At 45.8% G+C, this 256,413-nt stretch overlaps 2 protein-coding genes across 3 annotated transcripts; one reads left to right on the plus strand and one right to left on the minus strand.

Moving 5' to 3' along the window:
- Positions 1 to 22,308: 22,308 nt before the first annotated feature.
- On the minus strand, positions 22,309 to 44,280 carry RPLP2 (ribosomal protein lateral stalk subunit P2). Its single transcript, XM_078682803.1, has 5 exons — positions 44,142 to 44,280; positions 37,872 to 37,995; positions 37,673 to 37,721; positions 23,030 to 23,125; positions 22,309 to 22,435 (listed from the first exon to the last, which is right to left on the minus strand). The coding sequence occupies exons 2-5, from the start codon at positions 37,992 to 37,994 to the stop codon at positions 22,356 to 22,358; spliced, it is 348 nt and encodes a 115-aa protein (XP_078538929.1). The 5' UTR covers position 37,995; positions 44,142 to 44,280; the 3' UTR covers positions 22,309 to 22,355.
- A 596-nt stretch (positions 44,281 to 44,876) lies between these two features.
- On the plus strand, positions 44,877 to 242,584 carry PIDD1 (p53-induced death domain protein 1). Of its 2 annotated transcripts, XM_078682801.1 has the most exons (19): positions 44,877 to 44,993; positions 54,120 to 54,143; positions 59,392 to 59,486; positions 67,782 to 67,958; positions 95,113 to 95,465; positions 107,569 to 107,982; positions 110,002 to 110,211; positions 111,915 to 111,969; positions 131,457 to 131,658; positions 136,649 to 136,777; positions 145,467 to 145,643; positions 150,898 to 151,045; positions 158,552 to 158,687; positions 158,871 to 159,021; positions 160,519 to 160,642; positions 163,872 to 163,990; positions 174,973 to 175,080; positions 224,909 to 225,114; positions 238,779 to 242,584. In XM_078682801.1, exons 5-19 carry the CDS (start codon positions 95,213 to 95,215, stop codon positions 239,014 to 239,016), a joined length of 2,670 nt encoding a protein of 889 aa, XP_078538927.1. In that variant the 5' UTR covers positions 44,877 to 44,993; positions 54,120 to 54,143; positions 59,392 to 59,486; positions 67,782 to 67,958; positions 95,113 to 95,212; the 3' UTR covers positions 239,017 to 242,584. The 2 variants fall into 2 exon arrangements, with proteins under 2 accessions (XP_078538927.1, XP_078538928.1); XM_078682802.1 differs by lacking the exons at positions 44,877 to 44,993; positions 54,120 to 54,143; positions 59,392 to 59,486 and having other exon boundaries at positions 67,874 to 67,962.
- Positions 242,585 to 256,413: the final 13,829 nt, after the last annotated feature.

Consider the following 256,413-nt stretch of genomic DNA (forward strand, 5'->3'; position numbering starts at 1 on the left):
CTGCGAGATGCCCTTTGCTCAGCCCCTGTCCTGGGTACCCCTGATTACAGAAAGCCCTTCTCCCTTTACACTCACGAAAGGGAGGGGTGCGCTTTATCTGTCCTGACCCAGGCCATCGGCCCTAAGCAACGACCGTGCGCTTACTTCTCTGCCACTCTTGACCCTGTCGCCAGAGCCTTGCCTGCCTGCCTTCGAGCTGTAGCTGCTGCTGCAGTCTCTATCCGACAGAGTGAGGGGATTGTACTCTCGAATTCCCTCACGGTACTGGTACCCCATGCAGTCGACACCCTCCTGAACCAAACCAAGACACAACATCTGACGAGTGCACGACTGACTGGATACGAACTGACCTTGCTTGCCCCCCATATCACCCTGAAAAGATGCACCACACTGAACCCAGCAACTCTGTTACCCTTGCCAGAGAACGATCCCAATGTGCACCCCGTACATGACTGCGTGACTCTTACGGACGAACAGACCAGGAGTAGGGTCGATCTCAGAGACACAGCTTTCCCTGACCCCGACGGGGAGTTGTGGGTGGACGGTTCTTGCATCAAACTCTCCGATGGTACCACTTCCGCTGCCTATGCAGTCACCACGGCTCGAACTGTAGTAGAAACAGCCCGCATCACCCAGCGATCTGCCCAGGCAGCGGAACTGATTGCTTTGACGCGAGCCTGCATCCTGGCAACAGGAACCACAGCGAACATTTACACTGACAGCCAGTATGCCTTCGGGGTGGTTCACCATTTTGGGCTCCTCTGGAGGGAGAGAGGATACTTGACCTCACACGGCACACCCATTTTGCACGGGGATTTAGTCTCCGCCTTAATCGAAGCTGTCCTCCTCCCCAACAAACTTGCCGTTATCAAATGCCAGGCACACAAGAAAGTGACAGACATTATTGGACAGGGAAATGCACTAGCCGACATCACCGCCCGAACGACAGCTGAAAATAGAACGACAACACATATGTACGTGACCAGGTCACAAGCAGAAAACTGGACTGACACCAAGGACACAATTAGAGACATACAAACGGCTAGCACACAACACGAATTGACTGAATGGACACGGGTGGGATTGAAAGACGATGAAGGCTGCTGGCGGACAAAAGACACGAACAGATGGTTGCTACCTGATTCGTACTTGATTCCCATATTAACCATGGCACACTCCCCTGCCCACATAGGATCAGCCCCCATGATCGAACTTGTCTCCAGGGTTTGGCACAATGACAAGATCCCAGATTCCGCCAAACGCCTGGTCCAACAATGCTTAATATGCCTGCAACACAACCCCGGGAAAGGAACTGTAGTACCCCGGGGGGGATTTGGGGTCCCAAACCACCCATTTGAAGTCCTGCAGATGGACTACATCCAGCTAGACAGATGCCAAGGCCTGAAATATGTACTCGTCGTGGTGTGCGCATTTAGCAAGTGGGTGGAAGCATATCCAACCCGTGACAACACCGCTATGGCCACTGCAAAGGTTCTGTTAAAGGAGTTTTTCCCCCGTTATGGCCTCTGTCGTGTTTTATGGAGTGATAATGGCCCCCACTTTGTAGCCAAAGTTATCCAGCTCATCCTAAATGGGCTGGGTATTAAACAGAAATTCCACGCAGTCTTCCACCCTCAATCTGCTGGGCTTGTCGAACGGCACAATGCCACACTAAAGCTTAAACTGGCCAAAATAGTGGCTACGACGGGCCTGAAATGGCCAGACGCCCTCCCATTAGCATTGCTATCGATGCGCTCTACCCCCACCCGACATCACTTAACCCCTTATGAAGTTGTCTTCGGTCGACCCATGAGCGTCTGGTCTGCCCCGAAACCAACTTCCATTCATGACGTTCCGGATGTCCTAATGTCTGATTATCTGTACAAATTGACTGAAACTTTGTCTGTCCTTCATCAGCAGGTGCAGCAGGCCATCCCCGATGCTTCCAGGGGTCCGGGTCACGCCATCCAGCCGGGGGACTTCGTGCTGATCCGAAATTTTCAGCGATCAAAGAGTTTGGAACCCCGGTGGACGGGCCCCTGGCAAGTGCTGATCACCACTCGGACCGCACTTCGAGTGGAGGGGAAGAAACACTGGCTGCACGCTCATCACTGCAAAAAGGTCTCTCCAGCCCTGGCCACGACAGACACCGTCAACACCCAAGAAGAGCTCCTGAACCAGGACCGACCATCGTTGAACTGCTACCCTGATACTGAGACACTTGAACTTTCAAAACATCCTGACCCCACTGTGCCATCTCGAGAAGGGTATTTCCTGCGTCGAAAGGAGGGAGCTTCGGCTAAGTAGGCCACGGACTAGGTTAAAGGATCTCAGAACGGTGACCCAAACTACCAAGGGTTACCCGGAGAGAAGCTAAAACTAAGTCTGTGGTCCTGCCCACTACCGAGCACCTTGAAGACGAAGATGATGGAAGCGCCAGATAAGAAGATGATGGAAGCGCCAAATAAGAAGCCGACGGAGACAGCAGGAAATACCCACTACAGAAATCCGAGAATAGACAGACTCCATAGCTCAAAGACAATTGCACTCTTCATCGTAATCCTCCTCTGTTTTCTCCTCATGACTACGCTCTGGATTATGGAAGAACACGCACCTGCTCACGAAACATTCCTAACCACTGCTCAGCCTACCACCATGAAGGAACATTATCTAATTTCGCTCTCTCCTCAACTAAGAGAGAGGCGAAAGGAGTTTTGGAACAACTCTTTCGTGCAGCTACTTCACCAGCACAATCTTGCCACCAATACCACCAACTGCTGGATCTGTGGGTTGCTACCCCATGCCACTGGACATTCAATACCATTCATCCCTTCACCCTTCTCTGTCCACGGCTCCTGCCTTGCCTGGCTGATCCTCCTGCAAGAGAGCTATATGGGCAATGCCACCTCCAGCAGGACTGCAGCACATTCTTCTCATGGGGCCGGGCGAAACAAGACAAAGACACACTTCTGCCCGCTGACCCCCAGCGACTCGAACCAAATGGACATCCCGGCTAAAGAACGAATCGAAATGCAGGTGTTCAACAATCCAACCAGACCCACCTTCTCCTATCTGCGGAAACGAACGGCTGCCACTCTGACTGTGGCCCTGACGGTCATCAACGTCACAGGCCACATGTGTGTAGAAGGACTTGGGACACAGCTGGTGGGTCGCAGCGCTTGCCGCTTTACCAGAACTCTGGATTCCACGGATCCACCTTCCTTTGTGTCATCCCCAAACATGTATTTCATCTGCGGCACGAAGGCCTACACCTGGCTCCCCAAAGGCTGGGGGGGCACTTGCTACATCTCCTTCGTCCTTCCTCCAACTTATGTGGCCCCAGCGAATCACCACAGGCAAAAACGAGCCAAAGACGTTGAGCAAGCCGACTCAACCGGGGCGCAGTTCCTCGATGCTATGAAAGGACTCGTCCCCCTCTGGGGCCCGATGGCAAACAGCCGTGCCATCCGACATTTGACTCAGGCAGTCGAGACAACCATGAACATCACAGCGGGCATCTTTGCCAACAACACTGCCGAGCTCCAAGCGGTCCGTTTGGTGGCTCTTCAGAACCGCCTCGTTCTAGATGTGGTTCTGGCGGACCGTGGAGGAGCATGCCGCATTATTGGGTCCAGCTGTTGTACATACATACCGGACAACTCACCTTCAGTGTACAAAGCCATCGAACATCTTCACAGACTCTCTTCGGAAGTTCACCAAGAGCAAGAAGAATGGTCGCTTGGTGGTTGGTTCTGGGACACCGTCAAAAGCTGGGGCTGGAGACTGCTCACCATTATCCTGATTCCCGTAGTTATAATATGTGGCCTATGCTTAGGAATTCAATGTTTGCCACCTATGTGTTCTTTATGTGCGAGTTGTATTTTTCCCAAAACTGTGGACGTTGGAAGCGAACATATGAGAGCATTGTATGATACCGAAGTTAGGAATTTGATGAAAATTGACATTGAGTAAAGCAAGGTGGCTAGATATGTTGAAAAGGGGGGACTGTTGAAAGTTGGACTGAGACCGTCAACATTATCGGCGCCCTCTTGCTCTCCTTAACCTTTTTGTGCGCGTAAAACAGCCGCCATTTTGAACACCATGGCTTCCCTGCTCCCGCCGAGAGCCAGCGCGCCTCTCTCCCACTCCTAGCTTCGCCGGCATCCCCCCCGCATACTGACAACCCCCCTGCCTGCACCTGCCGCGAATCATAAAACCCCTCTTCAGCGCTGCTCTGCCCCAGGCCCTCGTCCTGTTCCCAGCGCGACACCTCCCTTCTTCCCATTTATGATTCCCGGCCCTTTGATGCAAACCCCTTTTCCCCGTGTGCCCGTTCGTCTTCCTCGTTCCCAGGCCGACACCCAGCTCTGCCGATACTGTTCCTTGCCCCTCCCCGTACAATAGAAAGTTCCCCCCCAGCAAGGGATCCCCGGGTTGATCAAAGCCCCCCGCCCTACGAGACCCGATCAAACCCCACACACTCCGTGAATCGGCGGAATATCCAGCTGCGCGATGATCATCACCTGTTGTGAACGGGGCGGGGACTTCCACTGTAACCTTGCGTGGGAACGGGCTGGGAAAGGGGGGGGGATTCTGAGGATGTCTTTCCGTACATCAAAGTATCGACGAGAATGTGTTACATGCAATAAACAGATAAACATGTGTATAAGAGGCCAGGCCTCAGGGATGCAGTTAGAGCACCTCAGAACGATACCTTCTGTCCGTTTCGTTGTGTTCTCCTCCGGAGAAAATAAAAACCTTGTTTCCTGCCTTCCAGTCTCCAGCGCCTGCCTCTTCAATAGTTTAACGTCTTTGTGGGTTCAAGAGGCGACACCGCCGGGCAATACTTAAGGATCTTATATTCTGGTTGGTAGTGCCCCCCAATTATTTTCACAATATCTTTTTCAATCATCATACTGTTAGGGCCCGCGTCACAGAACATGCTAACCACAATTCAGTGGTCATAACGTACAACATGAAAACACTTCCCACTGGCTCAAAACAAGACAACACCTTTCCAACCAAACACTATACTGGGTAGCATTCTACCCATGAAGGCAAGTGCTTCAGTGTCCCATGAAGTGGTAGCAAGCACTTTATTAATGTTACAATACGAAACATTTTACAAGGTGGATTTAAAAGTAAGCTGTGCACTCACAGCCCTTGAAGTGCCAAGAGTACAAATGGGATAACGTGGTTATTCAAGTGGAATGAAATGGTACCCTGGGACAAAAATGATAAATGACAAGACCAACTGTGTTGCTTTGTTCCCATGTCGCAAAGGAGACTTTTGGTGTTGCCTTGTAGTTCCAGTGTGTGACAGGCAAGCAGGCAGGTATTGTTCTTCAGTCTGTGAAATACAAATACAGGTTTCCTGTATGTTCTCAATCTATTTTCTTTGCTTTGCTTGGGCTCAGCCCTGGGCCATTGATAGCACGGCCTCTACACATCTCTAACCAGGCCTCCTTTGGCAACAGCATGTGGAGTTTCTCAAGTGCTCAGAGGCCGGGGAGTTTCTAATGCAATTGCTTAGTGCATTATGCTCTTGTGGGTAGATTCTTGTCAGCTAGTGCAGGTTTACACCATGGAGGCTTCTAGGGGTTGGGAGGAGATGGCGTTCACATTCCCCTGATCTCAGTAAGTGCAGTTTAAGATGATTCTTATAATCAATACAGATCTGTACCCTGGTAACTGATCCCGATTGAGTCAATACTTCCTGCGGATTGCTCAGATGTTGGGGTTCAGGTCTTACAGCTTTTCCATCTAACTAGTTTGAAATGTAAGGACTTAATTATGGGATATATGGATGTACCTTGACAGGTACACAGGCAGAGCAGACAGGTAAATCAACAGACAGAGAGGCATGCACATGACCAGAGACCGATCAGAGGAGCAAGGCTTTTTTTTACGTTGCATGTAACCAGTGGGTACTAGCTGCATTATTTCTGTGAACGAAGGGGTAGTTCTGCTGTGTGACAGGGATAACCTGCTGCCTGCATTGAGCAAGAGATCAGTCAGCTGAGGAAGGAATTGTTCTGCAAAAGGCGAGGTGCAGCTCTGCTGATTGTGGCAAGTGACCTGTAGTTCTGCTCTGTGACAGCCCAGACCTCTCTGTAGTCTACGAGGAGATGATAAAGGGGTGGATCTGGTGACAGTAGCAAGTGAGCATCTGGCCTGCTGCTCCGGACTCTGGAGTGGTGACAGCCTATTCCCTATTCTGGTGTGCCTTCATGCTCTATCTCAATACTCAATACATTTATCTATAGAGCTCAGAATTTCAGAAAGGGTTCACCGGGAGAACCAGTGGATCATTTGCATAAAACATGAAATGAAATTAAATGATTCGTACTTGTAAAGCGCACTTATACTCATGAGTGTCTTGGCGCTATACGCATACCACTGTGGAACCCTTCCTGGCTTTTCCCTTTGAAATGCCCACTCCTGGGCACCCCCAAGGTGAAGCCAGGCATCCCAGCGCTGTTGGGGCCGTTGTGGAGATTAAGCAAGCTATTGCCCAGAGTCGCAGCGTGGGACCCATGGTTTGAATAGGCACCGAGGCGAGAATTATCAGGTCCGAGGAAATTGAGCCCGAGACCCGCCGAGGCAGGAATTGAACCCTGGTCCTGGGCCAGACCTCTGCATCAGGGTCTGCCGCTCTAACCATTGAGCCACACTTCTCCACACATGTGGGTTTCTTAGAAGTTAACGGCACCAGGGTTCAAGACTCGGGTCAACGTCAGTTTAAGAGACCAGCCTTGGCATTCTCCAGCTGCAGAGCAGCAGGGCCTAAACTACCAATCGTTTCTCTGCGACCTTAGGCATTAAGTCAGTGTGGCTGCTCCACCGAGACAGTAGCTATTTAGACCTGACCAGTGTTTTACATTCACTGGGACGTGATAGAGACAACTGATGAAAGACAGATGCCAGCAGCAATAGGCTGCCATGCTCATGTGCCACATCACTCATACAGGCATACATGTACATGGCTTACCTTATGCCCAGCATTCTACCAGTGGCCAATATTCTCCAACACGTGCGTCGTGGCTTTTTAGGCACTTGTAACTAAACAGAGACATTGTGACCAGGAAGGGAAATTAATGTTTTTCAAAGCACAGAAAGCATGGGGCACTGTTCTGATCAGAGATCATTGTGGTTCAAAGAAGATATGTGATGGATCAATGTTTAGTCATTAGCACAATGTTATCCTAAGAAGATCCATGTTAAGTCACACTGTTCTGACAGGGTGTTTTAATTACCATACTTTCTGTTCTCTTTTAGACATCCCCCCTTTATGGCCACATGTTCATCCTTTAGATGTGAATGTGAGTGATTCAAATAAAATGCACGTCATTTCTTCTTTGCAAAGAGATAATCAAGTCTGCTCAAATATTATAGAGTGAACGGCAAATAAGCTGATAACTACGTTCCCCAGTTAATATCAAAAGGACAGTCTTATAGAATTAAAAATAGGTAAAAAGGCAACAAACCTGTTTTAGCAAATTGTTTATTTTGAAAGATTCACCAACAACTTCATAATGTGTAAGCTAAGTAGAGGGTGTGAAGGGTTGGAGAAGAGCTTCATGCTGGCGACACAAACTAAACAGGCCATGCAAAATCACATCACCCATTCTATTCATCACTCTTATGAGCCCCAGAGCAAAACATCTGGGAATTCAGTTCTCTGTGTGGGCTATATAAAATGTTTTGTGATTTTTGCTGTGTTTGTTTTTATTTTAACTTAGCGCCGGGACGCTCATTGGCTGGGGCAGCCATGCGCTCTATAAATTGTACTACATAACATTTTCAGCATTTATTGCATTTCTGTGACACGGAGCAAGCAATATTAGGAAATTGATCTTTTTGGTAAAAGGTTTATCGGGTAGGAAGTTAAAAAAAGTTTGCCATTTGGAAGCAAGTGTGCTTGTTTTATGATGTGTCACGATATTTGTGTACAATTCCATTTATTTTGGAAAACATTTTGCTACAATTACCTTATAACGGTACTGTTTTGCATGAAGAATATAAATGGACCACTCCTAAATAATTCTCAACCCTACAGCTGGCTTACCCAGAAGGAGTTCTGCAGGGAAAGTGTGCACATAGAGGGTTTCTTGCTGTACACAGAGAAATGTAATTAGAGGGAACATTGTCTGCAACCACTCATAAATAAGGGAACAACCTTGATGTGGTGCTGGTATCTGACATCTTGACCTATTTCCCATCTTCTATTTTCCTTCTGACCAGGTCATTATAGTAATCCAGGTCACTGTCCTGCCTGCTCCCTCGCCTACCTATTACTGTCCTGAGCTCATTTCCAAAATGAAACCTACTTTTGAATGCCTCTGGCTTTCCTCAATTATATTTGTAAAGACTTCACCAATGCAACATGTTTCTTTCTACCAATTTAGCATTAGCCTTCGACACAATCTATCATCTGTGTACAATCTCCCCTGCTACTTCTCACCCGCATCCCAGTTCACACCAAACATTTGAACCAGGAAGACCAAAATAAGAGCGCTACTATGCAAAAGGTGGAAAAAAATATGGCTATCACTTGCATTTCATCCAAAAACAATTGCACGTAATATCAATGGACTTCTTTGCACCAACACCAATCACACAACTATCATGCTCGGCTAAAATACCCATCTCCCAACATACCCATAGAAAACTACACTTCAAATCAAAACAAAGCTTTATTTCGATTGTGTTGTAACACTCATAAAAAGCACAGATAAAATACATGTTAGATACAAAATGCATTTCATGTATATTTAAGTCACTTAAAAACATAATCAGAAGTACAGTAAAAAGATTAAAAAAACAATACATCTAAAATAAGCCACCTACCTCCTCATTCATAGATGGCAATGCTCTTTCTTTGATGCAATATTTTTTTTTAAAACATAGACATCCTCCAAGCTACATTCGCATTTTCTCAAAGCTGGAGGTTAATGAAAGTAGGGCAGCATTGTCTCACACCACAGTTCCGTAAAACCGGGACTATCCAGATATTTCTTAGCTCCTTATAGAATTTACAGAATAAAACCAAATGTGGGGAGGATTGATTTGACAAGCAATCACATAGACATGGTTGTAACTCCCTAGCTCAATCATTCATGTTGGGGAAGGAAACTAGTCTTTAGTCTAAATCTTATTAATAAAAACCTATCAAAAACACCGGGGACGAATACTAAATATGGCTGCAGATTCAAAGTTGTAAGTACCATCTGATGCTGCAGGACACTGGGCTTAATGATTTCTCCCGACAGTCGTAGGGTGTCCAAAAAAGAAAGGATCTTTTTTCTAAGGTCTTTCGTGGATACCAGAGTGATGGTACTAGGGTTAGTAAAAAACTCAGATTGCCCATATCTTTAGTAAAATCTCGGATATACTTAACCCATGGTATTCTTTGGGCCCCCTCCAGCATAAGACTATCTTGTAGTAAGTCCCTGTTAAGTTTAGTCTCTTCCTTAGAGCAGATCCTATGCCAAAGAAGAATTGGCTCAAGTTTTATGAGGTCGGATATGTATGGAAGACCCAGCTACGTGTGACAGACATGAGTGGATGTACTAGTGGGGGCCGACAGGACATATCTAAAAAAAAGAGTTCTCAACTAATTGGATTAAATTAGTGTCAGCAAAACCCCAAATCCCAGCTCCGTGCATAACAGTTGAGACACATTTAGCTCTGTAGATCTTCAGAAGTTCCAGCGGTGGTTTGCGTCCCAATTTTCTTGCAAAGCTAACAAGAGCTGTTGTTCTGATAAATGCTAGCTTTTTGGTTGCAACTGCTTTTGTCCAGGTGTCATTATGGCTAAACAGAATGCCTAGATATGAAAAACTGTTGGTTGGGGCTATCGGAATTCCCTCTACAAATATGTCCTTACGTTTCTGGATCCCACAACCGCATCTCATTATAAAAGTTTTTGAGATGTTAATTCTAAGATCCAAATCCTTCATAAAGTTGAAGAAATTATTCAAGGTCTTTTGTAGGCCAGTCTGGGTGTGAGACATAATCACAGCATCGTCCACATATAGCAATGCTGGGATGGGACGATTACCTATTTACGTCTTTGAGTGCCTGCCCTAACCCATTAATATAAAGATTAAAAAGGAAGGGGGCTAGGACACAGCCCTGCCTAACCCCCCTTCTGATAGGGAAAGAGGCAGTACACTCACCTCCCAGGCCAAATCGTACACGTGCTTTAGCTCCATTATAGAGATGGCGGATAAAATAAATTATGTTTTTATCAACCTCCATTGCTTCTAAAATCTCCGAAAGTTTTTAGTGCCTTACACAATCGAAAGCGGCCATAAGGTCGATGAAAACTAGATACAGGTTTCCCTTTTTAGCCCTGATATAATTCCCCATGAAAATCGCCAGATTTAGACTCTGCTCCACAGTCCCCAGTCCTTCACGGAAACCATATTGGATGTCAGATAACATTTGGGTTTCTTCTGCCCAGAGCTATAGACATTCCTAAATGATGTGACCCACAACCTTGGCCATAGAATCTATTAAGGAGATGGGCCTATAACATGTGGGATCTTGACGGTCCCCCTTTTTAAAGATGGGCACTATAATAGACTACACCCAGGTTGATGGGAAAGCAACCTCACAGCTTGCATTAATTATTTGTGTCATTATGGGTGTCCACAGGGTAACATTGGACTTATAAAGATCCACTGGAATCCCGTCAGGGCCCGAGGCCTTCCCACCAGCACTTAGGGAGAGAGCCCTGCTTACTTCATCAACGTTGAAGTGTAAATCAGGTGGCTGCGTATTAACTCCAGGGTATTCACAATCATGGCCCTGAGTGTTGGGATAGCTATTCTATATCCTAGAAAAATGTTTAATCCATTGACCCTCTGTAATGGACACTTCGATTGTTGGGCCCCCAGCTGGAGACAAAAATTGAGTTCTGACCGCTTTCCAGAAAACGGCGCCATCTTTCATTTGCGAGGATGTGGTAAGCAGCTTCCAAGCTTCATTTCTGAGGCCATTCTTCCACTCTAGAAGGATCAGTTTATAACTTTTTCTGGCCTGTCTGATTTTAACAATATCCTTTGGGCTCTTATGCAACTCATGTTTCAGGATGGAATGTGCACGAGTGCAGTTGGACTCGAACCACCGCGGGGGGGTTACCCTTTTTCCACCTTGTTTAAACATTACTTCCCTAACTGCTGCCACTACCTCTTGAAATGAGGATAAGATGCTGTCAGGGGATGCTAATTCATTCAGGCATGTGTCAAAGGCTGATCTACACCTCGTAAATAATGGTTTAATTACTACGTCGGGATCCAGCATATTCCAACAAAGGGTATATTCATTTGCTTTAGCAAGTTTTAAATTAGCTAGGGCCTCATCTACATCCTGATCATCTCTTCCTTGTCTACTCATAGGAAAAGTAACAGTGATGCATAGAGGGAAATGATCGCTAACTGAATTCGTACCAACTGAGACGGTGAGAAGTCTGGAAGCAAACATATTTGAAAACAAAATATAATCTATAGTGGAGCCAAAGCCCCAGCCATTAAAAGTCTGTGGCATCACAGCAGGATTGGTACATAATTGATTTAAATTAAACGCAAGTTCGTTAAAAAATTCCCCTGTGCTTGAATGGCAGAAGTGGGTATTACTTGCACCTACTTCTACATTAAAACCACATAACCTGCCGTCCTCAGTGGGACAGAGCACAATTAAAATCCCCACACATGATAAGCATTTTCCCAGAACTGTTTACTTCATAGAGAGTTCTTAATTCATTATGCAATGTATTAACCACCTTAGAGATGCAGTCAGATGGAATGTTATTATAAAAGTTGACCAATATCGTGGAATAAGAAGCATTCCGTGCCAAAATTAGCAATTGATAATAAGGGGATTCAAGGTGAGACTCGATCTTAATGAGATTTAGCTTGTTCAATACATATGTACAAAGTCCACCTTTGGATCTGCCATGGGAAACTCCTATCGCTTGAGTGTTGAAAGTTCTGTATCCATTTATATGGATTACGTCCTTCAGCCATGTCTCCTGTAGACAAATGTTTGATATATATTCAGACCACTGGAGATTGCCAATCTTGGTTCGTAATCCTGATATGTTCCATGATATAAGACTACATCCAGTTTTCACATCAATAGAGGGGGACTATCTACCCCCATGTCAGGTCATAACTTCTCTGCTGCCGTGTTTCAGACTGCACATTAGGGGATGCTTCTGGTGATATCTGAACCCTAGGAGCTGAACCAGTAACATAAGTCATGTCCCCTGCACTATATACCGTTAACTGATCCAAAAATGGAATCAGAGGCCAGCAATAAGGCCGATGGACCTTGACTTCGGCAACTTTATGTTCCTTGGAGGGTATTGGATTTAAGTCCTCAGCTGGAGATTGTGGTATAATCGCTTGCATTAGCGCTCTATCTCTCTGCTAACCATCCTGCCGATCAACAAGTCTACAATGGTTTTCGTCGTGAGGTAGTTCGTCTATATCCTCCAGTGTTAAAAAGTTCAAAGTGGTTACTAGTAGGGATAGTGTATCTGGGCTAGGTGCCATGTGTAAACCCTCTCTCCCTAGGAGCTATTCATGAGAAGATAGGTGGCGGATAAAAATGCCCCTGGGGAAATATGGCCAGCTCATCTAATCAGACTGACCCATTGCCCTCCCTTGTCTAATATTAGGTGGACAAGATCCGGAGATTTAAATGATAAGACAATGCAATCTCCTTCAAGTGACCTCCTGGATTGACCCACCCAACCAATTCTACGCGCCATCTTGTATTCGGAGAACTATAGATTAATATTAATCCCAGCCCTAGCACTAAGGAAATGGAGTGATCTGTTACGCAGAGTTGACCAGCTCTCAAAGCTGCTAGCAGGCAGCATAGGAGCATTTGGCAGCACCACGGTATATGGGGTCACTTCTGGGGGTAAATGCAAGTTTGTATCTAGGTTCTGGGAGGCCATACGGACGGGAACCTGCTCCTCGTCGTGTTTGAAGACGGGCCACTCCTGTATCGTAAACAATCAGCCCTACTTACATTATCACTAGGTGGTTTATGTAGGGATATAGGGTGGCCCTTATGTGAAGCGAGCACTGCGTTTCCATGCTCTCCATTACCCGGTTTAGTAACAGAATTATTGGACCCAGAGGGCCATGGGGAAAGACCAGGATTAAGAATTTTCTGACCCTTATTAGGTCCACTATTCCCTAGTTGGTTACTGGGGAAAGTGTCCTCACTCCTCCTCCCAGTGTTCGCCATAGGAATTTGGAGGAGGCAATATAAACTTTTCTAAACTCGCCAACCTGGCTTCTGTACAGGAAAGTTTTCGTACTACAGGCTCTAAAAGGACAGATATCATTAATTCCAGCTTACTTAATAAGTCACCTTTAATTGTATTCTGTAGGGATTCCCCACTGCCCCCTTCAATCAGAGCCAGTGTATTACCCTGAGGCTGCTCATTGTTGGGTTGGCAGAGTTTCTGACCTGCATGTTTCAACGTGGGCTGGGCTGATTTATACCTGCCCTACCCTTTTCTTAGATGGCGGCACAAGGATATGACCCTGCGTGGTCTTGGACTTCTGGGCCCTAGTTGTAATAGGGAACCTCTGTATTATCTTGCTAGTTACCAGTAAGATTGTAACCACAGGGACCGGGTCCGTAGTTCCTGGGTCATTTGAGAGGAGTGGTGTCTCCTCAATCTCCTCCCCAGCAACTGACAGCGCAATGGTGGAAAGAGCATTACGCGCAATTGAGCACTGGGGGTCCAGAGATAATCTCCTTTCAATAAATTCAATCTCATGAATTAAATTGAACTCAGCACTTAATAGAAAAGCATCCAGGGTTCCAAGAACCCCCTGTCCTGTACTTCCCTTTTTACTCATAACAGGTCCACAATGCAGAGCTGAAAACCCCACAATAGGTCAGGAGAGCGTAATTTTCTACAGTAGGTCTCCAATGTCCCGGATCAATAGTATAGCCCAGCCCGGCCTACTTCGGGTGCAGACGGGCCCGCCCTTAGCCCAGGCTTCGCCTGTGCGGCGTCCCGTGCTGGGGTAGCCCCTGGAAGCCTTTAACAGCGCCTCCTGGTGCTCTGGTGACGCTGTTGAGTATGCGACGGTGCAGAGGACCCTTGGAGATGTGGTTCTAACTCCCGTGCCGCACCAGGTCCGGTCCTTCGTCCTGGTAATCCGCACTTAGAAACAGCAGGTAGTAGAAAAACAGTATCAGGGCATCAACCCCGCTCTCCCCCATCCAATCTACCACTCACTAGTCAGGCTCTGCTCCCAGACCTCTTGCTACGAGCTCATACCTTAAATCAATTCTGATAAACCTTCACACACTCCTGATCCCTTTAGTCCACACACTTACTGCTAAAGTTCTGCCCTACCTTACTATTGAATCATTTAATCAATTCTGGCACATGCCCACAACTTTTTGTACTAGCATTAGTTATACCACTTCATAACAAGCATTGGAAATGTCAATAGGTCAGGCTTCAAAGGATGTGTACAATAATGCAAAGCATTACAAGAAAATAGCATGGAAAGGGATATGTATTTGTGTGGAGGCAAAGAACTATAGAATAATATTGCTGTAGTTTAAAAGGTCAGGTGACAGTTGCATTTTCAAGTTAAGCCAGACCTAAACATCTATGTAGGTTAATGACTGCCCTCTTCCCCATCTATGCTGCTGCCAGAGAAAGATACCATAAATTATCTAGTTATCTAACACACTTTAATAGCATTAAAATGTTGTGTGTGCCCCCCTGAATGTTCAAGCACAGGCAGCTGGATAAATAAAATGATCACAGCTGTGTGGAGGGCAAGTACTTTTTGTGTGGAAGCACACAACCTCAGCCCAATCAACACATGTACCTTTTTCTCCCAACATGTGGGCATAGCCAAAGCTTCTCCTCTAGTGAAGCTCATATAATGTCTAATGACAGCTGTGCTGTCAAGCCAGACCAAAAATAGCTACGACCGACTCATCCGCTAACTACCATCAGTATCTTATTTCCCTTCATCCTGATAACCGGTTTAACCATGGACAATCAGCCATGGCAAAGCGAAAACGTTCATTTTTAATGTTTGTATTCACCCCCCCCCTAAAGCAGGCCTATTGCACCAGAAAGGCAGGGTGTTATATATTAAAAGGGTGAACCTGTGGGTTCATAGTTTTAAGGTCCTAAGAGTAAAAACAACCATTATCGTTTTTACTGTTGAAAGGCTAGTAGCCCCATTAGCAAGTGTAGAGTTACAGACATTACAGCTTTGCTTAACTCTGAATGGGACTACTATAGTTAGTACTTCAAGGTTTACAAGGAATCATTGCATTAAATCTGATTTAGTCGTTACATCAAATTTAATGTCACTGTTGGGCAAAGTACAACTTTAGTAAGTTTCCACTTTGTTGCCAAGGTTTCCAGTGTCCATTTACGGTTGCACAAAAAAGGTCTGTCCTCCAGACAACCTTTTGGCCTTCTGTGGAGAAGCGTAAATGTCTCCCAGGAAAGTCTACAAGGGATCTACCTGGGAGGAGATGTTATCTACTAGTAGCAGGAAAGCCACACAGGGTGGGATCCCAAAAGGCGAGTTCGAAAGGTCAAGCCACCTTTGATGGACAAATAGCAAACACTCCCATGAGAGAGGCTGCTCCTTTGTCTCTAGGTAGATAGAAGAGAGTGATGGGAAAACAGTTTTTTTCCGTGGGTGTTTAGCCTGCTGATAGCCATTCCTCTAGGATGGGCTACCAAGCTGCACACACCAAGAGAGTGGGGGTTCAGCCATCTTGGTAATGGGCAGAACAGAGCCCTCTAGGGTAGCTTGATCTCACACTTCACAAGAAGTTGTCATCAGGTGGGACGAATCCATGTAGCCCATTGACTTAAGACTTTGGGCACTCCTAAGGGCACTTTCTGGGAATAAGAAACACCCCTGGTCCATAGAATTCAGATCTCGGCTGGATTGGTGAAGAGGACAAAGGAAGGAATGCCCTGCTGACCGAGGACCTTGCAAAGAAAGACTCCACCATACTTGGACTGCACATGCTGCTCCTTGGGCTAGGAAAGAGTCCTGTATCTGAGGTGTCCTTCTCGCGGAGAAGTCATCCCCGAAGCTCAGTCAGAAGCAGAGACTTCGACTCAGTTGGCTGACTTCCTGTTCACAGCACAGGGCCACAAAAGCTGAGAAAGCCTGCTTGGGTGAGTTGGTAGACCAGATCATCAGATCACTGCAGCGCACCCTGGGAGACCGAGTCCCACCACTCAAAAGTTGAACCAGAGCCTGCTGAATCCAGGGGAGACATTTTGGTCACCCAGGAGGAAAGCTATCTCCAGAAGCAGGAAACAGCTGATTTGGTTGTGGCCGGAGACCAGTAGCCAAGTGGCAACTGGACTTTTGCTGGACCAAAGATTACTTTGAGGGCATCAATCCCTGTGGCCAAAATCACTCCACCAAGAGGACTGTGTCCTGAGGAGTAGCTCCAGGAAGTCCCCTATCATCTGCACAGCATCCTCAGCATTGCATATCATTTCATCAGGTCCACTCCATAGAAGTCAATTGCAAATTGCCATTAATGCTGGAACTGGAGACTGCTTTTCTTTGGATGTAACTGTTTCTTGGAACTGTGTTTGTATCCCTGACCTGCTCCCTGCTGGGCATGATCGCCCAAAGTGACTGAAAGTGACCACATTCAACTTTGACAAAGGTTTTCTTGAAAACGTGTGTGTCAATTTTGTTAAACTTGCCCAAGTTTGTTCACGGTTCCGGGAAAAGTTGTGATTTTTTGTTTCTTTATGTAATTGTATCTCTGGAACCCGTCAGTGGTTCTTTTTCTTTTTGAGGTCTGAAAGTTTATAAAAAATAAAGTCTAGTTTTAGAAATTGTGGGATTTCTTTAGAGTCTAAAGTGTTTCTTCCTTGTCTAATTGTTTTGGTGATGTTTAAATGCGTCCTTTGTTGAAACCTGACTGCTCCAGGCCACAGCTACCCAGGGTTGAGCAAAGATTTGACAAACAAGCCTGGTTGGACCCAAGACAGGCTTGTGAATTTAATACACGTTGATGTTTCACAACCACACCATACAATCAACAACATTTCTCACCACCGAAATATATCTCAAATGGTGCCAGATTCATCAGGTTGGTTCAGTATACTCACAAATCAACATCTCCGTATATCTTTAACAATCTGATGCGTTTGACATCGCTGACCAACACACTCTATCCTCCTACAACATTTGGTATCTCATTCACAGCCACCTTGGACTCTAGGCTATCCTCACCCAATGGTCTACCACTTGATGCCTTCTAAGGCACAGTAGTGAACCTACAGTTATTTTGTATGTATTCTACTTCCCTTGGTGATATTCCTTATTTCGATTCTTCTTCCATCTTTACAGAGATGACACGGATTGTTTTTTCTAATTTTGGACTTCTCCACAAGTCATGCAGCCATGTCTCACGGCTATTCATCTTTGGCTAACACTATGATCTATTGCTACACTTCGAAATTTTGGAGTCTTTAAACTTTTCTGCACCTCTTTCTCTAATCCAACATCTCAACCTCACCCCTGACACCTCAATCTGTTTTTTTTCTGCTTAAAAATCTACAGCTCTCTTTAGTCTCAACATGCAACATGATCTTTTCTAATTACAACTGCCACTGGTTATCTAGTATTATACATGTAAAATATTCCCTTTCACCACTTACCATCAGGGCCAGTTCCAGAATTTTGGATCTGGCTTGGCCATGAAGAAGCATGGGTGGGCCATAAAGATGAATGGGAGTGTCCATAGACACCCGGGTATCTGAGAGCTGGGTCCAGGCATGCTGCATGGTCTAGTACAAATGTGAGCTGCATACAGTTTCTACTGCTGGGTTATGTTTAGACTGCATATTTCTAAAAGTTAAACCTATGGGCTTGATATTTTCTGCTCGTCACCACACCCTCCTTTCTCGGTCTAACCTTTTTCTCTCCAGACTTCTCCCTCCATTCTCTCCACTTCACCTTACTGTCCCGCTCACCTCACCCTCTACTTCCTTCCTTCCACCTCCCTCTACTTCACTATTCAAATCATCCTACTCTTCCTCCACCATATTCACCTGTTTCTGTGCTGCGCCCTTCTCATTCTCTTCACCCTCATCTTTCTCTCACCTTCATCTTGTTCTGCCTTATCATTTTTGTCTCCTGACCTCACCATCATCTCACTGTCAACTTACTCGCTCAGATTCACTCTTCTATATCCAATGCATCGTTCTCTCATTCTCTCTTCATAGCTGTTCTCTCTTTTCGGTCCTTCCCCTCCTCGATCTGACTCGCCCTCCTTTTCTCCCTCTCACCATCCTCCCTTTTTCTCGCTACCCTTCCCCTGCCTCAGCCTTCTCCCAGTTACCCTTCCGACACACTGCTTTCACAGTGCAGCAACACATGGCCGGTTTTTCAGTCATTTGTGATCTGATTAAGACAGCTTTTTGTTCAAATCGACAAATTATTCACCAGATGATGGATTATGGGGCAAATGTGACAGCACAATGGTTGGTTTATTTTCTTAAACATCCTTTTGATGGATTACTTTACGTTTCCTTCTATTAAGAATTGCATCATGTATTTCTTGTGACCTCTTTGGGCATGCATGAGTAACCAAACGAAAGGGTTCTAGATCGGTTACTATCATTTCCTTGGTGAGTCAGGGTTGTCATGTTCTGAGGGTGCACATACCACTGGTTACTTGCAACCACTCCTGCCAGTAGAATTTTGTAGCAAAATAGGTATCATATGTCCTAGTACAAAATCAACTTGATATAGGTATTAGGCTAGGCAGAACTTTGAGGAGAGTTGCAAGGACCTTTGCAAGTATCTTCATGTCTGCATTAATGAGCGAAATGGGATGGTAACTGGCAAAATTAGTAGGAACCCCATTGGGCTTAAAGATTAAGTTGCTGATCGCTCAATTAAACTCTGGTCAAATTACAGCATAACCTGCTCTTTAAAAAGCCTATAAAGAAGCGAAACTAACTGCTTCTTATTTTTTAAATCAATCCAGTAACCACCATCTTCCGAAGCTTTATCATTGGGCATACTCCCAATAACGACGGAGGGCATATTCTGCTTGTGCAGTGAAATGGGAATTAAGATAATCTTTTGCTCGTTTTAACTGATGTTACTAAGCCAGTGTGGGATATTGAACATACATTTTGGTAAGATCATGTACCACCCTGTCAAGTTGAGTTTGTGTACCACTAATTTCCCACTTGCAGATCAATGAATCACGCATGATCATACCTCTCAAGGGGTACTTCAAGCAGCCCATAACATACAGGCTGAAATTGTAGAGGGCTCATTATCCCCAGGTACTTTGTATTTTTTTTTTTTTTTTAATATTTAGAAACATTTTTCCTGACCTTTTACCACTTTCCTAAATTGGTAAGAGGAAAAATATCAAACCTAACACCCAGATACAAAAGTGTAACGAAGAACATGGGCAAACTGTACCTAAAACATGGCTGCAACTTTTGTAAAGGCAGTCATTAGCCAATCACCTAATGACTGATCATCGCTATATAAAGCAGTACTGTTGCGAAATACCATAACAGACAACTTAAAATATCGTACAATGTATAAAATATTTACTCTATTTACCTGTACTACCCAAAAGGATCATCAGCACAACATGTGCAAGCCAATCCTACCAAATTTCACGAAAATCCGTTCAGCCACTTTCACACTACGTCCAATACAAAAAGTCTATATAAAATGCAGGTCTGTTTTCGGACCCCCTTGTCCAAACGCTGTAAAACGTTCAATCTTCCACCACTGCAACAGGTGCAATAAGGTCTGCTAAGTTTTGTGGAGATTCATCAAACGGGTGCAAAGTAATTACAGGACAAAACTGAGTAATTCCTATCTCTGGTAACCCTATTACTAGAGTGGCTACTGCCACTCCTATTTCAAAGTGAGAGTTTTGAGGCATGAACTCAAACATTCCTGCCCCTGATAAGCTATCAGTGACTGAGAGGCAAGTCAGTGTTAAGGTGTACCCTATATGTGGGCTAGATTCTTAAACATGGAGGAACCCTTTAGTCTATTAACACCTTCAATGCTAAGGCAATTCCCGCTGGGTGCTGAAATGCCTGGATTCCCATTGTTCATGACAAGGTCAGCTCGTCATAAGCACAGCAGTGTACTGCATGACGAGCTGGCCTTGTCATTAGCATGGAAGTGGTTAAATAAAATATTTTTTGTACAGCAGACATGCTGCACTAGTATATTCAAAGGGGCTCCCACGAGTGATAAAAAATGTTAACTATGGGAAATAAAATATTGGACTAGGATCACACAATGGAGATCAGTTTTCAGGCCAAGAGCATTAGTTAGGTCGGGAAGATTATTCAAGTCACTAGACCTGCCGGACTGGTAACATTGGTATGTTTTTTCAAGGCCTGCTTTCTTTAACTCCTTAAGTGCTGCCGTCGGCCAACGGTCGTCACGGGCACTACCTCCCCAGTGCTGCGTGCGACCGCTGGACGTCCAGTTCAGCACTGGATAATGGATAGCGCAGCACTGGGGAGGTCTATTTACGAAGCTCCCAAGGTGTTAAGCTGCAGGTGTAATTATTCTGTGACCAACTTTTCACCTTGGCTGCTGGCAGCAGACATAATGACATAAGTTACAGGTGAGTATATGTAACATTTCATTGTTACAGGTTACTAGAAACACCACCACTCTAATACAATAAAGAAATTATAGACCACCTTTTATATAGGAATTACAGGCCGCCCATCTATTACATAGGGGATAAAGTACCCACTGCCATACATCAGTACCATGACCATATAGAGGACCAAGGCTAAACGCCGGGTACCTTGATAGGTTATGGAACTCAGAGCTGAATTACACTATCCTTATGTACAACAGTACTTTATTCCTTATAATACATGGAAACACCATCACCTTTCCCACAAACCACTTAAATCCTTTGTGCGTAGCACTTTCATAAGAGCATGTCTGCAGACTAAAATACAATCTAGTACAAAAATAAGCACATTAAAAAAGCTGTTGGATATTGGTTGGAAAAGGATATTAGAATTGGTTTAATCAAAGTTTTTTTTTTTTTAAAGGCGCTTTGTCTCGAATTGTGTAGAAACATACAAAGATTTTAACTTTTCTAGAACTACCACATAAGTGCAAAAAAAATTCGGTGCTGTGTTTCCCCTTTCAGCTAGTTGGGATAGCTATAACAGCACTAGAAAGATAAGTCTTTGTTTTCATTCTTCAAACAGCTGCTTGAATTATGCTCTGTGACCAGACACTCACCATGGCTGCAGGCAACTAGACTAACTTATTAGTCTAGTTCTGCCGTACATTTCTTTATAAAATCGCCAACTAGGTGCATCACAAATAGCAGACTATATAGGAATTAGAGAGAGTCTTTAAATACAGTGATTTCAGAATCCCACGTAATACACTGGAATAACCATATTCAGTTCATGCTCGGACTCTCAAAGTCTACATTAGGAATGTATTTCATTCTTGTGAAAGGTGAATTTAGAGTGCTGCTGCCCAAAGCCCTTCGGACTACTCGTGCCAGTTACTCAGTTTCCATTGGTGCAAGGCAACTCACACTGCCAATTACCATCTTATCAAACTGTTAACTAGTGACCATCTCTTACTACTCATTAAAACACTCCCGAGCTCTTCCAATGTACATGAAACCAGATTTGGGGTCAGACTACCTAGTCCCAAGCCTGTGTGTGGAAGACAGTGTCCTGGTCTGGATTTATTTAAAACAAAAGCTTATTTTAGCTAATCAGTGATATCTAGAAATGGTACAAACTCTGCAATAAGCAAGAGTTTGGCTTTACAGAAGTAAATTTAATTTTTGTGTGAAATTAGGATGGGGAGAGGTTTGCATGCCTTTAACAATAACCTTTAAATGATGCTGTACTCAGGAGCCTGCTGTTTGTGTACAGGCTATGCTGGTTGCTGTAGTCAGGATTCAGTAGTATAGCAAATGTGTAGTAGTCCAATGTTCCCCACCCTCTCCGGGCTACAGCAGGCACTACAAAGAATAAATGCATACCACAGGGCTGCCATGAGAACACTAGTCTCCAAAAGGCAGGCTGCTTCTCTTGGTCCTCAGCTTTGGGTCAGCCACAGAGCTGCAAGCAGTGCCACCGCTAAGGTCTTTTTTTAATTGTGTGCCACTGAATTGGAGGACGCTCAGAAAATCGGCAGGTAAATTGTGTTTCTTAAACAGCACCAAGTAAAATCACCCTGCACCAAAACTGTCAAACAGCTGTTTTTTTTAAACAAAGTTTTTATTGTTTTTTTCTTATAGCCAATATTTTAGTCAAAAAGACCAAATCCCATGTCATCATCTGATCCTTCTTCGGATTCCTCCTTTTCTTCTTTCTTCTTCTCCTCCACTGTAAAATAAAAGGTTTGAAAAATAAAGTAAACAGAAGCAAAAGAAAATGTATACTAGATCTCCAAATTAAGTCCCTTCAAAGATATGAAATATAGATCAACAAATTTCTTGAAAAGAAATATGTCGGCTCCAGTCTTCTCAAAGAATCCAAGTGCTTTACTGCACCACAGAATATAAGGATTCAGTTGGTAGTAACTCAGTCCGCCAAAAATCCTAACCCGTTTCTGCAAGCCTTGATCACAGGTCAGCATCACAAAGTACAAGGATCACATGCTTTTGTAGCGAAAGGCTTGCCACCTCATTGGTCAGTCAATTAATGTGCCCATTTGAATGATGCACTTTCAAATAGTTAAAAAAAATTGACAAACGTTTCAAAATACGCATAGTAAAACATTAAAGCAAACCGCTTTGTGGATGTAATATAAAGGCGCTTGGCCCGCCTGCTTCCCTCTACAAATAGACGGTATTGTGCCTATGATAAAATACAAGAGTACGAAGTAGGCAAGGGATGCAGGCGAATGTATGATTAACACCCACGCATGCTTTCATTTACCCATGTAAAAGACACCATATTGCAATACTATCGACTTACCGGGAGCAGCAGCACCTCCAGCTGGGGCAGCAGAACCAGCACCTGCCGACGCCGCTACAGCTCCGCCAACGGGCATGCTTGCAAGTTTACCATAGCCTGGGCAAAAAAAAAAAAAAACACAAAAAAAACATGAACTCAAAATCTCCAGCACGAGGGTCTTATAAAATGTCTTGTACAGCCGAAATTCAGATTAGTCACCCTTCAGACAACACGAGCACTTTTAACTTTCAAAACCCTCGTGACAAAGCTGCCACAACAATTGTATCATTATTAGCCTGTCAAGTTTTGAGGTTAAAGCTAACCATCACTATAATGAACAGATACCATTTCTTGAAAAACGATACCCCTTTCATAACACTGCTCTGTGGCGAACCACCAATGGGAAGAGGGGAGGACTTCTAAGCTTTGATCTGGTAGCCATTATGGCAGAAAAGTAATTTTGCTCCAGATTAGGAAACGCAGAGGCTAAATTGAGAGCTGGGTAGTTTAGCGTGTGTTGGGATGAAGTCCTTCCCTTTGCTCTACTTCCAACATTAGTCCTGATCGCTTTGTGTATTTCACTTGTGCAGCAGTGCTACGCCTCGATTATACAGTTGAAACATTTTAGAAGTTTTGTATTTGAATCGGAGACGCTAAAGGGCAAGCCCCGAGCTTTAATATAATTAGTTCCACATCATTTAGTCTCTATCGTATGGCATGAACTGTTCCCGAAGAGAACATCTCGCCCACCACACTAGAATGAAAAATACCGGCATGCAACTAACAGTTAATTATTTTCCCGGAATATACGTTTTTGAACAGCAATTAACGTTGTTGGGGTGTAAAGAGGATCGCATAACGTACACTCTCAGTCTCACGGAAATGTAAACATGTTGTCAAAATAGCAATGTACCAATAATGCCACTTCAGCAGATAAGAAAACAACGCACAGACTATTCTGGGGAAAACGGTTCCCATGTGGATTCGTACTGCATAAATCTCCCCAAGCACTTCCTAGTAATTGTTGCATATATTTTACCATTAAACCCTTATCTTGAAGCAAAACCAACGAGTTCCAAGAATGGCCTTGCAATTCTAGGAAGGAGATTTACATAGAGAACATGGCACTCAGTCAACTGCCTCTGGAAAGAACCCATGCCGGTCTACAGGGGATATGCGTACTCCAACCTTTACTCCCTCAATGCAAAGACCACTGCAGTGCCAAAGGTTATTTGGGGTGACTGGAAGAACTGTATACATTTGTTCCGGATTCATCGTCGACAGGACTGGGTGCCATTACTTTTCAAAATGAACAGACTGAATCACTGTAAAACCAGTAACTATCAACTGTATATCGCCATGATAAAACGTTGTGCGACCATTCCATATTATAACAGTCAACCCTCACAGCAAGATTTCAATAAAACCGTAGAAGTAGACTAACCTTAAAGCAGACACCTCATCAAGAGCAAAACAATACTGTGAAGTTTATGTACAAGGCTGACAACCAAGCAGGGGCAGCTCCTCCATTAGGGCGGAGGAGCATCACCCCACTGCTTTCTTGCAATGTAAGCAGAAACATAAAATGGTAAAACTTTGTTTCTGCTTCTCGCACTGCGAGAGAGCAGAAGGGTATGCCTGGTTGAGGGCGGGGGGTTGGGGAGGAGTGGCTTGCCCAATGTTGCAGACCCTGACTGTTTGGTTGGCAGCGTCCCCACCAATCACAACGTTGCCACTGCAAGCATTACGATTGGCTAAGGGGAGGAAGGCTGCCTGCTTCCTGATCAAGCAGGAGAGCAGGAAAATGGGACCTGGTTAAGGATCCACGACATTGCGAAGTCACGTTTCTTTTTTTATTATTGTTTAACCACCTCTGTGCGAACCCTTCACCAGCGAATCATGCCAGCTGCGACTGCAGCCAAGTTAAAGCTTCTTGTGCAGCCCACACTACACACTAAAATCCCATCTAGAGTCGTATTTCTGATTGAAAAACAAGAAGGAGATTGGTTTGACAACGATCGCTCGATTTTGTCAAGGGGAATGCAGAATTTTCTGAAGTCAGATTTAGCCACTAGACGAAATGGGCAGTAGAAAGCAGTGCTTGTTAAAGGTGCCATATAAACTGCAGAAGGGTACAATACTTGCAGTTTGGTAAGACTACAACAGTCTAGTTCTGAACACCACTGATAAGGGGGCTAGCATTAAACAGGAGAGAGGAGACAGGGTGCACAAATGTAAAATCTTTAATTTCTTTGAAAATGTGGGGAAAATACTTAGTGGTGCTGAGGGAGGTTCGCTCGAGCCCCGACTCACTGAGTATAATCTCCTAAACAATCGGAAAATAAGCAAAAACCAAAATGAAATATCAATCATACCATCTTTTCCAACAAAACAATGTCTGGACAACCTTTGGAATGATAGACTGTTAATAAGCCAATTTTTCAAAGGCATTTCCAATTTAATCTCGTCCATAAGCGAAACCCAACAGGTACAGACACTAACCTGTGGATATTAGAATGGACACACAACACAAGAAATCCAAAAATATTAACAGGTAAGAATCCAGCAACAGTGAAACAGGGAAATTGTGAGCAGCAAGTTTGTGCAAATAGGTAACTACCTAGATCTTTGCAGAAAGGCAACAATGGAGAAGTATTGGAAAGCCTCAAGCATCGGCAAAAGCCAATATGCCTGGCCGTCACAAGCAGGTAATTTTTTTAAATGTTTTTTGTAAACATTCCTTAGGCATTAAAAACCTAAAATATGAAGTGAAAATTCTAGTCGGCATAAAGGTTGACAGCATGTTAACAAAACAAAAATTAAATGTGCTTAACCCAAATAACTTCTCACGATGAGAAAAGGCTAAAGTGGGATACAGCATGAATTAAATACTTGAACAGACAAAGGTAGACGAAAACATTACATACACATTAAATTTTTCTGTAAACCCCAGGCCTGGTGAGACCGCAAAGGGAGTCTTTAGAAGCAAACCTAAAAAGCGTTTCCTCAACCACCAACAGGGTGACTAGCAATAATGCTTTACTGGATCTCTAAAAGAGTGTTTAGCTCAAGATCTGCCCTACTCGTGTTGCTGACAAGGATGGTCCAGAAAACCTCAGTAGGCCATGTCAAACACGATCAAGAAGGTGTTAAAAATCTTGCAGCTCATCATTCCAGTGCAATACTGGACTTTCAGCTGCATGGCAAAGAACCCAGCTCACAGTAGACATTATTAGGACATGGGCCATTTTAATTATGCACTACTGTGGCACCTATGACAAATGCAGTGAATACATATTTGTATAATTCACCATTTTCTACAAAAAATTGATTTTTAATTTTAGAGGCACATGCTCGGGTAATGATGTCCCCACCTTCAGTAGCCAACACAAACCGTAAATACCTCGGACAGGGAGTAAAGAATAAATCCTTTCATTTCTGTTCACATGAAGTCGGTGATTGCTCTTAAACCATTAATAATTTGAATAAGACTTGCATAAGAATCTTAGAAATCTTGCATTTAGACATACATTTATAAAAATGAAACATAGATGGTTTATTCAAAGTCAAAAAACACTATTCAATTAATTAAAATCATAAAAGTTCACATAGAAAACAAATATCAAAATACAATAGAGTGACACAAGAATATTAGAAACAAGGAGCAATTAATCTCAGTTAAAACAATTTCATGATTTCTAAAAATCCTGTAAAATTCATGTTTCAATCATTGCTGGGCATCTTGTTTTTCTCATCTTAACAGAAGCTACAAAAAATTGCGATATTAAAAATATTCCAGGGGTAATCCAATAATTGCAGGTACAATAGAGCTGGTTTAACCTGTAGAAACCCCTTGCCTCTTAGAAGTGGAATAATAAACTTCTTTCGGATATCAGAATAAAAATCACAACATAATATAAAGTGCGCAGTATCCTGAATTGAGCTGACGTCACAATCACAGAGTGCTGCATCCCCAGGCTTGCTCCAGCCTTGGAAATTCCCCAATGAGAGGTGAATCAGATTAGAACGGAATCTTATCAGTAACCAGCGATGGAAGGGCTTTGTTACTAACCTTAGGTAGGGCTCAATAGATGGTGATGTAATTAGTAAGAAATGGGCCCTAACCAAAGGTTTTTTTAATTCCTCACTCTCCCGTTCCTGTACCCTGAAGCTCAGGAAATGTTCTTTAATCCAACTAATGTCACCTTTAACCACTTGGCTGCTAAGGGGTTTTCCCCTCCTGTGCTGCTTATTTATGAACCCCATTATACATGACGAGTTGACCTGGTCATGAGCACAGCTCCAGTGTGCCTCATGACGAGTTCACCTTGTCATTAGCATGCAAGTGGTTAACAATTCCTTCCGGTGTATCAAATTTCTGGGCGCCCAAGTTTTATAAACATTGCTTTAATATAAGAGAGCCACTGTATATCAGTAGCTCTATCTAATGCGACACAATCTTTTAAAATCTGGTGATTTAAAGTAAGTTCTGGGTTCAACCATGTTTTTATCCAGCAGGTTAGGGGAGCCATGCTCATCAAGTCGGAAACATATCCCATCCCTAGCTCCTGATGGATGGCAAAAGTTGGAGTCGATTGGGGGAATAGACAATGAATGAAGAAATTTATTTTCAACCTTCTGTACCCTCAGCTTGCTTGTACACCCCCATATTGCTGCACCATATGTCGCTATCGCCAAACATTTCGCCTTATAGATAGAGAATGGCCTCACAAGGCTTTCCTACTAATCGTCGGGCGAAACTTAATAGGGCTGATGATCTATTTACACTATTTTTTTTGCTAAAAACTGGGGGGCCCAAGAACAACCATCATCAAACAAGACCCCCAGATAAGTAAAAACATTCACCCTTGTAACCTCTGCCCCTTTACAATTTATTTATTTATTTATTCAAAGTTTTATATAGCGCGAACAAGATCCTTACAGATAGAGCGCTTCACAAAGACAGGGTAGGGGCAGTAGGAATGAACAGAGATAATGGAAGCAGTATAATAGTCACTGACGTGGTAGGATAATAATACCATACATAATACATATCAATATACAAACAGGTAAACAAGTAATATAAGACTGCACCAGTCATTGATCCCACTACAGGTGTTCAGGTACACCTTGGGTGTGTGGTTGGCTTATACCAGTGTCTTAGTTGTAGAGAGAACACTGAGTGGGGGCATCGGGAGAGTGAAACAGTAAACCAGAGTGTATCATATATTGGTCGGTATTAAGAGAGTAGCGTAATAGTGACCCCCATCAAGTAGAAGTATAGTGTATAGTGCCAAAGGACAAGGTGAACAGTGATACAGAGCAGTGCAGAGTCTCTGATCCAGAACCTATAAGGTTCAGGAGATCTTGGCCAGAAGGATGGTTTTCACCTCTTTCTTGAAGAGTGCAGTGGAGGAGATAAGCCTGGTTTCAGGAGGGAGCGCATTCCAGATCCTGGGTGCCATTCCTGAGAAGGAGCGCTTGTAGGTTCTCTTTCCGGAATCTGCGAGGTTTCAGGAGTAGATTTTTTGTACTTCTATTGGATCTCGAACCTCCTGATATAGACAACTTTTGAGCGAGGTAGTTGGGTGCATTGTGGTGCACGGCCGCGTGTGTCATAACTGCAATTTTTAGCTGTATTCTGGCTTCAAAAGGCAGCCATTTTAGAGATTTTAAGTCTGGGGATATATGCGAGTGTTTTCTTGAGCCAGTAATGAGTCTCGCGGCAGCGTTCAGGGAGGCTCTTAAGGGTGCTGTTGTGGATAGCGGGAGTCCGCTGAGGGCCACAATTCCGTAGTCTATTCGAGGGAAGACTAAAGCTTGTACAGCAGTTTGGAAGTCTTCGGCAGGGAGGAAAGGTTTAATTTTCCTCAGTGTGTTGATTTGGAAATTAGCTCCTTTTGTGGCTTTGCTAACGTGTTGCTGCATGTTGAGCTTGGCGTAGAGTGTGATGCCTAGGGATTTCGCCGAGTCCACGATGGTAGGTTGGACATTGAGTGCTGTTAGGTTATTGAGCCAGGTGTGGGTGGTGGAAATTTTTGCCGGGGGTGAGATGAGTAGGAACTCAGTTTTCAGAGCATTTAGTTTGAGGTGATTATCGGCCAGCCAAGATTGAGTGTTAATAAGTGTGGAATTCAGATGTTTGATATCTTCCGAGGATTGTAGCTTTAGGTAAAGTTGTGTGTCGTCGGCGTACATATGTAATTGGACATTGGAGGCTTGGAGCAAGGTGGCGAGCGGTTCCATGACGAGGTTGAACAGTGTGGGGGAGAGGGAGGATCCTTGTGGGACACCTAGACCTGCAGGCACAGGTGTAGATAGCACATTGTCGATCTTGAACTTCTGAGACCGGTTGTGAAGGAAGGACGAAAACCATTTGAGAACAGTTCCCGATAGACCCATTCTAGTGCTTAGAAGCTCCAGCAAGTTCTCATGTTTGACCGTGTCAAATGCTGAAGAGAGGTCAAGAAGGATGAGGAGGCAGGACTCATTGCGATCAAGAATTTGGAGGGCGTCATCAATTGTGTGTCATAACAGGGGAGAGGGGTTGGGCTAAGGCGCTCGACCTCGGAATCTTGGTTCGAGTCTCGGTAACGACGCCAAAAAACCCCCTGTGATTCTGGGCAAATCACTTAATCTCCCCGTGCCTAAAATGGAAGTGTGTCCTCATGTAACGTAACTGGTGCTATGTAAAGCGCTCTGATAACTGATTCGGTTCGGTTCTAGTTCGCGCTATATAAAACTGCAAAAAAAAAAAAAAAAAAAGCTGTGTCCGTTCGCTCGGAAGCCTGATTGATGAGGGTTGAGGAGGTCAAATTGATCAATGTGTTTTGTTAGTTGGAGTTGGACACATTTCTCCAGCAGTTTGGCCAGGGTGGGGATGTTGGTGATGGGTCGGTAATTGTTTAGGTCAGACGGATCAGCTGTAGGTTTCTTGAGTATGGGCGTGACTTGCCCCACCTTGAGGGAGTCTGGAATTAGGCCTGGTTGTAGGGAGCTGTTGATGATTTTGGTCCAGAGAGGGAGGAGCAAGGGGATGAAGTCTTTTACAGCATTAGCAGGTAGAGGGTCTGTAAGGTGATTAGAGGGCTTCAAGGTGCAGAGCAGTTTGTGTATTGCTTCTTCCGAGTAGGTGTCGAAGTACAGCCATGATGCCTTGTTTTTAGGTTGATTGTTAGACATTCTGGTGTGGTTGGGGAATCGGCTTACATCCATGATGAGGTCATTTCTTATGTTGTCAGACTTTAGCTTAAAGAAAGCAGAGAAGGCTTCACAGTGTGGGGTGTCGCTTGTTGTGCCGTTTGATTGTAAGGGTTGTGTCTTTGTTTGGGTCTTGATTAGTTCGAACAGCTTTCTTGGCCTGTTTTTTGCTTGGTCCAACTGGCGGCTAAAGAAGTTCGACTTTGTGCGCTTTATTTTCCTGAAGTAGGCATTTCTCTTGTTCTTAAGCCTTTTGAGGTGCAGTGCTGAAGGGTCCGATCTCCAGGTGCGCTCTGCCATTCGCATAGTACGCCTGTCGTCATTGAGTCTATCGTCATACCAGGGGTTAGAAATTTTGGTGGAGACTCTCTTCAGTTGCAGTGGGGCGACTTCATTGACTATTGTATTCATAGAGTCAAGGTAGTGGTCGGTCAGTGATTGAACATCCGAGGCACCTGAAGGGGGAAGGAGGAGATTGCCGATGTGGGGAGGCAGGGTAGAGGGGTTAAGATTCTTCATGTCCCTTTTCCATGTTTTGGATTTGATTGGTTGAACCGGGTTAGGTTTAACTTTTTCATCGATAAAGAAGGTGATAATGTGGTGATCTGACCAGTCGCAGGGTCGGATCGCCTCCAGTTGTGTAGAGTTCTCTTTGGCAATGATGAGATCGAGTATCGAGCCTTTGTCGTGTGTTGGTCTATCGCATATTTGGGTGAGGTCAAGCGCATTAAGGAAAGTTTTGAGACTATTCACCACTGTGTCTTTCTGATCGCTCCAGTGGAGATTGAAGTCACCCAGGTAGACTTGGGTGGTCTGCCGACCGGCATTGGAAGTGATCATGTCCATGAGTTGTTGGGTGAATATGAGATTGTCACCAGGCGGGTGATAGATGAGATGTAAAGCACAAACTTGTTTGCCCTCGCTGGTGATGTCGAGGCAGAGGAGTTCACAGGAGGAAAGGGAGGGGGAGTTGACTTTAGTAACGAAGAGGTTGCTCCTAAAAATGCATGCAATTCCCCCGCCCGTCTTGCCAGGGCACCTGTCCAGCCTAATGATGTGATAATTGGGGGGGACTAGTATGTCCAAAATCGGGGTAGAGGCTTCAGTAAGCCACGTTTCCGTTAGAATGGCTAGGTCCAGATCCATAGCTGAGACGAGATCAGCGATGTCGGAGGAGTGTCTCTGGGCCGATCTGCAATTGAGTAGGATGCATTTGAGTTTGGGAGAGAGAAGGGTGGTCGAGCTTTCTAGAGTGAGTGGAACTTTTCTGAGGTTGTTAGGGACGGAACCTCTGTTGAGTGTTGGGAGCCTCAGAGGGTTTGTAAGAATTGTGGGTATGGGGATGTGTATGTTGGATATGTGTTTTACCGGACCTGGGCCATAAGAGCGTAGGAGAGAGCATAGGTCGCGGTCCGACAGTGGGTTGAGGACACGACGGGGGCGGTGGGAGTTATTGCGAACGGGGATAGTCGGCCAGCGCGGGTGTCGTTGGAGGCGAGGGTATGTAGGGAGGGTGCGTTGTTTGTTGGGTAGAGGGATGGTGGGAGGTAGACTAGGCTGTGAGGAGAGAAGGTCTTTGATTGCGTGGACATCTTTTTTGATTTGTAGAATATCCTCTTTGACTTGGAGGGTGGATAAGGTCAGGGGGTGGATTGGGGATGGGGTTGGTGGTGAGAGCCATTGGTGACTGGTTGAGTAGTGAGCTGGAAAGCGGGCAGGGTATCGAGGGGGGGGATATACCAGCGTTGTTGGAAGGTTCTGCGGTGCTAATGAGTGGGATGGCATTCAAAGTGTGGGCGTGTTTGTGGGCGAGGGGTGTGTGTGTGAAGTAGGCGGTGAAGGCGGTGGGTGGGAGGCATAGGTAGTGCCGTCAGTGGGAGACGGTGCTGGTGAGTAGCAGAGTGAGTGAAGGCTGAAGACAGTGGGGGAGACAGGAGGGTAGTGAGGGCTGAGAATAGGAGGTGGGAGAGAGGGGGATGCTAAGGTAGGGGAGGCGGTATGTTCTGTATGTTTTGTTGGGAGGGTGAGAGCGTTGTGAGTGGGGAGGGAGAGGTGTCCGCCGTGGGGGGGATGGGAGTGGATAAACTCCGAATGGTGGTGTGATCAGGTGGTGGCGTGTTGTGGGTGGGGGTTGTTATGTCAGGGAGGAGAGGGATGGGGGTATGGGTGGGGGTAAAAGGGGTCATGTTCGAGGGGCGGCTAGTATAAGAGGTGGAGACATTTGTGACTGTCCTTGGGGAGTGTGGGGCGTTAACAACAGGTGGGCCATTTACTGGGGTGCTGGGGGTAGAGGTGTTGTAGGTGGGGGCTGCGACGTCAGGGGTGATCGTGCTGGTGGAGTTCTGGGTGGGGGTCCGCAGCTTGGAGAGGTGCTCTTTGAACTTGGGGAACAGGTTGTCTAGTAGTTCCAGGTTCTTGTCCGTGGATTGAATTAGGACAATCCCGTTATTGTAGATAGTAATGGTAGTCCTGCCAGGGAAGAGGTGGGAAGGTGTGATAGAGAGTTAGGCCATGAGTTGTTTTCCTGGTGGCGGAGACGGTGAGTAGGGTTAGGAACGCTTTTCTCCATTGGGCTCTGCGTGAGGTGTGGAAGATGATATCAGTATTCAGGGCTCCATTGCCCGGTGAGAAGTAGGTGTCGGCAAAGGGTGTTTCAGGGTGCGACCTCAAGAAGTTATGTTTAAAACGTTTAGTGGCTTTTTTGGTGAGGGTGGAAGGGTAGTTAATTCTAAAAGTGTGCTTGCCGTTGAGCTCCATTTTAGAAAGGTTGTGATGTTGGGTGTAGGAGATAGGACGACAATAAAAAACTGTCAGCCGTTGGTTACAGGGAAAAGGAGTGACACTAACGAGTGACCAAAAGTATAAGAGGTAGAAGTCAGTGCATCCCGGAACAAACAGTGCGAAGGTGCAGCTTACATAATGTATCCTATATGCGAGGTAGCAGTCAGCTTACACCATGTACAAAATGAGAGGTAGAACAGGTTAGGTGGAATCAAATTTACACATCAGAATGTAGGAGGTAGCAGCGGTGTAGTCTAGGTGTAGAAAGTGGCTGGGTGCAGCTTACATGAATAAACGAAGTGGATGAGGTAGAAATAGTCAGTGCAACATCGTGAAGTAGCTGACATCGAAGAACCAAATAAATGAGGTAGCGAACAGTGAATGATAGGGATAAAGGTGAGATAGGTGCAGGTGCAGCATGAGGTAGCGTTTGGTGCAGAACCGGTGAGGGAAAAGTGAAATGGGTGCAGTTTACGCAGAGTGTATAGAGTACTCATAGAGGTATAAAACTGTAATATAGGGCAGTCACTTAATCGCACGAAGATACATATACAATACAAATACTAGTATAATACTAACAGAGTATGGGTGCAGACAGAGGCTGCTTGAGTCATAAATGACACTAGCGAGCATCCAAAAGAAATATGAGGTAGCGATCGGTGCATTACCTGTGAGGAGAAAGTGACATAGGTGCAGGGTACAAAAATTCTACAAAGTACAGGTAGGAGTATAATACTGCGATAAGAGGCAGATACTTAATCACATATATGAGGTAGTAATCGGTGAATTACAAGTGAAGATAAAGTGACGTGGGTACAATAGAAGTATAATACTGCCGTAAAAGGCAGACATTCGCTAGTGAGAATTGGTTGGAAGGCCACTAGCCTAAGCGATGGCAGTCTTATAGGAGTGTACAGTATACACGTATAAATATAGTATTAATGAAATATCGAAACAAAATAGTAGAACAACAAAATAGACAGAGCCAAATGAGTCAAAAATTGCGACTAGAGAGCGGCCAAGAAAATAGGAGGTAACAATCGGTGCATTACCTACAAGTAGCTGTGTACTACTGCAATAAAAGGCAGACATTCGCTAATTGAGAATATACTAAAGAGGCCTTTAGACTAAGCAGGCCACCTCAATGGATGACTAGTCAAAGATGGCCGCCCGAGTATCCTATACAGACAAGCGTCCTTTGTAGTAGTCCTTTGTCTGTTGTGGATGTCTTTTAGAGAGTTTTGTTTCCCTTTCTTCTCTGGGGCCGATCGGGTTAGTCCCTCATCTATGTTCGTTGGTGGGGAGGAGAGAGAACATCTCCTGTGTTGCAGGGAGGAGAGGAGAGCGTCTTATCTCTTTTTTGGTAACCCTTGCCCCTTTGGTATGTAGCCTCATGGTCATCTGGTGGGGAGAGGAGGAGATTTATAGCTCTTCTTTATGGCCCCCGCCATTTTAGTTGGTGGAGAGAGCAGGACAGCTTCTGACTATTTTTGCTTAATCCCATAGTCAGAACATGTGATTTAGCGATATTAACTACCAGGTCCAGAGAACTCAAACTCCCCAAAGGAGTTCAGTAGACTCTGTAGACCTAGCGGGGTACGGGCTAGTAGGACGGCATCGTCCGCGTATAGGAGAACCGGGATGGTACTGTTTCCTACACGCGGAACGTCCAGACTAGCATTGCCATGGGTTTTATCTATAACATTAATATAAAGTGTAAAAAGTAGAGGGGCCAAGATACACCCTTGTCGAACCCCTCTGCCAGATTTAAAGTGTCTTGTGCAATTGCCCTCCTGGGTCACCCTTACAGACGCAAACAGATCCCGGTGAGAATCCGCTAAAAAGTATACCAGACAGGGGTCAATCCCCAAGTCAAGCAAAATGGTCCACAGCCGTGATTTGTTCACCAGATCAACGGCTGTGGATAAATCCATAAAGCCCAAATAAATAGATCCCTTGGAGGTTATGGTATACTTATTTATTAGTAGATACAGATTTAGGCACTGATCCAGTGAACTTCTGCCTGATCTGGATCCATACTGAAGATTGGACAGAATATATTTTTCTGTCACCCACTCTGAGACCTTAGTCAGGATCACTTTCCCTAAAATTTTAACAGAGGAATCTATTAAAGAAATAGGTCTATAGCACCTGGGATCCCCTATCTGCCCCTTTTTAAAGACAGGGATAATGATAGAGTGGGACCATGAAACAGGTAACCCCTGAACAACACTGGCATTAAAAACAGTTAAAATATTGGCCCAAAATGTAACATTACCCTTTAAGAGATCAGCAGGAACGCTGTGTGGGCCAGGAGCCTCATTACTTGCAGATTCTTTGATTGCCCTCTCAACATCCTTCTCGTTAAAGACTAGTAAGGGCAAAGGAAGACTACTGGCAGGGGCCAGAAAGGGTTCGAACAACTCATTACTCGCATAAATACCTTCGAAGTGAGTCAACCACTCTTCTTCTGGGATATTAATATCCAGCAAACCATTCTCCTCCCCGAGAGCAACATGCTATTAACAATAACCCAGAACTTTGAGCTATCCTTTAGGACTTCTTCAGACGTTAAGGCGTCCCATGCCTCCTTTTTAATTTCATTTTTTCGAGTCTGGATTGTTAATTTGTAATCTTTTCCAAGACTGGCTATAAGAGCCTTATCCCTAGGATTAGCTTTCAGAGATTTTAATAGGTTTTGATGGGCCCTAGAGCACTTAGAATCAAACCATCTTTTTTCTTGTTTTGGTTTAGGCCTCGAGGTAATGGTTAGGTCTGTAGCGACCTGTCTACATATAGCTTTGAAGGCTGAGATAATTGCCCCCTCCGGGGTAGAGCAATCTGCACATTTCCTGATATCATCTTTGACCCTAAACTATCAAGGAAATGATATGGGACTACTTTTGCCCATTTTAATCTCCTCCCTTGATCTTTAGTAGTCACAGCAATAGTAATAGGCCCCTTCATATTAGGTGTAACATCTATAAGGCAGAAGCCTTTATCCAGCTCTAGAATAACCGGATTGTGATCACTGAAAGGGGAGCATGTGGCATTATAAAACAGTACAGTACGTTCCCGAAGAGTGCAGGGGATATAAATATATAATCAATAATAGTCTCACTTTCCCTTGCTTTAAAAGTTACAACCCTCTCACGAATATAAAAAAACCTGGTTCATAAAGGCCAGCATATGAGAGAAGTTCTTCAAGGGCCTTCCCTTTAGGGGTATGTTCAAAGTGAGGTGGTGACGAGTAAGGGGGACCATAAGTTATCAATTCGACAGTTAAAATTACACAAATGAATATTAAAATCATCCATAAGGATAATATAAACATAAGTGGTTAGCTGTACTTTATGTTTCTAAAAACCGTGTCAGGTAACAAAGATGCTCATTAGGATACTCACTGTCCCCAGAATTATAAAAATTATCAATGTTTTGGGATAATTCTGGGTAGTGAGCTCAGCTATTAAGCAATTAGGAGAAGCTGAGTCTAGGATCATTACAGAGGCTTTTAATTTTACAAAGAAAAGAAGCATCAACCCTTCCTTAGCTCTACCCGCTGGTGTTGGGAAGGCGGGCTTAAAATAAGATTTAAAACCATCAACCCAAAAATTATCCTTGTCCCAGGTCTCTTGTAGGGCTATAATATCACAATCACTAATAAGCTTTAGCCAGTTCTGGTCATCCCTTTTAGACCGTAGCCCTGCTATGTTCCAACTCATTAGCCTAAATTTAACACCCACCTCTGTCGGGATGCCAAGCTCAGTGGTAGGGAGTCGAGGAACAGTAACTATGGGCTCTAGTCTGTCATTCTCATCTAGCCGAGATAAAGGCAAAAACCTATTAGAAAGAGCTAGTGTCTCCTTTTTCTTGGTTGCCTGACTACAATCTAATTTGAACAGAGAAGGGACTCTGGGAGTACTCCTGCCAGACTGCTCTTCCCTATAAGGGGTGGTTTATTCAAAGGACCCTATAGTGCGAACGCATGGTAATGCAGCTAGGAAATAACGCTTCAAAACAACTGGATGCACTGAGAAGAGGAACCATCTTCTAGTACTAGAATTGTGTACATGCAGGATTGCTTTCTATTGAGCATAAAGCTGGGGGAAAAACACTACTATCAAGGGCAAATGTTAATAGTTTTAGGGGAACTATGTAGTTACAATAGCCTCTTGATATTTTTTAAAGTGAGTTAAAACTCCAAGACGGCTACAAAAATTAATCTACAGACAGTGCTGCACAATTTGGCTTTCATTTGCTCCATTACTAAACCTGGACACAAAGTCTGTGCCACACTATTACAATAGTCAAGGTCAGGACCAGGAATCCGTAAATGCTACCTCTGTATGATAAGGGTAATGAATCCATCAGTCGGTAGCTACTGCTATAATCTACACCTCTCTGAAGGGACGAACTAAAGGCAGTTTACCCGCATTTGGATGGGAGGAAATTGATGGGGCATCTTCAGACAAGTAGAGAAACAAGCTTCGGCACTTAACCATGAAATGTAGGGTATTTTTTAGCAGATAGTGGAGACAATCACTTTGCGCCATACTATTTAAGCCAAAAAGAGTTAGTAATCAATAGTCAAACCATGGTAATCTTATTTTTTTCCAGTTTAGCGCACCGAGGAAAATGTGGAGATCTGATGTGCTCAGAAACCCACCCGAAAGATGTACTTACCCTGAGCAATGACTTCCTCAAGATTTTTGCCGTTCAGTTCTGTGATAACCTAGAATAAAAAACGTTATTTTATTAACAAAACAAAAAAAGCTATTTTTGTTGCATTTTGGGAACGTGAAAGACCGAACAGTACACAGAGCAAAAGCGAAGCGTGGCAGAACTGCACAATGTCAACTCATTAGGCTGTACTAAGACCTACCTTGTTGGCGCGTTCCTTGTCTACTTCGATTCCAACGCTTTCAAGGATTTTTGAGAGGTCTTTTGAGTTGGGATTTTCATTGCCTCCAAGGGCAGCCAAAAGGTAGGCAGCAACGTAACGCATTCTACGGAAAAGACAGCAATATGCATTACCTACAGGAATAAAACGCACCTAAAAAAGCAGACTGCAAAATATTCAAAAGGCTATTTTTCTGTAAGCAGTCCTTTATGTCTAAATAAATACTTTACTAAATTAAGAAGTTTTCCCCTATATTGTTCATCCCAGAGCAGTCATTCCTTGACTTCACAACAACTAAAACCCAAGAGGCAGTCAATTACCGAAAACCAAGCAAGTCAAGCTGATGTGTAGGAAGCAATGAATGAGGCTGACAGAGGAGAAGGGAGCAACACAGCTTGGAAGAATACTCACCAAGTTCTAAAGAAAAAAACTCCTGGCTAAGCCAATACATCTTGCGTTTAAAATGCCAATACAGAGCTGTTGACTTTTGTCAATTAATGTAAAGTATTGTTTAAATAACGTTTTTAAAAAATACTAGAGGGAAAGGAAATCTTAGGGCATCCCAAAACTGTACATTGTGTTCACTGTCTTCAATCTTTATAAATGGGTTGCTTTAAAAAAAGTGAAAACACTTAACAGAATTTAAAAAGGAATAAGTGTCCAAATCTGAAGAAAACTGCTCGACAAAATGCAATCTACTTTCCATAGTATTCAGTCATTTTGTCCTTTGCAGTAGGTAAGGGAGCAGCCATTTAGTTCTTTACAGTAGCCCAAGAGCAGATTTAAGGGCCTTGGTTTGGAAGCCAGCTGAATGAGCTCCCAGATGAGCAGAAGATACCCTCCTCCTAGGACCATAATAGCCAGGGCGTGTGCTTTTATGCAATAGGTGGAATGCGGGTGATGAAAAAAAAAAAACCCTCAAAGACTGGTCTTCAGCCATATCGCAGCAAAAAATATCAATTTTTCCAGTACGTTTACAGACAAGCTTGGAAAGGCAAAAAGATGGGGGAGGGGGTGAGAGGTTGCACTTGAGGGGGAAACGGCAAACAAGGGAGAGCTAGGAAACATTCACTGTCATGGAGTGCTGAATGAAAAAGAAAAGGTGGGTCCATAAACATTCACAGCAGAAGTATGCAAGTCAGCCAATCAAAAGAATCGTAAAGATGCTATGTACCAGGGGAAAGACAGAAGAGTAAGGCAAGCTACCAATAGGAAGCAAGCAAATGAGTGAGCGACAGTAAAGTGCTTGTTCTTGTTTAGTATTCCACCTCTAGCACAGCAATATTTTGAGGAAATTGTACATTACCCAAATATTTTTAGGAATAAAAAGTAATTTTGAATGGCAGAAAGTGCTGCCCGAGTGCAGTGTACGACAAACAAATATACAACAAAAAAACTATGGATAATATGAAAGCTATCCTATGATAAGCAATTGGCTGGCAATAAGTCCGCTATACGTTTTGGCAAGGTCCACAAGGCTTTCGCAAACAAATGGCTAAAAGATACCTGCATTCAAAACCTAAAAAAATAGACATTTCATGGGAGGAATTCCACTGTATAGTGAAGGCTTATGGAAACAGACAAAACTGGAAAGACTTCTTTGATTAGGACTACAGAGAAAGGTTATACCCAAGGTTTTGGAATACGTAAGGCAGCTCTACCACCAACAATGATCGGATACTTTACTTTGGAAGAGTACATAGGGACCTTCGATATGGGTTTCCAAACTCTAGATCTAAATTACTATTATGCTGCCAGTTACAGGCATCGTCAGAATGCAGAACAATGTCACGACACGCAAGTGAAATAAAACCAAGTAGCTCAACTCAAGAGGCTCACACATAGAAAGACCGCTTATATCAATCAGTGCAGGAAAAATGTACCAAGCCGCAGACTGACATTCTGAAAAGTAATGAAATACAAGTTGTGTCTGCGAAAGATTAGGTATTCATTAGAATACTAAAATCTTTAAGATTGACAGCAAACATACATGAAAGGTGTCCTTTTTATTAATACGTTTATATGTCAATCACGGTTTACGATTCAACAAATTCATTACTAATTTATGCCAAGTGAAGGGTTTTTGGGGAGTTATCTGCACAAAATTAGAAGGCCCCACTAGTGTGAAAGAAAGTATGCTGAAGTGAGAACGTAAACTGAGCACTTTCTTCAAAATCACAAAGTTCGCTGTACGGGATGCTCAATGACGTGGATCCGGTCTGGCACACCAACCACTTTTTAAACTGCTCAAAAGTTTTTTGTCTGCATTATTTGTCTAACATGAATCTGTTCAACTGTGAACAATGAATACCTAAGACATGTACCAAAAATGGCATACCGTGCATGCATGTTTTGTCCCAAACAGAAAGATTTTTGCAATAGGACTAACCATGTAAATGTTTTACCTGATCCAAATAGTTATCTTCATTTTGCATAATAAAATAATGTAAAAATGTTATAAGGGAAGCGGTTTCTATTGCACTGGTTAATTTGGGTCCAGCATCCCCTAACATCACAAGACTCATCCCCATCCAACTTGAACATTTTAGCAAAATGTAGCTACTAGGCAATAAAACTGAAAGCGTCCTAATTTCACTCAGGGGCAGATGTATCAAACAATTTTTTGTCTCAAACACTGCGATTCGGTTAAAAGCAGCATTTGCGACAAAAAAATAAAATCGGACAATGCTATGTATCATCTAAAACGCATCGCAATATTAAGGAATCGCAAATTTTGCGATTCCTTAATATTGCGTAAGCATTTAAGGAATCGCAAACTGCGATTCCTTAAATGCTATGTAAGAAGCAATCATGTTTTGTGAATTTACACTAAGAAATCGCAAAAGTTGGTGGTAATTTGCGCATTCTTTTATAAATGCACTTCTTTGGCATTTGTAAAGGTGCCATGTGTCGCTCGGGCATGTATGTGCGCCATATGCGCACACATGTAAATTTCAGGGGTGCAGCAGGGTGTCCTTAGAACACCCTTGAAATTATTCTCAATTTGCGATTCGCAAATTGCGAATCACTTCCCATTCCTTCCTATGGGCCTCCTGGGCCATAGAAATCAATGGGAAATTGTTCCTTAATTGCGATTAGCAATTTGCTAATCGCAATTAAGGAATTTTAAGAAATCGCTAAAAAATAGCGATTTTTTAGACATATACCATTTTGCAATTCTCAAATATCAATTCTCACAAAATCGCTATTTGAGAATCGCAAATGGGTATTTTGATACATCTGCCCCTCAAGTCACTTGGAACACTGCCTTGGTGATCCTGGAAAACAAATCTACATCCAGGACCGAATGGCTTACAGAGTGCAGATTTGTTGGATATTACAAACAGAATCAAAATTAACCCCAAAACTAAACTGTACACCCGAGTTTCTAAACAGAGCCAGGCAGATACAAGGAGCATGACAAGTTCATACATCAGGACAGTTTATGTGTCCTGTAGAGAATAATGTATTTAAGAATAGCCAGCAAATTAACGAACAAGCCTTTGCAATGCAACAGATCTCATATTAGTTGAATGTAGAGCTATTGGCTTTGCAAATGCGGCATACGCTTGCCTTTGTTTTTCGATTCATTGACTTAAAACAATAGCGGCACACTGCACTTTAGACTTTAAAGCTAAAGTGCAGCATGCGCCCATTGAAACAAAAGTCAATAAATAGAAAAAAAAATAAGCTGTGTGGTTGCCGTATTTTTTTCTAATCATTTATTTTTGTAGCAATGGCAGCATGTTGCGCTTTAGCTTGACCTTTTTGCCACGGCACAAATTTCGGCTGCGGCGAGGGTGGGGCTAGGCGTGGAGCTCCCTTTCGTATAACAGCTGCACGCCACCATGAGTCACGGGCGGCTTGTGCTGATGACATGAGCCGTCATGACCCCACCCACTCACTAATTCACCCGCACAGGTGGGGAATTAGTGCCCCTTCGGCGGAGCGGCAGTTGCCTGATAGCTCCATGCCGTCATGAGCACACGCCGCCCGTGGTGCATGACGGCGTGGAGCCGCCATGAGTATGGAAAGGGTTAATATGTTTTAACAAAGCATGCCGTACCGCGATCGCTACAATGGTAAACGAACACTGAAAAGAAAACCAGGAATGACAGCGGCAATAATGGGAGGGAGAGGGGTGCGTCTGCGAGTGAGGAGGCAATAGATGGGCAACCAAAAGAAACACTGATGCTCCATGAAAGGGAGCCAAGCACCCAAAAACAGGGCAGATGGACACTATTGATCAACCACAGTAAAGGAATTTCCAAAAGGCAGGCCAGCCAACCAAATCCGCTGGGCAGAGCTAAAGATATTCTGAACACGTCTCGAAGAGACAGCGCTAACCAGGCGAGCACTAAAAAGACGAAGCTGCAATCCACCTGACCACAGCGAACAGCAGCCCAAAGGAACACAACATGTGCCCATTACAATGGAGAGGTTGCCGACATCCAAACAATACACTCTACTAAAGTTGGCAAAAAAGCAGCCTGCATTCAACTACTGTGATAGGAATGATAAGCAGCAGGTCTTAAGAGGTGAATGAAGAACCGCTCAACACAGACCATTGCCTCCCGATTCAGACAATTCATCCAGAATTGTGATTTAATTACTGCATAGTGAAGGAGGACTGTTTCTACATGGAATGAAGAACATGGACTTTTGTGACCTTGTGTCTTACATTTTGTAATATTTGCTTACATTAACCCCTTGGGCGCGGCCGCGATTCTACGCCTGAGCGGCGTTTTTCGAAGTGGGCGGGTTTTTGACAGCCCCCAGCCGTCATCAGCACACGAGTCCCGTGATGCATGACGGCTGGGTGCCGTCATCAGCATCGACGGGGTTAAACATTTCACGAAAAGAGTGTTGAAAACAGTAAGTTAAAAGGAACATTGCTTTCAGGGTTTTTCCCCCACGGGCCCCACTTTCTTGTATTCTCACTAGGTATGCAAGCCTTGCTATCTAGCAATTTTTAGTGTGAGAATTAAAAGTAGTACCACAACTCAGTTTTGTTTATTTTCGCTAGAGCATGTGCTCAAAATTCTTCCAATAGTTGACATTTTCTACAATGTTAGAATATATTGGGGGTGTGGATTACCATTTTACACCGCTGGGTATTAAAATGTTAAGACCAGCCCCTGAGGATACACATTCTATCAGTGTAATATTGACCTATCATGCCATCCAGGGGCTCTGGTGGAATTAAAAGGCTAAGTGTTTCCAAAAAGTCCCCATAACAAATTTGCAAAACAGGAAGATTACCTACTGGCAGTCGTATTAGCAAGCTGAGGGGGAGTTCCAAAATATTACTTTTTTGTTTGAATTAACGTGCTACTGATCTGAAAAACGTAAGGTAACAGATTGTTTTGTTTTTAATCACGTGCCCTCTGTAAAGATCTCCAATTCTGCTACATTTCCCAACAGCTGGAAACTTGCTATTGAGTAAAGCGTTTACGACTTTTTCACAATGATACTGCTTTCAATTAAAACTCATGTTGTCTGTATACCTACTCAAGGGCAGGCACTGGAATGGGAACACTCAAATTTAGATCAATGATTTACAATGGAAACTGTGAAAAGGTGTTTGGGCTACTATGAGGAAACTTATGTCACGATGGACCACAAAGTAGTTTCCATAATTTAAAGGTTGCGGTGACACACTACGAACACAGACAAATACGTAAAATATAGACACATCACGACAGTTAAGATCTCTATACTTTAGTAAAAGCTCGAATGCAGCAACAATATTTTAAGCTACGTTGGCCACGTTTGATCAAACACGGTGGAAACACAATTAATTCAATACACTCGAAATCAGGCACTCTTGTTTGAGCCGTCGAAAGGATCTCGCTAATGAGTACCCTGAAGCAGGAACACCACGGTTTCGGATGTTTAAACAGCTCCTATGATGGGAAACTACAGCTGATTAATTGCAGACTCAAAGGTTGTAGAGACACCGGTCTTCAGACGCAGTCACTGATAAATAAAATATTAGATATCCATTATTTTGTATTTAAAGCAGAGAAACTGTGCAGATAATTGGGGGTGTAAATCTGCGGAACGTTTAGGGTAAGCACGTTACGCTCCCTTTTCTTGATGGCTCTGCACATGAGCCGAGCACACACTGCCTGTAGATACCTCACACGTCTCTTATTGACCCAAAATAGGCCCAGCAGAGGCTTGATTCGGGTAACGAGTAGAGCTTTTGCACGTGGCTGACAATTTCTCTAGCACCATGGACTAACTTACTTTAAGCGGTTCCTAAAGAGGAGCTAACGAACGGAGCGTGCGTCCACTACAGCGGCCTGCTGGGAAAGAGGAAGATGACGCGCTTAGCGGGACAGACAAGAAAGACGGAAGAGGCGGAGCGCGCCTGCGCCTGACGGTCTGAACGCAGCTTGTATTACCCACAAGGGCCTCCGAACTGTGGATAGCCACTCGAGAAATGTGTAACATGACCGCCAACTAACGTCTCTTCCTATTGGCGAAATGTACCACAGCTTTGACCACAGAAGATTATTTGTTTTTGTGCTCTGCTTGGCTGCCATCTTGGGTTGGAATTTTTTGTGTCGAATATAAGAGCTTTCGCTTGCAGCTGAAGGACTTGTACGAACTTACTGAGGTTTGGTGCAAGAGGCCCACAGTGCCGATAAAAGGAGTGTTGTGATGTGGACATCTAAGAATAGGATTTTCTGTAACAAGCAACATGTTGAAGGGCGCGCCATATGTGTTCACAGATCGTAAAGCATTAACACACTTGTAAGCCGACTTAAGGACGGTGTTCACAAAAGTAGTCTACCTGGGCGAGTTCAACAACCAAGCAAGTCTGCCTGGTTTAACTAGGTGATTGGCACTACAGGAAAAACTATTTAAACTACACGTACAAATACTAGCAAGAGAAGCCACTACAAAGTTTTGTGTCCGGAAGACCGGGTACGATAAACACTGAAGACAGACCTCAGCTTTCCCTAACGGCTAAACGAAATGTCCCCACAGTGAACCAATGGGACGGGGGTTGCTTGTGCAGAAGGCGTTGTTTAACCCTGACAGGTCCCAAAGCAGGAAGAATAGACGCTGTTTTAGGTACCTTTCTGGAGCCTGGTAAGAGTTCCCTTAGTTAAACGTAGATAGCCAGGATCTGCAGATTTTCCTCTATGTTGCATAACTTTTACTACTAAATGCAAACTTTTAGAATTAACAGAATGTTGGTTGCTAGCTTTGTTTTTTAGGAAACATTGTTGACAAATTGTTATGTTGCCCGTTTAAGTTTAAGACATCGTGAGTTACCAAAAGGCTCACATTTGAAATATAGGATATCATCATTAAACACCGCTCCTAATTTTCAAAATTAGTTATACACAGTCTGCCGTTGCAGTGGCATCCCTTTCTTGATGCACGTTGGTTAATGTAAACAAGCATTTGCAATGCAATTGGTCTCGACTTTGGAGCCCAATGTGCTAACTACCAGCACATTGTGATAAGCCCCTCCTAAAACAAGCATTGGCATAGCCAATAGGTCTCGCTTTTTGGACCTTATAAGTGTTTAGCCCAAACTATTGGCTTTGCCAATGTCTTTTAGCTATGTAGGTGGAACACTGTCACCCTGTGTGTGAGCCATTATGCTTAATAAATCCCGTAAACACCACTTACCTGACCAAGAGAGCGTGAAGAAATTGCTACACAATGAGACAATCTGGTATATGCCTCCCCAGGCTTACAGCCAGGCCTTAAATAAGCTGTGATTTCAGTTATTGTCATCAAGTATTCTTGAGCAGGCGGGCATTCGAGTAGCTACCAATGCTAACATACATACCGCATTCTAAACACCCCAGCTTTCAGTTTTTTTTATCCTTTGCTAGTATTATATGGACATTTATATTCTGTTCATGGCAAATGCTCTTGTGATTCCTAGCACATTGTTTTAATTATTGAAAACAAAATTCTGCGAAAAGGTGATGCTTGTTTATAGCAACTAGTTTGTTTATTATAAAAGATAATTGAAGCACAGAATGGTGGGGTTTTCCTGACTCCTGGAGAGTTGCTTGAGAAAGGTCTTATGCAGGCTGCATTTCTTCATACGAGTACCTGGCAGTACTCGCGTATAGCGCTGCACAGCTGGGGGACACTTAAGAGCAAGTTGTGAGCTGACTTGCTTCCATTGTTTAAGAGTACATCAATACATAAATGTTCGCACATTTTTTACCCAAGAGCCACAATTGAAAGTAAAAGAAACAAAAACAAATCTCTCCACCTCGGAACTTGTGAACAAAGAGCTGACTGGAAACATGCAGCTGGGGGTGCTTATCGGCTCTCCCAGGCTTGGCGTTTCGTTGGGTCCCACTCCTTTGCCCCCTTCGAGCTCTCTGAAATGTTTCTGCTCTGTCCTCAGATGTTTGCTGATGTGCCTTCCGGTGTGAGATTGGAAACAACGGGAGGGAGGGCAGAAGGCACGGACAACTGGACTGAGGGCGGGAGGCAGGTGAGGGAGAAGGCACCAAAGCATGTCGTGCCGGAGGAGCAGAACTTCCTTAAAGAAAATAGTGCTCACAGTGTAAAATATCTCGAACCCTGTAACAAAGGAAGTAAAGGGGTCAGTCGCCATGAGAGGTGACAAATGAAGAGGAGGCGGGACTAAGGAGGGACTAACAAGCGGATTGACGAATCAGAAGCTAGCATTTAAGACTGACAAGGACAGAAGCCAATGGCAAACATGGGCGGAGAGTGGTCTGGGCTTCTATTCCCTACTCGTTAGGTTGAGCGTATACAAGAAGTGTTGCAGAGCCACGCATGCGCGCTGGCTGACGCTCGACTTAAAAAACAAAACAAACAAAAACAATCTGGAGGTGTAGGATCCTCTTAGCAAACACAGTTACGAAACAAGCATTTGCAATGCAATAGGTCTCGCAATGAGATTATTTTTAAGCTGTTGACATTGTAAAGAGCAATGCCTTAAAAAAAAATGAAAAGGCAATGTTATTTACAATACCAAAAGCAACACCTCTTGCATTGCATAGCACGGTGTCCATAAAGACGACGTTGCACTGAAAAAAGGAGGAAAAAAAGTGTGTTGGGGGGCTGAGAGCATTGGCATAGCCAATAGGCCTCGCTTTTGGGACCTTATAAGTTTTTAGTTATGCAGCACAATATCCTTGGTGCAACACCATCAACTGTTGCATGGCTAAACACTTATGAGGTCCTAAAGGCGAGACCTATTGGCTATGCCAATGCTTGTTTTACTTTCTTTTCACGCCACCACAGGAGCTCTTCTGCGGTCCTCCCCACACATCCTTCTCTGCCCTCATCCTCAACATTTTCCCCTCTCCCAAAATGCGTTTAATTAACTCCCAGCTCTTATCCGCTCACTATCTAAGCTCGTAAAAACATTCTTTAAACACAAATGTTGTGGCTGACATCTGACAATTAATTAACCAACCCCCTCCTCCCCCCCGCCCGAAGACGAGAAACCCCCGATTTAGGAGCAGATAAAAAAGATGTTTAATATGACAGAGGCAACATAAATTCCTCCAAAGTGGCACAAAAAGCTGCCAGTCAGATGGCGAGTGCCCACATGTCAGGGCTGTACTGAGAGTGCCTGGGGGCAGGCGGGGGGGGGGAGGGATGGTGGCAGACACCCATCTGCGCCTCTCGGAGGACGTCTCAATGAGTTGCTAATTAATTCTCATTGAGGTGTCTGGGATCGGATGGTCACCATAAAACATTATAAACATTTCTGTTTTTCTGGATCTGAGAATTTTCTGGACAAAACCTGCAGGATTTATTTTCTGAGTGCTTCCTCACTCTCTCCTTCGCATTTCTCTTGGAGTCACGGTGCCCATACAACCTTACACCATTCACTTGTGTAAGGTCCCTTCGTAGCCACTCACGGTGCCTGTCCCCCTCACCCCCCACTTCTGTCCTGAGGAAGACCCCGCCAGCAAGGGTGCACGCATACAGGGGTCAAAACATTGACATGACACTTCAATAATGCCAATCTCTTCAACAGTACTTGCTTTACTGTGAACTTTTGTGTTACGTGGCAGAAAAATTGTGTACAGATGTTATGTACTGTGACAAAAAAAATATTTTGGGGTTTTTGGCATGTGAATAATATATGCCCGAATGTTTGATTGTGATATTTTGATCACTGCTTATACTTTATTAACCCCACTACCTCACTTGAATCACCATCCTTCCTCTTCCACTTTTCCCCCCTGGGCACTTCAATGATGAAGTTTTTATAAAGATGTCTGTCCTTCAATGTCTTTCTTACAAACTGTAAGCTACGTTCAGTGTGATTAAAACAACACTGTAGCATATATTCCTGTTTTGACTTCTTAATTTAAATATTATCGTATCTTTTCTATTTGACACTGTTTTTTGTTCTCATACTGGGACCACCTTAATATATACTGTCTTGTACCGAAGTCCCATGGATTTTGGGTTTACCCTTTCTTTGTAACCAGGATTTCAACACAGGCCACAATCTCTAGGAAGAGGCCAACTAAGCTCAGCGGTATAATGCACCTCCTGTAGTGATCTGTGTATGACGTGCAGGTCACAAGTCCCGCTCTCTCGGCATGGCTCGACCCTTAATCCTGGAGGTTTAAGGCAGAATGGTGACGGGAGACTCAGGATTCTTTGTTCTAACCCTGCCCTCGCACCACTTCACTATAAACGTGTGATCCTAAGCAAATCACTATTCCCCATTATCTTTGTTTTCTTGCTTGGTACAGTTTATAAAAGCTTGGAAACGCAAAGAGAGTTGATATAAAGGGCTTCAAATAAACCTCTACGTTTAGATAAAACAAGTACTGATGAGCTAATCAATAGTAATTCCTAAATGGGTAATTGTGTGCAGAGGGCCCATCAGACTCCAGGGAAAGGGGCCACTACCACCCTTGCTGCACTACAGACAGCTGAGGTCCTGTTCACCCTACACCCCCACCTCCATTCCTCCTGGCACACAAAAAAAACCTTAGGTAATGTTAAGTTGGTGAAGTCCAACTGGCGCTCCTCTGGCGCCTCCCCCTCCCGAATCAGATAAGCTGCTACTGTGTGTGTGTGTGGGGGGGGCATTAATACATGCTAATTGTCGTCTGTGTCTTTTGAAAGGTGAAATTGATTACTGGCACATGTAATATAACCTTTTAAAAGCTCTTCAGCTATGAATTACCGTTCATTGACTTGGCAAGCAGAAGCGCGCTGTGTGAGGACAGGTGCAAACTTCCACGTCTTCTGTGAATCGAAAGATCTTCTAGAGAAAGCAGTGAAACTGTTGATAATTCTTGCAACCAGTGTAGTTCTTGGCCCAAGAGCAGGTGCATTCACCCCTGTAAGCGGAAGGTGATTTATTAGTAAATTGCGCAACTGCTGCTGTGGGACCACAGGAAAGTGATAGTAAGAGTATGTCATTGCACATAAACTGATGAAGTGCTGACTACTGTGCCATCTTCGGCAAATCTTCACATAATAGCTGCACATGGAATGGTAAAAGAGTTCTACTGGTGTTATTTGTTTCTCTGCACCCTCCACTCTTCTAGGGCCAAGTGACTCTTTTAATGTGTGTGCTGCACTTAAAATGCACTTTAAAATACACTGCTTAATTAAAGACCTTTTAAATCTCTTGTCTTTATGGGGCCATGTGTTTGTAGTTAGAAACACATGGCCCCATAAAGATAAGAAAGTGCTTTGCGACAGCCGCAAAGCAGAAGACCCTGTCCGGATCGGCCGGATGAAAAGGAGAAATGGCAGAGGCAACAAAACCCCATTTCCAATGGCAGGCCACCGTTTATCATAAACGGTGACGCTAGTCAATGGAAATGAGGGGTGGGGCTTCGAGCCTCTTTCTCAAATCTGATCTTTTACAAAATCTCTCCTCCAGTGTGCAGCGCTTTGCAGTGCACCGCCAGGCGATACCTAAAAAGGAGTATTTTGGTGAGCAGCCAACAAAGACAAGACGATCTAGGCCAGGGGTACTCATAGTACGGCCCGCGGGCCGCCAACGGCCCGGCAAGCCTTCCTTGGCAGCCCGCGGACCTTGCAGACATGTACCATTACATATTTTTTTTTTATCAAGAGTGCCAGTAAACACCGCCGGTTGCAGCAGCCTGGACTCGGAGAGGCTCTGCTCTATGGGGGCCGGGAGATTCGAGCCATAGAGTGGAGCTGCAGGGGCCTCAGAAGAGGTGAAACAGAACAAAGCCTCATTAACACGTTAATGGTCTTTTAAAGACCTGTGAAGTGCTCCGGTGGTAAAATGATGCGAGCCCCTGCTGAATGAATCAGCCTGAATACAGAAACTGGAAGCAGCGGGTAAAATAAGGTTTATACACTGAAAGTGCCGCCCAATAATATTCTTAATTTGCAAACAGTAACCGTTTCCTGTATGAAATCAAATAGTCCACCTTCAAACGCGTCATCTTTCTGCCCTGCCGCCATAAATATTTCAATGCGCGTTTCGGGCTAGCGCGGCACAAAGGCAAATGTTGGCGCTTTTGTTCTGAAATGTTGAGCTGACTGTAGGGTTGGCTTTTTTAGACGGACTGTCAGAGTTGCGTATTCAACCATCCTACACATTCTTTTCTTTCATTGCTCACCTTTTAAATGTGATAATGAAATGTCTGCCTGTGGCAGGCCAAGTAATTGGATTGATTATGTCCCTGGTAGAACTCCAAAGACAGGCAAACTGAAGAATCGTCACCTTTCTCGGGAATAGGAAAGGGCTGAATAGCATTTGAAAGCTAAACAAACAGGGCGAAGAGATGAGAAAATGTCTCCACATAAGGTGCTACTAAGGATTCGCCCAAAATTGCATCAAGTGAGGTAGTCGGGGATTAGAAAGATATAGTAGAGAATCGAGTTATATAGTATGTTTAGATGTGTGATAATCACGGGGTGCTATATGAAGAATGCTATCTATGCACATGAATCTGCCTTAATAGACTTGTCTTCTATGCTCACTCACAAGACATTAATCACTGAAGATGATTTAATTGAACACCTTCAATTATCTTGCTTCAAGGTCAACCAAGATAGAAGCAAATTAGGAGATCGAATAGAACAAACAATTATACGATTGGGAAATGGACAGATGTAGGGAATTGGGTTGTTGGTTGAGGGGAGGGAAAGTCAGGGTAGGGTGAGGGGGGAGAAAGAGGGAGGGAGGGTCAGGGGAGGGTGAGGGAGGGAAAGCGTCAGGGGAGTGCGAGGGAGAGAGACAGGAGGAGAGACCGGGTAGGGCGAGGGAGGGAGAGTCAGGGAAGGGAGAGAGAGGGAGGGAGAGTCAGGGGAGGGAGGGAGGCAGAAGGAGGGAGGGAGACAGAGGGAGGTAGAGAGGGAGGGAGACAGAGACAGAGAGAGAGGGAGACAAAGAGAGAGTGAGGGAGACAGAGAGAATCAGTGGAGGGAGAGAGAGAGAGTCAGGGGAGGGAGAGAGAGGGAGAGTCAGGGGAGGGAGAGAGTCGGGGGAGGGAGAGTCAGGGGAGGGCCAGGGAGGGGGAGAGAGGGAGAGTCAGGGGAGGGAGAGAGAAGCAGAGTCAGGGAAGGGAGAGAGAGGGAGAATCAGGGGAGGGAGAGAGAGGGAGAGTCGGGGGAGGGAGTGAGGGAGACGGAGGGAGTGAGGGAGACGGAGGGAGTGAGGGAGACGGAGGGAGTGAGGGAGACGGAGGGAGTGAGGGAGACCGAGAGAGTGAGGGAGACAGAGAGCGGGAGGGAGGGAGAGGGAGGGAGGGAGACAGAGAGAGGGAGGGAGACAGGGAGAGAGAGGGGGAGGGAGGGAGACAGGGAGAGAGAGGGAGGGAGGTAGAGAAAGAGAGGGAGGGAGGTAGAGAAAGAGAGAGAGGGAGGGAGGTAGAGAAAGCGAGGGAGGGGGAGGGAGGTGGAGAGAGAGGGAGAAAGGGAGAGAGGGAGGGAGGGAGGTAGAGAAAGAGGGAGGAAGGGAGAGAAAGAGGGAGGAAGGGAGAGAGAGAGAGAGAGACAGATAGATAGATATGTGTGTATGCTGGGTCTGGTGGCTTAGTGGACGAAGACGTCCGCTGCAGGGGCCTGTGTTCAACCTCATGGTCACAGGTCTAGCCCCGCCCCCCTCTCTCACTGACCCCTCGGTGCGGCAGTCTCGGCCACAAACCACACTGTAAATTTGGCCCCTGAGAGAAAGTTTGTGAGTACCCATGATCTAGGCTGATGCTTTGTTAACTGCCGAAGAAAGAAGAGTGGACACATAGATTTTGGACTATTTTGGGACCTAGTTTTCACGAGAATCAAAATATAGAAGTCAGATGAAAGATGGTGCCAGCTTGCCTTTGTGACACAGACCTTTACAAAATAACACACAGTGAACACCGGGACTTCTTCACAGGCCAGTGAACTTAAACACCAATACAAGAACCAGCTTAATGCATTCATAAACTAGTACAGCTTTGGATAAAATGTCTGGTAATAAAACCCACCAACACGAAGACCATTACACAGTCCCACAGCACATTGCATCTAAATCAAAACACAACTCGCAATCCTAAATCAAATGCTTGGCTGCCTTATGTAAAGTGATTCTTCACACACACCACAGAGCAGCCCGAGCCGTGCAGAGTGCATTCTGATTCTACACTAGGCAGTTCGGGATGGACTGTTCCCATTGGGCGCAGGGTCAATACTGATTTGAATATGGCTGGGACCGAACTGGAATGGCATCGTGAGCAAAAAAACGATGGTTTTAGGCCCAGAGCTCTGTACTGGGGTGAATGTATGACATTGTTCTGCATTCTGTCCATCAATTGTTCTTTTTTCATATTCTGTCAGCAGCTTAAGATATGCAGTGTACTGTTTCTTGTGCAATCCGGGCTTAATACATATGCAATTTAACATGAAGAGCGGCAGACTCTGACCTCCTTATGCCTGCCAGTGCACTTTTCCAGAAGCAGCAGCTGAAGTTGCTTTTTGTTGCTGCATTAGGTATAGAAACACAAAAGGCAACGGAACAGAAGGCTGGGGAAAAACGAGCAGCATAATGGGCACGCCACCCTTTGAAAACACTGTCTGACAAGAACTATAGAGCACAGAAAAAGAGTACAAGGGCAACATTAAAAACGAGCCACAGCGGAGAGCTCGAGCACCCAGTAGACTAGCATGGCTAAACTCACCGTCTGTCTCCCTGGAGCCACCGCAGTCTTTCCAACAAATTAATTACAGTTGGGTGGCATGCATGGAGCATTCTCTGCCTCACCCTGGAAGTCTGAGTTCAGCAGGTGAACACGGTGACCCAGGAGCAACTTTTACTCAGCGCACAACGCTTTTTCAAATAAGAGGGACTTCTGAGTGACATGCTCAGCACATCTCCTATTGGGCATCATAAACTTCGGATGTTAGTCCGTTGGGTTATCCGCTCAACGTTCTCTCCGCATCTACAGCTCCTGGGCTCCCTGCCCGAGTTTATTCATTCGGCAGACTCAGAAATTATGATACATGCCACGGTCCTACCCTAACATATAGGTTTTATGATTCAACTCTTCGATACAGGAATTTGCACAATTAAGGGTGCCGTCTCTACTACCTTGCTTTCTGTGGAACTGGTTATGGGCCCTACCGGGTCGGAAGTATCACCGGCGGAGCGCCCTGAGGATTCGCAGAAGCGATGAAACACGTGTCGGCTGGCTGCTTTCTTGTGAATGGAAATTAAAGAACCCATATGAACTAATACTGTACAGGAGATCCCTGAATTTCTGCAGCCTTATTTGTTACTTTTTGTATATTTATCTGTATACTTTGTTTTTTATATAAGATGGGTGTGCATAGGGTAGTTTTTATTTGAGTTCAGCAGGGGCACCTTTCACCACTGCAGTCTTGCTAGCAGTGCATTGTATTGTAGTACGTGAATAAGGACAGAACTCAACATAGGAAGTAAGACGCGACTACAGTAAAATCTTCCTGGGAGAAGGGGTGTGGCAGTTCGTTTTTAGCACTGCAAGGCTTTAGCAAACGGTACTACATACTTGCCTTTTTGTAAAAAATATATTTTGGGTTGGAGACAGTGTAAATTGTAAGGCAGTGACAGTATTATGATCATTTCCATGGCTGTGGTGAATCATGAACAGTCAATCCCCCACATCCTCCATTCCAGCAACTTCCTAATTTTGATTCTTAAAAGCTCTGATCTCATTGCAGTTATGCATTTCGATGTTTTGTTGCAAATAGTGTTCCATGTCCTGAAACGTGTCTCCTTTTGTGTTGCAGTGCGACCTGTCTTCCCCGAGCAAGGTGAGAGTGTTCTATTCCTGGTCTTGTCTTTAGCATTCCTTCCTGCCTCCCTCCCTTCTTCACCCTTCACTTCCGGTCTACCTCGCCTTCATTTACTCCTGCTGTTCTCTTCTTTCTTCCTCCTCCAACGCGTAACTAAGGCTGCTTCATGGCATTCACTTGTTGTTTTCGCCTCTTTGCTTCACTTTCGTATCTTTAAACTCACACCTTCTGAAACTGTAGTGAATGGACTGTATGAGGAGGGCTGGCCTTAGAATGGTGTGACCGGTGCAGCCGCACCTGTCACTGATCTTGGGTGGTGCAGTGTTTAGAAATTAATTATGTGTTTAAAAGACCCTTCTGCAGACAGAGTTCATTGTTTTGACCAGCAGTTTTCAGGCAACAGTTCTCCCTGGAGACCAGAGCCAGCCAGGGAAGCTTCGGGGAGAAGGGCAGGCTCAAACAGCAGTGTCCCCTGCTCTGAGGCAGGCTGCCGCACAACCCTCCCTCTCCGTACGTCTGGCTCTGCTGTGAGGAACGGTACAAAAGGGGGTGGTGATGGCCGGAGCATCTGAATCAATCAAACACTCACACCCAGTCAAAAGATCTGGGTTTAATCCATCACCGTTCTTTAGCCCACTCTGCCACCCCAGTTCAGAAATGCCTATATGCAAATCAGTCTGACCCTGTGGCTCATGGGAACAGTCCAGCCCGAACTGCCAAGCCATGTCTTCCTTGGACCGGAAACAAGCTTCCTTGGACCGGTTTCTGGCATTCCAGCCGTCTTCAGCCCGGCTTGCTTGAATCCAGTGGCAAAGTGAGCAAGGGACTCACGTCTGAGCATACCCTGCCACACTTATGGCGGCCAAAAGTGGTACAAAAGGGGGTGGTGATGGACGGAGCATCTGAATCAATCAAACACTCACACCCAGTCAAAAGATCTTGGTTTAATCCATCACCGTTCTTTAGCCCACTCTGCCACCCCAGTTCAGACATGGCTATATGCAAATCAGTCTGACCCTGTGCCTCATGGGAACAGTCCAGCCCGAACTGCCAAGCCATGTCTTCCTTGGACCGGAAACAAGCTTCCGAGGACCGGTTTCTGGCATTCCAACCGTCGTCAGCCCGGCTTGCTTGAATCCAGTGGCAAAGTGAGCAAGGGACTCACGTCTGAGCATACCCTGCCACACTTATGGCGGCCAAAAGCGGTACAAAAGGGGGTGGTGATGGACGGAGCATCTGAATCAATCAAATCACTCACACCCAGTCAAAAGATCTGGGTTTAATCCATCACCGTTCTTTAGCCCACTCTGCCACCCCAGTTCAGACATGGCTATATGCAAATCAGTCTGACCCTGTGCCTCATGGGAACAGTCCAGTACGAACTGCCAAGCCATGTCTTCCTTGGACCAGAAACAAGCTTCCGAGGACCGGTTTCTGGCATTCCAGCCGTCTTCAGCCCAGCTTGCTTGAATCCAGTGGCAAAGTGAGCAAGGGACTCGCGTCTGAGCATACCCTGCCACACTTATGGCGGCCAAAAGCGGTACAAAAGGTGGTGGTGATGGACGGAGCATCTGAATCAATCCAACACTCACACCCAGTCAAAAGATCTGGGTTTAATCCATCACCGTTCTTTAGCCCACTCTGCCACCCCAGTTCAGACATGGCTATATGCAAATCAGTCTGACCCTGTGCCTCATGGGAACAGTACAGCCCGAACTGCCAAGCCATGTCTTCCTTGGACCGGAAACAAGCTTCCGAGGACCGGTTTCAGGCATTCCAGCCGTCTTCAGCCCGGCTTGCTTGAATCCAGTGGCAAAGTGAGCAAGGGACTCACGTCTGAGCATACCCTGCCACACTTATGGCGGCCAAAAGCGGTACAAAAGGGGGTGGTGATGGACGGAGCATCTGAATCAATCAAACACTCACACCCAGTCAAAAGATCTGGGTTTAATCCATCACCGTCCTTTAGCCCACTCTGCCACCCCAGTTCAGACATGGCTATATGCAAATCAGTCTGACTCTGTGCCTCATGGGAACAGTCCAGCCCGAACTGCCAAGCCATGTCTTCCTTGGACCGGAAACAGGCTTCTGAGGACCGGTTTCTGGCATTCCAGCCGTCTTCAGCCCGGCTTGCTTGAATCCAGTGGCAAAGTGAGCAAGGGACTCACGTCTGAGCATACCCTGCCACACTTATGGTGGCCAAAAGCGGTACAAAATGGGGTGGTGATGGACGGAGCATCTGAATCAATCAAACACTCACACCCAATCAAAAGATCTGGATTTAATCCATCACTGTTCATTAGCCCACTCTGCCACCCCAGTTCAGACATGGCTATATGCAAATCAGTCTGACCCTGTGCCTCATGGGAACAGTCCAGCCCGAACTGCCAAGCCATGTCTTCCTTGGACCGGAAACAGGCTTATTTGCATATAGCCATGTCTGAAATGGGGTGGCAGATTGGGCTAAAGAACGGTGATGGATTAAACCCAGATCTTTTGACTGGGTGTGAGTTTTTGATTGGTTCAGATCATCCGTCCATCACCACCCCCTTTTGTACCACTTTTGGCCACCATAAGTGTGGCAGGGTATGCTCAGACGTGAGTCCCTTGCTCACTTTGCCACTGGATTCAAGCAAGGCGGGCTGAAGACGGCTGGAATGCCAGAAACCGGTCCTCGGAAGCTTGTTTCCGGTCCAGGGAAGGCATGGCTTGGCAGTTCGGGCTGGACTGTTCCCACGAGGCACAGGGTCAGACTGATTTGCATATAGCCATGTCTGAACTGGGGTGGCAGAGTGGGCTAAAGAACGGTGATGGATTAAACCCAGATCTTTTGACTGGGTGTGAGTGTTTGATTGATTCAGATGCTCCGTCCATCACCACCCCCTTTTGTACCGCTTTTGGCCGCCATAAGTGTGGCAGGGTATGCTCAGACGTGAGTCCCTTGCTCACTTTGCCACTGGATTCAAGCAAGCCAGGCTGAAGACGGCTGAAATGCCAGGAACCGGTCCTCGGAAGCTTGTTTCCGGTCCGTGGAAGGCATGGCTTGGCTGTTCAGGCTGGACTGTTCCCATGATGCACAGGGTCAGACTGATTTGCATATAGCCATGTCTGAACTGGGGTGGCAGAGTGGGCTAAAGAACGTGATGGATTAAACCCAGATCTTTTGACTGGGTGTGAGTGTTTGATTGGTTCAGATGCTCCGTTCATCACCACCCCCTTTTGTATCTGCTGTGAGGAGGGCTGGAGCCTGCTAACTGGTTCGAAGGGGTTGGGAGATCAGAGAGTGGGGTGGAGGAGAGGTGAAAAGACACAACAATAAAAGCAAAACAAAACTAGTGTGGGCTCATGAAACGGGCGCTGCGCTAATAGAATATGCCCACAATGATTTAAAACAAGTGACGGGCTGCTTGGAAAGTGAAAGCGCGCATGGTGCTCTGAATGTTACAGGAAACCATGCCATGCCAGCATCAGGAAAAACTCATTAAAGAAAGTAGTGCTTACAGACTAAATAAGACATACCGTGTAACAACAGAAGTAAAAGGGCCAGTAGCCATAGGAGGTTACAAATGAAGACAAGGCGGTACTAAGGAGGGACTAACAAGCCAATTACTGAATCAGAAGCCTGCATTTACTTTGGAGAAAGACCCAAGCCAATGAAAAATATGGGCGGAGAGTGGGCAGATCTTCAGGTCCATACTCTAATACTGCGTGCCTCGCAGAGCAGGGCATGCACGCTGACTCTAGGCTCAACCTAAAAAAAGGCCAAGCGTACTTTATAAAATAAATAACTAGGATGAAAACTGAATACCCAGAAATCATGAGAGTGGACAGCAATGAATTGAATTTTTATTAGATAAATTTGCTCTATATACTGTATATATTAGCTTTGAGATTTGGTCAGAATATATGCGATCTGCTTCTAAAAGGTCTTCACAACACTAGCAATTTGCTATACACTGACAGAACATGTAGAGGTAAGATGCAGAGAATGATAAAGAGAGGATACGGTCAGAGTTTTGAATGTATTCTTATCAGAGTAGGACATAGGGCGCATTAGAATCAGTGTAGTGGGCCCAAGTTTCTCGGCCCTGGCTGCTTTTGTTTACTAGCTGTTAATAGTGCCTTTTGTACTCTGAAGAACGTCTGCCTTGCAGGCTAGAGAGTAGACATTCTGATAATCATCTGTTTAGCTCTCCCCTGGCCTTTGTTAGCTTCATCAATTGGTCTGTTAAATTTATGGTAACTTCTTTTCATAGTTGCCAACACTTGAAGAAAAATTCCTGGGACACTTTGCAGCACAAGGCTGCTGCAGATGGAGAGTTCTTGTTTGCGTACTGTTCCTGTGTGTAATAAAGAGGAACAGTTTCTGCAACAATATTACCGAGGACTGTCCCTGCAAAAATGGGACAGTTGGCAACTATATCTTTTGCGTGCTCTTGAGGTGCCCAGTTAGATAGTGATCTATCTCCTGTCTCCTTTTCAGAGTTGCTGTTATAGAGTGTTAAGCTGATATTGTAACATTGTAGCTGTCTATAATTTGAGTGCTTGGTTTGGTGGTGATTTCTTCTTGTCCCCTTCACAAGCAAAAATAGTAATAATATTAAACTGCATGGCACAACTGACAGGCTTGCTAATAAAATAATGCCTATTTGCTAAAACAGCACATGAGTGTTTTTTTAATTGAAACATTTTATTATAAGGTCATGGTGGCCATTTTTAGGTATTTTCTTTTTTTCATTTTGTGGTATATGTTTGCAATAGAAATGTAGCTATTGCACCAGCAAGCCAAGGGTCGCCCTGCAGGTTTTGCCAGTGCATGTTTTTCACTTTGAGGAACATTCTCTAATTAAAAAAAATACATTGCGAACTAAACTTTCTATTCTAAAGCCTGCTTGTTGAGCAGCTTTTTAGTGCCTGAAGGAGGTAAGGAGATATCTCAAAACACAGCTTAAAAGCGAGATCACATTGAAAGAAGATGTTTGATATCACCCTTCGGAGTTCTGGAGAGGCTCAGCAATTGATATGCCCAGCCGTTCTTCAAACATTACTTAAAATTGTGTTATTCGATACACTCATTTCTACAAGAGTCAGCACATAGTACAATAATGTAAACCTAGGAAATTGGACATATAAACCAGGTTTGCACATCAGATAAGGATGTAGTCCCTATTAGCATTTTTCATCTTTGAATCAGTACTTGCAGTGGGAGATTATCTTCCATGAGAGAGTACTTTATTGTTTTTTACTGTGTTTGTATTTGATGTAGGAAGCACGGGTGGTGAGAAGAAGAAGTTTACATGAGGAAATATACTGATGTCTGAAGATCCCCATTGGTGACCAGGTACTTATATGTTGCTGAAAGTGAGTAATTGCCATTGATCAGTCTCTTGTACTATTTAGCATATGTGACCCTGTAGTGAGAGTTTCTAATCCTGGACAAATCCCAGTGACTTAACATACAATTCAATCCAATAGAGTGTGAGCTAGTCAATAATCAGAATATGCATCAAGATGAGACCTCGCAAAATCATAAAAATATTACTAGTCCTGCTGGTCAAGTAACTCTAATAATCAACTCGACCTTACTTTAATGAACTTGACTCATAAGCTGGTCTCAAATAGTGTGATCCTAGGCAAATATTTTATTATCTGGAGCCGCCTTTTCTCTTTATTATCTGATATAAAAACACCTTCATATATGAGAGTTCAGAATTTCTGCTGTACAAAAATAACAATTTCTTTTGATTTAATAGACTAAACGTTTGCTTCATGTGTAATAAGAATCAAGTCCATGTATAAGGTACACATCACCCCTGACTTGCTTCTTAGTTTACTAATAGCATTGTCATCAGGGCGGGGCATAAATATTTCTCAGTTCAATGTTCAAAAACTCACTTTTATTAAATATATTACTAAAGCATTATGTGGTAGTGCACTGTCATTTACAGACAGCACATTGTCCATTGAAATGGCCACAGACATTCCCACTAACATGCAGTTTTACTGATAAAACTATATAATGTAGAAACGATGTTTGGAAATTGGATTTCAGCAAAACTATGTATAATTTGCAAACCGCCAAGTAAATTGTTCTGATTTGTTTTCATCCAATAAACATTTTTTTTCACCTTACAGAAATACAAAGATGTGTCTTCAAAACTACTGAAATATATTTTGAAATGTTTGTATTGTTCACTTATTAGCTATTTCAACGTTGTGTTACAAAAGACTGACATTTTACAGCCTTTCATTTCACACAGTTTGCACAGCCCACACAGTTCACTGAACAAAACCCTGTCAGGAAAAGAAAAGCAAATGTAGGAATACAAACTGTTTTTTGACTTCTGTCTTTGAATGCAGAGTAAATGTGACAAGATAAAAACACGATTTGAAGGCATCTTTATTGTTCATTCACTTTGTGAGTAAAAAAACAGCTGTTGTTTGTCAGCTCACCAGAACAGGCAAGTAGACCCTAAAAATAGCTTGCTCTGAGTAATCTGACTCACCATAGCGAGTGGGCGAGTAGAATTTTCGAGACCTGAAGCTGTTTATAAAAATTCTGTTTTGTCTGGGTTTGGATCGAAAAATCGTTTTGAGAGCCATGATTGTGTACTCCCGAGGTCACTTTTAGTTTTCATATCTGGTTCAGATCTTATTGTTAGAAAAAGCTGACCTTCATTAACGTATTGATGCACATTCACACTGAAATCACCTGATTACACCTGTCACTTAGGTAAAATCTAAGCCAATTTAAAGCATTGCCAAATGCCACTGTAAGGTCAAGAAGTACCACAACATAGTTCTCCCTTGTTGATAATGAGAATGCAGACAGTAAAACCTGATGAGTTTCTAGTCACACTTTGCTCTTTCTAAAAGAGAGAAGAAAATGTGTGGTGAAACCAGTCCGACTAGAGGATAACATGCAAAATTGAACCTGGTAAGTCTGTGTTGGCATGTTGTCCCTTGCATGATCCTGGAGCATAGCCTTTCACTGGGGTGGAAAGTGGTATGTTTGTCCCTGGTATTTCCATCTCCAAAAAATGTCCAACTTGTAATGAGTCTCCAGGTATATATAGCTTGGCTTTTACCTAAAAAAGAAAGCTCTGTTGAGTCGTTTTGAGATTGAGAATGCAAGATCACCGTATTGAGAGTTTTTCTAAGAAGTGTTTGGATGGTTTTGTTTTGTGTAGTTTTGTATGACATAGGTATGTGTGAATTAATGGCAGTATCAACGGAATAGGGGTGGTGTGTCTGATGAGAGCATATGGGAAGTTTTGATCACAGGAAAGTGGGACATAAAAGAACAGAGGTGTCAAGACGAATGAGAATTCTAATTAATCTAAATAGTATGATTGTAACGGATCTCAAACTGCCTACATTAAGAAACATAAGTTGCATTTATTTCCAGTTGCAATCTGTTGTTTTCCTAGGCATTGACTTCAAATTCAGAAATTAACTAATTGAAAAATACTAAAGGAGAGGTACTCAAGGGAACAGAAGACTGGGGTGATTAAAGTAACATTAATGGGGAAAGAGACAACAAAGCATATCTATTGCTGTTTGGTGATGTGCATGTATAGCATGCATAACCTTCTGTTGTTTATTTTACTGCAAGAGTTTTTGTAAACATTTGAGAAACAGTAGAGAGCAAGGACATATAATGAAGGTTAGGAACAAGGTATTTACAAAGAGTACTCAGAAAGGTTGGATCGGCATTTTCACCAAGATAAAATGTTACAACTGAGTTATTAATTTTATAAAAGGTATTAAGGACTCCTGTATATACAAATTTGACCTATTTGCGTACATTAGCGTCATCCAGGAATTATTTTAAGTAGTTGTTAGCAAGACTGAAAATTAAAGTTTATCTAAAGAGAATCATGCAGATGGATGGCAAAGTGAACTTTTATGTTTTTATGCACTGCTTTATTACGACATTTCTGTTTTTGTGCAAGCTTGATAATGTGTGCTCCTTTTTACTATCACCTTTGTACTCTGTTTATTGTTCATTTTCCTGCTCTTTTCTCTTATGTCCTGCGCAACTTACTTATATGTATTGTACTATCTTGATAAGTCATTGTAAAGTGATTTGGTCTAAGTCTCATAGAAAATTCATAAGATAAATAACTTACCACTTTGCAAAAATATGACACATATATATCAAACCTAGATTCTCTAAGCTATAGTCTGAACCAATATTACTTGACATAGTCAGTAAAATATGTGCAAACTTTGTTTATGTGAGCAAAGCAAGGACGATGAATGTGCCTTAGAAAAGAAAGGTGGCAAGAATACAGGAAATCAAAATAAAATGTGTTCCTTCGGTTTCATTTAAATACGATGATACTGTGGGAAGCCTCAGTAAATGCTAAGGATACCTTTAACCCGTTGACCGCGGCTGGAATTCCGCCGCAGTGCGGGTGATTTGACTGAGCATGGTCAGGACGGCCCTCGGCCGTCCTCCGCACACGCCCACCGTGACGTCGGACGGCCAGGGGGGCGTCCGACGCACGGAAAGGGATAAGGGGTATGTTTAGCACTTACAGAGGCTCCCCAACGAATTATTGTATCTAAATGAATCCCAGAGAACACATTTCATTTTGATATTCATATTTATCCTGGTTCTTATGACTATTGCGTCTGCCTCCTGGTCTGTTTCTTAACATTTTGTGAAAGGCAGGAAGAACGGAGTTATCCATAAAGAGACATCAAAGTAAGGACTGTTATAATTATTTTAACATTGGTTATTTAGCTAATATTATCGCCAAGACTGGTAAAAACAAATGTAGGTTTTATTGGATGAAGTATCATTCCAATAACGGAAAAATAACAATATGAATAAAGGAAAGGTACATTCTGATCGTCAAAAGAGAATGTGAATGATAGTGGATCAGAATGAGACTTTTTAAGAAAGGGAATCGACTGCAGTGTACATAAACAGTGCATACTGTTATGTGATATGGTGGCTGATACGGTTTAGGTTTTTGCCTATAGAGAAGCGTATACTTTCTAAATGTCTTAAGAAAAAATGTTGCATTTGTAAATAAACAAAACACACAAGATGATGGACGGAATGTTGCACAATGGCAAAACATTAACCCCCAGTCACATATTTGGGTTTAATCCATCGTTATTTTGCTCAGCAAGCCACCCCAGTTCAGACATGGCCATATGCAAATCAGTCTTGACCCTGTGCCTCATGGGAACAGTCCAGCCCGAACTCCCAGGCCATGTCTTCCCTGGACCGGAATCAAGCATCCTAGGACCAGTTTCTGGCTATCAGACGTCTTCAGCCAGGATAGCTTAACTCCAGTGGCGTAGTGAGCAGGGGACCCACGTCTGGGCATACCCTTCCCACATAGGGTGAACAGCAAAACACACAAGATGATGGACGTAATGTTGCACAATGGCAAAACATTCACCCCCAGTCACAGATCTGGGTTTAATCCATTGTTATATTCCTCACCAAGGCACCCCAGTTCAGACATGGCCATATGCAAATCATTCTTGACCCTGTGCCTCATGGGAACAGTCCAGCCCGAACTGCCAAGCCATGTCTTCCATGGACCGGAATCAAGCATCCTAGGACCGGTTTCTGGCTATCAGCCGTCTTCAGCCAGGATAGCTTTACTCCAGTGGCGTAGTGAGCACGGGTCCCACGTCTGGGCATACCCTTCCCACATAGGGTGAACAGCAAAACACACAAGATGATGGATGGAATGTTGCACAATGGAAAAACATTCACCCCCATCACAGATCTGGGTTTAATCCATGGTTATTTTGCTCACTAAGCCACCCCAGTTCAGACATGGCCATATGCAAATCAGTCTTGACCCTGTGCCTCATGGGAACAGTCCAGCCCGAACTGTGTTTTGCTGTTCACCCTATGTGGGAAGGGTATGCCCAGACGTGGGTCCCATGCTCACTACGCCACTGGAGTCAAGCTATCCTGGCTGAAGAAGGCTGATAGCCAGAAACCGGTCCTAGGATGCTTGATTCCGGTCCAGGGAAGACATGGCTTGGCAGTTCGGTCTGGACTGTTCCCATGAGGCACAGGGTTTAGACTGATTTGCATATGGCCATGTCTGAACTGGGGTGGCTTGGTGAGCAAAATATCGATGGATTAAACCCAGATTTGTGACTGGGGGTGAGTGTTTTGCCATTGTGAAACATTCTGTCCATCATCTTGTATGTTTTGCTGTTCACCCTATGTGGGAAGGGTATGCCCAGACGTGGATCCTGTGCTCACTACGCCACTGGAGTCAAGCTATCCTGGCTGAAGATGGCTGATAGCCAGAAACCGGTCCTAGGATGCTTGATTCCGGTCCAGGGAAGACGTGGCTTGGCAGTTCGGTCTGGACTGTTCCCATGAGGCACAGGGTCGAGACTGATTTGCATATGGCCATGTCTGAACTGGGGTGGCTTGGTGAGCAAAATAACGATGGATTAAACCCAGATCTGTGACTGGGGGTGAGTGTTTGCCATTGTGCAACATTCCGTCTATCATCTTGTGTGTTTTGCTGTACACCCTATGTGGGAAGGGTATGCCCAGACGTGGGTCCCGTGCTCACTACGCCACTGGAGTCAAGCTATCCTGGCGGAAGACGGCTGACAGCCAGAAACCGCTCCTAGGATGCTTGATTCCGGTCCAGGGAAGACATGGCTTGGCAGTTTGGTCTGGACTGTTCCCATGAGGCACAGGGTCAAGACTGATTTGCATATGGCCATGTCTGAACTGGGTGGCTTGGTAATCAAAATAACGATGGATTAAACTCAGATCTGTGACTGGGGGTGAGTGTTTTGCCATTGTGCAACATTCCGTCTATCATCTTGTGTTTTTTGCTGTTTGCCCTATGTGGGAAGGGTATGCCCAGACGTGGGTCCCGTGCTCACTACACCACTGGAGTCCAGCTATCCTGGCTGAAGACGGCTGATAGCCAGAACCCGGTACTAGGATGCTTGATTCCGGTCCAGGGAGGACATGGCTTGGCAGTTCGGTCTGGACTGTTCCCATGAGACACAGGGTTAAGACTGATTTGCATACGGCCATGTCTGAACTGGGGTGGCTTGATGAGCAAAATAACGATGGATTAAACCCAAATCTGTGACTGGGGGTGAGTGTTTTGCCATTGTGCAACATTCCGTCCATCATCAGGGGAGAGGTGTGGCGCCGTGGCCAGGGTGACTGACTCCGGAATCTGGGGATCATGGTTCGATCCCCGGGGCCGGTGGCAGATTAGCCCAGCACCATGTGACTCTGGGCAATAGCTTACTTAATCTTCCCGACGGCCCCCAGCGCCTAGAGACCCTAACGGGTGATGATTCGCGCTTTACAAATGTGGATTATTATTATTATTATTATTATTATTATCTTGTGTGTTTTGCATTTGTGAATAAGGCTCAATTCTGAACTATTCTATCTCAGAGAACACTGCTGGAGTATTTGTGGTAGCCTCCTGATCAGCAGGTGATGTGGTGAGATATTGCAGGTATTGTACAATAACGTTTGCAGCACCACTTAGAGTGTGAAATGCTCCAAAAAACCTTGGATTGATTTGGAAACCTATATCGTATGCCAGTCCTAATATTATTGGGGCGCATTCACTGCCTGTCTCAATTAGTGATTTATATTGCTGCTTGGTGATCTTGAAACTGAAAAATTTGTAGAAGAGAGAATTTCTAGAAATTTTAGCTAATGGTGTTAAAATTGTCCTTATTGATATTAAACATTATTGAGAAAGTTCAGAATTAATCAGAGAAAGCCTCTTAAAATTGTTTTAAAGTGAACTGCCTGGATGAAAGGTTACATTGGGTAATTACTGAGTTTACTGTTAACTCTTTATAATGTGCTCGGATTGAAGGGAGCCCTTGAAGAGATTTTATGGGAATCTATGACTCCATTTCAGTTTGTCATCTGTTGTCAACACTAAAATTGCTGCAGCATAAAAAGCAGTGACTAACCTATGCACAATATGGATATATAAATCAAATTATAACAGGAACAGGGAATAGGCATGGGCTCTGTGATGTCCCGTTAAGTCCATGCAATAAATATTAGGAGAGCAATGCATGTGATACAGTTTAAAATGAACTACAAGGTCAAATTTAAGAATGTGAAATTTAGCACTAATGTTTACCTGTTCCAGTGTGAGGTGTATTCCCACTGCAGTGCTGTAGTATTGGAGGAGGGATAATCAGGGACCTTAGAAAGATTGGCGAGGTGGGACGGTTGCAGGATGAAAAATAAGAGGGAGCGATTTCTGCTGGCAATATAGTACAGGCTTTATTATAAAAAGCAAGCGGGCCCAAGGAGGGTCAGTCAGCTTAGTGGAACTGGAAGCTGAACTTCTACTGCCAATGCAACTGACAGTTTCTTCTATAAATGTCTTATCGTAAATCTTTCATGCATTAGATTGGTAAATGAGTATCAGATAAAGCACAACATTATTATCAAAAGTTTATATTTTCATCAAAAATAGCTAGTTGCGTGTCCACGAAATAAGATGCTGTAAGAGAGTAATGTGCAAGGAAACCAGCAAAGATTAAAATGAAGTAAGAAAGTTGAGGAGTTGTATGAGCGTGTTGCATTTTTGAAGTATAATCTTATGGTGGATGAGCTGATGTAAGGTGGAACTAATGTGACAACCATTGTAAATGTTAAGGATCAGAAGCTTTTGTAGAAGGATTATGTCAACTGAAGTGAGAAGATGGGCCTTGCACTGTAGAGGTACCATTGGTGAAGAATTGACATGGTAGCAGAAGATGAGCATGCAATGTGTGCCTAATGGAGAGTGGGCCCACAGTATTTGTGCCAGGTTCCACTTGGTGTAAAATCACGCACACAAAGATCCATCCGTGTGGTGTTTAATTAGTGCTCTGGCTGCAAAGGGGAGATTGCACCTAAATCTGGATTTATGCTGGAGCCTGATTGAGTCCATACGTGGGGATACAGTTTATAGAGGTGAAAGCAACTGAATTATCACATACGTCCCGGTGGGTATAAACACATTATGATATGTTATTAATGTCTTTATCACACATTTGAACCATTTGTCTGGCTTCATAGTGCTCGTGTTAGGTCTGTAATTAATCCGGATACTCTAGTGACACTCTCTGTAATTAGAGTGAAAGAAGGTTTGGTCTAAAACTGTATCTTTTTAATATTTGAGGTTTCTGCCCACAAGAAACTCACTGGTACAGTGTAAATTACGAAGTAAAACAATGTCTAATATTATGATTTGTAGTTCTTTGAGTGAAACAGCGCTGTACACTATTGTTTGTGCATAGGCCGCCCTCGCTTCGATTTGTAAACTGTAGACCACACAAGGCATGAATCTTAATAACTGGGAGCCCAGAAATGTCAATGAACTACGATAACAATCCAGAGTTTTAGATAAAAGAAGGAGACATTTTATGAGAAGTAATGTTTAGGATATATAAGATTATGTAGTCATATTTATAATCAGATGTCAGACTTTTATCTATTCCAAAGTGAGAACCAGTGGGTGAGACACCTTAACTGCGAATTTCTAAATTTCGTGAAATGGCTCTGTTTTGCCTTCCTTAATTTGAACCTCGTTGGTTGTAAAGTTCCTGAGCTCTGCATTGAACACATTAGTGTTGTTTTTCTGTGATCTCTTCCTTTCTTATGTTTAGACTCGTGCCTCCGAAGTGGGATTTCCAAAGAGGATGAAAATAAGAACACATTGGTCCTTTGTGTTCCTGTTTGAACGCCGGTGCCTAGAACAGAAGTTCTTAACTCCAATATTATTTACACAGGGTGTCTAGCACTGGTGATTCCCACACCCATAAGTGAGGCAGCGGAAGAGTGAGGTGGGTGAGTCAGTTCATTGCGGATTTCATTTTATCACCCTGCTCTTAATGCAATCCAAAGTCTTTGTGGAAGTCTGTAATGGGGAGTGAGCCGCTAAAGAAAATATAAATAAGAAGAACAATGTTGTATGTTGTGACATGAGAATTGCAAAATATATAGCTATGTGTATTGCACTAACAGGCTTGGCATTGGCACCTTGGTTACCAGTGTGTTGTCGCATTGCATGGTTTTGCCTTTTTCATTCTTATTTATGCCCTGCGCCCCTTCTGTGGTGGAAGTGGTTTCACGGGGATTTGGTGGCCTCTGTCCGGCCGAGGTGAGTGGTGTCTCCAAGGGAATTTGGGGAAAGAGCATAACACTCTACTGTGTTAGTGAGTAGTAGAAAAGGTGATTGTACTTCACCTATGTGGAGAAGCGTGGCTATGTGGAGAAGCGTGGCTCAGTGGTTAGAGGCGGCAGACCCAGAAGCTGAGATCGGCCGTGGACCAGGGTTCGATTACCCGCCTCGGCGGGTCTCGGGCTCAAAAATTCCACAGACTCGACAATTCTCGCTCCGGTGCCTACTCGACTCACGGGGTCACACTCTGCGACTCTGGGCAATAGCTTGCTTAATCTCCACTACGGCCCCTCGCGGCGGGATGCCTGGCTTTCACCTTGTGGACACCCTGCCGGGGTGTCTCACAGGGGAATACCAGAACGGGTTCCCTAAGCAAGCGCTTAGATACCGTGTCGGTGATTTGCGCTATATAAATACATGTACATATATAAATACATGTACATGTACCTATTGGGTATGAGCTATGAGCCCTATTAAAGAAAGGCAGACACTGGCTCGCATAACAAAATAAACTCCAGAGTGTAATATATCCATGCTACAAAGTTAACCCAGAGGCATTTCAACACCATGGTTAAAAGTAAACAAGGATCTGTAGCAGCGCCTAAGCCGTCCGTAATACCGGCTTTGTGGCGCGCAAACAGGAAGCAGAAAGGCAGGTGGAAGAGTGGAGCCCAGCGTGAGATGAGCTGAATTCATTGGCTGGTGGTGCCTTGTATGATCTATAGCTCACCGTACCATTTAAATGTAGTTAGTATTTGCTGCTTTCTTGGTTTTGTCATACATACAGAGGTCGAAGTGTATTAAAAAAAAGTATGGAAACTGTGATGCTGCATGCAATAGGGCGAGATCAGTGAGAATGGGGGCGAGGTCAAAGGTGTGGATTAAAAAAGAAAATATTATGCACGTTTTTTTGTCTTTCACCGTCAGGTAGCTACATATAAAATAACATACAGCTTAACTGAAAAATAAATTGAAAGGCACTATAGTACGTTATGAAACCTCTAATAGTTAGTGCACTGCAGAGGTCTGTATGTAACCAGAGAGCCACAGAATTAAATCTTAGTTTAGTGCTATGAGGTCACAGCCTGTGACAGAAAGCACTGTGAATACGTAAGCCATTATTTTAAACTTGCATTTCATACAGTATAAGATAGACTTCTACAAAATGCCCAAAAAGGTTTACGATAAAATGGTGCTTCCAAAATATAGATTTTAGTAACTCCTAGACAGTAGGTAATGCAATTTCTTTTTACATAACTGTCCCTTTAACACCTCATCAGGGGTAGTAAACAATATATAAATACAAATACAGTTATAGCACGCACTTCACAGCACGGTTGCTAACTCTTTGCACTACCACTCAAAAAGAATAAATCTTTGTCATCACAAAGATTCCCGTGATTTGATCAATTAAAGTCAGTACTGGCTCCTTAGCATCCTTTACATGAGCAGATTACTCTTTACATTTCGAAAGGAACTCGTCGTGCACATTTGCATTCCTTTCAGGCAAGCAGACACCCTAGCAGAAAGGCCTGTTTAGCTGTCTTCCCGGCTTGGGTTTCACAGCACAGGAAACTCACTGAATGACACTTCAGCTGCAGCATTTAAACTATCGGAATTAACCGTCCCAGGACCGTTGTCTTTTTACAACAAGCATTTGCAATGCAATAGGTCTCGCATTTACGCGAGTTTGAGCTATTGACATTGCAAATAATGTCTTTTATTTTTGTTTTCGTTTTTAAAACATAAATAAAAGGCATTGTCATTTACAATGCCAATAGCTTAAACTCGTGTAAATGTGAGAACTATTGCATTGCAAATGCTTTTTTTAAGTGCGACGAAGGCTCTGCCTCCCAAGAGGCAATGGGTATCTGAGTCACTGGTCCCACAATAATGGCCATAAAAACACTTTACTCTGCTGGTCAGCCTCCAGGGTTTATGCCATGCTATTTCTTTCATGAGTTCCAGTTATAAGCAAATGTATTCAACCAGAATCAGTGCACAAATGGTTACATCTATCCACCGAAATGCAAATTTCTTAAATAGCCCCTGCAAGCAGTAATAGGGTTATGATTTGTAAGTTGCAGCTGCTGATCCAATAAGCAGTGCCTTATGGCAATAGTTAGGCTGTATTATGGTAATAGCTTAGAATTTGACTTTTACACTTCATAGGTATGTGGATGAGTGTAGGTTTTATAGTACGTGTTCAACAGCATGTTCGATGTAGAAAAAGACAGACAGAAATACAGATAAGGCGATAGATATACAGATAGAGAGAGCCCCCATATCGGTGAAATGTGGCCCAGTGACACAATTATGTAAAATAGGTTTAATAATATTCACACACTTATTCGTACAAGGCAAAGATCCTGTCCTACGATGTTATCAAAGTGCAGAGAATCTGACATGGGGAAAAAAAGTTTTCTTACGGCATAGAATGCATGTTACAATAACTTTCCCGCAAATAGTCGTGAAGTCTGTTTTCTATAATTCCATCACAGTGAAAAGATGTCAGCACTCGTGTTCTGCTGTTGTGCATGCATCTATTTAGAACGGACACACAGCGGCATGGCCATACATGCAGGGATAGCAGCCGATGGCAGTACGCGTGTTATTTTACAATTCTTAAGGTAGGAGAGAGAAATCATTAATCACTGGAGGCTTCAACTCTGTTGAGGAACGGTCCCTCTGCACTCAAAAATGGGAAAAAATAGCACTTTACACCTGGTACGACTGCAGATAAAGAATGGAAGAAGATGCATAAGATGTAAGCATGTAATATGGTCCTGTAGCGCCGCTGAGAGTTCTGGGCCATATCATAAACCCGCTTTTTTTGCGTTAGTGGCTTCAACATTCTTAATTTTTTCAAGCACTTTAACAAGTAATATGAAGAAAAAAACACACACATACCATTTATTGACTGTGTAGGTGGGCTATGACAAGTTATGAGGCACATTTTTTTTTTTTTTTTTTTTGAGTGTTCTATAGCGCAAACTTGACCGGAAGGTATCAGAGTGCCTTATGTAAGCCCCAGATGCGTTACACAAGGACACATTTATTTTTGTTAGGCACGGGGAGATTAAGTAATTTGCCCAGATTCAGAGGAGGTTCAGCGTCAGCGTTCAGCAGCATATGTTTCCAATGATTGCACCCGTGTCTTGGCACGATAATTGGAAACATATGCTGCTGCTACACGTAACAGACACCAATAGGCAATAGGCGGAGAAATGCGCCGCCTTTGTCCAATTGTGTGCTGTCTTTGTAAAAAAAGACACACGCAAAGGCCAATAGCGTTGCCCAAAATGGATTCCTAAACCCCCTACAAGAGGTCTCTCGCTGCACGAGACCTAAAACGTAGAGGACATTTTTTTCATGAATCAAAAAAGTATGGGCATGTCGAGCCGCCCGATCCCACCCACTTCAACATCTGTATACATAGCCTGTACATGAATGAACATCACCTTCAGGTTGTGGCTTAACCAGGAAACAACAGCAGTGAAAGTAGGCAGTATGTCCACAGTCACATTGTGATGATGTGGCTAGAGCACCTGAAGTTACAGTGGTCACTAACGTCCACCTTCCCAATAAAGGGCGACTTGTGGTGTAGAGATAGGTATATAAATAAATCAGAGGCTGCTAATTCAGAGCATCCGAGCTGCACAGAGCCGCTTTCTTATGTCATAAGGCGCTCTGGAGAGGTGCTTCAGTGGTCATTATTATGGGTGGGTGGAACTCGTGGATTTCCACTCTGGAATTTCGAAGAATTACATGAAAACTCTGTGCGAATTCCAAGGAGTACCACGAACAAGCGGAAATAGGTACGTTGAGCTGCTTTCGCTGTGATTTAGAGCCAGGAGCTTGTTCCGTAATGAAAAATCAGCGCCACTGGCACGCCAGAATACGCTGTTTCTTGAGTTGATTTCCCTGCTGCCCATGTAGATTTTCTACTCAAGCAGCAGCTTTCTGACCGTGGATGGTTGCAACCACCCTTGTTGGAGAAATCTCGCTGGGTGCCCTCCTTGCGACTGAAAATTGTGGTAAGGGACACCAAATCTCGCTCGCCAACTTACTGTTGGTGAACCGTGTGTGAGAAAAAACTCCATCACGCAGCGGTTGGTAGACTTTGGCTGGAACTCCACGTTAGAAGCGTAATGCGAAATGGCCAAAATTTCTCCAGCGTAGCGGAACTTATCACCCACCTCTAGTCATTACACAGCCACACATGCGCTCACATTTACGGAAGAACAGACCCTCACATAGAATATTAACCATTTCCCATAGTTGCTTAACATTCAATACTGGCAGCGATTCATGCGGCAAGTGGTTTCCCTGCCTCCCTGGGACACAGGCAATCAACGATGTGTGGTAGGGTTGTTTTATTGAACATGTTATCATATGAGAAGGAATAAGTATGGAACGTGGAAGGGGTAGTGGGAGGTCACACTTAGGAGCAAATGAGCGGTCAATGTCTGCATGAAGGGCATGCTCATTATGGTAAGATCTGTCACAAGGAGAAGGGAAACCATGGTGATGTTAGTAGAGTCTGACTGTAGTCTGATTGTGCGTTCACTCCCATGTGTCTCCTGACAAACAGATTATCTAGTGTCTAGCTCAGTGGTTCCCAAACCTTTGTGACCCGTGGCTCCCCTGACCCACTGGCCATAGGCTGTGGCTCCCCACTACGACACTTTTCCTTGACTGGTGGAGAGATGCAAACCTGGCCCCAGGATCACCTCCATCCCTCTCCCTGAAAACAGCTGGGATGAAGCTGATGAAGGTATCACAACCATGCGGCGTCCCTCCCGCTCACAGCCCCCACAGTGCCAGCAGTGTGCACATCCATGGATGCAGTCTTCAGGCCCTTCCCTCCAGTTCCCACTGGACACTGTGTGGTAGCAGCGCTCCCAGAGCATCTCGCAGATGAGGCATCCACCCTTGGCCTCACTGCAGAATGTCTGCCGGGCCCGTGGAGCAGCAGACACCCAGGGCCCACTCTTGCTTCTCCACCAAATCTCCTTCATCAAGCAGCAGCACCCACTCTTTATTCCATTGCAGAGGGACCCCACCCCTTGTCCAGCACTCTGTCTCCCCTCAAGGCCCATCAGTCCATCCAGGGAAGGAGGTGACCATGTTGGAACTGCAGCCCCATGCACACTCCATTCCTCACACAGTGCCGGCAGCACTCCCTCAATGCCGCAGCAGGAGGGGCCCACCCTGTGCCCACTGTCCCTCTCTTCCCCAACTCCTCGGCATTCCAGCTCCTCACTGGAGGTGAAGGTGCGCACCCTGGGCCTCCCATGTCTCTTCGCCAGCACCGCAACCCCGAGCAAAGGTGCACAACTCGGACACATTCAACCCCTTCCACCAGCCACCCCTTGTTAGAACCGGGAGTCTCTGGTTGGCAAAGGTAAGTACCTTGGCCCAAGTAGGGACCCCTAGTTCCGGTCAGGGCGACGGAATAACCCTCTGAGATAACCCCTGCTCACCCTCTAGGTAGCATGGCGCGAGCAGTCTAGGCTAAACTCGGAGGCAATGTGGATAACATTTGCACTTAACACAACAATAATTCCCAATCCACCACAAACTGAGACCACACAGGTAAGTATATATAAAATATAACTTTATCTAGTTTCAGCATGTAAATGAAGCAGTTGCATGATAATCACTTCTTTAAAACACATAGCATTTCTAACTTAAAGGTTGCACGTTAAACACTTCATTTAGAACAAGGTTGCACTTAATTCTTAGTAGGTCTTGTAAATAGGCAGTTCTTAGCATAAAAATAAGAATAGTCTCTAGTCTCTTAAATCAGCACTCAAAAATATGGCCACTGATTTATATGCAATTCGCTCTCAAAACGAGCCAAGGATCATGCCAAGGTTTTATAACATCAACAGGACTCGGCCCCTAGCGCCAGGGACCCTTCGCGCCTCTAGCGCGTCTCACCGCAATGCTGTTGGGAGGGGGGATTCCCCTCCAGGCGCACCTCGCAGCGAGCGCTCACTAGCGCTCCAGCCCGGCCGGTCTCAGGACGCTCCACCGCCCGCTCTCGGTTCTCCAGGGAGCAGCGGGGAGCAGAGACGGCAGGCCGGGGGCTGGAGCACTCTTTCAGGTCCCTCGGCGAGGTCGGGTCAGTCTTCCCCGGTCCCGGCGGTGATTACGCAGGCAGACGAGGTCCTTGACGACGGGAGCCAATCCTGTCGCGGCCCTTCAGCCGAGCCTCCCGTGACGACACCACCACGCAGGGGGAATCAGCCAATCCGGTCGCGGCGCTTCTGCCGAGCCTCCCGTGACGTCACCGCCTGCTCTGGGGAAATCGACCAATCCGGTCGCGGCGTTTCTCCCTCAGCCTACGGCGGCAGCCAACCACAGCGCGGCCCCTTCGTGGCTGCGAGCAGACCTTCGGGGGTGATTTCAGGGCCCGGGCCCGCGGCGATACTGAGGCGGGTCAAGCGTATTTAGCCCTCACCACGCTGGAGCGCTTCAGAACCCTCTGGGCCCCACCAGCACGTGTCGATGAACACGTCGATCTTGAGATGCAGCAGTTAGTAGACAGCGCGGCGCTCTCAAGCAGAACAGAGAGCAGCCAGCGCGCTACACGGGGCAATCAGCAGGGCTTAGTCCAGCAGTCCCCGAGTTTCCCTGCACACAGCAGCTTCACGATCTCCTTGCCACACAGCAGCTTCAGGGGGGCACCGCAGAGTCTTGTTTCCTTGGGCAACCTTTATGTTCCTGGGTTGCAGACAGGGGGCCAGCTCTTCTCAGGCCCTTGGAGATTCAAGATTGTAGACACAGCACACAGCAGAGTCTTGGCAGTTTCAAGTAGGCAGGGTCACAGCACACAGCAAAGTCCCTTTCTTCTCCTTAGCTTCCAGGTGGACAGCAGAACAAGTCAGCCCTTAGAGCACACAGCAAGGCAGTCTTTCTTCAGTTCTCTAGCTGTCCTCCTTCCAGCGAGGGTTCCTTCTTGCTTGCAGAATTTCAGAATCTAATTCTCTGCAGACAGGGGTCCTTTCCTTATACCCCCCAATGTCTTTGAAGTTCTTTGTGCATGGAGGCCCTGGGTCCAGTCTAAACCAGTTCTGGGGGTTGCGGAGCACTGAGGTGTCTCTGGCTTTCTTCTTCCTGTCAGCTTCAGGGCCAGTGGGGTCAGTTGACCACCAGGAGAGAGCTAATGTGGGGGAGGTAGGCAGGCACAGCCCAGCACTTATCTGGCATTCCTTCCTCCCTCCTCCCAGGCAGGCAGATGTGCCCTTTCATCCCCCGGGATGGCTCCGACCCTCTCCTCTGGGGCTCTGCAGCCCCTCCCTGTCACATCCAGACCAGGCAGACATTCCACAAACCCAGGCACACAGAAAGGTTTAGACAAGAGAACAGCCACTTTCTAAAAGTGCTATTCTCCAACACAGGATTTAAAAACACCCTTCACTAAAAGATGTGTCATTAAATTCTGAGTCCAGGGATATCTTTCACTTATGTCCCATCTTGTTCCTATGGGGAGATAGGCTGGTATCACATGGGCCCAGCCCCCCTCCATGTTACTCTATGGAGCAAGATAGCCTTACAGCAGTGAGCACACAAAATGGCTGCAGCCCACTACCAGAGCATAGTACCTGCACTAGCACATGCTCTACCTTATCCATACACTGCACCCTGCCCAGGGGGGGTACCTTGAGCCTTCCATAGGGGTGACTGATGTGCACAGACAGGGAAGGATTAGGCCTAGCCAGTGGGGACACTGGCCAGGCTGACATGGCAGTCACTGACTGCACACAGGCCCTGCGCTGGCAGGCCTGAGTCACCATTTTAAAAGCTACTCATGTGGGTGGCGCAATCTGCGCTGCAGGCCCACTAGTAGCATTTGTCATCACCGGCCCTGGCACACACAGTGCCCTCTACTAGGGACTTCGTGGTGATACAAATATGCCAATTAGGTATACTCAATCAATATCACAATTTACAGAAGGAGCACTTACACTCTGACACTGATCAGCAGTGGCAGAGTGTCCAAAACATTTAAATCAGCAAAAACGAAATCCAGCACAGCATCAAAACACATGAGTCAGAGGCAAAAAGATGGGGGAAGAACCACGCCAAAAGGTGTCAGGTCTAACACGTGTCCCCTCCAGCTGAAAGTGGGGAGAACTACCCAACCTCTTGGGAGTCCTCATCACTAAGGCGGAAGAATCTGGACAGACCGTCAGCGTTGGCGTGTTCTGTACCAGGGCGGTGCTCCACCGTAAAGTCCATCCCCTGTAGGGAAATGGACCACCTCAACAATTTTGGATTCTCACCCCTCATCTGCATTAACCATCTGAGGGGCCTGTGGTCGGTCTGAACACGGAAGTGAGTCCCAAACAGGTAGGGCCTCAGCTTCTTCAGAGCCCAGACCACAGCGAAAGCTTCTCTTTCAATGGCACTCCATTTTTGTTCCCTGGGGATCAGCCTCCGGCTAATGAAAGCCACAGGTTGGTCTCCTCCCTCGTCATTGATCTGTGAGAGCACTGCTCCCACGCCTTGCTCTGAAGCGTCAGTTTGCACAATGAACTCACTTGAAAAGTCAGGTGCCTTAAGCACCGGTGCTGTGCACATGGCAGTTTTGAGGGTGTCAAAAGCAGTTTGACAGGCCTCAGTCCAATTCACTTTCCTGGGCTGATTTCTAGATGTCAGCTCTGTCAAAGGGGCCACAATGGTGCCATAACCTTTGACAAACCGTCTGTAATACCCGGTGAGACCTAGAAAGGCTCTCACCTCAGTCTGGGTCTTGGGGGGTTCCCAAGCCAGAATGGTATCAATTTTTGCCTGTAGGGGCGCCACCTTGCCGCTCCCCACCTGGTGTCCCAAGTACACCACAGATCCCTGCCCTATCTGGCATTTACTGGCCTTTATAGTGAGGCCTGCCTTCTGCAGAGCCTTCAACACTTCAGTGAGGTGTTGCAGGTGTTCCTCCCAAGTGGAGCTGAACACCGCAATGTCATCCAGGTAGGCTGCGCTGAATTGCTCCAGCCCTGCCAGTACCTTGTTGACCAATCTCTGAAATGTGGCGGGGGCATTTTTCAACCCAAAGGGCATGACACGAAACTGGAAGTGTCCTTCTGGCGTTGAAAATGCTGACCTCTCCTTTGCCCCGTCAGTTAAGGCAATCTGCCAGTACCCTGAAGTCAAATCAAAAGTACTCAGGTACTGGGCAGCTCCCAACCGATCCACCAGCTCATCAGCTCTGGGGATGGGGTGTGCGTCAGTCTTCGTGACCGCATTGAGCCCACGGTAGTCCACGCAGAACCGAAGTTCTGGGGGGCCACCGGGGGTAGCAGCTTTCTTAGGCACTAAGACCACTGGGCTAGCCCAGGGGCTGCTGGAGGGCTCAATAACCCCAAGCGCCAACATCTTGGAAACTTCTTCCTTGATGCTAGCTCTGACCTTGTCAGCCACCCTGTAAAACTTCTGTTTCACAGGCATGCTGTCTCCAGTGTCCACGTCGTGGACGCACCATTTGGTGACACCTGGGGTCAGGGAGAACAGTGGGGCGAACTGACCCAACACTTGGCGACAGTCCTCCCGCTGTTTTGGGGTCAGGGTGGGGGAGAGGACCACACCATCCACTGACCCATCTTGCTCCTTGACTGCCAGGAGGTCAGGGAGAGGATCACTATCCTCCTCCCCTCCAACATCTGTAGCCATGAGCATAGTCACTTCAGTTCTTTCAAAGTGGGGTTTGAGGCGGTTCACATGTAGCACTCTCAGGGGCTGCCTGGGAGTCTTCAGGTTAACCAAATAGGTAACCTCGCTCTTGCGCTCCACCACCTCATATGGGCCAGACCACTTGTCACGGAGCGCACAAGGCTCCACTGGCGCCATCACCCACACCTTCTGACCAGGTTGGAACTCCACCAGAGAAGTGTTCTGGTCATACCACCTCTTCATTTCCTCCTGGCTAGCCTCCAGGTTCTCTTGAGCGAGCTTCCTGAAGCGCTTGGTCTGGTTGCGAATGGCCAGCACATAGCTGAACACATCCTGAGGGGTTTTCCCACGGGATTTCTCCCACCCCTCCTTCACCAGAGCCAGAGGCCCTCTGACAGGGTGGCCATACAGCAACTCAAAGGGACTGAACCCTAAGGATTTCTGAGGCACCTCCCTGTAGGCAAACAACAGGCATGGCAACAAGACATCCCATTTCCGCCTCATGGGCTCCTCCAGGCCCATGATCATGCCCTTCAATGTGCGGTTGAATCTCTCAACCAAACCATTTCCTTGAGGGTGGTAAGGAGTGGTGAATTTGTATGTCACCCCACACTCACTCCACAGGGACTTCATATATTTAGAAATGAAGTTTGTCCCACGGTCCGAAACGACCTCCTTCGGAAATCCCACCCGGGAAAAGATCCCCATCAGGGCACGGCCCACCCCTGGGGCGGTGACTGTCCTGAGCGGAAGGGCTTCCGGGTACCGAGTGGCATGGTCCACCAAGACCAGGATAAACCTGTTGCCTAGGGCTGTCTTGGGATCCAGGGGCCCCACGATGTCAATGCCCACCCGCTCAAAAGGGGTGCTCACCACGGGAAAGGGTTGGAGGGGTGCCACGCGCTTCCCTCCACTCTTGCCACTGGCCTGACAAGTCTGACAAGACTTACAAAAGGCAGAGACGTGCGTCTTCATCTGGGGCCAGTAGAAATGGGTGACAAGCCTGTGATAGGTCTTGTCTTGCCCCAGATGTCCTGCGAGAGGCACGTCATGAGCCAGACCCAGTAGGAAGTTCCTGAAGCGCTCCGGTACCACCAGCACACGGGCTGCGCCGGGCTCAGCGAACTTAGGCTCACTATAAAGTAAGTCATCCTCCCAATAGATCAAATGCTCCTTGGACCCCAGGCCGGCGGCCTGGTCTGCAGCCTGCTGCCGCACACCAATGAGAGAAGGGCACTCCTTCTGAGCCTGGCAGAATTCCTCCCTGGAGGGACCACCCTCTTGCTGCCACTGGGACAGCTCAGGCAATTCCCCTAGTTCGGCCACCTGCTCCCCTGTAGGTTCCAGGGCATCCCCCTCTGGGTCTGCCTCCTCCTGGACCGTGGGAACAGTGGGGGCCGGTTTCCCGCGCCCTCTACCCCTTCCTCTCTTGGCAGGTCCCTGGGCCACTGTTCCAGGCTCCAGTTTTGCTAGACCGCCCTCTCTGGCTGTCATTGCACGGGTGGACACACAGATCCACGCAGGCAAACCCAACATCTCCAAGTGAGTCCTGTGCTCCACCTCTTTCCATGGGGAGCTCTCCAGGTCATTACCTAATAGACAATCTACAGGCAAGGCATCACTTACAACAATCTCCAAAATACCGGAGACTCCTCCCCATTCAAATGGAACTTTCGCCAGCCTGCAGTAGCGCACTGAACTGTCAGCTGCCACCACAGGCCGGAGTACCTGGGGAACAATTTGCTCTTCAGACACCCACTGACACCTAACAGATGTCACGCTGGCCCCTGTGTCTCTCAGAGCCTCCACCACCTGTCCATTGATGGTTACCTTCTGCCCGTATTTCTTAGTGTTTTGGGGCAGCAAGGTTTCCTGGGCCATCTCTCGGTCTCCTAGAGAGACAAGGGTCATCAATGCTAACCCCTCCTCCCCACTAGAAATCAAATCCCCTCCCAAAGCTACACTGGCTATCGCCGGAGCTGGAGCTGGAGCTCCAGTGGGTGCAGATTTCTTCTTTGGACAGTTTGGAGCAATGTGCCCCACCTCCCTACATGCATAGCAAGCGAGGGTCTTCTTGTCCTGCGGGCCCTTATGGGGCCAGGACTTCTTAGACTTGGGGGGTTGAGACACCTTCTCTTGGGAACTACTTTGGGGCCCTTTAGAAGACTCCTTTTGATTACCCGTGTCCCCCCCACTCTTCTGCTGGGGACCCTGTCCACCTTTGGCGGGGGTACTTACCACCCCCTTGTGGACCCTGGTGCTAGTCCACCGGTCCGCCTCTTTAGCAAGCTCACTGGGATCAGTTAACTTACTATCCAAAAGATGCTGGCGCAGCTCTGGGACACACAAACTACTTAAGTGCTCCCTACTAATCAAGTGACACAACCCCACATAATCAGTAACTTTGCTGCCCTTCATCCAACCTTCCAGTGCACGCGTGTACATACTCACACACTCCACCCAAGTACTTGAATCAAGCTTCTTGAAGTTCCTAAACTTCTGGCGGTACTGTTCAGCAGTGAGCCCATACCTGAGGCACAAAGCCTCCTTCATGGCGGAGTAGGACAAAGCATCCTTTGCTTCTAAGGGTGCCAAAACATCCCTCCCAGAGGCCTCAAAATGCTTCCACAATCCTGCTCCCCAATTCTTCTCAGGCACCTCATTCATCTTTAAGGCAAGTTCATACGCTCTGAACCACGCATAAATATCCTCACCCCTCTGATAATTCTGTACCAGATCCTTTGGTATGTATACCTTACCCGCCTGTACTGGTTGTGCGCTGCCACCATTAGAACTGGACCCCCTCTCTTTATATTTGAAATCCAATTCCTTCATGCTCCTCTCATGAGCCAATTGGAGCTTCTTTTCCTCCAAAGCGAGAGCATGCCTTCTCTCCTGTGCCGCCCTCTCCTGCGCCTCTTTCTCAACTTCTAGGCGCAGTCTCTTCTCGTCGGCTTCCGCTTTGAGCTTCAAAAGCTCAATCTCATGGGCCCTAGCTCTCTGATTCTCCTCCACCTCCTCTGGAGAAATAATCCTACTGGAGTGGGTGCTGCCGGCCCTAGACGCTGGCTTCGCCACTGGCAATTCACTGGGCCAAAACCCATTCTCCTGTGTGTCTCCCTCTCCAGTAGCAGCTTCCGGGGCACCATGTTTGGCCTCCCACCAGGCCCTCAGAGCTGTCCGTAGCTCTTCCTTATTTGCGCCGCCCCTTACTGGGCATTCAAGCTGTCTGCAGAATTTTCTCAGTTGCTCCTTGTTATAGGTGAGCAACTCCTGGCTTTCAAATTCCACTTCCCCTTCTGCATTCATGCTTTGCGCGGTCTGAGACATGTTACCTCCTACCCCTTTTTCAACTAAAAAGGTTTCACCAAAAAGAAAAAATCCTGCGCAACCTGTTCCGCTAAACTAGACTAGTGATGTACAAGAAATCACTGCAGGTCAAGTGCAATCATTAGTTCAAAATCCGCACCGCGAGCCACCAATGTTAGAACCGGGAGTCTCTGGTTGGCAAAGGTAAGTACCTTGGCCCAAGTAGGGACCCCTAGTTCCGGTCAGGGCGACGGAATAACCCTCTGAGATAACCCCTGCTCACCCTCTAGGTAGCATGGCGCGAGCAGTCTAGGCTAAACTCGGAGGCAATGTGGATAACATTTGCACTTAACACAACAATAATTCCCAATCCACCACAAACTGAGACCACACAGGTAAGTATATATAAAATATAACTTTATCTAGTTTCAGCATGTAAATGAAGCAGTTGCATGATAATCACTTCTTTAAAACACATAGCATTTCTAACTTAAAGGTTGCACGTTAAACACTTCATTTAGAACAAGGTTGCACTTAATTCTTAGTAGGTCTTGTAAATAGGCAGTTCTTAGCATAAAAATAAGAATAGTCTCTAGTCTCTTAAATCAGCACTCAAAAATATGGCCACTGATTTATATGCAATTCGCTCTCAAAACGAGCCAAGGATCATGCCAAGGTTTTATAACATCAACAGGACTCGGCCCCTAGCGCCAGGGACCCTTCGCGCCTCTAGCGCGTCTCACCGCAATGCTGTTGGGAGGGGGGATTCCCCTCCAGGCGCACCTCGCAGCGAGCGCTCACTAGCGCTCCAGCCCGGCCGGTCTCAGGACGCTCCACCGCCCGCTCTCGGTTCTCCAGGGAGCAGCGGGGAGCAGAGACGGCAGGCCGGGGGCTGGAGCACTCTTTCAGGTCCCTCGGCGAGGTCGGGTCAGTCTTCCCCGGTCCCGGCGGTGATTACGCAGGCAGACGAGGTCCTTGACGACGGGAGCCAATCCTGTCGCGGCCCTTCAGCCGAGCCTCCCGTGACGACACCACCACGCAGGGGGAATCAGCCAATCCGGTCGCGGCGCTTCTGCCGAGCCTCCCGTGACGTCACCACCTGCTCTGGGGAAATCGACCAATCCGGTCGCGGCGTTTCTCCCTCAGCCTACGGCGGCAGCCAACCACAGCGCGGCCCCTTCGTGGCTGCGAGCAGACCTTCGGGGGTGATTTCAGGGCCCGGGCCCGCGGCGATACTGAGGCGGGTCAAGCGTATTTAGCCCTCACCACGCTGGAGCGCTTCAGAACCCTCTGGGCCCCACCAACACGTGTCGATGAACACGTCGATCTTGAGATGCAGCAGTTAGTAGACAGCGCGGCACTCTCAAGCAGAACAGAGAGCAGCCAGCGCGCTACACGGGGCAATCAGCAGGGCTTAGTCCAGCAGTCCCCGAGTTTCCCTGCACACAGCAGCTTCACGATCTCCTTGCCACACAGCAGCTTCAGGGGGGCACCGCAGAGTCTTGTTTCCTTGGGCAACCTTTATGTTCCTGGGTTGCAGACAGGGGGCCAGCTCTTCTCAGGCCCTTGGAGATTCAAGATTGTAGACACAGCACACAGCAGAGTCTTGGCAGTTTCAAGTAGGCAGGGTCACAGCACACAGCAAAGTCCCTTTCTTCTCCTTAGCTTCCAGGTGGACAGCAGAACAAGTCAGCCCTTAGAGCACACAGCAAGGCAGTCTTTCTTCAGTTCTCTAGCTGTCCTCCTTCCAGCGAGGGTTCCTTCTTGCTTGCAGAATTTCAGAATCTAATTCTCTGCAGACAGGGGTCCTTTCCTTATACCCCCCAATGTCTTTGAAGTTCTTTGTGCATGGAGGCCCTGGGTCCAGTCTAAACCAGTTCTGGGGGTTGCGGAGCACTGAGGTGTCTCTGGCTTTCTTCTTCCTGTCAGCTTCAGGGCCAGTGGGGTCAGTTGACCACCAGGAGAGAGCTAATGTGGGGGAGGTAGGCAGGCACAGCCCAGCACTTATCTGGCATTCCTTCCTCCTTCCTCCCAGGCAGGCAGATGTGCCCTTTCATCCCCCGGGATGGCTCCGACCCTCTCCTCTGGGGCTCTGCAGCCCCTCCCTGTCACATCCAGACCAGGCAGACATTCCACAAACCCAGGCACACAGAAAGGTTTAGACAAGAGAACAGCCACTTTCTAAAAGTGCTATTCTCCAACACAGGATTTAAAAACACCCTTCACTAAAAGATGTGTCATTAAATTCTGAGTCCAGGGATATCTTTCACTTATGTCCCATCTTGTTCCTATGGGGAGATAGGCTGGTATCACATGGGCCCAGCCCCCCTCCATGTTACTCTATGGAGCAAGATAGCCTTACAGCAGTGAGCACACAAAATGGCTGCAGCCCACTACCAGAGCATAGTACCTGCACTAGCACATGCTCTACCTTATCCATACACTGCACCCTGCCCAGGGGGGTACCTTGAGCCTTCCATAGGGGTGACTGATGTGCACAGACAGGGAAGGATTAGGCCTAGCCAGTGGGGACACTGGCCAGGCTGACATGGCAGCCACTGACTGCACACAGGCCCTGCGCTGGCAGGCCTGAGTCACCATTTTAAAAGCTACTCATGTGGGTGGCGCAATCTGCGCTGCAGGCCCACTAGTAGCATTTGTCATCACCGGCCCTGGCACACACAGTGCCCTCTACTAGGGACTTCGTGGTGATACAAATATGCCAATTAGGTATACTCAATCAATATCACAATTTACAGAAGGAGCACTTACACTCTGACACTGATCAGCAGTGGCAGAGTGTCCAAAACATTTAAATCAGCAAAAACGAAATCCAGCACAGCATCAAAACACATGAGTCAGAGGCAAAAAGATGGGGGAAGAACCACGCCAAAAGGTGTCAGGTCTAACACCCCTCCAGTGTGTCGGCATGCAGAATCTACTGCCCCCCCAGTGTGCAAGCTCCATGGCCCGGAGAGGAAGTCCATTCCCAGGATCTCTGCCCCCCCCACCCCTGGCCCTTCAGCTTGTCAGTTCCACGCCTCGAGGTGAAGGCACGCACCATTGCGCCTGCTGTCCCCCTCTCCAAACTCCCCCCCCCCCGTGCACCCGTCCCGGAGTGGAGGTGTCCACCCCCGGGTCGTCGCTGGCCCGAGGCCAGACGGAGCCAGTCTCTCTGCAGCAGCACTGGACCCCGGAGACACATCCGTGAGAGACCGGTAAAAGAGGTCCCACCAACCCGCTGCCGCCCTCTCCCTTGCAGGAGACTGCAAGAGCCCAAGGCGAACAATAGGAATCTGTGTCCAGCAGCCAAACCTGGAAAACAGAATCCAAGGGAGTCCAGTGGCACCAGAAACACACAATCACAAATGCCAATGTGCGAAACATTCATGAAGAAGGTGAGGCGAGCGTTGTCCATGCCCATTGTGAGACAGGTCTGGGCCTGCGATGTGGATGAACACCAGCACTTATCTGTCTTTGTTCTTGACACCTCCCTGCTGTCCCTTACTCTGAGTTGGTCTTATTCGAGGGGCAGTGATACTCAGAGTGATATGGACTGTGTGACAAGTTCACTATTGTATACTGTGGATGACGTTCTTTTTTTAGGTCGGGTTTGCTCTCAAACACACCTATTGCTACCAATATACATACAGTGGGCTTTGGGTCCACCATTTTCGACCTTTGCCTGTTCGACAACCAGCTTCCTTCAGCCATTGGCTACAAGACTTTGTCAATCAAGGCTTCGCTAAGCCGGTGGAGTATTCATCTTTCACCTAATGGTATTTGCTGTTTCGGTGTATCTTTCTGCTCAGTTTTTGCATTGCACAGCACAAGAGACCGTTGTGCAACTACAGACCTCTCTGTTGATTCCTGCTGGCTCCCACTCAAGTGCCTCGCTCTAATGTGCTGCATGTGTTCGCACATTAAACCCAAACCTGTTGGATTTGCCAGTGCTTGTTTACACTTCGTTTTACCTGCACGTTTTTAAGTTTGCTTGCGGCCAACAATATTAGTGTTTCTGTTGTGAATTAAATATATGTAATCCAGAGGCTTGACCTAAATCACCCGTTTCACTTCTGTTTTTCATGTCTGAGATCTGTTTAAACAGCTTAGTAAAATGCATCAGCTAAACTGGAGGGCTATGGAGTAGAATACAGGAAGTTATATTACAAAATGTAATCCACTCACGCTGACTAAATTCTTGTATATTAAGAGAAAACAAAAGGATTTCCGCACGGATCAAAGAAAAAGCACCTCAATTTCCAAAGTCCCATAAAGTGTTCTAGTTTTTTGTGCTGTCCAACCTCCAAGACCTGCTGCGGTTCGGTCCCACTGGAATCCCAGATAAGCAAATTGAAGAAAAGATGGAGGCAGCACCAGTCGCAAAGTAAATTGAAAGAGACCAAAAATTTGCAAAAATAGAATTTTCTTTTTATTTTCGTTTTTTCAAGTTGCACAAGACAGCCCACGCGTTTCGCTCCCCAACCATGGGAGCTTCGTCAGGGCAAATTTCAAAACGATATCTTTCCTCTATCTGTGCAGTATAGATGGAGGAAGCAGAATGCACCAATATAGTGGCACAAATACTAATTTGTAAGGTCCGTGATATAACTGTTTTTTCCAAGAAGTTTAAGGGTTGTGAAGCTTGTCGAGCCAGTCAGATGGCGTTACAGTATCCCCATTAAGTGGTCACCAAATATCGAAGAAGAACGGAAAAGACAGTCCCTGATAAGCTGCTATTCCCAGTAACTCGAACAAAGTAGTATACAAGTAACGACCCTCAGCGAACTTCAGCAAGCTAAACTGGAGGGCTATGGAGTAGAATACAGGAAGTTATATTACAAAATGTAATCCACTCGCGCTGACTACATTCTTGTATATTAATGCAAACTGGCCCAGAGGGTGGGGAATTACTACATTATGATGTCTGTTCATCAAAGTACTTACACATCTGCAGTAAAGTCCAGAAACCCAATTGCACGACAGATATTTCTTCATTACAACTAATAGGAGAAGCCTATATCCAGATAAGCAGTGAGTACAAAAAGATTGCTCATGCAAATATTTTTATGAAAAACATAACTTTTCAATTTCACTTGTTAAGAAAACAACTCGACGTGTGTTTTTGAGAGCTGGGAAATGACAGAATGGAAATCCCACCAAACCTCAGCAGAATGCTTAAAGATAAAGAAAACACTACTTATTATAATAAAGAATGACAGATACAAGATCTAAATTAAATGGAAACCCTTTTGGTGAGGCGAGCGCTGTCCACGCCTGCTGTGTGCCAGGTCTGGGCCTGTGACGTGGACGAACACCAGCACTTATCTGTCTTTGTTCTTGCCACCTCACAGACCTCCCCAAGTGTCGCAACGACCGCGTGAAAACAATGCCGTGTGTATTCCAAACAACGAACAGCAACCTAATCTAGTGCCGCAGGGGAAAGCCGCCTAGCAGCCCGTTAACATCAAAAACTGGTGCATGAGTACTGACCACAGAAAAACGGTCAGACGCAGCGGTTCCCAAACTGGTGCACTTCTATTCGCGGCACCCCAAACAAGTTTTGATGGCGCACCGGGATGCCACGGCGCACAGATTGGGAACCACTGGTCTAGCTGACTGTGAACTAAATACACTCCCTTCCAACCAACACTTGAACCTGAGCTTCTGATTTAAAGGTAGTTTCAAATTGCTCTTTTTCCTCTGACTCTGTGCTCTGCATCCCTGACTGAACTCTTTTCTCGGGGCTGTCACCAAATCTTACAAACCCTCTCACACCTGGAGCCACAGTAAATGTGCAAAAACTTCAAAACATGCACTTTTTATATATTCAGTGTGCCGAAGGTATGGGTTCGATGGCGGTTTTTCTTTCCCTGCTAGGCCCTAAATCTCTTCTGCTGACATATTCATATGGGGTGAGATAAGGTATGAGTGTACTGTGAGGGCAAATGTTCAGACCTGGAGTGAGTATGCCGAGTACACAAATATTGTAAGTAGATTTTATAGGGGAATGTGGCCAATTGTGAGGACTAGGCTTGTCTTAGGCCAGGGGTGGGCACCTCCACGTGCTGTGTACATAAGCAAATTATTTACCGCTTGCTTATGGTGCTTAAGTTGACAACTTCTGTTAAATGAGGGTCTCGACCCAACCTGTGTAGCACCTGATCTTATATTAATCTCGCACTAATTGTCTGCGAAGAACTGCGGTTGCTAGGGCTGCAGGATTTAGGCAAGACTAAGTGACTCTAAAGAAGCGAGTTCTATATATGGGGTATCACATTTTACCGAAAGCCAGAGGGAAAAGATGCCATGGCTTAGTTTTGAAGATCACTTTAAGGAGCTCAAAACATTAAAATGTCTACAGAAGCACTACATCCTCACTGTCACGCTCTTCCTTCACTCAATTTTGTAATTCTACGCCAAAGTTCCGTTTCTTGTTGGCTTGTATGAAGATTTAATGGAGCAGGAAACTAGTTCATATCTAAAGACCACTTCCAACTCCTTTAAACTTAAACTCCATATCATACTAACTGAGAGAAAAGAAGTTGTGGAATATCAACAGTTGGGGGTAAAAAAGAGCCTTTTTTAGCTCTCACCTACACAGCGTAAGCGCTGTGCTGCAATACCTATAATTTACAATTCAGTGGGCTTACAACCTGCCCACAGCATACCAATAGTTTTTTTCTTTGTCACTCTCCTTTGCAATCTTTTGCTTGGCTTCCTTAGACTTCCTTTCCTTCCTTGTGTTAACTACTCCCTGTTGCGTAGACCAGTACAAATGCTCTTTCTCCTCATTGTTCTTCCTCGTCTTTTTGCAACATACTATTTTTTTATTTTATAAGGGTTTCCGTATTATTCCCGGATGTACAATGTGCATTCCTACTTTTGACACCGGCATACAGCTTCTTATTTATTTTGTTTTCACTCTATCTGCTGTCTCTATTGTCATTTTAGTTACTTACACCCACAACTGTGCTAATCTGCTCTACTCCACACCACTCACTCTAAGCCTTTCCACTCCACTCCACTCCACACAATGCTACTCCACTCTATGCCGCTCCATTCTATGCCACTCCACTCAATGCCGCTCCACTGTATGCCACTCCACTCTATGCCACTCCACTCTATGCCACTCCACTCTGCGCTACTCCACTCTACGCCACCCCACACCACTACACTTCAGGCCAAACTACTTCACGCCACTACACCCTACTCTATGCCAATCTACTTTTCTCTATGTCACTCCATTCCACTCTATGCCACTCTACTCTGTGCCACTCCACAATACGTCTCTCATACGTCTCTCTACTGTATGCACTCTGCTTCACTCTACCCTACTCCACGCCAGTCTACTCCACATAACTCAACTCTACGTCCCTCGACTCTACCCCACTCTAAGCTACGCCTCTTTACTCCACGCCACTACTATGCCACTCCATTCTGCCAATCCACTCTATGCCACTCCATGGCACTCTCTGTCACTCCACTGTACTCCACTCCACTCCACACAACTCACTCTAAGCCAAGCCACTCCACTCTATGCCACTTCATTCCATCCTACGCCCATCTACTCCACCCCACTATATATGGCACTCTAAGCTGCTCCTCTTTACTGTACTCTATGCCACTCCTATGCCATGCCACTCTATGCCACTCCACACTATGCCACTCCACTCTATACTCTTTTCCACTCTGCTCCACTCTAAGCTACTCTACTCTATCTCGCTCTAATGTACTCCACTCCACATAATACCACTCTTCTCTACGCCACTCTTCTCCACGCCACTCTTCTCCACGCCACTCTTCTCTACACCACTTTTTTCTACGCCACTCTTTTCTGAGACACTCTACACCCCTCACTCTATGCCACTCCGATCCACTTTATGCCTCTGTATTCTACGCCACACCACTCTACATCACTGTACTCCATCCCACTCAGATGTCACTCCTCTCTACTCAGATGCCACTCCACTCCTCTCTACTCAGATGCCACTCCACTCCTCTCTACTCAACTCCTCTCCACTCCATCTACTCCATGACACTCTACTCAATGACACGCTGCTCCACAACACTCTACTCTGTCATTCCACTCTATGCCACTGTACGCCACATCATTCCACTGTCACTCTACTCCACCCCACCACACACCATACCACTCTACTCCATGCCACTCCACTCTATGCCACTTTCTTACTCTACATGCCAAACTCCTCCACGCCACTCTGTGCCACCCCACTCTATTGCTACTCTACCCCACTCCACACAATGGCATTCCACGCCTTTCTACTCTATACCACTCTACTCCACTCTGCACCAGCCTACGTCACTTCAGACAATGCTACTCTATGCCACTTTACTATATGCCACCCCACTCGACACAATGCCACTCTGTGGCACTCCACTTCCTCCATTCTTTGCCACTGCATTCCAGTCTATGCCACTCTACTATGTGCTACTTTACTACTCCATTTCACCCAATGCCACTCCGCTCAACATCACTCTACTCCACTCCTCACTACTCTGCCACTGTACTCTATGCCACACTACTCTGTTACTCTACTCGACAGCACTCCACTCAACACCACTCTACTCATGCCACTGTACTCCCCTCCATCCCACTCTGTGCCACTCTACGCCTCTGTACTCTACGCCACTCTATTCCATGCCGCTCTGTTCCATGCCGCTCTGTTCCATGCCGCTCTGTTCCATGCCGCTCTGTTCCATGCCGCTCTGTTCCATGCTGCTCTGTTCCATAGCGCTCTAGTATATGCCACTGTAGTCTATGCCCCTCTACTCTACTCCACACACTGGCACTGTACGTCACTTCACTCTTCCCTACGCCACTCTACTCCATGCCACTCCATTCTATGCCACTACTCTACTTCACTCCACTCTATGACAATCTAATCTACACCACTCTACTCTACACCACTCGATGCCTCTCCACCCCACTCAACACTACACTATGGTGCTCCACTTTATACCACTCCACGCCGCGCCACTCTACTCTATGCCACTCTACTCTAGGCCGCTCCAATCTATGCCACTCCATTCTATTTCGCGCCACTCTACTCTACGCCACTCTGCTCTACGCCGCTCCAATCTACGCCACTCCATACAATGGTACTCCATTCTATGCTGCTCTACTCTATTCCTCTACTCTCTGTCATTCTACTCTATGCCACTCTACCCTCCGCCCCTCTAATCTATTTCACTCTACTCCATGCTAATGTATACTACTGCATGCCACTCCACTATACACCACTCTCCTCTATGCCTCGCCACTACCTTTTAGCCATGCTGAACTGCAGCCACACTGCTGTCCACCATTGCTAAGACATTGGGAAAGCCAATATCTCTCACATACGTGAGTTATTGGCTTTGCCAATGCTTATTGTTAAGACAGTGGCCCATAGTGTTCAGAGTACGAGAATCCCCATATTTCACTGCTGCTTTTTTTTGCACCCTTCCTTTCTCATTCCCCAGTCTCTCCCCATGTCCTACAGAGAGATCGTCAGATTTCTCTATCCCTCTTTCTTCCTTCATGATCACCATTGTTAAATATATTCTCACTCCACTATTTCATGTTCTTGTTGTAGTTCCATACGGAGGATAACCACATATTGATTTTGATGCAAGTTTCAAATATGATTTTCACAGAATACCCCTGAAGAAGGGTTTATAAAGACCCGAAATGCATTGGGATTGAAGAAAAATTGGGTTCAAAGTAAAATGGTCATCTTTGAGTGTTTGGAACTCATTTATATTGTATTTAGTGGAATGACCGTTATAGAATAAAGCTGAAAAGCTAGCCAAAGGTGTAGCAATATTAAAGTTTTATGTTTATGTTAGTGAAAAAAGGCGAATACAAGGTTATTGAACAAATAAACAAATTTACATTGTGTTGGAATTTAAATGTATATTATGTAAAACTTTGTTTAGGAATGGTTAAATGTGTATGAGACCAGCAGGTGTGGGGGCATCCCCAAAACCTCCAGAGGGCTCTCATGTGTGTCATGGTCAAAGAGCCAGCATCAAGGCCCCTGGTGTGTTTACCCTAGATATGTGTACTGTGAGGCATCCACCCAGGCCGAGAGCAGGGAGCCGCAGAGCCCAGCGCTCTAGAGACAGGAAACTTCCCATGTAAGTGGAAAGATGAAGAGCAGCAAAAAGTTTGCTTGATTTTGTCTTTCCGACTACAGACAGGACTCGGGAAACTTGGCATTGACAGAAATAATTCACCCACGCAAAATACCCCTCCTGTGATCAGGCCCGGCTCCAGGAATTTTTATTTGGGTGGGCCAAGGGGGCATTTGGGTGGGCCACTGCGAGCTCAATTTGTCGCATATATGTCTGGGCAGGCCTGCTTCAGGGCCCCCCTTTATCTCTTCTTAGTCTTACAAGGCCCAGTAAAAAGCACTCTTTTCCAATTCTCTTTCTACATATTATCACTCTCAAAAAGTGTTTTTTCCATGTAAAGTTCCTTTGATGGGAAGAGGAGGTTTCTGAGGTGGGACTATCAGGCAAGTGACCCTTCTCGGGCTCCCTCTGTGCGAGCCTTCAGTGAGAATCCCTCTTCATTACTACCTCCACCTGACCCCAGACTCTGAAACGCACTCCCTTACAGACTTGATTATCCACTACTCCTCTTCAGTGCACCTTATCTCACAGTTAACCTTGGGCCCCAGCCCCATATCAGGCACCATTGGGCTCCACTTTCATTTTTCCTGGTAAAAACATTAGTAAAATCACCTTCAAACTTAAAACATTGAATATAGCAGTAAATATAATTAGCACACACTTTAAAGTATGTCCACAGTAGCCCTTATGACCCGACTGTTAATTAAATAAACAAAAACAGGAAGGGCATGACAGGGTCGGATTTAGCACTGATGCGAAAGTCTTTTTTGGCGCCACACCAATAACCTTTTTCTCCATAAATACCTTAACTACCACCTTCTAACAGTGCCCCTCATCCCTCCATGGCTCCCCCTATTGCCCTCCTCCTCAGATTCTCTCACTGCCATACAACACAAGTGCCCCTCATCTCCCCATAGCCCCTCCCCCTCATGACCTTCTCCTCAGATTCCCTCACTTCCACCCTCCACCAGTGCCTCTCATCTCTCTCAAGTCCCTCACCCAATGACCTCCTTCCCGGATTCCCTCACTGCTACCCTCCACCAGTGCCCCTCATCTCTCCATAGCACCCCCCCACCCTTTGACCTCCTCCTCGGAATCCCTCACTGCCACCCTCCACTAGTACCCCTCATCTCTCTGTAGTTTTTACATTTATTTATTTTTTCCCCTCCACCCCATGACCTCTTCCTCTGATTCCCTCGCCCAGCTCACCTCATCTCTCTGTAGTTCCCCCACCCCGTGACCTCCCCCTCACACTCCCTCACTGCCATCCTCCAGCAGTGCCCTTCATCTCCCTGTAGCCCCCCATTGACCTCCTCCTTGGATTCCCTCACTGCCACCCTCCACCAGTGCCCCTCATCTCTCCGGTGACCACCTCCTCGAATTCCCTCACTGCCACCCTCCACAGTGCCCCTCATCTCTCCGTAGCCCCCCCCACCCTTAGACCTCCTCCTCAGACTCCCTCACTACCACCCTCCACCAGTGCCCCTCATCTCTCCCTAGCTCCCCCTCCACCCCATGACCTCTTCCACCCCACCAGTGTTATCTGGGCATTCTGTAATGTCTTATTGTTCTCCTGCACCTGCCATGATAATGATAAAAACTGTTTAAATGAAACGCAAACGAAGTATGTGTCCTGCTGGGCCTGTGCTGATTAAAAAAAAATAATAGTAACACATTCTCTTACCTACTACTCCATTAGTCAAACTTTGTGTCAAAGCCTCATAGGATAAGCAGCTGCAGGGGTCAGCAAAGGTGACTAGGAATAAACAAACTTCTTTTCTCCTGCGCTGCATAGAAAAAGAAATATCCATGCAGCAGAACAGTAGGCAAAGATTATCTTTGTCAAAGAAAGGATTTGTTGCCTTTCGCCATGTGGAGATGAAGGGGTGAAAAAATAAACAAAGCCTTCTTAACATGTAAATAGTCTTTTAACCCCTTAGCTGCGGCGGCTATTCCGCCGCAGCGCTAAGGGGGAGGCGGGGCCGCGCGGCGCTCCCGTACTCATGACTGAACCGCTCCGTCACGGCCCTCGGGTGAGCTGTGCTTGTGACGGAACGGTTCCGTCACGGCCCCGCCCGCTCTTTAGAACGCTCAGCGCAGGCGCGGAATTCGCGCCGCACGGGCGCAGCGAGCGGGCCGTGACGGAACCGTTCCGTCACCAGCACAGCCCACCCGAGGCTCGTGACGGAACGGTTCCGTCACGAGCACGCAACGGGTTAAAGACCAGTGAAGTACTCAGGTGCGGCTGCGATAATCTCAAAAACTGTCTGTGTGTGTGCGCCCAATGAAGCTGTCTCAGCCCGGGCGCACACACACAAACAGCCCTTTGAGATGATCGCAGCCGCACCCGAGTACTTCACTGGTCTTTAAAAGACCATTTACATGTTAAGAAGGCTTTATTTATTTTTTCACCCCTTCATCTCCACATGGCGCCTGCCTTCAAGCCCTCACTGCGAGGGCCAAGGCATCTGTTTGGATGGGCCAGGCTCTTGTTTGGGTGGGCCTGGCCCACCCGGCCCACCCGCTAGAACCAGGCCTGCTTGTGATCATGAACTGCATCCACACCCACCCAAAGGGACGAAGATTTCTCAGCCTTTGCTAGTCCCCCACTCTTGTCTGTATCTTCTCAGTGGAGTTGCTAATACAATGCGTATGCCAACCTTAGACCTTTTATCTAACTAAGCAGGAGGTATTAGAAGGAAGAGGGGTCAGTAAACAGTGTGTTGATTTTGGTTCAAAGAAATGGATTTGTAGACCTTTTTACAGCGTCAAGCGTTTTCAGCATTCCGGGACAGTTCTATTGCAAGACTTTATATTTTGGCCACAATGGAAGAGCAATTTTGCTTATTTTAATCTGCAGCTGATAGTGGTTCCTATTAGCAGAATGGGTGTTCATGTTTGCAGCCACCAGATGAAAGGCAAAGTTCATGTTGGGAAATGCTGATTATGGATCCGATCCACTCAGAAAAGAAGTGTCAAACCGCAGTAATCGAATGCTTTTAATCACATGACATCAAAGGTCATACAAAAGACCTACACACCTCACAAGGTGACATGAACTGATAGCAAAGAAAGGAGATGGGGTGTGCCCATCACATTACACATTAGGGCAGGCTTATGTGGCATACACGTGTGTTGTGGCAGTCATTATCTGCATTGTGTTATAAAGACGCATGTGAGCAGCGACACGGTCAGTGATCTCCTGACACATGTGACACTGCTAACAGTTTTTTTTTTATATATGAGCATAACTTTGTTGGCTATAGGGCTGTAAGTGAAGACACATGTAAGCAGTGTGTTATTGGTTTTTTTGGGCACCTGGAGCATTTCGTGTTGAGTATACTAAGCTCTTTTCACACAGCTGTCTTTTAAACATTTTTATAGCCTCTATCAATATGCTTACCAAGATATTAGCGTTCTTGAAGTATTCATCCCTACTGGTACAATTCCTCCTGATGAGCAATAATTGGGAGACCACTAGAAGTCACACAGTCAGTCCAAGGTTCATGCTTTCAGGCAGGATAGCAAGCAGTGTGGCTCTAACACAGAACCTCTACAGTGCTGCTGAATGTCTGACTGAAGTAATGTCTTTCTCGTCATTGAAATCGGTCTGTGTGTTTCTTGACACCTTGCTGATCAAGCCCCATGTCCGTAGAGATGTCTGATTGCGTTTCTCTGCCTTTCAGCCTTGCCTCACCCTCCTCTTCACCACCTGATGCCTCATGGTGCCGGTCCTGCCTGCCTGGCAAGTTGAAACATGCCCTGGCTGCTGCCTAGAGACAGAAGATGGCAGAGCTCGAGGATGCTCAGGGGGCAGGCAGTTCGGTGGCAGCGCCTGCCAGCCCCCAGCTAGCAGGCAACAGACTCAACCTGGACGTCTATCCGGATGGGTGCCACCAGTTCCTGCAGCTCCTGCTGCGGTGTCCAGAGGAGATGCAACAGGTGGAATTTCTGAGGCTGAGCTGCAACGAAGAGCTGATCCATTCCGCAGTGGCATCCGCTGCTCACCTAACCGGGCTTACCTCCCTCGTTCTTAAAGGTAAGGTATCTGTATGTGGGTGCCAGAGCACTGCTTAAGTCTGGGGTACACGTGGGTAGATGGCGTCCACCCACTATTTTCACAGGGTGAACTTTGTTCAGTCTCTGTATATAAGTGCATGCACTGTAAGAATGTCAGATGTGTTTGTCTCAGTATTTTCACAAATAACTATTTAAATAGCACTTTTTTTTTACAGCGCTACTCATCCCAATGTGGGGTGTCAAATCACTTTGCGTAACATACACATTATACATTGACAATAAGTCATGTAAGTCTGTAAATCAATGTATACAGCTGGTTACATAAGATGGTGAGGGTTACAAGGCATAGGAGTCTCATGTCCTTCATAGCTCACTGGGCGATAGTAGAAGGATTACAATTTATTAACTGCAAGTAACAAAAGGATTGCTGTGTAGAAAGCAGTAACACACTTACCCATCTACATAAAATTAAAATTTGTCATCTGCATGTTACACAATGTGCTTTGCAGGAGACACTTACCTTCCGTACTACTTTGATTCAAATCTGGGGTTTCACGAAATACATATCCCTCCTGCAAAAGCTTTACCCTCCAGAGTTATTTTACCAGGATTAATATTTCCTGAGATTTACTGGGCACGCAAAGATCTCTGTAGCAAGTGTCTTAACCCCATAAAATATTTTAAAATGCAGTAGTGGCTACCAATTAAGCAGAACAGATCAGCTACCATGCTTCTCCTTGTTGCAAATTTCTTTGTGGCAAGGCTTTAAAAAAACAAAAATGTATTTGTTGTGGCCCAGATTGCGCGTTGGCATTGTGCCACTTTTTTGACACAACCTGACGCAAAATCTAATTTGTTAAATCTCATAATGCCCTTAAATGTACTTGTGATATACCTGATAAACGTGTGAGTTCTTAATATCTGATGTCACTTCTTGCCATGTGTGATGTTACACACCCTCACGTCATGCTTCTTGTTGGTACGCGCCATGATGTCACTTGCATACTGCCTAACTAAATTAGCCCCCCACTTTGTTTAGGACGCACTTGTGCCCTGTGCCAGAGGGTAGCGAGGAACACCAAGCTAGGAGTGTTTTGGGGGTTAATGCCTTGTGATATGCTGCCGAAGGACTTGGCCCATCATGTGACAGCATCATGTGTAAATTGCTCCCATCCCAACCAAGGGATGCGTCGGTCTCCTCTGTTGATGTAAGTGATTGTAAATTTCTCACCAACAATCAGAAGAGTGTGCGAGTCCAGGTCGTGCTGTGGGCGTTCCCTTTCCTGGGACAATGTGACCATATGAACAATCCCCAAATTAGGCCTGCTTTGAAGTTTTTGGGGAATTTGGGAAACCAAGACGGGTTCCAGGAAAGGGAATCTACCTTGTTTGTGGTGAGGATCAATGGCCCGATGCAGGTGCACCACCGTGAGGGCGGGCCTGTCCCCATGGTTCGTTACAGCGGTGCACAGGTCCGAGTGAATAGAACCGTCAGCCATCTCAGTGAAGCAATCTTCCAGCCTTGATGCGGCGCATAGCGCGCCTATGCCTGAGGGCAGACGTTCCCCTGAGGGAGCACGTGCGCCTGCTTCCCAGGCTGAGCGCTGCTCCTCGCCAGCTTTCGAAAGCGTGTTCTTGGCTGATGCCACCTGGAGCTTGTGGCTTCTTCTTCAGATCACGGCCCCTGCAGTGCCCGGACCCACGGCGAGCCTGCCAGGACTAGCGTCCCGCCATCTTTTGCTATATGTCGATTTTGCTTCATTGCATTTGACTTTATCCTATTTCGTTTTCCCTCAACACAACCTTCATTTTGCTGCAAAAGCCGCCGCCGCCTCATAATTCGTCTAACACCTGCTGAGGGTTCACGGGTGCCCTGATTCAATCACTCCCGTACCTTGTGGACATTAACCGTTAATCATAGTTATTATTATTCAACTCTATTCGGTATTAATTTAATGAACGTCAGATTTTATAATTGAGGGTGAAAATAAGAATCAATGAGTTAATCCAGCCAAAAGGTGTATATCTCGTTCAGAATGTAGTGCACAGCTTTAAGCCATAGGCGCTCAGCCCGCTGTGGTATCTAAGAAGCTGGGTGTAAAGCGAGCCTGCTAAGGAAAGGACGTGTCTAAAGCACAGAGATGGGTAGATGTTGCAGATTTCCTAGTCCCACTCACAATTGACGCCAAGCTTCAGATGCCCTCAGTCACTCTTGCTTTCCTTTGGCTTTCTTCTCCCAAAATGGAATGCAACTGCCGAGCTCAGTGTTTACAGTAGTACGTGGGTCTGTGTACCTGCTGCAAATACGTGTGCAACCTGCATGTCAAATGTTTGAATGCTTGGGCAAATGTATCCTTTTATTCCTATGAGCAGGTAAAACATGAGCAGCGACTTGGGTAATTATAGTAGTACATGCTGAAGCAGCACGATGAGGTAGACCATGCAACATAATCTGACAGATATTCAATTTATTTTCTGAATACTTCATTACATGTTGTATTTGGGGTGGTGTTTTTTATTAACTATCAAATGCAATGTAAATTGCATATATACAGTGTAATACTGGACCAAATTACAGTTCTCTCTCTCCATCTGTGTGTGTGTGTGTGCGTGTGTGTGTGTATGTATGTATATATGTGTATATATGTGTATATATATATATATATATATATATATATATATATATATATATATATATATATATTCACCGAAAAAAACAAAGGTTAAAGTAACGCTATAGTTAGGCAAAATGGTCAGTCACACCATAACATTTTAAACAAAAAAAAAAAAAATACACCAGTTATATTTAAAGTTTTCTCAAGTAACTATAACTCATGCCCTAAGGGAGCTATAACCCACGCCCGCCATGCACAGTTTTCTCATCAATAATTTAATTGCAACTATCGCAGTGACATTATCATTGATTTCATAGAAGATGTCATGAGTGATGTAATATATTTGGATTACCGTACAATGCATGCTGGGATGTTGAGTCCAGGCAACAAAGGACCGCAGCTGCAAGCAATAAAAGGCGGAGCTTGCTACACTCCAACTACTTCGAGCACCATGTGATTTCTTCAAAGAGGGACAGAGTGAATTCCGGTGCAGCAAAAGGCATCTGAGGAAGGCGGAAAATATGCCGAAATGCATCATGCCTGATCTGTGGTGAAATAAAATGATTACCTGGCATCCCCGCTGTGTCCTTTGGTCCTTTTGGTGAAGGGACTTTCTTTCGATATATTTCACGAGCCCAAGCCTTGGCGCGTGACAACAGGGGACCCGCCTCACAAGTGGCCCGCAACGAGTTAAGGCATCGTGGCAGCTGGCATCAAGGGATTGGTAGAATTGCTGGCCCACCATAGGAGTTTTATGGACAAGTAGGCTGCTGCCACATGCAGTCTGTCATTGACAGGGACGTTGGCTCACTGCAGCACACCGTCACAGCCCTGACTGCAATTGCACTTGTGGTTGAGGCGTTGGGGACCCGAGATGATCGTCGACACCTGGATGGCTGGGAATCTCTGGGCGCATACCTGCCCTACCCTCGGTGAATATGGTACAGCAGCGCGCATTGAAGCGCTACATTGCCTCGCTTTTTGGATTACCGTACAATGCATGCTGGGATGTTGAGTCCAGGCAACAAAGGACCACAGCTGCAAGCAATAAAAGGCGAAGCTTGCTACACTCCAACTACTTGGAGACCCACGTGATTTCTTCAAAGAGGGACAGAGTGAATTCCGGCGAAGCAAAAGACATCTGAGGAAGGCGGAAAATATGCCGAAATGCATCATGCCTGATCTGTGGTGAAATAAAATGATTACCTGGCATCCCCGCTGTGTCCTTTGGTCCTTTCGGTGAAGGGACTGTCTTTCGATATATATATATATATATATATATATATATATATATATATATATATATATATATATATATATATATATATATATATATATATATATATATAAAAACAAGCTGCACCACAATTGAGTCCCCACACACGTGCGTGTTGCACCTTTTTATTTGGCAAGTTGCAGGAGAAACAGGCTCACACCCACAGCGAGGTAAAAATCAAACATGTTTCGGGCTACATATATATATATATTATAGTCATCGAAAAAAACAAAGGTTAAATTAACGCTATAGTTAGGCAAAATTTTCAGTCACAACATAACATTTTAAACTAAAAGAAAAAAAAATCACCAATTATATTTTAAGTTTTCTCAAGTAACCTATAACTCATGCCCTAAGGGAGCTATAACTCACGCCCGCCATGCACAGTTTTCTCATCAATAATTTAATTGCAAATATCGCAGTGACATTATCATTGATTTCATAGAAGATGTCATGAGTGATGTAATATATGGGGAAATTGGCCAGGCCTGTGGTCAGTCCAACCAGAGGCAGCCAACCCCACGCTATGCACCACCGAAGGCAGTTGCCAGTGGTGTTTTGTTCAGGCTATATCCTGTGGGCAGCCCACCCGTAGGCTGCCAACCCTACGCTGCGCACCACCTTTGACGTGCGTGACAAATGGTTGGCCTTTTGGTCCTGGGGATCCCATACCCAGGGGATCCCATACCCCAGGGACAAAACATTTATATGGCCTGTGGCCAAGTCCCTCTTCCCCTCCCTCCCTCCCTCTGGCAACTAACCCCACGCTGCGCAGTGGCCAGCCCACTCGCAGGCTGCCAACCCCACCGTTGGACAGCCTTTGACGTGCGCTGCATAAGGTTTGCCTCTGAGCCCGAGGGTCCCCATACCCCGGGGACAAAACACATATTAATGGGGGGGACGTGCAGCCCCCCTCTCTGAGCCTTATTTGGCCCTGGCAACGCTGTCCACAGGGGCCAAATTCAATTAAGAAGGGGAGGGAGCCATAAGGTCCCCATCCCGGAGCCCTATTAGGCCTCGGAGCCCAATCCCCTGGGGTAGAATCAGTGCTTAATTTGAGCCAGTGGTTTCTGGTGCTCAGCACCGACGCTTAATAGTCAACAACAGCACTTGTGACAGTCTGCCACAAGGTCGTGCTGTCTGGCTTATTTAGAGATGACCACAACAACAGTTAATTATTAAATCAATATACATTAAAAATGACTATTACCTGCTGCCAAAGTCATTTTTAAAGCTTTGGGGGCCTGAAATAGTCAGTATTGTCGCACTTGCAGGAGTGTGATAGTAGGTGTGATTTTACTATCATTGGGAACATGGCAGGGGCAATGTGGGGTGCAAGCTACATTGGCCTCTTGACGAGAGCCCCGGCACTTATTATTATTATTATCCTTTTTTACAAATTAAGCATTTGGCCGAATTGAACAACAAAGGGGAAAGGGGCCACAGGTCTGCCTCTCTAAGTCTTTATAGGCCCTGGAGACTGCATCCCCTGGGGCTGGAATTCATTAAAAAGAGAAAGGGGCTGCAGGCCCACTCCCAAAGCCTTATTAGGCCCTGCAACCCCATCCGCCAGTGCCAAAACCAATTAAAAAGGTTGGGAGGCTGCGCATCCCTCTTCCCTGGTCCCTCTCAAGGCCCAAGGGTCCAATGACATTATAAAGGGGAAGGGGGTGCAGCACGGGGACACCATCTCCCTAGGGCCTGCCTTAAATACAGGTGGGTGCCCCAGTGCCAACCTGGGTCAACATACAGCAAGTTACTTGCAATGGACATCCCTCTGGTGTGTGCCACTGGCCCCAGGAACGATGTAATGAAAAACCGCCTCCATGTGGCTCGCTCAAAACTGAACAGGACTGTTATTCACTAGCTGCGAATGTATGTGTATATGTATGTGTATTTACATCGCGTCGCGTCGAGTTTGGTTGCCTTTGTAGAAAAATAAAGGCTGTTTTCCATCAAGAAGTGTCTGTGTGTTTTTGGCAGTGGAAAGCTGCAGAAATTGGAGTTTGATATATATATATATATATATATATATATATATGTAGTGTATGTGTATGTATGTGTATGTATATATATATATATATACACATATATACACGTTTCTTCACAGAAAACTGCCTACTTCCACCACTCGGGGAGAGTTCAGGTTAGCGGATGTGAATCCAGCTCACAAATCCAAGGAAGGCGAATCTCGTATGATATCAAGATAAGCAACCTGCACACAGCATGACTGTTTCAATACGTTTCTTTAATGGCAACACGTTCCACCCTACCGGGTCTTCGTCACGGCCTCATGGATATATATACCACATTGGGCAGCCTAAGGTATCTCTTTAAATCGCCTGTGTGACTATAATTACACATGCAGTAAAAAATGTTTATGGTCTGCAGTAGAATAAAAGGATACATTTTTACATTCTAAAATATAAAAAATACATAACGGACTACTGTGTAATATTGGCCAGCATTGCCTTCAAGGGGTTCTCATACATAAACCACGCATGAGGCTGAATGGTTTGTGAATGTCACCAAAACCCCAAGATGGTAATATTAGACCATAAAACATGTTCCTCATTATGTATTTTTTATATTGCACATTTGTTTTGGGGTTGTTGGCTTGAAAAAGTTGTTTTCTTCTAAGTGCGGCTAGTGAATGGCAGTAGCTGAAATCAGAATGCTGAGGTTTTTTTTATTCCTGTCATGAATAAATTGATAAAACAATGGTGAACTAATGACCCGATAATTTATGAAATTCTGTGATGGTAGAGTTAGCTGCATAATTATGGATTATCAGCATTTATCAAATAGTTTGAAGATTTCACAAAAAGTTGATGCTAGCTCAAATGGATGAAAATCACACTGCCGGAGAATATACCCTATAATTTTATTGTTTGTTGAATAATTCCATGCCGCTTGATCCTGATAGGCATGATAGTGTTACATCTCTGCAGACTGATTTGGCGGCTGTCATTTTGATGGTGAAATCCAAATTTCAGTTGGAAAAAAGGGAAAACAAGCTGTTATTTTGTGCTGCCTTTGTGTATTATATATGACGGGTTAGGAATCCCCTCTTACAGTGTAAGGGCGTTTAAAGCTGCCAATTAGCTTTTATGACCATTTTAAAAGATCAGTAACCGCGGAGATGTCTTGTAGTAATATTTTAAGTGTTTAGTTTGGGGATAGTTTATGCCTTGTAACTATAACAAGTGGGTTCCCCATGGTGCTTACCGAGTGGTGCGCACGCGATGTCAGCTGTGCGTTGGCCGGGGGTGCCCGGATTCGCCGAGTGATTTTACCAGCTCGGTGGGTCATTGATCACCATTCACACCTGCTCGAACCTATAGGTCACAGGTTCAATCCCTTGCAGCAACAACCCTGGCTTCCATCCTTCCAGGAAGCTACCGAGCAGCGCGGCCTCGACCCCTTCCTCCCGCGCGCAGGCTGTGAACGTCACTTGTTACCTGGAGTAGGTTCACATTACATGTGACGTTTAGCATTCTAGGAGACGCCGGTAACAAGCAAATAATAGATTTTTTTATGCGACATTACGCTCTCTCCCTTATTATATCGTAGACAAATCCTTGTCAAAAGCAATATTCCACGTGTTAATGTGGAATTAGCACACCCCACACCTTGAAATTAGGTACAATCTGAACCCAATCCCCTAATGCAATTAGTCAGACGACCAGCTGGCGCCACAACTCGTCTCCATGGTCCTAACTACATCATGACGACATTGTATGTTAGCGGGAGGATCAATCGAATTACATTCTCCATTGTGTGAAATGGAAATGATTGCTTCCCCGAACCGAAGAAATAACAATTTCTGTTTGATGTATTAATTTTCATTGTATGAGGAAAATGTAAGTTAGGTAAAAACAGTACTCAACCTTTTCTGCTTGTAACGTTTGTTCTTACTGCGTTTTAAAATATATGAAGCAGAAATGCACGTTTCATAAGGAGAAAAACTAGCAATTTAAGTTGATGCATATATACTGCACTCGGCTGACCTTTCATGTAGGTATCTGGAGAACAGGGATTCCTTTATTGCTCATTCTCCTTCTGGTTACTTTGGGGGTGCTGCAGCACGTGCCCCCACTTTCCCCCGCACCCCTTACTCCGGTGCCTATGCTTCAGGGATGGCGCGCTCATTTCTGTTCCTCCACGCCTTCCTTTGTTGTAGCCTGGAGGGTGTGAGGTGTAGGGTGCTGGCTTCGGGGTAGGAGAGCGTGAGGCTCATGGTGGAAAGTAGGACATAAGTCCGCAGTTTGCTGAACACTAATAGTTTGCATCATTGTGAATTCATATGTTCTCATGTCTGTCTGTGTAAAGTAAAGTAAAGTAAAGTCCACATTTGTAAAGCGCACAATCACCCGTAAGGGTCTCTAGGCGCTGGGGGCCGTCGATCAAGGGGCGTCACTCTTGTGTTGTTAATGTCCGGCCCACTGCTGGGAACAGTTCTCCTCAATGAGTGGTTCTTCCTTCCTGTGATCAGAAGTGTAGCAGTAGTGTGTGTTCATTTGTTGCATCGCATTGACCACAACAAATACTGTTCGGACCCTTTTGTGCCTGCAGCCATTTACACCTTATTTGTGAATGTGCAAGTGGAAGAACCCTGTACTGTGAAGTGTGTTGCAATAATGTGGTTACTGGGTGCTAATCTGTCTGAGTTTATTTCATTCCTCGTACCAGGCATTTCAAGTTGTCTACCCAGGGGTATTTGTCTTCGTGTATTGCCTGAAGGATATACAAGGTAGAGTGCCCCGAACTTCCTCTGAATCAGACCCTTGTGGTCCAAGGCTGTCATGTAAGGCTGCAAGGTGCCCAGCATGTACATATATCTGAGGAATTCTGGTACAGGCCACTCAGAGACCGGCAAATTAATGTCATCCTGTCCTTCCTGTATATTACTTGTAACTTCTTTTTCCACATTACTTCCTGAAATGAGGGCACAGCACGATGAATTATCGATTGAAGACGTACAGTTTCTTGGGGCAGAGAGCAGCGCTGAATCTGCCGAGTTAAATTGGCAAACCTTATAAAACCGTGAATTTCAGGAGTTGGACTGTTTAATGCTGATGACATCACAGGCGAGCCTGCAGCCACAACAAAAAGTGTGTTCATGCTTACAGTATTTGGATGTAAGAGTAACAGGAAGCAATCATTGAAGAACAGAGATCATCTACAGTGCCTGCAGGAGTGGGCTACCAAAATGAAGTTTGCTAAATAGGACACAGTCAATTCAACAAGAGCAACAGGTTTCGCTCAACAAGCAGATCAACCAAGTGGACAGCAAACATGGTCTCTCTGCTTTCTAGGTGTCTAGCGGTTCCCGTTGCCACGCTGATCCCTAGATGACTCTTCCCTTAGCAACCTCTGCTGCATGCATTGACCCTACGAAGCATACACAACATTCGCTATCCTACCCACATGCCTTGCTCTTGATCATCCACTCTCACAGGAGGTTAACACACACCTCTTGCACCCATACAGGTTCACAGAACCTTTACAACCCTTCTCCATCAACACAGCTCCTTGATTCTGACCCAGTACTCAACACTAAATGCCTTGCCCAGAACCCTGAAAGGTTTCTCCCTCCTGTCCACTTTGACATCCGCATCCACATTACCAAATTGCATTGCCGGCGCAGCATACTGAAGTATAGAACAAAGAGGTATGGTTTACTGGAGCTCAGAGCAGCGTCCAGTTGGTCAGTGGCCAACTGCTAAACATAGAACGCTGTGACGTTCAAGAGTTGGCCCATTGTATCATGTGTAGGACCATTGTATCGTGTGAAGGCATTTTTGCAGTCACAGCACGTCCTTTCCAAGGTGTATCAATACACCTCAGTATCCCTGATCTCTTAAACCTCTCTCCGATGTCCTGCTATGGAATCACACCTCTCACAATGACACTTGAGATTAAGACCAGCTAGTGGTGTTGAGAACAGGTAGACAAAAGTGTTTCTTGTTAAAGGTTTGTTGCCCACAAGTTGTGGGAAGTTAAAAAAAACAGAGCAGCAATAACCTGGAGATTGTAGGTATCCAATAGAGTGTCACTTTCACTCTTGAATTGTTAGCAGAGCAATATCACTTGCATGTGGTGACGTGAAGTCACGGATTCCACCCCTTGCACCCACTCTGAGCCCTACTTCCAAGTAAACTGGTAGCATTCTTGTAATTCTTGCCAGAATGTGCTCAGGTAGTTTGTGGCTCTGCTGTGCTTGGGTCATCATCATCCAAAGAAAGGGCTTACTGGATTCTGAAGCCAGAACTAGTGATGTGAATGCACAGACTTGCCTCTGCTGCATGAGATATATGGGCCTGTAGAGTGTGTGACACAGTGTTACATCTACTGCTTAAGAGAAGCGAGACACGCAGGCTGTCTAACCCGAGACTACTCTTTGCAGTCTAAGGATAGTGAGCATGTACAGTCTCTAACCTGAGGATTAGCTCCTATCTGAAAGTGAGCGTGCCTCTTCAGACACTAACCCAAGCATTAGTTCTGCTCGGAAAGGTTGGTGAGCATGCACGATCTCTGACTCGAGGGTTAGCTTTGCTCAGAGTTTTAAGGAGTCTGTGTAATTTCAAACCCAGGGATTAGTTCTGCTCTCAGAAGATTGTGAATCACACAAAAGGTGATAGGAGGATGCTTGTAAAAAGTCTAACCACTGGCAATCTCCTGACGTAGCATTTCAGCCCATCGTTTCTTGTCCACTGTGCCATTCTAGACAAGGACCACTTTATGCAAACTAGTACTGATCCTGCTCATCTTGAGAAAGTCCATCCGAACAGCCCGTTGAGACCCCTTCAGAAGGGAACACAAGCAATCCCAGACCGGTTTTAGCCTTTATAGGCTTGCTTCCTCAATGAGGAATAGCTTGGATCCTATGGCACCGTGAAGAAGAGATCCATGTCTGGGCACACCCTTGGACTCTTGGTGCATAACATCAGTCACACACAAAAAGGTGATGGGAGGAATGAATGTAAAACTCTTAACACGTGGCAGTCGCTTAGTATAGCATTTCAAACCATCTTTTTTTCTCTAAAGTTAGTGAGCCTATGTAATGTCCATCCCACTAATTAGATCTCCTATCAAGGTTAGTAAAAATGTAGTTTCTCACCCATGATAAGCTACACTCTCAAATGTTTGTAAGCTGAAGTAATTCTAGAGCAAGCTACCAAAGGTTAGCTAGCCTGTCCTGTGTCTATCCTGACGATTAGCTCTGTTTTCAGAAGCAAGAGAACTTGTGCAATCTCAAACCTGAGGATAGTTGTGCTATCCTAGGTTTGTTTGAAATCCATCAAATGCTAGGCTCAAATCTGCTCTCTGGTAATAGTGAAGGTACTCTTGCAGGTGGGTTTTTACAGTCATAGCTTTTCTCATGGTTAGTTGCACTGTTTAAAACCGAGTTGCTCCTGCAATTTCAGTAACCCCTGATTTATTTCTAATATGTAAGGTAAAGGAGTTTGACAGTTCCTTCAAACTTCTCTCTCCTACTTAAGGTTAGCAAGCCCTTTCCAAGTCTGCGTCCTTGGCGGCAGCTTTGCATTCTATGGTAAATCTGTGCCATTTTTTTTGTTAATCTCAGTTTTATCTCTGTTCTGAGCTTCAGGTGAGCATGTTCAGTATCTGTAGTCACTGGGTCAAATCCGATGTCTAAATTCTGCAGATGTTTTTATTATCTTTATCCTCAAGATTTGCTGGGCTGGTTAACATCTTCAGTCTGTGCCACGCCTCTAACCCCAGGATGAGTTCTGCAGTTTGTGGGGATTTAGTGTTTAGAGTCTGTGTAATCGTATGCCCATATTGGGTTTTCCATGTAAAATCTATAAAATGCCTATAATGCCAGGCCAGTATTTGCTGATTAAGTATACAAGAGTATAGAAGTATACTGTATGTTTTCCCTGTGCTGTTTAAAGTAATTGACTGCTATTTTTGTGTGGGATCCTAAATAACCGGTATAGGAGCAGTAGCTTTTCTGTCCAATGTGCATTTCATAGCCAGTCTGCAATTTAGGCATGTGCGGTTGCAGCAATGTCCATATCTGACTAACCATGAGAAGATCAGATTTGTATTCGAATCCCAATAACATTACCTGAAGAGTAAAGGGATATCTTGGGTTAGGCTCTGGAAATACCACTCCTGAACTTCGGTTTTGAAACTATTCTTCCTCTAAGCCTGGGTTACCCCTGTTTCTCAGTGCATGTCCCATATTCTCACACCTACAGGTGCACACGCCCGGGATGAGTCTGGCGCTTGCCTGCCTGGTTTGTTGATGGATCTTCCACAAGATTTTGGGAGCCTTGATCGTCTTGCCCACTTGGACCTGAGCTTCAACAGCTTTTCTTCCTTTCCTGAGTGCCTGACCGAACTCACCAACCTGACTGTGCTCTTGGTTTGCCACAACCGCCTGCAGGAACTGCCTGAGAGCCTGGGCAAGCTGAAGAAGCTGACAGTCCTGTCTGCCATGACCAACCAGATCAGGAACTTGCCAGGAAGCATTGGTGAGCTCCAGGCACTTCAGGTTCTCAACATCTCTGAGAACTTGCTTGAATCCATTCCAGGGGAGCTCGGAGACTTGAAAAGCTGCACTGAGATGGATTTGTCAGGAAACCGGCTGGAAACAATCCCAGTCTCCTTTGGTAAGTGGATGAGTATTAACTCGGTTGGTAAGTCTGGCGAGAGACGCTTTCACTATTGTGAGTTTAGACAAGGACCCTAGTCTTGCACCTGTGAGAGTTTAGCTTAGGTTCTCTATGCCTGCCCGCCACTGCACTCTCAGTATGAGGTTGGCGGGGGGAATTACTTCCGACGAATCTGGTGGGCAGGTTTGCCCATTTTCAGAGCAGGCTTGGTATTGGGGCGAGTGGGCGGTTTGTTTTCTCAGTAGGATTGATGGGGGGTTCTAATATTCCAGTTGTGGGCGAGGCTGCTCAATCCGCTGTGGTGAGCCTGTTGCCAAGAGCCTCCTGTGTGTACCTAGATAGTCGAGCAGAGGTTCAGACCCACAGGATGCTTGTCGTATTAAGTTATCACATCTTGTGATGTGCTTGTCACTTAAAGATCTTGAACTTTTATGACATTTCTTTCATTGTTTACAGTAATTTTAAGAAAATTATGACACCAGCCACCCATTGTGGCTACAGAACATCCCTGGTAGGATTCCCTTTCTATCTTTGTCTCTCACTGAGAGGAGATAACATAATTGTGCACATCACAAACAACAACTGGGTACGTGAAGCTACAAAAATCAATTTAAACTCCAGACTCCTACCTTAAGATGGTGCTTGACGGAGCAGATATTTTTCAATGTACTATATACGTTGGTTTATGTAAATATCACGGTGCCACACGGCCCCAACAGGTTGCTCGAGGGTGAAGAGGTGGCTGAGTTGGGAAGAAGTGCCTGAGTAGAGGAAATGCAGCGAGTGGCTGAGATTTGGTCTACAACAGTGGTGTCCATTGAAGGTCCAGAAGAGCTGGATCCATTCCAGATTTTCAGAATGACCGCTGATTGTGTATTGAGTTCTATTTAGATGTAGTCTTTGTAAATGTATCATATGTGGTTATTCTGACTGAAAATATGGCAAGGATGAAGCATTCCTGGATCAATATTGGAGAGTGTTGGTCTAGAAGCTCTAGTTCCAATGTGTCAAAGATCAGGTTCCGAGGCAGCCATACTGTTTGCACATGGCTGCATTGCCATCTCATCCTCTTTTCGGACTTTCCCAGATGTACTAATGTGTTACAAAGCAAAATGGCCATTCAGAAGGATTGACAGAAATTCTGCCTCGTGTAAAGTAATGATGTTGCATTCCCTCTGTAAATCCTTTGCAAGTGGCTGCAATAATAGGGACAGAGGGCTGCGAGGTGCTCGTCCATGCACTCATTCACGTTCATATATACGACTGCAGCCGCAGTCCCTTAATGGAAAAGTGGCAGCATTTGAAATAAAAATAAGTAACTGGCATGACACATAGGGACATGGGAGCATGTATAGGTGCTGGACTGCTGTGTGCTCCTCCAGTGCACTCACACGCATTCACACGGTGGAAGCTGTCCCTTATGGGCAGCTTCCATTTTGCCAATAGGTTCCACTCCTTTCCGAATGTCGGGGTCCCCGCTATAGTTTGCGACCGTAAAAGCAGTTACAAACTATTGGTACATATCCTTGTGAGTTGCAAGGCGCAAGTTGACTCCACTTTCACCCCTCCTTTTCCTTGGAGTCGTAACATTGACATAGTAAGCTGCAAATCCATTTGTGCCTTGTACATAGTGAATGTGGGTTTTACACTCGCAAACCCTGCCATTTTGTTCAGGCTCAACGTGTTCAATTGGAAATAGCAGGCCTCAATTGTAGTCCTGGTTTCCTCAGTTCACTAAATAATGAGGTCCTTAATGAATCACTACATCTCACTCGGCCTTATTTATATCTGGCAAAACTGGGATCACTTTTGAACAGAATAACCATAGAATATATCACTGTATTAAAGCGGGACGTTCATATTTATCCCAGCTGTCTGTGCACTTACGAGGATGTTTTGTCACAAAAACTATGGTATTTAATGGAAGAGAAATGCATTTGTTTGACTGTTCTATGTGCTCATGTTTTCCTTTTTGTGTCTCTCTGGGGTGACGCTCCGGCCTGTCTTGACGTGCAGCCAATTTGCAGTCGTTGCGGGAGCTGCATCTTCACAGCAACCAGCTGACGTCGGTGCCAGCGGCCCTCGCCAGCCTCCCCTGCCTGTCCAGGCTTGACCTGCAGAACAACCGCCTGCGCTCCGTTCCCGCGGAAATCCAGCGCTGCCGCTGCGTGCACCTGCGAGGCAACCCCCTGGGCCAGCGCGCGCCGGCGGAACCCGAGCAGCTGAGTACGTCCCTTTCCACGCGCCGCATTCTGCTTTACCCATAACACCCTGCTCTCCCTATTATTCATTCTATGTATGCACTGACCTGAAGGAAACCGAGAGCTTTCCACCCAGACCGTGGCTTCTGGCTGTGTACAGTTTACACCTCTGTGTATTGTATTGTTGGGACCAGCAGAGCCTTATGCAAAACCGAACCGACCCGTACAAGGCAGCCTACAGTAGTAATGTTCCCGCTGAGCTCACTACAGTATGCAAACCATTATACATGCACATAGTTAAAGTAAACAACTTGCGCTATAAGTGAAGAGTTGCAGTGCGCTTCAGTCACCTAGACACTTAGGATCTAGCACTTCACACACACATTTTCAATAGGTGTGGCCTTCATTTCTTAAAGAAAGAAAACAAGATGGGGCCAGGCAGAGGGAGGTGTTATGGTTATATGTTGTAATGCTCTGTCTGCATGACACTATTACCTGGGATGCAGTAAGTCGAAAGCTGCATATCATCTATGGATCTTTTTCATCGGATTCCTGATTTAATGCAGTCTTCGGGCAACCTACCTAGCCACGTAGAGTTTGTTGTCTTGGTGATACCGGAATAGGCTATCCTAAGGGTCTAGAACAGTGGCTCTGGAATTCCTTTTCATGGTCGGGTTTGGCAGCTCAGCTATCGCCAGACAATTATGTGACAATCACCAGGAAAGGGGCTTTGGTTCCTTTCACATGTTGGAAGCCCGGAGTGTATGTTTTAATTAGGCAGAAGTTGTGTGCTCCCACAAACAAGCATTGGCAAAGCCAATAGGTTTTGCCTATGTGATCTGGTGGCTTTGTCAATACGTTTTGTAGACATGTTGCACAACAACGTGGGCCTGGAGCAAGCAGGAGGCGCTGACCAATCAGAAGCAAGGAAATGAGTGATGTGGGAGCCAACCAATGGTAAGTAATAGGTGCTCTCTAAGCCCATTTTAAGCGTGTTTTTTGTTGTTGTTAACAATAGATTTAGCCGACAGCGCATGTGCTCTTTCTCAGGCAAAACCTGAAAACTGTTTGCCCTCCACACAGCTGTGATCATTTTGTTTGTTTATCCAGTTGCCTGAGCTTACATTTTCAGGGTCACACAGATAACCATTGCATTGCTATTAAAGTCCCTTCGATAGCTAGATGAAATATGTTATTCTTCTCTGGCAGCAGCACAGGTGGGGTGATGACAGTCATTATCCTACATGGATTTTTAAGTCTGGCTTGACAGAGCAGTTGTCACCTGACCTATCAACCTACACCAACATTATTTTACGGTTCTTTGCTTCCACATAAATACATATCAATTCCTGTGCTATTCGCAAGTAATGCCTCACATTACCATACAACACTCCTTTAAAGCCTAGACCTCTTGCCATGCCAGTGCTTGTTATCTCAACAACCAATATGATATATTTTGCTAATGGTGTGTCACCGACTTAGCAATTGCTAGCTTAGTTGAAAGGAACGCTGGCAAAGAACAAACAGTAGGACAGATCTTATTGTTCACATTGTGCTTCGACAATCAGACATGCATCAGCGTGGACTAAAGTACTTAGAGTACTGGTGTTTTCTCCACTGCCTGTTTTACTTCTGAGTGATCCTCTCCTTGCCTTCTGCTTTTTTCTCACTCACCTACAACTCTTCTGCACACCTCTGCCATCCTCACACACTCCTCCTCTATTGCAGGTGATTCCAGCAGCAGCGAGTTGCAGGTGTACTTCCTTTCTTCGGATGAAGGCAGGTAGGACTGACGGGAATTTGCAAAAACTGATAACTGAAATATTTGTTTTAGTGTTTTGCTGTTCAGGATGTAGTTTCTGTAGGGTGTCACCATGTTCTAGATAGCCTGGTGAGGGGGCACTCACTAACCACATGTCCATGGTACATGTGTGAAAATGTGAAATTCTTGATTGCAGCCCTTCTGCGTGGGGTGAGGAGAAGATGCCAGTCTTGGGGAAGTGCACCAGCACTCCTTCCAGGACACCAGGAACACCAATAGGTCATACAGTTGCCTTTGCAATGCCTCCTGCCGAATGTGTGCACTGATTTCAATGCTTGATAGGTCATTCTCCCCACATTCCGCACCAGAAACCTCTAGAACACGGCCATGCAGGGTAACTTTTCATGAAGTGAATTTTGATGTTATCTGTTGCATTATCCTCCTTCAATGCAGTGGGTAAGCACAGACGTGAGCCCTGGTCACAAGACTCAAGCTTTACCTCACTGACAACCAGGGGCGAACTAGACATGAGCTTTAGGGGTTGGAGGTACTAATACACCGAACAATCTGTCTGGGCTAACACGCCAAAAGATGAGGTGGAGCTAACATGGCAAACAGGGGCATGCAGAACTGTGCACATCACCAATCTGATAAAGAGCGAGACTGCATCCTTTTAACCACAATTGAGTCATTCTTGCATTCACCTACGTACCCCCATGCAGTAAAACGGACACAAACTCAGAAGGCAGAGACAGAATAAATGTAAAGAATGTAAGTAAGGTATGTGGCCCTGCAGGACTGCCTGGTGAGCTGACAAACACTAAGATTAATTGAAAAGGGTGTTATAAAAGGAAAACATGGAAAACTATATGATAGACTTGCAAATACAACACTTGAGCATGCTAGTTTTCAGGCGGATGTGCACATTTGATAAGGAAAAATGTAATCACTCAAATGGTAGTAAACCAATGGCAGAAATTGTCACCCATTGCCCCAAGCAGTATGTGGTCATGGGGAGAGTTAGAATGTGATTTGTACTTGAACAGACAGCTGAGGGCTTACTCAAAGGCTCTTAATTCATTTATGTATGTATGCATGTATGTATGTAGGTAGTAGAGTCTGTTGTTACAACTACTTGGCCCACAAGTACACAAACCATGATCCTCCTAAGGTCGAGCAGGGATTGTCATAGTGCAAATCTTAACCCCTCTCAGGCTTTGTTTAAGGAAGTAACCAACACCAAAATGCTTGGCTGTTAAGGTGATCTGGAGATTCCATATAACATAAAAACCTGGTGTTCATGCTTTAACACAGTGTAATAAGAATCCACCATGAAATGCCTAATTCCTTTAACATACAATTTTCACAATAAGTCAGGCCCACTGCTTCTGTTGTAATTTTTTATATTATAAACAGTTTGAACCTATGGCATCGGACATTAAGTTTTCTTAAAGAAACAATCAGGATTATAACCTTTATAATTGGCTCATCACCAAAAGCAACTTAGATCTGCCATACCAATCATACAGTTTCTCACAAGGCAGCAATCGGGCAGCGTCAGCAAAATTACAAATACCTATAAACTTGCTGTTGCCAAAACGCCTCTTAGGAATGTCTAACAAGGACCATCACAGTGCAGATAGTCTAACCCAGGGGAAACCAATACATAAACCCTCGCTTACCAAGGCAAGCCGAGATTCCATGTAACAAAATACCTACCTGCAGCCTTCAAGTCAATTAACAATGCACCCTTCAGGCCTATTTGCCTTTGATAATAGCATTTGACAAAAGGTAAGTATGGCCTACTTTTTTTGCAATAACTTTAACATATGCGGTTTTCAATAACTTAGTTAGACCTACTGTTTTTGTTGTACCGTAGGAATAAATAGATCACATCTATTGTATTTTCATAATATTTCTCAAAGAATCACTAATGCTCATAGCCTTTATCACAGGCTTCTCACCATACTCAACTCTGTGTGCCTGAGGATTGCTTTGTGGGAATGTTTATGCTTAATGCAATAGGCCAGTCATAAAAGAAACAATTTGCACACAATTAGAAAAGGTAAAACAATATTCAACCTATCCTAAAAGGGCTTTACATAGTACCAGTTGCATTACGACACATTCAGTTTTTTTAATTGTTTTGTTAGGCACGGGGAGATTAAGTGATTTGCCCAGAATCACAGGATGTTATGCGTCATTGCCGAGACTCGAACCCAGTTCTCCACATTCATGGTCGACCGCCGTAGCCGTTAGGCCAACTCCTCTCCCGTAACAGTACACATTTTGTACCACCCGGGTTTGTCAGAGAGGCTAACCAACACCAAAATACTTACCTACAACAGTAATCTGAGATTCCATGTAACAGTATAACTGAAATTCCGATCTACATCTTTAACACAATGTAAAACAAAACCACCCTTAAAGGCTTATTAGCTTTAAAATATAGTTTCACAATAAATAATGTAGGCCTACTGACCTTGTCTGACTTTTCATAATAAACAGATTAGACCTGTAGTCTTCAACATAGCTTTTCCGTTGACCCACCCAATCCATCTATATTTTAAAGTATTGGTAAGAATTTTCTACATCTGCTCTCTAAGGTACTGCTTCCCTCTTGCACTGGTGCTATTATGTGTCCAATGTATGCAGAACCTTCGCAGGCTGCTACTTTCTTAGTTTATATATTGTGCCGCTGTCTCTTGGAGAGGTGTTCCTCCATGTGAAACCCTTCTTGAAGTGCAGAATTTCTTTGTTATCTCTTCCGAGTGACACCTCTCTCGTGTATTGTTCTTACTTCTGGTACCGCTTTGTAATGGTGTTGCTGCCCTCTCACTCTGGTGTTATTTCTTAAACACTGCCCTTTTTATGTCCCTACCAGTGTAATGTTCACTCTACCTTCTCATATGCTGCAGTCTCTTTAGGATACTGACATCTTTAGAGGCCCACCATGTCCCTACAGCCTGTCAAGCTGCCCTCCCATCAATTACCACCCCCTCAAAATGCGATTGTCTTTCTTCTCAATTTACTTTTCTCTCTCAGGACGCAGTCATTCCTGAAATTGACCTCTCTTGGCGTAGCTTTCTCTAAGTGTGCAGCTCCATACCACTGAGAGTCCCCTCCATGCACTATTGTCCCTTTAAGATGCTGATGAAGACTTCATATGAAGTCCTTCTCAGGGCACTGCTTTGGGTTCCAGCCTAGAGCAACTCTCTCTGTGTGCCACCACCCTCCCCTATGCTATGTTTATAATTATCTCCCCTTTCTCTAAAAACTGTCAAGATACTGTTCTGCCTTCTCCTTCTGTGTGCTGTCTTCTCTTAGGGTACTGCCCCTGCCTTTGAAATGCCTCTCCGGGAGCAGCTCTCTATCAAGGACCGTCTTCGTCCTAGGAAGAGTGCTCGGTGCACTGTTGTTACTGGGAGTGTTTTTCTCTCGGGGTGCTGCTGACTTTCTCTGTTGTGCTGTTTGTCAGGGTGCATCGACCTCCCTCTGAAACACCTCGAAGATCTCTGTTTTTTCTTCCCATCAGGGTGCTGCACTTGCTCAGAGTCATATACCCTCTGCTACCCTGCAGAGTTCTGTCCTATATGTTTGTGCATCTTATGTTACTGTTCCTCTCATGATGCTGCTGGTCTCTCAAATTCACTCAGCTGGCTGTCTTTATATGTATTTGGCATGTTATCCACTTCGTGCTTGTTTGTCCTCCATTCACACCGTTTCACACAGTTTCACTTTCACGCGGTGAGCTTATATGTTATTAAAAAAAAAGAACTTATAAAGCGCACTATCGCTCTAAGGAGAATTTTGGTGCTATGCGAAAAGGAGAACAAAGGAGGTTCCAGCCTACTATGAGCTTATCCGGGGATCAGATTAGAGCTTAGCTTGGTGTAGCAAACGGCTCACTGTTCTGACCATGTGTCTAACAAGCAGGACCCATTTGTTGATTCTATGAGCTATTTCTACCCTCAATCCCCTTTTATTTATAGAAAACAGATATGTGATTTACAAAAATGCAACACGTCTGTTTCACACGATGTGATTCTGTTGATTTTATTGTTTTGTCTTGTAATTCTCTGCCCCATAACACGGTCTTCCTCTTTCCATGTGTTGGCTGTGTCTCTCAAGCCATCTCTAGACTGTTTATCTCGCCCTACCACAGGTCCACTCGCTATCCACCCTTGGCATTTTTTCTTGGTCTATCCTTTATCTCTCTTCACCCAATGCTCACCTCTCCACAATCCCTTGTTCTTGCATGCCCATTCATCCATTCGCTTTGCCAACCATTCATCCCTGTCTTTGCCTCTCCACCTCTTCCTTTGCCCTCACTTTCCATCTTTGGCTTATCTACCCACCAGTGGCGTAGCGATGATCCCTGCGTTTGCCACCTACGATGGCCGCAGATAAGAGCCGGGGTGTGCCGTACCCAAAACTCATGCTGCCTGGGGCGGACCGCACCCCCCCCCCCATACTATCTTGCTATGCCACTGCTATCCACTGATTCCTTGATCTTGTATCCGAAAGTATGCCTTTGTTTTGGCCCCAACACCAGTGTATCTCCTATCCCCGGTTTCTCCTCGAATCCCGGGTTCTTTACACAGCCCAGGCCATGACTCACACCCCTCCTGTCTTCCTTCTGCTCTTACTATGGCTTCTTTTTTAGTCCATATTTTTAACATGTCTGTTGGGAATGTATTCTTGTTGACTCGAGCTGTCACGAGCGTTCAGGCATGTCTGACTGCTCGTGACATGCTCGTGTTGTTGTACCAACTTGTTATCTTTTGAAACATCGAGAATGTTATCATTGTACCACATCTGTTGAACTGGCATTACTAGCCTGAACCTTAAGACGTGAGCACCTAATAAACTCCGTCTCTGATCTCAACTTACTTCGTGTCCTTCCTTGACTTTCCTACACTGGCGACGAGCGGGAATTTCTGAGAGGGCGGAAGCCCAGCACCAAGTTAGTCCCTTGGTGGCTAAAGAAAAATTTAGCTGGTTTTGAAAATTGTTATAAAGTTGATTTTGAAACTGTTCTACACAGGGTTCAGTCATATAAGGAAAGGATGAAACGCGATATGGTCAAAAGAATGGGTCCTACGTCTAGTCGTTCTATCAAAGTGGGCGATCTCGTTCGCATTAAAAAGAAAGAGGGTGTGAGTAAGGGTTTTCCTGTTTGGTCAAATCCCAAGAAGGTTGTTGAAGTTTTTAGAAATGCAGTCAGGCTTGATGGTGGTTCTGTTTGGAACTTGAACAGGGTTTCCATGTTTAATGGTCCTTTCCAATCGGTGGAAGATTCGGACAGCAATGTTTTCTATGATGTTGGAAGAATGAGTGATAATGGCGAATGTCCTCAAGCTGTGTGTGATTTTAACAACACCAGAGCTTTACGCTCACATCGCTTACCTGTTAGGTTTAATGATTTAGTGATGAATTGATCTTGTTTTTTTTTATGTGTTTTTTTTTTTTTTAAGGGGGGAAGGTGTGTTGGGAATGTATTCTTGTTGACTCGAGCTGTCACGAGCGTTCAGGCATGTCTGACTGCTCGTGACATGCTCGTGTTGTTGTACCAACTTGTTATCTTTTGAAACATCGAGAATGTTATCATTGTACCACATCTGTTGAACTGGCATTACTAGCCTGAACCTTAAGACGTGAGCACCTAATAAACTCCGTCTCTGATCTCAACTTACTTCGTGTCCTTCCTTGACTTTCCTACAATGTCTGTCCACCCTTTCCTTCACCCTAGCTTCTCCATTGGTTGCTAGTCCCTCCACACCAATCCTGTCCTCATGCCCATCCCTGGCTTCCTCACCTGTCCCTCCAATCTTCCCATACCTTCCTTGTCTCAACCCATCCCATGCCCCCCTTTCTCCCCATTCGATTTTTCACCCTGCCTTTGTCTCTAACCTTTCCATGCCTCCTGTGCCACAACGTTCCTCGGTCTTCAGCCTGTCCTTTTCCCTCCAACCATCGTTTGTCATGGGATCTTCTGACAATCCACATTTTAAATTATGGACAAATATTATGTTTTGTTGCCACGTTTAATAGATGTGCACAATAATTTCTGATATCCAAAAAAAAGGTGGCTCATGATATAAACCCCTGCAGAAAAGTGTGTTTAGCTCCTGATATAGCACAGCGGGTCAATGTGCTAGCTGCTCTTTGCGTATAGCCTGTGGGTTATATTTGCCTCCTGGCAAAGCGGTCTGTCTCGGTATTTGATCCTTTTGAGGGTGGTGAAGGGAGCATGAATTATGGAGTGTAACAAATCTATTTGCTAACATACAGAAATAGGGTGCCACACTTGCTTGGTGCCCCTCTCTGCCTCTCGCCGCACTGTCTTCTCTAGCTGACCCCCTGAGGGCCTAATGGTGCTTCTGGTCGTTTAAATGCACTCCTTCCCACTCGCCTCCCATTCCCACTCCTCACCTTATAGATTAGTTTTCAGCCCCAGTGGAGCAACTTTTGGGCTTGTGCTGCCCTTTCCATGATCTTGTTCTCTGGGGTGGGCTGAGCCGGTTTCCTCTTCTTAACAGAATTAGTACCCCAGGTCAGGCTTCCAGTCCCTCCCATCAGGTCACAACTTTGGTTGCTGGTCAGGCATCTCCTTGCTGGTAATCATAAAAAGGTATGCTTATTTTTCTTGGGAAAAAAATTCGTACTGGTACAACTCGCCGTTTAAATGGTGCCCAGCACTGTGGATGTGCATTGAAAGCCATGAATGATGGGCTACTGCGACAGCAGGAATTCTGGGAAAAGAAACTGATTCTCAGAATACTCCACTCTCATCATCCCTTGCTCCATTGTTTTTCCGCCAGGGTACACCATCTTCCCAGTCCTTGCTCTTGGCACACAGCAGCCAAATTGAGGTCAACTTTGTGCCCTAAAGTAAAAATTGCATCCAGGCATCTACAGCCAGGGCTGAGAAAGACGTGCCATCTGACAACACGTAAGTAGACCAAAACTAGTTTGGTTTTACTTGTATTCTCATTTAAAGGGGATGGGGTCTCGCAATTCCAGACTCAACTCTTCCTAAAGATTACTGTAGATTATGCTCTTGGAGACAAAGAATCCAACAGTCATATACAAAACAGAGATGCACAAACAAGAATCCCCCTACCAATACCTCTCTCCCCAGAAATAATTATTACAAGGAAGGGGTCATTAGCAGTAGTGATGGACCAAGGTACATCAGTAAGGAATATGGGAGAGAAAAGTCCAGAGGAATCCTCAAAGGGGACCCATCCAAGGACGGTCCTAGGGTCTCCAGTAATAAGGAAAATAAAGGGGACAGTCAACTGGATCAGATTCACTTAGAATCCCTAGAATCTTTAGGACCCTAGAATCTTTAGGAACCTAGGAAACCCATATAAGTCACCGATCACCAATATGGGTTTCTCCAATCAGCTCAAGGAGCAGGAAGAGCCGTTTAACAAGCCCGTCGAGTTGCACTAAGGAAATAGGACAAAAAAATGGCCAATCAGGAATGCTCAGCCAGGAACATTGGACTGGGAAGAGGCAACATTCAGCCATACTCTGCCAAGCAACTTCAAACCAACACCCTAAAAAACATAGAGAAGGCAATAAGCCAGACCCAAACAATGTCCAGCATAGTCAGTACCTCATTTGAGGATTCCTGCTGAGGACCACCAATACATTATATAGGAGATAAAAGCAAAATGACTAGGTGCCAACCAAAGGACCAAGATAAACAACAAGGAGAACAATGTTCACTAGCAAGCTGTTGCTCAACTCTTTCAAACTCATGTTTTCTCACCCAGGATAATGAGCCCCCCACAACAGAAACAACAACGGGGGAAAAGAACCTTGTCTTATCTGCTCATAAGATCAAGAATCTTCAAAAACCACTAACAAAGCTCTGAGCACTATGGCAAATGCGGCCTTGTATGACGACAAGCTGTATGTCCAAATAAATATACTCCAGATGGTGGTTAGTCTAATTTCTGGAGCAGGCAGTAAATTGGATCGACTGAACTCCTTGATGAACCCAGGCCATAGCACAGCAGACTCAAAAGCATGTGGTATGACACTGTAGCCCAATATTAAATAAGTTGGAAACACTTTTGCCATAATGAGCTCCTTAATTGAAGACCTGAAGAGGAAGGCAAATAGATGTCCATATAGAACCAATTCATCCTCTCAGCAACAACAAAACTCATACCAAAACATATCAAAGTTAAGAGATCTCAAACCTGAATCCAAGAGATGGTGGAGACAAGGTAGAAGGAATTGGGGTTAAAATCCAGACAATCGCCCAAGGCTTCAGAGCTACCGGAACAAAAGATGAGAGGCAAATAGGAGGAACCCGACTGGCCAATGCAGCATGGGTATGGGCAAGAAAGTGACACTATACGAAAGAAAATAAGCAATGAACAAGACTTAAACCCAAAACAAGAACAAACAGCCACTAACCAAATGTTGTGTACAGAAGTAATAACCTCAAAAGATCTCATACGAAAGGTCACCTCTATCCAGGAAGAACAAGAAAACATTTAAATCATTGAACAGGGGCAAGAAAGGGAAAGAAAAGGACCCTTACAACATTGGCTCTAAAATGAAAATAAGGAATGTAAAGAGCAAATGGAGCTTCCCACAAGCCCAAGTTGCAGAGGAATTGTGATAGAACAATCCAAAGGAAGTAATAAAGGATCAACAGGGGTCCAACAACAGCATAAATGCATAACAGGAGGTCACAAGGCAGAAAACAGAGTACAAACGAGCTAAGCCTGCGGCTAAATAATGTAGAAGAAGAACGAAGAAAAGTATCAAGTGAAGAAAAGGGGTGGGAAAAAGAAAATCCAAAATATATGCATCGTAATTGCTACCAGGATACTGAAGAAAATGTTGCTAAGTCACAAAATCCCTCAGAAAAATGGAAACGGTGGTCACAAGCCCCTCCTCACTCCGAATATGGGCAGAAGTGGCTAACCTAAAAGAAAGTAGCTCTCACCAAGATACATCACAGTTACTTGATGCAAAAGGGAAAGGTAATAAATCGAAAACAGTCCCTCAAGAGGTAGCAACCCAAGTAAAAAAAGGTGACCTGATCTGGATAAATCAAAATGATATGTTATTAAATGCCTCCTGGGTAAGTCGGTACAAAGTACAGCAACCCTAAAATAAAGCAGTGGGAGATGAATCATTGCCTTAAGTTCTGACAAACCAATTAGGAGAAGAACCGCTCATTCGGAGAAGTCTACCCCCAGGTCATAAGGATGATAAAAATGGCACCTTAGAAAGACAGCCAAGTCAACAAGCCAAAATGAGAAGACACAATCGAATCCTGAAGAGCTAAAGGTGATATTATATCCTGAGTATATTTCACAAATAAATATTTTAAAACCTTGCTCATATTTTCCAGGACTAGAGAAAATGAACACCACTGACATCGCTAGTGTAGCTTTCTATGCCCAAGAGGTCGGTGACAAAAACGAGGCAACAAAATAACTTTCTTTAGTCTGAAAATGGCAAGTGCCCTGAGGAGAAATAAAAACCATGTGGGAAGCTGGGGAATTCAAACGAGAGAAGCAGAATCAGCAAAATACCCAGCAATCCTAAAAGAAAGAACTGACAAAGAATACAAGGAAGAACACTAAGAGGAGAACTATAACAACACAACAAGCCCATAGCAAGTTCTGCCTTACATGGCTCCAGAGAAGGGCAGAGAATTACACCATTGAGAGAACGAATACTGCAAGTCACAATGAGCAAAGAAGGGGGCACGCGTCAATGCATCATCAAACGGAAGAACTCTCGAGATTGGACGTGGCTTGCATGGGTCCTCTGCCCATGTTCCTAGCAAGCCACTGTACAATATCATAGAAAAGAATTCCATTCCTAATTTAAAAATCTGCTCTTGGAAACTACAAGGGTTAAACAACAATGAATGCGAAAGGTCCTCAGTACTCCAAATGAGGAGCTTCGACTTTATTGCGCTACAAGAAACCTGGGCTTTGCAATCAATGCCATGGCTGGATTACACCACTTACGAATCAAATGCAATAGCCTCCCAAGTACAGGGACCAGAAAACTTGGCTGCACAAGTCTCACTTTTGTGCAAAGGTCATGGAGATTAGATACTTCTTAAAGCATTGATCCAAAAACCAGGCAAGAGCGGCCTGGAGTCACAAACAGTGATCTTAGGTTGCATTTATTTCATCTGGTCCGGTTAAAACGGGAAAAAATGCTAAGTAGTTTGCTACCAGCTATGAGGGATCTTTCATCTCCGTTCCCAGGGGACTTGTGGATAATAATGGGAGATTTCAACACAAACCTTATGGAGTTAGATTTAAACACCTCCTTCGTAACCCTGGGCAATCAGAATTGGGCCATCCCTAACATAAGAAGTCGGTATCAAAAGAAAGATAACCATGGAGTAAAGGTAACCGCTCATCTGAATCAATTGGGACTACATATTTTAAGTGGAAGATCACAAACTGATTAACCTGCAGCCTACACTCACACTTCATGCTTATAATGGCCACAGTGGATTACATCTAGGTGTCGATCACTCACTTCGACACTATCCAAAAATTTGAAGTAACATCATCCATGTTTAGAGATCACGTAATGCTCACTTGTGAAATTTCTGCCGTGCAGTGCCCTCGTCCAAAAATCAACCCAATTGGCAATGAAGACAAATTTGAGCCAGTAAAAAAGCAAGGTGGACTATGGAACACCAAGGGAATCTTGATGAAAAAGTGTAGTTGTTTCTAGATAAATTTAATCAAGAGCGAAGCTATCCAAAGACAATATACTCACGGGAACCGATACTTAAAGAACTAAGGAAAAATCTAATCATCGTGTTAAAACCAGGAATAAACAAACCATCAGCTAAATCCCAACTTCTTACTGAATATAAACAATTAATAGTGAACTTAAAACACAAATTAAATAGTAAAATGTGTAGGTTCACTAACGAAAAAAATTAAAACACAAAATTACATGTGAAGGTCACAGAAACCCGCCAGTAATACAGGAAAGCTAGACAATCCCATAAGAGAAAGATGGAAGATTAGCTCTGGGAAAATGCACATGAAATTTTAAAATCAAAGGATAAAAAAAAATTTGGCTCTGGATGCATAAATGCTTTGAGACAACTACTAATAGCAACAAACATTGCATCCGCAGTCTGGGAAACCTATCTTCAAACACTTTATGTGGAGCCCACCAATGATGAAGGTGAAAGATACAACACGAGGAAGAGAAACAACGAATCAAAGAGTATGAAGCATCATAAGGGAGACAGTGAAACCAGCAAAATAACATCAGCCCAAGTTGCATACATCATTAAAAATCATGCGAGCAGGTGCGGCACCTGGCCCAATGGCATCCAGGCTATGGTGTATAAAGGGGCGAGGCACACATTTTCCACAATCATGGCACCTTTGTGAGAGGCTCACTTTTAGTTCCTGCTGTAAAAAAGGCTCGAGGACAAGCCCTGAAAATTATCCGTTGATCGCTCTACTAGACGTAGAGGGGAAGTGCTATCTATGCCAGTGTCTTATACCAAGAACTGATTCTTTTAGTGGAAGAGAGAAAACTAATTCTGTACACAAAACTTCATGCCTCTCCAAATACTATTTTACAAATTAAGCACTGCAGGTGTTCTATTGCAGAACTTGTAAATGGCCTGTGCCACTGCACTTTCTTTAGAAACTGCCACGGACCTTACTATGCTTTGGTTCTAGCAGAACAGTTGCATAGAGCCTGCAGGCCAGTTTGCTTCAAAATCTGCTTGTATGGGCGTGGCCAAGATGGCGGTGTGAGCAGACGTGCTGCTCTGGAGCTCCCGACGATGGCCTAAACAAGCACCGGCCTACAGGCCGTTTTTGCACTGGTTGCCCCTTTCTTTGCCTGGTGGAACGTGCCCGGCAACACAGAGTGTCTCCCGGTGCCGGCGGCGGCCGTCAGGGAGGTGTTTTTCGCTGGATTAGAAGCAGTTGGAGATTCCGGGGCCTGGCGCGGAGGAGAGGCCGGAGTCTGCAACTGGGCTGCGAGAGGAAGCGGTCTGTGGCTCTGTGGTGTTGGCGAGCCAGACGGGCGGCGACGGAGCCAGATCTGACGCGACAGGTGTCCCAGCAGTGGCAAATTGGCGATCCCCCTTGGCGTTGTGGTGCGGAGCAGAGCGGAGGACCAGAGCCTAGAACGCCATGAGACCGGGGGCCCGGAGGTGAGAGAGCAGGGGCCTCCCACGTGGCGTGCGGAGGGTGCTACCCGGGGGCCACTGTTGGCGACAGCGGACTGGCCCTCCCCGCGAACGAGAGAGCTCTGGGCGCTGTGGCAGCGGGATCCACGAGAACGGGATCCCCTACATGGTCAGCGGGAACGCAGCCCGCCAACACAGCCGGAGAGGAAGGGTCTGGAGGCTTTGGGGACGTGGTCTGTGGCGTATAGAATCGGAGGGCGGTCGGGCTGCTGCTGGCTGCGCCGGGGGGAGATTGAGGACTGGGGTGTGCCCGGGACACGGTTCGCACGTCCCCGCCGGCCCACTCCGTCCTGGGAGCCTTTGATGGAGGTTGAGCGCTTGGCTGGGGTGGGGGGACGGCGGTAACATCTACAACACCCGCGGAGCACCGGAGGCGGGCGCCACAGGCGTTTGAGTCGGCAGGGAGCGACGGCTGCCATTGTGGGAAAGCACTGGGGCATAGCACTGGCCCACGGAGCGAGAAAGCCTGCGCCACATCTTCTGCCACTGCAGTGCGGGGTTTGGAGTTGGAGCCCGACCCTTCCACCTCGGCTTGGCGCCCTGCGTGTGGCGAGGTCCTACTGTAGCGTTGTGCAGGGAAAGGACACCGCCATCTTAAGAGAGATTTGCCGCCCTTGGGGTGCGGCGGGCTCCAGCGTGGATCCTGGAGACATTTTCAGTGAGTGGAGGGCCGGGACTGCAAAGCCTCTAGCGCACCTAAGTGGCCAGGGTGACATAGGCTGCCCAGTGGGGTAACGGGGAGAGTGGAAGACACGATACGTCTGGTTGTGGTGATCCCTCGTCTGAAACGGCTGCTTGCCTTGAGAGGGTGCAAGGAGAGACGGATAGCTGAGAGGCGTTGGGCGGTGGCGGGGCCGGGGGTGCCAGACCTGGAGGGGTTGCAGCACCTAGAGGCCTGAGCAGAAGCGGCGCCCTTCACGCATCTCCTAGAGCGGTCTTGGATTGCCCCCTTCCCTGTGGGCCTGGGGGTAGTTCTCGAGGTCATCTGCGGAAAGGGAGCCGATAGCTGAGACAGATGGGGACCCTCAGCGCATTGCTTGTGCGTCTCTGGGGAGGGCTATGTCCTCCTCCAGAAACAGGAAAGACAGGACTATCAAAGATTTGTTTGTCAAGGCGTAGGCGGATACAATGACCTCTACCACGGCAGCCGACTGCTCGGGGCCAAAGTCAAGCAAGGAAGATGGAGCTGAACCCATCACCAAAGCGTTCCTTGAGTCCATGTTCGCCGCTCTCCGGGAAGACAAACATACCCTTAAGAAAGAGTTCACTTCGGAGATCCGTGAGGTCCGCCGGAAAATGGATGGCATTGGTGAGAGGGTCGCTGACCTGTAGGGTAAGAGCGATGGAAGGGACACGGAACTAGCGGCCTTGCAGCAAGAGATACTCCGAATCCATGGTCAACAGGTGGATCTTCAAACCCATGTCGAGGACCTGGAAAACAGGTCCCGACGCCACAACATACGCATTAGAGGAGTCCGGATGGGCGAGGACTTGAAGGATCTGTTTTCCTACTCCAGGGAGCTTTTTAATCACATTCTAGGCCGGCTGTTGGAGACAGACCTGCAAATAGACCGAGCGCACAGAGTGGGTCCCCCGAGGGCCCAGACGGCCCCACCACCGGACATATTAGTCTGTGTCCAAGACTTTCGCACCAAGGAGGCTATCCTCCAAAAAGCGTGACAAATGCACCCTCTACAGTTTCGAGGACCGTCCCCAGTCCTCTATCAGGACCTCTCCGCCCTCACCTTACAGAAGGGGAGGTCCTTCAAGCCTATCACTGCACACCTGCAGCAGCACAATATCACCTATAGCTGGGGCCATCTGTTCAGACTGGTGTTTCGCATGGACAATAAGCTTTACCAACTACGTTAGTTGACGGAGGCCAGCAGACTGCTGGGCGTGAAGCTTCCGGTATCGGGGGGTGAAGAGGAAGATTCCAAAGAAGAGGTCAACGATTCCCGGCCCCGATGGCGTCTACAGGGCCGCAGACGGCGCCTCAGAAAACCCCGAGAGGCGGAAGTTATGGAGGGGAGAAGGTCGGCTCTGGAGGCGGTTACTGCGGATTCCCCCAACACCCCGCCTGGCTGACTTTTTACTCTGTAGCAGGCCGATTGTATGATTTCCTGAGGCCTAGGCCGTTGGCGGGAGAGAGGGAGCTCGCCTGTTGGTAACTTACCCAGATATCCTTTCTCTGATCAACCATGGTTGATGGACTGTATGTTTCTGTACTATGCTGTTTCCTCAATATGTTGGGTAGTTTGTGTTTTGTTGGGGGAGTAGAGGTGGGGGGTGTCCAGTGCTTCACGTCCGAACTTTTCCTAGCACTAGTGTAGTTCCGCATGCCCGAGGCGCCCTACTCTCCTTAGCGGCACACTGCGCTGGCGACGCCACACATGGTCCCTTGAGTGTAAGCTCTGCCCTGTTGGCTATTGGTCATGCCTGCTACTACCCTTAGGATCCTAACCCTCAATGTGAGGGGTCGTAATAATCCGGTGAAGCACAGGGACATATTGTCGTGCTTAGAGAACGCACAAGCAGACATATGCTTGCTCTAGGAGACTCATCTGCTGACGCGCGACTGTCACAGGCTCCGGTCCCGTAGATATCCCACTCAGTTCTTCTCCCCATGCTCCACTAAGACAGCCAGGGTGGCAATATTAGTGGCACAGCGATTCAAGGGGGAGGTACTACACAAGGGTGCTGAGCTTAGGGGGAGGCTGCTGACCTACCGCTTTGCCCTGGGCGGACTGACCTTCACTGTTGGCGCCATATATGCCCCGAATGAAGGCCAGGAGAAGTTCCTACATGCCGCACTTAGAGGCTACAGCCACGTTCGATCGTAACATCATCTTAGGGAGCAACCTAAACCTAGTGTTTGACAACCTTTTAGATAGATCTAGCCAGCTACACACATCAGGTAGTGGTGATCTCTGCGGAGGGACTTGGGAGACTGCACGACCTGGACCTACATGACCTTTGGCGTAGTTTTCACCCCTCAGACAGGGAGTACTCTTAGTACTCGAATCCACATAAGACTTACGCGAGGCTAGATCACTTGCTGGGTCCTGCTCCGAAGTGCGCGCTTGCGACCACTGTTGAGATAGGGGTGGCTTCCCTTTCTGATCACGCCACGGTTCTTGCCACTTTCACTCTTCCGCCAGCCTCGTACCCCTCTAGGGCTTGGCGCCTCTGGGACACTCTCTTGCATAGGGCCGATGTTGTTAAGCACATACAGGTCACCATCACTGACTACCTCTCCCATAATGCGAACTCTGATACCTCCCCAATGGGCGGCGCTGAAGGCCGTAGTTAGAGAGGAATTCATTGCGCTCTTGTCTGCTGAGAATAGGGAGCGCCAGCGTAAACACAATGAACTCACTCAACGCGTTTGTGAACTGGAGCAGATGCACCAGAGGACGGGAGCTCCGAGGGTGTGGAGACAGCTTAAGTCCATGCGCCACCAATTGATGGCACTTGGCCAGGATAGAGCACAATTTGCGGTTTTGAGACTGAGGCACGCATATTACACCTGGGGGGATAGGTGTGGGCAGCTATTGGCTACCAGGTTAAGAGAGGCTCGTCACCAACAAGGGGTCAGAGAGATCGTCAGGTCGGATGGGACCAGCACATCGGAAGACGCGGGCATAGCGGAAACGTTTCGCGACTTTTATGCCTCCCTCTACACGGATGACCTGTCAGATAGCGCAGAAGGGACTGCTTTTTTGGACTCGGTTTCCCTGTCCTCCCTGATGGCGACTCAGGCCGAGCACCTTGACAGGGATATTCACATGGAGGAGGTCATAGCCGCTATATCCCGCCTTAAGTTAGCAAAATCCCCGGGGCCGGACAGTTTTCCCACTATTTTTTATAAGAAGTTTTGCGCGGTGCTTGCCCCGCTTCTTACCAAGCTGTTTAATTCCTTTGCTGAATTGGGGGCGATACCACCTGACCTTTAAGGAGCCTCTATAGCAGTGATCCCTAAGCCTGGGAAGAATAAGACTAAATGTGGGGCATATCGCCCGATATCCCTCCTCAATGTCGACCGTAAGCTGTATACAGGGATTCTGGCCGCCGCCTATCCTCTCTTATGCCCGGTCTCATTGAACCGGACCAGGCGGGCTTTATACCTGAACGCCAGACGACCAATAACACCAAGCGGATTATTCATTTTATAGAGAAGGCGGCCCGGGTGCCCGGGGAATATATGATGTTGGCTATAGACGCCAAAGAGGCGTTTGATTGCATTCATTGGCCCTATTTAGAGCGAGTGCTGGAGAGGGTGGGGTTGGGGAGAAGTTCTGCACTTTTATTTTTAATTGCTACAGATTCCCGACAGCCACGGTCACGGTGAATGGGTACACCTCCTCTAGTTTCAGCATCGGAAGGGGCACGAGGCAGGGGTGCCCGCTGTCGCCCTTCCTCTTTGCCCTGTATATGGAGCCTTTGGCTCAGAAAATGCGACAGAACTCGGCTATTGAAGGGATCAAGTTTGGTGCCTATGTCCACAAAATTAGTCTATACGCAGACGACGTGCTGATCTCCCTTGCTTACCCAATATAGCACTGCCAGCCTGTTTGGCAGACCTAGACGCCTTTGCCAAGGTCGCCGGATTCAAAGTGAATGCGGACAAGTCAATGGCCTTGGACCTCTCGCTGTCCCCTTCCACCAGGGAACATCCACAGAGCTTGTTTCCCATGCAGTGGGCGGCGGATACTATTCCATACTTGGGGATACAGCTGGCTCCTTCCCTTTCTGCTATGGCTACTACCAACTATGCTCTCCTACGTGGGAAAATCCGACGCAAGTTAGAGCGGTGGAAGCACTACCCTCTTTCCTGGTTGGGGAGAATCGCGGCGGTTAGAATGACGATTTTGCCTCAGATCCTCTATCTCTTCCGTGCTCTCCCCCTCCGTCCACCTGGTGGATGGATCCGACAGACGCAATCCGACTAGGCCCAGGTTATCTGGAATAGTTGGAAGCCGCGCATGCGAGGTACGCTAGCGATGCTCTCTCCGGAGATGGGTGGACTGGGAGTTCCCGACCTTAAGTTGTACTGTCAGGCGGCACAATTGCGATACTTGGTCGAGTGGAGCAGATGGGAATCGGAGAAGCACTGGCTGTTCCAGGATCAGGAGGTGGCGGCAAGGACGCTACAGGAAATCCCCTTTCTGCACAAGCTCCATAGGCCCCCGAACGTGTATGCCTCTCACGTAACGACAGTTCTCCTTGAGGTGTGGGACGCCACTAATATCAAACACGAACTTACAACTTTCCTGTCTCCCCTCACTCCGCTGATTGACAATCCTGACTTCACCCCGGGAGTAGTAGATGCGGCCTTCACACACTGGAGGTCGGCTGGTTGCCGGTTCTTGTATCACATATATGGACCTGAAGGTGTTTTGCCCTTTCCCCAGTTTAGGCAGGAGTATGGGCTCCCGGAGACAGAGCGATTACGATTTCTGCAGGTGCGCATTGGGCACTGCAACCTTAAGTTCGCGAACGAGCAAACAGACACTTATCCGCTTATGAAAGATGGCTCATTACTCGCACGTCAGACTCCAAACTAATCTCCGATCTCTACAAGATAATACAGGTCACTCAGACATACACACACAACCCCGACAGGGAGCGTTGGGAGAGAGAGCTAGGTAGGACACTCACTCGAAAGGAATGGGAGGGGATATATTACAGGGCCCGATACTCTGCTTACCACCTGGGGCTGACGGAGACATTCACAAAGGTGGTGACGTATTGGTATTATACCCCGGAGAGGCTACACGAGATGGACCGTGATCGAGACGACACTTGCTGGCGAGGTTGTTGCCAAGTTGGCAACCTGCTGCATTTATTGTGGGAATGTGTGCATATACAATCTTACTGGACTCAGGTGCTAGATGAGGTAGATGAGCATTTCGAGACAGACATCCCGCGCATCCCGGCTTATGTACTACTGGGTCTCCCTAACCCCTTAACCTACCCATTGAAGTCCCGTAGGGGCAGGCAGATGGCCATTGCATTAGGTTCAGCAGTGCAGAACATACTTGTGCTTTGGCGCACTTCCACCGTACCCTCCTTTGTGGGTTGGCTTCACCGCTTGTGGCAGGTGCTAGGGATGGAGAAATTGTCACTTACTATGGCGGGAGAGGGATCTAAATATGATGATTTATGGCAACCATTTCTGTCTCTCTTGGTTTCTGAATTCCGAGAAATCACATGTCCCCGATATCTGAGATTGTTGCGCCTCACAGAACCACAGATGTCGGAGCGTAGGGTGGTCACTGGGGGCTTGGCGTGATTGGGGAGGAGAGACAGGGAGTAGGGGAGAGACACGGGGCACTGGACGTGGGGGGGGATGTTAGCTCGGGGGGGGGGTGACATTGTTTCTTTTGCTTGTTTCCTTTTTTCTTCCTCCTAGGTTGGTATTCCATGTACGTGTCTGAGAGGTTGGGCTCCTGCCCTTAGGGGCGCTGGCCAGTTGTACTGTCTAGATTTTGATCAATGATAACTGACTGTGTATGGAAGCCTTTATGTGTTTAAACTCAATAAAAGCACTTAAACCATAAAATCTGCTTGTAGCTTCAAGCATGAACGTCTTACACTTTTAGAGCTATGATTGAAACAAAGGTGGCCTCATGGCGTGCACCTCTCCCTCCTGTCCACACTGAAAGAAGTAAAGAAAAGTACACGTTTTAGAAAGTAGAGGTAAAGTTGTGTTACACAGCAGGCAGAACATCCCTGTTTGCTTGAAATTATGCCTTTGGCAGGGAACACAACTTAACTAGTAAGTCACATGGTGCTGGTCTGATGTTTGCAAAAGCATGTACTTAATTGTAGGAGGTGAGCCTCCTCCTTTTAGTTTCATCAACCTACTATGAGGTTAGAAATCCGTCTCTTACAGGTTGTTGAGAGTGCTGCATGTTAGGGGCAGTGACGGATGACGTCCCTCCTGGTGCCGGCACCCCAGCTCTGCTTCCGCCTTATGCAATGGATTGGTCAGCGCTTGTCTTGCCTTATTGAATTCTTATATTCCCTGCCTTCTCTTATGACTCTGTCTTCAGACTCAAGGTCATTTTACTATGTTGTGTTATTGACGTGACTTCAAGATTCAGAGGCAACTGAAGAAGCATATCCAGGCTTCTCGCCTTTTTATAACATCAATATAGGTTATGGAAAGGGGTTGAAAGAGATCTTTGCTTGAGAGGGGAGAGTTAGCAGAAGCCAGTGCCAGACCCAAAGTTTGACTGCATTGATCTGTTTGTTTCTCCTCCCACAGTTTCACTGTGACTTGCGAGGGTTGCCGTATCTGCCTGCCTTGCGGCATCCGCCTCTGCTTCCCCCTGGGTGCTGTCTCCTCCGATACCAGAGTGCACTACCGGAAGCTGCCTCCTGACCCGCAGTGGGTGATGCTGCAGCACCACGACATCCTCCTGAGTCAAGTCCTGGAGCTGCAGCCCCATGGCGTCCATTTCCTCCAGGTGAGTCCTGCAGGTCAAGGGGATGCTTTAAGACTGGGAAGCTGTGCACACGGTGTGCACTATACAGAAAGAAGAGCACGCTGAGCCTCGGGTAGTTCAAATGACTGTGTAGTGCAGGGTCCTAGAAGCGGAGTTCTTTCTGTGGGCAGTATTCCTATTTAGAATGAAAAAGGTTAAAATCTTTCACACAATAACTTTTTTCCCTGGCTTTGTTGTACCCTCACACTGGCCCATTGAGTAAATTGCTTTTAGCTGTAAATCTGAGTCTCCTTGTCGGAAGATCAAAATTTCAACTCCTTCTGTCTCTTTAATGAAGTAAACACCTTGATTTTATGGCACTGAGAGAGACATGTCTGGTGATAAAATCTAAGAACATAGTTCTGTAGATTGTGATTCAAGGTCCATTCTGCTCAATGTCTGTTGGCTCAGCTGACTGGTGGATCCGCTCAATACAATTGTGTTTGATTTAAAACATGGTCAAGTGGTTGAGTTTTTGCGGGTCTGCTTGGCCTTGCATCCTTCTGGGTCTGCTGGTCTACATACAAGACGAGGATGACTGGTATTGTTCATGCATTAGCTTGAGATTGTAGTCTTGTTCATGCATTAGCTTGAGATTGTAGTCCATCTCAGGATTGCAAAAATAAATATATCAGATATATAGCTAACAATATGCATGCTAAGGGAGCGTCTATGTGTTACTTCCGACTGAAGTGTTCAAACTATAGCAAGGCCAAACCAGTAATATGTAGTATGCAAATAACTCCATGTTGAATCACATTATTGCTTTACTCTATATTGTACATGCTCCCCATTTATTAAAGGTGTATTGGTGGTACTGACTTAGATAGGTAGTCTGTTGAGGAGGTTGTGGGTTGTCTTTTCCCCATTGGCCAACATTTTTATGCATACCAGGATTGGTGGGAGAAAGGTTTTTTTATCTATTCCTTAGGGGAACATTTGTTGATTACTTTCTCATGTCCATGATGGTTCACCAAGGACTATTGGCCGTTGGTTGTTGCTTTTCACCACTTCCTTTTACAGTGAATTGAGAGTGTGGATGCTCTGCCTGTGATGTATGGCTTCAACTTAATTGATGAGGCATTTAAGAAAGTATTTTACAAGCCTTCGACATAGAGAAGTTTGATTAGATGTTTATTTCTAGACTAAACCAACCCCTTTTACTGTGCCCACTTTTTAGAATGGTGTTCGATATTAGATAATTGTTTGGTTCATTGCTTATCGCTGGATCTTCAGATCTTTTGAAGAGGTCGTTTCTTCATGCATATCTTTAGTGTTATGCCAGATGCAGTGTTGTTGGTCATATCTGGTAAGGGTTGTGTCGCCCCTTTTTAGACCCCATGTTGTCTGGAACAAGGGAAATGGTTACCTTGTGGCGAGCTGCTTGGTTGGTCCGAATCTGAGAAGGTTAAACCGAAATTCCATGCAACAACCAATTTGCCAGCGTTTTTTCTGGGTTATGTGACGATAGAACCATTGCAGTTTGCGTTTTCTTATTTGGTCAGCAGCAAGTTCCTGCTTTACACAAATGACAAGCCATGTGGGGAGACGTGATAGAGTTTATGTCTACATAAGCAATCTCTCGATTCAGGAGTGTTTAGATTCAGGATCCTTGAGAGAAACTGCACTGACCATTTGTTATTCAGCTGCATTGTGTTCTCCATGATCTTAAAGCATTCCATTCCCACCCCTGCTAGAATCAGGTATGTTTAGGGGGTATATTTTTTGATAAACTTGAGATGTTTTCCTCTCTCACACAATTTTGCTTAATCTATTTTTGCTTACAAAAGGCAATTGCTTCAGGCAGCATTTCGCTGAAAATACAGGTTTTGGTGAATTTGTTTTATGATTCCTTAGGACTTCACCAGGTTTTCTTTTTCTGTGGGTTTAAGATGCTCTGAGCTCAGCCTGCATCTGGGTCCTCTGCCATTTCAAACTGTATTGATTTACTATATCCATTCCCATTGCAGGGTTGGTTTTTTTTCAGTGAGAGTCAACACCTATCAGAAGCTACGTAAAGTCAATTTTATTTCCTGCTCAACAAAGATGGCTTATGGAGGCTAGTGGTTTAAGCGATGGTTCAAATTTCGAGGATTTTCATATTTGGTTAGTCAGACAAGGATTAGACAAGTGCCTTATTTCTTCAGGAAGAAGTTTATATGTCTTCAAGGTCTTGGTTTTCTGCAATTGGTTCAGCATTTCAGGAATCAGTTTTGACAGCCACATCCACACTTTAGTCTTTTCCAGTTTTGTGTTTTTTGTGTTTCCTCTGCAGGGTGTCTTACAGTTGCACGCCATTCTACTTCGATCTGGTGCTTATTTTGGTCCCCTTTGAACCTCGGTTCATTTAGAGTGTTATTCAAGGTGAATACAATAAGAGGGGATTTCAACATTATGATCCTCGGGATGATCTTCTTTTACTTGGCAGTTGAAATACGTTTTGTTTCCTTGTGGTGTCTGGAGGATTCGGACTATTTCTACTTCTAGTGGGCTGTTTTTGTTTGTCTTCCTTGCGAATTTCTCTTCTGTGTTTTTCCTTCATTATCACCTTTCCATATTTTATTGGTGAAATAAACTTTTTGGGAGAACACAGTCTTATTCTGTCCTTATAAGAAAAGATGGACCCCAGAATTTGGTCTATTATTTAACTGTTCGATTATTGGAGTTAGAAGTTCTCCCCTTCTTTTCATTTCTAAACCTTCCACTGGGATGTATGACGATACAACGCGATCATTTAGAATGCGGTACATTACATTGCTGTTTTTACAACGACTTGCGCTGGAGGGCGCTGGACTTAGGAATAGTGTGATTTACTATTCCAACTCTAGTCTACGTACAGTAGGGAAGGTGTTGGAATAGTAAATCACACTATTCCTTAGTCTAGAGCGTTCTCCTGTGCAAGTCATTGTAACGACTTGCGTTGTAAAAACAGCAATGTAAATGTATTGCGGTGTTTTGACCGCGTTGTAAATGTCGTTTTCTCTCTGATCCACCACACTCGCACAATCAAGTACACACTTTTAATTAAACTTAGTTGAAAATTTCCTAAGACACTTTAATTCCCTTCCCTGTATTTGGTATCATAAGTCACCTTAACACTTGTACATTTGGAACTGGAATAAGACTTTATAAAGATACATGTATGTAGCCTTATGTCGCCTTTATTTTTTTTTTTTTACAGTCTTGACCCAAACAAAACACGTGTTGGCTGAAACTTTGCTTCTTAAATAATAAATTAAATAACCCTAATAGTGGACTAAATACAGTTCTTTGCTTACATTAGGACAACTTTGCTGGACAATAATTAGAGTGCCAGGATATATTTTTCTCTTCAATTGCCTCACATTCTGGGCAGCAGGGGCACACTTAGAAGAATCCACTCAACACAGGTACTAAAAGTATACACTCAAATTTCCAGTGCATTGCCTGCTACTAGGGCAGCCTAAATAACATTTCTTTCACCATACTACTTTTACTATGCACACAATAAACTGAATTGCTCTCATATATTTTTCTAAATTGACCTGTATTGGTTGGAAGCACACCTGTTTGTATTTTTTTTGTGTGCCCTTCTGCACCCTCCGCTCCCGGATTTCTAGAGACTCTCCTGCCTTGAGCATTTAGTGTGTGTGGATCCCTTAGGTAGCCTCCAAGCTACAAAGCCATTCCCAACTTTGGATGTTCCCGGGCAATGATGATTTACCCTCAAGGTGATCTGGGTAGTGCTGTTTCTTCCAGGGCATGTCCAGTGAAGTCAGAGGCCGCTTTGGCTTGGGCATGTTGAGTCCACAACATGGAGCAGTTGGGCGATATTTATTGGTTGAGATTCTTCTCATTGGCTCAAATGAGTAGTCATCATTGTTTTTCCAATGACAATAAACACACATTGTATGGAAATGTTTGAACCAGCACTTCTTAACCACTGACTTTCAATTCCATTGATTTTAGCTTTCCATTACTGAAGGGAACTATCCCCTTGCAAAGTTCTCTTGAGCCAGATGCAAAAGAGTAGTCCAGCCTAGCCTGCAAAACCAGATCCCTACTGCAAAGGGAACCCAGTGGTCAAGAAACATTGGGCCATGCTTGTCCGTCCATTGTCTCAGCTCTCAAGTGAGAGTGGGTGCAGTAAGACCTAGGCCCAGAGTTCGTTTTGTCCAATAACTCAAGCTTCCTCAGATAAGATGTGGCCTAGGAGGTTTTAAATCTCAGACCAAGACTGCTTGCATATGGTTAGTCCCTAACTGTGATGAGTCAGAGGAGCTACATATGGAATGGAAATCTACTCAGAGATGTCCCTGTGTCTAAAGTATATTGGCTCAAGCATTTGTATTCATCACGTTTTCCCTGTCACCCTACTTTGGGGGAGGGGAGGAAGAGTTCTACCTACCGAGAGGTCCTGAGCTCATTGTACTTAAATACTAAAGTTGCACCTCACTGATCCGTAAATGTAGATGCCTGTGCACTCATGCAGAATGGATGTAGCATAGGATTTCAACTAGACTTCACTTTGGCCTGGAGCTAATACTAATTTGCATATGTTGGGTTTCTGTCTGTAATGACATAAAATGCTAGATAGAGCAATTCCCGGTGTTTAAGGATCCTCATCTCATGAATGTCTAGTATATTGTTTATGTCATAATTTGTATACATACGGTTTGGACAGTCTCTTCTGTGATCCATTTAGTACCTCTGCAAGTCTTTTTTGACTCTCCTACACAAAATCAGTTTACTTTTTCTTTTCGATTTATGTTGATCTATTTAGCAATAATACTGCCTGTTGATAACTTCCTCAGTGTCTTCCACAGGTCCTGGATGGTTATGATGTTTGTCATTATTGTGAAGACCCTTTCAAGGTCTGGAAAGATGGTAGTGTGATTGTACTTGTTTACCATCAGATTGCTCTACTTTTTCTAATTGGATGGAAAGACGTACTTTAATTGACCTCACTTAGTAATTTCCTTCTTCTCACCAGGAGGTTCAGATCTGGATGCCTTATGTGCCTTCTCGTTCTCTTCGAAAGCGAGAGGTTGTGGTCCGGACCCAGAGTGGCAAGAACTGGAGCGAACTGGAGACCAAGCAAGAGCGGAAGGAAAAGCACAAGGTAGAAGTTTATGCCTTCATCTGTTTGCTAAGGAAAAGTGAAGCACAACCGTGCCTTAGCATAACCTTTTATAAGAGCAGTTTCTGAGAATCCAAAGTCATGGGCATAGTGGATATTCAGAAGTCTTTACTCTTCTTCCTTGATGTCCATCAGCTTCCCTCCTATGACTGTAATGTGGGATCAGAACAGGAACAGGTCTCAAAAAGGATTGATATTACACAGTGGGTTGGGCCAGACCGCTGAAACATTTTGAAAAAATGAGGCTTGGACTGTGGTCAAATTCTGATGTTTTCTTAATAGTCTTGAATCTCTAAAAGTGCTGTGAGTCTGGTCAGTATCTTTCACAATGCACAAGAAGTGTATGTTTCTGCAGCACCTTACTTCACTTTCAGAAGCGAACTTATGTTTTACTATTATAAATATTTTTCTGAAATCAATATTTTTCCAGTTGTAAAAATATTATATATATTTATAGAAATGTTTCTATGCACCATTAAAAATACATCTCTATACGTGTAATTTTTATACTGTGAAATGGGGTCCAGGACCCTGTCTGACTGCTATGAAAAATTCCCATTCCATACAATCCATCACAACTCTGCGCATCACCAGAAGAATACTTGTACTTACCTACTTACCCGTTATACTGGCTGGTATGTCAGGCAGCAACAAGGGATCTCAACTTCTGTCTGTCTTGGTCAAGTTTCTGCACTTCTGGGATTCAGTGGACAGCCGTGTTCTCTTCTGACGGAGTGTTCTATACATCTCCATCTCCTAGTGATGGTTTTCAGGATCTCTTGCTTGTATCTGGTGAGCACTTCCTGGCTGGAGATGGTTTGTGGCCAGAAAATGTTCAGGATTCTTCTCAGGTTTTTGGCGTGGAAGGCTGACAGTTTGTGATATCGCTTTTCGTCATTCGCCTGCACTCGGATCCATACAAGAGTGTGGACAGAATGCAGCTGTGGTATAACCACAACTTGGTGTTGGTGCTGTGCTGAGTTGACCTCCATACATTTTTCAGCATTGTGAAGGCATTCCTGGCCTTGTTTAGTCTACTGTTGATGTCACTGTTTGCCCCTCCATCATGTCTGATAGTGTTGCTTAGGTAGGTGAACTCTTCAGTCATCACTATGTTCTATCCGTTCCGTTCCAAAACTTTTTTTCGATGAAAAAATAATCATAAAAGCACATAAAAAAGATTTTTAACATTTACAATTCATAAAATTATGTTCTGGTACAGTTATCAAGGGGAAGGAAAGACAGGTTTAAAAACAGGCGTTGAAGGATATCAGTGCATACAACCAATGTATGTTAAAAAACCATGCTTTTCCTTGCGGCCATTGATTTCAGAATATAAGTGGCCGTAAAAAAACATATATCTGACTCTTCTAAAGAGAACAACAGACTCATAGCAGATTTTATAGTTGTTACTGCATTTTTTTTAAACAGTGGTTTAAGATAAATAATGCGGTAATGCAGGTATAAATCACAAATAAATAAAAAGTGCATAGTGCTCTGTTTCGTGACCCCATCACAGGGGCATGGGGCAGAAGGATATTTTGTTATAGAGGGGAACGCCACCAAATGGTGTACGATTCCTAGTCCTAACCTAGTGAGAACGAACCGATGGGATGGTCTAGTGACTACCGTTAGATATTTTTGATATCCAGTAGTGACCACATTAGAGTAATAATACTGGGGGATTGTTAACTGAATATTAGCATCTTTACGTGCTTGGGCTTTCCTCCCCAGATAAATATACTTGATCTCTTTCTTGGGAATATTGATTACACTTTCTGGGTTAGCCATAATATTCACGTTAAACATATCCCTAAAGGTTGTTACCACATAGTTATTCCATGGAATCAATGAGCTTTTATCCAGGCGAAGACAGTCACTGATGATACTTCTAGTAAAACCAGTTTCTTCCTTCAACCATATCGCTCTCCATACCATCAGGGGTCTTAGCCCGATTAAATCTGTCAGATGATTCAACCCAACTTCGTGGTGTACTATCTCAGAAGAGGCTGACATAGGTAAGCAAAGAAGTTTTTTTTTAAAACAGTTTTCTTCGACTTGCAAATCCCCATGGCCGCAATACCCCCAGACACCAGATCCATAAAGTGCGAGTGAGACACATCTTTGACGATATATAGACATCATGTCATGGATGCGGCGGTCCCCCAACTTGATAGCAAATTTCAAAACTCCAAAGGCACTTTTGGCCATCTTGGCTCTGACATTAGTTATCTCCTGCGACCACATACCATTACTGCTAAAAGTTATACCTAAATAGCAAAAATTTTCTACAACTTGTATTTTTTGGTCCTCAATATAGAAGGGTCTCAACTTCCTCATTTTTTGGCCACATGACATGATAAAAGTTTTAGTATTGTTAATCTTCAGATTCCTTCCCTTAATAAAACCTGAAAACCTATCCATTAATCTCTGCAAGCCAAGGGGAGTTCTTGATAAAAGCACCGCATCATCTGCGTAAAGCAGCACAGGGATAGCTTGACCCTCGGCTTGCGGGGCGTCGGAATTAACCAATTTGAGCTCTGCATCGATGGCATTAATAAAAAGGGAGAAAAGGAGGGGCGCAAGGACACAGCCTTGCCTTATGCCTAGGTTGACCTTGATTTTGTCAGTACATTCCCCTGCTTGACCATACCGTATACGGGCAGATAATTTAGTATAAAGTCTGGCCAAGAAATAAATAATCACCGCAGGGGCACCTAGTTCCAATAGCGTTGTCCATAATAGGGAATGATCGACTAAATCAAACGCGCTACTTAAATCTGCGAAGCAGAGGAAAAGCGAGCCCTGCTTAGCGCGCGTGTATTTCCCTATTATGAGGTCCAAGTTAATGCACTGTTCGATGGTCCCAAGTCCCTTCCGGAACTCAAATTGTGACTGCGCGAGGATTCCATTGTCCCCGGCCCACTCTCCTAGCCTAAGCAGCAGCACCCTACTCATGGTTTTCAGGGATGAGTGTAAAAGGGAAATAGGTCGATAGTTTTTTGCATCAGACCTATTTCCCTTTTTAAATATAGGGTTGATTACAGACTCCCCCCCAGGTATGTTCTATCCATCCACCGTATTTGGTGACAGCTTTGGCAAGTTGAGATGACTTCTGATTTTTTCATGTTAATCTTCATGCCCACTTGCTGTGCAGAAAAGTTGAGACGAAGCGTCTTTTACTGCATATGCTGGTGTGTGTGAGAGAAGAAGGTTGTCATTCACATAGTTGAGGTTCTTCATTTTAGAGAATAAGGTCCATCTGATGCCACCCGCTTGGCCTTCTCTTGTGTGTCGCATCACCTAGTTGAAGACTACGTTAAACAGGAACTCTGACACTCGTGCATCCCTGTCTCTGTTGATCTTAACTTAGAAGCTATTCTCACTATTTGCCACTTTGCAGGTAATATGATCACAGAAGCTCTTGTTGAGGAGAACTATCTGCTGCAATATGGCATAGGCCCTCATTATACGCCAGAAGCAGTCATAGTGGATACTTGTACACAGTGGTTTAAATGGAAATGTAGAAGTGCTGGTACTCACTAATCAGAGTACCTGTTTCCTCCTAAGGATGGCTGGTACTCTCCAATTACATTTATTATAGCAGTGCTGAGAAGTGCAGGTACTCTCCCTGTAAAATAAAAGAAGTGCAACCTGAGGCTTATTCCTGCATATTAGAAAATCAGGGAGGTGTGTTTCTTGGTGTGTAAGCACACTAACTGATGATATCTCTTAGACATGGTCAGGATTGCCTCTTCCTGAATGCTAGGGAGATTTTTGTGTTGACCTTTTTCTTTTAGGAGCCTCCACCTCTGCAAGAAGTCCAGCTGTACTGTCTTGCTGTATACAGGGTAGTAGTCATGAATTTGGAATGAGCAGCCAGTGTGTGTGCCTATGCAACATTTCCTTCCAGTAAGGCCACAGCAGGCTTGAGCTGCTGAGTTAGATCAAGGTTTTGCATGGCCAACAAGCTGTCAGATGGTGACCTGCCTGAAAAAGTACAAAGTATTTGTTTAGAAAGAGTATGGCTGCTTCTGGCGCGTCTCTTACATATTTGCTGTCTCTCACTGCACGGTGTAGGTGAGGTATCCAGCAGCATTAACTTTGGTACTCAGGATATATCTTCTGTTTTATCAGGTTGATTATAGGTGACTGTTGTAACAAATGACATGTTCTCACTGCATTATTCTCCTGTATGCTTTCTCCGTCCTCTTGGCTGGAGGAGTAAGATTGGTATTAATCCAGGACAGTATTTTTTTCGTCATGTGTCTGTTTAACTGCACATTTTAAACATCCAAATGCCTAGGAGTGTCAATGAGAGTGGTAAAAATTCCATAAGAGTTTCTGCCCATAAATTAATTTTTGATGAACAAAATATATTTTTGAGGTTTACTGTACACTCAAGTATTCTTCTGAGCTTGAAAAAACCTGTCCACACCCCCCATTCAATGCCAGGTTATCTTGGCTGTTGTAACATTTATGCTGTTGTTAAATGTTAGACATGGTAGAAAAAAATATACTACTACAAGATCAATGTGGTTTAAAGTGGAAAACTCCAAATAAAGCTATTAACGCCCAAAGCCAAACAATTATTATAAATAAAGTAGGAACTGTACTTCAAAGGTGGGCTTGGTATGTAGTACCCAATGAAAAAACAGGAATGGATATAGTGCTGGAGTGGCATTTAATGTTTTAGACTACTGAGTCCTCGGAACTGAAATCAAAGTTAATCCACGGACATTGTACTCCTACTGTGCAGGGTCCCAAGAACATTCTTCAATACGAGAGAACAGACACCGCTTTAAATAAAGTTTGCTTTGGAACCAGCCAACTATCTTACTTGGCGCACTGTGACGATAAACCATGCAGCATGACTTGCGTAACCTTGTAACCGAATCAAAGATGACTGCATCACTTAACATCTGTCACCGCAGTGCTAAGGGGTAACCTACATGGCTGGCACATGCAACAGACATCTATTGGCTTGTCATTGGCACCTATGCTCAATTGTCATACTAAGCATGTTGCATTATAGGACAATTGATAACATATCACAGACTGCAAATGCTCCTGCAAATGTCTGAGCTTCACCAAAAGAGTGATGTAGCAAAAATCATCCATCTGATGTTTACTACAACGGTAATGAGTCTCGATGTTCCTTCCGCACGTTGCTTCCCATCTCCTGCTTGCCACCAGAGTTAGAAAGTTCCAAAACAGATCATAAGTAGTGTGCAATCTAAAGCGGAAACAACTAGGTGCTGTTGCAACCTCAGAGCAAGTGTCTCGTCAAGCCCTTGCATACATTCCATATTACACACATGCAGACTGCTCCCCAGCACCTGCTCCCCAGCATTTACTCTGTGCAAAGCTATAACACAATCTTGCTGCAAACAATAGCTAGAATGTAAGTGGTTTTGCAGCTGGATGTCTGTTGCAGACTCTTCTGCGACCTACCCAACTTTGCCTTGAATTTATGGATGACCTGAACTTGCTCTGTAGCTTGTCAGGACCATTAGAATACATAGCTGACTTTTTACATTCCCTTCTTAAGAATCTTTACGCCAGGGTTCGGTTTGGCAAGGCTGGTGATTTGTTATATTCTTTTCCACTCGCACGGGGGGTGCGCCATGGTTGTATTTTGGCCTCAATGCTTTTTGTTGTTTATATGAAAACCTTGTGTTCCACCTTGGTCTCAGTTTTCAGGGACATCCGCAAAATTAAGCATGCCTTTTTTCCAGCACTGCTCTATGCAGATGACGCTGTACTTATGGCACAGACCCCAGGAACTTTGCGATTATTGGTAAATTCCTTTGTATCTTTAATGAGTGAATTGGATTTGGTCACTAATTACAGCAAATTGCACATAATGGCTTTTGGATCTGGCAAAAAATGAACTCCTGGTTTAGATAATGGTTAATGGGAACCCTTTATGTTGTGTAAATGACTTTAACAACTGTGGGGTTACTTTCAATATTGTAGAGACATAAATAAATAAATCTTTCTTTATTCGGTTTTTATCAGTGTAAAACCATAAAAGCAACAATAAGAACGTAACATAGTACATTAATAAAATTCACTCAGTATTTAAAGATTATTCCTATGCCTAATGATGCATTTAAAAAAATTTAGTACATGGTAACAAGAGCGCTCAGAGTCTAGCATCTGTAAGGATAACATGGCCGGGCGACATTGTCTGAAACCCCAAGGTTTTAGCACTGGAAATAACCAAGTTTTTCTATGGGGTTGAAAGTATTTACAGAACAGTATCGTGTGCATACACGTCTGTGGGGAGATATCGTCACACGGACAACAAGTCAGGTTTGGATCCCACGTATTCTTTTTTAGGAAGGCCACTAGTCTGTGGAAAAGGTTGAGTCTGAATCTGGTCAGAAGCATCTTATCATCTGTGCTGATTTCCAGTGTGAGATAGGGCTGAATTTGTAGAGTTAGCTGTACCATATTTGCATGTTGGACGGATTGTTTGGTTGAAAGCAGAGTTATTCTAAGTGTTTCTAGATGATTCATGGCTTTCAGCTTCAGCTCTTTCTTGGTTATCTCAATTAAAGATGCTGGAGTGAGATAATATCTTTCCAAGCCCATGTCTGTGAAGAAACGCCTGACGTAAGTGAGCCAGGCTATTTTGTGCGCACGGTCCAATGCCATTGAGTCCTCTAGGATGTTTTTAGTTAGCATGTTCTTCTCCGCTAGCCAACTGCGTCTCCAGAGTAACAATGGCTGAGTTTTTATCAAATCCTCTATGTAGGGGATTCCCAGTTCCGCGTGACATGCATAGATTGAAGAGCACTTTGGGGCAGATAGAAGAAATCTCATAAACGAGTTCTCAGCTATTTGAAGAGAGCTAACGTCAACATGTCCCCATACACCGGCCCCATATAGAGCGATGGCTTGACATTTAGCGATGTAGATTTTTAACAGCTCAACTGGTGGTCTCCTTCCAAGTCTTTGTGAGAAGTTCATCAGGGCAACGATAGCTCTCTTAAAAAGGTGTCTCCTGGACTCAATAGCTGCTTTTCAGTTTATTGTAGAGACATGGCACACACACACACATCAAAAATTCATGCTGTAAGCTTAGCAGAGCAGCCGGAGCAATACCTCAGGGGGATGGAAAGGGTACCATCTTCACAATCCTCATCATTTACCCTGCTCCGTGTGTCTCTGTGGCACTTTATGGGCCTGGGGTTTGGGGCTATGGCAACATTGATGCTCTACAGATTGAAGAAAACTGCATCTGTAGGCGGCTCATGCACTTACCCCCCACAAGCTCCCATTTTATCTTGCACGTGAAACTTAGGCTTATGTGCATTGGTGACCTGGCTAAGCTTTTAATATGGATTAGTAATTGGCTAACGATCAGGTAAATGTAAATAGGGAAATCATTATGGATTGTTTGCACTTGGATAATAGATGTTCCATACCCTGGTTAGCCTATGTACGCAAAATGTATGGCGCTCTGAATCTACCGACCTTGCCGCACACAATTAGGAGATCTGATAAGATGAATATTAAATCACGGTTTGTAGATCTTTGTCACTCCCAGAGCCTTGCAAGTGAGATATACAAGAAGGCTGTAAAATCGTATTGTGATATTCATGAATTTTCGACTGATCAATTGTGTGTCACTTTGCCTTTGTCAGGGTGAGAAAGATCTATCCTTTTTCAATTTAGGGTTGACTCAGTGGTGCGGCTCCTGAGTTTCATTGGGACAGACACCCAGGTGGTGTCATCAGGGATAGCGTGTACCTGTGATGTCACTCAGAACAATGCCTGGTGCATTTTTTGTTCTTTTGTACCTTTTTCAGATTATATTTGAAAGCATTTATAAAACAGATTTAAAAACTCTTTGGTTTTAGGAAGTGCAAAGATGCACTATTCTACCCTTTTCTTCTAAATACTCATGAAGTGTGTCAAAGGGGGTTGTGCCTTCTTAAAAGCTGCTGTGAGTTCAAGGAGAATGGTGGGGGGTTGAGGAGACATATTAGCCTTTTGCAAAGGAGGTATGGTCTTACCGTTTTTTTTGTTTTCTTGACCTGGGCGGCTTTTATTGTGGGGGTTGTTGCTATCTGATTAACTGAATTTTATGATATTTCATTTATTGGTATTCCTTTTTACTGCTGTTTGTCATTTTATTTAATCTTTTATGGCTAAACATATATCAAATAAAGTAATTTTGGCTTGACTATAGCTGAGCCACAGGTAGTTCTGGGGATCCTGTCCCCTTTTGAGGGGTGCAGACTCTTTCTTTGTTCAAAAGTTGTAAAACTATTTTGGATCCCTGTACTAACATTACAATTGTATGCAAAGGATTGGCATAGCAAGGGTGCCATGAGCCATAATGCAAGCAGTGAAAATGCACCGCCACCTGTCGGTTGGGTGGCAAAAGGCAGCATTTATTGTGTTGAAGAGGGCCCCAAAGAGAGAGCCAGGACCCTGTTGCCACTGCACCCTCTACAACATTTGCAGCCATGCCACTAATGCAATGTGTGCAAATCTATAACTGTCACGTACCACTCAGCAAACCCACTTTTAAAGAGAATTAGCTGTTTTAAGATGACCATAGGCTACGGATAGATCCTGATTCATGTTTGGTATCTAACTTTGGGAACTTTTTTCTCTTTTTTTTCCATTTCCCATGTGTACTGATTGAGCACAGCACCTGGCAAAATGTAGCGTGGTGCACTTCTCGTGGTTCCTGGTCATCTCTCGGCTTGTGGAGGACCAGTGCCCGGTCCCGCAGGATGGGACCCAGCTCTTCTCCACGGTGGACCCCAGCATCCGTGTCAAGTTTCCTGCTGGTGCCACAGAGGAGACACGAATAGTAAAGATGCAGGTAGGAATGGATCTTCCATATTAAAGCCCGCCATAGGCTCATTTGCATTGCAGTTGTAATGAACAAGGTCCCTACAGGGCTATACTTCAGCATTATTACTGTGTTGAATGACCACCAGGGCTTCATGCTTAGAAGCTGATTATGGCTTTTATCCATTTTAAAACCAGTTCAGAGCTGATGTTCTTTTAGGTGGCAAATTCCATCATTTTGGGCAGAATGTTGTTTTCTAATGGGAATTTATATGATGGATTGGAGTCAGTTTACCTCTTGGCGTTATTTACTTCTTCTGTAATGGTTGAAGTTTTAGTGAAAGTAATTGCTAATTACAGCTCCATTCCTACTACCCGTTGTCGGTTGACTTTCACTTGAAGTCTGAGTTTCCACGAAATATAATACTAATGTCAAAAGGACCGTAAAAATTCAAATGTTATTATGCACATACTAACTTTGTCAGATTTTCTTGACAGAAAAATTAACAACCCAGTGAGCTTTCCCAAAACTTTGTAATGGGTTGTTAACAAGGGTGGTACAGACAAATACAAGAAGGTATATCTAAATGCTGTAGGCAAATTCAGTGTAAGTGCGCCTAGAAGTCCATAGTGCGTAATATACAGCAGCAGTAAAGCTGATAGCAGTCTTGCCAAAATTCAATTCACCACACAGAAGGAAGTCCTCAAGACATACCAATATGTCCAAGCTTGACTGTATTCTTTTGGGTATACAGAGAATTGTATAGGAGAGCTAGGAAGCTCTCCTATACAAGCCTCTGTTTATTTCAGATTTAGTTTTAAAGATGACATTATGGATGAACAAAGTTTTGAACAAGATTTATTAATTAACTAAAATAAGTCTCTTATTTTGTTTTACGAAAAAGCATTTTTTAAAATAAAAAAGCATTTTATTACATTTTGTAAATCCCAGGTACAATGACATTGCGTTGAAGAAATCCATGCGTTGTAATTTTAGAAGGCCCCAGTTGGCTTCTACCTCTCTGTGAATAAATAAATTTAGCGTAAATAATACACATATAATTGACTGAAAACCTAATATGTTACCCCATCTCTCTCTGTGTGCTCACAAAGAGTTGGCCAGAGACAGATTACAAAACATTTCCCATCAAACAAACCGAAAAAAGTTATGTCCTAAAAAGACAACATCACAAACAGGAAAAAGAGAGAGAGAAAGAAAACTCCCCCTGTCTTCCCTTGACTATTTATACCAAACAACAAGAGCGGGTACCTTGTTTACCTAACAAAAGTTCCTATAGAGTCTCTAACTTACAACAATACAGGGGCGAACCTTCAGAGTTTTTTAAAGAACCACAATTCAAAACTGATGCACAAAGTTCCCCTAGGGGGTGGGTGGGTGTGTGTGGATGATCGATCCACCTCTCTCCAAAGGTGGTTGTATGCGAGAGACAGGGACAGTTGCCCCTTATCGGAATTAGGGAAACCTCACACAACAGGTCGGTTCTACGGCTACTGTCATATCACCAACCGATTGTTTCGTGTCATCATCGGCTCCCTGCTCCTGCGTCAGGCCGGCGCTGCAATGCCTGACGGGTAGCACAAAGTGCTACTCTTTTGCGGAGATCTTTTATTCCTGGCCGATGTGTGGGTGAGTGTGAGGGGCCCAAGTGTGTACGTAGTGAGCGTGGAGGTGTGGTTTAAAAAAAGTCAGTATAGTCTACTCTGGGCAATTTTATTCTGGTAGCTAACTGCTTTCATTAAAAATAAGAGGGGTATGGGAAATCCACCAAGCTATGTGTGGGACAACCCGTTCAACCCTCAGAAGTGGTCAGGTCGACATGTTTCATGCCATCACGGCAATTCATCAGGACCTAAAAAGTGCTCATATACTAGGACGGAGCCCAAGGTGGGCCGCACTATGTAGTGGATACAACCTGAGGGGTCACGAACTGGAACAGGAGGAGTTCCTGAATTGTAGTTCACCCCTCAATCGTTGTTGACGGTCCCCGCAGTCTGCTCAAGCGGGACCAGTGTACTCGACTGTGAGTCTTGGTTGCGTGAGGACGTTACCTCCAAACCTAGGTCCGCTCGACCGGTGTAGCTCGATCGTGGAGCAGCTCGTGGAGAACCCTCACTCACCAACCTAGTTGGTGACATGCTTCATCATTGGGTTTCCATCCTTTAAGCCGAGTGCCTCCTAGGTGTGCTCCAACGGCTGATTACAGCAGGGATGGTTGTTCTTGAGTGAAGTGAAATATGCAAAAGACTTTTGAAAACATAGCCAAATTAAATACTTTTGAAACTGTTTCTAGAAATAATTTTGAAACTGTTTCTAGAATGCTCAATCATAAACATGCAAATGAAACACATGTAGCAAAAACCCAGTCTCTGAATGTAAGGCAAACCTACATTTTGTTAGTATATCTCAAGATTCACAGGTTTAACCTGGAAAAACCTATGCACTTTTTGTCATGGGGTACTTTGGTTTAAAAGAAAACCTGTATCTTCACCAGTTGGATGAGTCACAAGAGCCTCACTTTATCCAATGAATCCAAGTGGATGAATACAGAGTGGTTGAAAAAACTCAGACAAAACTGAAGCCTTGTTGCTCAGTCACTTTCCTTCCATCTGATCTTCCGACAATCTTGGCCCTACCTCCTCTCCTCCATTTCGCAATTTGGATGTTCTATTTAATTCACCATTCTCCTTGCCAATCCACATCGCTCATGGCTCTGCGACGTGCTTCTGCTATGTTCACAGTCTGACAAAAATCTTCTCCCTTCTCCCCGTAGAGTAAAAGAAAACCAGAATCCAGGCAGTATTTCTCTCCCACCTTGACTATGGGAACTCTGTTTTCTTGGTCTTCTTTTCTGTCTGATTGGCGAACTTCAACTTTTGCAAAATGTAGCTGCTTATCTCCTTCTCAGTATCCCTCAGCATGCATCCATCTTGCTTTATTTAACAAATTTACACTGGCTTCCCATAACTACACCATCTCTGTTGAAAGCACTCTTTGTTATTGGGCCGTCCATGGTCTCAGCCCTCGCTATCTATAGGATAGAATTCAATGCTACAAGCCTATCCACTTACTGCGATGCACCTCTCTTCACCTTTTGGCTCTTCCTAAGATCCACTTGACCAGGTTTGGATGCCACTTTTTCTCCTACCTTGGACTCAATTCCATAAGAATGCTCTGTAATTTCCTGTTCTTGCGAAAATTACTTAAAATTAATCTATTCCTAATTTGACATTTGTTTAGTCTTTGCCTTGCTTTCTTTTCTTCCTGGCTTGGGTTAAGTACCAGAACATCCATAATTAGGTATTTGCGTGTTTTACAATATCTCATTCATTCCTTCATCATAAAGTGATGCACATGGAAGACTGATGAAAAAAAGTTTCCTTCCAAAGAAAAGTGGACAACGTAGTTTTGAAATTTGGTGAATCCTTATTTCTTAGGCTGGGTTATACTAAAGAGCTTGACCAATCAAGTGTGGAGGAGATATTGTACCCTTCGAATCAGGTACTACGTCTGTAGTAGCGTAGCTTCCTTTAAGGCCTATCGTGAATTGACAAAACTCGAGAATCAAGATGCTGATTGGCCAATTTTCCCCTGCACTGTAAATAAAGGTTCTCCTCAGCATGTTATTCATCCAAAGAAGCAAAAGATGTGCATGGATGTTTACCGTGCTGAAGACTTACTGTTGGAGATTCACTGCTTTTCTCGCAGATGCTGATGATATCCATTGGAAGTAGAGGCAGGATCTCTGCAGCCTCACTTCCGTCTCATTGTTACTACCGTACCATATCATTGAGGATGACCGAAGAGAGTTTCCAGTAGGTAGTGTGGCAGGTCTTTTAACCCATGACTTCCAGTTGTCCGTCCAGTCCCATGGCATCATTACAGAAAGGTAATAATCCTCATCTTCTTCCTTCCATCACCTCAGAAGTCCCGCCTCACTGCTTTTGCAACCCTACTAGGAGCAAGAGGTCACTGTTCTTTATTACAGTATCCACCTGGCGCAGCTTGTATCGCTGTGCCATCCTAGGTGTGACAAAGAGAGGTATCCTTGGATCGGATTCCCGAAAACAGCTTTCAGAAAGTTTCAGTTCCCAGCTCTACTGTAAGAGTACTATGGAAAAACAAATAGTTATGACAAATAGATGCTGCCAGCACTAAACGAACACAGATCACATGATTGGAATCTACTGTATTCAGATAAGGTCCAGGAAAGAAGGAATCTAATTTGGGGTGCCTGGGAGCATGAATCTATGTATGGTAGTAGGGTTGGTGAATTTCATGCAGTACCGCAGGCAGTGAAGTTTCTGATACTATCAGGGATGGCGTTTTGCTGGTGATTTGTTAATCGCTGGTGTCATTGAGCTATACTCCCAAGCTTGAAGCAGAGCAATTGGAAGAGATGCCTCATGTTGCACAACAGGCTTTACTGAAAGGGGTGAGATCTAAAGTGATATCTCTCCACTTACACAGGCCTGGGCCAAGACACTACGAAATACTCTGTCTCAGATTACTTGCCATGGATTTGTGGCACCCCCCATGTTTTCCTGGCCATGCATTTTCTTAGGCGCACCGTTTCTTTCTGTTGTTCCTCAATGAGACCTATTCCTGCACAGTGCCTTCTGGTTTGTCAGAGGACTTTCCTGCAGGAACTATGTCTGTGCTATTCTTGGACTTTACATCTGGGACCAATAGCTATTCTGCTCTCTTCCCCAATCAGGCAGAAGCAAGTACGGCCTCTTGCCCGTGTTGGTTCGCATTGTGGTGCCCCATCTGGTATTTTAACAGCTTTTCATAGGACCTACACATGCAACTAAATTCTCTCCTGGGTCACCAGCACTTGTTGCCAAACCATAGGCAGGACCCATTACTTAAGGTTTATTAATCCCTTTGAAAGTGGTAGTAATTGTTATTTTTTGGAGGGGCAGAGTTAGAAAATTCCATAGGTAGGATTTCAACAGAGAAGGCCTGTTTTGTTTGCCTTTGCTAGCTAGCTCGCAGAAGCGTGTAACCAACAGTAGGAGTAAATACCTGAGCTGCCATAATGTGAGAGTGTATTTCTTGTTGAATTTCTGAAATAAACAGTAGAAAGTGTGGTGAACATAGCAGAGAGCATGCATGTTATTCGCTAAGCTATGCTGCGGTATTAAAAGTAATAAAATAAATGTGTTTGTTATTCTTTGCTAGCTGGCTAGCTCCTCTCACAGTGCAGTTCCAGATCATTTGCATGTGTTTTTCTGTGCATCATTCGGCATATTGTGTCCTCCAGGTTTTGCCCATCACTGAAAAGGAGCTTCAGGAGATAACAAACGATCCGGAATCCACCGCCAGCCCCCTTCTCTGCCTCTCTCAGAGCTCTAGCATCAACTTCCTCAAACCCGTTCAAATCCAGCTCCCTCTGCCACCAGGGGTCACAGGTCAGTGCTGTCCATCTCCGGCCCAGGGATGGGGATGCGTTCTGAGTGTGCCGAGAGTAAAACGTATCAGCATGGCTTGATCTTTGAGACTGAAACGTGTGAAAGCAGGAAAAGCCGATAAGCCCGGATGACCGTCGACTCTGTGAGACCATAGTAATGGCAGACCAATGTGTTAACATGTCTCGGATAATATAGCATAACATTACATGGATGTATGACATTACCACGCATGCCTTTACAACGCTGTTTTTACAACCGCATGCCTTTACAACGCATAGTGCTTTGGGGCGCTGGCTAGTGAATAGTTTAATTTACTATTCCAACTCCAGTCCCCGTGGATAGTAGGGAAGGTGTTGGATAGTAAATTAAACCTATTCCCTATCCTAGAGCGCCCCCCAGCGCAATGCGTTGTAATGGTTTGCGTTGTAAAAGTTGTGTCGTAAAGGCTGGTAAAAATTGCATTGTAAAGGATGTTTCCCCATTACATGCATGTTTAGGAGCGCAGACATGTTTTTGAGCACCACGTTCTTCAGTACCTTTGAAGGTACATTGGATGACTTTTGGTCAGGAAACAGTATTGGCCCTCGGTTGCCAGTGATTTCACGTGCAGTGCTGTGAACTATTTATGAGCTATCTATGAGTTAGTGAGGGGCATACCACTAAAAAAGAGCAACATGTATCACAGAGAGACAACTACGTTGGCTTTCATTTCATAATTTATTCAGGGCTCTCCTGGGATGTTCAGCCAATATGGTGATGATTGATAAGAATATATAGCTATGTGCTGTAGCATATCTGAAAATCTAAAAAGATGTGTTCTCACTTGCACAGCCCCTGCAAAAAAGATACGTGACGTGAAGGCAGCCTGGAAGTCACCATAAGAAATCCCATACACTGGCCCTTCCTACCATCCTCACATATGCATCCTGTTAACCCACCTTATCGGGTGTGATTAAATGCTGGTGAAGCCTGGTTGGAAAGGAGGGCCGTGTACTCCAGCTGGTTTAAAAGCTCAATACGGTCTACAGTGTTGAGCTATCTCATTCTCCATTTGCCTCGGAGTTGGCCAGTTGCTACCCTCTGTATAACTATTGCAGGTGCACTGGGTGTAGGCTGTCACTGCAGGGCTCAGGTCACAAGTGGGAGATGGAATTTGTTCCTACTGTGTCTGCCAGTCTTTCCTCCGAGGATGTTCGTGTGATTCTGTTTCGGGTTTTTGTGAGGAGTAGGCACTATTGCTTGAAAAGAGGGCCTTGTCCATGCATTGTGCATATTTATTTTATTTACAGCTGGTGCCCGTCTAGGTCTTCACGAATGTGGGTCATGTGTTCTTTTCATTTAGTTCAGGCTGGTTCTTGCGCTGGCACATTTTGGAGGCATTTTTTATCTCCTGCTGGAGGAAACACTTGGCCCAGGGCATACATCAGGCTCTGATTTTCTGCCTTCAAATAGACTCGGTCATCTGGTTCCTTATATTTTTCATATTTTTATGCTTACTGCCACCACAGTTCTCTGCTCTTCCTTCCCTTACCTTTATACAGTTTTCCCTGTAAAACCTTTGCTGTGTCAAATGCTTGTAGAATTAAACACATTGTTTTCCTACTGCCTAATAAAACGTTTGCCTCGATAACTACCTTTTTCTCCCACCTACTTGTGACCTTCTCTCCTGGCAATTGCGATTATTTTCCCCCTGTTTTGTATGATTGCATCTTTTTCCTAATCATGTTTTCCGTTTCCCTCCTAAACTTAACCTCTTTCCCCCTCCCGCTTCTCACCATTGCTCACCCCGACCAGTGTCCACCCCTCCCAGGAACCTACTTAATGGAGGCCGCAATGCGGCCGCACCACCAGCGAGCCAAAGGCAAGCCCGTCTGACCCATCTGTGCCAGGATCGTGCCCAATGCCAGGACCCCTGGATCTCTAACCTCCCACAGCTACTCCAGAGCTGAATTAACTGCCTTGATACCAGGACCTTGCAGTGACGTCTGTGGCCACACTTCCCCCAATCAATGGCAGGACCCTTCTCCTATCAACATTGCCGATTCTCCTGCAACGTTGAACCCCCCCTCAGAACCCACCCCATACCCATTGACAAAAGAGGAATCCAATGTCTGCTCATCAACGCCTGATCACTCCCCAAATGCACCACAGAAATCTGGGACACCATCACCTCCCTCACCCTGACATCCTCTTCCTTACCGAAACATAGCTAAACCTGTCTTCTGCACCTGACATTGCCACTCCCAGTGGCTGCAAGATCATATATCGAGACCAATTCAACCAACACAGGAGTGGTTGCTCTGTGCACGAACAAGTTAAAATATATATATTTTTTTTAAACAACACAGGGGTGGTATGGCCATCATTCACAAAGAGTCCCTCCACTGCACAGCAGCCGCCGCCGCCGCCGACACCACCCCCATTATGGAACACCTCAATTTCAAACTCAACAAAGACAGCAAGTCCACGAACAGGGGCACCCTGGCATACGGACTGCCAGGACCACGCCCTGCCTTCCGCAAGGACATCTCCAACTTGCTAGCCCCCCTGGCCATCCGCTCCAAGAATTTCATCTTCCTCAGAGATTTAAATTTCCACATCGACGACCTAAGCAACGCCGACACAGCAAACCAAATAGGGAGCATGAACAACCCCAGCCTCACCGAAATCTCACCACCTCAACACACATAGCTGGACACACTCTGAACCCGATCTTCACAGCTAGCAACAGAATCAAATGCAGCCACACCTTGGAGATCACCTGGTCCAACCACTCAATCATCCACTTCTCCATCTTTACCACCCCCCAACACAGCCACGGACCAGACCAGCTTCGCCCATAGGAGAGGGAGCAAGAGAACAGAAAATGTATGGAGCAACACCCTCAACCCCTGTCGGACCCCCTCCCCCGACACCACCGCCGACCTCAAGGTGGGTGTCCAAACTTACCGAATGCGCCGACACAGTCGCACCCCTCAAACCCGCAAAACAAGGCAAACCCTCCAAACACACCAGTTGGTTCACTCCTAAGCTACCTCCAAATGCAATTGCAAACAACTAAAAAGAATCTGGCGCACCAACAAAACACCCAGCAACTGAGCCAACTTCAAAGTGGCTCTCAATAAATATCACATATGCCAGAAAAATGCCAAAAAGGAAGCCCTAGCTGCCTGCCTTGAAGCTAGCTCCAACCATAGCAAGGAACTCATCAGCATCATCAAACAGTTCACCAACCCCTCAGCAGCCGAGAACACTGTAACCCTCTTGCAGCAGCTCTGTGACACCCTCACAGACTTCTACAACAAAATTGCCACCATCTACGAACACTTCGACTCACAACCAACCGTTGACAACTCTGACGAACTCCTTAACAGCAGCGACTCCACCTCAAACACTATAATCACTACGTGGGATCAACTAACCACACAAACCACAACTACAGCCACTCAGAAGCACCCAGAGACCCCTGCTCCCACCACATGTTCAACGTGGGGAGCAACTCCATCAGTAAGGAACTCCCCACCATCCTCAAATCATCCATCATCTCTGCCTCCTTCTGAGAAGGGTGGAAACATGCAGACATAAAACCCCTTCTAAAAAAAACTACAGCTGACCCAGAAGAACTTAAGAAATACCTGTCCATCTCCCTGCTCTCATTCCCGGCTAAAGTCCCGGAGAAAGCAATAAACAGATAACTCTCTAAAGACCCAGAGATCAACTACCTTCTGTATCCATCCCAGTCGGGATTCCGTGCTAATCGCAGCACAAAATTCGCCCTAATTGCACCTACAGATGACATCCAATTCTCCTACACCAGGGAGAGACCGCAGCCCTGATACTCCTAGACTTCCCGCAGCCTTCGACACAGTGCCACACTAAACCGTCCTACACAGACTCCATCAGATGGGGATCCAAGGAAGTTTCTTAAATTGACAGCTTCATTCCTCACCAGAAGAGCACAGAGCATCCACCTCCCATCCAACACCTCAGGCCCAAAGAACGTTGGTCTGTGGCATTCCCTAAGGGTCTTCACTGAGTCCAACCCTGTTCAATACATACATGGCCTCACGGACTGCACTGGTCAAATTCTATGGTATGAAAATCATATCAGGCACTGACGGAACTAAGCTCATCCTCTTCCTAGCCTTAAACCCCATTAACACCAAATTCAGTTTCATAGGTGCATGACCAGCGTAGTCAGCTGAATGCAAAACAAATGTCTCAAACTCAACACCAACAAAACAGAGGTACTCTTCTTCAAAAGCAACACCTCCCCATGAGACGACTCACGGTGGCCATCAGAACTGGGCCCCTCTCCACAGACCACGCCAGAAGCCTCTGTATCATACTTGACAGCAAGCTCAACATGTAGAAGCAAAAAACACGGTCTCCTCAGCCTGCTTCCTCACCCTCCACATGCTCCAGAAAATATTCAAATGGCTCACCATCAACAGCAGACGCACCGCCAACCAAGCCCTCATCACCAGCTGCCTGGAATACAGAAACTCCCTTTACGTGGGCATCACCTCACAACTACTGATCAGACTACAAGCTATCCAAAATGCTGCAGCCAGGCTCATCCTCAACCTCCCGAGAAGAGCCCATATCACCCCCCACCTCAGAGCACTCCACTGGCTCCCCGTCCATTAAAGGTGCCAGTTCAAACTGCTGACCCACGCCTACTACGCCTTGCACAACAAAGGACGAGCCTACCTCAACCACAGACTGAACTTCCACCAACCCGGAACTACTACACTCTACCTCCCTCTCCCTCGCCCATACACCCCGCTGTGGGGGCCGCACATTCTCCTATCCGGCCGCTAAGACCTGGAATGCTCTCCCACCCCACCTCCGGACTGCATCCTCCCTACAGAAGTTCAGAGATAGCCTAAAAACCGGGATGTTCGACTGACATCTCCTAGCAGAGGCCCCCACCACTGTCTGGATACCCTCATGGGTGATAAGCAGCGCTCTACAAATCGTTGATTGATTGTTCCTCTTTGCAAGAGCTAATCAAAGCATAGTCAAGAGCAACAAAGTGTGTACTATTATTGAGGCTGACTATTTATTTTTTAGACATTCCATCGGTGTATATCCCTATCTATTTTTATATTTATCCATGTTTAGTCTGCGTTTTGTGAAAATCTGAAACTTCAACTAATTATTTCCACTTGTATTTAACTAATAAAAGTCCACTCACAAAAATACCTAAGCTTTGCATGATGCTTCCCACACATGTATTACACTTCTAAGAAAACGGTTGTATTGTGATATGCGCATGCACATCGGTAGCTGTTCAAAGCTTTATTAAGAAATCTCTTTCCTGTTTTTAACTTCCCTGCCCATCAGCCGGCACAGCTATTGGCATGACAGACAATCAATAGCACCGAGAATCACTCAAAAGACCCATTTCCCGTTTTTCCAAGTCTAAGAATAAATAAAGAGGAGTAGATTTTTTTTCCTGGATTTACCTGTAAAACCCGGTAAAAACGGAAATCGTAACTATGATCACAAAAGGACACTTTGGCCTAACTATAATTGTTTGGGTCCATATAGTATGTGCAGAGACCAATGATCAGCATTGGTCATGAAGGGCAGAGGAGGTCTGATTCAGAAGAGTTAGAGTAAGCATTTACAATTGGAAGCACATTACAAACAGGAAGTGGTGAAACGGTCTGGGTGCAGGATACAAGGGAAACATCCGGGAATATTTTCGAATGCTGCCAATGCTACCTTTAGCCCCACCACTGGCAATTACTATCTAATAAGCCGACCAGTGCTGTGCTCCCAGAAATACTAATTGTACTGTCATACATACTGCAACTACTACTCGTGCTATCTCTAGTACTTCTGAAATTAACACTGCTAGTACTAGTGTGCAACTACAATACCTATTAGGAACAATGCTAGTGTTACATGAACTCATGTGCCTACTATTAGCAGCACTGCACCAAATCCTACTGCTGTCACTAGAAATATTATAAACAATGTCAAAGTGACTACTTCTGTTATTTTTATCACTACTACTCTCTTACTGGTCACCCTACCACTGCCACATCTACAAGTGAGTCTACGGCTCAGGTTACATAGCCTGCACCATGATAGTGCTTTTTCTAGTGCTACAGCTACAACTGATTCTACAGGCATGCGCCACTGCCATTCAACACAGCAGTACTTTTAGAATTATTTGTGCTAATATTGGTAAATCCTCAGATACCGTCTGACCAGGCAGCACCCCCAGTTATATGTAATTTTGTTTCCTTTTATTCTCACAAACTCAATAAAGTGGTAAGTCCACGAGTAAGCAACTCGGTTTAAAAGTTGATATATAAAATTCACTAGATGTAAAGTATAGACAATGATTGTGGACCTTGTTTATTTAGCTGAATGGAAGTATACGACATCCTATCGAGAGTAGATGGTCAGGATGGTTATGCTATGCTGAGAAATCTGTGTGGCCAAATGTCTCCAGTAACCACTTTTAAGTGGACTGCTCCATATAGCTGAGGCATCTTCAACACAAGGGAGTGTTAGCTTCTCATGGCGCGGGCTCTCAGGACCCTTTAAAAAACATTTTCGACTGTGGGAAGAAGTGTGGCAGCAGTATAACCCTATATTTGTGCAGCAGTGAATGGTTGTTCCTTTATGTGCAAAGACACCTCCTGCTGTCAGAGAACCACCGTACAAGGGCTCCAGGAGTACTGATCTCCAACAGCTATGACCTCTAATTTTTTGGAAGTCCTCAAAAAATTGAGGTAAAGTTACTTTTGTAATTCTGGTTGTAGCTCACACATTTCATGGATAATCCATTTATGGAGTGCCCCTCTCTGGCCCACCTAAAACATTTTTATTGTAGAAAGCACAGGAACAGATGGAAATGAATTCAAAAGGGTATATCAAGTCTAGGAAAAGGCAGGGCCACAGCGGTGCTCGGACTTTCCAAGTCTCATTTGTCCCTGTTGCACTTTACTCTTCTCCTTCTAGGGTCATTATACCCCATGTGTCTGTCCATTGTACGGGGAATGATAATGTATTGGTTGCAGTATCGCAGTCGCTTTGGTTAAAATCTTGAGCTTCACGGAATAGTTGGAGGGGTCTTTAAACCTTTAGTCCATAAGGTCTCTTTTAGTCACACAAAACATATTTCATTTGTTTAGCAGACTATGGGGACCAAAAATTGCAGCAAGGCTTATGGTGTATTTAGGCAGAATCCACTTCAAAATTGTAAAAATGCCTCTCAATTTATAAGAAACCTCGGTGAACACTCAGTTAGGCATACTTGGTTTCAATTTTGATCTAATTGTCTAGGTACCGCCACTACTGTGTTTGCTCCATCACCTTACTTCTTTCCATTACCTTTTGTTCCAATTCATTAATCTAACCTTCTCCATCTTTTTTCTTTGTCTCTTCCTACTTTTTTCTTCTTCCTACTGTCCCCTCTCTGTCCTGATTTTTCCCACCGGTCTCTCTCCTTTTTCTTGCCATCTATAAACCTCTCTTCCTTAGGACAGAGTTTGGAGCGGTCCCGGCTGCACCTCCTGCATGGTGACCTACAGGCACAGACATGGAATGACATCACTAACCAAGTGATGCTGGAATTCACCCACATTTATGCCCTCTTTGAGGTCGACCACTTCTCTTGGTGAGTACTTACTAAATCTAGAGTCCTCTTCTAAGTGTTTGTTGTTTACATCTCCATAATTTGTTTCCACCAGTTGACGTGGCACTCCGCCCAGTTTAGCGACATCACTACTTCTGTGCCTCCTCTAATGCTCTGTTCCAGCAGAAGGTAGACTCACCTGTTCTTGCTTCTCTTCCCTCTCAGGTACTGGCTGTGGTACACTACCAAGACCTATGTGGGAGGTATTGCCAAGAAGGTTTATGAGCGCTTGCGCATGTACCAGGTGAATTTTGTTGCTCTGCAGAGGAAGAGGGACCCTGAACAAGTCCTGCTGCAGTGTGCCCCAAAACATAAGGTTTGTTTTGGGATGCTGTGGGTTTTGTCTTAGCATTAGAATTAGAATGGGCCTTGCCTAGGAAGTACCGACTGCTTACAAGGACATACATGTCTGTGGATGGGTATTTGCTTAAATAAAAATCTTTCCATCGAGAGGTTTTTTTTTAACTTCGGAGGCGTAAAGATGGCGTTTTCTAGACGCAGCATTGATCACCATTGGGTCGGATATTTTCCCTTTATATAGTGATTACCCACACCCACCAGTCATCCCATACCTAGTACTTTGTTTTTCCAGATTACAAATGTAAGAAAACCGCAGAGGGGACACTCCTCCATACTGTGTGGGCTGTCCTGTCTTAAAATCGTTTTGGCACGCAGTGACTACCTGACCTAGCAGGATCCTGGGTTGGAATGTCCCAATGGACCCCAAACTTACCCATCTACATATTAACTGTACACTGGGTGTTACATGTACAAACTAAGGCTGCTCTCTTTGGGGCTGACTCTTGCCAAAGGTACATGGTGAGGGAGTGGAAAGCAACAATCCCCCCTTCTTTCGCGGAGTGGAGGAGCGGAAGGGATCACTGAATGGGTTTAGAGATAGAGGTGTTTAAGCTTTATGAGATGTGGCAGGCGGGGGCGGAATACTGGCATATTGTGTTAGTCTACCCGCCCTATGCGACAAATGTTAGACAACGAAATTCCAACTTAATGGGTTCATGCGTATATGGGATGTAATAAGGCGATTGCTGCTAATTTCATTTGCACATACAGATCACTGGGGGGTGTAGCAGGGGGTTCTACAAGCATGGATTTGCATTTTATGTTTGCGTTTGTGTTTGAGTATTCACGTACAGGGGCAGTATTCCTGTATCAAAACCAATACAATCTGTTTTTAAAAAAAAACAAATGTAAGGAAACTGTTGTGGTTCTGGAAGTTCTGATGAATTCTAGGGAAGTGCAATCAATTGCAGATGCTGCAGATAGCAGAAGGTCCAAACATTTGAAACTCATGAACTACAGAACTTACAGAAGGCATGGCAAATTATTTCATTTTTAGCTCCACCTAGTTTCTAGTTAGTTGCAGTCTTGGAGCTTCTCAAGCAGGTGCTTTCTTGGCTACTAGAAAGCCAGGTCAGCACCGCGAATCTCCCTGCATTCATGATGCATGGTTTCTTCTTACACATGGTGATCCACTAAAGTTAAGTCCAAATAAGGCCCTCCTAGAAAAGAATGAGAAGCAAGCATCAACACGGTTAGAGATACCATTCCTAATAGTTGTATTGTTTCTGAAGGGTGGAACCACACATATCATCTACAGCGCTGAGTGTGCATTATTCCTTTAGGGAGAAAGTATGCTTGCAAACTATCTTAATCTAAATCCTGTCCCCTTAAAGCTAGGGAGAGGATGGTCGAAATTAGCAGCATTATAGTGCTTGCCAAGAGATCAGACAATTGCACATATTAGTCCCGAATATATGGCTATATCCTGATTTCTTTATTTGCTGCCCTACAGGTGGAGACGGTTTTGAAAAAGCTTAATGACCGGTACCAGGGCCCGGAGCCCTCTGACCTGGTGGATATGTTTGAAGGGGAGCAGTTCTTTGCCGCCTTTGAACGTGGCTTGGAAATAGATGCAGGTATTATGTTAGATAAATTATTCAAAGCTTCCACAATTGTTTGAAAAAGTCACCTAGTAAAACATGTGTGTTTCTGCTCCACCACAAACTGTTCGGATTGTGCCCTTCAGATTAATGTTTGATACGAAGAAAGATGAGAGACATTTGTCTGCTCTGTAGTTGCAGCCGGTCAATAAAATGGTGCCTTAAAAGACCATTAATGGTAGCATCCAAGCAGATGTAAGACATTTTCCCAAGGATACCACTTTGTTGCTTAGATGATTAGTGTTTTCTGTGGAAACCCACCTTCTGAATATCCTCTGTAATGAGTGCGCAGGAAATCTTCAGTAAAATAATTAATAATGATCCCCGCAGTTGTTTAAATACAATTGTTTGAATCCAAGGTCATATCTCGCCCACTGTGGCCTGATTAGTTGAGAATATACTCAACGTCAGTCAACCTCTCTGGGAGGGAGTTGAGATGGTGCTTTGGCTCCATATTGTATACCATATACCATGTCATAAGGCACACTTACTGGTTAAACATCTGTCTGGAAAGCTTTGATTATTTTGCACTCTTTGCCAATCTGCTTGAGCCAAACTCTGCAGACAAATTTGTTGAAGTAAAAAAATAAATATACTCAACAATTTACTTCTGCCAATTGCTGTTCCCCTGACTTTTCTCTTCTAGCTATAAGACCCAGCATTCATGCAACCCTCTGTCAAAAAGTACTCTTTGGGTGTTGGTGCACAGCACTTCTCCCCAGAGTGCTCCAACCACGGGGTAAATCCGCAATGACAAGTATTCCTCTGCCACGTTGATCGGCCACTTCCAAGAGTGAGGAGGTGGACGCCTTTTGCTTCCTGCAACCTACTTCTCGGTTCTGCCACATTAGGAAAGTATTTAAGACACTGCTTACTTCTCTGAGCTGCTTATGACAAAATATTGACGGGAAACAAATTGGGGATACCACTCAGCTGGTCCCAGGAAAAGAAGGCCCCCTGGCTTGTGTGTTGAATTGCCCTGTAAATCTTTAGGCCACAGGAGAAGTGTGGCTCAATGAGTAGAGCGGCAGACCCTGATGCAGAAGTCTAGCCAGGGACCAGGGTTCAATTCCCCGCCTTGGCGGGTCTTGGGCTCAAAATTCCACGGACCTGATAATTCTCGCCTCGGTGCCTATTCCAATCATGGAGTCCCACTCTGCAACTCTGGGCAATAGCTTGCTTAATCTCCACAACAGCCCTCACAACGCTAAGGATGCCTGGCCTCCACCTTGGGGGTGCCCAGGAGTGGACACCTCACAGGCAAAGCCAGGATGGGTTCCACAGCGGTATTCATACAAGCGCCTTGAGACCCTTGCGGGTGAGTAGTGCGCTATACAAGTATCAATTTACATTTACATTCTCCAGGCATACTAAGATTGATACTACAAAACAGTGTTCTGACCACCAGAAGTGAGTGGGGCGATATAAATAAGGGAAGGACACCCTGTTGGACAAATCGTCTTTTTAGGACATGCACTGCACACAGCTTGGCCCTATCGTGTTAAACAAAGGGTCCAAAGGCCCACACTCCTTTGTGAGTATGAGAACCAAAGCAGGAGGCAGCAGGGGTAGCCAGGAGTGTGTCTATTCTGTTACAGGCAGTCACTGTCGCTGCAGTCAGCCGCCTTCTATGCACAGTATGGACCAACCAACAATACAATAAGACGTGGCCATCTGTGCTAAACATGCCAAAGTAGAAATGATCCCATTAGAATGTGGGCTGAGGGGCAGCTACCACTCCACTAAAGGTTAGAGTAGGGCAGATGCTGGAAGGACTTTGGAAGTGTGCAGATCAGGAGGCAGGGAAAGACGTTTCTTTCCTATTGACAAAGAAAACGTGCTGTCATAAAAAGTGAAAATAAAAATAACCCTGCAGTCCAAGGGTTGTTCACTTGTGACCCAAATCGAGGTGTGACACAGCTGTGTGACTGTTTCACACTCAGTCGTGGTCACTGCCTCAGCATCCTTTTTTGCACAAGGAACCACTAGATACAAACGGACGCAGTCATCTGTGCTGACTGTGGGCTCAAGAGCAGCTGCTGTTAGCACCCTACAAGGGCTGCCCATGAGTTGAGGTTGCATTGCTGGTTTACGTATGTAAAACAGTTATAAATCTAGCCCAAGAGTACGCGGGTTTGTAAAGGGTGGACCACTCAAAGAGAACCACAAAAGAAGAAACACACATCTTAGAAAGCAACCCGCCACTAAAATATTTGAGCCCATCATTCTGACACCACCACTGCTGAATACCAAAAGTAGGCTCAATATAGAGCCATTGCAATAAATCCCTTGGGAGACTATAGGGAACAGCACGTAGATGGTATTGGTTTAGGTCATGGATGGGTACCCGCTTCCTCTTTGTGAGCCTTTCTGTTCCAGTGATTGATTGCTTTTCACTGGTTTTGTTGGGAAAAACATATTTTTATTATGGATTTTGGGTGTATAACAAAGCGACTTATACACACTGTATAAGGAAGTTTCTAGATTTCATGCCCATTCCCACACGCTTCTGCCCTTTCTAGAGGAAGACGGTAGTTGGGTCCAGTAACGCAAGTGCTCAAACCCTAACTTGCCATTCCCCCTTTTAACTTCAAGCAAAGTAGGGGCAGGAGAGGGCCTTTCAGGTAATGAACCAGAAAATGCATCTGGGTGATAGAGATGCTCATTACATTCCTGCATTGAAATATGTTCTAGTAATTCTGGGCTGCTTTGCTGTGTCAGAGGGTAGCTGCTTTCTGTGTTTAGGTCTTAAGTGCAGTGTCTCAATTTCTGCAGAGGTAGTAACTGGACAACATTTTGGATGAAATGGCTCATATCTGGCAGACCCCAATTCACTCCCAGAAGGAGAGGTGTGGCTCAGCGGCCAGAGCGGCTTACTCCGGAACGTTGCTAATGGTTTGATCCCCGGCAGCAGCTCAGCTCAGCATCATGTGACTCTGGGCAATAGCTCACCTAATCTCCCCAACTGCCCTCCGGTGCCTGGATATCCTTAGGGGTGATAGGTTTGCGCTTTACAAATGTGGAATCCTTTATGAATATTTATTTATAGACGCCCCAATGGAGAGTAGTTAGAACAGAACTTGAGTGGTAGAGGTAGTATGTCTCTGAAGGCATGAGTGGTAAATAACTGTTGATTCTGCGGATCCCGTTGGTATTCACTTACTGGATGCTTTTCTTCTCCACTCTTCCCATCACCCTTCCCAAGATCGGCCAGATTGTGTGGATGGCAGAATTTCGTTCATCTTCTACTCGCATATGAAGAACATGAAGGAGATCTATGTGAAGTCTGGCGTGAGCAGGAAGGAGCAGGCTGTGAAAGGGCAGGTAAGCTGGACGCAATTAATGCAAGAGCTGGTGATCTGTGATATGTGATCGGTGAACAGGTAACCAGGAACAAGAAGCGTTTACCCAGGGAGAATGTATCTGGTGTTTGAAGAAAGTAAACTGAGGAAAATCACCTAGGACAGTATGCTTCTATCTGAAAGAGACACGTTAGTGATAGATTCCTTACCTTAGAATATCCCCAGGCGTCAGACTGGATCCGGAAATTTTTGCGTAGCAATACCCCTGCGCGTCGGTAGGCGTCGTCTGCGACTCCGCGTGCGTCGTCGGCGTCGTTAGCGCCGGAATGACGTCGTCGGAGTACTTAGACGCCGCCCAATGCGCGCTGACGTCAGTTCTTCTTTTTTCCGCGCCAGCTTGCGCAGATCCGGAGAAGCTCTACCCCTAGTCATTTTTGACTAAACTTTTTGATCCTTTTGATCATTTCTTTCTTTGAGTCTTCGACTCTATCGGTGCCGGTAGGGATGCCCGGGTTCAAGCCCTGTTCGAAGTGCGACCGACTGATGTCGGTCACGGACCCCCATCGCCGGTGCCTGAAGTGCTTAGGCCTCGACCACGATTACCGCACCTGCTCCGACTGCCGGGCCCTGACGTCGAAGGCTAGGCGGGAGCGGTCCCGCAAGCGGCTCGAGCTCCAGCAGTCGGCCCCGCGCCATTCCAGGTCACGGTCCCACAGGAGGTCGAGGGACCGGTCGCGGGGTCGGAGTCCCCGCAGCTCCGGGAGTGGACATCGGTCGTCGGGATCCAAGTCCTCAGGTAAGAGGCATGAGAGGTCGGAGAGGCATCATCGCTCCTCCGACCCACCCCAATGCTCGCACGATGCGGCCAGGGGTTCGGGCGACACCGCCCACGCGGCTCCGAGAGAGTCGCAAGCGTCGCCGCCTGCCCCACACCTTCGGGTCCCTGGGCACGGCGCAACGCCGGAGGAGGTCGAGCGGTACCTCATATTCATGAGGTCCCTCCCTCCTCAGCCGGGTCCCGCGGCGCCTTCGGGCCCAGCGGTCCCGGCTGGAGGCCCTAGCGGGTCGGGCGCTTCGGCCCCGACGCCGCCGGGTGCTTCAGTCCCGGCGCCGCCGGGTGCTTCGGTCCCTGCGCCGCAGGACCTCAGCGGATCCGGGTCGTCGCCGGTCGACCTCACGACCTCACCGGCGCTGGCCCCGAGGGTGTCGCCCCCAGCCCCCATTGTGGACGCCATCCCCAATCTTCCCTTCGGTCCGACTCTGGCGCCGGAACGGCGCCGCTTCCGACGGCCTTTGGCGATTTTTATTTCCATGAGGAGGTCCAGTCTGTTGACCCTGGGTTACAGGAGACTGGTGACGGAGGTGATTGGGAGGGGTCTGAGGACCCTCTGGCACAGGAGTGCCAGTCTCAAGAGGACTGGACATATGAGCTTGGGGAGGCCAGTGGTATTGACACCTCGCCAGACACTGGATTTGTCTCCCCTCCCACCGTGGCTACGGAGGAGGGGGCTGCTTACAGCGTAGTGTTGACGAGGGCAGCCAAGGCCTTGGGCCTTGAGCTCCGCATCGCGGCCGTGAGGACTAACCTCCTCACTGAGGTTCTTAAACCGCAGGCAAGCTCCAGTGAGCCTCTGCTGCCGTTTAATGAAGCCTTATGTGACGTTCTTGTGGGCATTTGGTACAAGCCCGCCACAGGTCCGCCTGTGGATAGGAACGTGGCCAGACGCTACCGCCCGGCTCCGGGCGACCCTTGCTTTTTGTCCACCCACCCCAACCCCGAGACCCTGGTCATCCAGGCCTCCACTTCCCAGACCGCATTCCCGACGGCCCCGCCCGACCGGGAATCCAAGAGATATGAACAGTTCGGGAAGAAGGTGTTCTCGTCCCTGAGTTTGGGACTGCGGTCTGTCAATACCGCGTGTCTCTTGGGCCGCTACACCCACACCCTGTGGGACATGGTCGCGGACGTGCTGCCACAATGCCCGGAGGAGGTCTGGGCTAAACTCGCCCAAGCCCTTGTGGAAGGTCGAGATGCGGCGCGATACTCTATCCGGTGTAGGCTGGATACCACGGACTCACTGGGCAGGGTGATGGCAACGACGGTGGCGGTTATACGCCACGCCTGGTTGTCTAGGCATGTCCAGGCCACTCTTCTGGACATGCCGTTCGATGGCCGTCGCCTTTTTGGCGACAAGGCAGACCATGCGCTGGAGCGCTTTAAGGACTCCAGGGCTACGGCCAAGTCCTTAGGCCTTTCGGCCACGTACCAGCAATCGGGTGCCTTTCGCTCCTTTCGTGGCCACGGAAGGGGCGTCCCCACACGTGCTGCCAGCCACGCACCGCAAAATGTCCAGCAGTGCGGTGGCGGCCGTGGAAACCGCCGTGGCGGCGGTCGGGGTCAACGGCGATGCCAGTCCACACCTCCCTCCGCAGCACCTGCTTCGAAACCTTCCTAGTCCGAGTTTTCAGGCCCATGTGACGCCTGTGGGAGGCAAGGTTCGCCATCACCACTCCCACTGGCGCACTGTCACGTCGGACAGGTGGGTGCTGCAAATCGTCCGAAGGGGCTACTCCCTCCCCTTCGAGGCGACCCCTCCAGCCATGCCACCGCAATTCCACCGCGTGTCGGGGGATCACTTGCAACTTCTGCAAGAGGAAGTCACGGCCCTCTTGGCCAAGGGGGCCATCGAGCGCGTTCCTGGGCCAGAAGTAGGGTGTGGATGTTACTCCCACTACTTTCTGGTGCCCAAGAAGGGCAAGGGGGGCCAGCGCCCTATCTTGGACCTACGGAACGTCAGCGGCTTCCTCCGACAAGAGAAGTTCAAGATGCTGACTTTGGCTCAGGTCTTAGCTGCCCTGGACCCCGGAGACTGGATGGTAGCGTTGGACTTGCAGGACGCTTCTTTTCACATCCCGTCCTGCCGGCCCACCGGCGTTACCTGCGGTTCACGGTAGGCCACGAGCACTTTCAGTTTACCGTGCTCCCCTTCGGCCTTACCAGCGCCCCACGGGTGTTCACGAAGGTGATGGCGGTGGTCGCAGCTCATCTGTGCATGTTAGGGGTGTCAGTCTTCCCCTAACTCGACGACTGGTTGTTGAAGGCGGGCTCGCCCCAGACAGTCATCAGCCACCTCCAGACTACGGCCGACCTCCTGCACTTGCTGGGGTTCTCCATCAATGTGCCGAAGTCGCACCTGTGTCCCTCTCAGAAGCTCCTCTTCATCGGAGCGGTTCTGGACTCGGCGCAGTTTCGGGTTTACCCTCCCGAACAGCGGGTTCGGGATATTCAGGCTCTGATTCCAATCTTCCAGCCTTTATCCCGAGTCTCGGTCAGGTTGACGCTGCGGCTTCTGGGACTGATGGCCTCCTGCATCCTTCTGGTGCGTCACGCCCGGTGGCGGATGCGGGCTCTGCAGTGGGACCTGAAATTTCAGTGGGCCCAGCATCAGGGCAACTTGTCCGACCATGTCTTGATCTCAGAGGGCACTGCAAGACCGTTGCAGTGGTGGCTCATGGACCACGATTGGGTCAGTGGCAGATCCCTCTCCCTACCCCACCCGGAGCACGTAGTTGTGACGGACGCGTCCCTCCAGGGCTGGGGTGGCCACATGGGAGAGGCGGAGATCAGAGGACTCTGGTCTCCGGCGGAGGCCCGGCTCCACATCAACCTGTTGGAGTTACGGGCGATTCGTCTAGCACTGAAAGCATTCCTCCCCTCTGTCCGGGGGAGTGTAGTGCAGGTGTTCATGGACAACACCACCGCCGTGTGGTACTGCAACAAACAGGGCGGGGTGGGGTCGTGGACCCTATGGCAGGAGGCTCTGCGTCTCTGGCAGTGGCTGGAACGTCAGGGCGTGACCCTGGTGGTTCAACACCTGGCAGGTTCTCTGAATGCCAGGGCGGACGAACTCAGCCGTCGGTGCATGATGGATCACGAATGGCGTCTGAGCTCGGACATGGCGCAAGGCCTCTTTCAGCAGTGGGGAGAGCCTTGGTTAGATCTATTCGCCACCGAAGAGAACGCGCAATGTCATCAGTTCTGCGCGTTGGAATTTCCAAGGCGGCGCTCGCTCGGAGACGCTTTTCGTCGCGAGTGGAGTTGCGGTCTATTGTACGCCTTTCCGCCTATACCACTTCTGCCCAGAGTTCTGAAGAAGATCAGGCGCGACCGGGCCCAGGTTATCCTTGTGGCTCCGGACTGGGCACGAAGATACTGGTATCCCGAGCTACTCAGCATGTCAGTCGATCCCCCGATTCGTCTGCCTCTTCGGGAGGTCCTTCTGTCGCAGCAGCAGGGGACGGTCCTCCACCCAAACCTGTCCAGTCTCCACCTACTAGCTTGGAGATTGAGCGGCGACAGTTGAGGCCATTTGACTTGCCTCCCGAAGTCTGTAATGTCATTCTGGCAGCCAGGCGTCCCTCCACAAAGTCGGTATACGCCTGCAGGTGGAACAGATTTGTGGCATGGTGCACAGCAAAGGCGGTGGACCCACTCTCTGCCCCCCTTTCTGAGGTTCTCCTCTTTCTTCTTTCTCTTGCCCAGCAGGGCTCTGCTCTGGGCACTGTCAAGGGCTACCTTTCTGCCCTTTCTGCCTTCTTGAGGCTACCTGATCAGCCTTCTGTGTTCAAGTCCCCTATTGTAAATAGATTTCTTAAGGGCATCACACACATGTTCCCTACTGTTCCCTTCGTGATGCCCCAGTGGGACTTGAACCTTGTTCTTACTTTCCTGATGTGCGCTCCCTTTGAGCCACTTCACAACTGTCCTCTTCGCCTTCTAACTCTGAAGACTGCTTTCCTGGTTGCCATCAACTCTGCCAGGAGAGTGAGTGAGCTCCAGGCCCTTTCTTGTACTCCACCTTTCCTTTCTGTCCATCCGGACAAGGTTGTGTTGCGTACCAAGCCATCTTTCCTGCCCAAGGTTGTCTCAGCCTTCCACATCGGGCAGTCCATCACCTTGCCAACCTTCTTTCCGCCTCCGCATCCCTCTAAAGAGGAAGAGCGGCTCCACCGTCTGGACCCAAAACGTGCGCTCTCATTTTACTTGGATCGCACACGCCAGTTCCGGGTGGATGACCAACTCTTTGTTGGTTACGTGGGCGCTAAGAAGGGGAAGGCGGTACACAAGCGGACCATCTCCCGGTGGATCATCTTGTGTATCCAGGCATATTACTCCATGGCTAAGAAGGAGCCCCCTGTTGGATTGAGGGCTCATTCCACTAGGGCCACGGCGACTACTACTGCCCTAGGCCGGGGGGTGCCCTTGCAGGACATTTGCCAGGCAGCTACGTGGGCCTCGTTGCACACGTTCGCACGACATTACTGCCTGGACAGTCAAGTCCGGAGGGATGGCTTCTTTGGCCGTTCCGTCCTCCAGGACTTTCTGGTGTGATTATTGGTTTGCAGACCCACCACCGGGGTTGGTATTGCTGGGGTATCTATTCTAAGGTAAGGAATCTATCACTAACGTGTCTTTTTCAGATGCACAAGTTACTACTTGTGTAACGATATATCTGTAAGAGACATTAGTTAGTGATAGATTCCTTACCGACCCAACCATCCTCCCCGTTCTGCGAACCGATATCTAGGGTTAAGGTCATCCCTTTCAGGGCCCTAGTTTCATGGCACCAGTGTTGGTTCTATCATGGCTCTGCGTATCTGGCGCGAAAAAGCTGTGTATCAGAACTGACGTCAGCGCGCATGGGCGGCGTCTAAGTACTCCGACGACGTCATTCCGGCGCTAACGACGCCGACGACGGACGCGGAGCCGCAGACGACGCCTACCGACGCGCAGGGGTATTGCTACGCAAAAATTTCCGGATCCAGTCTGACGCCTGGGGATATTCTAAGGTAAGGAATCTATCACTAACTAATGTCTCTTACAGATATATCGTTACACAAGTAGTAACTTGTGCTTTGCTGATACTCAAAATAATGTAGTGATGCAGCCTTCTCCCACATCTGTTCCTCAGTGGGAGCAAGAGGGATGCTTACCATGGTTGAAGAAGGGTACAGTCGGTACTGTTGTCCATTAGTGATTTACGAGAGGATTCAATCTTCTGCAAATGTAACAAATTTGTAGAAGCACAGTTTTTTAACATTTCTTTTTATTGACTTTTCATCATAAAACAGTACATTTCCAACAATTGGTAGGTGTCCCCTTGTTACAATTATTCTGTACTACCACAACTAGGTGACATCATTTTTATAGCCATGCCCCAAATTCTTTACCAGGGTTTATCAAATTATCTTCCGAAACTGTCCATACCATAGTTACAGAAATGTAATGTAGTATTGAAACAAGTGAGAAAATCTCTTCTTCTTCAACCTTCAAAGGCCATGATATCCCTCTTTATTAAGAATTTTCTTATGAACTCTCTGATCCTGGGTCCAGTAAGAGTAAAACCTCTCCACTTAAAATTTAAAAGGTCCTCCAGCAGACGTAATGTGTCCTCTGGGTTTTTGTAAGGGGCTAGCGCCCCTTGGTTGCCATCTGCTGATCTGTAGTTTATCATTTCAGATAATTAAATATTCTCTGAGGATGATAGATAAATATTCTCTGAGGATGTGTCAACACGTTCATTAAATAATGAGTTTGGCTCCCCTCCTAGCTCGACTGCAGAAAGCTATTGCCATTGCTTATTACGAACTTCTCCTGCAGTTCAATTTCTGACCTCTTCCTCCTGAAAATGACATCATTAATATTATAATAAATTACTTGCAATACTATCATTTCTCTACATTCCAGAGTCATTTAGTTCTGGACATATTCTCACATGTAGAGAGTCCCTGTGACAATCTACCAGGTCATGCCAGCCCATAGAATTAATAGCACATTATTTGTGTGACAAACCGTGACATGGAATTCTCGTTTTAAGTCACATTTTCCTGTTCATCAGTGATGGACATTCCCTGGCCTCTTTTCCCCACAACCCATTATCTGCACCTAAATCTTCCCACATTCTATTTTGTACTTAATTGCTTTCGTTTCCTCTGCATGTTCTTAATTCCACCCCGTCATATTATGCCGAAGTTTTGCTCTCTCTGCACGCTTTTGGTAGTGGAAGAGTTGTTCAATATTTTTCAGGTCAAGAAGTGGCGATAAGGCTCCAGCTTGTTCTGAACGGTCTATGCCACCATGGCAGAGCTCTTATTGAAGGCACTACACAGTGTTGCAGACTCCTTTTGGTGGCCGCAGAGGAGATAGGGGCTCCTGGGCCTCACTTGTCATTTGCCACTGATGTCCTGGGATGTGTTATTTTATTGCTCCGTAATCTTGGCCCAGTACAGTCCTTTCCACACACTCATGGTACTGAGGACGAGCACTCACAGGCCTTTCAGGGAGGTTGTGTGATGGATGAGTTCAGCACTCAACATTCAGTTAATAGACAGAGTACCTTTTATATCCAGCCCATTGCTTGTGTTTTGTAAAAATAACTTTTTAATTATGCAGCAGTAATCAATACCACATAGTTTAGTCCAGCATACATGGTGATGCCTCTGATTGCGATTCTCTTGTGGGCGCTACATCCCCCACATACCCCCAGTGCTCTCTACTAACCTTGTTACCTTAGTTGGATAGGACTCCCAGCAAAACTAGTTTAGAAATTTGAATAAGGCTCTGGTGCAGATTAGTTTTCCCCACAAATGCAATGCTTAATCAGTCACTGTTTACTCTGGTTCTTACCCCCAGGGTCATATTGGGTAAGAAGATTTGAGTTCTTGAGCTTCCTTCAGGGCAAGCTTATCGGTTCAGTCCCACCATTGCCAGAGGCCTGCAGGGATCGCTTGCAGCTACACCGGTGCCTGCCAAGGATATCGGGTGCAGCTTGCGTCTTCTCCAAGCTGTGGATGGTCTAATTTGACCAAGCAGGCCCTGCCACCACCATATGGATGGTCGTGGTAATCGTAGTACACTTCTGGACTGACACAGACGCGTGTCATGGCAAACCGGACCAATGCACATTTTAAGGCCCTTGCATCCCACTGCAGGCTGGAATGCACACGGTTGCCAAGTTGCCGCCTGACCTGGGCCAGTACACATGACACAGGAGTTGCAGCCTCACCTTAGCTGATAAATGCAGAAAGGTAAATGCAGCCTGATGTGTGGATGTTTGTAGACCTTCACGGTTCACGACAGGAACTAGCGAGAGATTGGGAGTCTCTCCGAAGTACACAAAAAGTGTTGGATAGAATGCTTGTATTAATCTCAGCCACTGGTAATTACTAAGGCTGCATCCCAGTCCATGGTTATTTAACACACCATGCCACCTCAGTTTAAATAAATCTTTTTATCATAACTATTTATCTACAATTGCTTTACTATGTTATGTTATGTTATGTTATCCATTTTGTAAAGAGAGCAGCTGCCCCAGCAAAGGGGCGTCCCGGCGCTGAGCACGGGAGGACACAATAACTATGTAGACCGGCCTAACAAGAAAGACAGCAAGGAGAAACCTAAGGTAGTGGAAACAGGAAGGTTTTGATAGCTTTCCTGAAAGATGGCAGAGAGTCCATGGCGCGGATATGGACGGGAAGGGAATTCCATAGTTTGGGGGCAAGGCGCCGGAAAGCACGGCTGCCCGTCCTGGAGAGTCTAATTCTAGGCACCACCGCCAAATGAGACTCTGCCGAACGGAGAGGGCGGGAAGGAACATAGCGGGAGATCAGGTAGCCCAATAGGGCGGGACTCGTGCACTTCAGGATTTTAAAAGAAAGACAAAGTGTTTTAAAAAGGATACGTCTATCAATGGGAAGCCAGTGTAGCTTACGGATGGTACTAGAAACTGAGCAGAAACGTGGCAAGCCCACCAGTGCTCTGGCAGCAGCATTTTGAATGCGCTGCATTCTCAGTATTTCCGCCTTGTTCGCCCCTAGGAGAAGAGAGCTCGAGTAATCGAGGCGTGAGAGGATGGTAGCTTGTACACTAATGTATATATATTTACACACATAATATAATATATATATTAGTGTATTATGTATATATATATATATATATATATATATATATATATATATATATATATATATATATATATATATATATATATATATATACATAAATACACAACAATAAATACAACTAATATAAAGTCCAACACTTGAAAGCCAGAGTTTATTTAATGCATCGTTAATGTACATATACTACCTTCCTTTATGCATCTATATACCTATGGATCTATATCTTTATTACTTTTGGATCTATACATTTATTACTTGTACTTATTTATTACTTTTCTTCTAATTCAGCATATCCAATGCACTACCCTATTTTTCACCCTACACCGCTCTCAATATATCCTCTAGCTCAACTCTCTGACTCATCTCAAACCTCTTTCTACTACTCTTTCCAATGCACTAACCTAATTCTCACTGTATACCTCTATCAATATATCCGTTACCCCCACTCTTTCATTCATCCCAAACCCCATACCACTACTATGATCCCCAAATTAATCCTTTCGAGGCTCTTCCCTACTCTACCCCTCCTTGCATCATCTCATACCTCTTTTTACTATTCTGATCCCCCAAAACAAGCATTTCTGAACCCTCCCTCTGACTCTTCCCCTCCACCTCCCTATTACTCATCCCCCTCCACCTCCATTTTACTCATCCCAAGCCTCCTCGTACTACTATGAGCTCCAAAACAAACAAACAAAAAATCTAAATCCTTTCCTTCTATCCCTCCATTATCCTTTTCAATCCAGATAACAGACTAACATGTCCACCACTCAAATTAATTACATATTTCACTATACTAATTCATCACTAATCCTTTATGGGTTACAGAGTAGCATGCAACTCGTCGGATAAGCACTTCAACAGCTCATCATGGGTAGCAAGCGCTATACAAATGCACACCTTTTTACCTCTTCTACCCTTTCGCTATCCTTCTCAATCCAAATAACGGACTAAGATATCCACCACTCAAATTACTTTTATATTTCACTATACTAATTCACAACTAACACTGTATGGGTTCCAGAGTAGTGTGCAACTTGTCGAAAAAAGCACTTCAACCCACCATCAGGGGTAGCAAGCGCTGTATAAATGCAAACCTTTTTCCCTTCTCTATTCCTCCACTATCCTCTCCAATCCAAATAACTGACTAACATATCCACCACTCAGGTTACTTTCATAAATTTTACTATACTAATTCACCGCTAATCCTTTATGGGTTCCGAAGTATCGTGCTACTCACCTAAAAACCACTTCACCACCCCATCAAGGGTAGCAAGTGCTATATAAATGCAAACCTTTTCCCCTCTTCTATCCCTCCACTCTCCTTCTCGATCCAAATAACTGATTAATATCCACTTCTCAAATTACTTTCATATTTTCACTGTACTAATTCACCAAAAATCCTTTATGGGTTGCAGAGTAGCGCGCTACTCGCTGAAAAAGCGCTTTGACGCCTCATATGGGGTAGTAAGCGCTATATAAATGCAATTACAATACAATACAATATGAGATTTCAAAAGTTGTATACTGCCGCCACTTGCTTATGTGCTAAACGTAAACCAAGGCAGTAGATCTGTGTCCACTATGATGGCATGCTTGGCCCTTCTAGGTCACAGAACAGATCCTGGACCTTGCATTGCCAGAGACAGGCCAATGCTGTTGTGTACATGCTAGATTAGCATGACCGCAGGGTCACGAAAGTCAGGATTCCTCTTACACATGCAGTCAGTCACTCAGGGAAGGGATAGACTCCTGTATACCATCCAGGGGACATTCATATTCCAACACAGTTGGATGGTAATCTGGAAATCTATCCCCTATCCTTAGACGAGGCCCCTCTAATAGTATATTGGCAGTTAGCAGTGGCCCAAATACCCTCAAAGTATGGTAGTTGAATATAGAAGCACCTACACTGGGCACACCATGTAGACGTTATCCACCGTTTATCTTAGTGTGCCTAATTCTGAACATTTGCCATTAGTTTACAGCTGTGGTTTTGTAAATCCTTTTGATCTTTATGTATTTTTTCCTCCTCTCTGCAAGGTTTCCTTCTATCGGGGAGCCATTCCAGATACCGTCCCTGAAGATGCTACAAAGAAGAGGAAAGGCCCTGACTCCCAGTGGCTGGCCACGCTGCCTATTAAACTTCCGGTATGTCATTTACCTTATTCTAGAAGCACAGCTATCTTCCCTTACTTGACAGGTTTGCAGGCATTTATTATATCTTGTCAGCTTGGACTTCGCCCATTGGTTCCTTCTTAAAGACCTATCTACCAAGTTGCAGAACAGGTGACAGGTTATAGGGCTTGCTTAATCAAGAGACAAAAAATCCTGTAGGATCTGACTGTTCATCAAAGTCTCCTGCTTAGTCCAGGCTCTATACCACAGCAAAAGAGGTTCGAACTTAATGAGCTCTTCTATAAATGACACTCCTAGTTCACCATAACACACAATGGATGCACAGTTTGTTGGTACAAACATCAATCTCCCTAGGCAAGCATTTTGTGTGACTTGGAGCTTAGTACCTGGAGCATGACCCCCCCTCCCCATACACCATCTCCATAAGTGGCCACTGAAATGTGTTTCGCATGATAAATGGTATACATTTCCCTTCCAGGGTTGCAACCCCAACTTGTGGAAAAATGCAAAAAGTGCTTTAACTACCTTTGCCTGTTGGTCATTCCTAAGGTTAATCTGCTGTTTCCATGTGCCAGCTGCATCGATAAGTACCCCTAAATAATAGAAAGTACTTATCTGTTTTAGCATAACTTTCGCAATACAAAGTGACAACAATGTGAAAGCTTATTCCTTGCAATCATAATACTTGATGTTCGAGGCATATGGGCTGCAGATGGTACATTTATGAATAGATCGCCATCTGGTGTTGGGCTCGGATGATTGCACTTTGTTTTTCTTCTGGAGAAGTCTTTGTCGTCATAGGTGACTCCTCCTCTCGGTGTTAGTGCGCATGGGCATCGGCTCCATCCTTAGATTGTTTTTTTCCGCCATCGGGTTCGGATGAGGATCGAAGCGCTCCGGACCGACTTCAACAAAGAAGGTTATAACCGGCGCGTATTCCTTTCCAAATCGACGGTATCGTTATCGAACGCGACTTCACTCCATACCGACGCGGTTCGAAGGACGACGACTACGAGAAACTCGACGTAGTCCAGCCCGGGGTCCATGGAAAGGACTCCATTCAAAAAATGTCCAACGTGTGGTGCTAAGTTCCCACACAAGGACCTACACGAGGTGTGCAACCTCTGCTTGTCCCCTGAACACGAATCCAGGGACTGTGAGGCCTGTGCAGCGTTCTCGTCAAAATCGACGATTAGAAACCGTCGAGCCCGAAGACACGAGGTATCGAGAATGCAGTCACAAGCAATCCCGGAGCTGTTCGAGGACCAGCACCCAGAAGAGGAAGAAGAAGAGGCCGACGAGGCGGGGTCAGAAGCGGACGAGTCCGACGTCGAGGAAATCGACGTCCAACAAACCGTGAGTGACGACGTCCCTTTACCGAAAAACAGACCCCGCACGGTGTCGACCCCGCCCTCGAGCCCGGTCAGACAACCGAAAAAAGTTTCCAACGCCCCGCCTTCGAGCCCGGCAACGAAACAGAAACCGAAACACTCGGTCCCACATCATAGTGGTTCCGGTTCCGATAAACCGACCACATCGACACCGAAGCACCAGGTCAAGGAAAGCTCGAAGTCGAAGCAGTCCATGTCGACACCGAAGCACGCTTCGGCGCCGAAAACACCCCCGACACCGGGGACATCTTCGATACCGAAGAAGTCGGATCCGAACAAAACTTCGGCACCGAAAATACAAATGGACAGTTCAAAGAAAAAACACCTTTCGGAACCGAAAACTGCGGTACCGACACAGGAACACGGAACGGATCCTAAACAAAAGACTTTGTTTATTGACCCAAAGACTGGCAAGGTAGCCACAGAACTACCTAAAAAGAGGAAACATGAACATTTGGACGACAAGGCTCATCCAAAAAAGAGAACAATGGGGACGAATACAACGCCTCCCCCTTCTCCCAAACCTCACACACCATCTTCACCTCTTCCTCACAATAGGCCAGATATCCCTCCCACACGTCCATCTACACCTACAACAGATGGAGAGAGTGACACAGGGGAGGGGGGACACCCTGGGGATGATGAGGACACAATCCCAGAGGAGGCAGACCCATGGGAGGAGTATAATGTGGGATCAGGTAATGATACCGACCTTGAGTCATATCCCTCAAAACCTTCACCTCCTGATGACAATACTGGGTTTGCACAACTCATTACTAGAGCAGCAACATTTCATAAGGTAGACCTACATACAGAACCTCTAGTACAGGACTTCTTATTAGAAACACTACCTACTGCACAAAGAACATCAGGAACACTACCAATGCTAAAGGGCCTTCTCAGTCATACATCAGAGATATTCAAAGACCCAGTGAGGGCTAGGGTATTGAACCCAAGAATTGATAAAAAATATAGGGCAGCTCCAAAAGACCCAATATACATTAAGGGACAAATTCCTCTAGACTCACTAGTGGTCACAAACGCTCGCAAGAGAGCAAACTCTTTATCTACAGGAGAAGCTCCACCTCCTGACAAAGAGTCCAAACTAATAGATGCCTCTGGCAAGAGAGTAGCATCTCAAGCGGCAAACAGTTGGCGCATAGCTAATACGCAAGCACTACTTGCAAGATATGACAGAGCGCATTATGATGAGTTAGAAACACTCATCAAACATCTCCCTAAAGAACATCAAAAGAAAGCAGATCAACTTATACAAGAAGGGAAGTTAATTACTAACACTTCAATAAAGTGCGCCCTAGACGCGGCAGAAACTGCGGCAAGGTCGACAAACACAAGCATCATGTTAAGGAGACATGCATGGCTCAGAGTATCAGGGTTCAAACAAGAGGTACAAACATCGTTACTGAACCAACCTTTTGATGGGAAAACACTTTTCGGCACAGGGACAGATGAGGCCCTAGAAAAGATGAAAAAGGATACAGAAACGGCTAAATCAATGGGAGCATTGCAACAGCCGACACAAAGAGGTTCCTTTCGTAGATCCACCTATAGAGGAGGATCCAAAAGTACAGGCACAAACCAACAGCAAACCTCTTTTACACCTACATCACCCAGAGGTAATTCTAGAGGTGGATACAGGGGTAACAACAACAAGGGTAGAGGTCGCGGAAACAACAACAACCGCAACTCTCCAACCCCAAAACAGTGACTTCATAGAGCTTCCCCCAGACCATATAACACCGGTAGGGGGACGCCTATCACAGTTCCTACCTGTCTGGGAAAACATCACATCAGACAAGTGGGTAAGACAAATTATCCAACATGGTTATTGCCTAGAACTCACAGCTACCCCACCAAACATCCCCCCCAAACAGCGTCCAATGAAACAAGATCACCTGACACTATTAAAACAGGAAGTAATATCACTGCTAGAAAAGCATGCCATAGAGAAGGTTCCACAGCACCAACAGGGAACAGGAGTATACTCCCTATACTTCCTAATCCCCAAAAAGGACGGGTCTCTAAGGCCAATACTGGACCTAAGACCTCTCAACGCATACATAAATTCGGAACATTTCCACATGGTCACGCTCCAACAAGTACTTCCTTTACTGAAGAAAGGGGACTTTCTTTCTACACTGGATCTAAAAGACGCTTACTTTCATATCCCTATTCACAAAGCCCACAGGAAATACCTCAGGTTTGTGGTAGAAGGACAACATTATCAGTTCAAAGTCCTTCCATTTGGTGTCACGACAGCACCAAGGGTGTTCACAAAATGCCTGGCAGTGGTAGCAGCTCACCTAAGAAGACAACAAATTCATGTCTTCCCATACTTGGACGACTGGCTAATAAAAGCCAGGTCGCAAGAGGAGTGTCTGCAACACACACAAAAGACAATTCAGCTACTACACCAGCTAGGGTTCACGGTGAACTACACAAAGTCACACCTGCAACCAAGCAAGGTTCAACAATATCTGGGGGCTACTATAGACACAGAAAAAGCCAAAGTGTACCCCAACCCAGTCAGGGTCCAAGCAATGCTTACAATCATTCAGAGATTTCAGCCACAACACTCACTAACAGCAAGAGTGTTCATGCAGCTATTAGGCATGATGTCATCCTGCATACTGCTAATACCATATGCAAAACTACAAATGCGTCCGCTACAAGAATGCTTAGCGACACAGTGGAATCAGGCTCAAGGGCAGATTACGGATCTGGTGTTGGTAGACGACCGCACACACCGCTCTCTGAAGTGGTGGAACAGAACAAACATTACCAAGGGGCGGTCGTTCCTAGAGCCAATTCCACAGGTGACAATAACAGCAGACGCATCGCTCACCGGATGGGGAGCACATATGGACAAGTACACAGTACAAGGAAGGTGGAGTGTGCAGGAAAGAACACTACACATCAACTACCTAGAACTACTGGCAGTGTTTCTAGCATTGAAAGCCTTTCAAATACATGTTATCCACAAGGCAGTCCTGATCAGAACAGACAACATGACAGCAATGTATTATATTCAAAAACAGGGGGGGACGCACTCCCCCCAATTATCCAGACTAGCGCAGGAAATTTGGAGATGGGCCATTCCTCAAAACATCTATCTGTTAGCCGAACACCTACCAGGAGTTCAAAACCAGATAGCAGACATCTTAAGCAGACAGTCGGAACAAATACACGAATGGGAACTGCACCAACAAATACTGCAGCCATTCTTCCAAAGATGGGGACAACCAGAGATAGACCTATTTGCCACTCAGCAAAATGCCAAAGCTTCGCGTCCAGGTACCCACATCACCTGTCGCAGGGCAATGCGTTATGGATAAATTGGTCCAACAAATTTGCATACGCTTTTCCCCCTCTCCCACTAATCCCATTAGTGGTCAGGAAACTGCAACAACATTCAATGACCATGATACTAGTAGCACCCACGTGGGCAAGACAGCCGTGGTTCACCACGCTCTTGCAACTCTCACAAGTGCCACATCAAAAGCTACGAATTCTACCCATGCACCTTACACAGAACCATGGAGAAATAATGCACCCAGATCCAACTCAGTTGAACTTAGCGATCTGGCTCCTGAAATCCTAGAATTTGGGTACTTAGATCTCCCCCCAAATTGCATGGAAATAATTAAACAAGCGAGACGTCCAACCACCAGAGCATGCTATGCAGCTAAGTGGAAGAGGTTTGCTATACACTGTACTAATAACAATATCAACCCTCTAGACGTATCAACAAGGGAGATTATTTGCTACTTATTACACTTACAGCAATGTAATCTAGCGTACACATCTATCAGAGTACATCTAGCAGCTATAGCAGCATACCTGCAAAACAGGCAGCGCACATCACTGTTCAGAGTACCAGCGATAAAAGCATTCATGGAAGGTCTTAAAAGAGTCATTCCACCAAGATTACCACCTTCCCCAGTCTGGAACCTCAACGTAGTACTCACCAGACTAATGGGGCCATCCTTCGAACCTATGCATAGGTGCGAAATACAATTCCTTACATGGAAGGTGGCATTCCTTATAGCTATTACCTCACTCAGAAGAGTAAGCGAATTACAGGCATTAACAATACAAGAACCATTCCTACAGTTACACCAGAATAAAGTGGTTCTTAGAACAAACCCAAAGTTCTTGCCTAAGGTAATTTCAGCATTCCACATCAATCAGCCAGTGGAATTACCAGTCTTCTTTCCAAAGCCACAGACGGTGGCAGAAAGGGCTCTACATACACTAGATGTTAAAAGAGCCATTTTGTACTACATAGAAAGAACACAAGACTTCAGGAAAACTAAACAACTATTTGTAGCATTTTCCCCAACACATAAGGGCAATCCTATCTCTAAAGCAGGCATCGCAAGATGGATTGTAAGATGTATACAAATATGTTACATTAAAGCAAAGAGAACATTAACTGTTCCTCCTAGAGCTCATTCCACAAAAAAACTAGGAGCATCTATGGCATTCTTAGGGAACATTCCCCTAGATGACATATGTAGAGCAGCAACTTGGTCTACACCACATACATTCACAAAGCACTACTGTGTTGATGTACAGGCTGCACAACAAGCCAGAGTGGGCCAAGCTGTATTAAAAACTCTATTTCAGACAGTTGCGACAGACACTGGTGACCACCGCTAGGGAGGTAACTGCTGTACAATCTATTCATAAATGTACCATCTGCAGCCCATATGCCTCGAACGGAATATGCTACTTACCAGTATGCATCTGTTCTTGGCATAGAGGGCTGCAGAGTGGTACATGCCCTCCCTGCCTCCCCGGAAACCTGTGTCTGTCCCAACATTATCTTATTTAGATACATTTACATGGGCATATCTTTATGTACTATACTACACTACTCCATCTAACCCTACTATGGCAAAACAATCTAAGGATGGAGCCGATGCCCATGCGCACTAACACCGAGAGGAGGAGTCACCTATGACGATAAAGACTTCTCCAGAAGAAAAACAAAGTGCAATCATCCGAGCCCAACACCAGATGGCGATCTATTCATAAATGTACCACTCTGCAGCCCTCTATGCCAAGAACAGATGCATACTGGTAAGTAGCATATTCCTTACCTAGGTTAACCCTAACGTCAAGATCACCCATGTATCTAATGAAGCCTGTAGGGCCATTGGTGTGTGTATCATCAATCAATCAATCAATCAAAGCATTTTTAAAGCGCGCTACTCACCCGAAGGGTCTCAAGGCGCTAGGGGAGGGGAGGTCCGCTACTGCTCGAACAGCCAGGTCTTGAGCTGCTTCCTGAAGGCGAGGTGGTCTTGGGTCAGGCGGAGGTGGGTCGGGAGGGAGTTCCACGTCTTGGCGGCTAGGTAGGAGAAGGACCTTCCTCCTGTGGTGGCTCTTCGGATGTGGGGGACGGCGGCGAGGGCGTGGTTGGTTGATCGAAGCTGGCGGGTGGGAGTGTAGAAGTTGAGGCGGTTGTTGAGGTATCTTGGGCCTTGGTTGTGTAGGGCTTTGTGTGCGTGGGTGAGGAGTTGGAACGTGATTCTCTTGTTGACCGGGAGCCAGTGCAGGTCTCTCAGGTGTCCGGAGATGTGGCTGTGGCTGCGATGAGGGCGGTCTCGGTGCTGTGGTTGGCCCGGAAGCCAGACTGCGCGTGGTCGAGGGATCCATTCGTCTCGAGGAAGGCGGCCAGCTGCTTGTTGACGGTCTTCTCGATGACTTTGGCCGGGAACGGGAGGAGCGAGGTGGGGCGGTAGTTTTTGAGTTCGGTGGGGTCCGCTGATGGTTTCTTCAGTAGAGCGCTGAGTTTGGCATGCTTCCAGCTCTCCGAGAAGGTAGCGGTGTCGAAGGAGGTGTTGATGATATCCCGTAGGTGGGGCGCGATGACGGAGTCGGCCTTGTTGAAGACGTGGTGAGGGCAGGGGTCGGTTGGAGATCCGGAGTGGATGGAGTTCATCGTGCGAAGGGTTTCCTCGATGTTGATCGGGGTCCAGGCGCGGAGGGTGGTGGTGGGGGTGCCGGTGCTGTCGTGGGGTGCGTTGGCTGTGTGCTGAAGCTGTTGTGTATGTCGGCGATCTTGTTGTGGAAGTAGGCGGCGAGGGAGTTGCAGAGGTCTTGTGATGGGATGATGTCGTCGTTTCCGGCGCTGGGGTTGGAGAGCTCTTTGACGATGTTGAAGAGTTCCTTACTGTTGTGGGCGTTGTTGTCCAGTCGTTCCTTGAATGCGGTTTTCTTGGTGGTGTGGATCAGTTGGTGGTGTTTTCGAGTGGCGAGCTTGAGGGTGGTCATGTTGTCTGGTGTAGGGTCTCTGCGCCAGGCTCTCTCGAGGGCTCGGCAGTTTTTCTTGGAGCTCTTGAGTTCGTCGGTGAAACATGGTGCTTTCTTACTTCCCGGTCTGCTGGGCGGGGTCCTCAGTGGGGCGAGGTCGTCTGCGCAGTTGCTGATCCACTTCGTGAGGTTGTTGGCGGCCTGGCTGGGGTTAGCTGAGCTGGCGGGGGGGTCCTGGCTTAAGGATGCGGTGAGCTGGTCGGCTGCGGTCTTGTTCCAGCTTCTGCGTGCAACCTGTTGCTGGTGGTGGTGGATCGTGTTTTTTCTGTAGTTGAAGTGGACGCAACTGTGGTCCGTCCAGTGGAGTCCGGTGGCGTGGCTGAAGGTGATGTCCTTGCTGGAGGAGAAGACGGGGTCGAGTGTGTGTCCGGCGTAGTGGGTGGGGGTGGTCACCAGCTGCTTGAGGCCGAGGGTGGCGAGGTTGTCCAGCAGGGTGGCGGTGTTGCGGTCGTTGTTGTTCTCCAGACAGCATCATCCGCGTAAAAGGGAGCAGGAACAGGGCATGCCCAATCTGTGGCATATCTCAGCACTTCTTCACCAGCACCTTCTATGAGTTTTTAATATACAGAGTGAATAGTTAGGGAGCCAGGACACAGCCCTGCCTCACCCAGCGCCAATATGGAAGGCTTCAGAGCACTCCATTCACTCTATACCTCACCCTTGCTGTGGTCCCTGGATAAAGCAACCTCTGAAAGTTGAGGATGCCCCGTCCACCCCAATGTTTTCGATCATGCGCCACAATGTGCTGTTCGAGACACTGTCAAAAGCGAAGGCCAGATATTGGGCACCTCTTATTTGAAGTCTTATACTTGCTTATCAATAAGGAAAGATTTAGGCATTGTTCCACTGTGCCAATGCCCTTCTGAAATCCATATTTGATGTCTGCCAATATGTTTTGTTCTTCCTTTCATTCCTCCAGCCTTGCTAGTAGTATTCTCCCAAAGACCTTGACCAATGCAAATAGTAGGGAGATCGGGCAATAACAACTGGGATCACGACGATCACCTTTTTAAAAAATTTGAATAATCATGGATTACCTGATTTACATGCAGATCTCAGCACGTTTGTTAAAAGTGGACCCCTTTAAAACAAATCTGTGAAATGACTTTGGGCCCTGGGGCTTTGTCAGTGGGACAATTAATTATTTATTTGATCGCCTCTTGATGGGTCAACTCGAAATATTCCCCACTGTCAGAAATAACAAGGAAAATATTGGGGGTGCAACAGAGCAGCTTAGGCTGTATCCCCATCAGGCTGCTCGTATATTTGTCAAAATTAGGCAGCCCACTCACAGGCCAGAAGTACTGCCTCAAATGCAGGGGACCCTGATTCTCTAAAACATGGGCGAATGACCACCTGCCAAAATAGTACAGAGTCCTTGATATTGCTAGCCTTCACGTACGCATCCTAAGCCTCATCCTGAATGAGCTTCTGCCTCATGGAGAGCACAATTTTGTACCTCCTCATGCATTCTGTTATCTGGAACTAGGACCTAGGTTTTTTACTCAATGTCATCATTAGGGTCACCTGGGATTTAGAGCAGAAGCGATTAAACCATCCTTTCTACATTTCCCCCCTTCCCGCCTGTTAACCATTAAGGCCTCCTTTAAAAAAAATATATATATATATATTTTTTTTGTGATTCTACTCATAGCAAATGCCTTTGTACATGGAAATACAGCATTAAGAATTGGCTGGCAAAGTTAACCATTAAGGCCTCCTTTTAAAAAAAAAATATATATATTTTTTGTGATTCTACTCATAGCAAATGCCTTTGTACATGGAAATACAGCATTAAGAATTGGCTGGCAAAGTCAGTTCAAATATGCAACATATCAGTGCAGAGGGACACGGTCAAGAACCCAGGTACAAGAGAAAGATACAAGAACATACAATATCAAGTAAAAGTGACCCCTCATACACCTGGAGGAGCAAAATGGGCGGCAAGTGTAGCCAGGGAACTGTACCCGACATGGATATATAGCATAGCATTCATCAAGGGGTCACTTACCACCCAAGGCATCAATTCCAGTCATCTAGATGTCACTCAGCCTGAGTGGGCAGTTCCTTCAATCTAGACAGGTATTCATCCCATTGCTCCATGATGTTACACCTCCCATCCCTGGCTCATGTGTCAGCCCATGCTGAGAGCTCCGCCGAGGTCCACTGAACCACATCCATCTGCCATGCTGTAAGTGGGATAGCAGTCACTGCCTTCCAGGATATGGCAATAAGACATTTTGCAAGTACAAGTGCCAGACCCTGGTGGCTCATCAGTTTTTTTTTTTTTTTTTTTACCACTTCTGCATTGAGGATGCAATTAGCTGTGTCCCGGGGCAGGATAGATTTCGTGACAGCAGAGATACAAGAGGTCACCGATTGTCAATAATCTGAGATTACTGGGCATAACCACACCATATGATTAAGGTCAGCCTCAACCTGTTGCCTACCGTGTCTGGAGAAAGGTATGTGTGGTACAGGTTGTTGAATTGAGTAAAACGGATCCAGACGTTCTGTATAATCTACTTGATGGACCCCAGACATCTCTGCCAGGTAGCGTCTGGTAGCTCTATTGACAATTTTAAGTCAACTCCTTAAAGGTTGGGAAGCAGGGATCGGAAGAACAAGTTACTTTCCTTCGGTAACACTTTTTCTGGTGGATACAGTATCTGCCTGTGGATTCCTCACCTTTTGAATTACCCCTGCACCCCTTCACCAGCATTTCACAGAAACCTTTTTCAGCTCTCCCATGTTGATGAGGATGTCACAATGGCATGGCTCTACTTGCGACTCCGTATGATGTCATCTGAGCCATAAGAAGACCTTGTTGGCGTGCTGATGTCAATTCTACCCATTTTTTCCATGCCTTCGAGGCGAACGGGTGGACCAACTACATAACTGAGGTAAATACAGTATGCAATATATACACAAAAACACACAGTATATAGTAAAAGAGGAAAAGCTAAAGAAAAAAACATTTCCTAACAACCATCTGTATTTCAAGCAAAAGACATAGGAAAACAACCGTGTCAAATAACGAAAACCTTTGCAGTATACGAAGGTGGACAACGGGGAGGAGGGTGGGTCAAAGAGGAATCCACAGGCAAATACTGTATACACCAGAAAAAGCATTACCAAAGGTAAGTAACTTATTCTTCTGATGGATACATCTGCCTGTGGATTCCTCATCCTTGGAATTGAATCCCACAGCAGTCATACTCCCTGAGGAGGGTGTCCACCTACTCATACCAAAATGTTCTGCAGCACAGAACATGCAAAATGGCCATCCCTCCTCACCTCAGAATCCAAGCAATAATGCTTGGTGAAAGTGTGGAGGGAGGCCCACGTTGCAGCTTTACAAATGTCCACTGCAGGAACGCCTCTAGCCAAAGCAAATGTGTAAGACTTTGCTCTAGTAGAATGAGCTCTGATACCTTCAGGCGGCTCCTTCTTGGCAAAGGCATAGCAGATCTTGATGCACAAGATGATCCACCTGGAGACTATTTGTTTGTGGGCAGCTCTGCCTTTCATTCGTTCAATGTAGCCCACGAAAGGCTGATCATCCAGCCTTAGCTCCCTGGTTCTGTCCAGGTAGAAGCTGACAGCCGTCTTAGGGTCCAGGTGGTGAAGTCTCTACTCCTCCTTGGAAGGGTGAGGGAGCGCGATAGAAGGTAGGTAAATTAATAGACTGCCCTAGATGAAACGAAGTGACCACCTTAGGCAGGAAAGCAGCCCTGATCCTGAGAACCATCTTTTCCGCATGAATGGTTAAAAACGTAGGTTTAGAACTAAGAGCCTGCAGCTCACTTACCTTCCTGGTTGAGGTAATAGCGATCAGAAAAACCGCCATGAAAAAAAGAAGCCTCAAAACACAACTATGAAGAGGCTCAAAAGGAGAACCCATCAGGAAAGTAAGAACTAGATTCAAATCCCAATGAGGCAGAAGGAAGGGAGTGGGAGGAAACCTATTGGTGAGGCCCTTAACGAACCTCATAACAATGGGAGACTTAAATAAAGATGGCTGGTCCGGCGAACAGAGGACAGCAGACAAAGCCGACAAATAACCATTTACTGTAGCCACAGCACAACCCTGCTGAGCCAAGGAAAGTGAGAAGCCAAGTACATCAGATAAATGGACCTTAAAAGGATCAATGGACCTCTCTCCACACCATTTCACAAACTTGGACCACCTAGAGGAATAAATAGATTTGACGGAGTGTTTCCTGGAGTATAAAATAACATCCACCACATACGGTGGGAGAGAGAACTCCGATTGCTCTGTTTAATCTCCAGACATGAAGGTGCAGGCTCTGGAGGTGGGGGTGTAGAACCTGCCCCTGCGATTAAGAGAGGAGATCTGCCCTGAGAGGGAGACGGAGCGGAGGGTGCGACGAGAGGTAAAAAAGGTCTGTGTACCACATCCTTCTTGGCCAATCCGAGGCAATCAATATGACTTGGGCCCAGTCTTGGCGAATCTCCTTCAGAACCCAAGGAACCAATGGTATGGGAGGAAACGTGTAAAGGAGCTGCAAGCCCCATTCCACCTGAAACGCGTCCCCCCACTCTCCCTGCATCGGAAAGTGGAGACTGCAGAACGATGGGCTGTGCGCGTTCTCTTGTGTGGTGAAAAGGTCCGACAGAGGAAACCCCCACTTCTTGAAGATGTCATGGACCACCTCCAGATGAACCCTCCACTCGTGATCAGCCAAGAATTGCCGCCTGAGACTGTCTGCACGCACATTTAGCACTCCGGCCAAATGATTTGCAAACACACAAATCTGATTGCCCTGAGCCCAGGACCAGTGTCGCAGAGCTACTCTGCAGAGAAAATACAACCCTACACCTCCCTGTTTGGTTAAGTACCACATTGCGGTAGTGTTGTCCGTTATGACTGACCACACAGAGAGGTAAGAAAAGTCTTGAGAGCCAAACGTATCGCTCGCAATTCCAGAAAGGTTGATGTGAAGCAACCTTTCCTCTGGAGACCAAAGACCCTTGATCTCCAGATGAGCACCCCACCCTAGAGTTGAGGCATTCGTGAACACTGTGGCCACTGGGGGAGGAAGTTGAAAGGGCCTCCCTTGAGACAGGTTGCCTCCACACTCCACCAAGACAACTTCGCTGCAGTGTCTCTGGAGATCCTGAGATCTGCGTTGTGCTGAAACCACTGCCTGCGGAGGCACTACTGGAGCGCCCTCATGTGCCAGCATGCATGGTTGACCAACAGTATGCAGGAAGCAAACAGACCGAGCAGGCGCATCACCTTCAGGAATGGAACAACTGCTCCATCGTAAAACAAAGGAATCATCTCCTGAATGTCGAGTATTCTCTGCAGAGGCGGAAATGCACGAAACACAGTAGTGTCCAGTACTGCCCCTATTATCAGGTTGTGCTGAGAGGGCACAAGGTGAGATTTGGGCACATTTATCGAGAAGCCCAAGTCGAACAACAGCCATGCTGTTACCTGCAGATGATGCAGCACCATTTCTGGAGACTTTGCTTTGAGCAGCCAGTCGTCCAGATAGAGAAAACAAGAATCCCCAACCTTCTGAGATGAGCTGCCACTACTGCCATCACCTCTGTGAAGTCCCGGTAAGACCGAACGGGAGGGCCGCAAACTGGTAGTGCTGAGACCCTACCGTAAATCGGAGATACTTCGGATGCGACTTCAGGATGGGAATGTTAAAATATGTATCCTGCAAGTCGATCAACACCATCCAGTCTTCAAGACCGTGAGGTCTAGGATCGGTCTTAACCTGCGGTCCTTCTTGGGGATCAGGAAATACCGGGAGTAGCATCCCTGACCCCTTTCCTGCTCCGGAACCACCTCTATCACACCTTTCTGAAGTAGAGCAAGAACCTCCTGCTGCTGAGGTGAAGGGAGAAAGATGGTGGCCGGTCAGTGAGCCCGGTCGGGAGCTCTGTGCTGCTCTCACGCTGAAATGACGCAATCACTCGGCAGAATGCAAGGATCTTCATAGAAACTCATCCAAGAACCTTTCCGCTTCACTAGGGAATCTCATACTCTGCTAATGTTGCCTGTTTCCTCGCGCTATAGATTAACGCCCTGCTCAGCGTAGAATCTCTCCCGGACCTTCCTGCCCGCCAGCGGTATTCAGTGTCTCGGAGTCATAAGGTCTAACGAACTCACTATCTCCCATAACACCAACCCGGAATGAACGAGCACGGAGGAGATGCATAAAAAAACAACACGGGTCTCACCTGTCGTCCCTGCAATCCCTCGGAAGGGTTTAACGCCGCTGCGGCAACCAAGCTCCCTGCTCCAAACACTTGTCGGTCGGTGGGAGGTGGCTTCCGAAGCAACCAGGAACTGCCGGAGGGCCGCTCAGAGAATCGCCGTCTTCTTCCGGGGCAAGGGAGGTGGCGGCAGCGCACACAACGCTGGGAGCGCTGCAAGACCACGGAGCAGTTCTGAACCCGGAGCAGGGCTAGAAAAACGTGAGTTGGACCTGGAGGGACGAGCGGCGGAGAACTCTCCCCGATTTTATCTAGAGGCGAACACGGAGAAGAAGGGCTCTGGTGGTTCCATCTCTCGGTACATGAATCGGGTAAGCCAGGGGGAAGATCGGAAGGCGGGGGGTGCAGGGGGTGCAGACGAAGGGGTAGGGGATTGGCCAGACAAGGACAATCTTCCTGCTCTAGAGCAAGTCCTCGTTTGCTAAACGAAGAGGGGGGATCAGGGGGGGTTGAAAATTCGGAGGGGCCAGGACAGAACTCAGAATGTAAAGGGAGATCGACATACTGCTTAAGAAATAGCAGTTTCTTAAAACAAATCCAGCTACAAATACCAAACTCCCTGTCCTACCCCGAAGCACCAAAAGAAAATCCAAGAAAACTCCTAAAACACAGGCAAAGGCAGGAAAGACATCTAAAAAAACAGGGGTATCAGCAGATGCACGGGAGGGTCCGGACTGTGCAAGGATCAAAATTACTCCCTCATTAAGATCTTTCTTTAAAATACAAGAGCAAAAACAGGAGAAAGAAAAGGAGGAGAAGAATCGAGACTCTGAACAAAAACCTAAAATATTAGATCAGAAGAAGGTAGGAGTTTCTACTATTCTCACGCATAATCTACCCAGACCCTCAATTAGCTCAACCATGTCTCTAACAGGAGATGTGGCCCTAACTACTCAAGGCCAATGCTCAGCCCAAACGGAGACCCAAACCCCAACCCCCAACCGCAGTCCAAACTCCAAGCCAGACAAGAACCCCCACTGACGTATTCTTAGAAAAAAGTATGGAAGCAATTAAATCTAGATTCGAGATCTCAGAAGGAAACCAAAGCAAGATCCAGGAAGCATGTGAACTCTTAGACTCCAAACTAAACGCCTTAGGAGATAGAGGCTGAGGTAGTCTCAATAAGCAGAAAAGTGGAATCCAACCAAAAGGAAATCAGAACATTGAAAGAAACAGATAAAATCTTCGCCGATAAGCTGGAAACGTTGGAAAATCACTCCAGACGAAACAACTTTAGAGTCCTAAATGTTCCGGAAGGTAGAGAAGGTACAGACATCAAAAAGTTCATCATCTCACTTCTAGAGGAGTTCTTCCCATGGTGCAAAGTTCTCGGGCTAGAAGATGACATTCAGAGGGTACACAGAGACCCATTCGGAAAAAATAAGGAAAGAAAGAATCCGAGGAAAATCCTGGTGAATTTTCGAACATACTCTATTAAAGAAAGACTCCTAAGCGAAGCAATAAAAACTGGGTCATACAATAAGGACGATTGGTCCTTCAGGATCCGTTCAGATATTTCAAAAGTTACACAAGACAGGCAGTGGGAGTTGGGGCAGATGATGCCCGAGTTGAAAGCGCTGGGCGCTACAGTACAGATGAAATTCCCGGTTTCTCTCTGGATAATGTGGAGAAATAAAATGCGTAACATAAGAGACCCCAAGGAAGTCAAAAAATTTCTAGAACAATTACGTGATCAGATGAGGAAATAGATTGCACCTGTATATTCTCTGCTCAAATGTTAATAAAGCACGGAGCTCAAAAGAGGGCTATTAACAAGCCCAAGGAAGGAAAAAAGGGAGGTTTCTCCAGGGAAGGGGGGACTTTTTAATCTACTATTTAACTTGTGCACTACAGAAAAAAAAATGAAGCAAAAAAAGAAAAAAACTATGCACGGGAAACGGGAGCAAATTAGGGAAAAAAGAAAAAAAAAACGTCCTCAGCAACAATCAGAAATGGAAGGAGTACTCGGAGGCCCGTAAAAACAAAAAGAAATAGTCATAAAAATGAATAAAGATAAAACTCAAGTCAAAATAATCTCCTGGAACGTTAATGGTTTAAGAATCAAGAGTAGAAGAAGGAGAATATTAGAATACTTAAAAACGGTAGATAGCGAGATCATAATCCTCCAGGAAACACACTTACTAAAAAAAGAGTGGGAAGACATCGTGAAAAAACTGTACTGGGTAGACTCATATATTTGCACTAATCAGGAGTGTGTTGTCAAAGGCATTGCCATTCTTTTAAAAAAATCTTTGAATGCAAAAGTGGAAGCCTCAGAAATTGACCCAAAGGGGAGATGGGCTCTGGCCAGAGTAAGGATACGTAACAATGCCCTAACCGTGGCAGGTTATTATGGTCCAAATATGGATGACCCGGTTCCGCTGCAAACTTTGTACTCACATCTACTCTCGGTTTCTTCACCAATAATCCTAGGCGGAGACTTTAATATAATACTCGACCCAAAAACAGACCGCCTCCCCATTAGAAGACAAACAACTTTGCCAAAAATGAGAGATTGGTTGGGGGTATACAAAAGAGAGATGTGCTTAGTGGATATATGGAAACTAAAGGGGGAAAAACAGAATAACTTTACCTTCAAAAATAAAAAACTCGGAATCCAATCAAGAATTGACTTTTTTCTTCTAGATCATGGTCTAATCGAAATAACAGTCACAGTAGAACACATTCCTGCCCACCTCTCGGATCATTCAGCAGTTCTGATCACCTTGAAACTTGAGCCTAATAAGGAAAGTACAAGATGGACATTGGATCGCACAATCCTCCTAGACCCTCAGATCATTGACCAGCTAAAAGTACGGACCGAGTTATTCTTTGAGGACAATAAGGAAGGCACCTCGATACAGACAACCTGGGACACATATAAAGCTGTGATCAGGAGACATATCCTCAGTCTAGCGGCCCATAAATCAAAGGGCATAAAACAATCGATATTAACTTTGGAAGATAAAATTAAAAACCTGGATCTACAAATAGCCGCAGCAACTTCTTCCTCTCATAAAGAGCAATTAGAGGCGGACAGAATGAGTCAAAAAGATAGTTTAGCAGAAATCTTAGAAAACAAAGTTCGAGAAAAATGGGAAGCCAGCAAACTCGCCCATTATGAATATGGGGAGGGATGTGGCAAGATGCTCGCTTGGAAAACCAAGACAGAGCAAGCCAAGAACAAAGTTTTTTGTATTGACCCTCGAAACCCAGCAGAGAACGGATCTGAAGAAGTTGTAATAAAACAAGAATTCCTCACTTTTTTCTCAGATCTCTACAACGAGGATTGTAAACCCAAAATGGAAGAAATAAAACATTTCTTGGACCCCCTAAATCTCCCAACCTTACCACCAGAATTGAGAGAAGAACTAAATGCGGAAATCTCGACTCAGGAAGTAGAAGAGGCATTAAAAAACCTCAAGAAAGGCAAAGCGGCTGGTCCAGATGCCCTACCTAACGAATTTTATACAAAATTAAAAGAAGCATTGCTTTCACCCTTAACAACACTGCTGAACAAAATATTCTTGGAAAAATGCGATCTCCCAGACTCCTGGAACGAAGCCACAATTACCATCCTCCTAAAACAGGGTAAAAGCCAAAAAAATGCGAATCATACCGTCCAATCTCGATCCTGAACTGTGATAATAAGATCTATACACAGATTATGGCAAAGAGACTTGGGAAAATAGCGGGGCTTCTAATAAATAACAACCAGAAGGGCTTCATACCGGAAGACAATTACAAGACCTAACGCAAGAATTGTTCGCCGCCATAGATATTGCCTCCAACGAGAAACTTCCTCTATCAATAATCACCATCGACGCCGCAAAAGCGTTTGATAGAGTTAACTGGGTATACTTAAGCGAAGTTCTGAAAAAATTTAACCTGGGGGCAAATATCCTGAATATGGTGACAAAAATATATATTTCTCCTAGAGCGCAAATCTTAATTAATGGCAGCCTTACTACTAATATACAGATAAAGAGAGGAACGAGGCAGGGATGCCCCCTCTCCCCCTTGCTTTTCAACTTTTATATCGAGCCAATGGCGGAACATCTCAGAATAGATCCCTCAATATCTCCCTTTTCCTTCCAAGACTGGTCTAAAAAGATCGCCCTCTATGCAGACGATCTGATGATCTTTACAGATAACCTCAGTGGATCACTAACAACAGTTGAAGAGGCCTTAACCAGTTTTGGAAGTATCTCTGGCTATCAAATCAACCAAGACAAGACGGAAACAATGAGCTGGAATGATAATTCAATCAGTCCTTATAATAAGGTTAAAATCAGATACCTTGGTATAGACCTAGTCAAAGACTTAGACAAGGTGACTCTCATTAACATCCAAAGAATAGAAAAGGAAGTCAAAAGGTTATTGAAAGTGTGGGAGGGACTCCCCTTGACGTTACTAGGCAAATCGAACATAATAAAAATGTCAATTTTACCAAAATTTACTTTTGCCTTCGGTGCCATTCCTCTTGAATTAAAAAAAAGAAGCAATAAAAAAAATCCAGAGTGAAATCTCAAGTTTTATCTGGTCTTCAAAAAACCCCAGAATTGCCTGGAGCAAGCTAAGAAGAAAAAAAGACCAGGGGGGGATCGCAAGCCCTGATCTCTTTGAGTACTGCAGAGCTTTTCAATTTAAATCAAACAGAAAGCTCCTAAATACATTTGAAAACTATCCGCTGTACTTCCAAACAATGACTAATAAAACCAGCCATTTCGTATATAAATTTGGACACCCTAAATAAAAAAAAAAATTAAACTCAAGATGCTGAAGTCTGCGGCCAAATCTTGGTTTTGCATAAGATGTACTTTAAACATTCCGTACTACAGCGATCTGGCCTCCATATGGGACTCCTCTGGTACCCCAGAGTGTCTTAAAGACAAACTAGCACACCCGATAAAATCAGCAGGAATAACTAAGTGGGGTCATCTGATGTCTCAAAACATTCTTCTGGATTGGAATACCCTTTATTCAAAAACGAATGACTCAGTAGCCAAATTTAAGTACTATCAGCTATCTAGCTGGGCTAAATCCCTAAAAGAAGTCAGAGCGGGAAATTTAACCTTGGAAAAAGAAATGCTGAAAAAAGAGACTATACAAAAAGAAATTTCGCTTTGGTACTGGGCCTTGATCCTTGCAGGGGAAGAAGAATTTCGGATACCGGAGAGAGTATGGGGGAAAGATCTGCCGACGCTGGAGTTAAACAACCAATGGCAAGTATCCATGAGCAAATGCTGGACAATTGTAACATCAGCTGCCCTAAAGAGAAACGATCTGATCACTTCTCATAGAGCTTACTGGACCCCAAAAAAGCTGTCGAAATTTGCCGGGACGACAGTGAAAGCCTGCCCAAAATGCGGATTGGAAAGGGCCAACGACTTACACATGTTTCGGCAGTGCCCCCTTCTCGACGGCTTCTGGAATGATGTGGGTAAGACACTTGAGGGGGTCCTAGGAAGACATCTAAATGTAAGTATTGATTTAATTATCTTTGGGGTAAGGAATCCAAATGTTCCAGAAAAACTTTCTATAGCACATGAAAATCTTCTTTTCATGTTAATACTGCTGGCAAGGAGAGAAATCTGTGTGAAATGGGTAAGTCCGGTCCCACCAACTCACAGTGAATGGTTAACATCAATTCTAAGAATATATAAATTTGATCAAAGAAAAGCCCCTAGTAAAAAACTTAAGTTCTGAGACATCTGGGAAAACTACCAGCATGGTTCTAGCTAAATTGTCTGGAGGATAATTTGAAGTGATATTGTCCCAATGGCTGATACGGATCAGACAAACTTACGTAAAAGTCCAATGATTATGTGTAAGCAATGGAAAAACAGGAGAAGGCCTGTATGAGTAGCCATAATGGCTAGCTCCCCCCCCCCCCCTCGCATTAAATCCTTCTACAAAGTAATGGAAATAAGGGGACTCTCCTCTCTTTCAAACGTTACAGAGGAACTGTCTCGATACATACACTTTGTTATATGACAGTGAAGTCTAAGAACTAAAGAGAGATTGGGGCTCGACAACTCCTTACTAATAATATTGCACTAATGAGGACATAAAAAAAAGAACCTCCTGCTGCAGGAGCAGCAAATGGTCCTCTGAACACGAGCCCTGGTGAGGAAGGTAAGGAGGTGGAAACTCGAGGAAGGGTAGGGCGTACCCATTTTCCACAAGATTCAAAACCCAAAGGTCTGATGTAATAGATTTACAATCTTGTAGAAAATGGGACATCCTATTCTATTCTATTCTATTCTATACGGAATTTGTTAAGCGCACGGTCACCCAAGGGTTTCATGGCGCTGAAGAAAGCAGATGGCAGATGGTAAATGGAGGGGCAGATGGTATATTGCTCTAACCGTACGCTTGTTTAAATAGCCAGGTCTTCAAGGCTCGTCTGAACTCTGTCAACTTGGTACAGCTCCGGATCGACAAGGGCAAGGAGTTCCGGGTCTTAGGGGCGAGATATGCGAAGCTGGATCCGCCGAGTCGTTTCTTTTTAAAAGTCGGCACCGTGAGGAGGGACAAATGGGTGGAGCGGAGCTCGCGGGTAGGTTCATATTTGTTAATGAGTCGGTTGATGAACCTGGGACTCTTTCCATGAAGAGCCTTGAAGATTATGCAGCCTGTCTTGAAAGTGATCCGATGGGTGATGGGGAGCCAATGGAGAGAGGCCAACAGAGGTTTGGCTGACTTCCTGCGATTGCTCTTGAATATTAGTCTGGCTGCTTGATTTTGAGCAATCTGCAGGCGTTTAGCGATGGTGAGGGGAAGGCCCAGGTAGGTAGAGTTGGAAAAGTCTAGCCGCGAGAGAACCAATGCGAGCACCACCTGGATGAGGGCAGAGTGGGTCAGCAGATGGGCGATTTTTTTGATCTTTCTTAGCTGAAAGAAGCAGGAGGAGATCACAGTTCCAACCTGGGTCTTCAGTGAGAGATCGGCACTAAGAGTGACCCCAAGACTTTTGGCTGACTGGGAGGGGGATGGAGGTGTACCTAGCGAGGGTGGCCAAAAGTGGGGCCCCCAACTGAGTGCGCTGTTGCTAGGAAGTACTAGCTCAGTCTTTCCTGGGTTCAATTTAAGGTGGTTCCGATCCATCCAACTCTGGATGTGCAGCATGGTCTTTTGAAATTCCTCGACAGAGTCCGGGGAGTTGAGGGGAAATACCAGCTGCAAATCGTCTGCGTAGTTGAATATGATGACCTTTCTATCTTTCAGGGAGTGCAGTAGGGGTTTGAGATAAAGATTAAAAAGGAGGGGGGACAGTGAGGAGCCCTGTGGGACACCGCAAGTGGTAGGGAGTGTAGGGGCTGTGAAATTCTCCAGCTTTACAGCCTGGGATCTGTCCGTCAGGAATGACTTAATCCAAGAGAGAGCCGCGCCGCTGAGGCCGGCTTGTTCGACACGGTGTAATAGTATGGTATGGTCGAACGCGGCTGATAGATTAAGCAGCACGAGGGCCTGATGGATTCCACTGTCCGCATTGGTCCTTAGGGTGTTCTGCACGGCGAGGATCACCGCCTCGGTGGAGTGTGCCTGGCGGAATCCCGCTTGGTTGGGTTCCAAATAATCAGATGTTTCGACGAAATTGGATAAGCAGCTGGTTACGTGAGTTTCCAGTAGCTTGGCACCATAAGGGAGAAGGGAAATGGGACGGTAGTTAGAGAGGTTGGAGGGATCGGCGCCTGGTTTCTTGATAAGAGGGACCAGGGTGGCCTTTTTGAAGGAATCGGGTACTATTCCTTGTGATAAGGAGGTGTTCAGAATAGGGAGTATGCCCTGGGGGAGTGCAGCATAGACTTCTTTTAGAATGTGCGGGGGCAGGGATCGTTGGGTGAACCCGATTTTACTCGGTTCATTAGCTCCAGTAATTTAGGTGGTTCGATGGGGGGGATATCCTGAAGAGTGTTAGGGTTTCTGAAGATATCCGAGTCGTCTATTACAGCATGGTTGGTTTGGATGCTGTTTTTTATGATGTCAATTTTCTCCTTGAAGAAGTCGTTAAGCATGTTGCACATTTCCTGTGAGGCAGGTTGAGAGGGAGAGGTTCTGGCGTCATTACATAGGTCGTTGACGACTCTGAAGATTTCTCGAGATTTGTTTTTGGCATTAGAGATTTTATCAGAAAAGAAAGAGGCTTTGGCAGATAGGATAGAGACGTTGTAATTTTTGCGGGCTGTCTTATATAGTACTCTGTCTGTGGCGTGGTAGCCGTGTCTCCACTTCCTCTCCAGTTGACGGAGTTCTATTTTCTGCTTTTTTAGGTCAGCAGAAAACCATTTGTGGGCGTCCATACGACGGGCGCGGGAGAGCTTGGTAAGGGGAGCATGTTTATTGCATGCAGAGGAGAGCCATTCGGTATGTGCTTTGTCCATCAGATTGATGTCTGGGCCCTGGATAGGAATGGAGTTGGTCAGGGTGGAGAGGAAATCTTGGAGATTTAGGGATCTCCATTTCCTGACCAACCCACCCAGGGGTGCTTGGTTGTTAAGGAGACCTTGAATGGTAATAGAAAATTGCAATAAGTGGTGGTCAGACCATATGCATGGTGAGGCTGTAGGACAAGAGGTGGGAATATTGCGAGACCAGATGTGGTCTAAGATGTGTCCTTTTTCGTGGGTGGGGATCAAGACATGTTGGTGGAGGTTTAAATTGGAGAGGAGTTCGAAAAGTTCTGTGGCGTGAGGCCCAGCTTCCGGGTTGTTGTACCAATAATTGAAATCTCCTATGACCATGACCTTGTCATAGTCGACGACTAGACCTGCTATTTGCTCAGACAAGGAGGCAGGGAAGGAGGGCATAGATGTAGGTGGCCGGTATATCAATGCTAGCACCATGGTGCCAGTCTCAGTGTCGGATTTGATGACTAGGTTATCCGTATCTGGTAAGTCTAAGGGAGGTAAGATGGTAAACCTGAGGTCTTTATGAATGATAGCGGCAACACCTCCTCCGGCTTTTCCTGATTTTCTATTTGCAGACAGGATGTAATAATCTGATGGTATAGCCGAGAGTATATCTGGCAGGGAGTCTGTAGTGAGCCATGTCTCAGTGACAAAAAGTATGTCGGGGCTATCCGTTTTCAGGAGCAGGAATATATCTAGTTGGTGTTTGGCCAGGGATCTGGTATTAAGATAAAGGCAACGGAGGGTCCGGGAAGTAGGTTTAGGGGGGGGCTTACTGTTTTTAGGGTTTAAAGAAGAAATAGGGGCCGATTCCTGTGAGTGATGGTGAGAGAGAATGTTACTTGCCTTAAGGCGGGCGAAAGTGGTTGGGTCAAGGGATTGAAGAGTGGGGTTGTGGAGAGAGTGCAGCTCTAGGGGGGAGTACCTAATAAATTCTTCATTATGCCTGGTCCCTGGGCCCGTCCAGGCGCGGACGGGCGCAGACGGGCTTGCCTTAGGCGCGCCTTCGGCGCGCAAACGGCGCTCCCGCTGCGCTCGTCCGCTGCGCTTCCTGCCAAGGCACATGATGAGGCAAATGGAGGGGGCGTGGCCTCAAGGGGGCGTGGCTAGCGAGCACGCCTGCGATGGCGGCCGCTGAGTGATCACAACAAACAATTACCGCAGCAGTGCTCAATCGGCTGCATGGTAGGAGCGGTGAAAAGATTAGGTAAGCTTTTAAAGTTCTCAAGTCAACACGTTTAAAAAGCAAATTATACAAATTCAATTTTACAGTTTTAAAAATAGCGTACCTCCAGAACCCGGCTTTCCGCCTCAGGTCTGGGAATCTGGTTTCTGTCGGGGTGTTGCGAGCGTCGCCTTATAACGGAGGAGGGGGCGTGGCCTCAAGGGGGCGTGGCTAGCGAGCACGCCTGCGATGGCGGCCGCTGAGTGATCACAACAAACAATTACTGCAGCAGCGCTCAATCGGCTGCGTGGTAGGAGCGGTGAAAAGATTAGGTAAGCTTTTAAAGTTCTCAAGTCAACACGTTTAAAAAGCAAATTATACAAATTCAATTTTACAGTTTTAAAAATAGCGTACCTCCAGAACCCGGCTTTCCGCCTCAGGTCTGGGAATCTGGTTTCTGTCGGGGTGTTGCGAGCGTCGCCTTATAACGGAGGAGGGGGCGTGGCCTCAAGGGGGGCGTGGCTAGCGAGCACGCCTGCGATGGCGGCCGCTGAGTGATCACAACAAACAATTACCGCAGCAGCGCTCAATCGGCTGCGTGGTAGGAGCGGTGAAAAGATTAGGTAAGCTTTTAAAGTTCTCAAGTCAACACGTTTAAAAAGCAAATTATACAAATTCAATTTTACAGTTTTAAAAATAGCGTACCTCCAGAACCCGGCTTTCCGCCTCAGGTCTGGGAATCTGGTTTCACCCCCTAGATGGTCAACATGCTCAAGATGGGGGGGTCTAGAGCTGCTTTCCTGTGGCACCAGCGTTGAGGGCAGGGGTGGAAGAAGAGGAGAGTTGCCAAGAGGCCTCACGCAGACGGCCCCTACCCTTTCCTATGTACAACTTGTACAGAGGGTTCTGCTGCTGCTATTGCTGAGGCTGCTGAAGGCCCCGAAAGGAAGCAGTCTTCCCAAAACCACAGTACCTCCTATAACCATAACACCTAGTCTGGGACGGGAGACCCAAGGATTTTGCAGTAGCCCTATTGCCTTTGAATCTCCATAGTGCTGAATCCGCTTTTCCCCAAAGAGTCTGGATCCATCAAACGGCAGATTAAGGAGAGTAGCCTGCACATCTGGAGAGAACCCCGCAGACCAGAGCCAGGCATGCATCATGGTAGTAACAGAGGAATCCATCACCCTGGCTACCGAATCCTCAGTATCCAGGCCAGACTGAATAATCTCCAGACATGAAGGTGCAGGCTCTGGAGGTGGGGTGTAGAACCAGCCTGCGTATCTTCCGAAACCTCCAAAAAGGGGCCACAATCATTGTCTGGTAACATAGGAGCCAACTGCTTGGCCGAATCCATAAGGCATGGATATAATTAGTAGACTTTAACGCCATACTTGAAGAGAAAACCTTCTTGGCAGATTTCTCCAATTTCTGTCCCCCGGAGTTGTAGGGAACGACCCAGCCGACTGCTTAGAACAGGAAGCCTGCACCACCAAACTTTCCTGCGAAGGATGGGCAGTAAGAAAGGCAGGATCATTAGGAGCAGACCTTTACCTTCTTGCCACAGTCCTTGAAAAAGCAGGAACAGATAAGGGTTTCTGCCACACCTCCAGAATTGGCTCTGTCAAAGTTGCATTAAAAGGCAAAAGAGGTTCAACCACAGAAGATGGGGAATGCAACACCTCACTGAGAATATTTGGCCTGATTTCAGCTGCGGGCAGTTGAAGGTCCAAAAGTTAAGAAGCGTTTCTGATGACAGCATGGTAAGGTGTAACATCCTGAGGCGGTAAAGCCTTTGACGATGAAGGCTCCCACTCAGGGGAAGTGTCTAAACCACTGGCCTCTTGAAGGCCCTCGAATTCATCAACGGAGTCGTTGATCTCCCCTTCTTCTGCCTCATCCTGCTGGTATTCCTCTTCCTCCAGCAGCCTTTGGGCTTCCCTTCTTGGCCGCATCTTCGGGGTCGACGGCGCCAGGCGCGATGCCGCAGACATCTTCGCCGGTGTCGGAAGAGTACCTTCCCAAGTGGGTATCGGCACTGCTGTGGTCGAGAGGATGAAGGGCCACCAGATGGCGTTAGAGACTGTGAAATCGGTGTTAAAAACCTAGGAGCCGGAAACTGCCATGACGGCGCCGTCGGCATAAAGGGCACAAAGGGTGCCTGGGCATAATGCTGAGGGATGCACCAATTAAAAGCAAGCTGACCCACGGTGCCAGACGGCGCACTGGTAGGGTAGGTTGCCCTGGCAAACATGCCGTACATCGCATTAAGAAAATTCGACTGATCCGACCCAGGCCCAAGAAAAGGTGGATAAGGAGCCGAGTCTGAATCCACTCAAGGCCACATTGAAGGCTGAGGCTCCGACACTGGGGATGCCGAATCCGGTACAGGGAAAGCCACAGGAACAGGAGAAGACTCTCTAGGCTCCGGAGAATCCTTTGGTGCTGGTGAAACCATGTGTGCCAGAGAGCCCCTAGGCGTCGGAGAGTTAGCCGAAGTCACTTTAGGAGAAGGCGACGGCGAGATGGAATCCTTAGAATGACGCCGCAGAGTTGGACAAGGCGACCTCAAAGCCCTACCCTTTGAAGATCGACGTCGAGAACCATGCCTTCTCTTCTTCTTGTGTTTCTTCGACTTCGAGGTATGCAAGGTCGACAACTTCAGTTTTGACCTCTTATTACCCCTCTTCTCCTTTCTCGCTCTTGCCATGAAGAGCTTAACTTTACGCTCCTTCAGTGCCTTCGGATTCATCTTCTGACAACTCTAATAGCTTTGACGTCGTGGTCCGACGAGAGATTCCAGAGACAGTCGACGTGGGGATCCATGATGGACCTATCTCCCCCACACTCCCTACAAGGCTTAAATCGAGACTTCTTCAAAGAAGCCATCGCACTGCTACTCCAAGAGAGAAGAAGAAACAAAGTAATAATGAAACCAATTGGAGAGTCCCAGAAAACCGTTACGCGTCCACGGCGCGGTAAAAAAGGGAACTGACGTCAGCATGCCAACGAGGTCTTGTTATGGCTCAGATGACGTCATACAGAGCGGCCAGCGCAGCCGTGCCATTGTGATGTCCTTGTCGACGTTCGTAGAGCTAGAAACACACGTTTCCATGGAATTCTGGCGCTGGGGTAATTCAAAAGGTGAGGAATCCTCAGGCAGATGTATCCATCAGAAGGGTTCTGACTCAAAGCTCCACTGATGACAGATATCACCCGTTTCAAGCTTGCTGAAGAACTAATAATGCCTTCTTAATATTAATATTTAAAATGTCAGTTATGGCCTTCTTAATCTTCCAATCTCCTGCATTCTCATCTGGGCAGAGATTAATGTTAGACTTGTTGGCCTCACTAACCTTCGGCATAACGCCCTCTGGGTTAACCCTTTCCCATTTAATTAAGTGTACATTTTTTTCTGACTATGTCATTATCCTTCACTACATAAGACAGCTGAGAAACGGTTCCCCACAACAAAGAAGTAATTTCCATACTTTAAAGGCTTTAGTACAGTGTGTCTTAAAGTTGTAGATGCAAGTGCTCAAGTTAGTTGATATCAAAATAAAATGTATAATACCGGTGTATGTATGGGCAAAGGGCGCCATCGGGAGACTGACTTCATTGGCAAAGGTAACAGCATACTTGACCAATATATAACTTATCAGGTTTCCATAATTATCATGGGTGAAATGAGTTTGTCCGTTATCTGCTGTCAGTGAACCGGCAAACTTCTTTGACTGGTACTTGGCATAAGTTAACTTTAAAATCTCCTTCCCAAATAAAAAGTACATGGTTACCTTCCTTGTTTTAATGCTACTAAATCTCCATCCAACGGGTGTATAACCTTTAGTTCGAGGCATGTATGGCTGTAGATACACATATTGTGCATACTCCTGCCATCTAGTATTGGGTCCAGATGTGTGCCAGTTGTTTTTTTTTCTCAACGAAATCTTTTGTGTCACGTGTTAGAGTGACTCCTTGCTTTGGTGATAAAGTTCATGGGCTTCAAATTCATCGTTAGATTGTTTTCTTTCTGCTGTCCTGTTCAGACGTGTGGTCCAGTACAATGCCGTTGTGGTGCTCTTGTCAATTTGAACAGTACCTTGCCTCCATTGATATTGTCTTAGATTGCATTCCTATTTCCCTAGCCTATCAACATTTGAACATTTCGATCAAGCGCGATCCGTTTCGATAGCGGCCACTCCTGGGATCTCGTTCAGCAGGGCCTACAGCCGTCTCCACCGTATCTCTCAAGAATGTCTCGACTGTGATGGAATGAACACTTTCGTTATTGTCGCTGCCACGCCAAATATCCTCAGACCGACACAGATCTGTAATTTATGTCTGTTGCCGAAAAGCAGCAAGACTGACTGCATGGAAGAAACATCAGATCTTTTAGGTCTTAGCAATGTCAAGGGTGAATATCTGCGGCAGATTAAGAGGCCTTCTCAATTGAAAGCAGCTCTGGTTCCAATTTGGAGATTGATCGGGAGAGGGAAGACCTTCCACCTACTCAAGTGCGAGTACGGCACCCCCTTCTGCCAGACACCACCCTGAGCAGCTATTGACTAAAAAGCATGCAGTCCCTCTGCAAAACAAAACAAGAGGCATTTGGACCACCACTGCCTTTGAGCCATGGTCTGCACCAAACAATTGCTTTAAACGGCCTTCCCAGCTCCAGCTCGGCACCAAAGATGCCTTCCAAGCCATGTTCTTCGGCTCCGAGCACCCAGGCAACGACTCGGCCCTTGGCATCAAGCTACTCCACACCTTCGACTTCCTCCGTCTCGGCACAGAGTTGACCATTGACATCGAAATCAAAAACTCTTTGGGATCCAAAAACTTAGAAGTCCAAGCCTGACTCTGGCTCAGTATTCCAGCCCATCCTTCATAAACGGCAGGAACAGCTCTATTCCAGGTAGAAGCATCTCATCATACACCCTCATGCAGGCGTATCCTTGCCCACCCTTCCACCTCTGCAGCTTCGCATCAAAATGACAGCTATCATTTCAGAAAGCCTTGGAGACTCCAGTTCCTGTAAAAATATTCAAGAAGGCAGATAAGACCACCAGCTGTTTACCCCTTGCCCCACCATCACCACCACCTGTTCCCCCATGTTTGCCCTTGCCCTCACAACCTCATTCTCTAGAGGATCTACTTAGAATTACACCCCAGTGATCCCCACATTCTGACACAGGTGGGCATGGTAGGAGGGAGAACACATTGTATATTCCTCCACAGGATGACACATGGGACTCGTATGACATGGAACCAACCACCAGGGGACACAGACCCTCATCCTTACATTGCCTGCTCCTCCCCTCCTGATGACTCTACCTCATATCAGGATCTCATCAGAAGTGCTGCCTCTTTTCATCAGGTAGAACTTCACAAAGAGCCCTAAGAGGAGTTTTTGATTTTGAAATGCTTTCCTCCACTCACCACACCACCCATTATCTCCCAATGCTCATGGCCATGATTTGACACACTCAGACATTTTTGAAAACTCTGTCAAAGCTAGGGTGAGAACACCCAGAGTGGACAAAAATTATAAGACCTCCCCATCTGACCCAATATATATTCATAGTCCGCTTCCACCAAACTCACGAGTCATCACCACTACCCATTAACGAGTGTATTATCAGACCAGCAGAGATGGCTTGCCACCAGTTAAAGAGAGCAAACATATTGATTGGGTGAGGAAAAGGGTAGCAGTGCAATCGGCCAACCACTGGCATATTGCAAATTCTATGGGCCTCCTGGCAAGCTTTGACTATGCCCACTGGGATGAAATGGAAGACCTCCTCAAATATATCCCTGAGGAGCACAGAGAACATGGACAACAACAGGTATCAGAGGGCAAGCTTATTTCAAACACATCTACTCGCTGTGCCCTAGATTCAGCTGACACTGCTGTCAGAGGGTTGCACACAAGCATTCTCCTCCGAAGGCATGCATGGCTCTGCATCTCCGGTTTTAAACCAAAAGTCCAAAAATATCTCTTGAGCATGTTTTTTGACGGTGACCACCTTTTTGGTTACCTAAAGGACCAAACTTTAGAAAAAAATAAAAAGGTCTCAGAGACTTCAAAAGTAATGGGGGTACTGCAAACACCAGCTCCCTGTAGTTCCTTCAATCACTGCTCCTACCATGGAGATTCCAAGACCCCCACCACTGACACCTCCACCTCTTACCAGTGCACCCATGGCCAGCAGTCCTCTCCTAGGGTTTATTTTAGAGGGTCCTACAGGGGTACTAACTCAAGAGGCAAGGGTAGTTCCTCAAAAGGAGCTACACCCGCCACCAAACCCTGACTTTCCTCTTCTACCCCCAACCACATGACACCTGTCAGGGTACGAATACAAAATATCTTACCCATATGGCAAACCATCACCTCAGACCATTGGGAGTTGGATTTTATCCAACATGGTTATTGTCTGGAGCCTATTGTCACACCTTCCGCCGTTACACCTCGCAAGCATAGGCTATTCAGAATATCAAACACTACTCAAAGACGAGGTCAAAGCTTTCATCCTCCAGGTGGCTGGACAAACCGCCCCTCAAATATCACCAGGGTACAGGAATATACTCGCTATACTTCTTCAAACCCAAAAAGGATGGGTCCCTCTGGCCCATTCTAGACCTCAGGCCTCCAAACAAACACATCTATTCAGGACACTTCCACATGGTAACCCTTCAGGATGTCATCCTGCTTCTCCAGCAAGGCAGCTTTATGGCTGCGCTGGACCTAAAGGACGCCTATTTCCATATTCCAATCCACTCAGCACATTGTCAATATCTCAGGTTTGTGGTAGGAGGAAAGCACTACCAGTTCAAGGTCCTCACCTTTGAGGTCACAACTGCACCCTGTGTATTCCTGGTTGCCTATCAGGAGCAGAGCAAAGTTTAAGGCTCTATGCATTGCCTACAAGGCAATTCACAATACAGGACCTGAGTTTCTGAAGAAAACTCTCTGCTCCTACATCCCTAGTAGACCCCTCCGCTCATCTGCAGCCTACTTGCTCTCTATCCCCAGAACCAAGAAAGCCTCCTGGGGCGACAGAAGATCAGTCCTCCACTCAGCCATCCTCAGCGCCGAGACACCCACGGGTATTTGCGCGCTCTACAAATTGCCTAAAATAAAAATCAAATAAAACATTAACCAAGTGCCTTGTGGTGGTAGCCGCTCACCTGCGGAGACAGGACTTCCATGTCTTCCCTTATCTGGACGACTGGCTAATCCGACTGCCACCCGTCAACAGTGCCTAAACCACATGCAAATCTCAATAGATCTGCTTCAGCGCTTAAGGTTCACCATCAATGCCACCAAATCCCACCTCCAACCCCTACAAATCTAACCTTACTGGTCTCTGTTCTAAACACAGAAGTAGGCTTAGCCTATCCCAATTCTGCAAGGATACAGTCTTTTCAAACAATGATTCCTTTGGTCCAACCACATCAACAGCTCACAGTCAGGGCAGACATGCATCCTTTAGACACGATTGCCTCCTGCATAGCCATAGTAGCTCATGCAAGGCTTTACATGTGCCCATTGCAGGAATGCTTAGCATAAAAGCAGTAGTCTCAGGCATAGGGTCATTGGGGTGATCTAGTGTTGATAGTCCACCACACTCCTCACTCTCTGCAGTGGTTGAACACTAACAATCTCTTACAGGAGCGGCCTTTCCTTGACCCTGTTCCACAAACCACCGGGACAACAGACACATCACTCAGAGGGTAGGGTGCCCACTTACAGAATCTGACAGTCCATGGCCTGTGGGAGATCAAATATCTAGGTCTCCACATCAACTACTTAGAGCTTCTACCTGTTCACCTAGCTTGAACGCCTTCCTACATCACCTAACAGGCAAAGTTGTCTTTGTCCAGAATTTCAATATGACAGCCATGTACTATCTTCAGAATTAAGGCAGGACACCCTATCCACAACTGTCTCAGCTATCTCAAGCCATTTAGCTTTGGGCTCTCCATCAAAATATTCATCATCTAAAAGAGTACTTTCCAGGGGTGGACAACAATTTTCTGACTTCCTCAGCAGGGGGAGGCAACAAGTCCCCAAGAGAGAACTCCACCCACAAGTCCTCCTCTATTAGTTTTGCGAATGGGGGTTCCGTCAAATAGAACTGTTCGCAACTGCAGACAACGCCACATCCCCAAATTTCGCCTCAAAGTTTCCACATCCACAGTCCAGCGGCAATGCGCTATGTATGAACTGGTCAGGGATATTTGCCTACACTTTTCCTTCTTTCCCTCTTCTTCCTTTTGTGGCTCAGAGGCTTCCGCAAACATCTCTCACACTTATCCTAGTAGCTCCCACATGGGCTCGCCAACCCTGGTTCACAACTCTGCTCAACCTTTCTCTAGTTCTACACGAGAGGCTCTCCAACAGACTGGACCTTCTCACACAGAACCATGAAGACATTGGGCACCTTGGTCCCAGGTAAATAAACCTATCAATCTGGCACCTGATGTCAATGAATTTTGATACATTAATCTTCACCCTGAGTGCATGACCAATCTCAAAGAAGCCCACAGAACTACCACTCATGCATGCTTCTTGGCAAAATGGAAAAGGCTTGTGTGCTATTGTAATTCCAAACAAATGGACCCTTTGTAAGCTACAGCACAAAACATTGTCTATTATGTGCTTCACTTACAATTGTCTGGCCTAGCTTTCACCTCCATATGTTTGCATCTAGGTGCAGATTCTGCCTATCTTCAAAATAGGCAACCTAGCTCGCTCTTCAAAATACCAGTAAATAAGGCCTTTATGAAAGGTCTCAAAAGTGTGATTCCACCACGGATCCCACTAGTACCTTCATGGATTCTTAACATGGTACTCACACAACTCACAGGTCTCCAATCGAGCCCCTACACCCTTATCCCCTTCAATTTCTGATTTGAAAAGTGTCATTTTTAATTGCTGTTACATCACTCAAGCATGTTGGGGAGCTTCAGGCATTAACCCTGGAATAAACCTTGTTCAAAATTCATAGGGACAGGGTTGTTGTCCGCACCATCCCCAAATTCCTACCAAAGGTAGTATCTGATTTCCATCTCAATCAATGAAACAACTTACCTGTTTTTCTCCACAACCAGACTCTGTTGCGGCACAGGCTCTCAATACTTTAAATGTCAAGAGATCCCTCATGTACTACAATGATAGAAAAAAACTTTTAGGAAAACACGACAACTTTTTGTTGCTTTCTCCCAGCCTCGTAAAGTTAGATATATTTAAGCAAGTTCTGCTAAAGCTAAAAGGACTTTACCTATGGCTCCTAGAGCACATTCTACTAGAAAAAATGGAGCCTCTATGGCCTTCTTGGGGAACATCCCAATAGCAGATATAGTTAAAGCAGCTACCTGGTCTACATCACACACTTTCACTAAACACTACTGTGTGGATGTTCTAGCACGCCAACAAGCTCATGGTGGCCAAGCTGTGCTATATACAATTTTCCCAACAACTGCAACACCCAGAGGTTAGCGACCACTTTTGGTGAGGACTGCTTTTCAGTCTATGCACAGCATGTGTAGCTACAGTCACACATGCCTCGAACAGAAAATGTTACCCTGTAAGCATCTGTTCGTGGCATGTAGTGCTGTAGATTTTCCATGCAAGGATACCTCTGGCCGTTGCAGTATCTCTTAATATAGCCCTTTTTCCATCTTATACATGGACATTTCTTACCTATCACTTTGTTTCACACTCCATCCTCACCTGCCATGCATGAAAACAATCTTAACAATAGAGTCGATGCCAATGTGCATTATCACCAAAGGAAGGAGTCACCCTACCTTGTGATTCAAAAGGCTACTTTGAAGAAAAACAACTCACACATCACAGGAGTATGCACAGCATGTGAATCAACAGCACTTCATGCCATAAACAGACGCTCACAGGCTAAGTTCCATTTTATTTTTCTTTGCAGTATTATAGAAATTTACCCAGACCAGGTGATAGCCCCCAGGATACTCTAATATTAATATTTGATAGAATGAGTTCACCAACCAAATATTTTAATTAGAAGTCAGGGCTTATAACCATTAATATGAAGGCAGTCAACAGTACAAGTTTCTTGAAGGCAAAAAAACATAGTGTCTGAAATAAAATTACCCCAATTCATGTTAACCAGTTTACTTTTCAGGTCAACCACGTTTCAATACAAAATGCTCAACTTGGGACCATGAACCTCATCATGAACATTGACCCTGGACCTCTCCGCCCTTACAGTCAAATTCTTCCCAACCGGGTTAAGTTCAGCTTGGTTGCAATCTCTGTAGGACCCTAAATGGACTAGTGGTGTGCTAATTGCGCAATAATTCTGAGTGCAATGATGGGCCCTGCAAAAATTATTTGGCAACCCTAAGTGCATATCCCATACTTGAAGTCCTGACTTGTAACATGATTTTCATATCATACTTAAAGGTGTCTACTCACACAGCTGTGTGCCTTTTCAGTCACAGGAATTCATCTTGCCTTCTAGCTCTTACTCATGCCAGTGTCCCAGTTTTCCATATAGGCCGCAGATCAGTGGATTTATAGAAGGCTGAACCTGCTTCTGTTAATTTTTAGGTGCCTTTCAAAGGTTTTGCTTTTAGTGTACAGGTGCCTTGCAACCTTAATGCATACTTGCTCTGTTTCAGTCTACTTTTAACTAAAACCTTGATGAACGTCTCAGGGATATGATGAGATATATGAGCTAATGAGTTTAAGAACATAATTGCATGTTAGCAAATGTAAGTATGAAATCTATTTCTGTTAGCGTAGTTCTGTGACTCTGTTCTTCCCAGGCATTTATACTGACTAAGGAAGGACCTTTGCAGTCATAGGGCAATTTATGCCTGCGTTCTTTTAAAGGAATTACCCAAGGTTCAGACTCGGCCTAATACTAAGAACCATCTAAACGTGCCCTCAGGTTCTAAGGCTGAGGTGCTGTATAAGCCTACACCTGGCTTTGGTACTGGAACTGAACATTGCTATCTCTCTGAGATCATCTTAGAGGTTTTGTTAAAGCTACTGTTGGCACCTTTCACATATACACATATATTGTATATTGTATTTGATTACAGGCTCAAAGAAAAAGAACTGTGACATTGTAGTTTCCACTAAACAATAGCTTAATGACTGTTCAGCACTTACTGTTCAGGCCAGGGAGGCCCAGAGAGACTCTGGCAGATATGTGGTCTCTGAGGCTCCTTCTTCCATGTGTCTGCTGCCGCTCGTGTTGAACACCACGCGTCCTAAGCTGCTCAGTCTACGACCTGTTCTTAAATGGTTTTTAAGCCATTTTTAAAGCTTTTAACTAATAACTTACGCATTTGCACAGCACTTCTTGGAACATTGTCCCCTGCGCTGGTCCACCGCGGCAGGAGCCGTTTGTAAATTGTAAATTGATACTTGTATAGCGCACTACTCACCCGCAAGGGTCTCAAGGCGCTTGTACGAATACCGCTGTGGAACCCATCCTGGCTTTACCTATGAGGTGCCCACTCCTGGGCACCCCCAAGGTGGAGGCCAGGCATCCTTAGCGTTGTGGGGGCCGTTTTGGAGATTAAGCAAGCTATTGCCCAGAGTTGCAGAGTGGGACTCCATGATTGGAATAGGCACCGAGGCGAGAATTATCAGGTCCGTGGAATTTTAAGCCCAAGACCCGCCGAGGCGGGGAATTGAACCCTGGTCCTGGGCTAGACCTCTGCATCAGGGTCTGCCGCTCTAACCATTGAGCCACACTTCTCCACTGTGTGGAGGTTGGGGCCAAAATCACTCAAACGTACAGCTGACTCCACTCTGAGCTGAGCGGGGGCGTAGCTATCCTTACGCTCTCCCATATCAGCTGATGGCCCAGCGGACACGCGCTGCGGGCGTGCCACCGGCACGCCAAAGGCAAGCCCGTCTGCGTCCTGCCAGTGACCAGCGCCAGCCACGCTGCCCGTCTTCAACCAGCTACAAGAACAATACTGTCTAGGGAACAAATCCTTGAGTTAAAGTCAAAAGGCTGTCCTAGACCAACCTGCCTGGACCCCTGTATATTGGAACAGGAGCTACATGACCAGGGGTCATACTGCAAGTCCTGCTCCTTCGAATTCAACAATGAGTTCCTAGGAAAGAAGTCTAAGGCCATTGAAGGGGCCACACCCTCAGGATTACAGACCACCAGTAACAGGTCAGATGTCAAAATAAAAGCCTGCTTAATTAACTGTAGATCTCTCCCCAAGCACGCAGACGATATCTGGCTTCTACTAGATTTGAGATCCTGGGATATTATTTTCCTTACAGAAACATGGCTGAGAGAGAGCTCTAACCCCGATATAATGTTGGCCATCCCTGAGGGCTATAAAATAGTTACAGAAAACCGAGTTGGCAATAGATTAGGGGATGAACTTGCTTTGAACATAAGAAACGATTGGGTGATATCACACAAAAGGATCGAACACACTGATCTGATATAAGCAATGTCCTTCAAAGTTACAATCTCCTTAACTCTCTCTATTGCGGGAATGTTGGTGTTCGAGGCATGTGGGCTGCTGATTTCATATCTATAGCATAGATCGCCGCCTAATGTTGGGTCTGGGTGATTGCACATTGTTGTCCTGGAAGAGTCTTCGAAGTATCACGAGATAGGTGGCTCCTCCCCTGGACTACAGTGCGCATGGGCATCGACTACATCCTCAGATTGTTTTTTTCCGCCATTGGGTTCGGATGTAATTTCGTTATCTCCAGTTCGGAATCAACATACACTTTTTCGAGGCCAAAAGGCCTTTTTCGAACCGTCGGTATTGTTTGCGTTCGGTGCCCAGTTCTGTTCCGACTCGGTTCCCGAGTTGGACATCCAGGGAGTCGCGTGACTCTTCGGTGATCGAGGCCCAGTCGACGCAGCAAGACTTTCGACGACACAACATGGAACGGAGCCCGTTCAAGAAGTGTCCCGTGTGCGGATCGAAGTACCCACACATCGGCGTCCACCCGGTGTGCAACAAGTGCCTGTCGCCGGACCACGATGAAGCCAGCTGTATGGCTTGTTCAAGGTTTCGTTTGAAGAAGACGATTCGGCTTCGGCGCGTGGCGCGCATGGAGGCCCCGGCACCGGTGGACATCTTCGACAGCGAAGAAGCAGACGAACACGAAGTTCAGTTGCAGATTTCACCTCTGGCAGAGGAAATCGACTACGACTATCAAGCGGATGTCGAAGGCCTAGACGTAGAAGAAGTCGTCGACGAGGTAGGAGACGACAATGAGGCCTATGGGGCCATGGAAGATAGCTCAGAGGAAGAGCTATGCCCCGTTCGAACAATTACAAAGGCTCAGGTCGAGGGATTGCCACTCGGCCTTACCCAAGACCTTCTACCAGGATCCACGGCCCCGCCTCCAGGCCCGGCTACGGACACTTCGGCGGAGCCGCCATTGTCGAAAACGAAACCGAAAGTGAAACCTTCGGTGTCGACACAACCGAAAGTGTTGAAACGCCATCGAAACCGAAGACGTCTGCTCCCCTGTCGACACCCTCATCTTCCGAGGTGTCCGGACGACCCAGGCCGAAGAAAGCTGTCGACCCGGTGAAGTCGGGCAAAAGCGTCGAGCCAAAGTTGACCAAGAGCGTCGAGCCGAAGTCCAAGAAGGGCGTCGAGCCAGAGTCAAGCAAGGGCGTCGAGCCGAAGTCCAAGAAGGGCGTCGAGCCGAAGACCAGCAAGGGCGTCGAGCCGAAGACTGGGGCCCCGAAAACGGTTACCCAGGCCGCCGGCCCGAAACAGTCGGCGTCGACGTCTGCTGTCGCGGAAGGGGGGCGTAGCATGCCTAAGAAGGATGCTCCTAAGCCTCGGCCGGAACAGCCCAAGTCATCGACGCTCGAGTCTTCACACGTTGGTGGACCGAGATCGTCTGTCGTGTCGACGAAGCCGTCCGCTTCCTTTACGAAGCAGGTCTCGGACTCCCTGAAACGTATCAGGGACAAGGCTTCGGCGGAAGACCCCAAGACACCCTCCGCCCCGAAACAATCTGTCCCGACGTCAAAGTCATCGATGCCAATCCTCTTCACATTGCCGCCGAAGGTGGCACCGAAGGCCTTCGCACCACGGTCGGTGCCCGAAGCGAACTTGCAGGGTTCTGCGGGGTCGAACCCTACTCACCCGGCTGGGGGCCTGAAGCATCGACCACCATTGGTAGAGGAGCAGTCGGAACGTTTCATCGATGCCGACACCGGGAAGCTCACGCTTTACAAAAGGAAGATTACGGCGACGAAGCCTTTGGAGTCATACAAGATTCCTCTAAAGCGCAAAAAGCCTGCTTCGGATTCACCAGTCTTGGTCGAGCCACTGGCTCCTCGGACTCCAAGAATTGCCACACCCTCACCAACTTATTTAGATGTGGAGGATGCTGGGGATGAGGACGAGGAATACAACTTTCCTGCCAACACAGATCCTGATGAACAACAGGACTCTTGGGTAGAGGCAGGACACCAAGGGGATCAGCAACCCGTCCATGACCCTCAGGTCTACAACGTCAAGACCTCTCCCACTGAGGATTCTGCGGCATTCAATGCCTTGATTGAGAGGGCGGCAAAAAACCACGACGTTGAGCTGCATGCTGACCCTGTTGAGGTGGACTTCCTCTTTGACACTTTTTCAACAGCTGAAAAGACTGTGAAGACTCTCCCGATGCTAAAGGGGGTCCTGAAACATGCTGCGGACATCTTTAAGGAACCCACGCGGTCAAGGGTAGTCAACCCTAGAATTGAAAAAAAATACAGAGCGGCACCTGGCGATCCAACCTACATCAAGGGCCAGTTGCCATTGGACTCTCTGGTCGTTTCTAATGCCCGCAAAAGGGCGAATTCGCACACCACTGGTGAAGCTCCTCCCCCGGACAAAGAATCCAAAGTGCTGGAGGCATCAGGGAAGAGAGTAGCAGCTCAGGCGGCCAATATCTGGCGTATTTCTAACACGCAGGCACTCTTGGCTAGATACGACAGGGCACACTAGGACACACTAGAGACCCTGTTGCAACATCTACCAGACCAATATAAAGAGGCAGCGGAGATGCTTATCCAGGAAGGGAAGCTCATCTCCACCGCTTCCATTAAGTGTGCGCTAGACGTTGCGGACACTGCAGCCAGGGCAATTAACACCAATGTGATGTTGAGACGTCAGGTATGGCTCAGAATCTCCGGGTTTAAGCCAGAGATACAAACTACCATCCTCAACCAGCCGGTAAACCCTGACAGATTATTTGGTCCTGAGGTGGATACCACCCTGGAAAAAATAAAGAAGGATACCGAGACTGCTAAGTCCATGGGAGCTCTCCAGTCCCAACAGTTTAGAGGGAGCACGTTTCGTCGCTCAGGCAGTAGAGGTGTTTCCAGAGGCCAGATGTCCCAGTAAACACAATTCAATAAAGGTGGGGCGCAATCCTCTTACACCAAGCAAAGTAGAGGAGGTTACCGGGGCAACAGCACCAAGGGCAGAGGCAGGGGCAACAACAACTCCCGTTCCTCCGCCTCCAACAAACAGTGACGCCCTGTCACTGCCCCCCGACCATTCCACACCTGTCGGGGGGAGACTCCAGCAGTTCCTGCCAGTCTGGAAATCCATCACCACAGACAGGTGGGTCAGGAAACGTATCCACTTCGGTTATTGTTTGGAGCTCACATCCACTCCACCCAACATACCACCAAAACACCGTCCTATGTCCACAGAGCATTTGCACTTATTGCAGCAGGAGGTTCTTGTCATGCTGCAAAAAGGCGCTATAGAGCTCGTGCCAGTGGAGGAAGAAGGCACAGGAGTGTACTCCCTGTACTTCTTAATCCCGAAGAAAGACGGCTCCCTCAGACCTATTCTGGACCTCAGGCCCCTAAACCAGTACATTCTCTCAGAACACTTCCACATGCTAACGCTGCAGCAAGTTCTTCCGTTGCTCAATCAGGGAGACTTCCTCGCAACCTTGGACCTCAAGGATGCTTACTTCCACATTCCACTCCATCCATCACACAGGAAATACCTCAGATTCACCATTCAAAATCAGCATTATCAATTCAGGGTCCTTCCTTTCGGAGTGACCACGGCCCCCAGAGTGTTCACCAAATGTCTGGCGACAGTGGCGGCGCACCTCAGGAGACGGAACGTACATGTCTACCCTTATCTGGACGACTGGCTGGTTCAGGCAAAGTCAGCCCAGCAGTGCGCCGCCGACATGTCCCACACCATTCACCTTCTTCACGGTCTGGGCTTCTCACTAAACTATCCGAAGTCGCACCTTCAGCCGGCCCATGTGCGGCAGTATCTGGGCACGACGATAGATACCCTGGCGGCCACGGCTCAGCCAAATTCAGTGAGGATCAACAACATCCAGTCGCTAATCCAAAAGTTCAGACCGCAACACTCGCTTCCTGCGAGAGTGTTCATGCAGTTGATAGGCATGATGGCCTCCTGCATCTTCATAGTCCCGCACGCGAGGTTACATATGCGTCCGCTCCAAGAATGCTTGGCGCATCAGTGGACTCAGGCTCAGGGACAGTTGAACGACCTAGTGTTGGTGACCGGTCGGGCATACAACTCTCTGCATTGGTGGAATCCACACAACCTTTGCAAGGGCCGACCGTTCCAGGAGCCTGTGCCACAGATTATCCTGACGACGGACGCATCTCTCCAGGGATGGGGAGCTCATGTACTCCACAACACAGTGCAGGGACTATGGACAACGCAGCAAAGGAAGATGCACATCAACTACCTAGAACTGATGGCAATCTTCATGGCGCTGAAGGCATTCAAAGTACATCTGTGCAACAAGGTCGTCTTGATCCAGACGGACAACATGACGGCTATGTACTACATCCAGAAGCAGGGAGGTACACACTCTCCACAGTTGTCTCATCTGGCTCAGAGCATGTGGAAGTGGGCCATTCAGAGGAACATCTTCCTCATGGCGGAACACCTCCCGGGCAAGGACAATCAGATGGCGGACCTGCTCAGCAGGTACAGCCACCAAATGCACGAGTGGGAGATACATCCATCAGTACTCCGCCCGTACTTCCGGCAGTGGGATCATCCAGAGATAGACCTGTTCGCCACAAGGGAAAACGCAAAATGCCAAAGCTTTGCCGCCAGGTTCCCTCACCCACAGTCGCAGGGCAATGCGATATGGATGAACTGGTCAGGCAGATTTGCGTACGCTTTTCCCCCAGCACCTATCATACCGCTGGTGGCAAGAAAGCTAAAGCAACACTCGATGACACTCATCCTGGTTGCTCCAACGTGGGCACGCCATCCATGGTACACCACGTTTCTGGAACTCTCCGTGTTACCGCATCAACGGCTGCACCTCACACCCAGGCTTTTGACGCAGAACCATGGTGACATTCAGCATCCAGATCCGCAACAGCTCAATCTGGCGATCTGGCTCCTGAGGTCTTAGAGTTTGGCTACCTTGACTTGCCTCCAGAATGCATGGATATCATTCGGGAGGCGAGAAAGCCCACCACTAGAGCCTGCTATGCAGCAAAATGGAAGCGGTTTGTCGTTTACTGTACTGAACACCACATCAACCCGCTTGATGCATCCATTCCCAACATCATATGTTATTTGTTACATCTTTACAAATGCAATCTTGCATATGCTTCCATTCGGATACACTTATCCGCCATAGCGGCTTATCTCCAAAACAGGCAGCATCTCTCCGTTTTCAGAGTGCCTGCCATTAAAGCCTTCCTGGAAGGACTTAAGCGGGTCATCCCTCCAAGGACCCCGCCAGCTCCTGTATGGAACCTCAATGTGGTCCTCACCAGGTTGATGGGCCCACCTTTTGAGCCTCTACATTCATGTGAGATTCAGTTCTTAACGTGGAAAGTGGCTTTTCTCGTTGCCATTACGTCTCTACGACGTGTTAGTGAGCTGCAGGCGCTCACTGTACAAGAGCCATTCATACAGATTCACTCAAACAGGGTGGTGCTGCGGACTAACCCTAAATTTCTTCCTAAGGTGGTTTCGCAGTTCCATGTCAATCAAACCATTGAACTGCCCGCGTTCTTTCAAAACCCAGAGACAGTAGCCGAAATGATGCTCCACACTCTTGATGTCAAACGAGCTTTAATGTACTACATCGATAGGACCAAAGAATTTAGGAAGACACAACAACTCTTTGTTGCCTTTTCAGCCCAGCACAAAGGCAACCCCATTTCCAAAGCAGGTATAGCCAGGTGGATCGTTAAGTGCATTTAGATTTGCTATCACAAGGCTAAGCGCACTTTAACGGTCCCTCCCAGAGCCCACTCCACCCGCAAGTTGGGGGCCTCTATGGCTTTCCTTGGTAATATCCCTTTGGAAGATATTTGTAGAGCAGCCACATGGTCTACACCACACACATTTACTAAACATTACTGTGTAGATGTGCACTCCAAGCAGCAGGCAGCTGTAGGGCAGGCTGTTCTTAAAACACTTTTCAAACTTCTGCAGCTGGCACAGGCGGCCGTCGTTAATGGAGGGACTGCTATGTATTCTATGCTATAGATATGAATTCAGCAGCCCACATGCCTCGAACTGAATATGCTACTTACCAGTATGCATCTGTTCTTGGCATGTAGGGCTGCTGACATTCATATCGCCCGCCCTCCTCCCCGGCGCCTGTAGCGGCTGCAGACTTTTTACACTTACTCTTAGCATGGGCATCGCTTACACTGTTACACTCCATCTTTGCCACAATGGCTAAAAACAATCTGAGGATGGAGTCGATGCCCATGCGCACTGTAGTCCAGGGGAGGAGCCACCTATCTCGTGATACTTCGAAGACTCTTTCAGGACAACAATGTGCAATCATCCGGACCCAACACTAGGCGGCGATCTATGCTATAGGTATGAATGTCAGCAGCCCTACATGCCAAGAACAGATGCATACTGGTAAGTAGCATATTCACTACAGACCACCTGGTTCCAAACCTGCTGAGCTATGGGAAATATGCGATCGGATCGCTGATCTCTCACTAAAATATGTGAACTTCATAGTACTGGGGGACTTCAATGTCCACATGGACAAAAATCAATGTCCCTTGGCCTACCAACTAAATGACACACGTAAAGGATTGAACCTCAATCATATGGTCTCTATGCCTACACACGTGGCAGGCCACATACTGGATCTCATCTTTACTAACATCCCAACCTTAACAACAGAGGATCCCATTCTCCTCACATGGTCGTATCACAGTCTCATCCCATTCAATCTAACCACCACCATAAACCATAGCACTAGGAAACCTGAACACAAAGTCAGAAGAAACTGGAGGAAAGTCACCCCCAAATGAATTGGCCCGGCACTACTAAACACCACCTTGTCATTTACTGGAGAACCTAACAGTGACGCTGCAACTTTTAATAACTGGGTCACTTCTGCCCTGGACAAAATAGCCCCTGTGAAAGTTATGAAACTGGCCAGTAATAAACCATCTGCCCCTTGGTTTACACCGGAACTCAGATCAGGAAAAAACTGCTGCAACAAGCTTGAACGGATCTGGCAAAAAAAACTATAACATGGAGGCGAAAAATACTTACAGAACAGCACTAAAACAATTCCACAGGCTAAGGTGCAATTCCATAAAGGGATCATATTGCCAATCAAATCAAATGATCAGACAACTCCACTAAAAAAGTTTTTTAAATTGTCCAATGGTTCATTAAACCAGGGACGATGAAAAGCAATATTTCCCCCTCTGCCACTCTTTGTGAAGATCTCTCGATCTTCTTCCAAGAGAAGATCCAAGACATTTATGCTTCATTTACCGGGACCGAACTACCCAGCATACCATGGTCATTCCCCTCCCCTGCAAACACATGGTCGGAATTTAGTCTTTTTAACCCTGATGCCTCCCTCACTCAATTGGAAAAAAAATCAGGATCTCCAATTGATCCCTGCCCGACTAGGTTTTTCAAATTACTAGCCCCAATGCTCAACCCCTCATTAAACCTTCTATGTAACGCATCTCTTAAAACAGGCATTTGGAAAACTGCACTCGTTAAACCTATGCTCAAGAAGGAGGATGCAGAACCAACAGTACTGAACAATTTCAGACCCATCTCCCTCTTGCCAGCACCAGCCAAGGTCCTTGAGAAAGAAGTGCAGAAACAGCTATCCAATTTCCTAGAGTCTAACAAACTACTCCATGACTCCCAGTCCGGATTTAGAGCTGGATATAGCACAGAGACAGCACTACTTGAAGTAGCTGAAACAGTCCGGGAGACCATGGATAAGGGTAGCTGTACAATGCTGGTGCTGCTGGACCTGTCGGCGGCGTTTAATACGGTGTCTCATAAGATCCTCTTAGACAGGCTCAGGCAGCTGGGAGTGGCAGGGACCATTTTAGCCTGTTTCAGCTCCTTTTTTGAGGGCCGGTCCCAGAGAATACGGTTGCATCCTCATGTTTCATCCCCTCGCCCCTGATCTGTGGAGTCCCTAAGCGTTCGGCTCTCAGCCCAACTTTTAAAAATATTTATCTTGCCCCCATTATAGAGCTACACGGTGTAAGTGTTATCTCATACGCTGATGATACCCAGCTTGTGTTCTTCTTCAAAGATCACTCTGAGACGGCATTTACAAACTTCAAGCAGTGTCTCATGGACATATCAGCCTGGATGACTAACAACTGTCTAAGGCAGAATACTGATAAAACGGAGGTACTATTTTTTTGATCAGCCTTCCCTTCCACAATCCGCCCTATGGTGACCTTCAAAGCTTAATCCTCCCCCTCTTCCTTTCTCCTCGGCCAGGAACCTAGGGATCAAATTCGACACCACCCTCTCATGCAAGACCCAGATTGGACATATTCCTCATCCTGTTTCTGGAAAATAAAGGCATTACGGAGATTCCTTCATCTCCTACCAATGGACTGTAGGAAAACAATAGTCCGTGCGCTGATCACATCGCAGCAGGACTACGCCAATAGTTTGTACTTGGGTTTGACAGCCTACCTGATCAAGAAACTGCAGACTATACAGAATGCAGCCGCTAGGCTTATCAGAAATGTCCCGCTACAGCATCACATTTCCCCGCACTTATGCAGTCTGCACTGGCTGCCCGTTAAAAGAAGAACAGAGTTCAAGGCACTGACTCTTGCCTACAGAGCAGTCAATGACATTGGCCCTCACTATCTAAGGAAAAGACTCCGGAAATCCCACCAGACAAGGAACCTAAGGTCTAACCATCTTGAACTCCTAGTCACTCTCTGCTTCGCTAAGGCCAGGCTTGGAGGACGGTCCTTTCCAGTCAGAACCGCGACCCTGTGGAACTCCACGCCCGAACACATTAGAAAGGTCAACTCCGAATTTACCTTCCGTAAATCCTTGAAGACTTGTGTCTTTCGTCTGCCTTAGTACCCTGTGGCACCCGACAAGGCACCCCTTCCTTTCTGTCTCCACTGCTAGCGCCGGGACACCTCCATTGGGGGTAGCCGTGCGTTCTACAAGCTACAAAATATATAAAAATTCCTTTAGGAAGCCTCAACGAACTGGGTTTTAGATCAATCAGTCATACTCTTGACTCAATCAGAAAAGGGGTGGGCCCATGCAACATTTTTTTTAAACATCTTTTTATTACACAATGTTCAGTACATCATATCATGACTTGTACATCATTACAAATGTATGGATTGCCACTCATACTGTTACAACTGACGGCCATTGCAACATTAACCTCAACATATTTGCATCTGTTTCCACTGGTTCTAACTTCTGCAAGTGACATAATCCAAGATCTCTTTTAGACCTTATAGGTTAACATCACTATTAGCATACTGACTAAAGAATTATTTAACTGTTTAAATTATGCCTCCTTCAGGTCATAGTAGACTGGGAGCTGCTCCTTTCAGAATTGCCAAGAACTTTCCAAAAATAATGTGTCCAACTGGGTAAGGCAAACCAGAAGCTTATTTGCCTCCCTACCTCTCATCTCCTTCAGTGCCAGCACTCTCAAGATACAGCCAGCCTTTCATTATATGTATATTCCATGCTTTAGCTCCAGGCATTAGCTGTCCCATTGGAGTGTGTCATTGTTAGGAGTGAGGACTGTCATTAGGTCTGTCATCTCAGTGCAGCTGTCTGCTAGACCTATTGCCAATTCTTTAAAATATATATTCTGCCCAGAGAAGTATGTTTGCCTCACATCATGCATTTGGCAGTTTGTTTTATCATTCCATCTCCTATGGAATGCTTTCATCAAAATGCTTGAGGCACTATTTAGTTCTAAAAAGTATACTGAATCATCACACATTATATTGTGTACCTCATACATGCATTGATTATATAAAGGAATCCTTTTGTTTCACAACAGCAGGTTTTTTCAAAATGTTAGTCAAGCGTTTGTAAGTCGCACAAATATGTTTACCCACAGATATGATTACCTACACGCATGCATAAAGGTATACAGTTGATTTGCTTAAACAAAATGAACATTGTCAAAGCCAATAGGGTTGGCTTTAATATGGTAATGCATGAATACACAGATCTGCATGAATGGAGTAATAAATTAACACCATAAAGCCATAGTGTCTTTGCCAATGCATGTTTTACCTTTTGAGACCATTGGGAACTCAGCCTCAGCACAGACCACAAACAAGTGCTGATATATTTTATGACCCTGATTAAATCTTCTTTTAAAATGAGTTCTGTATAGAATGTATTTTCTATGTGTCTCCCCAGACACCCATGCAGTAATTCTCTGTTTCTGTGTACATTTGTACAACGTTCAAAATATGAAGCCGCATCGCCACCATGACCTTACAAGGGAATTAAAAGGAGCTTTTGAATGGTAAATAATAAACCTCAGAATACAGAAAGTGAAAAGGTTATAACTCTCTATTCAGAAAAGGGTGCATTAAAATATACCAGAATGTATCTGGGCCATGCAAATAGTGCAGACTGCAAGAAAGTGTTACTCAGTGCCTACAAAATTAAACATGGTGCCTCCCACCAATGAGTGTTGCTTCAAGCTCATTTTAAAAAAGCCAAAGATTGACCTTTCCCTTTTGGCAAAGAGAATTAAGAAGAGGGATGGTTGAGAAAACTGCAGGTCTTCTTGACAGTGTGGGATCATGTGTGTATGGCAGGGCGTAGCATGCAAAGTGCAAAGACAGGCCTGGTGAAGAACTTTCTACATGAATGGAAAGACTCAAATGACCCCAGAGACTATGATGGAAAGGTTATTTTTTCAGCCATCATGATGCCAAATCAGGGTATTAATAGTGAAATCATTTTCCAGCATCTCAACCAAGCCTTTCCTAAGGCCTTTCCTAAGGCCTTTCGGGGCTCTGCCTGGCAGAGTTCTCAACTAGTCGTGTTTTATGATGCTATACCATCTGCTTCAACAGACAGGATAAATCATCCAATGGAAGAAAAAGTAAAATGTATTTTAGCCTCCGTGGAACTTTGTATTCAACTGATATAAAAAATAACATTAGTTAATGGAGCTTGTTTCTATTTTGTATTTGTGTAAATGCCAATGAATTTAACCTGTACCAGTGGCTGATTAATGGACCTATGTCAACTGTTACTTGCTTAATACTATTTTCAGGTGTTAGTCCATTTTTATTTTCTGATTTTGTGATTGGGTTATTATGTCTTCCGATCAGAGCATGACTGGTAGCACGTAAGGCAGTGGTGAAAGTAGAAGAAAGTGACCGCACACTCAAAACTCATTACTGCAGTTAGAACACAAGAACAATGCTGCTTGGCAAAACCAGACCAGTTCAGATGAATGAACAAATCTGGAACAATTAAGAATGCCATTCTAGCCCTAGCTGGGAGTAAACAACTAAAAGGAAATCAAAAATACAACATAGCACGATGAATACAGTCACAAAATATTGGTTGGTGTTAAGCCCTAAATTCGGAACTCAAAAGGTATTCCGACTCTTAGACCTTATATCCTTGGTGTGGTCTTTTCGAAAACCTTTTGCCTTACCTCCTCCTGTTATTAATTTATTTTTGTTGGCATTAGGACACTCTGCACTGCTTTCTAGTGCTAAAGTGCACGTGCTCGCTCCCTAAAATAGAATACAATTGGCCTACACCTGATTGCCACATTTAATTTACTAATAAGTTCATAGTAAAGTGATAGTACATGTAGCAATGCCCTGGAAATTAAATGCTGCTAGTGGGCCCTCGGCACTTATTGTGCCATCCATTAAAATAGTACTTTAAAACATGTTTCAGGCAAGGCATTGTAGCCCGTAGTGCAGTTTTAACTGCCAATACGACCTGGCAAAATAAACCTTATTTCACACGCAAGGACGCACTAACATTCAGCCTTTGAGCTCTCTAGATTGAGAAACAAAAATCGATGTGCATTCTACCTTTTTGATGTGTGCAAATAAACCTTTTGTCAGGCCTAACCTACTTTTTTCATACATATGTCACTCCTAAAGTAAGTCCTAAGGCCTATAGGGCATGGCCATTGCATTTAAAAAAAGTAGGACATGTTGGTTTAACTTTTACATGTCCAGGCAATGAAAAACTCCCAAATTCATTTTTGCTACTGTAGGGGCTATCTCTCCCACTGGATAACATTGTGTTACCTTATTACATTTAATAAGTGCTAACTTTTGATTGGGAGCAGTTAGAAATATCATGTTTGCGCTCAAATAGATTTTTATTTCAAATCCCCTTTAATGGTAAAGGTTGGTTTTAAGTCCCATTTCTGAAATGCCACTTTTAGAAAGTTGGCATTCTCTTGCCCTACATATTTGGTGCGGTGCCTGCTGCCAGTGTCTTGGGTCTCATGACTGTGAATAGCTCTGCTGTTGAACTTGTGTATTCCTCCCAGACAGTGAGAGAAAGAGGTAGGAGGTGTTGGCACGTTGGGCCATCCTGTCAGGATGGCTGTTGGCAGAACTGTGCCTTGCCCATCTTACACTTCAGAGGGTTTGCCACCAGCACACACAAAGGACCCTGACACCAGCCTTTTTAACCCCAGATTTATTTGAGCCTTGCAGGGCAAGGGAAGAACTTTCCAGAACTAGATGTGGGGGTAACATAGGGAATCTCCCCACTTCGAGTGCTGGTACCAAGTAAAAAATATCGGATCCTCAGAATATCTCTTCAATACACTTCTGGACCTGTGAACTTTACAGAAGAAGGACTGCCTTGTTTCCCAGAGGAGGGCCCAGCTGCATGAGGCCTACCTTGTTTCCCAAAAGAGTGCCTAGCTGTTTGAGGCCTGCCTTGTTCTCCAGTGGACTACCCTGCTGCCACAGAATACTGTCCTGCTGCTCGAGGCATGTTTTGATTCCCATAAACCTGCCTTCACCCCAGACAGCTGCCCTGCTGCTTGGGGCATGTGCTGCACTCTGAGAAGGAAGACTGGGCCTTTTCCCTTCATCCCAGGCTACCTGAGTGACTCCAAGGGTCAGTTGGATATCTCACGTCTGAGCTACAGAAACACAACAAGTTCCAGAGGCCTTCCTGCAATTGCCCAGCTGATCTGCTGCAAGGGACCTGCCTGAGCGCTGCTGGCCGCTGCTAGAGTCCCTAATCTTCCCCAGGTCCTGGACCTTTGGCTGGCTTCAGACTGCACTCCTCAACAAGAAAGGTGAGATCCTGAAGTTTTGGGCTCTTTATGAGCCCATTTGCTCTGAGCCTCCTCTGCCTGTGACGACCGAAGGTCTGGTGAATCAGACTCTTTGTGTTACAGTCACTGCCAGCAATACCTGGCAATGCAACATTTGTACTTCGCAATACTGTAAAGAAAGTCAGCAGTGACTGGCAACGTGAAGCTCCAGGAATGACCGCATGCGACACTTGACTGGCTCTTCATGCTACAGCGATGACAGCCTGTGCACCGGCCTTTTCTTCGCGGTTCAGCAACGACGAATCGTGATAGTCTCCCTGCTCCTTGTGGCGTACTCCGCCATGAACAGAACTCTTTGCGCTAGACTTTGAGAAGGTAACTTTTTCACCGGCTAACATGGCCCCTATATATGGGTTCGCTCTTTCACGGTTGGTCTGAACATGTGTCTTTTCTCTGGTCTAGCATAACCAGATGAGTAGCATGTTGTGCTTTAGGCACTATATCTACTTAAAACTTTTTTTTAAATTGCATATCTCGGGTTTTGTTTATTGGATTTTTTCGTTCTGGTATCATTTTATTTATTAAATGTTTTTTAATTGGTTTGGGATTTTTCTTGTGTTGTGTTTTTACTTTATTACTGTTTGTGTGCTGATCCTTTGATCTAAATAGCATGTCATCTGTCACCTTGGTCTCATTTTTCCCCCACCTTCAGAAACTGAAATCACGTTTGGATGAACAATACTTTCCAAAGAATGGTCAGTCCCTTCCACCTCTCAACCTGGGCAATGCAGAGACGGGCTATCTGACAGAAACCAACCTTCTGGGCATCGCCAGGCGCATTGGAGTGGACTGGAGAACCATCGGCATGAACCTCGGCCTGTCCTACCAGCAGATTGAGCGCATAGGTTATAACAACAGGTGAGCGTCAGGAAGGCATGTATTAAGGCATGGGCAGAGTGGGCACATCCAGAACTACTAGATGTGTAACTATCTTAAATTAGTGCTGCTGGTGAATTTGTTTACTGCTCTGTTTACATACACACAATTGATCAATGTTAGCATACATCACAAGAATCTAAAAAAAATTATTTTTTTGGGATGTTGTTGCCCTATTGCATTCTTCATTTCATACTAAAAAAAATGGCTCAGATAGCAAAATATTTAAGAACATTTTTTACAAAGATAATGTTCATCATTGGCTTGGATACTCTTCTCCCAGTGTGTCCGAGACATTTCCATTGTGTTCCTATTGGCAGTTGTATATGAAGTCTGAACTCCTTTTCCCGTCCAAGCAGATATGATGCTCACTGTCGTCCAGTGAGATCTATAAAAGCATTCAGTGTTTAGAGCTCTCCATTTGGCACCACTTACAACTTTATTGTTTTTTCGAGAACAAGCACCAACAATACGACATTGGAGAATGCCAATAGTAACATAGGACAATTAAAGGAGCGAAGACATTGCCTTTAAACCCCACCGTACAGCAGCAATTATAAACATCAAGTGTAAAGTTCAGGCTACTCAACGGCACCCAGCCATTTCCCCCATACCCTCCGGTATTTCCTAGGGCACCCCGTGCCTCGTACATAGGTTTCTCTTGTGCCGCGCACCAATCTACCCCCCTTCACCATTTCACAAAGCTAGGTGGCGCAGGAAGCTTCCAGGAGGCGGCTATGTCCCTTATGGCAACAACCATGGCTGTATTGTAAAATACTTTTTCGCTCCTGGACCCATCTAGTCCCTCTGTATTCCTGAGAAGGGAGTGACGTGGCTCGTGGGGAACCTTCCACCCCAGGACCTCGGTCAGTTCATTTTCAATCTCACCCTAGAACTGGGCTAGTCGAGGGCATGCCCACACCATGTGGAAGAAGTCAGCCGGATCCAGACCGCATCTCGTACGTGAGGCGGATGGGGAGAGGCCAGCTCGGTGCAGGCGCTGTGGGGTTAAGTAGGCTGTGTGTAGATAGTCTAATTGGATCAAGCGGAGTTTGGCGGATGCGCTGACCATTTTGGGTGACATGAGGGCATCACGCCAGTCTTCCTCGCCCAAAGGACCCACCCACTCCTCCCATTGGCCCCTGAGTCGATCTAATGTGGTCGGGTGTTGTGGACCAGTGTCCGGTAGATGTGGGAACCCCGCCCCCCTTCCCTAAGTCGCCCAACATCGTCTGTGCCTCGGGGGGACTGTATTCAGGGATCCTGGTGTCATCCGGTATGTGTACATGGAGGGCATGTCGCAGCTGCAGGTATTCATAAAATTGTGAGGGGTGCAGGGAGTATCTGGACTGGAGGTCTTTAAAGGAGTGTGTGTGGCCGCTCGCCCACACATCACCGAGCAGGTAAACCCCTATAAGATCCCACGCACTGAACCCCTGCAGCCCGCTGATCTCCCTGAGCCATGTACCATGCCAAAGAGGCGTGAGTTGGGTGAGTTTGTGTGTCCAGTGAGTATGTTGTAAAGCAACTCGCCAGGCTAAGAGCGCGGAGCGCGTGACGTCGGGCAAGGTGGATGGGATGGATTCTCCATACATTAGGGACTGGATTTTGGGCAGGCCGAGCTCACTTAGTTCAAGCCTATAGGCCGGGTCACACCAGCCCCCGTTGAACCACTCATGTATAATCAGTATCCGATTCGCCAAGTAGTAGAGATATATAAGTGTGTCATCCCCATGCCCCCGTCGAATGGTGGAATCTGAAAGGTGTTTAATTCCAGCCGGGCCCTCCCTCCCCCCAAAGAAATCTAGTAGCCATAGTGTCTAGTTCCTGAAACAACGCCCGCGGAAACAGAAGGGGGATTTTTGGAGGACGTAAAGAAATCTGGGGAGAATCATCGTTTTAAACAAGGCAACCCTCCCCAAAGGATTCAGGGGGAGTGACTGCCATTGGTGGAGGTCCGCCTTGGCCTTCTTCACGAGCAGGGTGATATTGAGGGACCATCCCAGTTCAGGGAGGAGAGCAACCAGATCCTAAGGTATTTAAAAGATTGACGCCGAAGCGGTATCGTAGACTGCCAGTCATAGCATTCTCTGGAGAGATGCAACGGGACCAGGACTGACTTAATAGACATCATGCGGAGGCCGGAGGCCTGCCCGAAAGAGCGCAGGACCTTGAGACAACGTGGACCTGATGGGGCGGGATCAGTTAAGAAGAGCAGGACATCATCTGCATTAAGAGCAATCTTGTCCACTGCGGAATGGGGCCATTCCTATCCTCTAACGAGATTCTCGGACCGAATCTAGACCGCTAGAGGCTCCATCGCCAAGGTGAAGAGAAGGGGAGAGAGGGGGGCATCCCTGTCTCGTTCCTCTTCGAATGGGGAAGGCGTCGGTGAGAACCCCGTAGTCCACATCCTTAATATATATAAGCACTGAGAGGCCAGTCAGCTCATGGTTATGCTGTTGATGCTCGAGGACCTGGGGGTATTGCCAATGAAGTTATTGTTCCTAAAGGAAGGCACTGCCTCTGTCTGTGTTAGGTTGGCAAATATCGGGTGCCCACATTTCCTCAGTAGGGCAATAGAGCTGTATTTGTGGATGGGCATACCATGGGTGTCAGGCTGCTACCTGCAGTATTATTTGACCTCACCTGATATTTCCACAGATTTTATTGCCTATTGATCATAGGTGTGGTGCTGGAAACAATGTAATTTTCTTGTATTGCCAGTACGCGAAAATGTTACTTCTCCCTTTAACACCCACGGTGGTAGATTTAACTTTTTTTGTGATATAAAAACAAAATGTAATTGCATTCGGAGATCTTTATTAAAGGCCTTTATTATGCACTGGAAAATCCCATATTTTCTATATTACTAATAATGATAACTAATTAGTAAGTACAGCAGACCACAAACTGAATTGTTTTTCACTGTTTGAATAATAGGAGTTTTAATAAGCAGACTCAACGGCACACTTTTGTTTGCCACTGCAAGCAAAAAGAAAAAGGTTGCCATGTCGGGATTTAAACATGTTCCCTGCTGGTCTGTGGGCAGGTGATCAGTCTATAGACCTGTTACTATACTTTCACACACTTTCAGTCTCTGGACTACAGAACACACTTTCGTCCTCAACTGATGTCTGCGGCCAGCCTCACAGTGTGCAGTGAATAATAAAGACATCAGTCGGATATATTACCCCAGCACTCCACAATCTCATGGCCTGCATACATTTGAGCAACTATGACATGAACCCATATCCCTCCTGCATCCTCAGGGACAATTTTGATCCACTGAATGTATGTTTGAAGTACATCAACAGATCTATTGGGGTGAGAGATTTGTTAGCTTCCTTGAAAGAGGCACTTGTCAACCCTCTCTTTAAGACCATATGTGATGTACTAGCCAGTTATAGGTCCTATCTCATCTTCAACCTCACTTTGCTTAAGAATATGGTAGGGGATGTCTGGTCTAGCTTGATGCTGTTTTTAGAGAATGTTATCTTCTGAGAAGTTTGTTTCACAGTTGAGAGATTGTTCTCTTAATAGAGCTGTTCCATGTTTATGTTGTGTATAATTTGTTTGTGGCCCTGGCTTTCAATCAATCAATCAAGACATTTATAGAGCGCACTACTCACCCGTAGGGTCTCAAGGCGCTAGGAGGGGGGGGTGCCGTTACTGCTCGAACAGCCAGGTCTTGAGCTTCTTCCTGAAGGAGAGGTGGTCTTGGGTCAGGCGCAGGTCGGTTGGGAGGGAGTTCCAGGTCTTGGCGGCCAGGTAGGAGAAGGACCTTCCTCCTGTTGTCGCTCTTCGGATGCGGGGGACGGCGGCGAGGGCGTGGCTGGTTGATCTGAGGTGGCGCTTGGGAGCGTAGAAGTTGATTCGGTTGTTGAGGTAGCTCGGGCCTTGGTCGTGTAGGGCTTTGTGTGCGTGGGTGAGGAGGCGGAAGGTGATTCTTTTGTTGACGGGGAGCCAGTGCAGGTCTCTCAGATGTCCGGAGATGTGGTTGTTTCGTGGGATGTCGAGGATGAGTCTGGCTGAGGCGTTCTGGATCCGCTGGAGTCTCTTCTGGAGCTTGGCGGTGGTTCCGGCGTAGAGGGCGTTGCCGTAGTCCAGTCGGCTGGTGACGAGGGCCTGGGTGACAGTCTTCCTGGTCTCGGTGGGGATCCACCAGAAGATCTTCCGTAGCATGCGCAGGATGTTGAAGCACGACGAGGAGACGGCGTTGACTTGTCTGGTCATGGAGAGGGAGGAGTCCAGGATGAAGCCCAGGTTGCGTGCGTGGTCCGTCGGTTCGGGTGCGGTGCCCAGGGCGGGGGGCCACCAGGAGTCGTCCCAGGCGGAGGGCGAGGAGCCCAGGATGAGGACCTCCGTCTTGTCTGAGTTCAGTTTCAGGCAGCTGGTCGACATCCACTCGGCTACATCTCTCATCCCTTCGTGTAGGTTGGCTCTGGCGGCGGCGGGGTCGTTGGTCAGGGAGAGGATTAGCTGGGTGTCGTCGGCGTAGGAGATTATGTTGAGGTTGTGTTGGCGTGCGATGGCCGCGAGGGGGCTCATGTAGACGTTGAAGAGGGTGGGACTCAACGAGGATCCTTGAGGGACGCCGCAGATGACTTCGGTGGCCTCTGACTTGTACGGTGGTAGGCGGACTCTCTGTGTTCTTCTGTCGAGGAAGGAGGTGATCCATTCCAGTGCCTTCTCCTGGATTCCGATGTTGCCGAGGCGCTGCACTAGGGTGCGGTGGCAGACAGTGTCGAATGCCGCGGAGAGGTCCAGGAGGATAAGGGCCGCTGTTTCTCCGTTGTCCATCATGGCTCGGATGTCATCGGTGGCAGCGATGAGGGCGGTCTCGGTGCTGTGGTTGGCTCGGAAGCCAGACTGTGAGGGGTCGAGGGATCCATTCGTCTCGAGGAAGGCGGCCAGCTGTTTGTTGACGGTCTTTTCGATGACTTTGGCCGGGAACGGGAGGAGCGAGATGGGACGGTAATTCTTGAGTTCGGTGGGGTCCGCTGTAGGTTTCTTGAGTAGAGCGCTGAGTTCTGCGTGCTTCCAGCTCTCCGGGAAGGTGGCGGTGTCGAAGGAGGTGTTGATAATGTCCCGCAGGTGGGGTGCGATGACAACGTCGGCCTTGTTGAAGACGTGGTGAGGGCAGGGGTCGATCGGAGATCCGGAGTGGACGGAGTTCATTGTGCGGACGGTGTCTTCGGTGCTGACCGGAGTCCAGGCGTGGAGGGTGGTGGTGGGTGGCGTTGCTGCGGTTGTGGCGTGCGTCGGTTGGATGCTGAAGCTGTTGTGTATGTCCGCGATCTTGTTGTGGAAGTAGGAGGCGAGGGAGTTGCAGAGGTCTTGTGACGGGGTGATGTCGTTGTTTCCGGCGTTAGGGCTGGAGAGCTCCTTCACGATGTTGAAGAGTTCCTTGCAGTTGTGTGCGTTGTTGTCCAGCCGGTCCTTGTATGCATTTTTCTTGGTGGCGCGGATCAGTTGGTGGTGTTTCCGGGTGGCGAGCTTGAGGGTGTTCATGTTGTCCACTGTTGGTTCCTTTCTCCATACTTTCTCGAGGGCTCGGCAGTTCTTCTTGGAGCACTTGAGTTCGTCGGTGAACCATGGGGCTTTTCTGCTGCCGGGTCTGCTGGGCGGGGTCCTCAGCGGGGCGAGTTCGTCCGCGCAGTTGCTGATCCACTTCGTGAGGTTGTCGGCGGCCTGGCTGGGGTTCGCTGAGCCGGCAGGAGGGTGCTGGCTCAGGGAGGCGGTGAGCTGGTCGGCTGTGATCTTGTTCCAGCTTCTTCGGGCAACCTGTTGCTGGTGGTGGTGGATCGTCGTTCTTTTGAAGGTGAAGTGGACGCAGCTGTGGTCCGTCCAGTGGAGTCCTGTGGCGTGGCTGAAGGCGATATCTTTGCTGGATGAGAAGATGGCGTCGAGTGTGTGTCCGGCGAGGTGGGTGGGGGTGGACACCAGCTGCTTGAGTCCGAGGTTGGCCAGCAGGGTGATGGTGTTCCGGTCGCTGTTGTTCTCCAGGTGGAAGTTGAGGTCCCCCAGGAGGATGTAGTCGGCGGAGGGGAGGGCATGCGGGCTGATGAAGTCGGCGATGTCCTCGCTGAATCGTGTGCGTGGTCCCGGGGGTCGGTAGATCAGGGTGCCTCTGAGGGTGGTCCTCGGGTCGGTGTGGATCTGGAAGTGCATGTGTTCGGCGGTGGTCAGGGTGTCGTTGGTGTTGGTCGTGATGCGGATGGTGTCTCTGTGGATGATGGCGATGCCTCCTCCCGTCTGGTTGGCGGTGCGGTCCCTCCGGGTGATCTTGTAGCCCTCTGGGATGGCGATGGCGATGTCGGGCGCTGAGGAGGCGTTCATCCAGGTCTCCGTGAGGAAGGCGATGTCAGGGGCTGTGGTGTCGAGAAGGTTCCAGAGTTCGATGGCGTGTCTGTGGACGGAGCGGGTGTTGAGCAGGATGCACTTGAGGTGGTTGCTGCTGGTGTTCGGCTTGGCGAGTGCTGGTGCAGGGTAGGTCCGGATGCAGGAGAACTGGCAGGCGTGGCAGCTGAAGGGTCCGTGGGTGTGCCTCGGGGTGGCTTGGTGGCACCCCGGGATGCCGCCGGTGTTGAGTGCGATGAGTTCGGCGGCGTTGTAGGTTCGTCGGGTCGTCTTCCGTCGGTGGGGGCCAGGGGTCCTGGCACTGGGCGCGGTCCAGGCGCGGACGGGCGCAGACGGGCTTACCTTTGGCGCGCCTTCGGCGCACAATCGGCGCGCCCGCTGCGCGTCAACGCTGCGCGTTCGCACGGTCGCCATATATGGCGAAGTGCGCGGGTGGGCGGAGCAGCTGGGAGGCGGGAGCGGGGAGGGTACAGAAGGCCAAAAGGGCGGGGTTACCGGCGGTGGCGGGAAGCGGGGAGGGAGGGCGAACGGCGGCAAATAACAGGAGGGAAATACAATTTACAAAGAAACAGGCAATATTAAACGACAAAACACACTAAATACGGCAAAAAACGGCAGGGGCAGGGAAGTGCAATTACAAAGAAACAAGCAAAACTGAACGACAAAACACACTAAATACGGCAAAAAACGGCAGGGGCAGGGAAATACAATTACAGAGAAACAAGCAAAACTGAACGACAAAACACTAAATACAGCAAAAAAACGGCAGGGGCAGGACAGCCGAGCACGGACCACGCCGCTCGGGGGCAGGGGGCGTGGTCACGCGGCGGCAGGCAGCAGCGAGGCAGTCAGGCAAGGGGGGCACACGCAGCGGCTGGTGGCCGTGCGGCGCGGGGGTGTCCTAGAGCTAGGTCACACTCACCTGCGCCGCACGGTCGCCATATATGGCCAAGTGCGCGGGTGGGCGGAGCAGCTGGGAGGCGGGAGCGGGGAGGGTACAGAAGGCCAAAGGGGCGGGGTTACCGGCGGTGGCGGGAAGCGGGGAGGGAGGGCGAACGGCGGCAAATAACAGGAGGGAAATACAATTTACAAAGAAACAGGCAATATTAAACGACAAAACACACTAAATACGGCAAAAAACGGCAGGGGCAGGGAAGTGCAATTACAAAGAAACAAGCAAAACTGAACGACAAAACACACTAAATACGGCAAAAAACGGCAGGGGCAGGGAAATACAATTACAGAGAAACAAGCAAAACTGAACGACAAAACACACTAAATACGGCAAAAAAACGGCAGGGGCAGGACAGCCGAGCACGGACCACGCCGCTCGGGGGCAGGGGGCGTGGTCACGAGGCGGCAGGCAGCAGCGAGGCAGTCAGGCAAGGGGGGCACACGCAGCGGCTGGTGGCCGTGCGGCGCGGGGGTGTCCTAGAGCTAGGTCACACTCACCTGCGCCGCACGGTCGCCATATATGGCCAAGTGCGCGGGTGGGCGGAGCAGCTGGGAGGCGGGAGCGGGGAGGGTACAGAAGGCCAAAGGGGCGGGGTTACCGGCGGTGGCGGGAAGCGGGGAGGGAGGGCGAACGGCGGCAAATAACAGGAGGGAAATACAATTTACAAAGAAACAGGCAATATTAAACGACAAAACACACTAAATACGGCAAAAAACGGCAGGGGCAGGGAAGTGCAATTACAAAGAAACAAGCAAAACTGAACGACAAAACACACTAAATACGGCAAAAAACGGCAGGGGCAGGGAAATACAATTACACAGAAACAAGCAAAACTGAACGACAAAACACACTAAATACGGCAAAAAAACGGCAGGGGCAGGACAGCCGAGCACGGACCACGCCGCTCGGGGGCAGGGGGCGTGGTCACGCGGCGGCAGGCAGCAGCGAGGCAGTCAGGCAAGGGGGGCACACGCAGCGGCTGGTGGCCGTGCGGCGCGGGGGTGTCCTAGAGCTTTTGAACCCAGATTCGTGGTCAGCAGTGTGACATACAGATCTGAACCTCACTTGAAAGCTCTCTTTAAATTACTTTTGACATTCACTTAGTAGGCTGGCAGAAGTGGAAGCCAGGATGGAGACTAACTCGGCAAAGCCCAGTCCTGGAGAGACGCCATTGGTGCTTATTTAGCTGCCAATAATTAATATTCACATGAACCTGGTTCTTAACCTGTGTGTTGTCTGTGACCTCAGTTAGAGCATCATTGCTTCAGTTGCCACGTTAACTACATACTTAAATATTCTGTCTGGACATTTGAGATCTGCACCCATTCTTGAGACCACCTGGTCTACAATTATTGGTGCATAACATTGTGTTGGCACGTTGGGCTTTTTAAAGGCTATGTATACATATCTTACTCTCTTTCTTACTAGTAAACAGTAACTAGGCAGAACACTTCCGTTTAAATGCTGAGACGAGTTTGCCGCTCCAAACAAGCAAGTCCATCCTCCACAATTTGCAATTACCAGTCAACTTCCACATCTGATTAAGCTGGCCATAGTGGCCTTTTACCCTTTACAGGCATGGGCCTACTTTATAAGCAGACTTGTCTGGTGCCCCAGTATGAGAGTTTCAGACGTTTAGAATGCTTTATATCTCTTTTAGGCTAAAAGATTTCAGCCAGCCCTAATTAATTCCTCTTCCACAATGGATCCCAAATATATTGATTTCCCCTTTCACTCTTAAATCTATTTACAAAACTCTCATCTTCTTCCTGCTCATAAACATAACCCTTTCGCATTACAAACTCTGATCAGCATTATTTTCCCCTCTCATTACTCATTACCCTTCTTTTTACCTCTCTTTCACCTCTAGTGATACTTCCCCTATCAGTTATCCTGTTCTTGCAGCTGGAATGGCTGTCTACCATTTACATATATACCATTAAACACTGTATCCTGACATTACTCTTTTATCTTCCTCTTGTTATTTTTAATCTATTCAAATTAAACGGGTGTTAAAATGGTTACTTGTTCTAATTTTGTAAGGGTACGAAAGGTTTAGCACCCCCACTTAAGCATAATCATAAAGTGTTTTTACAAATGTAGATCTTTTTCTCTGTACCTCAACTCTGACTGCTCATTCTGGAGTTTGTCTATCCATCAAGCCTTCATTTTAAAAAGTTCATCACATCTTTAGTGTATGTCATTGTCAAATTAGTTCAACATTCACTTCAAGAAAATTATTTTTGTGTTTGAATGATTAAAAATACTCCTTACCAACAGTCTTTTGGGCGCAGTAGTTTCCCTTTGTCAGTGTTTTACTGTAGTATGCACATTCTCAGACATCCCTAGGGATATAGTCAGCACTATACACAAAATTAAAATAAAATAAATCAAAATGAAAACCATTCTAATGTCCTGCACTTTGTAGTCAATGTTATCAAATCAGAAACTGATTTTCCATTCTATTGGGTGATCTATTTTCCTGCTCTATGCAGCCGGTCATGTTTTCAGCAAAGTACACTACTAAACATTCTACCAACAATAGAGAAATACTTTGGGATGTATTGACTGTAGATGGAACATATTTGGCCCAGGTCTGTGTCATAGATGAATCCGTTTAACCCTATAACAAGTGCACAATATAGTCCACATGTAGAAGAGAGGATCTTCAGATCTTGCAAACTATGAAGATTAGTTTTTGTGGAGTACTGCTTTTACTCTCCCATTTTATATCCACTTGTTACCCTTTCTCCTCAGAGGGAACTCCATTTGTCAGCACTCTTTCCCGCCTTTCACTCGGGTGGCTCCCAAAGTGGTTCACTGCCCTAGTTACCATCCCAAAGTTGTGAAACCTGATGCAGCCTTTTCTATGCCAAATAGTATAAATAAACTTAAAATTCAAACACATCAAACGACAATTCCCTCTGTGACCTACTCAGAAAATTCAATTACGTTTGTCTTTCACCCTCCTCCCCCCACATGATGAGGCAATGATGTTGTTGATCATATGGCCCATGAGGCAGTTACCTTTCATATCATGTTGTTTAGATACTCAAATTGTTGGGTATTTTTTTATGTCCCAATAAATACCCCCACATGCCAACTACTCAGTCTACAGTTATGTCATCATTAAATTGTGGATATAAATTTCCTTTAATGGGTTCAATGTGGAATGAGAGTGAGACTATGCAGGGGTTTGGTATACGGAGAAAGCACTTGTGACATTTTCATGGGGCAGGAGTTACTTAATGGTTGGTTTACATACAGTATTGCTGCTATTGTTGTGATAGGAACTTTGTGTTTGATTAACCAAAGGCCCATACCATTTAAAAGACACATTAGCAGTTTATCTCTTAGCTTCCTTTGTGACTCTGCTTGCAGCAGGAATTGTATTGATTTAGAACATGGTACTAAAATTCAATATTATTTCAAACAAAATCTTATGAGAGTCCCCCTGTCGTACACTTGATTCCTCATGGGCAAACTGTTAAATTGTTCATGCAAGTGTATTATTTCTTTTGCAGGGAATCTCCTTTGATGATTGTAAGCATTGAATAGTCACAACCGGGCACGGGATCCCAGAGCAGTTCTCTGAAGATAAACATATTTTTATTTTTTTGTTAGAAAAGCCAAGTTCCTCGTTAAAAACATATTTTGTAGGCTACATAAAGCCAAATCTAAACAAGTCACCAGTCAAATTAGGAGACAAGAAACACCTCTTTCACAAAAGTTTTTTTTAATTAGAGTTCAGGAACATCCATGTTGCATTATTTTGTAAATCAACCTTAAGATCTTTTCATACTTTAACAAGAAATGACTGTCCTAGACAGATGCTAGAACCTGTGCCTTAAGAGGTAAGGGCTGTCTTAGAAAGCTCTTTGGTTAAAATCATATGTATATATTTTTCCGCTGCAATTATTGTGGACAGATTTGCCATTCAATAAAGTGCTTATTATTATCAATGGAGATCCCATATAAGAGAAGGATTAGTATTTACTGGTAATTCTATTTCTCCTTCAGGGAAATGCCCATTGACATCATTAGTAACCTCTCTCTTCCCTAGTGGAAAGAATAAGGAATTGGATGGCTCCCGCGCCAGTATCCTGTGTCTAGTTTAAAATGAACTGAAGCTACCGCCACTCAGAGAGCAAGGAGGACTGGGATTCTTTAAAGGTGCAGTGTCTGTTTTCAAGCCTATCTGGCGACATTGCCCAGTATTTTCGCTTTAGTTTCCTTCATAAAAGGTTTGTAAAAAAGCTTTTTCTTGTTATCTTATTTGACTGGTGACTTGTTTAGACTGAACATTGTTTTGTTTTTAAATATACATCATATTAATTCCCCAAACAAATGGATTTTCTAACTAAAAGAGAAACATTTTTATATTAAGAAAAGTGATTCGCGCTTCAGCGCTTCGGCTGCAGTATTCAGAGCTTATGATTACAAAAGAGATTGCCTGAAGGAGAACGAGGATTACATTTCATCTGTCACCTATAGAAGTCAAAATGTTTCACAAAGGAAACCCCAAATACATCTGTGCTCAGTCCCAGAAATATGCCCAGAGTGGTTCCTGGTAGAGGAAGAACCTTTTTTCTTTTTCCAAGCATCATTGAGTTTGAGAAGAAGTATAGCGCATCCATTCAAAGGGTAGGGCTAGGTAAAGAGTATATCAACAAGGACTCTGCCATTGCAATGGATAGGACTGGAGACTTTCACTGACAGATGAGCCCAATTAAAAAAAACAGTTTCAAAAAGAGCCATGGAGACCTTTGCTTATGCATGATATAGGGGTGATGACTCACAACAAGTACATGGTCAGGGCCAAAAAGCAATATCAAAAGTGTTGCTGTATTCTATATGGACAATACTGGCAAGAGGTTGTCCAGAATATAAAGTGTAGCCTTGAAGTCTCTGCCCTAGCATAAGAGATTGAGATTTGCTTCCATAGCTGGAAAGAACCAAGGATGCCATTGTGTAATTAGCAGCCCAACATTGGAATTGGTTGAGACTATACTAGATTCACTGAAGCAGGCTAGAGTGGCATTGGTTCTTCTTTAAATACAAACACATGAAAAAGAATACATATCGAATCCATTAAAGTGTAGGGAAAGTGAAAACGGAAGAAAAAAGTTGGGCCAATAAGTCCTCAGTATGCGTGAGGATTCAGGTTTTGATCGTTGTGGTCATGCTGCATATTCGCCTGTGGTATCTTCAATTACATGTCCATAAAGATGTGTATAGTTTATTTTTTGCAGTTGCTTTTATTAAATGAACTTACCAATGATTTCTCATGACTCAGTTGCCTCAAGGGGTGACACAGGGAGCTAATCACCCAAGGATTGTTCCCTCACATCTAGACCTGCTGCTGTGATGTAAGATGGGACCATGAGTTGCAGCTTATACTTTTAATCAAGTCATTCACCTGGTACTTTAAGTGTATTTTGGTCACAAAGGTACCATCCTGGAAATAGAGTTTGTTAATGGAGTAACCGAACTTGAGTGTTCTAACCATGCCAAACCCAAAGCGTTGGAACTATTGTTGAAACACTAGCAATAATCTAGACTAGAGTAATGCACCTCTCCATTCCATTAAACACTCTACACAGCATTTGTACTGTGCCAGTTACCACCCTTTCAAGATAATGATTAGTGTAGTGTAGACACAAAGGTCTCTATGTCTAGTCAAACTGAGAACAATAAGTCTTTTGTGTTTGCTGTAAGGTCAGCAGAGTAACTCAGGTAGGTTAAACTGGGAAGGGCTGTACCTGAGGGTAGTCTCTACACTGGTATTTCTGTAAAGCTTTGGTGCTACTGAAAGTTGAGAGTCACCTTAAAGTGGAGAAGCGTGGCTCAGTGGTTAGAGGCGGCAGACCCGGAAGCTGAGATCGACCGTGTACCAGGGTTCGATTCCCCGCCTCGGCGGGTCTCGGGCTCAAAAATTCCACGGACTCGACAATTCTCGCTCTGGTGCCTACTCAACTCACGGGGTCACACTCTGCGACTCTGGGCAATAGCTTGCTTAATCTCCACTACGGCCCCTCGCGGCGGGATGCCTGGCTTTCACCTTGTGGACACCCTGCCGGGGTTTCTCACAGGGTAATACCAGGACGGGTTCCCTAAGCAAGCGCCGGGACGCTCACGGGCAGCTGTGCGCTTTACAAGTCCAGCACATTTACATTTACATTTACATTTACAATGAATCGGGAAATGGGAAAAAGTGATGGGTAATCGTAGGTGAGCGGTTAGTCCTACTAGAATGTCACTTTAAACACTGGCTTTCGCTTTACCCTCATCATAAGTAAAAGTAATTTTTTTTGTTTCTCTTGTGCAGGGAAGATCTAGACAAGCAGATCGTTGAAATGCTGTTCGCGTGGGCTAGGCAGAATACTAAGAACGAGAACTGTGTCAAGAGGCTCATCCAAGCCATGGAAGAAAGCGGACGACAGGACATTGCAGATGAGATTGAAAGCATCATTGAGCTTGGTAAGAAAAAGTACACAGAGTCCATTCGAAGGGTAGGGCTAGACCAAGAAAGTAGCAATGAGGACTCTGCCATCGCAATGGTGTAGGGCTGGCGACTTTCACTGACAGCTGGGCCCAGTTTCAAAAAGAGCCACGAAGACCTTTGTTTAGGTGTGGTTTAGGAGTGATGGTTCACAACTAGCACATGGCCAGGACCAAAAAGCAATGCCAAAACTGCTGCTATAGTCTAAATTGGCAACACTAGCAAGAGGTTGTTCAGGACCAAAATATTAGTCTCTGCAATAGCCCAGGAGTTGGAGAAGTGGAACCAGTGCTGGAAAGCACCATGGATACAAGGACCAGCAACAAAAGTGCGAAAATACAAAGGTGTACATTGTTGACTGATAATCGAATCCCAGGCAGGACCAAGGGAACACTACAGATTCATCTCTTCAAGAATTGTGGCAGCTAGACCAAGTAGGCAGAGCAAAGAGTTGCCAGGAGGACTGTGCAGTATCCGGGATTTAGGGATAGGCGCACATAGCCACCAGCTACAGATAAGCAACGACTTGACAGCTCCTTAAAGCCTAAGCTTAGTGATAGTGGCTCATAGGGAAGACCTGTACATGTTCTCAGAGCAATAACATGGGTTTTTCTATACCTCAATAATGGAGAAAACCTATCACACTCTGCTGGAGTGATGGAGAGGAAGCAACGAAGTCTACCTTGTCCTTAGTATAGAGATGGTGGCTCAAGGTAAGGTGCCTGTAGGACCAACCAAACAGCCATAAATACTTTGTTATTGGAGTGTTTTAACTCTAGATTATGACCAGGCGAGTTATAATTGCAGTAGTTCTGAATAGTGGTGACATTCCAAATGAAGACTGTCACAGGCTTGGATCAGGGGAAGTAACTCTGAGAAGGAGCTACGTAGGATCAGGAAACTATCAGGGACTATGCCAGTGACTTTGTGTATTGAGGGTAATTCTCATAATAACCTTGCAGGATCATGGGAGAATCAACAATAATCTAACCCTTCCAAGATCTTATGGTGGTGCTCTGTGCTAAAGCGTGACCACATGGCTTTAACCTCGTTATGAACCAATTCACACCACCCGGTAATTATGAATACCACAGACATTTTCAGGAAGGCATAGACGGAGTATCTATCATTCTCGTGTGGTATAAATTTTACATTAAACCAGAAGTAAACAAGACTGAGGTAGCTGCAACAAGCACTGTGCCAAAGCCACCGCCTGAATAAGAACACACCCCAGGCCAAACCAGATGACAAGGAAAGTGAACTCTTATCATGTGGAGTCTGATGCCCATGCTAACATATGGTAGATCATTAGAATATTAATAGCTGTAGTAATTATCTAATGATGTTAACATCTAGCGACCCACTGTAAGTCCAGAGAAGATCTATAAGGGCGCCACCATTATAGCAGTTTACTGATGGAGAACATACGTAGTCCTGAGGGTGGGATTAGAGAGAGGCAACTGAGCACAGCTGGGACATTACTTTAATGTGTTGGCTGAGACCCCCAAGCTTTAATACTGGGATCATTTGCAAACATTCACGGGGGGATCATCCTAAGTACTCTACTGGAAACAAATCCAGTTGCCCAATCAAAGTCCTAACAATATTGTGCTATAATCACTGTTTGGTTATGGTCAATTGGAATCAGAGCACCGTACGGTGTCGAAATCAATGACAATAAAAATAATCTTATAGTATTTGTGTAATGAAAAATATATGAAGGATCTTCTCATTTATGCGCTGCTGATGAACACTGGCCTGAGCAAAACGTCAAGCCATTAAGTTGTTCCTTGACTCCATATGAGATTGATAACTGTTACTTGTTCCTGACGTCACTTCCTTCTCTCAAAATCACCAGCTAATCCTGAGCTAGAATGAAGCCTGTAACTCTATGGAATACACCGACATAGTGAAAGCAGAGTACCTTCCTCCTTCTTGTATACACTACTGATAGTTTACAAACTCAGGGCTGCAGGGATGAGCCAACAAACCCTCCAGGTCCATCAGAAGGACACAAGAATCGTGATATATTCTTAAACCAACTGGACATCCCCATTCTCAACCTATCTGTCCGATAGTGTAAAATAAAATATCTTGGTGGCCTCCCGGACATGTGCAGTGTATCAAGAAGAAAGTGGCCCGCAGCCGTCAGAACAGATCCAACTCTCAACAAAGAAATAAAGACCTAATAGATGTACTTTTCAGAACTGGTCTCTCCGAATACTCCACCATTGATTGACGATAGCGGACTGCTCCAGTGCCGGTCGCTATCATGAAAGGACTGTGGAATATTGGATGACAATCAGTCTGGTTGGGGTCTGAATTTCAGCAGGTTCCTTGTCCACTGCGCCTCGAGGCATTGTGAGTTGAACAAATAAGATTCTTGTTGAAAGTAAGAGAGCTTCCCACCTCATGATAATGCAATGTGATGATGGAGTCCGAAGGGAAGTTACAGGCCAACAACAACTCTTTTAGAAACTAACTCATGAAAAGAAGCATTCTCTCAGGAACAATTGCATTACACATCAACTTGATTGTCAATTCTTGAACTGTACTCCTCTGTTTTGAAGCAAGAGCCGAAGAAAGCATCACAGAAGTAGCAACTGCAGAATGCGATGAACAAACGCATGACGGGCGGGTTGTTCATTGTAGTGCATGTGCACGCCTTTGTGAGCACAATGCAAATTCAAGGTTGTTATAAGCACTCACCATTTCACAAAATGGTGGCTTTATTCCTGAGCAGTCAATGATTATGTTGCTTATTAGGAGCACAGTGTGACTGGGTGGGAGAGAGTCTGTTTTTCGTAACTAATAGATGGCATTCTTTCCATTCCCCGCGGTGCATATTCCCTGTTTAGATGAAAGTGTGGGTCCAGGAATTGGGGTGCACCAGGCAGACAACAAACCTGTAATAAAGGATAACCGAAGGCATTCTTGTCAAAGCAAACAAACTAAGGGACAAACTGTGTGGCTTCCAGTCAGGATAAGGTGGTCTTGATTGCTCTTCATGCGCTTGAAACGGGATGAAGACAGGCACAGAGACCTCAAATGTGGGAAATTACTCTTCTCTGATGCGATGTAACTACGAGTAGCTTTTTGCGCCATAATGGGAGAAGAGTTATGCTGCCCTGCCCCTTATTGTGACCAGCTGGCATGCAATGTATTTTTTGCTATTTGTTTCACTTATGTATATTGTGCAAACTATCTTGCCCCCAGGATTACGTTGTGAGTTCCATGTGATTGTACTGTAGGGGGGGAGTAACAATAGATGTATAGAGTGCACCCTTGAACCTCCTGGCGCTGATAACATGACAAAAATACACGTGGACTAAAAAGGAAGGCATTTATGGAATAATACGAGTTGTATATGTTTGTACTTGTTAAATCAGCAAACTGGAGATGTGTAGGTAATCTGTTCCAACAAAGTGCGGCAGCAACAGGGAAAGAACGGCCACCCATGGGAACTTTGCGAACACTGGAGACTTGAAGTTTACAACACTTCGAGGAGTAGAGAGTTGTCATAGGTATGGATATCTGAACGCGAGTAGAGCTGCCTGGTTCGTCTATTTTAGGATTTTAATTACACTATGTATTCTCCTGTAGCACTTGTCTATCATGAATTAGAAAAAAAATCTCAAAACGCCCCAGACCTTATGTGCCATCAGGCTGTTGCTTCACACTGGATAAGACGTAACTACAATGGTTCTTTCTGTTGCTCTACTTACTCAGACGTATCGGGTTAATATAAGAGCATCTTTCACATTTATTGAAAATTTTAATTTAAGCCATTACACCAAAGTAGTTTTGTTAAGAAAAATGCTCTTTTCCTTGTCGCTCTTTGGGTAGCCTGCAAATGCTGCGTGATTCCAATGCTGAGAGCATGCTCATCTTTTCTTAAGCATAATGTAAAGGTGAATTGGGCAGGAGCTTGAGTATCTCTTCACCATTTCCATATCTATGTAATGAAGGTCTTGATCAGTCTCCCAGGAGTAACGTAGATGGCTGCCAAAGTCGAAAGGCGAAGCTCTATAAAGTGATTGATTTGTACTGCAATAATGGGGCTGTGTGTAGAGTTGAGGCTACCGCTTTCATTTGAGTTAAGAGGGTATTCGACCTTTTGGGTGATGTCACATATATATATACCCATCCGCGCATAAAGAATTTGTGTAATTGCTTTAAAAAATATAAAAATAATGGCTTCAAAGCGTGTTAAGGGAAAACCTATTTGAGAAATTCATTGTAAAGTGTACCAGGTGTGTCTTTAACCAAACTGGTAAAGGTAGACTTGTACTGTTGCAATTAAAGGTACTGATTGACTCTCACCGCTCAGAAAGATTCTTGTCAACACCACCTTAAAATGTATAACATTTGAAAGAAACAGTAATACCAATTAGAAGCAATTTGGACAAAACCTGTTAAGGTTTTTTTGTCAAAAAGTAAAAAAGCATAGTTCTATATTCTTTGGCTTTCCTCAAATCTGTTAAAAATTTTGCACAAAACAAATTGTGAAGTCAGTCACGTTTTTCCATACTCCACTACCCACAATGTGACCTATATAGGGAAACCATGCCTTATTCGTGACTGCTAGTATATTTCACCTCTCCTCAGTTCTTTATACGACTTGTGAAGTGCAGACTTATTGCAGTTCGGAGACTCGTCTCTTCATCTTGACTATTTGTCCTGTGTTTCTGTAATACCATGAAATTTGCAGAAACATCGGTCGAGCCAATGTATCCCAACTTTTGCACCAAATGTTAATTCGCCAAAGACCAAGGCGCAACGGGAACTTTCCTCATGTAAGTGTACTCCCTTCCAGGACCACTCGAGGTTCCATTTGTGTACATCAGCAAGCTCATACTGGGATATTTAATTCAGTTTAAAGGGGCTGTCACGATCCTTGGAGATATATAAAAAGTAAATTAATTTCCAACGTTTAGAAAATAATAAGCTGATAGCAACCATCCATAATGACGTGAGTCTCAAAATGAGACGCGTGAAACATTATCCTCTATGATGATGAGGGAATACATGTAAACGCACTTTGTCTGGATTCTAAGACGGTATCTTCAAGGATGAATATGTGTAGTGAGGCCGAGGGCTGCATTTTACATGGAGATTGTGTTCACCCTACTGTATAAGGCCATCTCTGATGTCTCATCTTGGCTATAACTTTGTTGTACCAATGATGTAACAACATATAGGGCCAGATGTAGGTAATCCAGATTTACCAATTCTAAAATACCGAATTTTACCGATTCAGTATTTTAGAATCGGTAAATGGGATGTAGGTATTCATTCGGTAAATTTGACTGAATCTGTTAGATTTGGTAAATACCGAATCGGTAAATACCGATTCGGTATTTCCCATTCATCCCTATGGGCCTCCAGGCCCGTAGGAATGAATGGAAATTACCGAATCGGTAAATACCAATTCGGTAAAATGGGGAACACATTCAAGGGTGGCAGGGTGTCACTTTGACACCCTGTTGAAACCCCTGAATAGTGCATGGGTTCAAATGTGGCACACATGCATGCCCTAAGGGCATGTATGTCTGCCACATGGCACTGTTATAATTTGCAAAAATTTGCTTTTTTTAGGGTTTTCGATATTTACCACCAACTTGTAGTTGGTGGTAAATAACAAATCCTGAAATGGGAAAAACACTCATTTGAGTGCTCCCTACATTAAGGATTCGGTAATTTACCGAATCCGTATTTTAAGGAATCGGTAATTTACCGATTCCTTAAAATACCGATTCGGTAAATTGCCGAATCCGTAAAATGGCCACCTACATCTCAAAAGCCTAATACCAGTCCGTAACGGCCGAAATTCGATAATTTCTGCCGTTACCGACCGGTATTGGGCGACCTACATCTGGCCCATAGTGAGGAAAATTGTGGTGGTGGCTGTAAACTAATGTAGCTGAAAGAACTACCTTATGTAGCCCTAACTGTGACAGCATGCAATAAACTGAGCAGGGTTATGACTAATGTCACCGACTTATTTTACCGACTTTCTCCGGCCCTTCCATGCAATACGCCTTTATTGCTATTTGCCTGCCCCCCTGATCCAGGACAATGTCTCTTGGAGCTGCTCGTACGGGAGATTTTTATAAACCATGTGTAGTAACTGCGTAGTAGTGTATCAATGTTTTTATTGTTGCATTTAAATTGGGATACATTATTATTTTGATTTATTAAATATTGTATCTAGCATTGTGTATTTTGGGATAACTTGATTAAGAGGTTTGAAGTAAATTATATTACATGTAATGTATCTTGGGGTCTTCTAGGCCCTATTAATTCCAGGTGCTCTTTACTACTTTAACTAGCACTTTGCCGTGTATAAACGTTTTTATACATTGAAGGATTTAAATTAATGTATATGTGCTCTTATTTTATTTGTTCTGATTGAGTATATATCTCGATAATAAATGTTTGTCATGTGATTGCGATTGTATATCGTGCACGATTTTTGGAGCAATCCTAAACTAAATATATTTTACTGACCTGCTGTATTCTCTTTGGTTTGCTCCATTGCTGCTGACTTGTATATGTGACTTTTGCCTTTTAGGAAAGACCTTTTTATTGCTTAACCTTCTAGTAAACATTTCTATATCACTGCATTGTTCAGTTTTGGCCATGGGTTTTGAAAGGCAGAATAGGAATCCTTTGGACAGGACTAAGAGATACCTGTTCTTTGGTTTTTAGTGTGAAAGATTTTCAGAGCAGTTTCGATCTTAAGGTTGTATGGTGGTTGATTGGTTTCAGTTCTAGTGCATAGTAATGCTTATGTGTTTTACCTGATTTGTTTATCAAGTGATTTTACTGAGGAAAATGCTTCAGCATATCTCAGCTAACCTATGAGCAGTTGAATCCATAACCCTTGGCAAAATGCAGGGTTGACCACTGCAACACGCATTATCTCTGGGTCTGTGAAAGCAAGCCAGTCACTTGCAGCAAGCCCAGGTTGTAGGTGTCCAGCTACACTTGGGTCTTAAGCCATACAATTATGTGACTACATCTCGGCAAGGCTGAATTTACTACAGGTAAGGCAATAATATTGCATGGAGGTGGGCTGAAGAACTGTAATCTTCAATCTCAGGGGTCTCACTAATACAAAGAACTTGGCACAGAAGCTGAAATATGAAAAGACATCTTTATTAAACTTAATTAAGTGAGACTACGTCACACAGGAGCCTTAGCAACTGAATGAGGCAGTCTAAAGAGTACAGAACACAGAGGCCTTTTATATGCTTAGTGTTACAAACTCAACACAAAAGTAAGGGGCAGTCCTAGCTTTTGCAAGCATGCAAAATACCTAATATGGACATACAGGATCTGCAAAATATTAGCCAATAGGAAAACATTCAAAACAAGGCATCATATAACCAGAACGTCCCCCTTACGTCGTGTTTCTGCCCAACCCACAAGTAAATCAATTACAGCACCTATAGGTCAATCAGTAATGGCAGGACATGTCTGTATGCAGTTAGGCCAGCTGGTGTCTGAGATTGATTTTCAAAGCAAGGACAGAGGGGGGTTTTCAACACGTTGCAGTCAAAAGGACAGAGACACTTCATGAATAGAGCAGCCTGTGTAAAGGCAACACAAAAATGACGACAAATGTAAGATGGAGTCAAAATTTCAGAACCTCAGACCCTCCTTTTGCCATTACACAGGAGAATCCTAAAATTATTTTGCAAACATTTTCAGGGCTCCTAGTTATTTCAGCGACTATTGACAATGCCAGTAAAACAATAAGAATCAGTCTCCAAACACCGATTCTATGCAATCGCACGGGAAATACCCAGAGTTCGTCGAAGCCTCTCTGGCAGGCTTCTATTGTCCATCAAATCTGCTTCTGTTGTTTTCTTCCGCATGGGCCTCTTCATTCAGGCCTTTCATGAAAATGGTGCTTTTCAGTATCCGTTGGAGTGCCTTCCTGGCAAACACTCACAGCTCACTTAAAAGTCTCAATGCAGTGCACCAATATTTCCTGTGCTGCAGGCACTACAGATATTGTGCTCTTCGTTAGTCATAGGCACAGATCATCTAATGCAGACCCAAGTACTATTAATCGGGAAAGAGCAAAAGACTTTCACACTCAGCAACACTTTCAGGCTCCAACACTCTCATTTCAGTGTCAGAGGATGCTCGGGCTGCTCTTTCATTTAATCATAGGTACCACAATGTAGTGCCTTTTGCCAATCTTGGATCCTCCGGTGCACTGCCTTTCCGTTGGAGCAAAGAAAAGGGGGGGTGTGGCCAAAACTCAGGCCAAGGGGCTCAAGGGACTGCACACAGTCAGAGGTTACCAGCACATGACAGGTGGAAAACTCAAGCCTCAATTCTTTCGCTCTTTTGCACTGAAACTCTGGTTCTGTGGCAAAACCAGCTCCTCCTTCTTTTCTGATGTTCAACGCCTTCTGATGAAGCAAGCACAATACTTTGGAGATACCATTGATGGCGTGCTGGCGATCGCTGTCCAGCCTTGCTACTTTTCTGGGTGCTGGGACTTTTCATCTATAGCGGTCACTGATGGGATTGTGGGTGAGTTCCGCAGGTTATTATGACTTAATCCCGCAGAACCTAGTGACGTAGGAAATGTGACACAGTTGTTAGTTTCCTTCAATTTAGTACAAAAACAGTTCATTATTTTACAAAGGGACTGCAAGCAGGTGGCCTGGAATCTGCGAGGGAGTGGCCATACGCCATGGGACTATTGTGATCTAAAATACACTGTCATTCTCATAGAATACAAAGACAAAGGCAGTAGGCAAAACAGTGCCTCTAGCCTCTTCAATTGGGTTTTCATGTGAGAGCATATCCTCTACCATCTAAGGGTAGATAGCTACATGGGAATTCTATCTGAATGGATGTCCTCGCACATAGTGACATTGTCTAATGGGGTAAACACATTTTTTCTCTCTAAATGATTACATATAGGTGTTCCTAAATTCCTTATCTACAACACCTCAAAAGAGAAATCGCGTAATACATATTATCAGGGACATGTAGATACCTCCCTTTAATAATTGTGCATCAGGTGGACTATGCAATACACAGGCTAATGATCAAATGTGGAAACAAAAGACAAGAACTAGAGAGTCCTGGTATTTCCATTATTTGGAACACATCTGATCCCACCAAAAATTAAAGCAGAAGAAAAAAGTTACTGAAAACCAAATTAGAATAGGCATTGAATTTGTCATATTCAAAAAATAAACGTAAGGTATCTCCTATTGAGGTGGAAAACTTATCTTACTATAGTATTGAGTCAGTTAACCAGTCCATCACTACCATGACGGTCAGACTGGAAAACATTGAAGTAGGCCTAAAAAAATTTCTTGAAAACCAGTCTGGTCATACAAAAGGAATAAATGAGCTGACTGGTAAATAGAATACGGAGAAGGGAAATGTGAGTAGGACACAGCCAAAATCCCCAATAACTAGGCACAATGCAACATCAGTCAGGGGAGAAGCGACAAAAGAAAAATCTATAGGAAGAACAAGAAATTACTTGGGTGATAGTCAAGTTTGTGACATAATACCAAGAGTATGGGTGATGCACAAAAGTCAAAATAGTTCACAAATGTTAGCTCTACCGCTGGCCGCTACACCATATACGGTAATCTTGGCTAATGTTCCAGTTCCTTTTTCAGGGAAAAAATGAAAAATTTAGGTCACCTTTTGCAAGAGCCACAAATCTATAATTTCATCCTTAGATCCAATCAAGGAAACATAAATCTAGGGCTGCCTGTTCCTTAAGGGAAGAGGACAGTATTGTGACTAATTGCAGGTGACACACTTTGATCCTGTATATCTCTTTTTTTACTTCAATACTATATAGCCAAATTTGACATACACTGGTGAAGTGTTGTCTGTCTTGTTCACAGCATAAAAAATCATATCTGTGAAATTTAGTATCAGCGCAAATTCACCCAACTGTTGTGTAGCGATATACATCGTCATGTAGAACCCTTCACAACACAGGTGAACTTGTAATAGTATCTAAAGCAGCAACATAAAACAAAAACATGCATAAAATAAAAATAAAAAAAACACACACATGCCAAGCCATCAGATATACGCGCAGTATATCAAGCACGAAAAGCATAGACAAAGTACAATAGCATATGTAAATAAGCGGTGAGACACAACACCATTATATGCACTTTATGCACTATGAACCTGCAGCCCAAAACCCAATATTCAGGCCTGCTTAATTTGTCAGGCTTAAAATCAAAATTACACTTTCTTTTACTTTCCTCACACTTTCTTTTACTTTCCTTACCCTCCTTTTGACAGCAGATCACCAGTTAGTGGAGATTTGGCTGTCAAACACAACTTACTGTGTCGCTTCTGACACACAGGACCAGCAGGAACAATTCATAAAAGGATAAAATGCAAAAATATGTAAAACGCACGAACATTTCTTTCCAAAAGAAGTCATAATAAAAAAAACACATCTTTTTCAACATACTGCTGACACTGCACATAACACACAAAATATCAACTGTAACCAACCATCTTTTGAAAACATGCTAAACCACCTTAATTTTGACTTCCCAAAAACTCTTTCACAGACACTCTGCGTGTCCCGTGCGCCAACACCCTTTGAGGCCCTGCTTTTCCAAGCAATGATTTCTCCATTTGTTTACACTTACTCCTGACTCCCACCTCACTGACCGTAAGGTCAAAATCTGCCTTGCGGGCTCCTCAGCCCTCTCCCTCTTCCTCACTCTAAGGCTGAAAAAGGCAAAAAACCTTCCCAACTCTTTCTAACCTGCAATAACCAACCCTATTTAAAAACACATGATATATATTACTCCTGTTAGGGGCTACAATTTATTTCTATACTTAGATTATTAAAACAGTTACTGTGAATAATTCGCAGAACATAATAACACACATACCAGTTTTTAGAACAAATGCTTGTTTGCAATGGTACTCATTTTATCAACCTTAAATGGATGAAGGTCTCAGTTCGGTCCAGCCAAAGTTAAAACCTTCCACCCTGATATTAAACTCAAAACTCTGCACCGGGCACATTGGCTCACTGAGCCATTTAAAAGCAAACCCAAATGGGAACAACCTGCAAATTTGTATTATACCTAAATATATGCATTTACTGAAGCCTAAAGCACTTTAAAGCTATTGTAAATGGCAAAAATGTCCAAATTTTACCCAAATTCGACTTTGATATTTGGGGCACTTAAAAATAAAGATCCTACAATTGCATTACTTATTAATCATCCTCAGAATGGTCTTTACAGATTGCAGAGATTGGGCATTAGACATATCTCATGTAATTCATTAGAAAAATGAGTTTTTCACGCCTGCGCCAAATGAAATTCTATATGCTAATGTCCTCATTATGCAGTAGAACATAACTTAAATTAAATTATAATGCTAGGAGGTCACAGTATAAGTATTAAGCTTCATGAATAGTAAAAAACGAATTTTGTAGCACTTATTTTTAATAATTATTTTGCTTAATTAATAATTATTTTTAATAAACCCAATCATTTTTGATAATTCCACATATTAAGGTTCTGTAATTCCTCAAATCTGACTTCATTTTCTTTTTTTTTTTGCTCTGTGCCACGTAGGCCTGCAAAAGGTAGCCTGGCGAACAAGATGGCCTGGCCTCCCTTTTTCATGTACACATTAACCAGGTTTACTCTGAAATGAGCTGTAAGAAACTGACCTCGCAAAGCCAATTTCCCTGATTGATCTTTATCTGAGATTGCCAATCAATGTACAAGACATTAACTTTTTAGTTTCCTTGCACTTGCCTTATCTTGTTTCAGCATCTGTTACTGTTTCTTTTTTTTTTAAATGTTTCTTCATTACATGGGTTAAATATTATTTAGCAATAGAACCAAGAATATGCTTAGAGAAATGCTTAAAGAGAGGAAAACCCTTAATTGAAATGTCTTCCTATAATACAAAATAATGAACCTTAGTTTTGGAACCTTTTTAAAACAACATTCTGAAATGCAAAGATTCACCCGTGCAACTGAGGGCAAAGTCCTGGCTTGAGTAAATATTCCTGTCTATTCTGTGATCTTACAAAGGCAACAGCTATTTGCTCAGTGGCAATAAAAGTTCTCCTCTCAGTATCGTAACATGAGCATGGTGGCAATCTTTTTCAAACTAAGACACATCAATGCGTGTTCTATAATATGCGTCTGAGTTCAGCAAAAAATTTACTTCAGCTGAAGTGTTTGCCTGTTAATATCTAATACAATGTATGTAAGGAAAAAATACTATAAGTTTATTTTTCTACATAACACATTTTCGTTTTTGAGGCTTTTTTTTATTCCTAGTGAATGTGAATTTAAATTTTAGTTTTTAAGCATTTAGACATTTTGCTTAATAGACTGAAAACATCAAGAAAAACCACGAACAGACATTGAGCTCATTTCAGACATAAACAGAAAGGGGGCAAACACTCAGGACACACTTTAGCCATTTATTCCGTGAATAGCGCCATCGCTATTCACTTACCGAAATTGTACTAATGGGAAAACCACGTAGACATTTAAACACACATTTAACCCACAAACCAATACTCAGAACAGAAACAAAGGACAGCCCACAGACTGTACTTAAACCAAACCATTTGTAAATACTAGTTGTAAGTCATATTTACAAGAAGCGCTTCTCAATTGTGTTCCAAAAGACTGCAAAAACAGCCCAACAGACTGATGTATGTCCAAGAAGCGAAAATACACTCAATTCACTAGCTTTGGCTAGCAGAACACCAAAAATCGCTCTCCATATCTTCATTCATAAAATTGCACAGAACAAAGGATCCTTGTATGTATTATGTCCATATTTTAATTCCCTGGGGATACAGAATCACCAAGGAAGAAATATGTTTGTATACCTAAACCTATTTAGGTATTCCTTCTGCTCACTGGTTAGAGGAGGCAGACCTGGAAGCAGAGGTCAGCCGGGGACCAGGGTTCAATTCCCGGCTCGGCGGGGTCTTGAGTCCTAAAATGTCCATGGACTCGACAATTCTCGCTCCGGTGCCTACTCGATTCACGGGTTCACACTCTGCGACTCTGGGCAATAGCTTGCTTAATCTCCACAACGGCCCCTCGCGGCGGGATGCCTGGCTTTCACCTTGCGGATACCCTGCCGGGGTTATCTCACAGGGTAATACCAGGACGGGTTCCCTAAGCAAGCGCTTAGAGACCGCTTGGTGATTTGCGCTATATAAATTCCTGTACATTTACATTTTTACATTTACATTTCTAGGAGAACCGGCTAATTAATTTCACATCACACTATGGTACCGCCAAATAAAGCAACACATTCTTCGATGTGAGCTTTGAAACAGGCATGCCAAAAATATTGCAGAATATACAATATTATAATCAAAGTAGTGCGTAATGTACTTTTCGTACGTGCACCGTTCAATAAAACCAAATAGAGAAAAATCTCCTCATTACCTGTCTAAACAAATTGCAATTTGCATATCAAATCCATACAAATCAAAAGTTGGCCAACACAAATTCCAAAATTCCAAAGCTACAGTAAGCGTTACTAAACTACCTTACTCTTACCAATCAAAAGGTTGTCCAAATTCTAACTGCCAAGTTCTAAATGACCTAACGGTCCTTTTTTAGAATACTCACGCCCAAAAGGTTCTCAGTCAGGAGTGACATCATGTGGAGGATCAAAATCAGGAAGATCAGAAATATACTGGGCTGCAGAGACAGAGAATCCCCAGAATCCCTGTGCACAGAGTACTTTCGTAGTAGAATCCTGTCATCTCCTCCTCAGTAGATTTCAGTTTCTGACAACATCACTCCTTCAGAAAGTCACTTCTCTGATGAAGCCCATGTTGGCCGCGCCATTTGAAGAACTAATCTTCAATCTCAGGGGTCTCACTAATACAAAGAACTTGGCACAGAAGCTGAAATATGAAAATACATCTTTATTAAACTTAATTAAGTGAGACTACATCACACAGGAGCCTTAGCAACTGAATGAGGCAGTCTAAAGAGTACAGAACACAGAGGCCTTTTATATGCTTAGGGTTACAAACTCAACACAAAAGTAAGGGGCAGTCCTAGCTTTTGCAAGCATGCAAAATACCTAATATGGACATACAAGATCTGCACAATATTAGCCAATAGGAAAACATTCAAAACAAGGCATCATATAACCAGAACGTCCCCCTTACGTCGTGGTTCTGCCCAACCCACAAGTAAGTCAATTACAGCACCTATAGGTCAATCAGTAATGGCAGGACATGTCTGTATGCAGTTAGGCCAGCTGGTGTCTGAGATTGGTTTTCAAAGCAAGGGCAGAGGGGGGTTTTCAACACGTTGCAGTCCAAAGGGCAGAGACACTTCATGAATAGAGCAGCCTGTGTAAAGGCAACACAAAAATGACGACAAATGTAAGATGGAGTCAAAATTAAAGAACCTCAGGGCCAGAGATTCTAAGTACAAATGCTGGTTACAGATTGAGCGCAGTGAGTGGAAGCTGCAGTGAGTGGGAGCTACAGGAGTGCTGATGCCATCATCACCCTCAGAGTATGTGTAAATACTTGGGACAGGAGCTGTGTGGGAACCGCATCTGGCTTTGGGGACAAATAGCCAACAGTGAAAGCTGTGTGAGTGTTGAAGGGAAAATGAAGTACGAATTGGGGCGTTTGTTTTTGTTGCTTTATCTTTGAAGCATTCAGGTTTTAGTGCAATTTATGTGGACAGGTTCCAGGTCAACAGATTGCACCCTTGCTACCATCCCAGATGAGCTCTGCTGCACAGCTACATTGTTACCAGTGTCAGGTGAGTTTTCTTCAGATTTCTTCCATCTTCCCGAAGGTTTGGGATGTGTTTTATCCTTACAAAGTATTGTTTGTGTTTTATGTACAGCAGAAAAACACATTATACAATTTTCAAGGACAACAAACTGCCTTTAAGCGAATGGCCATTTACGAAGACCTAAAGGGCCAAATATTCCTGTTCTGAATCAAAGATCCGATGATCCACCGAAGTTCCGACAACATAGTCTCATACTTAATATACGCAGATGACCTAATATTACTGTCCACAATACAAAATTGGCCTGCAGAAACAATTGGACGTTTTTATTGAATTCAATAAACAAAATAATCTGTCAATAAATAATGTGTTTTGGTTGAATGAACACTAACTAGGCCTGGATGTTCGCCAACATTAAAATAGAAAAAGTATTGCAATACAGCCAACTTGGTCTTGAAATTGGGTCTAAGCTAAACTGGCTTTGGCACAAAGAGATAAACATTGGCAGAGCCAATAGGTCTTGCCTATGGGAGAGCTTTTGGATTTGTCAATTTGTTTTAGCTGTGTTGTACAGCAGCATGGTTGTGGTGCAGCATGCTCAAAGTTTGTGGGGAAAACAGCGCTATGATGCAGCCAGAGCTAACCACGAGTGACATTGATCCGTTTTCTTAGTATGGGATTATTTTCTGCCTTCACAAAAGAAGTTTATGTTACGTCTGAGCTTAAGTTTGCTGTATTGGGGCCAAAAAAGCCATGCAAGGTAGGGAGGACAGTGCAGTTTGCATCTTTGCAGCATCTTGACATCCGTTGGTTGCTTTTTGTTTCTGACGATACTAGAAGAGGCAAGCAATGAAGAGGATGGGGGTAGATGTGGCAAGCAGAAATGAGGGAGAGACAAAGCGGACAAGCAACTACTCGGGGTGAGGGCAGGCCAATCAACAATGCAGGAGAAGGAGGAAGTGGGTGAAAGTAGAAATAAAAGAAGTACCTCTGAAAGCGGCAAGCAGTGTTAATGCTGGGAAAGGGAAGCTATACTTAGGCAATCCCCATAGTAGGGACAAACACATGAAGAGGAAGTAAAGCTGGCACTTGATGACCTGATAGGAACAGAGAAATGAGAGTGACAATCAAGTTGACTAAAGGTAAGCAATGGGTGGGCTCTAAGCACCCCCAAGTAAACAAAATGTCTCCTATAGTATAGGATTTGAGGGCCTGAGGGAGGGATCAAACTTTCAATCAATCAATCAATCAATCAATCAAAGACATTTATAGAGCGCACTACTTACCCGGAGGGTCTCAAGGCGCTTGGGGGGGGGGGGGGGTGCTGCTACTGCTCGAACAGCCAGGTCTTGAGCTTCTTCCTGAAGGAGAGGTGGTGTTGGGTCAGGCGCAGGTCGAACGGGAGGGAGTTCCAGGTCTTGGCGGCCAGGTAGGAGAAGGACCTTCCTCCTGTTGTCGCTCTTCGGATGCGGCGGACGGCGGCGAGGGCGTGGTTGGTCGATCGGAGGTGGCGTTTGAGAGAGTAGAAGTTGAGGCGGTTGTTGAGGTAGCTCGGGCCTTGGTCGTGTAGGGCTTGGTGTGCGTGGGTGAGGAGACGGAAGGTGATTCTCTTGTTGACGGGGAGCCAGTGCAGGTCTCTTAGATGTCCGGAGATGTGGCTGCGACGGGGGATGTCGAGGATGAGTCTGGCTGAGGCGTTCTGGATCCGCTGGAGTCTCTTCTGGAGCTTGGCGGTGGTTCCGGCGTAGAGGGCGTTGCCGTAGTCCAGTCGGCTGGTAACGAGGGCCTGGGTGAGGCGAATGTGCTCACCAAACATACTGAAGCGCAGAAAACAACTGACTGTGCCCCCAACACCTTTGTGTCCTGTCTGAGGGTAAACAGCCTTTACCAAGCAGGACATTTACCATGCAGTCTTTACCACACAGATAAGTATTTGTACATATCCCATACTTTTTTTGTTATTTCAAAAAATTTGATTTTGGGATTTAGGGATGGCTATAGGTAAAGGGAGGTGAGGATGACTTGAGGATTCTGGGGTCGGTCCAGGTAAAGGGAGGTGAGGGTGTCTTGGGGGCTCGGTGAATAGAGGTAAAGGTAGGTGAGGGTGACGAGTGTTCAGGCGTGGGTTGAGGTAAATGGAGTTGAGTGACTTGAGGTTTCAGGGGTGGGTAAAGGTAAAGGGAAGTGAGGGTGACTTGAGAGCTCAGGAACGGGAAGAGGGCCGGTAGAGGTAAAGGGAGGTGAGTTTGATGTGAGGGCTCAGTATGGTATAAGCTGTTATTGTATGATAGGTTATGGTATGGCCTGATAATCTATAGCGTAGCATAATATGGTATGGACTATCATTGTATTGCATGGTACGCTATGACCTGTAGTATAGTATGTTAAGATATGATATGGTTTGTTAGTGTATAGTATATTATGTTCTGTTATGTATAGTATGGTGGATGGGGTATGGCATGGCCTGTTATTGTATAACATACTATGGTAAGAGTATGGCATGGTGTGTTATTGAGGCATACAACTTATGAACTGCTAACAACAAGATTGCACATGCATTTACAAGCACCGATATCACCAGTTGGTACAATTTTAAAACATGTAAATTGCATTGGATTTCCTAAAGTGGGAAAAAAACAATAAATTACTTAGATTTTTTATTCATCAAG

The sequence above is a fragment of the Lissotriton helveticus genome, chromosome 3_1 (assembly GCF_964261635.1).
Source record: "Lissotriton helveticus chromosome 3_1, aLisHel1.1, whole genome shotgun sequence".
NCBI lineage: Eukaryota > Metazoa > Chordata > Amphibia > Caudata > Salamandridae > Lissotriton > Lissotriton helveticus.

Coding starts and splice junctions, on each gene's coding strand:
- RPLP2 (XM_078682803.1), bottom strand. CDS start 37,994: ATGCGTTACGTTGCTGCCTACCTTTTGGCTGCCCTTGGAGGCAATGAA. Junction 37,722..37,871: donor ACAAGGAACGCGCCAACAAG/GTAGGTCTTAGT, acceptor TTTTTATTCTAG/GTTATCACAGAACTGAACGG. Junction 22,436..23,029: donor TGGAGGTGCTGCTGCTCCCG/GTAAGTCGATAG, acceptor TTTATTTTACAG/TGGAGGAGAAGAAGAAAGAA.
- PIDD1 (XM_078682801.1), top strand. CDS start 95,213: ATGGCAGAGCTCGAGGATGCTCAGGGGGCAGGCAGTTCGGTGGCAGCG. Junction 95,466..107,568: donor TACCTCCCTCGTTCTTAAAG/GTAAGGTATCTG, acceptor TCACACCTACAG/GTGCACACGCCCGGGATGAG. Junction 110,212..111,914: donor GGCGGAACCCGAGCAGCTGA/GTACGTCCCTTT, acceptor CCTCTATTGCAG/GTGATTCCAGCAGCAGCGAG.